Here is a 262,688-nt window from a genome sequence, read left to right on the forward strand (position 1 = left end):
AAGAACACTCTTTGACATAAATCACAGCAAGATCTTTTTTGATCCACCTCCTAGAGTAATGGAAATAAAAACAAAAATAAACAAATGGGACCTAGTGAAACTTAAAAGCTTTTGCACAACAGAGGAAACTACAAACAAGACGAAAAGACAACCCTCAGAATGGGAGAAAGTATTTGCAAACGAATCAACGAACAAAGGATTAATCTCCAAAATATATAAACAGCTCGTGCAGCTCAATATTAAAAAAACAAACAACCCAATCCAAAAATGGCAGAAGACCTAAATAGACATTTCTCCAGAGAAGACATACAGATGGCCAAGAAGCACATGAAAAGCTGCTCAACATCACTAATTATTAGAGAAATGAAAATCAAAACTACAATAAGCGTATCACCTCACACCAGTTAGAATGGGCATCATCAGAAAATCTACAGACAACAAATGCTGGAGAGGGTGTGGAGAAAAGGGAACCCTCTTGCACTGTTGGTGGGAATGTAAATTGATACAGCCACTATGGAGAACAGTATGGAGGTTCCTTAAAAAACTAAAAATAGAATTGCCAATATGATCCAGCAATCCCACTACTGAGCATATACCCAGAGAAAACCATAATTCAAAAAGACACATGCACCCCAATGTTCATTGCAGCACTATTTACAATAGCTAGGTCATGGAAGCAACCTAAATGCCCATCGACAGACGAATGGATAAAGAAGATGTGGTACATATATATAATAGAATATTACTCAGCTATAAAAAGGAACGAAATTGGGTCATTTGTTGAGACATGGATGGATCTAGAGACTGTCATACGGAGTGAAGTAAGTCAGAAAGAGAAAAACAAATATCATATATTAACGCATATATGTGGAACCTAGAAAAATGGTACAGATGAACTGGTGTGCAGGGCAGAAATTGAGACACAGATGTAGAGAACAAACATATGGACACCAAGGGGGTAAAGCGGCGGGGGGGTGGAGGTGGTGGTGTGATGAATTGGGCGATTGGGATTGACATGTATTCACTGATGTGTATAAAATTGATGACTAATAAGAACCTGCTGTATAAAAAAAAATTTGTTTTGCCAATAAATAAATAAATAAATTCTTTTTCAACTTCAAAAAAAAAAAGCACTTCCTGTCAAAAACAGAAAACTATTCTATTTTTTTAACTTAAGTTTGAGTTAGATTTACGTATTCCTAGCCTTTTGAGAGAACACCCACTTTTTGTAAATTATTGTCATCAAGCTGGCCAATAATGTCATTACCCCTCTGCTAATGCCTGACACACAGTAGGTACTCAGTAAATACAAGGAAGAGAGAGCAGCTATGAAAGAATGACCCCTAGTATTTCTCTAATACCCCTAGAAAACTCTGGACTCTAAGTGGCTCGTACAAAATAATCCAGTACGTCAATTCTAGAGAAGGTGGGAAGAGAGCAGCAGCTAAAGTTCCGACCCTGGTGCAGACTGCCTGGATTCACATTGGGCCTCACCACCTGCTGGCTGTGTAAACGCGTTTCTAAACATCTCAATACCTCCGTTTCTCCACGGGTAAATGGGACAAATAACCATACCTACCTCGAAGGATTGTTACAAGGATTGAATAAGTTAATCTTTGCAAAGCACTTGGAGTAATGCCTGGTACTTTGTAGGGAGACAGTAACCACAGAGTAATGTGAGTGGAGACACTTTATAAATTTATACGGGGAAGCTTTATAGAGAGAGAAATGTAAGTATATATGAAGTAATAATTAGTAAGGGGATTAGCTACTAAAGAAAACAGGAATACAGGTACTGGGATGGCTATTACTAGAGCTTGAGGCAGAGGAAAGAACAAGTTTGGGAGAACTCCCTGCCCCCACCCACCCCTGCCCCCAAGGCTGAGACTCTGACCTTGTGAGGGAGGGTGTCCCTGTGGCCCCAGTAGAGGCCAAGAAGCCCCCTGAAGTACTGGCAAGGGAGAAGCCCCGCCCCCCAGGGCACTGGAGAACCGAGGAGCTTTCCCCGGAGGAGCTGGCCGACTCACCAGGGGGCCGCCTGCAGGGGTGCCACGGAACCCACTGGGAATACTGCTGGGGCGCCAGCAAAACTTGCCAGGAAGCTTCCTGCAGGAGTGTTGTTGAATTATCTGGGGAGCCAGCCAGGAGACCCACGGGACGGGGAGCTGCTGCTGCTGAAACTTGGGCCCGCTGGGGTTCCCACACCCCAGCCGAGCACTCGTTGCGGGAGCAAGACCACAGGGACACTCACGGAACCAGGAAGAAGCCGCCTCCTGCTGCAGTGTCCCTCCAGTGACAAAGCCAGCTGGCTAAAGGGAAGTGCTTAGGGAGTCCAGCTCCAGGATCCCAGCAGGGCAGTGAAGAGTAGATTTGGAGCCAAGAGGCAAAGAGTTGATACCTGGCATACCCTTAGAACAGTATTTGATAAATAAGTCATAGCTATGAGGCACACAACTGCTCTAAGTCCTGGCTAGCTCATCTCTGGGAGGAATGTCAAGCTCCTATAAGAAGGGGCCTAAAATAGTGCTTAAAGGCCTGGACTCGAGGAAGATGACATACACGTGAATCCTGCCCTTGCCTCGTACTAGATGCAAGGCAGCTTACCAAACCCCTCTGTGCTTCAGGTTGTCCATCTGAAAAATGGGGATAATAATAATATACCTACATTATAGGGTTGCTGGATTAAATAAGTTAACATATAAAGGGCTTAGAAGGGTACATCTTAGTTTTTATTAGATAGTTGCTTGGTTAGAACAGCAAACAAAAATGTTTCTAATATTACACCAAAACCAGAAATGTAAGTGAGAGCTAATAGGGTCGAATTCTTTAATTGGCAGGCCTGGGACATCCTTCCTTTAGTACCATCCTCCCCCTCAGTTCCCAGGGTTCCACTCCTACCTGTGATTGACAGCTCTAATGTTCTCTTACTCATCCACACCCCCCAGTTAGGAGAAATAGTTACCAGTATTTTGCTCAGGTTAAGTCACCCAGCTAGTGCAATGGTTCTCAACTGGGGGTAATCGATTTTGTGTCCACCCCACAACCCCAGGAGACATTTGGAAAAGTCTGGAGACATTTTGATTGTCACAACTGGGGCAGGGATGTTGCTCAATATCCTACAGTGCACAGTACGGTCGTCCTCAGTAAAGAATTATCCAGTCCAAACTGCCAATAGTGTCACAGTTGAAAAACCCTGATCTGGAGGGTCCAGGGGCTTTGGAGAAAGAAAACAGAAACAGGGGATGAGCAGAGACATTGTGCCTTGTTCCTCCAGCTATGCTGGGTTCCTGGTTGGTTCAGCCTATGTCATCAAATCCAGACTGTCTGGCCCACAGCTGGAGTCTAAATGTACAATTTCTGATGTCCTTGGGCTATTCATGTCATCTACATAGAAGCTGGGTTCCCACATCTTCCAAACCAAGAAATTAGGGCATAAGTTCTTGAAAGAGCTGCTATTGAAGCAGAATGTCCAAATTTTTAAGAAATCTTGGCAGAAGGAAGCAATATTTGTCTTTTTCCAACTTTAGCCAACCTTTCCAACTTTTTCCAATCTCTTTCTTTCCATAAAGTGCTGTTTAAAACAAGTTTCTCTTCTAAGCTTCAGGCCCTTAGATTCATTCCTGTAGCTGAGCACAATTTTACTAAGGTAATGAAGGTTTTAGGGTAAAAGAAAGGAAAGTATGAGAAGCACCATTATAAAATGAAAAGTTGCTAAATAAACGAGTAGGACAGAATATTGATTGACAGTTACTGTAAAATTCTGTTTGTCTCAGCCACAGCTTACATCAGGAAGTGTCTAGCCAGCAAATATGAAATGTGTATGGGCTGTCTGAGGCAACACATGTGAACAAAGAAAAATTAGCTTTTCTGTAACAATATAAACCATGTGTAGCTCATGAGGCTGACAGGACTATAAGTGAAAACGGTTCTTTGGCTGCTCCACCAACCAAATTCCGTGGATATGAAATTCTGAAAACAGCTGGAAACCAATCTTTTTTTCTGTTAGTTATTCATGATGTTTCCTTTTCTGGCTGTACTACATGCTTGAAATCCTGCATTTGATTTCATCTGAGTGAAAACTGCAGCCCTCGACAGAGAATCACTCATCCACTCCTCACTGGCTGAGGAATTCAGCAACTTGTTGACAGTTTCCAAGGGAGAGTTTCAGCATATGGGAAAATGACAGTATTTTCCATAATTAAAAAGTTCCTGGTTAACTTAGGAATACACATATGTAAATCATTTAAAAATATTTTTCATTTGCTATAGTAAAAGCTCTTTCCCTTCATTTTATTAAGTTCATATTTTCTACTTAGTTTCTAACCAACATCCTACCAAACGTAGATTAAAGCTGTTCAAAGGGATTGCAGGTATAAATAAGGCAATCCTTTATAAGGCACCTCATATTCATATAAATGTTAGCATTTTTCCCTTTACTGAACAATTTACTACCACAAATTTTTGTGCACATTCAAAATGCTATTTAAATAAAAATTCTTCTATGAACAATTTCTCAGGGAAAGCCAAATATGCTTGTACATTAATTCCTTCTTTAGAAATCAAAGTATAGTTGATAATAATTACACTGTATTTAACCATAGATTGGGAAGTGAATCAACAATTTTTTCAATGTTAGCACTCGCTAAGGAAGCAATAGGATTCAGTCTGTGAATGAAAAAGAAATTGCATCAGCAAGTCTAGTAGGGGCAGTAAAGCAGGAGGAGAGGGGCCAGACTGCTTTTTTCCTTTCTCAGAAGTCAGGCAGTATCTGTCTGACCTCTCTGGGGTCTCATGAGCCATGTCTCTGAATTACTTTAAACAACTTGACAAGTTATATAACTGTTACGGTCATTACTAATGGTAATTGTGGTCATTAGCAACAATCACCAAATTAAGGGATTTCCGCCAGCATCTCCTTTGTTCTGACAGGATAAGTTTTGCAAGGTTGGAAATCAGTTTCTGCGCCCCCGAAGACCACTACCAGATACAGTTTATAAAATAATTGGGGGAGGGGGCATTGCCCTGTCAGCAATTTACTGGAGGCCTACTGTGTACCAGGCATTGCAAGTACAGAGGTGGCAGAGTCGCTCTCTAGTAGAAGACAGACATGTGATCTAATACCATAATACCTTCCTGTTCAAAAACTTTAAATATTAAACAAATCCACAGTTTGACATCTACTTCCTCCCTCTGGCTTTTCCTTTGATCAGTGCTGCTGTGGCATTCTGTGAAATTAGATTACGTGGCTAAAGTGTGTGTGTGGAGGAGCGGTCATTACTGTACAGCCTTTACATTACTGAACCTCATTTTCTCGATCTCTAAAGGACTGGAAAAGACTACCTTCATTATGTTGTTCTGAAACTAAAAAGCAAACTGAACACAGTGAAATAAAATATATGAAAATACTTCATAAACTAACATAAAGCAATATTGAAACAAAAACTTATTATTTAAAAATACAAATGAAACAAATCCTTCAGTAGATTCCTACTGCCAGCCTTAGCCTCTCCACCTTATAATTAACCAGTTTTAACCAGGGCAAACCAGTTTTCAACACAGATTGCCTGGAAGGGCATAGTCAATTATCTTTTTTTTATATGAGCAATACCTAAATACTCTACTCACCATTCAGAATTTCTGTTGCGTCCTCTGATCCAACAACTGCACAAACCTACTTTTCCAAAGTAATGACACTGAATCACTGTTTATAAAGCATGCTTTCCTTTAAAAAATTTTTTATTTTCCAGGAAGACCAATGGGTTATGATGAGTTACCAACTCTTAATGTTCACAGAGTCTGGTATTAGGAAAAATGTGTCTTCATGCGAAATGAACCTAATCCCCAGGGAACCACACCCAAATAAAGTAATGTTCAAGTTACTGGAGCATTCTGAAATTGATTTTGACTCCTGATACCCATAAGGGATGGTTTGTGCCTTTCCACGTCAGCTGAACCATGGCCCAATAGTTATTCCAAAAACTCTCCTCTTATAAAGGCCAAATGTGCTCAACAGACGTCCCTTAAACTACTTGATGCAAAGAAATGCAGGCTGTTGACTGAATCAACCATGATTAACCTTCAACATGTTTCTTTTCCAGACAAATGTTTATTATGTGTAAAATACACATTAGTATAAAATTTTCTTACATGAATCAGCAATTCAAAATGTTGTAGATCAAGCAATGCCAATAATATCCTAAATGGAAGTTCTCAAACTCACTATGGTCTTTAATTTTCAGAAGACCTGGATTCTGTGTAATAGTATTTTTCAAGGTGACTGAATATCTTATATATTCCCCAGGGGAATATCATTCATGAATCTTTAGTTTTAAATATTCACTTTTTCTAGCCAAATAAACCACTTATTTAAAAAAGGCTGCTGGTATTTGGATAGCTATCCAAAATTGGTTTAACGATTTCATACGTTAACTAGACAAGAAAGCAATTTTGTGAGCAGAAATAGATAACCTATATAAACGAACAAGCTTTCAAACTACTAAAGGGCTCCAAGGCTTAAAAATAAGTACAGTCACAGAAAAATGTCACTTTTTACGGAAAGGTTTTTTTTATTTTGTAAAAAGTAATGTTTTGAGTATATTTACTTTACTCTTTTAAACCAGTACAAGTACAATGATAAGCACTGAGTAAAAAGTACCCTGCTTTATGAACTTATTTTTAACACACTGACGGCATACTGCTCACTGAAGACAGAAATATGTGATCCAATTATAAAACATAACATGTACGTGTAAACACATACAACTGAATAGTTGTGAAAAAATAGATTAATCAAAATACTCTGTTTTAAAATATTAAATTCAAGTTATGTGGAAATTTTATGCATAAAAAATCATATTGTATAATCAGAATAACTCTTTAATGGTCATTTCTGAAAAAAATATTAACTTTAGTTAAAAAGTTAATACATTTCTCTTCAAAGTACTTTCAAAACTTCACTACTCAAATGAAAAATAAAATATTTTAACAATTCATTCCATGACATGTTATATAGTTCTTATTCCAAGAAATCTTCTGGCAAGGTATAAATAAATCTGTTAACGGAAAAGAGTAAGAAAAGCCAATCTAGGAAAGAAAATTGTTCCATTAAGTGAGAGTCAAAGTGTGATCTCAAATTACTGTCTTTTTTTTTCCCCTCCCCATCATTTCTTTTCATGCTACCTTTTGAGACTGAGAGTGCCCTGCAGGGAGTTCACCTTGATCTACATTTCTCTCAAATCTCCCCCCATCGGGGACATAGCACAGGGAAGCACTAATATCACCCTCTCTATTTCACCAGACTGAAAGCTAAGCCCAAACCTCACTCCTACCCCTGGGCTGCTGTGAGTAACATTAAATAAGTGCCTAAAATCTATAATTATTTCAGCAACAAAGTGGACTTGCTAGGGATGATTTTGCTCTACTGTTTTGTTGCCTTAATACCAATTAAACATTTTAAAAAAAAAAGCCCCCACACATTAAAAAACCTGAAATTAAAACCGTCCCTAGACAAATAATTTAAACGTTGGGAAAATGAGAAGTAAATATAGGCCCAACCACTTACAGTCTCCCTCCTCCATTCCTACTTCACACAATTCACCCTAAATAGAAAGAAACAAGCTTTCATCCCGACTGCATCGGGAAAGAGTGCCGCTTATTTGTATTAAACTGGCTGTAAGCTCGGAGAGGCAAACGGGACACCCTGAGGCCCCGTTTCCATCAATCGGTCTGGCCCTGCCCGTTCTCAGTCCTCGCGCCCAGGGCGCTGGGGGCGTCGGGGGTCGGCTCTGGGGACCCCGCCGGCCTGGCCGCGGGGCAGGCGGGCGGGGAAGGCCCCGCAGCGCACAAGGGAGTCCGCTTCAGTTTTATCACTCGGTGCGGGGTGGCCTTTTTGTTGGAGAGCAGAACCTTAGCTGGAGGTGGGTGCGTGGCCCCGTTCTCAGCACCCCCGGTCCCGTGGGCAGCCTGGGGATGCCCGGGCAGCCCTGTGCCCACCGGGGACGGGGCTTTCGACGGTGCAGAGCGCTGAGCTGCCCTTCCTCCTGCAGCCGGGTTCACGGATGCCCGGGACCAGGGCTGCGGGGCACTGGCTGGAGGCACCCTGACGGAAGCCGAGTTCTTGACTTTAATTTGGGTGCTGGTGGAAGGCCCCAAAAATCGTACTGGCTTAGGACCAGTCTTACAGTTCACGCCTTCTTCTTCCTCTTCATTGGGCGCTATCAGTCGCCTGTAAATAGAGAAGCAGGTTCTTGTCAACCAGCTGGTCCTGTAAACCAGCATCTACAGGTTTAATAACTAATGAAAACGTCTCCAAAGTTTACCTTCAGGGTGAATAAAAAGGTTTTCGTCAAGAATTTGAGCCAAGAGGTATCAACCTACCTCATCTCTCATCTCCCACCAAGGTCAATAAGTAAATTAGCAAGTTTACAAAAGATTGTTTCAACTGGAATACACTCTTTCAAACTCACACATAATGTTAATACCAGCAAGTTAAAATTTGGAGCGTTACACTGGAATTACACAACACATTACTCAGTTCTCACAAATTCTGATGTGATCCAGAGGACAACCAGGAGTATCCCAAGTTGTTTTTCCCAGGATAGCAGTTTCAAGAGATTTACTGAGGAAAAAAGGGTTTCACAAATAAACTTGAGAAATGCTACTGCATATTTTATTCTCCACCTAAAGCTTTAAACTCTATATTAACAAATTAAAGATTCTATAGTAAAGACGTCTGTTTAGCTTTGTTGAATCCATATTTCCCAATCATTCTGTAATGCACCCTTTGGCACCCAGTAAAATTAGCATGCTATGGAACACATTTTGGGAACTGCTAGAATAGTCGAACTCATGGTACAGTTAGATGTTTTTTGAATTTGAGAAGTATTGGACAAACCTTCAAAGATTCCTCAGCTGAGTTGCCATTCACTATAAAAAGCCTGAAGTGGGAACACTGTTTTACCTTATTTAATTTATTTTTAATTCATTTTGTTTAAACTAAAACAAACAAACAAAAAACAGTTCACCCATTTCTCCCACTGCCCCCCCCACCCCCGCCACCTCTGGCAACTACCAATCAGTTCCCTGTTTTTTTGCTTTGGATTTTTTGTTTGTTTGTTGTTTGTTTGCTTTTAAGATTCCACATAAAAGCTCATATGGTATTTGTCTTCCTCTCTCTGACTTACTTCACTTAGCATAATATCCTCAAGGTCCATTTGTTGCAAATATATATATATATATATATATATACACACACACACACACATACCACAATTTCTTTATACCATCATCCATCAATGGACACTTAGGTTGTTTTTATATCTTGGCTATTGTAAATAATGCTTCAATGAACATGGGGGTACATATATCTTTATGAGTTAGTGTTTTTGCTTTCTTTGGATAGACACCCAGAATTAGAATTGCTGGATCATATGTTAGTCCTACTTAGAATTTTTTGAAGAACTTTCATATTGTTTTCCATAGTGGCTGCACCAATTTACATTCCCACTAACAGCGCACAACGGTTCCTTTTTTTCCACATCCTTGCCAACATTTATTTCCTGTCTTTTTGATGACAGCCATTCTAACAAGCATGAGGTGATATCTCATTGTGGTTTTGATTTGCATTTCCCTGATGATTAATGATGTTGAGCATCTTTTCATGTACCCATTGGTCATCTATATGTCTTCTTTGGAAAAATGTTTATTCAGATCTTCTGTCCATTTTTGAATCAGATTGTTTGTTTTTCTGCTATTGAGCTGTATGAGTTCTTTATATATTTTGGATATTAGCCCCTTATCAGATATATGATTTGCAAATATTTTCTACCATCCAGTAGTTTGCCTTTTCATTTTGTTGATGGTTTCCTTTGCTGTGCAGAAGCTTTTTTAGTTTGACGTAGTCCCACTTGTTTATTTTTGCTTCTGTTGCTTTTCATGTCAGATTAAAAGATCATCACTAAGACCTATGTCAAGGAGCTTACCACCTATTTTTTCTTCTAGGAGTTTTATGGTTTACATTCAAGTCTTTAATCCATTTTGAGTTAATTTTTGTGTAGTATGGTGTAAGATAGTGGTCCAGTTTCATTCTTTTGCATGTGGATATCCAATTTTCCCAACACTGTTTATTGAAGACACCTTTCCCCATCGTATATTTTTGGCTCCTTTGTTGTAAATCAGTTGGCCTATATGTATGGGTTTATTTCTGGTCTCTCTCTTCTGTTCCACTCATCTGTGTGTCTGTTTTTATGCCAATACCATACCATTTAAATTACTATAGCTTTGTAATATAGTTTGAAATCAGGGAGCATGATGCCTTCAGCTTTGTTCTTCTTTCTCAAGATTGCTTTGGCTATTTAGGGTCTTTTGTGGTTCCATACATATTTTAGGATTGTTCGTCCTACTTCTGTGAACAATGTCATTGGAATTTTGATAGGGATCACACTGAATCTGTATATTGCTTTGGGTAATACAGGCATTTTAATAATATTAATTCTTCCAATTCATGAATAGGGACTATCTTTCCATTTATTTGTGTCTTCTTCAATTGCTTTCATTAACGACTTACAGTTTTCAACATACAGGTTTTTTATTATCTCCTTGGTTAAATTTATTCCTAGGCATTTTATTCTTTTTGATGCAACCATAAACTGGATTTCCTTAATTTCTCTTTCTGATAGTTCATTATTAGCATATAAAAATGTAACAGATTTTTGTGTATTGATTTTGTTTATTAGTTCTAACAGTTTTTTGATGGAGTATTTAGGGTTTTCTATATATAATATCATGTCATCTGCAAATAGTGACAGTTTTACTTCTTCCTTTCCAATATGGATATTTTAAATTTATTTTTCTTGCCTAATTGCTCTGGCTGGGACTTCCAATACTATGTTTAGTAAAAGTAGTGAGAGTGGGGGTCCTTATCTTGTTCCTGATCTTAGAGGAAATGCTTTGAGCTTCTCACCACTGAGTATGTTTGCTGTAGGCTTGTCATATAAGGCTTTATTATGTTGAGGTACATCCTCACTATACCTGCTCTGTTGAGAATTTTTATCATAAATGGATGCTGAATTTTGTCAAATACCTCTTCTGTGTCTATTGAGATGATCATATGATTTTTGATATGATATAAAAACCATTGGATAGATTGTTTCCAGTTCAAGATGACAACATAGGAAGATACTGAACTCACCTCCTCCCATGGACACACTGAGTCTATAGCTACATATGGAACAATTTCCTCTTAAATAAAACCTAAAGGCCAGCTGAGTGACAACTACATATTGGGCAAATGAGAAGAAAACAACATTTAAGCAGGTAGGAGAAGCTGGAACACAATCTTGCCATAAACCCGTCCCCCAATGCAGTAATCCGCAACCAGGAAGAAAGTCAAAACCTGCATCTTCTCCCTGAGGAAGGAAAGATTCAAACCCCACATCGGGCTCCCCAGTTTTTAAGACATGCACTTGAGAGATGAGCCCCCAAAACATTTAACTTTGAAAATCAACAGGGTTCAAGTCCCGAGGCCCACAAACTATAGCAATCTGATAAACAGCTCTTCCAGGGTCCACATGCTCAGATTCACCCACCCTAGGGCCCAGTTCAAAGGTGGCCAATTGCACCCAGACTTAAATAGTAAAGTAGCTCGCTTGCTGAGAGAAAAGTGCTGGCCTGAGGGGCAGCCGTCTAATTTAACACACACATCTAGAAGCCTGCTGGAACACTCTCTGGGAATGAAGACTAGCAGGTACCATCTTCATGCTCTCCCTTTGCTGTGCTCCAGAGCACCAGTATTTCCTGGAAGAGAGCTTTTATACTCGTCTGGAACCCTCATTTTTTATGGCTCTTAGCCAGGGGACACCCCCTGATTGCCTGGCTCTGGAGGCCAGTGGAGCTTGCATTCCTGGCCCTGTAACAATTGGTGTTACCCAGAAAGGAGAAAGGAGCTCATAGCCTTGTCTGGTACCCCAATTTTTGCAAATGCTGCCAAGAGACACCTCTACATTGCATGGCTCTGGTGGCCAGTAGGGCTTATGCTTGTGGGTCCCACAGGACTGTAACCAATGGAGAAAGAGTACTTAAACAGCTACCACCCCAGGATGCAGCAAGAGGCAACAGACCCAGAAGCTCAGTCTTTCCGTGACGGAGGTCTGTTAGCTGATCATCATGACTGCAGCCTGAGTGGCAGACTTCTAATTAAACACGCATCTAGGGGCTGACTATAATCTTTCCCAGAGACCTCATAGGGTGGGTGCTATCTTCACACCCACCTTCTGCCACACTCCAAAGTGCCAGTGTCTCCTGAAGGGGAAATTTACATGCATCTGGTCCCCTGTTTTTTGTATTTGCCACCCACAGCATGCCCCTTGATCCCTTGATCCCCTGGCTCTGGTGGCTGGTGGGACTTGCATTCCTGAGTCCCATGGGACTGTGGCAATCAGAGAGATGGTTCCTGGCGGGCTAACATCTACAGGACACTGCACAGACAACAGACTGAGGAACATCCCCCAGTCTTTCTGCAAAGGAGGCCTCTTTGCTTGTCCTAGTGCTTCGGCCTGAGGGGCAGGCCTCAGGTATGGCACACATGTATTGCCAAACAGAGCTGCTCTCAAGGAACATAGGCTGTGAATGCCATCTTGGTGCTCTCTCTCTCTGCCTTGCTCCAGCTCCTCAGAATCTTTCTGAAAAGAGCTTATACACTCAGCTGGAGCCCCGATTTTTGCAGCTGCCGCCAAGGGGACACCTTCAGATTGCCTGGCTCTGTTGGCCAGCAGAGCTTACACTTGCAGTCCCACAGGACTGTATATATTTGTATAGCTCTAAAAGCTGCCGCCTGAGGGTCTGGCTTCCAAGCAGCCTCAATCTAGGTGATGAGATCCTCCCCTTTGGGACACTGACAGGTCTTGGCTCATCCTCAACTACTGGGAGTTATTAAAAATATAATAGGCTGCTTGGACAATCGCAAAGGTTTGAGAGTCAACTAAGAGCTGGGGCAGGGCCAAACAATAAGGTTCATCCTCTGCACAAGGCTACTCTTTCAAAACTGAGTGAGGTGGTTGTTTCATCTACTGTAATAGAAACCAACACAGAGAGTCAAGTAAAATGAAGAAACTGAGGAATATGTTCCAAATGAAAGAACAAGATAAAACCTCAGGAAAAAACCTTAATTAAACATAGATAAGTAATTTAGCTGAGAAGGAGTTCAATAATGGTCATAAAAATGCTCACCAAACTGGGGAGAAGAATGAATGAACACAGTGAGAACTTCAACAAAGAGATGAAAAATATAAGAAAGTACCAAATAGAAGTCACAGAGCTGTAGAATACAATAACTGAACTGATAAACACACTAGAGGGGTTCAACAGCAGACCAGATGAAGCAGAAGAAAGGATCAGTCAACTCAAAGGCAGGGCAGTGGAATTCACCCAATCAGAGCAGGGAAAAAGAAGAAGAATGGAAAAAAAGTGAAGATAATTTAAGGGACTTATGGGACAACATCAAATGGACTAACATTCACATTATAGGGCTCCCAGAAGAAGAGAGAGAGAAAGGAGAAGAAATCTTATTTGAATAAATAATAGCTGAAAACTATATAGCCGAGAAAGGAAAGAGACATCCAGATCCAGGAAGTCCAGAGAATTCCAAAAAAGATGAATCCAAAGAGACCCACACTAAGACACATTATAATTAAAATGTCAAAAGTGAAAGACAAGGAGAAAATCTTAAATACAGCAAGAGAAAAATAACTTGTTATATACAAAGGAACCCCCATAAGACTATCAGGAGATTTTCAGCAGAAATTTTGCAGGCCAGAAAGGAGTGGCATGATATATTCAAAGTAGTAAAAGAAAAAAATCCAACCAAGAATACTCTACCCAGCAAAATTACCATTCAGAATTGAAGGAATAATAAAGAGTTTCCCAGACAAACAAAAGCTAAAGGAGTTCATCACCACTAAACTGGCCTTACAAGAAATGTTAAAGGGACTTCTTTAAGCTGAAAAGAAAGGGCACTAATTAGTAACAACACATATGAAAGAATAAATCTCACTGGAAAGGTAAATATATAGTAAAGGTAGTATATTAATCACTTATAAAGCTAGTATAAAGGTTAAAAGAAAAAAGTAATAAAAATAACTATGATTACAATAATTAGTTATGGAATACACAATATAAAATGATGTAAAATATGACACCAAAAACCTAAAACGTGGCAGGGGATAGTATAATGTTGAGCTTTACAATGGAATCAAACTTAAGTTGTTATCAACTTAAAACAGACTGTTATAGATATAAGTTGTTATATGTAAGCCTCATGGTAACCACAAAGCAAAAACTTATAGTAAATACACAAAAGATAAAGAGAAAGGAATATAATCATACCACTAAAAAAAGTCATCAAACCATAAAGGAAGAGAGCAGGAGAAGAAAGGAACAGGGAGGAACTATAAAAACAATCAGAAAACAATCAACAAAATGGAAATAAGTACATACCTATCAATAATTACCTTAAATGCAAATGGACTAAATTTACAGAGTGGCTGAATAGATCAAAAAATAAGACCCATCTATATGCTGCCCACAAAAGACTCACTTAAGTGTAAGGACACACACAGACTGAAAGTGAAGGGATGGGAAAAGATATTCCATGCAAACCAAAAGAAACCAAAAGAAAGCTGGAGTAGCTAAACTTTTATCAGATAAAATAGACTTTAAAACAAAGACTGTAATAAGAGACAAAAAAGGGCATTACATAATCTTAAAAAGGTCAATCGAACAAGAGGATATAACATTTGTAAATATTAATGCACCCAAAATAGGAGCATCTAAAAAATAAAGCAAATATTAACAGAACTAAAGGAAGAAACAGAGAGCAATACGATAATAGTGGGGAGCTTCAATACCCCACTTACATCAATGGATAGATCCTACAGATAGAAAATCAATCAGGAAACATTGGCCTTAAATGACATGTTAGGCCAGATGGAATTAACAGATATTTACAGAACATTCCATCCAAAAATAACAGAGTACACAATCTTCTCAGGTGTACAGGGAACATTTTCCATGATAGATCATGTGTTAGGCCACAATACGAGTCTCAGTAAGTTTAAGACAACTGAAATCATATCAAGCTCCCTTTCTGACCACGATGGTATGAAACTAGAAATTAATTACACAAAGAAAACTGGAAAATTCACAAATACATAGAGATTAAACAACATGTTACTGTACAACCAATGGGTCAAAGAAGAAATCAAAAGAGAAATCAAAAAATACCTTGAGACAAATAAAAATGGAAATGTAACATACCAAAATTTGTGGGATGCAGTGAAAGCAGTTCTAAGAGAGTTCATAGCAATGTTTACCTCAAGAAATAGGATAAATCTCAAATAAACAACCTGACTTTACACCTCAAGGAACTAGAAAAAGATCAAACAAAAGTTAGTAGAAGGAAGGAAATAACAAAGATTAGAATAGAAATGAATGAAATAGAGACTAAAAAGACAATAGGAAAGATCAATAAAACTAACAGCTGATTTTTTGAAAAGATAAACAAAACTGACAAACCTTTAGCTAGATTCACCAAGAAAAAAAGAGAGTACTCAAAATCAGAAATGAAAGAGGAGATGTTGAAACTGATACCATAGACATACAAAGGATCATAAGAGGCTACTATGAACAATTATATGCCAACAAATTGGACAACCTAGAAGAAATGGATTAATTCCTAGAAACATACAACCTACCAAGACTAAATCATGATGAAATAGAAAATCTGAACAGACCAATGACTACTAAGGAGATTGAAATCTCCTAACAAACAAAAGTTCAGGACCAGACAGCTTCACTGGTGAATTCTACCAAACCAATTCTTCAAAGAATTAATACCAGTCCCTCTTAAACACTTCCAAAAAATAAAAGAGGAGGGAACTCTTTCAAATTCATTAAGGCCAGTAGTACCATGATACCAAAACCAGACAAGGATGCCACAGGAAAATTTCACACCAATATCCCTGATGAACATAAATGCAAAAAATCCTCAAAAAAAATACTAGCAAACTGAATTCAACAATACATTAAAAGGAACACACATGATGATTTACTCCAGGGATGAAAAGATGGTTCAACATCCACAAATCAGTCAATATGATACACTACACCAACAAAATGAAGGAAAAAAATCACAGGGGACATTACTTTAAATGACCTTAAAACTGTCAAACTGTCAAGCAACCACTGTCAAAAGCCTGCCTGCTCCTTCCACTGCTTCCATCAGTTTCACTTCATGAAGATCACCTTCTGAACATGTGTAATGGCAATCCTCCAAGTCTTCTCCCTCTGACTCAGCACTGTTGTGTCTTCAGAGGCAAATATAAGATACTGAACTCTGATTTTTGGAAATGGGATCATAATAGCATAGTGATTTGAAATATAATATAATATATTCAACCTCAAAACTCTACTGAACATAACTAAAATTTTGTAGGTGAGAAATGGTTCTTTGGAATCTCACAAGTACTTCTAAGTCATCGTTACCTGGTCCATGAATCAAAAATGATGCTTAATAAAATCCCAGAGGAAAAAGACAACTAACACAGAGGAGAGTTTCCATGAAACCATTTCTGCTTGCTTTATATTTTGTACACATCTTCCACTGGACTCTAGTCCAAGGTTGCTCCACCTGAGCACTATTGCCATTTGGGGTTCAACAATTCTTTGTCATGGGGGGCTGCCCTCTGCATTCTAGGACGTTTAGAAGCAACCCTGGCCTCTACCCTCTGGATGCCAGCAACATCCCCCACCCGACAGTGTCCCCAAACGTTACCAAATATATCCCCTGGGGAACAAAACCGCCCCCAATGGAGAACTACTGCTCTAGACCCAAATAATATTTGCTAACTATAAGTTCGAACACCAAAATAAATAATGATAATAAAATGAGAGCCTTTAAGCAAAAAGATCTGTTTTAACATATGATTTACTACTAAAAACTGAATAAAATTCTCTGCACCTCTGTGAAAGATCCAGAGGGCAAAAGTAAGAAAGCAGTCTGAAATTTCATACAGGCACTGAATCAAATGCTAGAATAGATGATCAAGAAATCAGAATGTCTGAAAGTCATGAATACTACCCAAGATAATGAAAAGGAAATATAACTTTAAATGTATTTAAACCACAGTGAAAGACACAGATGTGGAGTGAATTCAGTGCTAATGATTTCATAGAACACAAGATAATACTACTAAATAAAAATGTTATTTGTGGTAACAGGAAGGAGAAAGGGATTCAGAATAAGTCACAGGAAATTTCAAATATTAAGTCTAATAGATTTCTTGACTATTGCCAATAAAGTCTGGAATTTCACTTTAGTGGGGAAAAATACTTACCACAGCATTACCACTGTGTCCAGTAGTATTTTTAAAATCATACTCTCCCAAAAAGAACATACCATATAACTCAGTTTTAAAGAATTACTTCCACTTTTTACATAGTTCTGGTAACTTTGCATTTAATTTTTTTTTTTTTTGGCCACGCCACACGGCTTGTGGGATTTTAGTTCCCCCACCAGGGATTGAACCCGGGCCCTTGGCAGTGAGAGCGCAGAGTCCTAACCACTGACTGCCAGGGTATTCCCTCAAGATTTACGTTTTGGGGCTTCCCTGGTGATGCAGTGGTTGAGAATCCACCTGCCAATGCAGGGGACACAGGTTCGAGCCCTGGTCCGGGAAGATCCCACATGCTGCAGAGCAACTAGGCCCATGTGCCACAACTACTGAGCCTGTGCTCTAGAGCCCGCAAGCCACAGCTACTGAGCCCGTGTGCCACAACTACTGAAGCCCGCACGCCTATAGCCCGTGCTCCGCAACAAGAGAAGCCACCGCAGAGAAGCCTGTGCACCACAACGAAGAGTAGCCCCCACTCACTGCAACTAGAGAAAGCCCGCACTCAGCAACGAAGACCCAATGCAGCCAAAAATAAATAAATAAATAAAGATTTATACTTTGATGGTAAGGCAGAATATTCACCTAGGTAATTAATAAGCTCAATGAGGTCAAGAACCATTATTCACTCCCCCAGTAAAGGCAGTAAAAATATAGGTCATAGATTAATTTTTTAAAAAATCAACAAAGGACAGATAACCTCTTTCGAATTGGGGCCATGTGACGCAGGCTTCCATGTAAAGGCCGCTCTTCCAGAGTCCAACATTCTATCAGCTCATGAGGCACCCGCCAGTAGCTAACACCTGGAAGATAAAAAGACAATTTAGAGAACCACTGTCCACTGGCAAAGGCTCAGCAACACTTTTGTATAAGACCGGCCAGAAACAGTTTAAGGTTCATGCCTCCCATTTGATGAAGAGAAGTATAAGCAGGAAGTGCTCCCAAGAAGAGCCAGGGCAACAGTGGCACAGCTCATGACCCGGGTCCAGAAAGAGCTGGCTACCAGCCGCCCCAGCTCTGCCACTGATAACCAGCAGGTCATTATACAGACCTTGGGCAACTGAGTGTGTGCTGGTTAAGGGCACAGGCACTGCAGCCAAAACTGCCTGGGCCCGGATCCCATTTCTGTCATTCACTAATCATATCACCTTGGGAAATTGTTCTCATCTGTGAAATGATGACAATAATAGTACATAATACATAATACATACATAATAGTACATAATACAATAATAGTACCTTGCTCCGATGATTAAATGAGAAAATAAAAACAAAATGCCTAGAACAGGGCCTGGCACAGACTTAGCACTCAAGAGATGTTAGGTGCCTTTATTATAAGTCATAGTGTTGGTAGTAATGTGAAAGGATTGGACAGTAGGGGTTCTAACACTTGCCCTGTCTACCTCACTAGGTTGCTGCAATCATCAAATCAGATAAATTTTGTGAACCACTCTGTAAGAGGCAACCACTATATGAATATGAGGTATCAATACATTATAGGCATCTTTTCAAACGAGAATAATCTGTGTTAATACGGCAGGCCAAGATTCCAGTCAAATTCACTTAATTTTTAAATCTGATGTTTCTTTTTTTAAATTTATTCTATTGAAGTATAGTTGATTCACAATGTTGTGTTAATTTCTGCTGTACAGCAAAGTGATTCAGTTATACATACATACATATGTGTATGTGTATATAAATATTTTTTCATATTCTTTTCCATTATGGTTTATCACAGGATATTGAATACAGTTTCCTGTGCTATACAATAGGACATTGTTGTTTATCCATTCTATATATAATAGTTTGATATGTTTCTGATTGAAAGCTGAAAATGTATTCCTTTTTTTAAAAAATTTATTTATTTTTGACTGTGTTGGGTCTTCATTGCTGTGTGCAGGCTTTCTGTGGTTGCAGCAAGCGGGGGCTACTCTTCATTGTGCTGCGCAGTCTTCTCAGTGTGGTGGTTTCTCTTGTTGTGGAGCACGGGCTCTAGGCGCGCGGGCTGCAGTAGCTGGGGCACGCGGGCTCAGTAGTTGTGGCTCGCGGGCTCTAGAGCGCATGCTCAGTAGTTGTGGCGCACGGGCTTAGCTGCTCCGCGGCGTGTCAGATCTTCCCGGACCAGGGAACGAACCTGTGTCCCCTGCATTGGCAGGCGGATTCTTAACCACTGCGCCACCAGGGAAGTCCCTGAAAATGTATTCTTATGAAGCTTAAAAACCTTATGCTAAGTGAAAGAAGCCAGACACAAAAGGTTATATATTGTATGATTCCATTTATATAAATATCCAGAATACACAAATCCACTGAGACAGAGAGCAGACTGGTAGTTGCCAGGGGCTGAGGGGAGAGGGGAATGCAGAGTAACTGCTTAATGGATACTGGGTTTCCTTTTGGGGTGACAGAAATGTTTTGGAACTAAATAGAGGTGCTGGTTACACACACTGTTAATGTAGCAAATGTCACTGAAATGTATACTGTAATTAATTCTATGTTATGTGAATTTCACCTCATTTTAAAAAAAAAGAACCATAAAAATTATACATAGACACGTTAAAAAAGGCTTAAAGAATGATGCTGAATAAAAACTGCTTGGTATTAAAAACAACAGTAACCTTTAAGTCCCAAGAAGGAACTTGGTGTCTTCTTTTTTAATCATTAAAGGGCTAGTAATAACAACCAACTTAGCAAGCTGGGCACATAAATTATTATATATAATAGACATGTCCAAATACTCGAAGTCTATGGACCTCATTTTAAGACAACAACTTTCTAGAACTGCTTGATCATACTCCCAAACCTACTTATGCTACAAAAACATCACCAGATCTCATCCATTAAGTTTTTATTTTTAAGTCAGGTTTATTGAGATATAATTTACATAAAATAAAATTCACTCTTTTTAAGTACACTGAGTTTTGACAGATGTATACAGTCATGTAACTATGGCCACAATCAAGATACAGAACATTTCTATCATCCCCAAAAAGTTCCCTCCTACCCTTCTACAGTTGATGCCCTGCCCTCCATTCCTTAGTTTTGCCTTTTCCAAAGTATCATATAAATGGAATCATACACCACGTAGCCTTTTGTGTCTGGCTTCTTTACCATCATGTTTTGAAGATTCATCCATGTTGATATATGTATCAATAATCATCTCTTTTTATTTCTGAGTAGTATTCCATTAAATGGATATAATGCAATTTGTTTTTAAGACTTTCATTTTTTTCCTGCCTATAATTCACATACAAAACTTGAAAAATATAGAAAAGTATATATATAAAAAAAAATCACTTCTAATCCTAAAACTAGGAATCATGGCTCATGACATTTTAATGTATCTCATTCCAGTCTTTTTTCTATTCGTATGATATGCACATAATTGAAAACACATATTTAATTTTGTTTCCTGCTTTTGACCATTTCTTACTTTATCATGGGCACTCATCAACGTAAAAAGTTATTCAAAATAATTTTATTTTATTTTATTTTATCATTATTATTTTTTTAGCCACGCAGCATGTGGGATCTTAGTTCCCCAACCAGGGATCGAACCCGTGTCCCCTGCAGTGGCTGCGTGGAGTCCTAACCAACAGACTGCCCAGGAATTCCCTCAAAATAATTTTAATAGCTATATCTCATCTATAACCTGTGGATGTGCCAATATGTATTTAACCCTGTATTATAGACATTTATATTGCTTTTATTTTTTCCCTATTATGAATAATGTTTAGTTGAACATCTCTGTTCATAAGCCTTTGTCTGCATTTGATTATGTCTTTAAGGTAGATTTCTAGAAGTAGAATTATTGGCTCAAAGAATATGAACAATTTTGATGCTATTGATACATACTGATAAATTGTTTCCAAGAAAAGTAATATGAATTTTATTCCTGCCAAGAATGCATGAGATCTTTACTAATGTGGTATATAAAAAAATAGTTCTCATTTAATGTATAGTTCATTGATAATGAGTTTGAACCTCTGCCACGTTTATTTCCTTTTCTGGGAATTTTATGGTCATGAACCTTATACATTTATTTGTAGGAGGGTTGAGCTGGTTTTCTAATCAATTTAAATAAACCCTCTCTATTGTAAGGATAATCTTTGTCCAGTTAATGCAACACTTTTATCCAAGTTTTTTATTAGTTTTTAAATTTTATTTATGTTTTATGTTTTAAAGTTAATACACTAAATATTATGTAATCAAATTTATCTTTGTCTTTATGTTTTATTTAAGCTTATAATTTCTTTCCCTATTAAGAAATCAGTTGTTTGCTTACATTTCATTATAGTCTATAATAGTTTCATTTTTCATTCATAAATCTACCTGGGATTATTTTCATAAATGATGTGAGGTTCAAGTTCTGTTTTTCTCCCAAGCATATTTCTCAAATAATCTATTTTTATTGGTATTTAATGCTTTCTTATCACATAGTAATTTTATTCCTATAAATTTAACGGATTTTACTCCTGATCTCTGCATCTATTCTTGTACCAGAAAGACACGGTTTTATTAGTATAGAGCTACATATAGTATTTTTACCATCAAACAGAGTTAAATTCATCCCTCTAATGACTTCTACTTCCCAAAATGTTTTTGGGTATTTCACCTGTTTATTCTTTCAAAGGAATTTTAGAATCATTTCCTCAAGATTCTCAAAGAGGTCCATTTATATTTTGGTAGGAATTGTGTTAAACCTATAATTTAATCTGAGAAACACTGACATCTTTATAATATTCAGATTTCAGGATCACGGTATGTCTCACAGTAATCTTCATCTCTTCTTTTTTATAGATGGATGGATGGATGGATGGACAGATAAATACATTTTAGCAGTTTTCTTCATAAAGGACCCAAGCATTTCTTGGTGGGGCAGCCTAGTTATTTCGTTTTGTTTATTGCTATTGTGAATGGGATTTTCTCCTATAATTTCTAATTAATTTACCATAAGTAAGCTGCTAATCTTTTTTTATATTGTATCTAGCTAGTTTAGTGTACTAAACTCATCCTTTGAAATACCTTTAGTTGATTCTTTTCGGGTTTTCTACAAAGACATATTGTCCACAAATAACAAGAACTGTCTTCTTCCTTTCAATAGTTTTTTTTTTTTTTTTTTTTTTTTTTGACTGTGTTGGGTCTTCGTTTCTGTGCGAGGGCTTTCTCCAGTTGCGGTGAGCGGGGGCCACTCTTCATCGCAGTGCGCGGGCCTCTCACTATCGCAGCCTCTCTTGTTGCGGAGCACAGGCTCCAGACACGCAGGCTCAGTAGTTGTGGCTCACGGGCCCAGTCGCTCCGCGACATGTAGGATCTTCCCAGACCAGGGCTCGAACCCGTGTCCCCTGCATTGGCAGGCAGATTCTCAACCACTGCGCCACCAGGGAAGCCCAATAGTTCTTTCTCTTACTTCTGTTTCCTGTATTATGGCTTTCCACAGGCCTTCCAGAACTTTGTTAGATAACAATGATACTCTATTACATGCTTTCTAAAAAGTTAAAATCAGTCACACACTTTGTTAAAGTCAGTGATCCCCGCTCTCTGCTCCAGCTTCCTGAGTCAGTGGAGGAAGAATCCCAGCCTAGGCCCTCCCAAAGCCTCCCAGGCAGCCTGCTAGTCCAGCGGCACAGAAGGAGACAAGAACACCACGGGCGTTGTTCTTCAACTTAAGCCCAAGTGTCTCAAAGTCAATTAAATCTGAAGTAATAAGCTTAAAGAGAATAGAATTTTGTTCAACACACTTCATCCTATCTGTTTGAGGGGCATGATATGAAAAGAAAAAGGAGGAAAAGTGAGTGAGGCAAAGTGGAGGGAAAAAAGGATTGGTCCTAGCATCCTGCCTGAAAGAGGAACAGCTGATAGAGAGTTTTAAAAAGCTTCTTCCTTTCCTTATTCAATCTTACGTGACTTGCAATGTCTCTCTCTACCAGCTTTTAAGATCATTTGAGGACTGAGATGTGTCTTATTTATCTTTGGACAATTTTAGGACTTAATTATAGTGCTTGCACCTAATTGACACTCAATATATGTTAATTAAGAAAAAAATACTTAGGCATAGAACAGTTAACCCTCTGTGATCTTTAAGCAAGTGGCATGTCTCTCTGAGACTTCTTTTCCTCATCAATAAAATCGTAAACAGCATACAGGGTTGTTTTAGGACTAAGAGATACTGAATGTAAACTACATATCACACTGAATATCAAGCAGCATTACTATTATCAACTCACATAAGCAGCTTGGTAAAGATAGTCAAATTTCAAAGTGTGCATTTAAAGAATATTTGTTTTCTAAGGGCTCTTTAGATATCTTCCCGGCATTATTTTCATTTTCTCTCTCTCTTGTTTTTTTGATTACACATTTTATGCTTAATTTAGAGGTATACTTCCTAGGACAATGCTAGGTACACAGTAGGTGCTACAGAAACTCTTTTTATTATTTTTTTTGTAATAAATTTATTGTATTTATTTATTATTTTTGGCTGCATCGGGTCTTCGTTGCTGCACGCAGGTTTTCTCTAGTTGCAGCGAGCGGGGGCTACTCTTCGTTGTAGTACGCGGGCTTCTCATTGTAGTGGCTTCTCTTGTTGCAGAGCACGGGCTCTAGGCGCGTGGGCGTCAGTAGTTGTGGCACACGGGCTCTAGAGCGCAGGCTCAGTAGTTGCAGTGCACGGGCTTAGTTGCTCTGTGGTATGTGGGATCTTCCTGGACCAGGGCTCGAACCCGTGTCCCCTGCATTGGCAGGCGGATTCTTAACCACTGCACCACCAGGGAAGCCCCAGAAACTCTTTTTAAATTGAACTAAATAAGCGTAACAAAAGTGTATTTTAGGTTACTGTATTATAGATTATTAATAATATCTAGCAACTCATGGGGTTTAAAAATTTGTAAGTAAACTGCCTCAGTGTTACTATAAGGTGACAACTACCTGGACCCACACCAAAAACATTTTCTCAAAAAAAGAAATGCTGTATTTGAACTTGCTTTGTCTTATTAAGGAAAAGTCTACCTTCCGCCATGAAATGAAAGAATTGTACTGTACCTTTTCCTTCCCAGGCATCAAAGGCATCCATCATTTTCTTCAATTCTGCTACTGAATAATAGCTCCAAATATACTGAACATTATTTCCTGCCTCCCTAGAAATATTACAAAAGGTAATGAAAATATACTACCTAGGTATGAATGTGTATACATATACACAGCTAACAGATACTCAATAAGTGCTTGTTAACTAAGGAAAAAAAATATGTAGGTAATGAGTAGTTGTTCCTCTGTGATCCTTAAGCATATACATATGTATATATATGTATATATATATTCTATATACGACATACTAGATGAGCGTAATATACTATACTTACGTACTAACCTACATTTGATCTCTTTTTTACTGCAGTAAAGTATTTGTTAATTCCACAATATAAACTGTGCAGACAAATCAACAAATCTTTAAAATAAGTTTTCTTTAAAAAAATCACCTAACTCCAGTAAAGTTAGAAAAGGTTCAACTTTGACTAAAACTTTCCTAGCACTATGTCAGGCACTTATATATCATATAAAAACATCCCTGCCTGTAAAGAATTCAGAAAATGATAACATATTAATTATCTAAACAGCAAGCTCATGTGGTCATGCATTAGTCACTGACATGTGACCCAATCCAATCTCCCAGAGAATTAAAAAACAAATTTTGCTAAGTGAATTGACTAGTATAAATGAGATTACAGGGAAAATATTAACAGAATAACCCTTAAGAATTTAACATGTTCAAGGCATAGAATTTTAAAGTTGGGAGGGACCAGATGAAAAGTCTTTCAGCATTTCTCAAACCAGGACACCAAGACACAGGCCAGTCCTGGGTCCCTCAGCGGGCCTGCTGACTTCTAGGCCAGGCTTCTGTCCCTGGACTACAGTGGAGGGGAGATACCCAGGCATGTGGCTTTTCTTTTCTTTCTTTCTTTTCTCTTTTTATAATGCCTCTCAAGGGATTCTGATGACCACTCCCAGTTGAGAACCACTGTACTAGACCAAGTAGATGGCCTATTGCTTATACAGATGTGAAATGGTCTGAATTACAACCTCCTCATGAAACAGGCCTATCTCGACATCTATGAGATTCACTCTGTCTGTTGAGAGGTACTGGCTTCTTTCCTAGTCAACCACATATTCCATTCAATAACACCTCTTAGAAGAGACCAAAACTTTATGTTGTTCCTTTTCATACTTAAACACAGACATACCTTTTAAAAATGCTTTTACTGTGAATTCTTCCTCCCAGCTGCTTATCAATTGCATCTGTTCCATCAGTTTTTGTAGAATATACACCAATAATTCTACTCTCACAGCTTGCACCAGATGTGTTAAGATAGTGGAGAACCCAAACTGTTGGTTTATTGCAAACTAAACCATACGAATCACAGAAGTCTGTTAAAGCCTGGGGCAAAAAAATATATAAAATTTGAATTTAATTCTGGAGTAAAGTAAAAATGAATTTGCTCTATTACTTTCACGTAAAGCTGTAATTTCAGTTGGTCATAAGGGAAATAAAAAGATTATATATCTCAGCCTACTGTTTATGCCTTTAAAAACCAAACCATTTGTTGAATTTGGGGTATTGGGGGAGGTGGGGCAAATCACCACCCAAAAACCCAAAACCTTTTCAGCTAGAGAATCTTTTTCCACATGGAAATTATATTTTACTTCCTCTTCCTTTAGACTCACTACCAACATCATTTTAAAATCTTCATATAATAAGTAAAAGTTAAAATTCTTTCTTTTCCCCCTGATTTTCCATTTGACTCAATCTTCCTTTTACCTCCTACTGACTTGCCCCATGGTTGATGCTTATTCTTAACTCCAAATCCAATCATGGATTAACCAGATTAACTTGTTCTTTTACACTGAAAGATATGAATATATGAACTCAATATATACTGTCTGAACTCATTTGGCATTTATCCACCTTTTCACTCAATCACTTGAATACTAAGTACCTATGTGTGAATACTAAGCACTGTCTGAGGCCTTGGAGACATAATGGTGAGCAGGAGACAGAGTCCCTCCTTGAGTTTATAGCTGATGCAGAAGACAGACATTAAATAAGCCATCAGCACACAGTGTAAGAAGTGCTACCAGGTAAGCCTACGAGGTGCTAAGGGGCACAGAGGAAGAGGGCTTCACCCAGTGGAGTGGTACAGGCCTTCCCTGGGAGAAATGGCATTATTGCTGTGAGCTCTCTGAGGCTAGGCACTCTTTTCTGTTTTGTTTTGTATCGCAAGTGCCTAGAAAAGTACCTGATACAAAGGAGATGCTTAATATTTACTGACTCAGTGAAGGAAAAGAGGACCCTAACATGTGTTGCATTTTCATTTAATATTGCCATCTAACTCCTGTATTGGCTTTTATCTTCACTTGCACATCTATGAAAATCACCAACAACATTATAAACCATTCAAGGGCAAAAACTGCATGTCATATTTCTTTGTGTCCCACACAGTCCCTAGAACAGGGTCTTATATGTCAAAAACATTTGAAATAAATAGGAGTTGGCTGGCAGAATGAATGTTTGCATGCTATGTCTGTCGTGCATACAAACCAAGAATGAAAGACTATAAAGGTGAATGTTAATCTGTCCCAACTTTCCAGTTCGGCTTTTTTAGCCCCACTCTGCAGATATGGCAAACAGCACCAAAAGACTGTTCGACAACTCAGTTTATAAATAATTCCAATAGCAGAACCCATACAACCATGCGAATTCCCGAAGGGAATCTGGAACCAAATCAACTTTCTCTTCATGCTGCACTCCTAATAACCATACTGTCAGCTTGCTCTCCTAAACACTGACATCCAACTCAAAGAATTCAAACCAATTCAGACCACTTTTCACTATGAACAATTACCTAGGAAAAATATTTTTCTTAGATGATCAAAAGTGCTAATTAATAGCAAATATAATACTTATCAATAAGACAAAAACAGATGAAGCTGTTCAAGTCATGTACAGACATTTCAAATGTGATTTAAAACAGAAGCATCTTAAAAAAGATTTACTGATCTCAAGGTGAACTAATCAAACTGATGTTTTAACTTAGTAACAAACTGCTACACTCACTAAATCAGGTAAGGGATTTTATACAATTTTTATTTATCATGACCATCCTTTTAAAATATCACTTCAGTAAATGAATTAATCCCACTATACCCTCACATACTACAGTACTACTCTTAATTTAAGAAGAACTTCAAGAGCCGAAGAGTTCTATTTAAAAAAGCCATGAAAAAATATTAAACCAAAAAAAAAAAAAGTATTAAACCTTCAATGAGGAATAAAAACTTCATAAACTTTTGAGTGGCATGGTAATACACTTTCCTAGAATAGAATTTTGGCCTTAAAAAATGAGTAGTGGTAATTAAGAAACATGTCTTCAAAAACTGTAAGAAGTAACAATACATTACTAAATAACCAAGAGATCACTGAAGAAATCAAAGAGGAAATCAGAAAATACCTAGAGAAAAGTGACAATGAAAACATGATGATCCAAAACCTATGGGATGCAGCAAAAGCAGTTCTAAGAGGGAAGTTTATAGCAGTACAATCCTACATCAAGAAACAACAAACATCTCAAATAAACAATCTAACATTGCACCTAAAGGAACTAGAGAAAGAAGAACAAACAAAACCCAAAGTTAGTAGAAGGAAAGAAATCATAAAGATCAGAGCAGAAATAAATGAAATAGAAACAAAGAAAACAATAGCAAAGATGAATAAAACTAAAAGCTGGTTCTTTAAAAAGATAAACAAAATTGATAAACCTTTAGCCAGACTCATCAAGAAAAAGAGGGAGAGGACTCAAATCAATAAAATTAGAAATGAAAAAGGAGAAGTTACAACAGACACTGCAGAAATACAAAGCATCCTAAGAGACTACTACAAGCAACTTTATGCCAATAAAATGGATAACCTGGAAGAAATGGACAAATTCTTAGAAAGGTATAACCTTCCAAGACTGAACCAGGAAGAAATAGAAAATATGAACAGACCAATCAAAGTCATGAAATTGAAACTGTGATTAAAAATCTTCCAACAAACAAAAGTCCAGGACCAGATGGCTTCACAGGTGATTCTATAAAACATTTAGAGAAGAGCTAACACCCATCCTTCTCAAACTCTTCCAAAAAATTGCAGAGGAAGGAACACTCCCAAACTCATTCTATGATGCCACCATCACCCTGATACCAAAACCAGACAAAGATACTACAAAAAAAGAAAACTACAGACCAACATCACTGACGAATATAGATGCAAAAATCCTGAACAAAATACTAGCAAACAGAATCCAACAACACATTAAAAGGATCATACACCATGATCAAGTGGGATTGATCCCAGGGATGCAAGGATTCTTCAATATACGTAAATCAATCAATGTGATACACTATATTAACAAACTGAAGAATAAAAACCATATGATCATCTCAAAAGATACAGAAAAAGCTTTTGACAAAATTCAACACCCATTTACGATAAAAACTCTCCAGAAAGTGGGCATAGAGGGAACCTACCTCAACATAATAAAGGCCATATACGACAAACCCACAGCAAACATCATTCTCAATGGTGAAAAACTGAAAGCATCTCCTCTAAGATCAGGAACAAGACAAGGATGTCCACGCTCACCACTATTATTCAACATAGTTTTGGAAGTCCTACCCATGGCAATCAGAGAAGAAAAAGAAATAAAAGGAATACAAGTTGGAAAAGAAGAAGTAAAACTGTCACTGTTTGCAGATGGCATGATACTATACATAGAGGATCCTAAAGATGCCACCAGAAAACTACTAGAGCTAATCAATGAATTTGGTAATGTTGCAGGATACGAAATTAATGCACAGAAATCTCTTGCATTCCTATACACTAATGATGAAAAATCTGAAAGAGAAATTAAGGAAACACTCCCATTTACCACTGCAACAAAAATAATAAAATACCTAGGAATAAACCTACGTATGGAGCCGAAGACCTGTATGCAGAAAACTATGGGACACTGATAAAAGAAATTAAAGATGATATAAACAGATGGAGAGATATACCATGTTCTTGGATTGGAAGAATCAATATTGTGGAAATGACTACACTACCCAAAGCAATCTACAGACTCAAGGCATTCCCTATCAAATTACCAATGGCATCTTTTACAGAACTAGAACAAAAAATCTTAAAATTTGTATGGAGACACAAAAGACCCCGAATAGCCAAAGCGGTCTTGAGGGAAAAAAACGGAGCTGGAGGAATCAGACTCCCTGACTTCAGACTATACTACAAAGCTACAGTCATCAAGACAATATGGTACTGGCACAAAAACAGAAATATAGATCAATGGAACAGGATAGAAAGCCCAGAGATAAATCCACGCACCTATGGTCAACTCATCTATGACAAAGGAGGCGAGGATATACAATGGAGAAAAGACAGTCTCTTCAATAAGTGGTGCTGGGAAAACTGGACAGCTATACGTAAAAGAATGAAATTAGAACACTCCCTAACACCATACACAAACATAAACTCAAAATGGATTAGAGACCTAAATGTAAGACTATAAAACCCTTAGAGGAAAACATAGGAAGAACACTCTTTGACATAAATCACAGCAAGATCTTTTTTGATCCACCTCCTAGAGTAATGGAAATAAAAACAAAAATAAACATATGGGACCTAGTGAAACTTAAAAGCTTTTGCACAACAGAGGAAACTACAAACAAGACGAAAAGACAACCCTCAGAAAGGGAGAGTATTTGCAAACGAATCAACGGACAAAGGATTAATCTCCAAAATATACAAACAGCTCGTGCAGCTCAATATTAAAAAAACAAACAACCCAATCCAAAAACGGCAGAAGACCTAAATAGACATTTCTCCAGAGAAGACATACAGATGGCCAAGAAGCACATGAAAAGCTGCTCAACGTCACTAATTATTAGAGAAATGCAAATCAAAAATACAATGAGGTATCACCTCACACCAGTTAGAATGGGCATCATCAGAAAATCTACAGACAACAGATGCTGGAGAGGGTGTGGAGAAAAGGGAACCCTCTTGCACTGTTGGTGGGAATGTAAATTGACACAGGCACAATGGAGAGCAGTATAGAGGTTCCTTAAAGAACTAAAAATAGAACTACCATACGACCCAGCAATCCACTACTGGGCATATACCCAGAGAAAACCATAATTCAAAAAGACACATGCACCCCAATGTTCATTGCAGCACTATTTACAATAGCCAGGACATGGAAGCAACCTAAATGCCCATCGACAGACGAATGGATAAAGAAGATGTGGTACTTATATACAATGGAATATTACTCAGCCATAAAAAGGAACGAAACTGAGTCATTTGTAGAGACGTGGATGGATCTAGAGACTGTCATACAGAGTGAAGTAAGTCAGAAAGAGAAAAACAAATATCATATATTAACGCATATACGTGGAACCTAGAAAAATGGTACAGATGAACTGGTCTGCAGGGCAGAAATAGAGACACAGATGTAGAGAACAAACGTATGGACACCAAGGGGGGAAAGTGGCAGGGGGTGGTGGTGGTGGTGGGATGAATTGGGAGATTGGGATTGACATATATACACTAATATGTATAAAATGAATAATAAGAACCTGCTGTATAAAAAAATAAAATAAAATAAAATTCAAAAATTCAAAACAAACAAAACAAAACAAATAAAGGTATATAATACAGTTAAAAAAAATTGTAAGAAGTAAAACAGTCTCATTTTGGTTTATGTTACAACATGGGCTATACAAAATAACATACATTGCTTTGTGCATAATAAATGTATAATAAATGAATATTAGATAAACATTCATACATATATTGTAAAACTTAAGAAAATGCCAAGACCTTTTTAAGTTCTATATTTGACCTTAAAGAATATGTCTCCATTTCATTGGCCAAGTGGTCAGACAGGCTGTACGGATAAGGGATGCCAAAGTAATCAGCCTCTTCCTGCAGAGCAATGAGGGTTTGCTCCTCTGTGGGAATGTGAACTTCTCCATGAAGATAATCCAAAAGGTATTTAAATAGATGTCCATCACGGTCAATAACACAAGCCCCTAGAAAATATTCAGTTCAAAAATGATTGAATAGATACACATGACCACGGTAAAATTTCAACATGTCAAACTAGAATTAGACTGAAGATCTCTACAATTAGAAATGTTTCTTTCTCAAAAGAAAGTTAATATCTGGTGTTCAAATAGGTTTAGTCAAATTTGGGGAGCCTCTGTATTCTCACCTACAAGGAAAACATATTCTGAGTTCCATTAGAAATCTTGGATGCAAGGACTATATTCCCACTATGGCCTCTGCAAAAGCCATGGACACCTTAGACTGCTGGTAGAAACAGAAGCTTACCCCTAATCTCAACCCAGCTGGGCCAGGAAAGGTGTATGGAGTTCCTCCCTAATGAGGGTATAATGGGGTCCAGCATTTGTATGTCAGTGACCCTACAAGTCGACCTGTAGTGTTGCCAACAAATAAACCCTGGGTTCCTAGCTCTGCATGCCATTTGTTCAGACATATTAGGTTAGTTCCTTTGTATGAAACTTTAGAAAAGAAATGCTATACTGGTACTACTTTATGATAAAAGACTTTTTGTAGACAATTCAGCAGAATTAAAAAAACAAAAAAAACACTTCTGTGTGAGGTTACTCAATGATTTCCTTCCTCCCTTGATTAGTTTAAGAAGGGATTAAGAAGGTGAAAACTTAGGGGCAGAGGAAACAACTCAGTCCCTGCTTACCACCTTTACACCAACAAACTTTCTGTCCGGATAGACATCAAGTCCTGGGCACCAGACATCAGTGAGTTTTCCATTCTTCCAACTGCCATTCATCTGGCAAAGCAATCTCTCCAGACCCAGGGTTACTAACAGCCCCTCGTGCTCTGAGCTCCTCAATCCCTTTTTTCTAACACAGAAGCAAGAGTGGGTTCTACGAGCCCCAGAACGCCTAAGATGTACAAAAAGCCTTACTTGCCCTGCTGAAGTTTCTTTACCACCAGTAGTAGGTTCAGTGAACCCCAGAGCACTCAAAGCAGAGAGTGGCCCCAGGACCCTAACCCTTGTATTTTACAGTTTCTTCTGAAACACCAATTTTCAGTCCTGGGTGACTGACGGTATCACTCAACTGATGTTTTCTTAGGCATACACATCTGCCCACACAAGGCTCTGCAGCTGGACTAGGTGTGAGTTTAACACTAATTCTACACTGACAGTACCTGCCCTGTCAGCTATGAATGAGGGCAGCTCCTTTCTCCAGAGAAATACATTTTTTAACTTGAAGAACACAGAGAGAAGCTAATGTATTTAATCAGGCTCAATACCTTTACCCATTGAGTTGTATGAATGGGACAACTTTCGAAATATGATTAATCCCCATAATTAGGTGATGGTTGGCCTTTACACACATTCACTTTTTTGTCAACTTTTAGCGACAGCATCACAGATTCTAGAAACTGGTATTTAATTTCTCCATGTACTTAATGAATCTCCGTACAGTCCCAATGATCTCAGTAATTAACATACTAAGCTAATACATTCTGTTGTAATTAGAAAAATGAAAGGGAATTTAAACTAGACTCCTATTTTAATGAATATTCATGATAATGCTTACAGACTTTAGATATTTACCTGATTCATCTGTTTTTAGAGGAAAACGACCACTGAACATGGATGCCAGCATTGAGTCCTTAAAGCGGCACAAGGACTCCCGCCTGGCTGCGTAAATACAGCCACCCACGTTCAGTCGAAGAATATCCAACACCTCTTCTTCTGCCTTGTGACCTTCCATTGTTCTCTCCAACACCTGAAGTTTTGCCTCGAAACACTTTCAGAAACTGCAAAACAACGGTGGTCACAGTACCCCTCTGTAAAAACAAAGGACAATCACCATTGACATTTCCAACAATACATGAAATAGGTAATAAAAATAAATACATTCTAAAGTGGTTTAAAACAAATTCCTCAGCACTGGCAATACTGAATCGAAGGATTTAATGTAACACAAAAGAAGTTTGAGATATGCTGAGAAGCTGGAAAACTCTGGCTCAGAGGATTTGTAAATGATAATGAAGTATTACCAACCAAATCAGAGCTGTTGAAATGACTGTTTAAAGAATTAAACAAGATAATGCATTGTCTGTTACCTATAAAGCAAAGGTGAGGTGTGCTTATGATCTTCAGTATTCACATATCTTTTTAAACTACAGTAAGTCTGAGGGAGCTGTGTAGACTTGCAGAGGGGATCAGCATGTAGCATGGTATCAGGCTATTAGGCTCTACCACTTACTAGCCTGGGACCTTGGGCAAATACTTATCCTCCTCTGCCTGTTTCCCCATCTCTAAATTGGAGGGAAGGATGATGCCTACCTCAAAGGACTATCAGAGGAGTAATTGACAGAAAATATTAAAAGCATATAGAACAGTCTCTGGCTCAGAGTAAGTACTCAATAAATGATAAATATTACCTATAATAATATAAAAATTTACAAGAGGGTATATACTGAAGGACTTTATATTGGCTCTGGAGAGTTAAGGAAACATAAGAGCAGAAATTATTAACAACGGTAATTGTAATTCTTAAGTTAGGTAACTAAGGAATATATAATTTATCAACTGAGATCAGAATTCCATGTATACCCAAAGCCAAACTGGTCCAGAAGAACAACAAATGACATCTCTAAATCATCTGGCTTCTTCCCTCTGAAACAGCTGAACCTTTAGAGACATTTTAAGGATCTTATTTCTTAATCCATTCTGGAGATAGATGAACCACAGCTGACTGTGGCACTCCTACAGAACCTAAAACAATACCCTGAGGAAAAATGTACTCCCAGTGTATCTTCACGTTTCATGGCTACCAATAGGCTCAACTACATCCATGGCCGTTCACTTTGCCATCAACTTTGAGCATCCTTTCACAGACGCTTCAATTTAGCCAGTTTCCAATAAGAGAAGGAGACCATTAGAGTCTGAGGAACACCATGTGTGTGGAACACAGTAGACAGAAACTATTATGGGCCAACAGTCCAGCCTTCAAAATCCACTTATCAATGTGACTTCCTACACTGCCTAAAAGTCCAAGGAGCAATCCAACAATGAACCATGTGAAAGAACCACTTCTGAGGCCTGGAATGGAACTGGTTCATGCTGTCCCTGTTGCCAGCTCCCTGGAATCCTATCTATTCTTCAAAGCTGCAGGCAAACCTCACTGCTTACATGACCTTCCCAAGCACCCCCAGTTAGAATCCTTGCACAGTTCTCCCAGATATACTTTGTACCCCTGTCCACATATTATTCCACTTGACTCATCCCTAGTTTGGGGGACTATAAGTTGCATCCCCCTTAACAATTCCCATTTACTGAATGCTACGTGCCAGCCACTGCAGGAGACACTTGACAGACATCACCTCATTCACACAAAAGCCCTACTGGGTAGGAGTTACTGACAGGTGAGGACACTGGAGAAAGAAATAGTAACGTGTGCAGGGTCTACACTAGGGCTGCCCTGCCGTAAGTGGTGGAGTCAGCCCCAATCCAGGTCAGCAGGACCAACTCCAAGTTCTTCCAGCTGCACCCCACACCGACTCCTTCAGCACTGTTTCTCTCCTAAGGCTCCCGACCTGGGCCCTTCACTCACTAAGCGTCTGTCCGTCTGAAGACTCCTGTGGATGGCAATAGGAACACAGCAGCACCCTGGGCGCAAGGATTCAAGAGATACCCCTAAGGCAGAGGACCATCACCATTTCAAGGCCCGTCACAGGGCCCCACCTTCAAATGCACCCACTTGCACTCCCTGCTGGGTCGAAAGTGCCCAGCCCTCTGAGGTAGCGTGCCCAGACTGCGGTTCCGTGACCACCCGCATCAAAACCATCAGGGACACTTGCTGAAAATGCAGATTCCCGGACCACGACATAGACTCCGATTCAGAAAGTCTTAGGTGGGGTCGGGAGTCCCCCCCGCGGGCCCTACTTTGAGAAACGCTCAAGGGACTCGAACTCCTCCCACGACGCGGGACGAAAGGGGAGGGGCTGGGACACCACAAAGCCCCGCGGGGGTCTCCCCGCGGTCCGGGGATCCCGAATCGGCCCGAAGCCCGAGCCTGCAGCCCCGGGCGCCCGTGTTATCAGCGCGGCCCGGGCCCTTCATCAGGGCGCCCTGCCGCCTCCCGGGCCCGCGGCCCACCCGGCGCCCAACTCCTCCGCACGGGATGGGCGGGGTAGGCGGCCTCCCCGACTGACCTGCGGCCCGCCCGGCCCTTGGCGAGGCCGCCGGACGCCACGGGGCCCGACACGGAAGTGAGCGCTTCCCCGGCTGCTCGGCAACTCGTGTAGCAGCGCGGCCCCAGTACCGCCCCCGTGCGTCTCAGGCTGGCGGCGACAGCCGGGAGAGCAAGGCCCCACCCCGGACATGCCTCGGACACGCCCCTCCAGAGCCCCGCCCACGGGCTGGTTCCCCCACCTCCGGCCGCCGCCGCCTGCTTCGGGGAGGGCGCGAGGTCTGGCAGTCTCGGTACCATGCCGGGAAAGGAGACGTCACGCAGAGAGACGCAGGCTGAGTCCCCGAGGGACGGTCTTGTCCGTTCAGAGGCGGCTTTTACACATGAAGAAAACAACACCGAAGTTGCGATCGTCCAGGGTCAGTTAATAAGCGGTAAGTGTTAGGATCAGTTAGGTCTTTTCACTTCTAGATGAGGGAGGGCCCTTCCCTCCAAACTGGGTTGCTCAATGCCAAGAGTCATTCATATATTGCACTTGAATGTTTGTGCATTTGGATAGTGTTTGTGGCTTACAAAGCTGTTTCACACAGAGCATTCTCGTTTTATTTAGTCTGTGTGACAGCCCTATATTTTCATTCCTGTTACAGCAGGGAAAATTGAGGCAGGAGCAAACATTTATTGAATACTTCTGTACCCCTGAGATTCTGCTAAATGCTTTGCGTGCACTAATTTCCTCTTAACAGTAACCCCAAGAGTTCTTTTGGTTTCCAGCTGCAGCCTACCTTGTGCAAGAGACTTTGCTCGGTATTTCAAAATGAATGAAACACAGTCCTATTCTCAAGGTACTCTCCCAGACTCAATAATAATTGGTTCCCAATTTTTCTCACTGTGTCTTAGAAGGGAATAAGCCAATGAGAGGTAAGCCCACCTACCCCCTCAGATATTGATAGTACCCAGGAGAGGAGGAAGGTTTATTCAACCTACAATTATTGAGCACTAGCTATGGACCAGACACTGGGAGTGGAGGACTGAACAAGACAATCAATGTCCCTGACCTAATGTCCCATGGCATTTCCATTCTAGTGCAGCAGTCAGAAGACTTTGTCTGTAAATATTTTAGGCTTTGTGGGCCATACATAACTACTTAACTTTGCTGTTGTAGTGTTAAAGCAGCCATAGATAATACATAAACGAATGAGAGTGACTACGTTCTAACTTTATTTATGGATACTGAAATTTGAATTTCATATAATTTTCATGTGTCATGAAATATTCTTAAATATTTCAAACACTTAAATATGTAAAAACCATTCTTAGAGCGTGGGCCACCCGTGGATCATAATCTGCCTACTCCTGTTCAAGTGGGAGAAACAGACACTAAGCAAAATAGTTACAGACAGTGATAACCACTTGGGAGGAAATAGGATAATGTTGGATGGAGATGATGGCTTGGGAGAAGTTCTCACTGATGAGGGGACATTTAAGTGGAGCACTAAGGATGAGAATGAGCCTATCCTCCGAAGAGATGGGGGAAGCATATTTTAGGAAGAAGGGAGACCAAGTGGAAAGGCCCTGAGGCAGGAAAGGACTTGACAGTTTGTAGGAAGGGAAAGGACACTAGTATATCTGGAGCTTGGTGAGCATGGGGACCAGGGGGAAGGTGATAAGAGATGAAGCTGAGAAGAGAGGCAGGAACCAGCTTTTAAAGCACCTTGTGGCATAAGTAGTTTAAATTTTACTCTAAGCATATGGGAAACCATTAAAAGGTTTTAAGCAGTGAAATGGCATGATCGATTTAATATTTTTAAAAACTCACTCTGGCTACTGTGATGAGAATGGATTGAAAAGGCATAAAATGAATGTAGGCAGCTGTTGCAGGAATCCAGGGGACAAATGGCATAGCTTCTACTCAAGTGGTGATGGTGATAGAGAGAAGTGGATGAGTGCAAGAAATGTATTTAGGAAATAGAAACGACATTAAATTTGCTGATGATCAACTATGATGTGTTAGTTCAGGTTCTTTGTGAAGTGGACAGGAAGATCAGATTAAACCTGCAAAAAGTTTATTGGGGGAGACACCTGTGAGGAAAAAATAGGGAAGGATCTGAAGGGGACTGAGAGAGCCTTTAGACTAGATGCAGATTAGGAAAAGTGGATATGATGCAGTTCAAGAAAGTTTCAGGAAAGCCAATGAGGAGTTTTCAAGCCAATGTCCTCATCAAAGGAGTCTTATGTCTCCTAGGAATAGGCCTGCCTTAGTATCCCTGCCATACTGAGTCACTGGCTGGGAGCAGTCAGTGGGAAGTGCAGCCTGGAACACGGTGATAGATTTCAGAGCACAGTATGTGGAGTACATCAGTCAATAATGCTCCCGGTAATCAGACATCTGAGAGGTACGTTTTCGTGGCTGCCACATATGAAGGAAAGGGGAAATGCAGGATTACGTGTAAATTGTTGGCTGAACAGCTGAATGATGGTGCCATTTACTGAAATGGTGAATTATGGGAGAGATCAGAAGCTGTATTTTAGACTATTAAGACTGAGATGTTAAACAGGCCTACAAAGAGATCAAATAGCCATTGAATGAATCTGGAGCACAGGAGTGAAGTACGGTGGTGCTGAAGGTGTGAATTTGGAAGGCATCAGCATTTAAAGCCATGGAACTGGATGAAATCACCCACATAAAGGGCAGGTAATTAAGAAGAAATAGGATGGAACACTGACTCCAATACTTAGATTTCAGGCTTAGAAGAAAGAGCCAGAGAGCAGGAGAGTATGAAGCTACAGGAACCAAGAAAGTAAAGTGTCATTTATGTCAAATGCTGCTAGGAGATCAAGAGTCCACCAGATATGATAATATAGGAGTTCTTGGTGACCTTGACAAGAGCAGTTTCAGTGCGGTGATAAGGATGCAAGCCCAGAGGAAAGTGGGTTGAAGCGTGAATGTGAGATGGCAGACTGGATATAACTCTGTAGAGAAGAAAGAGAAGGAGAGAAATAGGGCTGTGGTTGAGGTGGGAGACAAAGTCAAGGGATGGAGTTTTAGGATGAGAGTCACTAGAGCAGGCTATGCTGATGGAAATGATCCAATAGGTAGGTAGAGATTGGTGACGCAGTGGAAAAGGGGGGACAACTGAGGGAATGAAATGCTTGAGAAGGCAAAAGCGTCCTGGAGCCAGAGCATGAGGAATTTCTGTTTGACAAGAGCAGGGATAGGAGGTAAAACAGACAAGATAGATTTCAGTTCAGGTAAAGTGGTAGATTTCACAGTGGGAAAATGAGGAAATTCTGATTGAAAGGCTTCTACTTCCTCAATTAAGTCTAAAGCAAGGTCAGAGGCTAAGAGTAAAGGTGATGAGGGGTGGAAGAGGTTTGAGGAAGGAGGATAATGTATGAATTACTTTTCTTGAGAAATTGAAAGGGCAGACTTTCTATAGAAACATGACAGGATTGCTCGGAGAGAACGAGAGCCTGTTTGAAGATTGTAATCATTATACATGGATGGCAAACTAGTCATCCCATTTATGTGACTTTTACCCAGCAACACTCAACAGCTTCAGTGTAGGTGCTGCTGAGGAAGTAGATCATTGGACTCAGCTAAGGTTGAGATTTAATCAAGTGATGTGATACAAGGAGAGAGGGGTGAGAGTTGAGGATGTTTGTAAGTGATTGAGTCCCATGGAGGACCATGGACTCTAAGCTGGATAAGGAGGGAAATAACTATATAACAGTGGTGATGGATAGTGAAAAAGTAGTGAAGTTTATGGATTGGAGATACTCAGAGAAATTGAGGAATTATTTAAATAGGAGTACAAGAGTAAGTGAGGTGGAAGAATTGGAGGCAGTACTCAAAGAATATCACACTTGAATTCAAGATTTTGGAGGTCATTCAATGACCATAATGCCAAGGTTCCAGGCTGAGATGGGGTGGAAGAAAAGTTAATGGAGGTGAGAAGTTTAAGGAATGATTATTATTAGATGAGTTTCCCCATAAATAGCAATGTTCACAAGAGTGGAGCAGGTGTAGAGAGAAAGATGATGAAACAGAAGCTAATGTCATCAATAATGGATGATTAGAAGAATCTTAGCAGACTACATTGCGGAGACAAAGAGAGATACTGTGTCCAGATGGCTACAGTTCAGATCAGCTAGGGCTTAGACAAAGGAAGGAGGAAAAATTGTTTGTTAACAGTGATGGGAGAAGAGAGGACACCAACCCTGGCCCTGAAGTATGTGGGGAGTGGAAGGAAAAGTAGTCACTTCCTGAGGGGGCTACAGACTACAGAGGAAGTAAGTAGGTCCTCTAGGAGCAGAGAACGCGCATTAAAAAAAAAGATGGGGCGTTTAAAAAAGGGAATTTTAAAGGGCTCAGTGGAAGTGTTCGAGAGGAATAGGAAGAATGGGGGATTGGCTCAGAGGGGCAGACATACTGGCAATATGGGACTAGGACCCAGATAACAGTGGACAACTTGAGGGTTTGGAACTATTGGGGTGATTAAGGTAAACAGGGATCTGAGCCATGATGAGAACAGTCCTAGTGTTCTATTAGTGCAAAGTTGAAGCCAAAACCCAGGTATTTAGCTCAGTAGTATTGGGTCACCTCACCCTCTGGCTGCTCCCAATTCTATGGTAAACTGAGTGAATGCACAGGTCTTATAAGGAACCCAAGCATTAAGAAAGCCTTTGGGTGACTATTCCCTCCACCAGCTCTCGCAGAAGTAAAGATAATCCTAACTCTGATGCATAGGAGCTTGAGGGGAAGGGAGATAGGAAGCACCAGATAAATCAGAGCCTGAGTCATAGACCTGATCAGACTCAAGACTACCCTCCTCTTCTGGTTCTTCCTGGAATGGGAAAGATAGAGACTTGTCATGATTGAGGAGGAGTAAATAACTTTATGTTCATCCTTTAGGAAAAGATTCCCAAACCATAAGCAGCCCCCTCCTTCCAACCGAGGACAAGGTATTGGAAAGAGAATGAGGTGTCTGGTTGCGCCTTTACTCACAAAACCTGGATGAGCTGCATTGTTTTTCTTTTAAAAATTCCTTCTGCAGAGTGTTATTTTCCATCAAAATAACACTAGGGGTGGAATTCCTGAGTAGCTAACATAATAGCAGCCATCACAGTGTAAATCTGAATCTCCCAAATCATTCTCCAAAAAGCTGAATACAGAATAGATAACAAATAAAACTGCACAAAACCCATGCCATCTGCATAACTAAGAGAGAATGCCCAAACTTCAAATTATCTGGAAGAAGAAAAATAAAAACCAAATCTTGGCAAGCTGTGTCCCATTCTCCTGCCACAAAAAAAGAAGAAGGCTCTTGGTGGACCTGTGATTGATCTAAGATAACCACGAAAAAGAGAAAGTCTGCTTTTGTGCTAAAATACTGGTAAAGAACCCTCGTAGATCAAAGCACTTACTATGTGTTTTTAAAAATTAAAGCTGCACATAATTCAAGGTGACAGTGTGTGAAAACCATTGCTTCTGGTATCGAAGGGAAAAAAAGGAATGGAGAGGCACCTTTTGGAACTTGGTGAAGAGGAAAAGAAGTAAAAGGAAATTTAGGGTCAAGTAAGAAGAACGAGATCCAAAGCTGTGAAAATATGCAATCTTTAGCCCATATCACTCACACACACACATACATACATACACATAAACACACAAGAATCATCCATTAAGAAAGTATTTCACTGCAGAAGAGGACACCCTTGAACCTGAAATCTTATAAACCATTCAAAAATCTTTGAAATGAATAGATGAAAACAGAGTAAATATACACAAAGCTATTATAAGGAGAAAACAGAAAACAAGACAACTTCAGCTGATAAAAAGTGCTTCCCCCCCAAAAAACTAACCCAAAGCAGAAAAACAAACAAACAAACAAACAAACAAAAAGCTACAGCACAAACTCCAAAGTGAATTAAATATCCACTTTGGGAATATGAAAAACCACCTTGAACCAGAAATTCAAAAATTAAAAAATAGAAACAAACAAAAAAAGAAACAGGAAGAAATGAGAAGGGAATAGGTTGAATCCAGGAAAGAAAATAGGAGAAAAAGACAAAAATTATCACAGAAGTGAAGAATAAATTGCAAAGATTCTGGGGGGAAATAAGATCAAGTGAAAATTTAATAAGGGAAATTGAAAAAAGGCAGAAAAAAACCAAGATAATGAAAATGAGATACAAAGTTAAAAGTAATTAGGATCAGAGAGAAGTGGTAGAAATGAAAGAGAAAGAAGAAAAAACATACAAATAATGGCAGTCCCTAAACTGCCTAAACAAAATGATGAAACAGGACTAATATTTAAAATCCAAAAAATGTTCAGAATGTGAAAGAAGATATATTGATAATTCTATATACCTGTAAATTACATGGGGAAATTAAACCAGAATTGTCAGCTCCCAAACATATGCAAGTAAAGCTATTGGACTTCAAAGATAAAGAAAAAATACCTAAGCCTTCAAACAAAAAAGATAAGAAATTACAAGGACAAGGGAATTAAACTGGGACCAGCCTGCTCAAAAATAACATACAAGAAAGGCAGCAGTGGAATAGCATTTTTTTAAGAACACAAAGAAAAAAAAGTGTAAATCAAGGATATTCAGTCAACCTGTCCTTCAAGTATCAAGGCAATAGAAAATGAGTTTTTAACATGAAAAATTCAGGGAATTTTGTATACATGAGCCTTTCTTGAAGAATCTTTGAAAAAGTGATTTCCATTCAACCAAGTAGCAAAACTTCGTCAAAAGACGTGATGGGGCTTCCCTGGTGGCGCAGTGGTTGGGAGTCTGCCTGCCGGTGCAGGGGACGCGGGTTCGAGCTCTGGTCTGGGAGGATCCCGCATGCCGCAGAGCGGCTGGGCCCGTGAGCCACAGCTGCTGGGCCTGCGCGTCTGGAGCCTGTGCTCCGCAACAAGAGAGGCCGCGACAGTGAGAGGCCCGCGCACCGCGATGAAGAGTGGCCCCCGCTTGCCGCAACTGGAGAAAGCCCTCGTGCAGAGGCGAGGACCCAACACAGCCATAAATAAATTAATTAATTAATTACAAAAAAAAAAAAAAAGACGTGATGGCAATCATTCACTATATTTAATGTAGACCTAAAACTAAAACCAGGTGAGAACAAAGCTCAAAGAATAATGTTATATATAATGCGTAACTGGTTCTAACATAGCAGAAATAATGCAAGTAAAAATGGGAAGAGAGAGAGAGAAAGAGGAAAGTAGAATAAGTTCATTGATTGTGATATAGCAATAGGTGGGGGTTAAAGGATAATATTAAAATTGACAAATCAGATAATAAAAGGTTAAGTTAGAAAGACAACTAAGGGCTTTATAAAAGGTATGAGGACAAAGATAACCACTAGAATAACACTACAAACTTTCCTAAATACAAAAAGAAACTTTAAAAATCAAAAGAACAAGGAAAAAGCATTATGTACAGAAAGAAATGTAACAACTATAGCAATATTAATGTCATTAATATTAGATAAAATAATTTAAACATAAAATGATATGACAGTGGGACTAAATATATGCCATATTAATAAATATGGATAGGTTTAACTTATTAAAAGAAAAAAGATTTTCAATTTGATTCACAAAGAAAGCTGCTGAAAATGAGACATGCCTAAATCAGAATGTCAGAAAGTCAAAAACTAAAAGAATGGGCAAGGTTTACTAGGCAACTGGAAATGGTAAGTAAGTGGAGGTTATGATCCTGATATCAAAGTAGAATTTAAGCCAAAATGCATTAAATTAGACAAAGAAGGACATGTTTTAATGTCCCAATTCACAATGAATATATAACAGTTATAAATTCTATTCACCAAATAACTCAGCAACACATTTATAAAGCAAAAATCATAGGACATGCAAAGAAACATGGAGAGAAATACATTAGTAGCAGGAAACTTTTAATATGCCACTTTCAGTACATGTAGACCAAGTAAACAAAAAATAAGTGAGGGAAAGAAATATAGATGTAAATAGCATAATTAATAAGGTAGATCTTATGGATATTTTTACTTTGGACCCTGAAAGTAGAGAATACAGTAGTAACAGAAGATAAAATGTTTTAGAATTAAGTTATAAAGAAATGTGCAAATCTTATATGAGAAAAATTTTAAAGCACTCCTGAAAGATACAAAAATGGACTTCAAACAAATGAAAGACATTCCTTAATGTCATAAAGATACCAGTTTTATCTAAGTTATTTTATAAATTTAACAAGTACCAATAAGATTTTTATGGAGTTAGACAAGTTGTTATTAAAATTTATATGGAAAAATAAGCATGCAAAAATAGCCAGGAAAACACTGAAAAAGAAAAGTTTATGAGAGATACTAGCCCTACCAGTTGTTAAAATACACTATAAATCTGGTTTGTTTATCTACTCATGGTACTGGTGCATAAATTGACAAATAGACCAGTGTAATAAAATAGGAAGTCCCAGAAATCGATTCAAATACATATGGAAATTTAGTATGTGACAAACATGGTATCTCAAATCACTTGGGAAAAGATGGACATTTTAATAAATACTGGTGGGACAACTGGTTTGCTATTTGGAGAAAGATAAAATTAGAACCAAGTATCACATTATAATCAAGAATAAACTCCAAATGGACCAGGGATATAAATGTCAAAGATGAAACCTTGTAAGTACTAGAAGAAACCATGTATGATTTTCCCTATAGCCTGGATGTAGGAAAAGACTTTCTAACTATGACTTGAAATTCAGATGCAATAAAAAATAAAATTGATACATTTGACTATGTTAAAAAAAAACTTTTGAACAACAAAAAATAAACAATGACAAGAGATAAATTACTAACAGGGAGACAGACAATTTGCACACACCCATTTCTCAAAAATATGAAAATATCTTCAAAAATCACTCATTATAAGTGAAATGCAAATTAAATCTACCCCGATGCTACAACTCCAACAGTATGAAAATTCTATACACAAAGTTAGTCATTGTAGTATTATTTGTAATTGCAAAATATCAGAAAAAAACCTAAATCCCTATACATAGGAGAGTGTGTGAATAAACTGTGGTACATCCATACAGCAGAGTACTCTGAAGGTGTAAAAAGAATGAGGTCATTTTCTGTGAACTAATGTAGAGTGATTTCCAGGATATTTTGTTAAGTGAAAAAGACAAAATGCAAGCGTTTTTATACTATGTCACCTTTTGTGTAAGAAAGAATGGGAAATGAGAAAACATACATTTATCTAATCATTTGTACAAATAGAAACACAAGAAGCATAAACAAGAAACTATTAAGATTAGATACCTATAGCTGGCTAAGTAATGGCCACCAAAAATATCCAGGTCCTAGTCCCTGGAAACTGTGAATGTTACCTTATATGGAAAAAGGATCTTTGTAGATATCATTAAATTAGGTACCTTGAGGGAATTCCCTGGCAGTCCAGTGGTTAAGACTCCACACTTCCACTGCAGGGTGCAAGGGTTCAATCCCTGGTAAGGGAAATAAGGTCCCGCATGCCGTGCTCGGCATGGCCAAAAAATAAATAAATAAACAAATAAATAAGGTATCTTGAGTTGGAGAGATTATCTGGGATTATCAAGGTAGGTCCTAAATGTAATCACAAGTATCCTTATAAGAGGCAGGCAGAGGGAGATTTGACTACAGGCAGATGAGAAAGTCTTGTGATGGAAACAGAGGGAAGCAGAGTCAGAAGATGTTATGCTGTTGGTTCTGAAAATGGAGTTGAGGAATGTAAGGAATGCAGCTCTAGACACTGGAAAAGGCAAGGAAACAGATTCTCCTCTAGAGCTTCCATGGGAGCTTGCTCCTGCTGTCACCTTGATTTTAGCCCCATAAGACTCCTTTCAGACTTCTGGCCTCCAAAACTATCAAAGAATAAATTTCAGTTGTTTTAACTACTAAGTTTGTGGTAATTTGTTACAGCAGCAATAGGAAACTAACACAGGTGGTAAGGAATTAGGAGCGAGAAACAGAAAGAAGAAAGGGAGTGACACTTTTGAATACACCTATTTATAAAGTTCTGGCTTTTGAAACTAGTTAATGTTTCGCATACTAAAACATAAGAAAATAAACATACATGCACATAAAGATAAGGAAAAACTCTAAAACTATATACAAGTAGACCTAAGTAAACCTAACCGTAATTCAAATGAATAGCGTAGTCACGCTGAAGCGAGGGGGAAAACTAATGAATCCAAGTAACTTTAGATCACTGTATTTGATGACATACCCTTAAACTTAAGATTTTAAAAAGAACAGTAGGGCTTCCCTGGTGGCGCAGTGGTTGAGAATCTGCCTGCCAATGCAGGGGACACGGGTTCGAGCCCTGGTCTGGGAGGATCCCACATGCCACGGAGCAGCTGGGCCCATGAGCCACAACTACTGAGCCTGCGCGTCTGGAGCCTGTGCTCCGCAACAGGAGAGGCCATGATAGTGAGAGGCCCGCGCATGGCGATGAAGAGTGGCCCCCGCTTGCCGCAACTAGAGAAAGCCCTCACAGAAACGAAGACCCAACACAGCCAAAAATAAATAAATAAATAAATTTAAAAAGAACAATAAACAAATTTTCAAGTCTAGTTAAGTTTTCACAGAGGTATGGGGTAGCAACTCTGAAGTTACTTTCTATGTATTCTAGGACTGGGCAAAAAGTAAATATATTGTAAATAATAGGAACCAAATTTCTCACTGTTAGAAAAGTAGTTATATACATTAAAAAGGAAAATGCTAGAATGAACCCTATGGTTTTTATTTGGAATGGAAAGTATTGGTGTGAATGTGTGGGTTTTAAAATAGATAATGGATAGACTAGATAGATGGATAGGTGGATAGATAGATAGGAAGAAAGAAATGTGGATATGTTTATAGTCATGCATGTACGTATATACAAATGTATATAGATTTTCAAGCTCTGTCCCCTAAGTGAACCTAGAACCAATGACACCCCAGTAGCAATGGGCATATCAAGTGCCTAGATTTTGGTTTCTAAGCTCATTCTACCCCATTCTCCAGTAAAAGGAAACAGAGCTTCTTGGTGAAATGGTTGGTTGACTGAGGCTGGGACTGAGAAAGTACAAAATGAGGCAGAAATATCCTGCTGTTTCAGAAAGTAAGAGTGTTCAGTGAATGATGGGGACTGTCAAAGGGACACAGGAATCATCTTGAAGGGCTACTGGCCAAATATGGGACCATTGGCTTGTGAAAATTAATTATGATAGTAATAGATTATAATCTATTGAATAAAATAAGAATCCATGAGTCCATACTGATAAATAGTGATAGGTGGTGATAAATACTGATAGATGAGCCCATATTGATGGATGGATAGGTATACAGACAGATAGCGGTGGAAAGGAAATCTCTTGCCAATCAGTAAAAGAAATAATAAAATTAGAAAAATCACCATTTGGCAACTATCACAGAAATACTTGATTCAGGCAAGATACATCAGTAGATGTTAAAACTAGTGAGTGAAAATTTTGATTAGTAGCAGAATAGTTATATACACTCAACACGTCTCCCTACCAGATTCTTATTAATCATAAAGGAAATAATAGCAAGTCTACAGTGGAGAAACCTGGCAGACAGTACTTAAATCAAGTGATCAAGGTAACGTTGCAAACCAACATTATGTGCTCTTGATATATACTGAGAACTCAACATCACTTTCATGGTACTTTTGCCCAATAAGAACCTGAATTTAATCCTGAGGAAATATCAGACAATCCCAAATAGAATGACATTATAATTTAGTTGGCCTGTACTCTTAAAAATGTCAAGGTCATGAAAGACAAAATAAGAATTTGTAACTCTTCCAGATTAAAGGAGTCTATAGAGTGAAATTGTCAGAATAAAATGTATTATAATAAAAATACAAGTTTATTTCAAAATAAAAGGTTAAAAAATGTAAATATAATTCCATGTTATATAGACTGTCTGTAAATTATTCTAACAAGTCTAGAAACCTTTCTGCAAGCTGATAGAAGTATATCTTCTGCATAGCGCTGATTATGTCCTTTTCCTGCTCAAAAATGTACCTGTGTCCTTATTGCAAAATAACTGCCCCATCTTTCTTTCCCTACCTAGCCCTCTATATTTACATCATACCTGAGCTGAACTATTCGTTAGAAAATTTACTCATTTTTATCCATATTACTGCCTTTATCATACCCTTCTCTCAAAATAAACTGCTCCTTCCCACACGCTGTAGTTCTCATCTGGTGAAACCCTCCTCATTCTTCAAGACCCCCGTATTAGATTCCTGTGGCTACTATAACAGATTCCCTCAAACGGGGTGGCTTAGAGCAACAGAAATTTATTCTCTCACAATTATGACAGCCAAGAGTCCAAAATCAAGGGGTCAGCATATCTGCACTCCCTCTGAAGGCTCCAGGGGAATCTGTTTCTTGCCTCTTCCAGCTTCTGGTGACTGTTGGCATTGCTGAGATTGTGACTGCAGCTCTTTCTGTTCCATCCTTCTCTGCATGTGAGTTTGTGTGTCAAATTTCTCTCTGCCTGTCTCTCATAAGGACACTTGTGGTGAGATTTAGGCCTCATCTGATAATCCAGGATAATCTCCTCATCTCAAAATCCTTAAATCTTCAAGGACTCTTGCAAAATAAGGTAACATCCATGATTTTGCCTTATAAGGTAACATTCACAAGTTCCAGGGATTAGGAAGTCAATATATCTTTGGGGGGGCATTTTTTCAACCTACCACAACCCCCAGGTCACATGAACTGTCCCCTGTGTGGCTTCCTGGATCTACAACCAAATAGGAATCATTCTTTCCTTTGCTACTGTCGTGGCAATGAACCTGGACCACCTTGTGTTGTTATCATTGTATGTGTCAGATCTGGTTGTCTCTAAAATTCTTTGACAGCTCAAACTTTCCTTCATTATAACCTCATAGGACCTAGCACCTATTAGCTGTTTATCCTTTTTTCTAACTTCTACCACTGTCTATATAGTGCATTACTTACACATTAAAATGGCAAATATGATCTTAAGAAAACCACCTATGTCATTAACCCTAATAAAATTAGGATGATAGAGAAGATACATGATGTTTTGTGAGTTTAAAAAATTATGAGTTGTCCTTTAATTGAGAAAAGTACTTCATATTTGCTTTAACGGTGAATGTAGCAAAGTTTTCTACAGCCAACTGTTACGATAAATATTTAGCTACTTATAGGCTCCTGCCTTGGCTGAGAAAAATTTGCTTTGATGACCCTATTTGTTTGAGTTTATTTATACTCATTGTCTAAATTTTTACTTTGGGAGAAATCTGCAATCTAGTGTATTTATCTTTTCCCTCTCAAATTCCACAGTGTTTTAGTCAGCAGGCAACCGAGTTTGAACCCAGTGCTTTTTATATTTCTTTCCATGACTAACTGTATCTTAAGAGATCCTAACCTTGTATAGTGGTTGATATGATAGCAGCTGAGAGTTTTAGGCACAAACTAATTATTTCCTTTCATTCTGTTAGAGAAACTGTTTACAGAGATGGGGAAGTTTTGGTTCTTGTCTAAATAATGTCCCTGACCTTAGTTTTTACTAAAGCATCAAAATGTTTTAAATGTAGAGATGGCTTTTTAAGGAAGCAACTGTTTTAAATAAAATGATAGATAATAGTCTTACATTCGTATGACTTTGAAAGCTTACAAAGCACTTTTCTTTTTAAACTCATCTATGTCTATATCTGGTCTTTCATCTTTTCTTCCTGCCTCAGAGGAAGAGGCAACCCTTCAGCCCATGGCTTAGCCCTTGTTCCAACCTCTGCATCCATGGAACTCTGCTGCACCATCCTGTGTCATCCATTCTCCTTTTCTACCAACCCTTCCTCCAGCCTATGCAAAGAATACAAACCCTCCTTCCACCTGGATGCCCCGGAGCTATTGTCACTTCTTTTTTCATCTTCAACGAATTGTCTGCTGTCTCATCTTTGCATGCTCTCTGCTGCATCCTAACTGTTAACCCCGGAGCTGTTTGGGCTCACACCTCCAGCTGCATAAGACAAAGTTGGCTGTCTCCTCATTGAAATGAGCTCCTCTCTTGGCCTCTGTGAAGCCTATGTCTCCTCTTCCCTCTCACTGCCTTTCTTGCTGCCCTTTCATCTTTCCTCCCTGCACTGATGCTTACCAGGGTTCTACCTTCTACTCTCCTTGTGCTTCTAAACACTCTCCCTCCTTAACTTAATCGATTCCACTGATTTCTGTTACTGTTCACTGCTGACTCCCAAGTCCAGACATCTCTTTTGAGCTCCACGTTTTAAACCTGTGTGTCTGCTGGATGTTACCTCCTACACATCCCAAAGGGACTTCAAAACAGCAGAATTCATTATTATCCACGGCTGCTATTCCTTCGCATTTGCAGTGAGGAGTAGAAGGGAGACGGGATATGTGATAAGGAAGGGTGTGGACGGAGACCACTTGGGACCCTCTCCAACAGCCAGGGGAATGTCCTCGTGGAGAGAACTCTGGAGATGTGGGCTTCAGGGCCCTGCGTTGTTGGATGGTGCATGTAAATGTAAGCCCCTTAGTAAAGCTAGTGAGCACAACAGCTGACTTTGCAATCCCTCCCCAAGCTTCCAGCTTGTATGGTTTGAAGTTTATCACTGGAAATCTTGAAGAAAGAAATGCTTAAGTCTTTTTGGAATTCCCTGTGGAGGCACAGAGTAGAGGTTGGGAAGTAGACGCTGCTCCCACCCCTCCCTCTCTCTCAATATAGTCCAGCACGTGGACTAGTGTCGTGTAGGTGAAAGAGCTGCAGTGAGAACTACTGCTAGAGGTTATGCAGCCAGACAAGTGATAGACCAAGACCCCTGATGATTTTATCCTTCCCCAGAGAAGCCTCCTTCCACACATACATATACCTAGAGCAGAGAGAAGAATGCTTGGTGTCCCTATTACATCTTCCCTATCCTTGCCTAAATCAAAGAAACAGTCTCAAATCACCTCCAGTCTCTACTTATAGAAATGTATGGGAATGGATAGTTTGCCCATCAGCCTCATTGATCTTCACCTCTAGCATAATGCCAAAAGGGACTCCCCAAAAATGTATACTGAAGAAAAAGAGGAGGCTGGCAAGCAGGCAGCCTGATGAAATTCACATGATGGACGCCGTGCCTCGAAACCGAAGTGGCAGATGACAAGTCACTTATCCTCTTTCAAAGAGGCCCAGGCCAGACTGCCTGGGTTTAAATCCCAGCTATGCTGCTTACTAAACTTTGCAGAAGTTACTCAAATATTCTGTGCCTCAGTTTCCTCAACCATAAAAAGGAAATAATAGTACCTACCACATAGGATCGTTGTGACAACTTAGAAGGCATATAAAGGGCCTGACACGGGGCTTAGGAAATGGTAAGCACTTGACAAATGTTATCTGTTGCAATTATAATTATTACCTGTCCCTCACCGGGCATAGCAGGAAGTCTTCTCATTAATGAGAATAGAAATAATGGTTGTAGTAAGGTAGCATCAAATACTGAAACAAACCTTTGTCATTCTTTTGGTTGCCCAGCTCAAAATGCCCTTCCTGAGTCTAGGTGGGAGGCAGAGATGGCCTCTCACTAAGAATCTGATAAAGCCAGATACAGGCTGAATGTTCAGGACTCCCTTGCAGCTAGGGTTTGTAGCCTGTCATCCAGGCTTGACCAGTCAGGCACATCCAACCCAGGCCTAGCAATAGGAGCTAGTGATGCCAAGTGGCAGGGGTGGGGAGCACTGCCATACAGTATGCCCACTCTTCCCAGAGGTAGCAGCAGTGACAGTGATGGTCCCCACAGCAGCATTCAAAGCCACTGCTGGCTGTGCAGGATCAGCAGCATCTTCACAGGCTGTGACTGTGGCTGGGTCCTTGTCCGCTGCCAGAGCCCCTGTTCCTGCCTGTTTTCCAAGCCTGTATCTCTATACTCTCCAGAAATGCTTTAAATAACCCAGTGTCCTTTTCTGCTTCTATCAGATTAGGTTAATTTTTCTTGGGCTAATTTTCAACCTGCCAGACTGATATGGGTTATGAGATCAGATGGTTTAATAAAATATATGTACACTATTTCTACTTTGTTTTATTGGCTTATTGATTTGCAGTGTGCTTCTACGTGGCTCCTGTTCAGGGACTGTTTTTCTTGGATGATTTTTGTTTTAGTAGTGCTGAGATGGTAAAGAGGATTGTTCATTCTTATTGTTGTTTGGCAGGAAGCTTTCCTCTTCTCCCTTTCCCTCCTTCCTCTTTTTTGGTGTGTGTTTGGGGTATGGGTCAGGACAATCAAATTTTAATTGACTGGAATCTACTCTTAGGTAGAGAAAATCAGGTGACTAATGAGTACGAAAATTAAGGAGATTGAGAGGAGCAAAATCAGTGCCCTGTGCAGGAGAGTATCCCAACACAACTGTGAACTCATTTAATTTATAGATAAGGAGCTTGGAACAAAGAACCCAAAGGTAATGTGTGTTCAGTACAGCTAACTGTATCTTCACACTCCTAGCCCAGGGCTTCTGGCTCTATACATTTGCCTCCACCTAAGAGGCAAATGACCTAAAAGCAAGTTGAGGTCAGGTTAAATTCAGCCCAGTCAATTACACTTTTTAGGTTTATGATTTTGTATGATAAGAATTTACATTTTCAAGAGCTTTTTATAATTTACAGGCATTTGGTTCATTAAATTCTCTGAACTGCTCTGACATAAGGTACATATAATATATATTGAGCATTTAATGTGTCAGGCTGGGTACACAGGATATAGAGCTAGTTAACCCCTTGATAACCAGAAATTTCTATAATCAATATATTTCATTTTAAACCACTATTATTGAAGTTTTTACTGTAGTATAGACTGTTATTTTAGCAGGCAGCCAATCAATAAAAACTGTTCTACTTACACAAGACTCACATGGCTAGATCTCAATGGAGACCAATCTTGAAATATATTTAAGATCTAACTCAAAACCATGTTTTGCATCATTTGTCTAGATTCTCTAAAGTAAAATGGAAAGTTGTGATTCTCAAATGTCCCCAAATGAACAAAATATTGACAAGAATATGAAGTTGACTGCATCACTGTATAATTAATTATTAAAACCTAGATTTAACAAGCTATTTTCGTTTTCAATCTAATGGCATACAAAGAGGAAATTTTATTCTCTGTATAGTTTTTCTAAATTCTTTGTATGGATTATGAAAGTCACTTGTGAAAGGAAACTAAGCTAATTGACCTGTAACATAAAGTGAGTAATATATATTTTTGTGTAGCTCTGAATCACAGAAAATGCCATTCTTGTATATTTAGCTAAAACAAACCATTAATATAAGACCTAAGTATTAATGAGATCCAGGATTTTCAACGAAATTTCATTGCCGCTTTCCCCTCGAAAAGTTAAAAGAAAAATGGAGAGGGCTTTTAAGTGGAAACTAAATGACGCTGCTGGCATCATAGTGCAAAGATGCAGAAGAACTGGTAAAATGTGGGCGGGCAGCCTCACAGTAACGTCAGAAACAACAAAAACTTTCCAACAGGCTTCAGGTGGCTGTCAAGCCTTTTAAACATCTGACTCACAAAGGTAGCTTTATCAAAGGAGCGTTTTCTTTTTCAAAAACATTAGGAAACAGCGCAACAGAACCTGCTCAAAGCCTTCCACCCAGGCTGAGTCGCCCCTGGCTTGCCTGGACACGCCCCCTTCCATCGCCCGCGGCGAGGTCCCTCCCCTTCCACCTCCCACTTCCTGGTAACCAAGCTGCTTTGCGCCGCCTTCTCGGGACCTGATTGGCTGACGAGGCAACCGTTAACGGCTACGGAGTTTAAACCCAAGCCTTGGCCCCGAGCGCTGGGCTCCGGGAGCTGAGTGGTGGTCCCACCACGCTGAAAAAGCGGTAAGTCGGTGACCTGTGACATTTGGCGTGGCCTTGCCCTGTCTGGCGGGACCCATGCCTTTCCTGAGCTGAACCTCCCGGCGCTGCCCTCCCGGGTCTCTGGCCCGCCGAGCCGCGCGCGGCCCGCGGCCCCGCCCACTCAGCCTCGGGTCTCCCGGCCCCCGGGCCCAGTGCTGGCTCGGAGGGGCTTCTTGAGGAAGGCCCTGGTTTGGATCTGAGTCGCTGCTTCTTGCCCCTGGGATTTGAGCTCTCGGCTCCATGAGGGGGGCCAGCCGCCAGGCAGAAACCCAGCTCCTGTAGGAAGGGATTTCTGTCTATATGACTGCTCTACTGCTTTTAGAACAGTATCTGGCTCACTGTGAGCGCTCAGTAAATAGGCTGAATGAATGTTAGAGACTGCTTACTCAAGTTCTTGGAGGAGCCCTTTCCTTTGGAGAGCTCGATTAAAAGGGAGGCTGACTGAAGGCGAAGCGGTGATAGACGACTGGGAAGAACTTAGAACCAGAACTGGGTCTTGACGCACAGGTAGGATTTCGGTAGGCAAATAGGGACTGTGATTTTTCTAGATGAGGAATCCAACTCAGGAGAATTGGATGTGGGATTGAGTAGTTCTGCTTTAGCCGAGATGCTAGCCAGACAAGAGCTACAGAGTAATAATATATAGGTAATGTTAGTGAACGCTCTGTGCTACGTCCAGTACTAGGCACTGTATATGCGTTGGCTCATTAAGTCCCTACAGTGAGATGCTCTGACTTTTTATAATTTTCTAAGTCTGGAAATTGAGACTTGGAGATGCTAGGATCACATAGCTATTAAATATTAGAACTGGGGCACCAACACAGTCTAACCACTATTTATAATACAGTCGGCTCTCCTGTCCGACTCTCGGGTTCCGAATCATCTCCTTCAACCAACCGAATCACTGATGGAAAAAATTGGGGAAAATTCCAGAAAGTTCCAAAAAGCAAAGTTTGATTTGGTAATTGCCGAGCAACTATTTACATAACATTTATATTGCATCTACAACTATTCACATTGTATTAGGTACTATAAGTAATCTAAACTATGCAGAAGGATGTGCCCAGGTTATATGTAAATACTATGCCATTTTATATAACGGACCTGAGCATGGTGGATTTGGGTATCTGTGGGAGTCCTGCAACTAGTACCCTGCAGATACCAAGGAATGACTGTACCTCAATCTCTGTATGGTAAGTCACCCTGGAATGGGTACTCCAATACAAGGGACCTGAAGCTGAAGAATGCCTGGCATATGTCAGGAGCAGTTAGATCTTGGTGGCCACTGTGGCTTGAGAGGAATGGACTAGGGGGAGAGAAGGAGGAATTTAAAGTTACAGAAATGGGAAGAAGAGCAGGTGGTGGAGAGTTTTAGAAAGTATAGATTAATACACGGTAGTGAGGGCAGGAGTGGAAGTAGGGAGGTAAGAGGCTATTGAAATAATTCAGGTGAGACATGTTAGTGCTTTAGTCTAGGTTGGTAGCAGTGGAGATACTGAGAAGTCGTCAGATTCTAAATGCATTGTGAAGGTAAATTGGGATGTGAGAGATTTTTGACTAGAGCAACTGGAAGGATGGAGTTGCCATTAACTGAAGTGGGGAAGGCTCTGAGTGAAGCAGGTTTGGGCAGGTTAAGTTTGATATGCTATTTTAGTTATCCAAGTGGAATTGTGGAGTAGACAACTATATGAATCCAGGGAAGTTCAGGAAAGAGATCCAGACAGAGGACATAAATTTTGGGGTTCTTGATATCTAGGTAGTATTTTAAGCCATGACTTAAATACATAAAATACACCAAAAGATTGAGGGTAGATAAAGAGAAGAAATCCAAGGAGAGAACTTATTATAGGTTGGAAGAATCTGTAAAAGAGACTGGAAAGAAGCAGCTAGATAGCTAGGGAAAAAAAAAAACAACCCAGGAGTTTGGTGTTCTGGTAGCTGAGGAAATATCGTTTTTGAGGAGGAAAGAGAAATTAACCACATTAAATGCTGCTCTTAGATCAAGTTAGATGCGGACTGAGAACTGACCATTAGATTAGCGGTCTGGAGGTCATTAGAAACCTTTGCAAAAGCAGTTTTGTTGGAATTGAGTGAAAGCCTGAGTGAAATAGGGTTACAAGAAGATTGGAAACTGAGTATAGGCAATTTTTTTAAGGAGTTTTGCTGTAAAGGCTGCAGAGAAATGAAGTGTATGTCCGAGGATGAAGTGGGAACAGTCCCCATAGGATTAGGTATATTTCTTCTTTGCATGTCTCTAAGGTTACACTTCTTACTTTGTATCACAATAGAGTCTGTGCCCACACTGGACTGTGCATTCCATGACTATGCCTTCCTATGCAGCTGTATCCTGTTTTTTGTCCCCAGTGTCTAGCCTAGCTCCTGGCAGGCAGATATAATGATATAGGTTTGAACAAAAAAACAAAGTCATTTACCTTTTTAGGATTCTACTTTTAAACCACTTTTGATTATATTCATACTTTCAGATTTTATATGAAGCGTTCTGCAAATACTTATGTATAAAGTATATTATTTAAGTCATGATTTACTTCTTAGAATGTATTTATCAGTTATCCTTTTTCCATTTATTAATAGTACGATTTCCTGCTTGCTTGCTTTCTTTTTTTACTTCAGTGATGGAGTACCCAGTGATGGAAACTGGTTCACTTTTTACCTCAGGAATTAAAAGACATGTGAAAGAGAAAAGAATTTCAAAGGCTGCTAAGTTGAATGTTTCTCTTGCTTCAAAAATCAAAACAAAAATAATAAGTAAGTGTTATTAGTCTTAAAGTATACTCACATTTTTACTTTTTTCTGGAGAATTGATATAGTATTTGATACTTTTTCAAGTATAGAAAATGACTAAAATGACTATTTTGTTAAATGAGACTTTCTCTATTCAGTTCTTCCTCTCTCCTTCAACTCCTGTTAGTTGGATGGTTATGATGATTTACTGTCAGTGGTGACAGCTGAATTTTCAGCAGTGAGGCTGGGGTGGCCCAAGGCAGCTACCTCCTACACTGTAAAGAAAATACCAACGTGACATTTCTGAAAAAGAGCTGAAAAAAAAGTGACGGATTGTCCTTCTGACATATTGCAGCATTTGGATGATGGGTAATCTAGAGGTGGTTTTCCCAGATAGTGTGCTGTAGTGGGTGATTTTATGTAACCAAAGCTCATCCTGAGGGCACTGAGCTCTTTGGAGATGGTGTTTCATGGATTCTGGAGCTAAGATGTCAGAAGGCAAAAAAAAAAAAAAAAAGGGAAACGCCCCAAGATAAATTTTCATTACTTCTGAAAATTATCTCAATGATTCATTTCCATCTTAGCAGGATTGGGGGAGGTTTCCAGTTGATCAACACGTGTGAAAAAATAGCCCAGCCTCCTGAGTATCTTTAAATCGTAATGTTGCTCCTACCCAGGTCTCTAGGACCATCTTTTGTATTAGATCACTTTCTATAGTGGCAGTTTCCTATTCTCTTTGGCAGGACCATTGCACGCCCACTGCTATGAAGGAATACACTGAGTCTGAGGAGTGCAACAGGAAAATGTTATTAACCTTTAGCTTCTGGAAGTCCTAAACTGGTTCTAGTCTATTTCCACTTGATATGTCAAAGGTGGCTGTCTGAATCTACTTTCTTTGTGCCAAAAATAAAGTACTTTTTGGACTCTGTTTTTTTTAGACGCCCAAGCTTTCCCTGAGTATTTTAAAAAATAGTATTATAAACTATTATTACCATTACTATTACTATAGCTATTAATACTATTACATAAAAAATATATATTACTATTATAAAACATATTACATATACTATAACTTTAAATCCACGGGATGTGTTATTGAATAGTGGCATGTAAATCAAAATTATGAAAATATAATTATGCTTTAGGTGTACTAAGGGAACACTATATGTAAGGTGAGCGTTACCAAGGAATTCACAATTAAATTTCTTTTGCTAACAACGGGAAAGCATTCTGATTTAAATTATATTTACATAGTACTTGTAAAGAGAAGGGGTCAAGTTTAGATTGCAATAGATGCCTAGAAATAAGAGGTAGGATATCTAAGGTGGAGGTAGAAGATCCCACAGGGTTTAGATGATCTGTCCAACATTACAGTAAGTATGCTGCCTTTCTACTTGAGGTTTTGAAAAATGGACTTTGGGAGCATTAATTTGTTCAGTTCTGGAGCCACAGAAACTGGCTCTAAAGTTTTCACAGATTGGCTACCCTAATTTCTCTAGGACATCTTTAGTTAGAGCTGTGGGATCAGCTTCTGCATTCTACCTCCTAGTCAAAAGTAGGAAGGAAGGCAGAGCAACAAGTGTCAAGATTTAGTTTTTGTGACTGATCTAATTATCTAGAATACTGTGTCTATATTAGAGTCCTCTTATTCCTAACTCTGTATTCACAAACATTCTGCATTTCTCACAACTCTTATTCACCTTCTATCTAGCTTTTATTTCTTCAGCTCCAAACTCTGGGTACATTTTTTTCAAAATTCCATCTGTGTTTTCATGCTCTTCTTTTCTAACTTCAGCTAAAACTTACAAAGTGAAATATGTTTTGTCCAAAGTAGTTTTATTAAGGAATATGAAAATGTATTAAGATGTTCAACATTAACTCTTACAATTTTTTTACAGACAATTCTTCTATTTTCAAAATTTCTTTAAAGCACAACAACAGGGCATTAGCTCAGGCTCTTAGCAGAGAGAAAGAGAATTCTCGAAGAATTACAACTGAAAAGATGCTATTGCAAAAAGAAGTGGAGAAACTGAATTTTGAGAACACATTTCTTCGTCTAAAGCTAAATAATTTGGTATGGAAACTATATTGTGTTTGAATTCTAAAACTGTATTATTTTAGAAGCTCTAAATGTTTTTCAAACCTGTAATTAATGTAAAAAAATTATTGAAAGAGTGTGCCATGTTAATGGACAAACTGTTAATGGGTAATAAAATAGGTGTCTTGAATCTACATTCTAAGTGTGTACTTGTGGCTCTGCAAACTAATATAATACCTTGATCAACATTTGATTGCTTATCATAAGCAAAACTTGATACATTAATATATTTTAAGAAGATGGGCATAATTCCTCCAGTGAGTTGAAAGGAGGGAAGTTCCCTGAGTGTTTGTATTCTCTGTTAATGGCAACATTCCACTGGCTACAAGCCAAGTAGAATGAAGATTGTAGTCCTTGCTTTTCCTTCCAACTTCCAACTCTGTCCACAGCAGGGCAGTAAGAGCCAGTGCTTAGCTAGGTTATAGCTACAGCTATAGCTCTAACTCCAAAATGAGTAGAAATTAATTTAAAATGGAAAAATGACTTACTATACTTCTTGGAGGTTAAATTCCTGTGGCTGACAAACTGTGTTCAGTTGCCACATGATGTATTATTATTATGAGAAGATTAAAAATGTAGGAAGGGACTTCCCTGGCGGTTCAGTGGCTAAGACATTGTGCTTCCAATGCAGGGAGCTCGAGTTCGATCCCTGGTCAGGGAACTAAGATTCCCACATGCCGCGTGGTGCTGCCAAAAAAAAAAAGTAGGAAAATTTATGATTGATAGCTCAAAAGCATTCAAAACGTGTGCGTATGTGTCTGTGTCTGTGTCTGTTTGAACTATGCAGTGTAGCACCTTTTTAGCCTAATGTGATCTGTTATTTTTTAAGTCTTCTCAGCTGATGGTATTTGTAAATGTATGGTATAATAAACTCCAAATCTTAGTTGATTAGAAGGCTCTTTATTTCAGAATAAGAAGCTTATAGAAATAGAAGCACTCATGAACAATAACTTGATAACTGCAATTGAAATGAGCACTCTTTCTGAGGTAAGTAGAATTTGTGTCTAAATAGTGTAATATTTTTAGCATTATTGAGGATAATTGAGATAAGTTAAGTAGCATCAAGGTTAGAGATGCATATCTTAAACTTTATACCAAGGAATGGAGATAATATTAATTTTAATTGGCTAACAGCACATTATTATTTGATACAATTGGTTATTGAAATTTTTATATAAAAATTAGCTTTTGATTAAAAGTAACACAGGATTAGACAGCTCATGGAACACAAGACAAAACAGACTCAAAAACATAAAAGATATTAGTAGAAAAGTCGTATTTCAAATTAGGGAAGAATTTGTATTATTTTTAAAAACATGGACACAATCGAAAAACTATTAGGGGAAAAAATAGAGGTAGATCCTAGATCCCCATGTTCTTCAATGGTCAAATGTATATGTAGAAATATTGTATATGCATGAGTATAGACGTGTGTATTTATTCATAGGCATAGAATAAAGTTTGGGAGGTTATATACCAAAATATTAGTAGTGATTATCTTTGTATGGCATGATTAAGGATGAACTGTGTTTAACCTTATCATCACATTATTCTCATTAAACTATTGAAGGCTAAATGCAAGAATTGTTCTATTACTGTTAATATCCTTGTATAATTTGGTACTTTAATGACAAACATGATCTAATGAGATTAGAAATTTCATTCATTTTCATTTTCTTTGTTCTTTTCAAAAATAGTTCCATCAGAGTCCCTTTCTTCTGCCAAGTAGCAAGAAGAAACGGGTTAGTAAACAGTGCAAATTGATGCGTCTTCCATTTGCAAGGTAATTGCTTCAAAACTTGGTTAAATACTGACTGGTGCACTTTTACCTGAATTGGACTTCGAAAAGTTTTTATTTGGTTTGCTTCCTCGACACAGAAAAACATTTAAAAATAAATAATGAAATACTTGTCAATATTGTATCAGTGAAAGAAATTGAAGATATAATCTAATAGAATTCAGCTTTAAACTTTGAAATAATATTCAGTTTTCCCGTAGTTTCTAGAGAAGAAAGAGGCACAGGTAGACCTTGAGTTACATAGGTTTGAATTACACTGGTTCAGAATACTTAGATTTTCATACAACATAATCTGTGTGTGTTATGCAATGTTCAGGTTTCATCAACCTGTAGTTGCCTGTTAAGGTAGAAATGAGATGGTTGTGGTATCTTGCTACAGGTTGTATTTCCAGGGCTCCAAGGAAACTTACCCATCAATTCAATAACCAAGGTCATCTATAGAATCCTGCTACTCTTCAGTTCTTTCTTTTCCTCCAGGTCACCACTGGCCTCATGTTTTCTGCTGGGTAAATCTGATAACTATTTCTACCTTTATTATCTTGCATACTACTCAGACTTTAAAATTAACTTTCATCATTACTATTCTCCTGACCAAAATTCCCATTTCTTGATTAATTTGATTATAATCTTAGTAAATACCCTATTTCAAACCTATCACTTTTAAAGACAGTTACTGAGGTCCAGAGAGGTAAAATGACTCAGTGAATTAATAGCATTGATCAGAATTGTCTTGTCTCTTTTAGACAATGATCTTTCTGTTACATAAATTATAGGTTTAATGCATTTTTTTAAGTGTACAAAGTGCACTTATGTATTGAAGTGGTATCTGTACTATAGTAAAAAAAAAATTCTTTTATCCACTGTGTCATTTTCTATTCATTCCAGTTTGTTCCATTGTTTTGTCTTTTCTGTACTGGCACCACATTGCACCTGTACATTTTAATTAATATAGTTTTAAAATAGTACATTTTGTTGTCTTGTAGGTGCTCAGTTCTTTTTCAAGAAAATCTTGGCTGTCATTATGCATGCATTATTTCATGTAAATGTATGAATCAAGTGTTAACTTGCCCTCCAGAAAATTTTCTTGTGTTTTTTTAAGTAAACTTTTGTTTGAAGTATAATGTACATTTTAGAAAAGTGCCAAAATCTTTAGAGAATGATGAATTTTCACAGTGAACACTATATGGTATAGCCAATATCCAGACCAAGAAACAGATTATTACCAGTACCTCAGATATCCTGTGCCCCTTGCCAGTCACTACTCATCACCCACCCAAGGATAAATATTATCCTGACTACTAACATTGTAGATTAATTAATTTTGCCTAGTTTTGAATTTCCTATAATGAAATCATATAGGATGTATGATTTTGGTCTCTGGCTCCTGTAACTCAACATTGTGTTCATGAGATTTCATCCATATTGTCCTATGTAGTTGTAGATCAGTCATTCTCATTGCTGTGTAGTATTCCATTGTATGATTATTCCATAATTTATCTATCCTTCTGTTTTTAGTTTTTTTGCTAGGTTTGGTCTATTATAAATAATTCTACCTTGTATCTGCCTTTTGATTAATATATATAAACATTTCTGTTGGGTATATACTTAGGAGTAGAATTGCTGGGTTTACCTGTATTTGGCTTTGCAAGGAACTGCTAAACAGTTTTCTAAAGGGATTATGCCAGTTTACATTTCTAACAGCAATATATGAGAATTCCTGTTGTTATGTATCTCCAACAACACTTGTTATTGTCTGTCTTTTTCATTTTAGCCATATGGGGTGTAGAGGTAGTACGCTGAAGTTTTAATTTCCCGATACTTAATGAAGTTAGGCATCTGTTTATATGTTTATTTTCTTTCTATCAGGTTATCTTTTTTTTTTTTCTTTGCAGATTTGTAGGAGTTCTTTCTATACAATGTGTATAAATTCTTTGTGCATACAAATGTCTGTTACTCTGTGGCTTGCCTCTTTGCTCTCTTAATGGTATCTTTGGATGAACCCAATTTATATATCTATATCTGTTTGTCCCCCTCCCTCTTACGGTTATGCTTTCTGTGTCTTTTAAGAAAGCCTTTACCAATTGCAAGGTCATGACGTGTTCTCCTATGTATGTTTTCTTTTAAAACCTTTATTATTTTCTCTTTCATGTTTAGATCTTCAGTCTACCTAGAATTTTGGGTATGATGTGAGAGAAAAGTCATTTATTTTTTTAGTGTGAAAATCCTGTTGACCTTGAACCATTTATTGAAAAGACCATCCTTTCCCCACCTCATTGCACTGTCATCTGTATAAAAAATCAAGTGACTGGATATGTATGGGTCTATTTCTGAACTCACTATTCTATTACATGAGTCTTTTTGTCAAAACCACACTATCTTAATTACTAGCTTTATAATAAGTCTCGATATTTGATAGTTTGAATCTCTATTTTAGTTATTTATGCTTTAAAAATATATATTTCTTGGCCTTTTGCATTTCCATGTGAATTTTAGAATCAGCTTGTCAGTTTACATACACACACACACACACACACACACACACACCCCCCTGGAATTTTGATTGGGATTATGTAGAATATAGTTCAGTTTGGGGAAAATTGACACTTTATAAAAGTGAGTGTTTCATCCATTACCATGGTATATCACTCTGTTTTTTAGATATTATGTATGTAGTTTTAGAATACAGTTATTGCACATCTTACATTTATTCCTACTTATTTGATGTTTTTAGTGCTATTCTTTTTATTTATTTATTTATTTATTTTTTCTTTTTTTAGTACTATTCTTGATAGTTTTCAAATTGTCTTTTTCTTTTTGATGATAGTATATAGAAATACAACTAATTTTTGAATATTGACCTTGTTTATATTGACGTTGCTATTAATTTTAATAGTTTATCCATAGTTTTTTTAAAATTTTCTATTAATAGAATTTTTTTATTTGTAAATAAGAACAGTTTTCCCTTCACCCGCCTCTCCAGTTTATAGGCCTTTTATCTTTTGTTTCTTACCTTGTTGGACTGATTATTTCTTGTTCAGTAATGAATAAAAGTACTAACAGTGGGTATTCTTATTGTAGTCCCATTATTTAATATGTTTGCTCTTAGGTTCTTATAGATTCTCCTTATCAGATTAAAGTAGTTCCATTGTACTCCTAGTTTGCTGAGAGTTTTTTCATCAATGGCTGTTGGATTTTATCAAATGCTTTTTCTGTCACTATTGAGAAGATAATATTTTTCTCTTTTTTTTCTATTAATGTAATGAATTTTTAATATTTTTTCTACTAAGGTAATGAATTATAATTGATATTTTTAATGTTAAGTCACTTACAATCTTGAAATGAATCGCTCCTGATGATATATCCCTTTGATACATATCACTAAATTTATTTTGCTAATCCTTTAAAGGATTTTTGCATGTATTTTAATAATGAAGATGATGTATAATTTTCCTTTATTATAATATATTTTGTCAAGTTTTGATATTTATATTATGCTGGTCACAGTAAGTGAATTGATAAATACCCCTCTTTCTATTTTCTGGAAGTATTTGTGTAAAAAAATATTTTTTCTTTAAATATTTGGGAGAAGTTATCTGGACCTGAAGTTTTTTTGTGGAAGCATTTTTGATAACATCCCATTTTAATAGATGTAAGAATATTCAGCTTTTCTATTTCTTCTTTTGTCAGGTTTGTTAATTTTTAAAAAGATTTGTCCATTTCATTTAAAATATCAAATTTTTGGCATATAATTGTTCAGAATAGCTTTAGTCACACGTTTAATGTCTGCTGTAGGGTACATAATGATGTTCTCTTTTTCTTTCTCAATATTGGCTATTTGTTTTTTCTCACTTTTTTCTTGATTAGTTTTGCCCTAGAGATTTATCAATGTTATCATCTTTGCAAAGATGAATCATCTTTGGGGTTATGTTGATCCTTCTTTTAGTATATTTATTTCCTATTGCATTTATTCTGCTTCTTATTACCTTTTCTTTTTTAAATTTTATTGAAGTATAGTTGATTTACAGTGTTGTGTTTATCTTTTCAATTTAAAAGTTTTATTATTACTGTAATTATTTGTTTCTTAAAATGGTTTAGATTATTGTTTTTAAGCCTTTTCAAAAATATGAAGTTGTTGGGGCATAGCTGCCTACATTTAAGGCTATTTTTCTCCTTTAGCTGCATCCCACATTTTTTGATAAGCTGTATCCTTATTATCATTTATTTCAAAGTATTTATTACCTTCGGTTCAGATACATTGTTTGACTCATGGATCATTTACAAGCTTATTTAATCTCCAAGCAGCTGGGTGTTTTCTTCTAATTACTTTTTGTTGGTTTCTAATTTAATTCCTTTGTGATTACAGAATATAGTTCAAGTGATTTTAGTCGTTTTAAATTTATTGAGACTTGCATTAGAACACAGCTTGGTCTAATTTGGTAAATATTTTTGGTACACATGGAAAGAATGTGTATTTTGTGGCTGTTGGATGCAGTATTTTATATATGTCAATTATGTCAGGTTTGCTGATTATATTGTTCAGACTTTCCATATCTTTCCTGCTTCTCTTGTCTGTTTATCAGCTTTTGAGAGAAGTGCATTAAAGTCTACCACTGTGATTATGGATTTATCTATTTCTCCTTTTAGTTCTGTCAGTTTTTTGCTTATATATTTTAAAGTTGTTACTAGATGCATATAAATTTAGGATTGATTTGTTTTCCTGATAAATCGTTTTATCAATATGAAATAATTCTGGAAATGATACTGCTTTAAAGTCTACTTGTCTGATATAACATTGCCATGGTGTGTCCTTTTCTATACTTTCAAACTCTCTGTTATATTTAAAATGCATGTAGGTTTACCTTTTTTAAAAAATGAATTTAATGTAATATCATCTCTTTTATTTAGAATAGCTGTTATGTTTACATTTAATATAATTCCTGAGAGAGTTGGATTTATATCTGCCATCTAGTTATTTTCTATTTGAGCCACCTGTTTTATGTTCCTTTTTCTTTCCTTTATTTCATTTGAAATAAAATATTTTTCATAATTTAATTTTCCTTGTCTGTTAACTTCTATTCCTTTATGATGACCCTAATGATAGCAACACTCATCCTTGATTTATTATACTCTAATACTGATTATTGTATTAACATTCCTCAGTAATGCTAGCACCTTCGAACACTTCGACTCGACATTCCTGTGTCCTGCCTTTATGTTATTATTATGTATTTTCATTCTGCATATATTTTAATCCCTCAAATTAACTACTTTCACTGTTTTGTGTAGTCAATATTCATTTCCAATTTCTTCATATTGCTTCCTGCATTTTTTAATTGTATGCTCCTTTTTAATTGTATTTTATTTTTTGTTTTTCCAGCTTTATTGAGGTAAAATTCACAAATAAGCTTCTTGTGTTTTATTTCCTTCTGAGATAATTTTCCTTCTGCCTGAAGAAATCCTTTGTTATTTAGTGCAGGTACTAGCAATGCATCCACTCAGCTTTTATTTTTCTGGAAACATATTTATATCACCTTCATTTTTAAAGATTATGTTTGCAATTATAAAACTTTAGGTTATTAAATTTTAGCAATTTAAAGGTATCATTTCATTGTCTTCTGGCTTCTGTCTTTACTGTTGAAAAGTTGGCACCGTTCCTGCAAGTTGAGGAAGTTCCTTTTTATTCTGGTTTGCTGAGAGTTTTAATAATGAATTTGTATTGAATTTTGTCAAATTTGTTTTTTCTGAATCTGTGGAGAGAATCATAACTTTTCTCCTTTGTTCTATTAATGTGACTTTGATTTTTTTAATGTTAAACCAACCTTACATTCCTAGAATAAATTCCACTTGGTCATGGTGTATAATAATGATGTATTATTCTTTCTATGTGTTGATGGATTTGATTTGCTAATAATTACTTAAAGAATTTTGTACTTATTTTCATAAGGAATATTGGTCTATAATTTTCTTATTATATATTTGATAGGTTTTGATAATGGTTATGCTGGCTTTGTAAAATGAGATAAGAAGCATTCCCTCTTCCTCCATTTTCTGAAAAAAATTGTACAATTGGTATTTCTCCCTTAAGTATTTGAGAGAATTCATAAGAGAAGTGGGTCTGGAGTTTTTAATTATTAATTTCATTTCTTAGATAGATATGGAGGGCTTTTCAGATTTTCTGTTCTTTTCAGGTCAACTTAGAAAATATTTGTCTTTTTAGAAAATTATCCATTTCATCTAGACAGTAAAGTTTGATCAAACTAGTTAGAGTTATGTCAATTTTACAGATCTCTTAAAAAAACTCAGCTTTTGGTTTCATTGATTTTTGTTTTTTCTCAATTTTTTTTCAGTTTCATATTTCTTTGGTGTCTGTACCTTATTATTTCCTTTTTTCTACTTATTTTTTAAAAATTGAGATATAGTTCACATAACATAAAATTTCTCATAATATGAAGTTTATTTTTTAAAGTATACAATGCAGTGGTTTTTAATATATTCACAAAGTTGTGCAACATTCACCACTCTCCAATTCCAGAATATTTTCATCACTCCAAAAAGAAAATCTATATCCATTAGTAGTCATTTCTCATCTCTTCTTCCCCAACCCCCAGCAACCACTAATCCACTTTCTGTCTCTATGGATTGCCTATTTTGGACATTTCATATGAATGGAATCACACAATATGTCGCCTTTTGTGTCTGGCTTCTTTCACTTGGCATAACATTTTCAAGTTTCATCCATATTATAGCACGTATTAGTATTTCATTCCTTTTAATGGCTGGTTAATAATACTCAGACTCGTTATTACTTCCCTGTGATGAACAACATATGAAATCTCATTTCAGTTCTATAATCCTTAGCTGGGCCGCTTGGAATCTTTCTCATATATGTGATTCAGGAATGAGCTAGAGATTTGGAGAGAGGTTATGCACAAAATTTGGGGCTCCCCTGTCTACTTTTCCTGTTATTTCTCCCATCACACACACTTTACAGCAGTTGTAGTTGCCCCGAATTCTGACCTTGAACTAATAAGACTGGATTTCTAACTTCTAGAAAATGTGGCACTGACTGAGGTTTGTAAACAGTGAGAAGCTCACCCTTTTTCTAAGTGCCAATCCCTCTTCTGTATCTAGTTGCTTTTTATTCACTCTCCAGTGACTTCAGGTAGTTGTTTTTTTTATATTTTGTCCAGAATTTATAGTCATTATGTTTGATTCAATAGTAGCTGTTTGGCCATTACCTGAAGCAGAACCTCTCCTCTGTAAAATAAACAATTTTTGCTAACCTGTTTCTTCAAGTGGTATAGACATTTCCTCCCAATGACTATTCTACTAATAGGTGCCTTTAAATTTTTAACAAATATTTTCTAGTATTTATTTTTATCATTATCAGTAATTTTTAAATATCTATGATATGTTTGGCATACAAAGCAAAATCCTTATCATTGGAGCATATTACTCTTTCTTCTCTGAATTCAAAAAGGTCATTTTGTCTATTTCCATAGATTTCTTTTTCCCCCCATAGATTTAACTACTCTAGGAATATGGCTTTAGTTTACATGGATACCTTTTGGAAACACAGCAGACTTTATTACACACAAAACTTTACATACAAGTTGTACTTGTTTGAAACCAGAGGAAGAGTTTTGGCTTTTCCATAGAATTAATTACAGGAAAATTATAAATATTATACATGAATATTTATAAGTATGTTTGAACTTTATTCATTTCATTAATATTATTGTCCTAATAGCTCAACCAGTGATTATATCATTTATCTCCTTTTGGAGTCACTGGAGATAAGGGGATAAGAAGCATTCCTGTTTTACTCCTCCGTACTATTAGAAACTACCTATTTCCTACCTATAATTGCCTTCATTGAACACAAAATGGTATCAGGGTGGGTTTGTGGTTGGATCTTAAATAAATGGAATATAGAAAGAACTATCCATGTAATTTTCTAAATAATTTTTGTAAAATACAAAATTCCTCATTCATTCTTACTTGCTTTTAGGGTTCCATTAACTTCAAATGATGATGATGATGACGATAAAGAGAAAATGCAGTGTGGCAATATCATGTCAAAGACATCACCTGATAGCCCCTCTTTGGTATCAACTCAGCATAACTTGGAATTGTTATTTCTTAAAGAAAATGATCAGAATGTTTGTGGTGTAAATGATTCAAAACACATTTCTTCTATTGTTGATATACTTCCCAAAGGTGAGATTTTTTTTTTTTTAATTCATTTTGAGTGTCAGTATTAAATAGTTAACATTCATTGGATCTTATTCTTGGGGGCCATCATGTATAAACAGTTAATAAGTTAGACTTCTTATGTTACAGATTTCCTAACTTCTACTATTTAAAATTTCTGGTGAAAAAATTAGTTTAAAAGTAAATATGCCAGGACTTCCCTGGTGGTGCAGTGGTTAAGAATCTGCCTGCCAATGCAGGGGACACAGCTTCAGTCCCTGTTCCAGGAAGATCCCACATGCCATGGAGCAACTAAGCCCATGCGCCACAACTACTGAGCCTGCGCTCTAGAGCCCGTGAGCCACAACTACTGAGCCCGTGTGCCACAGCTGCTGAAACCTGTGCACCTAGAGCCTGTGCTCCACAACAAGAGAAGCCACTGCAATGAGAAACCCATGCACCACAACGAAGAGTAGCCCCGGCTCACCGCAACTAGAGAAAGCCCACGCGCAGCAACGAAGACCCAATGCAGCCAAAAAAAAGTAAATATGCCAACAAATGTCAGGTCTACAGTGGCCTAATACTACTACTCTGGAAACAGTATTTAGAAGTGAGCTGGCCTAAAGAGCTTTTCTTGGTATCTTAGCTTATGAATTGAAAGACATGATATATTATTTAGTTATATCTTCTCTTTTTCATAGATATAAAAATTGAGGTTCTAGATAAGTGTAGTGACTTTTTCAAGATCATAACCAATTGGTGATAAAGCAAGAGCTTGAGCCTAGGTGATGGTTGAGCAAGAAAAAATGATGACACTTACATTTTAATTATATGGTATTTTAAAATAATAATCCTGTGGTGTAGTCTGGCTTATATATTTGACATAGAATTTCAGATTGGGATATGGAACCATAACTATATTGAATTTGGAGTTTGAATTATTTTTCCTTTCTAAAAGGTATATGACTCTGTATATATAATTTTTATAAACTTTAGGTACCTGCTGATAACATTTTGATAGTAATCCTTATCAGAGTTATCACTGTTACTTGGGTTCATTTCCCAGACTCCTCTCACTTAGAAACATATGTTAATGTTAATGGCTCTATTGTTGGCTATTCTCCACTCTACTGCTGAGGCCAAGGCAGAGTGAATTCCCAGTATATATTTTCTGTAGATAGAAATGTAAAATGTGACTTATGACTACTCCATTCAGTTCTACTTTATTTATTTGTTAAATATTTATTTATTTTTTATTTTTGGCTGTGTCGGGCCTTAGTTGTGGCGCGCGGGATCTTCATTGTGACATGTGGGATCCTCTGCTGTGGCATGCGGGCTTCTCTCTAGTTGTGGCACACAGGCTCCAGAGCACGTAGGCTGTGTAGTTGTGGCGTGTGGGCTCTGTAGTTGCAGCACGTGGGCTCTCTAGTTGTGGTCCACTTGCTCAGTAGTTGCAGCGCGCGGGGTTAGTTGCCCCACGGCATGTGGGATCTTAGTTCTCTGACCAGGGATTGAACTCTCATCCCCTGCATTGAAAGGCAGATTCTTAACCACTGGACCACAGGGAAGTCCCCTACTTTATTTTTTATCGGCATAGATTCTTCATAATATTAGTATCTGAACAGAACACATTGTCAGAAATCCTTTCCCTGAAACAGTTTGATTCCTAATCTCATTTGTTTAAAATAATAAATTCCTTGTTACTACTTATTTCTGAATTTTGTTTCCCTTTATTTTATAGAAAGCCATTCCCACTCAGACCAAAGTTCCAGGAGTTCTCTAATGAGTGAGATGAAAAATGCCCAGTCGATGAGCCACAGAAAGAAGTCATCTCCTAGTAATGTGACTAAAAGGAAAAAACGTGTATCATCTTGGGAATCAAATAATCCTGCAGACACTCCCTGTGTAACAGATTTGGATCAACAACAGATTTCAAGTCCAATATTAAATTGGAATAATGAAATAAAAGATTGTACTAACGAAGCAAATATTAAAATGCAAAGAAACATAATGTGCCTTCCTGCCTCATCTGAGTCTACAAGTGAACCTACTGCAGAGGGCATGAATCCAGTTCAGGTTAATGATGACTTTCAATTGCAAAAAACTGTGTATGATGATGACATGGATTTAACTGCTAGTGAAGTAAGCAAAATTGTTACAGTTTCAACAGGCACTAAAAATAAAAGAGATAATAAAAAACCAAATGATTGTGGAATGACAACTTTCAGAAAAGTGAAAGATCCAAGCTCTGAAAAAAAGAGAGAAAGATCAAAGAGACAATTTAAAAATAGTTCAGATGTGAATATTGAGGAAAAGATCAAAAATGGACCGGAAAGAAGATCTGTTGTCCTGGATGGCAAAGGGGATTCAGAAGAACCAAATTTTATTTTCAGTACTGAACAGCTGACTCAGTTGAACATGCTGAAGAAAATAACCCTTCATAATGGCTTTGATCAGGATGACAGACAAAGTACACAGTATAACAAAAAGAAGAAAAGAATTCATGTAACAGATGATCAAGAGGAAACATACTCTTTCTCCCAAAGTTCAGATAAATTCCAGCAGGACAGTAAATTTGATATGGGTCCTAGTTCTCTAGCTTATAAGAAAAGTAAAACTTCTAGACAGACATTTGTGATTCATATATTAGAAAAAGATAACTTATTCCCAAACCAAAAGGTTAAGGAAACCACCTCTGAAAACCTAGGAGTCACAAGTGAATTTCAAACAGCTTATCTTTCCAACAAAGATAATGGAAAGTTATGTGATTATGAGACCCAAAATATGTTAGATTTGAAAAAGCATGTCACTGATATGCAACCCACTCAGCAAAATGAATCAAAAATAAATAAGAAGCTTAGGCAGAAAATAAATCGGAAGACAGAAATAATTTCTGAAATGAACCAAATACTTGGGGATAATGCCAAAGATGTGCAAGGCCCAGGAAAAGGTAACTTTTCCTTCCAAACCCGAGAGGATAAAGAAATCATCTCTGGAAACCTAGAAGTTTCAAATGACTTTCAAAAATCTGGTATTTCCACTGGCAATAATGGAAACCTGTGTGATTGTGAGACCCAGAATGTATTGGGTCTGCAAAAGCAGATCACCGACGTGTACCCTGTTCAGCAAAATGAATCAAAAATTAATAAGAATCTTAGGCAGAAAGTAAATCGGAAGACAGAAATAATTTCCGAAGTGAATCTTTTAGCTAATAACAAAAGTGGGTATTGCCCAGAAAAGGGTAACTCTTTCTTTCTAACCCAGGATAAAGAAATTATCTCTGAAAACCTAGAAGGCACAAGTGAGTTTCAAACACCTCCTCTTGCTTCCAAAGATAGTAGAAACCTATATGATTATGACACTCAAAATGTTTTGGGGGTGAAAAAGCATGTTTATGATATACAACCTGCTTGTCAAAATGAATCAAAACTAGATAAGAAGCTTAGGCAAAAGGTATGTCAGAAGACAGAAATCATTTCTGAAATCAACCAAATATATAAGAATGATGACAAAGGAATGCATGACCCAGAAAAAGGTAACTTACTTTCTCTAACCCAAAAAGATAAAGAAATCATCCCTGAAAACCTAGAAGATGCAAATGAGTTTCAGATAGCTGATCCTTCCCTCAGAGGTAATAGGAATCCATGTGATTATGAGACTCAAAACCTTTTAGGGGTGAAAAAGCATGCTACTGATACTGGGAAGCAAAATGAATCAAAAATAAATAAGAGTCTCAGGCAGAAAGTAAGTCGGAAGACAGAAATAATTTTGGAAATGAACCAAAAAAATGAATTGAACGACAAAAGTGTACATGACACAGTAAAAGGTGCCTTCTTTTCCCTAACCCCAAAGGATAAAGAAACCATTTCTGAAAACCTAGAAGTCACAAATGAATTTCAAACGATTTATCTTCCCACCAAAAATAACGGAAATTTGTATACCCAGAGTATGTTGGATTTGAAAAAGCATGTCACTGATAAGCAACCCGCTCAGCAGAATGAATCAAAAATAAATAAGAAGCTTAGGCAGAAAGTAAATCGGAAGACAGAAATAATTTCTGAAATGTACCAGATATATGAAGATAATGATAAAGATGAGCATGGCCAAGAAAGCTATACAAAAGATCTTAATTTAAAAATAAATAAATCTAAACAAAGACTTGAAGGCCAAGGTATTATCAGTGGATACTGTATGGAAATCAACAGTAATGAAAAAGAAAATGGTGGTCAAATTTCAAATCCTTATAAACCAGTTAAAAAGCGTGGGAAAGAACCGTCAGGCAAGGCAAAGAACATTTTGGCAAAAGGTAACAACAAACCTATTTTGCACTTAACAGGTTCTTCACAGACGTCTGTCTCCTTAGAACCAGGTTTACAACACACTACTGATGAGACAGATTCTGACCCTGGAAACCAAATGGAACTACATAAGAATCCAAAGCAAAGCACTACGACTCTGAATAAAAAGAGAGATATCCCCTTTGTGGAAGTGACAAAGGAAGGAGAGTGCCAGGTCAAAAAAATAAATAAAATGACATCCAAATCAAAGAAAAGGAAGACCTTCGTAGATCCTTCTCCAGATAGTCATGAACTAATGGAGATAATATCTGACACCGTTGAGGGAATATCAGTTGAATCTGAATATGCTGTTAAGGAAAAAAATTTGGAAAATGAGGAAATTGTCAAAATTAAGCCAGACTTTTACACAAAAATGTTGAAATCTTTATCTCAGATATATTCACCTAACAGACAAGATTCTTCCTTTAACAGTGTTCCTGAGGGTTCAAAACCTTTGAGTATTTCTTCTAGTAAAAATCTGAAAGAAAATTTTGCTCTGGAGAGCTCACCCATCTTTCAAATAAGTGATGATGTGCATGAGAAGATGAAAAAGATGAAATTTAAAGTCAACCAAAGAACACAAAGATCAGAAATAGGTATGTCCATACCTGAAGTGATCAAGTTTTAAAATTATATATATTTTTTCATTTAACCAGTAAAGCATTTCCTGTTATAACTGTTTTTTATGGAATTTTAAAACAATGTATAATTGTGTAGCCCGATCTGTAGAAGCAATATGGAGGAATTTAAAGAAAGTTTAATACTTTGAGAAGATAACAATGAGAGTGGCTTGGACATTTATACACTAAAAAATGTATTTGGCCTTTAGCACAAAGTTGTCTGATAATGGCATTAGGCAGATAATTTCCTTTTTCATATTTTTGAAGGAAATTGGGTGTTTTAAATGGATATAATAATGAATTGCCCTGGTTTGATTTTACCAAAGACAATTGCAAATTTCTTAAGGTTGGGACTCTCTCCAATAGCATATATTTAATATGATCAAAACTTATTCTAGGTATTTTAGAAGATTAAAAAATAAAAAATACCAACTCCCTTTCCTCAGAGTACATGTATGGAAAAGTAACAGGTACAGTGTTTAAATATGGCAAATGCTTTAATAAAACCACACATGTTAAGGGATGTAATGACAGGGAATAATTTTGGCTAGAGGAATCTGCAGAGGCATCATCAAATAGATAGCATTTTAAGCCCTAAAGGATAGGTAGGATTTTTACCTTTAGTGTTTATTTCTTATTTTCCCCAGTTATTAAAATCATACTCACTCATTGCAGAAAATTGAAAGTAGAGAATCAGAAAATAGTAGAAAAAACAATCACCCAGAAGAACTGCAGTCAACATTTTGGCATATGCATGCAGGCTTGAATCTATGCATTTTAAAATATATACTTGAAATCATACTATATATAACATTACTTACCTCACTTTTTCCCCTTAACATTGACGTTCTTTTGTTATTAGCAATTTTGCAACATTAGACATTCCCATATCAATTAAAGTTTTCTACTGGGAGCCTAACATTTCAATATATGTATGTAGAGCACTAGGATTTTTATGGATAAGACTTCAGGTAAAAGGAATACTGACGCAAAAGAAGTGCCAAGGTCTAGAGTTGCAGGACATTTTAGAGACTGGTGAGCCGTCTTTCATCTCTGTTCCTCATGGTGCCTTTCATAGCGTGAGCAGTCGGCGACAAATGTTGAATGAATGTGCAGTAATTTGTGTGATTCTGTGACTAGAGTTGAATTCATGAAGAATTTCTGTCAGCCTAAATGTGATTTCAGAATAAAAATATTGCAGGCTACTACTTTGATAGTTTGTCTTAAATGGTAGGTCTGTTTTCCTCTCATTATTGCTAGAAAAAAACTGATTTACAGATAATTTCAGTGCTACTTTTGTAAAATTTAAAGTTATAACTTAATTATTAAGTTTAAAAATTTGCTACCAATAATTTACAAACCAGTAAATATCCTATATGTAGTTCCATATTTCTATATATACTGTTAAAAATATTTTGAAAACAATACTCTTTTCAGGTGTTAGAATGCTACAGGACTTGACAAATACCAGTTTTGTTTCAAATAACACTGCTAAATCTGAAAACAAGTTAGAAGATCTATCTTCGGAGCTGTCAAGCCGAAGAAGAAGGTGTACTCCTCTCTCTTTAAAAGAGCCAAGTCTCAAAGGGTGAGTATTTTAATGACATAAAAGCGATTTCAGTGCGGTACTATAAAATACGTGCTTTCAAAAAGATTCCTGCCTGAATTAGTATTTGAAAACTTTTGAGTATCAGTGAAGCATGTATTGTTGACATGTAACAACCACAGTATGATCTGGGTAAAATTTGAAGAAATGTCTTCTTTTATTCTTTGAACAGGCTTAAAAATTTTTTTTTGTTGCCTATAATTTGCAAACCTCATTATTTGTTACCCCCATTTATTGATTTTCTACCTTGTCCTTAGGAGAATTCAGAGTGTTTATATGTCCTTTGGTCTCAAAGAATAATAGTCCTTTTTCTTTTTTTTTAAAACCTCAAACATGCACCCCAAAAGAGGGAATAGTACTCCCCCCACCATTCATACATCCCTCAACTTTGAGAGTTATCAATATTTTGCCATATTTACTTCTGCCATCCGTTTTTTGTTGTTGTATCTTTAAAGCAAATCCCTAATACTGAGTCATTTAATTCCTAAAACACTTCTGTATATATCTCTAGAAAATAAAAACTTAACAAAACTGGACAACAGTGATCACAACTAACAAAATTATCAATAATTCCTCACTGTCGTCTAATAGCAAATTCCAATTCACATTTCCTTGATTATCTAAAAAATGTCCAAATGCCTTTTATATATGTTTTATTCAGAATCTTATTTTTCCAAGGATAAATGAAGTTGCTATTTCAGAGAACCTGATCATATTTGGGATGGTATTTCCAAAAGGATAGAGAGAAATATCCTCAAATTTTCTCTTTGCATTTGTTTCAGTGTTTGCTTTTATAAAATTAGACATTGATCGTTTTTGACAGGTATTTTAAAACAATAACCAGCAGGTGGCAGCAATGCAAGAGAGGGTGCAAGACAAGCCAGTTAACCAAGGGCTTTTTTAAAAAGCAGCTTTATTGAGCTATAGTTCACATGTCGTATGTTTCACCCATTTAAATTGTACAATTCAGTGGGTTTTAGTAGATTCACAGATACGCACACCATCACCACAGTCAATTTAAGAACGTTTCTTCATTTCAAAAAGAAACCCCATGCCCTTTAGCTGTCATTGCTGTACCCTCAGCCCTAGACAACCAACCGATCACCTACTTTCTGTCTCTATAGACATCCTCTTCAGACATTTCATATGAATGAAATCATATAATATGTGGTCTTTGTGACTGGCTTCTTTCACTTAGCGTAATGTTTTCAAGGTTCATCCCTGTTGTAACATGTATGAGTAGTATTTCATTCCTTTTTATGACTAAATAAAATATTCTATTGTATATATACACCACATTTTGTTTATCCATTTGTCTTTTGATGATCATTTAGTTGTTTCCACCTTTTGGCTATTATAAATAATGCTCCTATAAACATTTGTGAGTTTTTTTGTGTACATATGTTTTCATTTCTCTTGGGTATTTGCCTAGTTGTGGAGCTGCTGAGTCATATGTTAGCTATGTTTAATCGTTTGAGGAACTGCTAGACAGTTTTCCAAAGCTGCCGTACCATCTTATAGCCCCACCAACAGTGGGACTCTGTTGGGTTCTGATTTCTCTATAACCTCACCAGCACACTTGTTATTATTTGACTTTTTGATGATTCTAGCCATACTAGTGAGTGTGAAGTGGTATCTTATTATGGTTTTGATTTTCAGTTCCCTAATGACTAATGATGTTGAGCATCTTTTCATGTGCTTATTGGCCATTTTTATATCTTCTTTGAAGAAATGTCTATTCAGATCCTTTGCCCTTTTTTCAGTTGGGTTATCTTTTTCCTATTGAGTTGTAAGTTAAACTTTTTATTTTGAACTAATTTTATACTTAGCAGAAAGTTGTAAAAATAGTAAGAGGTTTCTCATATGTTCCTTACCTAGCTTTTCCCAATTCTGACATCTTACATACCTATAGTACAATTATCAAAGCTAGAAAATTAGCATTGGTACAATACAAGATCTGGGCACTAGGTATTCTCACTGCTTATGTTGTGTTGTATTATCTGTTGTTGCATAACAATATTATCGTAAACCTGGTGGCTTAAAACAACACACATTTATTTTCTTTTGGTTTCTGTGGACCAGGAATCTGCACTTAGCTAAGTTGGGTGCTTTGCTTAGTGTCTCACAAACCTGCAATCATGGTGTCATCCAGGCTGATTCTCGTCCGGAGGCTCTCCTGGGGGAAAATCCACCTCCAAGGTCACACAGATTGTTGGCAGAATTCATTTCCTTGTGGTTTGGGCCCCAGCTTTTTTGCTGTTGGCTGGAGGCTATCCTCAGCTCCTAGAGGCCACCATTAGCTCCTTGCCCCATGGGCCTCCCAACATGGCCACTTACTTCAAAACCAGAGAGAGTCTCTAGAGCAAATCCTCTGGCAAGATGGAGTGCTATATAATGAAACATATACTCAAAAGGGAGACACCCCATCACCGTTGCCATTTCTGTTGGTCAGATGCAAGCCACAGCTCCTGTCCATATTCAAGGAAAGGGTATTATACAAGGGCATGAACACCAGTAGGCAGGGATCGTGGCGGGTCCTCCACAGAGTCTGTCTACCACAGGGACAATTGATATTAGGCCCCATCAGCAGACAGAGCTAGGAAATGTATGTATTATACTAATCCATGAATATGCATACTTTTATATTTATCTATCTATGTGTATAGTGAAAACCTTGAGTTTAGACTGATACCTCTGATTCCTGTTCAACATCACAGGGTTCATTTTAGCTTTGCTTATTTTTAATTTCTTTCTCTATTGGTAAGTAGCCTGGCTCTCATTATCTATGATATATTTATTTGTTTGTTTGTTTGTTCAATTCTAGCATACACATAAAGTAGTTTCAGAATTGCTGACCCATATCCCTATGAGAAACATACTAACTAGATCATAACATTTAGGTACAGTTCTTTTTGTCTTAGGTTAGTTCTTTTCTTACCACCCACCTTCAACATAATTATGTTATTCATTTGTTATTGTTTGTATTCCATTTTCTTCTCCCACATCTTGGTAGGTTTAGTTGTTTACTTTTGGAGTATGTGAATCATTTCTTGGGTTGTACAAGTCAGAGCTATACAAAGTGGTATATGCAGAGAAGTGTCAACTACTTTCATTCCTGCTACCCTATTCCCATTACCCCTCCTTTCTATCCTATTTTCACCACCTCCTGTGGATAATCAGTTCCTTTAGTTTCTGGTTTATTGTCCCTGTGTTTCTTTTGCACAAATAAGCAGATATATGTATATCACCCTTTTTCTTACATAAAGGTAGCATACTTAACTACTTTTTTGGGCTTTGCTTCTTATCATTTAACAGTATGTTCTGGAAATCACTCCATATCAATTTGTAGAGATTTTTCTCATTCCTTTTTACTGCTGAATAATACTTAATTTAATTAATTCTCTTAAAAGAGCTACCTATTCTAAACTAAATATAGCAAAATGCTGTAATGAAATAGTATTCTATTTTAGTTTAGATCTTCTGGGCATGCAGATTATCTGGTAATCAGTTTAGTTGGCAAATTTTTTAAAAGCAAATATCACAATGTACATTAGTATAAATACTAAGAGTAATAACAATCCAGCTGCTGTTTTTTTCCTTTTGGATTGGGAATGGCATGCAGCAGGTATATCACAGCTTTTGATAGGCCCCCACTGAGAATAAATTCTGATGGAAACTGGTTACAGTATATTATGGAGTGGTCATCATAGGCATTGAGAATAGGAGCAGCAGGAGTTATCAGGAAGGTAATACAAATATATTTTTTAAAGTCTTTATCTCTTAAGTCCCAAAGTACTGAACATAACAAAAGGGGACATTTTAAATAGTAAAAGCCCTAATCCACAAAGAATATGTAATAGTTATGATATTTATGTACCAAATAGCAGAACAACTACTTTTTTGAAGCAAAAACTACAGGAGATACATGGAGACAGACACACTAATAGATTTTAATATACTCAGTATGAAACAAATAAAGTGGGCAAAAAATAAGTAAGGAGATGGAAGATCTAAACAACATAATGAATAGGGTAAATCTTATGTATACATATCAAACTCCACACTCTGATAAGAGAGAATACATATTCCTCTCAAGTGTTCATGGCACAGTTACAAAAGCATATCCATACCATGCTATGAAAAACATACACCATGACCGAGTAAGGTTTATTCCAGGAATGCAAGGTTGGTTCAATATTAGAAAACCTGTCATCATATACCATATTAATAAACCTAAGAAACTAAAGCATATGATTTTTTCATAGATGCTGAAAAAAGCCTTTGACGAAATTCAACAGTCACTCATGATTAAAACACTCGATAGACATTCAGGGATACTTTCTTATAATGATAAATTGTATATACGTACCTTAATCCTAAAGGCAGTATCTTGTTTAATGAGGAGACAATGGAGGTATTTCCACTTAAATTAGGAACAAGGCAAGAATGCCCACTGTTTCTGCTACTATTCAACAAGGGATTGATGAACTCAGTTCAAAATGGTGGTTACTTCTTGGGAGATGAGAGAACTGTGATCTCGTCTCGCAAAAAGGAGCACGCTGGAAAGGGGCACACTGGAGGCTTGTGAGGTGTGCTAAGAGTTTATTTCTTAACCTGGGTGTAGGTGTATCAGCATTTATTTGAGTTTTTAAATTGTACATTTTTATATATTCTTATATGTATGCTAAAGTTCATAATAAAAAGGAAATATATAGTAAATCATGAAATGTGTAAAATCTATGTTAATTTCTCTTAAACCTTATTTATAATTCCCACTATCATAGAGTATTTTAAGTATATGACAAAGCTTTGGGGTTTGAGGAAACTGCTTTCTACTGGTATGATGCAGCAATTTTCCTTTCCATACTTTGCAGCAAAAGCATTAGCTTTAGGTTGTTATTATTGTTAATCTTCCTTTTTTTTCTACTTTGCAGGAAGATGAGAAGATGAGTGAATTTATACATTCTGGCTTTTCTGAATTCTCAAACCATAACAAGTCAAAACAAGGATATAACTAAGATCAAGAAGATGAAATGCATGACAAAAAGTTTTGGGTTTTGTTTTCTTTTTCATTTTCTGCCTTTTCATGGAGTGTTTATTTTTATGTATAGATAATATGCATAAAATAGCTATTTTATAATACTAAGCTTTTAAAATTATTTTGGTCATCCTATAACATCTTCCTGCTCATTTAAGCTCCTTTCAACCAAACAACCTTTAACTAAACAATAGCTATTAGCCTTTTAACCAAATAAAATGTATTATAAATACTTTTGCATTGGTTATCTTGTTGTACACCAAGCTATCTTGTTTTGTTTTGTTTTTAAAACCATTCAGTAAATGTGAACACCTGTAAGATTTTAAAAGTCACCTTCTGCCCTGGCCAGTTGTCTTTCACCCTTCGTTCTTCAACTTTCAAAATTACTTGTTCAATTGCAGCTTCTGTATTACTTCCATTATATGTAATCTGATGACTTGTCTGAGGGGTTAACCTCTCAGGCTGTTCTGAATTTGGTTTTTATAACTTTAAGTAGTAAATCCTATTCCTATCTGAGATTAATGAACATAGCTTACTGTATTCAGATGACTAGTCAAATTCTATTCTGCCTAGATGGAAAAGTTTTCTTAGACAATATCCGACAACGAAAAGAGTGGGCCCAGAAATCTGCATTTTTAACAAGCACCGCAGATAATTCTGGGGCAGATTGTCCTAGGACCAAACTTTGAGAAACTGCTGTAGGACTACAGAGTCCCACAGAACTTACTCATTATCAACGGTGTTGGCTGAATGGAGGCTAGAGGCTTTATCAAAGGAACAGTTTACACAGTGGTTAAGAGCTTGGCATCCTGACAGTCTGTTCCTTTCCTGTACTCCTATTACTTTAAGGCTTCGGACCTCCTAGAGTCATTCTCTGGTACTATGTTTCCTATTGTTTAGTTCTATTTCTTTCTCCTTTCCATGAGGTTTGTCTTTTCTTTTCTTCCGTTCCCATGCAAACTATTTTTCATTGTATGTATCACACTTATAAACCTTTTCTTTTATTGTTGGCGGAATTTGGTCACAGCAAGAAACAAATTTCCTATTCCCATATTATAAAGACATTTACCCATGGTTTCATTTTGTTTTTATGTTTAAATTTCTGATTCATGTGTATTTTGTTTCATGGTGTGAGATACGAATGCAATTTTGACCTTCTTCCAAATGATTCCCCATTAATTAAAAAGTCCGTGTTTTCCACTACTGATTTGAAGTGCCACCTTTTTAATGTTGTATTTCCATGTACACTTAAATTTACTTCTCAAGTTTCTGTTCCCTTTACTTGTCTGTTTCTTTTTATGCCCCACTACCATCCTCTTTAAATTATAGAGACTTTGTGGGAGTTCAAAGTTTCCCTCGTGGAGGTTTTCCACATTTCTTGATGCCTAGGCATTCTCTCTTTTTTCCTGGTAATATAAATGGGAAATAAACTGTTACTGTTTGCAGTATTTTCCAGATCTATCTCCTGAAAACCAAGCTATCTTTACTCCCTTTTTCTCCCCAATTCTTAATGCCTCTTGTTGCTTTCTCTTGTCTAATTGCATGGCTGCTACCTTATGTTAAATGTTAAATAGCAGTGACAATAGTGGGTATCCTTGTCTTGTTCCTGAGTTTCATGGGAATGCCTCTGGTTTTATCCCATTAAGTAAGATGCTGTGGTTTGAGCTGGTTATGTATGTTTATAATCACATTAAACTATTATCTATTGATTATTATTTTACTGAGTGCTTTTTTAAAAAATTATGAATGAATGTTGAATTTTGTCAAGTGACTTTTGGCACTGATGGAGACTGTATTAGTTAGGGTCCAGCCAAGAGATAAAAACCGCAGGTATAAATTGTTAACCATATTCTAGAGAACTGAACAGGAACTGAAAAGGCAAAAGGGACTAGGGGAGTATCATAGAGGAAGTAACTATGGGAAGCACCCACCATCTCTGGGGCTGAGGGAGCGCAGAGAAAAGGATGGAAGTATTGAAACCTAAAGGCTTAGAGGAAGACTTTAAGGAAGACTTTAAAGGCTTAGAGGACTCTAGGGGGAGGGTGTGCAACTGGTTGGTGCTGTTTCCCTGAAGGGCTACACAAGGCTGGTCCCATAACATGGAAAAGCTGCAAACTGGAGCCAGCTGTGGCCGCTGAAGTCAGCTGTTCCCGCCGCGTGAACCACTCTGTGGTGACGCTGACAGGAACAGAGAGCAAATGTCTCTCTCCTCCGTCCTTCCAGTTCCCCTCTGTCACCTGTCGCCAGAGACTGGAAAGGAACCTGGCAAAGGAGAAACGTGGTTTGCCAAGGCCTAGCCTTAAAGTGGAGTGGAGAAGTGTGGATGTGAAGTCAAAACACAATAGCTTAATATGAATCAGCACAAAAAAGATATATGATTATCCTCCTTTGATATATTCACATAGTGAACTATATTCATTAATTTGATCCTGAAACAAATTCTCGCTCTCGTGGAATAAACTCCACTTTTTTAAAAAAATTTTTATTTATTTATTTATTTATTTATTTATGGCTGTGTTGGGTCTTCGTTTCTGTGCGAAGGCTTTCTCTAGTTGTGGCAAGCCGGGGCCACTCTTGATCGAGGTGCGCGGGCCTCTCACTGTCGCGGCCTCTCTTGTGGAGCACAGGCTCCAGACGCGCAGGCTCAGTAGTTGTGGCTCACGGGCCCAGTTACTCCGCGGCATGTGGGATCTTCCCAGACCAGGGCTCGAACCCGTGTCCCCTGCACTAGCAGGCGGACTCTCAACCACTGCGCCACCAGGGAAGCCCCAACCCCACTTTTTAGTGTGTGCCAGCTCTTGTCTCAACCCTAAGCCCATCTCTCTATACTTTGCTATGTGATGCCAGAACTCTGCAGATCATGTTTCTTCTTTGCTAGCTGACTTTTAAGCTTCTGTCAGTAGGGGACGATAGAAGGAGCTGGAAAGTCAGAGAGAGGGAAGCGGGACTTGCTCCTTCCTGTTGGCCCGCGCTTCCCCTCAGCATCACCTCAGCGTTGGTGCTTCACGCGGGGGGCGGGGGGCGGGAGTGGGATGACACGTGGTCCCAGCCACCAGCTGGTTTAGCGCTCCTAGAGCCCACACTGCTTGGGCTGCACCCCCTCACGGGCCTCAGGCCTAGCTCGTCAGGGAGCCGCCTCCAGGCTCCTGAGGGAGCAGCACCCTCCTCGCCACACGCCATCATTTGAAATCTGAGTGCCGACTGACCCCCGGAAGCCCTTTTCCTACCTCCTGAGGTATGAACAGCAGCTGAGCAGTGCCCTCCCCTTAGAGGTCTCCCCTTAAGTTTCCAAGTTCTAATAATCCCAGCCTCTTCCTTTTTTCCCCCCCGGGAGGTTCCTGTTCATTGCTGGAGGGAATGCAAAATGATACAACCTTTATAGAAAAGGTTTTGACAATATCTGGCAAAATTATTCAATACATATGCGTATAAAATCATTTGACCCAGCAATCCCACTTTTAGGAAACTATACCAAAAATTCTCTTGAAAAGAATACAAAAATTTCACTATGGTATGGTTTGTAATAACAACAACAACAAAGGAACAACATAAGTAACAATAGGGAGCAGCTAACTTGAAAAACAAGTGAAAATGAAAACTATCAAGATGGTGACAAACACAGAGATAGCTGACCTTAGAAAAAGAATTTTAAATGTGTATCTTTATTAGGGTATACTCGAAGAATAAAAGAACTGTAAAGAAATCTTAAACTTTTATTCACTAACCTTATTGCTGCCATAATATTGATGTGGTTGTTTTGAAATAGGTCTAAGGACAAGATAAAGCAATTATGTTGAAGTTTTAGAACCAAGATTTTTGGTATAAGCAAAAAGAGATACAATTGTAAAACCCAAGATGGTTAAAAAAAATTGAACCTGAATTAAATCAAGGCTTTAGATCCCTAAGCAAGGTACAAGAAGGCAGTAGCATGGAGGAACAAAGAACACCAGGGAGAAGCAACCAGTCATATTCAAAATGTGGTTCATTCTATAGGACAACTGACCTAGGTTTCTTCTTCAACGTGTTGATAGCTTTAAAAAGGAGGAGTGGATGAGGAGACTATTCTAGATTTTAGAAGACTGAAGAGACAACAAGGACATACATCAAGTAGAAATCAAATGTCAAAAGACATTTTTTTAAGACACTGGGAAATTTGAAGATATTAAAATACTCATTTTGTTATATTTGATAATGGCATTTTCCTTTGTAAGAAAAAAATTTTAATGTATACTGAAGTATTTAGGGGTAAAATAATGTGCTTGACATTGGCTTTAAAATACTCCAGAAAAGACATGGGAGTGTGGCAAAATGTTGCAAATTTTTAAAGCTCAGTGAGTCAGGTGTGTGGGGATGCTAGTTGTACTCTTTTATGTACAAATTTTAGAAATTTTCACAATAACATGTATACGTTTTACATAGATGAGATGGCAAATGTTCTAGGTAGGTTAAGAGAAGTCTGGAAAAGAGTGTGAGTCCATTTGAGCTTTTAAAAGGTGTTATAGTGCAGATTTCAAAAACGTAAAAATAGACCCAGAAAGTTAACAGTGGTAAGTTCTAAGTTGTGGACACAGGTGACTTTTCTTTTTATGCTTTTCAGTATTTTCCAAGTTTTATTTTTTATTTTTTTAACATCTTTATTGGAGTATAATTGCTTTACAATGGTGTGTTAGTTTCTGCTTTATAACAAAGTGAATCAGTTATACATATACATATGTTCCCATATCTCTTCCCTCTTGCATCTCCCCAAGTTTTATTTTTAAAAAGTTTTCCGAGATGTTTTACATCACTATTGGCACTCAATAGATAAACTTTATAGTGATTTACTGGATAAACTGAATAACGATAAAACTTTTAAAAAAAGTTTATATCAAGGTAGCTCTTGATATAAAAAACTGGAATAATTGTTTGTAAAACTGTGAGGTAAAGTTGTAAAACCATTAAGTTCCTTTCCTGCAAAGCTGGAATGCATGTGATTGTTTATCAACTATTAAAAGTACAGGATGAGGCAGGCGTGGTGGCAGGAAAAGTACAAAAAAACCCTACTGTTCCCGGACTTCAAATCTAGCTGTAAAGCCATTAAAATATGTACTAATATAAGACGACCGAAGAGAGTCACAGGACCCGCCCTACCTGCTAAGAGGCGGGGGAGTGGGGCGCAGACGCCCACCGCCGCAGGCGAGGTAACGAGGGTCTCAGCCAATGGTCTCAGGCCGGCGGGAGCGCGGCGGTGACGTTCTGATATCCGGGGGAGAGCTTTCCTGGCCGGGCGCTCACGGAACTTTGGATCTGAAGTGGGACTTTATCCCTCGGGGATGGTTGGACTTTAGGCCCCTGCAGCCCGGTCTGCGTCGCCGGGTCCCAGGTGCCGGCGACGCCTCTTCGGGATCCTCGGACCGCGGGCCACCACCATGGACGGGACGGCCGAGCTGCTCTTCTACGTGAACGGCCGCAAGGTGAGCGCGCCCCGGGGCTGCCCGGCCGCTGCCGCCGGGCCTCCGCGGTGCTGGAACGCTGCTCACGCGCCGGGCCCTGGGCTGCACGCGGGTTTGCCTGCGCGTCGGGGCAGGGGAAGGATGCGTCTTCAGGGACTGCCTGGATCTTTGGGTCCCGCCTTCCTCATGCTCCTTTCTCCTCTCCTTCCAAGACGCACAGGCTGAGTATCAACCGCACCCCACCCCATAAACAGGAAGAGAAATGACTGTCCTTATTCGGCAGAGTCAGCACTCCCAAATCCTCCCTCCGTCAAACCCACCCCCAAACGGGAACGTCTTTCGTTAGGCCTCAGCTCTTGGGTGTGTTTGGATGAGCAGAGAGCGGTTTGGAGTCAGGACAGCACCACAGAGATGAATTCATTGAGACCTCTCACTCCCATCGTTTCCAGAGTCACAGCTAGTTCCTGGCAGCGCTGAGCCGACACCCTCCTCTGGGGACGCGAAGGTCCTTAGTGGGTCCGCTGCTGCGCGGCAGCTGTCCTCTCAGCAGCCGGGCTGGCTCTGCAGATCCTCTGGGCCAGTTCCAGCGACTGTCCGATGTTTGGAGGCAGCAAAGCGCCGGGGGAATCCTTTAAAACGCTCCCACGGACGTGACCATAGATGGCTCACTCTTCACGTTGTCCCAGCATATTGCCGCCACTTTGCAAGGGGGAAACCGAGGCAGGAGTGTTAAAGGGCTTCCTTAAGAGCAGACAAGGGAGCAAGGGCCGTGATCGCGGCCTTTCCGCGCGCCGGCGCCGTCAGAGACCCCCTGTGATCCCTGCTTCTGGGCCGGGATAGCCTGACTTTCCCTGACTGGCACAGGGAGGGGCTCACCAGAAAGCTAAGGAAGGTCAAGCATCAGGGACTCTCACTTGTGAGCCCTGAGCCTAATCTCGAATTTGGATTTTGTATTATTTTTCTTAAAGAGGATTCCCTCCCCCAAACTGTGCAAGTTCTAGGCCCTATAAAATCTTCCTCTGTTCCTGCTGCCTGGATTCCACCCTGGATAAGAGGAACTTGTTTTTCCTGAACTGTGTTGGGGGCCGTTAGGACCCCCTCACAGGACTGCTGTGAGCGTGAACCATGATAAGGGCGAGGATGGCAGATGAGAGTGGGTTTGAAGTGATCACGTGATGTCATTTTTCTTTTTCTTTTGTATAACTGAATGGTATAGTAGACACAGCTCTGGCCTTTATATTTGGACAAACAAGTATTCATTTCCAGCTCTAATTCTTATGGAGGCAACCTAACCTAGCCTCTCAGTTCCTCTGTTAAAGAGAGATAGTACTGCCTACTTCACAAAGAGTGATGGTGAGTTTTTAATCTGCTTATTTAAGGGCCTGCTATATGTCAGTGTTCCAGGGCCCTCAGGGGACATGACAGAGCACAGAAATGACCAAGTCCCGGTCTGCAGGGAGTTTATGTTGTGCTGGGGAGACAGATGACAAGCATATAAATAAATAGAAATGTATCAAGCCAGGCAGTGATAAATGCCAGGATAAAAACTAAAGCAGAGTGAGGGGCTGGAGAGTGGGCGAGAGCTGGTTCTTCAGGCGGGATGGATGTTTAAGACTTTCTGCGAGGCTGACATTTGAGTGGTGGCCAGTATGAAGTGAGGAACAGACGTCTGAGGGAAAAGCACTCCAGACCGAGGGAGCGGAGGTGCAAAGATCCTCAGACACGAGGATTTCTTCATGCTCGGGGGTTAGCAAGGAGGCTGGTGGGGCTGGAGATGTGGCCAGGGGCTTTGGAGGAGATGGTAAGGGTTTTGGTTAAAGGAGGAAACAGGTGTTTGAGTCTAGCTTCTTCTCCCCTGCTCCCAAACAAACTGTAGTGGAATTTTTAACATAATGGCTAATAATAGTTTGTGCTCTGTTGATTTTTAAAAATAGGTAAGCTGGTTCTTATCTGTGGGCTTGTTTTATCTATGGGCCAAAAGTCCTGTGATCATTTGGAAAGTGCATGCTAGAAATATTGATTTCGTTTTTGCAATTACCCTGTTAAAAGAAATTATGTCACCCTTTCCCTTTCCTGCCCCTCCCTTCCAAATTCTGTTAGGTGTGTGCTTCAATCCCAGCAAGCAAGCCTGATTGCCACATGGATAGAATTAGAATAAAGTCTCTGGTTCAGAGAGTGAGTGGCTGTCGAGAAAAGTGAGAGAAGAAAGCCACCAGGAGAGGGGGTCTTGAAGTCAAACATAACCTCTGGGATTAAAATCCTGCCCTTGAAAGGAAGCTTTGAAGCCAGTTAGGAGACTCTGGGTGATGTGATTGGCCTCCAGTCTAGGTTTTTTGCAGAATCCCCCCAAGTCACCAAAAGGTGTCGTTGGGTAGGGGCTAAGGGCATGCATGTTGGTCAGAGATCTAGCTGCAGAGAGATTTCTGAAATCTTACTGGCTTCACCAGCAGCCTCCAAAGCAGGTGATCCAGTTAACACGGAGTTGGCGGGAGGAAGAGCCCAGGAATAAATTACATCCTAGATGCCACTCTCAACACATCTCAGGAACCGTAGCAACTCGTTCTATGAAGCAGTGAAGCTCAGAGATCAAAGGTGTGGGCTTTGGAAATAGTTAGGCGTGGATTTGAGTCCTGTGCTGTCTGCTCTAATACTCAGCAGCTCTGGGGCCTTGAGCAAGTGTCCTCATTGGTTGTCCCCTCAGGCCTCTTTCCCTCTTTCTCTCCTCGCCATGTCCCACAATACACACCTCTTTCTCCTGTCTTCTTCCTCTCAGCTTTCCTTATTTTCTGTTCTTTTACCCCTTTCTCTCTCCTCCTGATCTCTTTCTCTTTCTTCTTTCTGCCTCTGTCTTGTATCTGGCAAGGCCCCCTTCATGCACTAGTCACAAGCCCTGCACAAAGGAAAGTGATTTGTCAACCTTGTGCAATGTGAACTTATCTCCCGAAGGGCAAGTGGAAATACAGAGGGACACATGCCACCCTTGCAACATGCAATGACCCTGAGCTGAGGGCTAGCATCATTTCTCCCAACCAGAGTCAGTGAGAATAACTCTGTTCCTCATTCCCTCCCTCCCTCCCCGCCCCCTGCCAGCTACCATCTGAGTCCTGACCTCCCTGTTTCACTCCGAGACCTGCCGGGACGGGGTGCATGCCAGATCCCTGCCCCACTTCCCTCCTCCAAATGTGCCATCCACCAAATCAAGAAAAATAAACACATTTCAAGCCAGTGGCACTTTGAGCCAAAGTCCGATCTCTTGAGACATCTCCGGGAACAAATACCCAAGCAAGCAAGGCCTGCTCTTCCATTAATTCCTTATGAAAATACAAATTTCTCTCAAGCTTAAAGTGCGCTTTATTACCCAGATCCTTTCTCTCCATTAAAATTGGGCTTCTGAGGATTCATCATCATATGTATGAATTAGAATGAGTTTCACCTGCAAATGGCACAAATTCAAAACTAAGTAGTTCCAAAAAGATATAATTCATGTTTACTTTTACATAAAGGATACTATATCTGGGGATAGACATTGCAGAGCTGGTCTGGAAGCTTCTTGGTGTCATCTGAGATCCAAGTTTCTTTTTTTTTTTCCCCCTGTTGCCATTAATGTGTTGCCTTATGGTCTAAAATGGTTGCTGGCATTCTAGCCACATCATCTTTATTACAGGCAGCAGGAAGGAAGAAAGGGAGAAAGTATGCTGAGATAGACAATCAGTAGTTTCTGCCACCATTACTGGTTCTTCTGTTTTTCTTTCTTTTCTTCTGTTCATAAGTCCCAGCCTGTGAGAAATCATCCCTCCCTCCTTAGTGTTCTCATAGCAAATTGTACATATCTGTTATTCATTTAGATTAATTAACATTTATTATGTCCTTATCATATATCCCCAGCACCTAGTTCAGTGTTTGACATAAAGAATAATGGAAGGTGGTTTCTCTCAGGATCAAAAGAGGCTTATACATACACAACTAATTATGCTGCAGAGTAACACGTTCTGTGAAAGATGTGTAGATGTTGACCATGGGAGCACAGAGGAGGACTGTTTCTTGGAGCAGAGAGTGGGAAGCATATACTAAATGGCAGCAAATTCCACAGGAGAGAACATTTGAGCAGGGCTTTGAGTGTCATACAAACTTCTGCCAAGTAGAGAAGAGAGGGAGGACTTTCAGGACAGAGGGAATCCTATAAGCAAATGTAGTTAAGGGTAAAAGTCCCTGCACTGCTGGGACCAGCCAGTTCTCCCATGTGACCAAAGTTCAAGATGCATGGGTTGAATGACAGATGATGGAAAGTTTCTCAGAGAGGCCTTGTAGGCTATGCTAAGGAGTTTGAATTTCTTCTTGTGTTCCAGGAGCTCTTGAGTAGAAATTCACCTAAGACCCACTCAGTGTATTCATTAAAGATGCACATTTTCTGGTACCCTCTCCCAGAAATCCTGATTCGATAGGGGTTGCATTTTAACAAGCACCCTGAGTGATTCAGGAATTCCCAGCAGAGCACTTTGGCATCCAGGAGCCAGTGTTGGATTTAGGCAGATACAGGACATGATCAGACTTGGATTTTAGAGAGGTTGCTCCAGTGGTGGTATAGAGAGTGGCATTGCGGGTGCCAGGAATGGGGGCAGGAGACCTGTTAGGCAGCTGTTATTTTATCATTGTTCAGGCTGGAGGTAATAAGGGTGGATTTCAGGGAGTGACAGTGGAAGTGAAGGGTGTTTAGAGAATCGTTTTGGAAGTGTAAATGGCAGGACTTGGTGATGCTGACTGTGGTGGATTGAAGGAAAGAAAATGTCGAAGATAGCGCAGGTTTTTAAGCTTAGGTCACCTAGCAGATGGTAAGGCTATTAAACAAGTTAGGGAAAAGAAAGGAAGAAGTAAGTTTGGCAAATAAAGAGTTCCATTTGAAGACCAATTTAGTTGGGGATGCCTGGGGACCTCCCACAGTTTTCCTTGTATTATAGTATGTGTACACACACACACACACACACACATAATCACTTCTCTCTTACCATATTGCACATTCCTCTAGGGCACAGATCTGACCGTGGTAATTGGCACGTGCCTCACTTTGCCCAGCCTATGGCCACTTAGAATTGAGGATGAGGAGGCATCTATAGAATAAGCATATGTCCCCTCGTCACCTACTTTCCAGAAGGGAAAATTAGTATAACATGGTGAAGGATGATTTCTAGTTCTGAAATTGTGAAGCAAATCATGCTTCTATTTGTGAATCTAAAAGAAATCCTAATTTGTAATCAAAAAAGAGAAAACACGATCACTTTGGAAAACATAACCAATCGTGACATTTCAGTCATGCCATCCATTGGGTGCTGCTGTTCTAACTGCCATGCTGCTAGGCTGCCCACACAAACTTACATCTTAAGTGTGTCTTTGCTTGCACATCTTTGTATCATTTTATCTTCTCCTTTGTCTCTTAGATTTGGGAGCCATGGTTGGTTGTGATCTCTTTCTGGAAACTGTAATTCTTTGAACATGGTGAACAGACAAGTCTTTAAGAAAAAAAAAACTATATCAATTTCTCAGAGACTATTCTAGTCCAGGAGACCTCCCCCACCTCTCTCTCTCTCTTCCTCCCCCTCCTATATTCAGTTCTACTGTTATGTTTACCCTCTCTTGCTTCAGACTTTCTAGGAGAAGTTGGACAGGAGTCACTAATGTTTTGTTAGTAGAAACAACCACCGCCTTAGAGAACAGTGATAATTCAGGACCAAGGACAGTGGCAAAGTAGTGGCGGGGGCTCAAGATGTAGACTTCACACTTCAGAGAGGTGATTTGTATATCACAGGTGTTCCGTAAACATTAAATCAAGTTTAGAATGTGAGTAGAAGAGAGCATGTTCATGAAATTAGCATGAGCCCACCAATGTAAATATTCTAGTTCTCTCAGCTTTGTGAGTTAAACTCTTTCTTTTGGTACAGGTGATAGAAAAAAATGTCGATCCTGAAACAATGCTGTTACCATATCTGAGGAAGAAGCGTATCCTTTGCTTTGAGTGTGTATATGTGTGTATATCCCTGATATCCTCATCAAGTGATATTTCAAATATCTTTTTAGAGCCACACTGAGTCATATTCCCTACTACGGTTTTATGTTCATCTTTAAGAAAGTCCTAGATCTGAGTTTTGTAGGCAGTGAACAATTGTGCTTATCAGAGAACCAAGTTCTTTCTAATCTCTGTTTTGGCATTAAATATATTGAATAAAATGGAGAAGCTAACAAATGGGAATTAAAGCAATGGGTGCTAAAATGGCTTAATTAAACATCCTTTAGAATTAAGAGTCACAATATTGATATTCTACCTTCAAGGACTAATCATCATGCCCATTAGAAAAAGAGAGCACAGGAACTTCCCTGGTGGTCCAGTGGTTAAGAATTCACCTTCCAATGCAGGGGTTGCGGTTTGATCCCTGGTCGGGGAACTAAGATCCCACATGCGGCGGGGCAACCAAGACCGCAAGCCGCAACTACTGAGCATGCGAGCCACAACTAGAAAGAGAAGACTGCGCACTGCAGTGAAAAACCTGTGCACCGCAATAAAAGATCCCGCATGCTGCAACTAAGACCCAACGCAGCCAAAAATAAAAAATAAAATAATAAATAAATAAACAAATAATAAAAGTTATTTTAAAAAAAGAAAAAGAAAAAGAGAGCACAGAAATCTCCTGAAATGAAAGTGAAAGAACAATAGAGAAATTAAACCTGAAAATGTTACCTTGGAAAAACTTTCTCAATAAAAGTCATCTAAGGAATGGATTCTTATCCTGCTACGCATGAACTCCAGTGGGCTTCCAGAGGTCTGTGGACCCCACTACATTATATGCAAACTTGTGTGACAATGGAAATTTGTACATTTTTCCCCCAGAGAGAGTGAAATTCCCAAAAGAGCACACAACTCAGAAAATATCAATAGCTATCTTCTGAAAGTCATTCAAGATTTTTTTTTTATTATTCTATTAATTTAATTTATTTTTGGCTGCATTGGGTCTTCATTGCTGTGCACGGGCTTTCTCTAGTTGTGGCGAGCAGGGACTACTCTTTGTTGAGGTGCACGGGCTTCTCATGCTGCAGTGGCTTCTCTTGTTGCGGAGCACGGGCTCTAGGCGCACGGGCTTCAGTAGCTGCAGCACGCGGGCTCAGTAGTTGTGGCACACGGGCTTAGTTGCTCCGCGGCATGTGGGATCTTCCCAGACCAGGGATCGAACCCGTGTTCCCTGCATTGGCAGGCGGATTCTTAACCACTGTGCCACCAGGGAAGTCCTCAAGGCTTTTGGACATAAAAGTAATGAATACTAATTTCCTGGTTATCCATGGTACCAATGTGATATTTAAGATTTGGTTCACTTATGAGTGACAGAAAATCCCAATAGTGGTAAACAAGATAGAAGTTTATTTCTTTCTCATTGTGTTATTTCAGGTTCTCTGGGAAGCACACATTAAATATGCAAGGGTTTTATTAGGAAAAATGCCTGAGTGAAATAGGGAGGCAGCCATAGAAGACTGAGACCTGTAAGGAAGAGAGGGAGAGAAGGCTGAGTTGAAGGGTCTCAGACTGCTGTGCAGTCTAAGGCACGTTCATCAAAGCCATTGAGAATGGTTGACAAGGGCTCCCATACCTCTGCATAGCACTGAGCCATTGGTGGGAAGCAGCCCATGGGAGGCATGGCCTTGATGAAAAGTGGGGTGATGGATATCAAAGTGCAGCGGTTGGGTCTCTTGGTCAGTTACCCTCTATGTTGAAGGAAGTCTCTGAGGCACATTCTCATGGTTGTCATACTCACATAAAGGAATCCCAAAGGTAGGTAGATCCAGGCTAGCAAAGCATTGTCACAACGTTGTCAGGAACCAAGCTCTTTCTGTCTTGCTGCTTCACCCTCCTCAGCATGAAGCTTTCTCCTCATGGTCAGAGATGACTAACCGAGGTCCAGCCATCATATCTGAATTCCAGTGAATAGGAAGAAGTAAGGGATGAAGGAGGGGCACCCCTCTCCCTTTGAGGACATTTCCCTCCTGGACGTCAAACACAGCCTTTGTGCTTACATCCCATTGGCCAACATTGTTAATGACCCCGCCAAGCATCAGAGGAGGCTGTGAAAATGTATTTTTTTTAATTCTGGGCAACCATGTGTGTAGCTCAAAAATTAGTATTTCTATTACCAAGAAAGAATGAGAGAAAAGATATTGGGAAACAACTAGCAGTTTCTGCCACTGAGAAGCAGAGAAATATGGCACACTTGTATAACATGACACAAATATTCTTAGAATTATTTACAATTTGACATTCTACTTTGTATGTCATCAAAGACCCAGATAAGGATAAGAACAGATATGCAGTGTACTCATACCTTCAAATCCTCAAGGCCTTATATGTGTAGACTCTTCCTTTTTTTAAGTTTGGCCTTATTTTTGGCAACCTGGGGTCCAGTTGTTTTAAAAAGGAGGAGACTAGATATAACACGCAAATGGAAATCAAGAATTTACAAGATTATAAATAATAGCAGCTAAGACATACATACATTATTTGATAAATAAGTATCAAACTTAACTGTACATTTAAGAGTCTTTGATGGTGTTGTCTCCTAAGGTCAGAGCTATTTCACAAAGAGAATTATGGAAAACACATTATCTTTAACTGTGCTTTTTCCAGTCCGACTCACAGGAACTAAATATGGCTGTGGAGCGGGAGGCTGTGGTGCCTGCACAGTGATGATATCACGATGTAACCCCATTACCAAGAGGATAAGGTACCTTGCTGCAAAGTCCAGATATGGTTGAATTTTTGTAGCTTTGAACTTTGTTTTTTTCCTTCCTTTGGTAAATATGCATTGAGCACCTACTATGTGACAGGAACTGTGATAGGCATTGGGGATACATTGTTGGGCATCAAATCATTCTGGTTCCAGCAAAAGTGTTACATTCCCAGCCCTCCCTGATCACCTTCTCCATAGCAGTGCCCCATCTCACCTCGGCAACTCCCTACTCCCTTCGCCTATATTAAGGTATTCATAGCACTTCTCACCATATGTTTGTGTATGTATGTATTGTCTATGTACCTGTGTATTGCCTATCTTCCCTCAACTAGAATATATACTCTACAAAGGGAGGGATTTTATCTGTCTTGTTCACCAATGAATCCTAGTGCCTGGTACTCCAGCTGGCACACAGTAGGCACTCAGTAAATATTTACATTTATTTAATAAATGAAAAATATTCTTCCAGTCTTTCTTTCTGTGTATACTTGAGGAAGCATACTGCCTATACAGCTTAGAAAGCTCTATTTTTTGCTGAACTTCTCATGAATATCTTTTCAAAATAATAAATATAATTTTAATGGCTGTATATGTTCTATTGTTTGGGTGTATCAAAACCAACCCCCAAATAGTGATCACTTAGATTATTTTTTGGTTTTCACCATTATAAAGAGTGTGAGCATTCATGTGTATATGTATGTTTATATTTATGTTTGTGATGATTTCTTTATGATAGATCCATGGAGATGGAATTAGAGGATAAAAGAGTGAGTGCGTCTTTAAGTTTTTATGCCTTCCAGCAAAATGTCTCTCAGAAGAGCTCTATCAGTTTACATTCTTTTCAGCAGTATGTGAATTCCATCTTCCCAAACCTTTGCTAATAATGCATATTACAATTTTTAAAAATCTTTGTCATTTTCTTTGATAAAAGTGATTTCTCATTGCTGAATTTGAATCTCTCTTGATTGCTTTTGAGGTTGAACGTTCATTTCATGTATTTATTGGCCATCTGTAATTTTGTTTGGTAAATGAGAACATTTTAGGAGTTGTTGTGAGTTAGACGTTTTCTAGCAGTAGGTTTGTGGGATTGAGGAGTTCTGTATCCACACCCTATTTCTTCTTCTGAGACACAATATCAAATTAACTTTATTGCCCAACTAACCCCTTGCCCAGCATCTGCTTGGAGGATGAAATATGCTCTAGGTGATTGTCACATGTGACTGGAGAGGAGAATGTCAGCCCCTCAATCAAGAGAAAAAAACAAAGTTAGTGGAAACTGTTCTGGAGTTAGAATTAGGAGGCGTAATTTGAATCCTATCTGACACTCCAGCTGTGATCCTGAGCAACTCACTCTGACCCTCAGAGTCTTATTCAGTAAAATGGCCATGAGCTAAGGACAAAATATATATGCAAAGTCTGGGACATTATACAAAACCTGCCATGTTGGAAGTGCTCCTTTCCCACTGGATACAATGTAGTTTGTGCTTCTCTTTTTCATTCTGAAGACATTATCCAGCCAACGCCTGTCTGATTCCCATCTGTTCTCTGTATGGTGCTGCCGTCACCACAGTGGAAGGCATAGGAAGCACCCAGACCAGGATTCATCCTGTTCAGGTGAGGATGCACCTCTTCTTCATAGGGTTTCTGTGCTTCGGAAACCATTAATGACATGATGAGTTCTTGAAATTAATACAGTAGAGCAATGAGCCCTGCTGCTTGGTCACAGCCAACAGATGACACCAAGCTGGGGGCCAGGAGTGAAACCTGGGACATGTGACTGACTTCTTGGAAAAATACTTTTGAAAGACTAGAGAACTTTCTCTTTTAAAAAAAAAAAAATCTTGACATCACTAGCATTGTTTTCTATATTCCAGTTAGATGGGACCTGTCCGTTTTACATTTTCCAAACTTATAAAGATATGAGAGCTAAGTGCATTGGGGGATATAATCTTAATATTTTTTTTTCTATAAAGAGGAAAATAACATGATTTTAAAGCTGAGTGAAAATCTCAGCTACCAAAAAGATTTGTTAAATTTAGGGCTTGTTCGGAAGATATATAATAGGAGTTGTTAATGAATTTTGAGGCTTTTCTCCTAAGGAGGCACCTTGTTACAACTTTGCCTCAATGAAAGGGCACCTCAGACTCCTGACTCTTTCAATTATTTATACATTGCCCAGAAAAATGCTGTTGCTACTTGTTTTTATCTAAGTTAATGAGTACTGCTTAAGAGGAGAGAGTGGAAGAGGAAGAAGATAGGGGCAACGGAGAAAATGGCCAAAGTTCAAATTCTCTGTGCTTGAAGGAATCTTGGGTTCTGTTTATTTTCTATGAAACCTCTTTGCCTAGAAGGAGCAGATTCTGCCTGGATATGCTTGTGAGACTCGGCTGTTCGGAGGCATGAAGACACCCTTTCATTTAGTACCTGCCGCCCATCTCCTGGCTGCAGTGTAGACAGATGATGGCTTCCGAAATGGGGCTGCACCTTTGAAGTTAGACTCCAAAGAGAACAGGCTAGGGGCTGGGGGGACATTTGGAAGAGAAATCAAGGCAATGTTTCCTTCTTGATTGTTTTTTGGATTAATGATGGCACTTTGTAAACGAATTCCTGTGTGCTGAAGCGTTAGGGCAATAGTGGGCAGATAAAGGCACTTGGGAAATACTCAAAGTTTTTTTTCCCCCTCAACTTGAATATAATTCAGTTTATTTCTTTGAAGGACTTCCTTTATCTTGGTGAGTCCCATTCTGGACTACAGATTGAAACACCTGGGAATCTTTAAAAAATATATGTCTGTGCCCCACCCCCAGAGATTCTCAGTCAAATGGTCCGGGGTACTGCTTGGACCTTGGAAATTTTAAAGCTCCCCTGGTGATCTGAAAGCTGAGAACCTTCAATGAAGCTCAGAAGCTGTTGAGGACCAGTCATCACGGCCATCCCAGCCCAAGAAAGGGAGACACCAAGGCTGAGAAGGATTTTCCAGGGCTTCTTCTCCAACTTTAATGTGCATGTGAACCGCCCAGGGATCTTGTTAGAATGCAGGTTCTGATTCATTAGGTCTGGGGTCAGGCCCAAGATTCTGCCTTTCCACCTTTCTGTGCTTCCAGGAGAGGATTGCCAAGTGTCATGGCACACAGTGTGGCTTCTGCACCCCTGGGATGGTGATGTCCATCTACACGCTGCTGAGGAACCATCCAGAGCCCACCCTGAGTCAGTTAACTGATGCTCTTGGTGGTAGGTTGTATGTGTGTGTGCTTTAATTTCTAAATGATGTTGATAATGATAGCTAATATTAGACATTTATCAGGTGCCACACACTGCATTAAGTGCTATATAAACATTACCTCATTTACTCTTTATGATAACTTTATAAGGTAGGCATTATTATTATCCCCATTTCACAGATGGAGAAACTGAGGTTTAAAGAGAGTAATTTACTAAAAATTATGCCACCAATAGGTGGAGGAGTTAGTTTCTTCAAATCAGGATTCAAACACGATCCACACATTGCACTTGGCTGATATATTTCTCAAGTCTCTCTTAATCTGTAAGAGTCTCCTCCCTTTTTTTATTGTTTGCTTATTTTAATAAAAATTAGAAAGCCAGTTTATTCATTTACCCTTGGAAAGAGTCCAGTTATCTCCACATGCAGCTCTCTCCTACTGGGTGGGTGCTCTCAGGACAATATGAAGTTATCAGAGAGCTCCTGATGAATACAACATGAAATCAAAGAGACTGACATCTTCTGGTGATGCTTATTTCAACGAACTGCCTTTATCTGGAGCTAGTTTATCAAGTTCAGGAGCTCAGTGTGTGTGTGTGTGTGTGTGTGTGTGTGTGTGTGTGTGTGTAGCGGGGGGTAGGGGGGAGCATTGGAGGAGGTCTTCATTAACAAGACTCTGAACAATTCTAAAGAATAAGAGCCTCCCAAACCCTGTTTCTGGTGAAATTCTCCATGGCTCTACTTGTCTGCTGTCTCCCAGGGACCTTATTTCTCTGCTATGTTACATGGGCCTAAAGCTCATGTGTTCGGTTCCTCTGCGAAAGTGTTCCAGGGAAGACAGGACTAAACAGAAATAGAAAGGGGAGGTGCATAAGACACAAACTGTCTTCTGCCTTATTTCCCTTAAGTCTTATTATGCATTTGATCTCGTGGCCGTTTGTGATGTGAACAAGTGACAAGGGGTTCTCAAATTTTCGGGTGCTTAAGACTTACATAGGAGTTTGTAAAGAATGAAGATTCCTGGGACCCAACCCCAGAGAGCTGGCTGCAGTGGCTTTGTGTTTTAAATAGATGCCAGATTTGGGGGTTGGGGGAGAACATATGATATGGACCACTGTGGAGGAACATTGGCCTAATGATTTATTGTAAATAAATTGTGTGCCCAATTGCTTCCAAAGTTTAAAAATTATCTTTGCTGCTGTATAATGCCTTTGATCTTTCTATCAACTGAAGCTTAGCTCTTTTTTTTAAATATCAAAAAAAAATGATGTACAATGTAGCTTTATTTACATTGTCTTTTACTGCATGTGGAAAATAAAATTTTTTTTATTGAAGTATAGTTGATTTACAATATTGTGTTAGTTTCAGGTGTACAGCATAGTAATTCAGTATTTTTGCAGACTATATTCCATTATAGGTTATTACAAGATAATGGGTAAAATTCCCTGTGTTATACAGTAAATCCTTGTTGTTTATTTTATATATAACGGTTTGTATCTGTTAATCCTATACTTCTAATTTGCCTCTCCTGCTTCCTTCTCCCCTGTGGTAACCACAAGTTTGTTTTCTGTGTCTGTGAGTCTGTCTCTGTTTTGTATATTTGTATTATTTTTTTTAATTCCACATATAAGTGATATCATACAGTATTTGTCTTTGTCTGACTTATTTCACTTAGCATAATATTCTCTAGGTCCATCCACATTGCTGCAAATGGCAGTATTTTGTTCTTTTTTTATGGCTCAGTAACATTCCATTATATGTATATATACCACATCTTCTTAACCCAATCATCTGTTGATGGGCATTTGGGTTGTGAAGCTTAGCTCTTGAATGTGCCTATAGACCAAGAGTTCTTGGCTTGAAATCATTGTGTTCTTTGGGCACCTATCACAAGCAGAGGATATAAAAACTGTTTACAGAGAGAAAGTACAAATAGCTGAGTTGTTAGACTCTACCTCAAGACTATCAACCAAGTATCCCAAGTAGCTGACAAAAAAAAATCCGACTTTGTGGATTTGGGGACCAAAATATCAAACAGGGCTTCCTTCTTGGATGGGGTCCTTATTTCCAGCATGCATTTGGCAGACGGTGCCTCTCTCGAGGTTCCTTGATTAACAGAGTTGGGTTTTTTCCCCTTCAGGTAACTTGTGCCGTTGCACTGGATACAGGCCCATAATCGATGCATGCAAGACTTTCTGTAAAGTGAGTAGAAAGGAACACATTTTTGAGTATATTTTTTCCTCAATGAAACAAAATGGTGCGGGTTGGCAGGTGTGATTAGGAGAATAGCCCATTGTCACTAATGCAGGGCTACTTCTTATCTCAAGGTCCGTAATTGCTGTTTGTTACTTGATCTTGAGCAGGGCGCCTACCCTGGTTCATCGAGCTTGTCCTGGTAGCCACACAGGCAGCACCTGAGCACTTCGACATTGGCTGTGGGTCATTGTTCCAAGGGGTCTTAACTGACCTGCTTGTCTGGGTTGGGTACCCCGCCCCGCTGCTCCTGCAGCCCTCTGAGCACACCCCTATCACAGCGCTGGGCACACGGTGGTGTAATTGCACATTTGCTCTCCCGTCTCTTCACCAGAAGGTGGTCTGCTTGACGCAGAGGCTGAGTCAGTGTGCACCAACTGAATAGGCACTCAGTCGATGCTTGTTGAATGAATAGATGAACAAACAATGTTGAAATGAGGGACATAAGACAGCCCTTTGGAATTTAAATGATGAAATCAGTGTATCATAAGAACAGAGTGATAATAATAATACTTGTTATTATTAATATTTCTTTATTAATAAATTAATAATAAATTAATACATTATTTCTTGTTAATGAAATAGTAAATATTAAATCAACCATTGTTAATATTTATTGCCATGTGCCAGACTTTGTTATAAGATCTTTACAGCCTGGTGACTATAGTAATAATACTGTGTTGTGTACTTGAAATTTGTGAAGAGAGTAGACCTTAAGTGTTCTCACCACACACACACACACACACACACACACATGCACAAATGGTAACTATGTGAGGTGATGGATGTGTTAATTAACCTGGTTGTGGTGATCATTTAACAAAGTATACGCATGTCAAATAGTCATGTTGTACACTTTAAATATACACAATTTTATTTGTTAATTATATCTCAATAAAGCCGAAAAAATATTTAGTAGAATCAACAATAAATTCTTGGTTATTTGTTTTTTTCACCCACTAGACTTCTGGCTGCTGTCAAAGTAAAGAAAATGGGGTTTGCTGTTTGGATCAAGGAATAAATGGATTACCAGAGTTTGAGGAAGGACATGAGGTCAGTGAAATGTAAATTTTTTATAAGATTTTCTCAGGACATGAGTAGAGACCAACTTACCTTTAGGAAGACTAAATGGCTGTGTAAGGTGACTAATTTGAGGTGTGTCAGCATGTCCCCTCCCCCATTCTCACTCCATCTCTATCAAAAAAAAAAAAAAAATCTAACCTAACAACTTCATCCCTCACTCCTGATGTTACTCTCGGTCACATCCAGCTACCTATAAGAGGGAGAACACGTTGATCTCTTATTGTCTCTTAGTTTAAAAAAAGCCTTCTTCAAGTCTTTTCTAGTGGGGATGTTAGGGAAATGGAAGGGCAGGGAGTGATAAGAGAGGTGGCACTTCAGGGGAATGTTCTGGTTCTCAGTTGTGTCTCACGCTGCTGCCTCCTGTGCTCCCCCCAGACTCCGAGGAGCATGTGCAGGGGCTGAGGGCCTTGGAGGCCCCCCAGCATCTGCGCTGAGATCCTGGTGACCTGGTCTGTGTTAGAGCCCTTGGCTTAGAGCCCAGGTACCATGGCTGACCAGTGGGGTTTTTTGTCTGTCTGTCTCTTCTATGCCTATCTTCATCTGACCTCATTCCACAAAGGACTTAAAGTAGGGAGAATTGCCTGATGACAATAACTTCTGGTACTTTCTCTTTTTAAGACAAACCTAAAACTCTTCTCAGAAGAGGAGTTTCTGCCATTGGATCCAACTCAGGAATTGATATTTCCTCCTGAGCTAATGGTAAGTAAGACAAAGTTGAGCTCATCCTAGAGGAATTCACGGTGAAACGCCAGGAAGGATATTTGCTTATGGATCCTCTCGAAAGCTGATTGGCGAATAGGTAATATCCACCTGCCATTCTCAGTCCAAGGTCTAAAGAGTATGGGACCAGGGCAGAGATGGGGGAACGAGGGTGGAGTCACCACCAGGGGACAGTTGAATGTGAGAAGCAGCAGGTAGTATCTATTAAAAAATGTCCTGAAATGACATCACAGCATTTGTAGATTTAGACATGTTTTCTATTTCCGGTTTTGCTGAGTTTTATTCTTCCATTAAATGTTTTGACGAAATTAAGCATGTAAAGTATTTTTAAACATTGAAATGGGTTCTTTTGAGATATAAAAGCACCAAAGGGAGATGTATTGGAATAGTCTCCAGAAGGAGTAAAATATTGTCACATTTTATCTTGTACTCTGATTCCTAGTAAAGCTCTACTTTTAGGTGACTTTTATTTTATTTTATTTTATTTTTTTCCAATGCTGATATATTTTTTTTAATATTTATTTATTTGGTTGAGCTGGGTCTTAGTTGCAGCACATGGTCTCTTTAGTTGTGGCATGCGAACTCTTACTTGTGGCATGTGGGATCTAGTTCCCTGACCAGGGATCAAACCTGGACCCCCTGCATTGGGAGCGCCAAGTCTTATCCACTGCGCCACCAGGGAAGTCCCACTTTTATTTTATTTTTTAAAAAGATCTCTATCTCCTTTGTCTGTTCCTGTAAAGACAGAGCAGAAACAGGTGGAAATATTATCACGAGACGATCTTGAATCTTTATTGCTTTTTCAATAGACAATGGCTGAGAAACAACCACAAAGGACCAGGATTTTTGATGGTGATAGAATGACATGGATTTCTCCAGTGACCCTGAAGGAACTTCTAGAAACCAAAGTCAAGTATCCCCAGGCCCCAGTTGTCATGGGGAACACCTCTGTGGGTATGTAGATCCCCAGGGACTTCTTATGAGGAAACTGAGGAAAAGGGCTTTGGGGAGGAAAAAACCTCATATATGCATGTTCTCAGAAAAAGCAGTCTGAAATAACATTTTAAATCATTTATACTTGACTTCCCTTGAGCACTGCTCAAGAGTCTTTTACAACTTCCATCACATAAGTGAATTCCTATTGCCCTAACCGGAGCAGTGCACAGAGCTGGACCCAAGAGGCCTGCTCCGTGACAAATCAGCAGCAGCAGCTCCAGTGACAGCTGTCCTGTCTTTCCATGTAGAGACTGATCTGGGGCTTGTATTTGAAATTGCTGTTTCCTCTCTCAGTGGTGTCTCAGTGGCCATAATAGGTTTTCTTAAACTGCAGTGACAGGCTCTTTCTATGGTGTCCATTGTAAACTCAGTTTGCCTGCCTACTTCTTTGAGGAGTCTCCTAGAGTCTTCCCAAGGAGAATTTTGAGTATGCCACAAGTGGTCTTGGACGTGTCTGCCAAGTTTTAAGGCTGACGAGTCCAAAGAGTTCCCCAAGTTTAGTGAAAATCCACCCGTCCGTTCTCTGTGTGTGCGATTTGGCAATGAACAGACTGATAGATATGTAATTTTTATATATTTAAAGACATCAGTTTTAATCACAATTTCAAAATTTAAAAGGCAGTTAGCCCCCCTTCATCTTAGTCTGCTTATTTTTTTTTTCCTAATCCTTCAGGGCCTGACGTGAAATTTAAAGGCATCTTTCACCCAGTTATAATTTCTCCTGATGGAATTGAAGAACTGAGTGTTGTAAACTATACAGATAATGGTGAGTTCTTAAGGTCCCTATTTTCTTAGTTAAAATGCATTAATCAGCTTATTTGCTTTGCTCAGCAGACAAGCAAAAAAAGTCTTATTCATAATTATAATATACAAAGAGATTCCCTTGTAAGGTGATAACATTCTGGAGGAGGCTCAGGGAAGAATTCTCTATGATTATATGAGATACTAATTGTCTGAAGAGTCGGATTTTCACTGAAGAACTTTTATGTCTGCTGTATGAGGGAAATGTAACAACTCTTCAGTGAAGGGTACTGTGCTAAGTGCTGGGTAGAAGATAAAGATGAGGGTCTTTGCTCTCCAGAAGCACAGTAGTAACCAAACAAATTTATGTATTAAGCAGCTTACAAACTGGCTTTTCTATTTCAATAAAGGAAATTGATTTAATGACAATGATGAGAAGCAATGAAATGTGGGTTTGGAGTCTGGCTCTGGAGTCCAATTCCTGACTATGTCATATATTAGCTGAAAAACTTAGTCAAGTTACTTAACTGAATCTCAGTTTGTGTGGGGCTATTAATATTTCAAAGCTTTGTTAGAATTCAAGAAGATTCTGTGAAGCATTCAGCATAGTGCTTGACACAGTGAGTATTCAGAAAATTTAGCCTCCATGACCTCCATCACTCTCACCCCCGCCTCTGTCACCAACACCATCACCTCCTTCACCATCATCATTAACACCTCCATTACCAACCACTATTCCCACCGTCACCACCATGACCACCAGTAAGCAGGGTAGCATGTACCTAGCATAAAGATCCCATATCTGTAGTCTAAAATCGAATGGACATTTCCAGGTCAGCAATGATCACATTGCATTATCTACAAATGGTTTCATTTCAGGACTGAACTTAGGTGCCGCCCTCAGCCTGGCTCAGGTGAAGGACATCCTGGCTGATGTGATCCTGAAGCTCCCGGAGGAGAAGACGCAGATGTACCACGCTCTCCTGAAGCATTTGGGAACTCTGGCTGGATCCCAGATCAGGAACATGGCTGTATGTATCTGACGACAGTAACATCTAGTATGTGTCCCAGGAATGACTGTCCCTGATAAATCATGACATTTTCATTCTTTTGGAACAGACAAAAAGAATAGTTTTCCAAAGTCTTGCTCGATTCTTATTTTACCACTTGTGTCTTTATAATTACATAAGTGGAGTGAAAATAACCCATTATTTTAAAAAGTCTTTAGGGGGCCACGTAGTGAGCAGGCATCCAGATTCAGATCTGAACCCCCTCCTGGCCGTGGGCGACTGTACCCTCAACTTGCTATCAAAAGGTAAGTGACAACTCCTTCTTAGGGATTATTAAACCCTGTTCCTCCTACCCTTTTGCCTCTCTAGGGATGCAGGAAGTCCAGTTTTGAAAATTACTGTCCTTTATAATATTAATAATTCCTTCTGCCTTTCTGGATGCTTGGAAAGTTGATCAGCCTGGTCCTAAATGCACACACACCCAATGTCTTCATCTCTTTCTTTTTGAGGACTTGTGCTAGATGTTTTCCCATACTGGTCACCTGACATCGACCAGTGTTTGTTAGTGTCCTGGTGTGATCTGAATAGTGGAGAGAACTCTAGGCTACTGACAACGGTTGGGCCCCTTTGTCAGAGACTTTCTCCAGGCGGTACAGGAGTGTGTGACACCCACGTCATGCTCAAGCTGTCGTTGATGGAAGCCTGCAGACCTTTTTCTATTGAACAGTGCTTGGGCTTCATTCTATATTTATTTACTTGAGTTTTGTTTTTTGAAACTAAGTCCAGGACTTTTCATTTATTTCTTTTATTTTAACTTTGTCGACAGTTATTAGGACGTTTTCATTGGTCCTCTATACATCTGGTTTTTTTTTTTCATTTAGAAATATGTACTAACTTTCTGTTACCTGCATTATTAAATGCCTACTCTTCATATCATCTAAACCACAAAATTATCTTAAGGAAGAAGATGTACATTCAGTTATCAATTTAAGTAACATCCTTTAAAAAAATCATTTATTGAGAAATTGGTTTTGTGATGTAAATATGAACATCAAAAGCTTCTTAGCTTTATCCCAAAGTTCTACTTTCATTATAGCTTTAAACAGTTCCTCCCCCCAATATACTGATTAAAGAACAGAAATTCTTTTGGTGCTGAGAAAAGATATAAACAAATAAGACTGCATTCCACTAGTATAAAAATTCATTAAAGGCAATTTATTTATTCACTACTGTATCAAGTAGGGTTCTTGGTTATAAATAAATGTTTGTTGAATGACTTTATTAGAATATCAAAAGGGATATTAATGTCCTCTCCCTTCTTACAAAGCTCAAAATGAATCGTGCTGTTCAGAAAGAGTGCTAAGGTCCAACTCTACCTGACCTCTGGTCTACTCTGCTAGATATTTTTATTTATAATCAAGCAAGGAAGGCAAAAAAAAAAAAAAAAAGGTGGGCCCTAGATGGGAAGAAACATTGCAAGATGCCATTTCATGGTGAAAGATTTTTAAACATAAGAAGAGCACTTTTTTTCTCAAACAATAAATTTCCTGTGATATTTGGTAGAATTATTTCCCAAGTTTTGGGAGTTTGATTGTTTAATAGAACAGATTGCAGGGAAAGTGTCATCTCTTTCCACAGAAGGAAAACGACAGATTCCTTTAAATGAGCAGTTTCTCAGAAAGTGCCCCAGTGCTGACCTTAAGCCTGAAGAAATCTTGATCTCAGTGAACATCCCTTATTCGAGGAAGGTGAGAATGTCCTTTCAATTTCTTGGTTTTACTTGTGAGTGCACAGCTTGTTAATTCCAACATAGGGTGGGTTAAGAAAAGGTGTTGAGTGTTTGCAGTGGAGAATATGAGGATTTGTGAATAGTTATTTTTCACTTGTGTTCTATACCCCCCATCATTGCTAGAATCTGGAGGCCTTTGACTCTGCCTTCCTCCCCCACCCTGCCCGTCACCTCTCTCTCATTCTCTGTGTCTCTTTCTCCCTCCCCACCTTCCCCCCACCCAAACCAAACTCTAAAGTTACTTTCTTACAGATTTTTAAAAATTCTTTGTCCTGTGAGGCTTTTTCCTAAATAAGACTTGAAACTATACTTCTACTTATATCTTGAGGTTTTGAAGAGGCAATAGAACTTAATAGTAAGAAGAAGGGCTTTGGAGTCAGACTCAAGAGTGAATCCTAGTTTTAGACCTACTTTGACCCTGAGCTCATTACTGAATCACTCCTAATTACAGATTCCTCATCTGTAAATGCAAATAATCAAGCTTGCCTTGGACGGTGTATGAATTTGCTAGGGCTGCCGTAATAAAGAACCACAGCCTGGGTGGCTTAACTACACTCTCACTTCTGGAGGCTGGAAGTGTGATATCAAGGTGTTGCAGGGTTGGTTTTCCCTGAGGCTTTTCTCCTTGGCTTTTAGATAACTATCTTCTCCCTGTGTCTCCATGTGGTTTCCCTCTGTTTGTGTCTGTGTCCAAATTTCCTCTTCTTGTGAGGACACCACCGTGTTGCATTATCGCCCACCCCGATTATCTCATTTTAACTTAATCACCTCTTTAAAGACCCTACCTCCTGATACAGTCGCATCCTGAGGTACTGGGAGTTAGGACTTCAACTTACCGATTTTGAGGGGACACAGTTTGGCCCATAACAGAGAGTGTGACAAGGGTCAAATGAGGCAACATAAACAAACTGCCTTGTGCATAGTTGTCCCTCAGTGTGTGTCTACAGGTGCCACTTCACTTTTGCTTTCAGTGGGAGTTTGTGTCAGCCTTCCGACAAGCCCAGCGGCAACAGAACGCGCTAGCGATAGTCAATTCGGGAATGAGAGTTCTTTTTGGAGGAGGAGATGGCATCATTAGAGAGTTATCCATTGCATATGGAGGCGTTGGTCCAACCACCATCTGTGCAAAGAATTCCTGCCAGAAACTCATCGGAAGGTATGGATTCATGTCCTTAGTCTCCAAGTAATAGAGCAGCTCTTTTTGTGGTGTCATGTAATTACAAGAAGAAAAATGCTTGCTACCTTTCTGTTTAATGACATGGAATTCCAATAAGATCTCATGATTATTCCCATGTGTCTTAGTGAATTCTGAAGTGGGCACCATACAGTTTGTGTGTGTGTGTGTGTGTGTGAACCCATCTCCCGATATAGTATATAGACACAGTAAGCAAAATGAGTAAATCTGCATTCTTTATTGTAAGAGAATAATTTACCATTATGAAAGATAGATTATGGGAGTTTGTTTTACAATAACTTGCTAAATGCACGTGCATACCTAACTTTTTTATTTCTATACGTAATACTAGTCGCCAATATTTCTTGAGCATTTACTAGGTACCAGTTAACATTTCAGAAGTAATAGACTAATGGTTTAAACCACGATCTTGATTGAGCCACACTGCCTGGGTCCAGATCTCAGTTCAACTCCTATAAATTATGTGATCTCTGTCAGCTTTCTTAATCTTACAGTACCTCAGTTTCCTTATCAGTCAGGGAGATAATCACACCTCATAGGACAGTTGAGAGGATTAAATGAATGGATACCTATAAGGTACGTAAAACAGAACCTGGCATGCAGTAAACGTTCTGGTGATATAGGGGGCAGTTACTCCTGGGCTGAGGACTTATCATGAGTTGTCATTTCTTTCTCACGACCATTCCAGGCGGTGTGTTCTACCATTACTGCCCTTTCACAGATGATGAACTGGGGGGCCCAGGCCAGACACCTCGAGAGTGGGGGACTGGGATTTGAACTTGGCTTGCCTGACTCTGGAGTTTGTACTCTTTTCCTCCTGCATTAAACTGTCGCTATTTGTCTCACAAGCTCACTGAGCCTGTGAGGTAGTGAGTCCTGTTGGGCTAGGAGTCTTCTCTTTTGACGCCCACAGGCGCTGGAATGAAGAGATGCTGGACGCAGCTTGCAGGTTGATCCTGGATGAAGTCTCCCTCCCAGGCTCAGCACCAGGTGGGAGGGTGGAGTTCAGGAGGACTCTCACCATCAGCTTCCTCTTCAAGTTCTACCTGGAAGTGTCACAGATTTTGAAGAGGGTGGTAAGTGGAACCGACCAGTCTTGGGGGCTCTGGGGATACGCAAAGTGGCGGCAACAACTCCCTGCCAGATAGCTGTAGAATAGAATAGAAAAGACAGCCCACATCGGAGACTCACGGGCTTGCTGGGCGTATGGCAGGCCGTCCGTCGATGGGGTGAGTGTTTGGGGAAGAACGGCGAGTAGAGCACAGCGTTGTGCGGGATTTGGTTTAATACCACTCAGTTATTTTGTTTCTGACCTGTTGTATGTCTCCATGGTGTTCAGAAACTTGTTAATGATCTGAATGTATTTTCCTTTAGGAAAGCGTTTCTTCCACCTGTCGAGGTTTACCTTTGTACGTTTGGCTTTCTTCTCTGGGTTCAGCTTTGTTTCCTCTCACTTGTAAGATGGTAATGGCAGCCACTCCACAAGGTTATTGAGAAATGGGTCATCATAGGAAAAGGCTTCATGTGGTCCCTAATGCTTCAGAGAACCATGGTGAAGACTGCCTACTGGGAGTCATAATCACAGTCGTAAGCATCCGGGCATTCCTTCACCTGGCCTCCCTTATGGCAAACAATTAGAGTTACAAGACTGTTGGCTAGGGAGGATACAACTAAAAAAAGTTTGGAATAAATTTGCTAGACCCAAAGGGAACTTCAACCATATTGGTTCATTAATCCCAAGCTACAATCAGCAGACCAAACTAGACCAGAAGCCAAGAACATTCCTCATGTGGTATAGAAATTAGTATGATCACTTTTTTTTTTTTTAAATAAATTTATTTATTTATTTATTTTTGGCTGTGTTGGGTCTTCGTTACTGCATGCGGGCTTTCTCTAGTTGCGGTGAGTGGGAGCTACTCTTCACTGTGGTGCATGGGCTTCTCACTGTGGAGGCTTCTCGTCGCAGAGCACAGGTTCTTGGCACGCAGGCTTCAGTAGTTGTGACATGCGGGCTCAGTAGTTGTGGCTTGCGGGCTCTAGAGCACAGGCTCAGTAGTTGTGGCGCATGGGCTTATTTGCTCCGCGGCATGTGGGATCTTCCCAGACCAGGGAACGAACCCATGTCCCCTGCATTGGCAGGCGGATTCTTAACCACTGCGCCACCAGGGAAGCCCTAGTATGATCACTTTAAATTAGAAACAGAGTTCTCTCTTATCATTGCTTCTGAAAGTATCTTCTCATTATACATGAGAACTAAGAACCAGAACAGTTGTATCAAACTTTTTAGAATAGAAGCTTGAAATCATATATAAGTGACATATTGTCACTAGGTAATCAAAAGAGAAAAAGTAATAAAGCCAACTATAGACTCCTCCAATTAATAGCAAACTAATACAATTTATTGGATGAATCAAATGATATAAATTACAGCTTCCATCTTGTAGTCTTTTACCTTATATTCAATTTCCTCTATTAACGTTCCTCTGCTATTAAAAATAATAGCCTTGGGCTTCCCTGGTGGCGCAGTGGTTGAGAGTCTGCCTGCCAGTGCAGGGAACACGGGTTCGAGCCCTGGTCTGGGAAGATCCCACATGCCACGGAGCGACTAGGCCCATGAGCCACAATTGCTGAGCCTGCGTGTCTGGAGCGTGTGCTCCGCAACAAGAGAGGCCGCGATAGTGAGAGGCCCGCGCACCGCGATGAAGAGTGACCCCCACTTGCCGCAACTAGAGAAAGCCCACGCACGGAAACGAAGACCCAACACAGCCATAAAAAAATAATAATAATAATAATAATGGCCTTTGTTGGCTTTAATTTTCTGTTAAAAATATTAAATTGTAAAAAATAACCATTAGGTGCACTGTTCAAAGTCTTGCCTAAGGACCAAATGACCCACTTTTCTCAGCTCTAGGAAGTGTTCCTCCTGGGACCCCAGAATGCTTACTGCTGTGAGGTTGTGGCAGAGATGCAGCCCGCCACATTTTCTCTTCTTCCTGATTGGCCAGGTGGTACAAAGCAGAGCTTGATGCTCATTTGCAATGGTGTACCTTGGCTCTGACTTTTTCCTGGTTTAACTACTCTCTTCCTTTCCAATTATTTACTTAGCTTCTACTTTCCTGTTTTATTGGTTTGTAAGTCCTCAAATCATTTAGGAAGGCATGTGAAAGTATCATAAGAAACATAAAGATATTGGGAGTCAGTAATCTACTGTTTTCACGTGGCTCTTCATAATATGTGGTCATATGTATGCACCTTCCAGAGTGTGTGTCCTGGAGGTCAGGGAGAACCCTGCTTCTACTTCCAGGATTCTGAATTAGGCAAGTACTTGACAAATGTTAGACTTCACAGTAGAGCTGCTTGCTAAGAACCGTGCTAGCCTCCCTCCCAAGACCATTCTGGCATATTTTAAACATCTACAATGGTTCTACTTTTCAGGACCCTGTTCACTATCCTAGCCTTACAGACAAGTACGAGAGTGCTTTAGAAGAGCTTCATTCCAGACATCACTGGAGAACATTAAAGTACCAGGTTAGTGGCTTTTTTCTTCTTTTTAATTCGAAGGTCCTGGGCTAAAGCTTCTTCACTTATCTCTCAGTGATTGTCAAGATGTATCAGCCCAAGCTCCCCTTCTGGTGAACCCACAGCCTTCTCCACTGTTAATTAAAATTTCAAAATCAATGCAGTATTGTGATTAAAAATAAAGCTAGCAGTGGTAATTTTTTTAAATATCTGTTTTCAACTTGAGGACTGTGTGTTTTGTTCTGTGACCTTGTACCACTGATATGAACAAGCTGCCTAGTTTTCCACATGCTCTTGCCCTTGACATCGTGGAAGTCAGAACACAACCAAAGTCAGAGCTGCTGATTTATTTTGTTTGAATGTGGAGATACTCTGCTCCCCAAGTCCCCATTCTCCAAGTGTTTTCTCTGTGAGTTGGAGTTTTAGAGTTGAATCAAACGTAAGTTCTAAGAGCTAATTTCAAGGTCTCCTAATGAAAGCTGCCTATTAGAACACAATTCCTCATGACTTTCAAACAGAATTTTCAGCTACAACATCATAAGAGTATCGCCTGAAGTCCTCCTATTGGTAAACTGGATAAGATTCAGTGCTTTTCCTTGAAATTGTTATCAAGAAACTTTACCTTGAGAGTTTTATTAAGTCAAGAACATGAAAAGGCTTTTTAAAGATTCTTTTTAAATAGATTCAGTTCATTGGATCTATTGTTGAATTTAGTTATAAAAGCTTACAGTATGTCATAACAAACAGTTCCCTGTTGGTATATATCTCTTCAGTTTTTAGGTTCACTATATTCAAAATTCAAATATGCCAAACTCCATTGAAAGTGTTGAAAGTGATCATTTTGAAAGTCAAAAATAGCTTCCCTCTTCCCCCATGTAAAATACGACCACTGCAACGTTTGACTTATTTATAAATACCCTACCATTGCCTTGACCATGGAATAAACTTCAACAACCACAGGAACGGCAACAAATTAATGGGCTTTCAAATCATCCGAAGAAAAGTGATAATCTTCACATAGTTTGTTATTATAGATTGCAAGACCAAGTGTTGGAAGTAGTGTATCTCTCATATATATGTTTTATTTTTGTTTTCCTCTGGGTTTTCACACATACACACACATGCGCGGGCACACACACACACACATACCCACATTGCTAGAGGAACTTCAGCAGTCATGACCAACATTTTTTTTCCCAAAATCAGTTAATTTGCTTAAAAGCCTTTTGACAGAGATCACCAGTTAGAGGAGACAACGTTCTTTCCTCCATGGTATCTTTAGCCATATAACAAGCACAAGCAAGTAATCAAATACAACCTCTTTCATTAGTAGACTCATCACAACTGACTTTTTTAAAAAAAAGTGTTATAGCTTCAGCTAAATTAATCAATTTTATATTTATAGATATATATATGAAAGATATATTTTGGGATTTATCTTCAACCTTTTGGCAGGCAGGGCTCACAGCAAGGTTTCAAAACACTTTTTTCCCAAAGCAATGATGTGTTTCAGTATTTATAGTAAAAAGTATTATGTCATAGAAAACTCCCAGAGCCTATGTAGAGACCTATGAATGTGTTTCCTTAGTGTCTAAGCTTATGGATTACCTGGAATTTTGCTCTTCAGGATAGAAAAAAATCTCTTTGGATTACAAAAAATAAAAACAGATGTGGGTGATTTTTCATTCAAATGTTGTTCAAATGAAGAACTCCACACAGCATTATAGGGCAGCACTTTGGGCGTATTTCACAGCGGGAATCAGTCCCTACCATCTGAAACAAACCGGACCTGATACATTTTTTTCTTTGGATCACCACCTCAGCTTCTCAGAGAAGAGGGAGAAGAAGCCTGCTGAGAGCATTTGGCCGTGAGGATGGGGCTGGTGTGCATTGGGGCTGATTCAAATCCCTGTTCATATTGCCTGAACCACAACATGTAAAATTTTCTATCATTTCCCCCCTTCCCCTACATTTGTGGCCTAATGTCCACCTTTATTTAACGGTGCCTAGGCCAAGTTCTAAATTATTTTTTTTCATAATCTTCTGCTTTCTAGTTTATAAAGTCAGGATGAACACAACCACCACAAAACAAAACACAAAGACTTAGCCAATATTCCTTTTTTGGTGCATTGTCTTGTACTAACTACAGAATTGAAGTTTACATTTAAGTGAAGCAAATATGGGCTTTAAAACAAAAAATGTTTATCAGTAAGTATATATTTTACTGTAAAACAGTAAATTTTATATGAAATAGAAATAAGTTCAGAGCATCCTACACATATGTCTTATGCCAAATTCATTTGAGAAATGACTGTACTTTCTACGTATAATTGTCAGGGAAAATTTGGCTGATATTTTACTTGTTGTCATTTATATTATAAAAACAATAGGGTTTTTTTTCTTATTTCTCTAATAACCAATAAAAATGCTGAACGCGTTTTCAGATTACATGTGCCACTCTCCTTTTCCCTCTGACAGATCAGAGGTTTCTCCAGGTTCCTGCCTGAAGAACCTCTGATCTATCTCAAGCTGAAGGTTTATTTTTTGAGTCCCTCAAGGAGGTTGGCAGTGACTGATAGCCATTCTTCTCGGGTCTCGTGAGCAGCAGAGGGGCTTGGGGAGGTGTCTTTTCACAGATACCTTTATGTAAAGTTCCCATCGTAACCATGCTGGCTTTCCTCCATTCATGGTGTTTGGTAAATGGAATCCAAATGTTCAGAAAGTCAAAGAAAGCAAAACACCTGCATGAGAACAAAACATGACAGTTGATCAGTGGGATCCCAGACAGCTAGGTTCTTTCCCTTCCATTCTGTGGGGCAAGAGCCTCAGAGCACTTTCGTTGAACCAAGGGAAGCTTTGACTCTGGCAAATCTGCAGCTGTGATTGACATGAGCTACCACTCTAGGTGAAATCAAACATCTCATGTATTGTCAATACGTAATAAGCAGGCTTTCTCAAACTGCACATTCTGGGAATCAAATACAAATGTATTTACTTTTTTAAAATTTCTCAGATGCCTTACATGATCCTGAGCTGGAAACAGGTCAGCTTCTATGGCTTCTTTTCCTCTCAGTGGAGGTGTTGACCAGCATGTGTTCTGTTGGTGCCTTTTCTGTCTTCCCTCCTGCTGTGTGATGTAGAGGCGCACTGAGGGCCTCATCTCAAAGACAGAGTCCGTGCCTCACCCAGGCTCAGGGTGACCCCGTGAACAGCCGTTTGGAGCAGCATATGGGGTGGGAAAGGGAACTTCCATAGCTTTTTTCGGGCCTTACCTTGGCCGACCCTCCTCATGCCCAGGTCTTCCTGAGAAAGCCTGGGGGGTCTGGCCTCAGCCCTCGTGCCGGATGCAGTGCTGACCCCGTGAGTTGTGGACGGGGCAGCTCGGCACTGCTTCGCAGGCAGCTCCTCCTGCAGAGCTCCAGGCCCCAGAGCTGCCTTCTCCTTTGAGAGTAGCCTTTTGGGAGTGGCCGCTTGGCTGGCAACTTTCCTGGAATTTCCACCTCCCACAGTCCCATCACCAGCCCCCTCGGCAGCCCCAGCCTTGCCCCTGGTCTCTGAGCTTGGTCTATACCATGTCTCTTAACCCTTCTTTCTTCATACCTCCGATTCTTCTTCTCCCAACCAAGAAAGCTAACAACTCTCTCCTATTTAAAATACTGGAGGAGATGTTATGTTTCTTAATTTCGACTTTGGTTAATGAAGCATATTGAAGGTATTTATAAAACCAGTGGCAAGACATTTTACTCCGTGGGTCTCTAAGAAAAAGTAATATTAGTGAATCATTACTCAAAATGCAGCTTCCTTTGTCTTCATTCTTTGTCAGGATTGTCTGAGCTATGAGTCTTACCAATAATTTCTTAGACTTCCTCACTCAAAGTAGAAAATAAAAGAAGCTCTTGTGGTTGAATGCATGCACTCATTTTCTATAAACATGGTCATCAGGCTTTTCTGCAAAATAGTACATGTGCCATGCTTAGCTACAACAGTAAAATAATTTTGATAATAAAAGTTAAAGAAATACATGAACATTTGCAAGATGACATCATTTTATATTGTCAGGAAGAAAGATTTATATTCATTTCCTTACACAGATAGAATTTGCATTAGAGATGTTTGTGGTCTATATCAAAATAGTGGGGAAAAAATAAGAACAACATCATGGCTATACATCCCAGTTTGCCTACTGAATTATTGAAATAGGCTTACTGTCCTGGTGTTATTAATAGTGACGTTTTTATTTTCGAAAGTGTTCTGGTTTGGATGTAAATTATATAGCTCCCCTCTTATGAGAGATGTGCATAATATGATTATAAAAATATGTTAATTATTGATTAAACAGAATGCAGACCCAAAGCAGCTTCCTCAAGACCCAGTTGGCCATCCCATCATGCATCTGTCTGGTATTAAGCATGCCACAGGTGAAGCTATCTACTGTGATGACATGCCTGCAGTGGACCGGGAGCTGTTCTTGACTTTTGTAACAAGCTCAAGAGCTCACGCTAAGATTGTGTAAGTAATAAGGTTTTTACCCAGTAGACAGAAATGATTGCCTTTTTGGCCAAGTCACATTAGTGAAAAGTAACGGTTTGAAGAGGATAAGCTATTTGTTGGCAATGTCCAGTGTATTAGATTTGAAGTGAAATGGGATCAAAGTGTAGGCTTCACCACAGTTTGTCCCTCCGTATAATAACTTCATTGTCCCAGGAATTTTTTCCCAATTGTCTGGCATAGAACTGTTGGAGGGTTTTGGATGTATTTCCCTCTCTCGTATCTTATTCTCCGATTAAGCACGTTCTCTGTGGTCTGCAGGCTGCGGGGCCGCTCTGAGCAGCCCTGTTCTGTGCGTCCTCATCTAGGTCTGTGGATCTGTCAGAAGCTCTCAGCCTGCCAGGTGTGGTGGACGTCCTGACTGAGGAACATCTTCATGGCATCAACTCCTTCCGCCTTTTAACCAAACCTGAGAAACTTCTATCGACAGATGAGGTGCTGCATTTTTGCTTTCCGTTTTAAAAGTAACTTCCTCAGTTAATGACACTTCGTGTTTTCTTAAAAGATAGCATTGAATTTGGCACATCATAAAGGATGCCAGTATCCTTTGAATGCTTATTATAAATCACTATATTCTAACAGTGAATTAGTTCAAAAATATTCATTTTCCACGTAAGTAAAGAAGTTGACTAGTTATATAAAAGATACTCGAGTGTTTTATATTTTCTAGTAGTAAGATCATGTGCTGCTTTCATACTTACGAAAGGATATATGAGAAGAGAATAATGACTTTTATTTGCTGATACTTTCCCTGAGAATCCCTTGCCATTGCCCCAGTCTCAGTCCAACGTCCAAGTTCAAGTGGTAGCTCCACCATGAAGTCTTTCCTTATCCTTTAATCCAGGAGTTCTCTCTCCCTCTCGGAACTCACTCTCTCTCATTCGTTCATATGTCATGTGTTCAACAGGCATCTTTTAAGTGAGCACCTAGTGCCGTAGGTGAACAAGACCCCTGTGGTTCTTGCCCTTGCAGAACTTAAAGTCTGGAGGAGAAGGCAAAGTGGACCTTTACTGCACTTTCTGTCTTATATTGAGCTTATGTATTTATGTCTATGTCTTACCGATTTCTCCTACCTAGTAAAATGCCTTGAGTGAGGGCCCACGTCTGATTCATCGGCATATTCCATACACTGCTTCCTACAAAGCAGAGTAAATGAGCAGAGGAACAGTGATAGCATTGTTGCCATTTGAACCTTTCAAATGATTAAAACATCGACTACTGTATCTCAGGTTATCAGAAAATGCAGCAAGGGCAGTGTCCAGAAGGTTTTCTGCATAACTCCAGATTCTCAGTTCAGTGTTTACCCAAAAGAGCTTTATCTTTTGGAAGAGTCGCTGCCTCTGGCTCTCACTAGCAGACTTAGTTGATAAAAATGAAAGTTTGGTGACTGAGAGTCTGAAGTCAAGGTTGAACCTCCCCCAAGGCAGAGGACAATGAGAACTATGGCCTTTGCGTAAATGTTAATTAACCAAGCAAAGCCCTCCTGGGCCCTGAGGTGTGTGCGCGTTGATTCTGAGCATCTCAGGGGCGTGTCTGTGTACCAGGTCACAGGGCAAGACCCACGTCTGTGGGGAGTGGAGAACAGAGCTGTTGCGAATGATTGCCTCCGTTAGTTTCATTCCTTTAACATTTGTCCTTAGCACGCTATATCTTTAAAAAATCGTTTCATTGCAGAAATTTTAAACACACACAAAAATAGAGACTAGTACAATGAATCCCCATAGGCCCATCACCCAGCTCCAACCATTGTTAACACTTGCCATTTTTGTTTCATGTGTCTCCCCACTGCCCCCGCCCACCCGTACCCAACACACTTTTGTGTGTGTGTGCTGGATTTAACTTTTCTTTAACTACCATTTTTGTTTGGTGATAAAACTACTATATGTTCATTGTAGAAAAGACCTAATAATCTAATGTCGTTCTTAAAAATGAGTGATTATGTTTTGATTTCGATCACAGTAAAAGGTGGGAAGAGAATCAAAAGGTTGTATGACTTCTTCCAGTCCTGACTATTTTACCTCTCTGGAGCCTTAGTTTTGTTTTTCCCCATCCGCTTTCTACCCTGGTCCCTGGGTGACCTCCTTAGGCCGCCTACCTACCCCACCTGCTTGTGAACCGATGAACGCTCCGGGCTCGCTCTTGGCTCCTGTAGTCACTTCTCTCCGTGAAAAGCCTGTGCTCCACCACAGCTCAGGGCAGAGGTCTGCTCACCAGCAGTGTTGCGGTATCACTCTCTCCCTCCTTCCTCTCTGGGTGAGAGGGTCTGTGACCTTCTGGTGCTGCCGGTTCGTGAAGGAGAAGCCACCTCTCAGAATGGCCCAGCTCGTGGTGTGGCAACCCCAGGTCAAACCACGGGACTGACTCTTCTGCTGTACGTGAGGCAGCCTCAGACCTGTCCCTCTTCAGCCACCGCTGCCAATGATGCAGCGCAAAGACCTGCACTCTCCCAGTGCCTGAGGTCAGCAGGCTAACTCTGACAAATGTGCTTCCCTACCAAAGCCTTCGTTAACCACAGCACTGTGGTTAAGTCACACGCGAAGGGGTCATTTACTGTGTGTCTAGCTCTGTGCTAGCAGGGAGGGGGGAAATGAACGAAAGGAGAGGCCCTGGTGCCTGCCCTCCTTGGGAACAGAGGTCTTTTCTGTGTTGTAGGTATTTTGCGTGGGTGAACTTGTCTGTGCCGTGATTGCTGATTCCGAGGTTCAGGCAAAGCGAGCTGCGCAGCGAGTGAAGATTGTCTACCGAGATTTGGAGCCGCTGATCCTGACCATCGAGGTAATGAGTTCAAAGATGGGGCCAGAAGAGCAGATTTCAGTGGCATATCACTTAAAATGCTTTTGACTGCAGAAACAGGAAAGAAAATCCAACTCAAAGTGGCTTCCAAAAAACAGGGCCTTTGTTGGCCTCAAACTCTATCAGTGTTAGCAAGAAAGCTGATCTTCTGCCTCTCCTCCTTGCTGCCCATGGTACAGGCTTTATCTCCTGTGGTGACAGGTTGGCAGCCAGGAGCTTCCAGTTCACGTCCAATAAGCAAGAAAGAATGCCATTGTCCCAACATCCCACGAGTCCTGGGATCCAGCCTCATCAGGCACTTTGGTCACATGTCCCTCTCTGGATTCATGACTGGCAAGAACTGGTGGTTACTGCTGGCGGGGGGCGGTCAGATTTCTTTGCGGTTTATGGGCTGTATGGGGGAGTGACGGAGACCTAAACAGAAATCTGAGCACTATTTGGAAGGGGACAGGTGAAAAGAATGCTGGATGGGTAACCAACAATGTTCAGGAGAGGGGACACACCCTAGGACTCCATATACACCTTCACCCAGACTCTTTCAGGTACACAGTGAGAACCGACAAGATGCTCTATGAAGCATATATTGGTGACACTAGTTTCAGATCCTTTAATGCATATCTTAAGTAAGTATGAGAAATAGATCCTATGATGCCTACAGCTATTTTGGCAACTTAAACAAATTGGGGAACTGCATTTCCTATCCTGTTTTTTAAAAAGGATTTTGAAATTTGTAAAGGTTTTCAGACTCATCTCCATGAAATGATATGAGTAATCTTCTGCATATATTTCATTGGTTCTTATAATTGACTAAGTAATAAAAGCATGAAAGTTGGGAAAGCATCATGAATAGATTAGATTCAGCACATACAGACTCAGTGTAATCTCGGAATACAATATTATCTCCACAACATAATAAATAAATTGGTCTCTAGGTGACTAGCATGCTCTGAGGCAGAAAATAAGGAAATGAGTTGGCCAAGATTAGTGTCTCCAGGAGAACTTGGCCTTGGGTATGTTTCCTATCATGCTGCTTTATGCCAAGGAACATAGAGTTTGTTTCTGGACAATGTCCTCAGTGTTCTGAAATTAAAATAAAATCATGTCAAGGAGACAAAAATATAAAAGTTTAGTTGGAGTCAAAGAGTGATTATGCTTTCCACATTTTCCTGGCCAGTTTCAAATTCAAACATTCTGTTCTCTTAAACTGTTTTCATTCATATGTTGCCTGCTCTGCTTGCTTACTTTATACATTCCTTCCTCAACATTTTGTTTTAGAGTTAGGCTTACTTCTTAGTAAGAAATTATGTCCGTAATACTTTATCAAAAATCTTGTTTGTAATTCTTTGCCCAATTCCAGTAGCTAAATATCTTCCCTTCCCCCTCACCCCGCTTTCCAGCCAAATAAAATTCCAAATAAGCAAATAGATACCACTCTCTTCCCACCCCTTCCCCCCCAACTTGGACCGGCACATCTCTAATTGTCTGCCAGAGAATCCCAGCATCAAATACCAAACTTTGACATCGTGGAAAAGAGCTACCGCATGTTTATATCAGAGGTTAAGCTCTCCAAGGTTAATCAACTAGATCAAGTAGATTTAATCAAAGTGTATAGCAAGGAAATATGCCCTGCTCCCTACGCATTACAGTTCTTTTTATCACTTTGCTGACCAAGAAATATTCAGGAAATTAGCTCCAAGCAAGCAGAGCAAGCAGCAAGGGAAGTAGAAAAAGATTAAACTTAAAAAAAAAATTGGAGCAAAGCAGCAAGGGAAGTGGAAAAAGATTAAACTTAAAAAAACAATTGGATTTATAAAACTTAATTTCTGTTTTGAACCTAGGATATCTGAGTCTGAGATTAATAAGAAAATCATATGAATTGATTCCATTAGGAAGTGTGTTATCAATCAAAATAGGATAAAAACAAGTGGATCTCCATCACTATCACTACTGTTTAACCTAGCTTATGCTTTTTTGAATTTTTAATAGTTTGAATGGGGAAACGCTATCTAAACTCTTGGCTCACGGGGTCAGGCTGATGACCATGGTGAGAAAACTATGCTCCCGACCAGAATCTCTCATCAATCGTCATGGTCAACAACGTGACCATAGCTAATACCTAGAGTTCTCTGTGTGTTTACCTTGTTCTAAGCAGGCTTCCTACATTAACTCACTAAATGCTCACAACAATCCTATGAGGTAAAAACTGTTATTATCCCCATTCTGATGCAGAAACTGAAAGACACAGTTACCCAAGGTCCAACAGCTGGTCAGCAATAGAAGCGATCAACAGACACTCTATCAAAGACCCTTGGCCCCATGGTAGTAGAAAAAAACCAACCCACTTTTTGAATGGAGGAAATGGCAGGATCACAGTAGAACATCCCGTAAGGTATACTGATAGGTCTGGACACCGATTGGTGGCCAGAGGGAACCAGAGTTAGGAGAATCCCTAGCTGCCAGCAGGCTGGAATTTCATGGATGGACAATAGCCCATTGTAGAAATGCTGGCAGGAGCTGGCATGTCACGTTTGCCAAGGGCCCAGGGATGACAGCAAGAGGAATTCCTAAGGATAGGTAAGAAAACCAACCTAGATTACTATAGCTACATCCATGATTATGTGTACCTACTACTGTACCCCTTCAGTAGGCATCTGGGAGAAGCCATTAGGAACCAGAATATAAGTGGATTTGTGGTACCCACTCTGGACTTGTAATGGAATCTTTCTTCCAGGGCTGGAGGTCCCAGGTGCAAATTCTGTACTCATACCCCCAAAGGAGGAGCTTGGGGCTGGCAGGCAAGGCCACCATGTCCTTATCACTAGAGTGTCTTCAGTTGACACTCACAGAGCACTTGTTATATGCCGTGTAAGCTCTTTCATGCCTCATTTCATTCTGTTCTTTCCACAACCCTATTGGAGCTACGTGCACAACTCTACCTTCATTTTACAGATGAGGCTCAAAGAGGTGAAGTAATAGACCCACAGTCAAACAGCTGGTAAATGGAGAAAATGGACACAACTCCGACTGGGTCCGGAGCCCAAGATCTAAACCCCTGTGCCTTGTTCCATTGGCTGCATAACATGGGCTGTGGAATGAAAAGAATAATGTGCCTGGAAATATTAGTTCCGTAATGGGACCACCTGGTGCTAGGTGTTTTCTAAGCATACTTTTTTTTTTTTTTTTTTTTTTGGTGCGGACATTTGCATTTGCTCCATGGGGAGTCTTTCTGCAGCCTGGTTCTCAGCTCAGCTCATGCGATTCCAGAGCAAGAGGAGCGCTGCGCAGACTCAGACGATGCAACATCACATGTGGCTACTGCTGTCGGGCTGGGTCTCTTGCCCCAGGGGCCTCACTTTTCTGTTCTCTTTCTAGGAGGCTATACAACACAAGTCCTTCTTCGAGCAAGAAAGGAAACTGGAGTATGGAAATATCGATGAAGCATTTAAAATGGTGGATCAAATTCTTGAAGGTAAAACTATCTGAAAAGAATGATGAGAGAGGAAGCAACCCTGGCCTGCCCAGTTGTTATACAGATGGTGTCTGTTTTCCTGAAGGTCTGGAAACTGAGGCTCAGAGTGGTTAAGGAGCAGGACCACGGTCATACAACAGCCACTAAGCCACCAAGCACTGTGGATTGATAGCTTTTTTAAGGCTTTCCAAAGCCCATGTTTCTTTCTGTTTCATCCTTTCTGACTTCTCCCTACCCCCCTCCATCTCTGCTTTCTCCTTCCTTTCTTCTTTCCCTCCCTGTCTCCTTCCCCCACTTCCTTGCAGACTTCCTTTAGTTATGTATATATGTAATGAAAATTAAATTTCCCTCTTGGAAATCAGTTGATTTGAACTTTCCAATAAATTTTTTGTAACTTTTTATTTTGAAATAGTTTTAAATTTCAGAAGAGTTGCAGAAACATTAAAGAAACTCTTAATTACCCTTTACCCAGATTCCCCAATAGACATTTCATGACACTTGCTTTACCATTCTCTGTGTGTGTGTGTCTCTGTCTCTGTCTCTGTCTCTCTGCCTGTCTGTCTGTCTCTCTCTATATATATAGAGAGAGACATATACACACACACATACACACACACATTTTTTTCTGAGCCGTTTGAGAGTAAGTTACTGACTTGATGCCTCTCTCCTCCTAAATACTACAGTGTCCATTTTCTAAGAACAAGGATATTATCTTACATAAACATACAGTTTTTAAAATCAGAACATTGACATTGCCATAATACTATCATTTCATCTGCATACTTTATTTGAATTTTGCCATTTGTCTTAGTGATGTCCTTTATAGCAGGAAAAAAAATGATTTACCGTGGGTCTTAGATATGCCCTGCTGTCATACTGCTGTGCTGTAAAATCCATCCCTAATGCCTGTCATGCAAGATCTGATTAACCCAGATGTGTTGCTGGGTGGGTATGGGCTGTCTGTACCATATCTCAAGGCAGAGAATAAGTCATTTGCATCTCCTGTCTTCAAGTGAATTTCCAGGATATTAGCCTCAAGTGCATGCTAGATGCTACCCTCTCCTTAATTTTTCTCTCCAACCCTGATCTCAAGCACAGGAAGAGTCCTAAAACATACCATCCCAGACCTGTGCCATATATAGTCAGTCAGTCAGTCCAGCCACTGAGCTGAAAGCCTATCATGTCTCTTCACTCCATGGCTGTATAAAACCTGAAGCTGGTCGGAGCTGGAGTAGATAATGTCACCTGGAAGCTGTAGGAAAGACACCTTGTACTGTCACCCTGCCAGTATTCCTTGGCATCCTGTCTTATTAGCTGTGTGACTTTGCAGGGCACTTCTCTGGGCTCAGTCTCCTTGTTTCAAAATCACACGGATAAAGTAATACTGACCTCAGTGACCCATTATGAAGATTATAAGAGATAATACATGTGTGCTTGGCACAGAGCTTGGGGCATAGTAAGAGAGCCATAACTATGAACAATAATTATTATTAGGTTTGGATATTTTTGTTGTTCTGTAGAAAAGGTTGTCTATTATTGAGGGAACACACCGGCAGGTGTTCATCTATCAAACCCAATGTTTCCCAGTTTTTCACACTAGAAGATGCTTCCAAGACCTGCCTAGAGATTCCTGTGTGCTTTTCTTGGAATTCTGGAGTTGAAAGACCCAGGGTAGCCCAGGAATCTGTTTTTGACAAATTTTAATTGTGCTCCAGGTGATTCTTAGGATTAGTAAAATCTAGCAAACATTCATAGGGTGAGTTTGTTTTGTGGGAGACGAGAAGGAAGGAGCATTTTTGCACAGAGTCCCTGGCGAGAGCATCTTAGAAATATCAATATTTAGGGAAGTTCCTCCACTTGTGCCATAAAATGTCCTTGCTCTGTTCTTTCCGTAATATGTTTGTGTGAGAATTCAGTTATTGTATTTTTACTCAACATCTTATTTAATTATTTGATTTAGTTAGGTAAAAGTTGTTCAATCTGTCTCTTACTTGAATTTTAACTTCCTATACCCTATCGATAAGTATAAAAGTGAACAGGAAGCTCTAAAAGGGACATATATACTACTTTTAAGTTTTCATCCTCTTGACTCACTGGTTTGAGGGGTTTTATTCTTACTCTGCAGTTGTCATTTGGATGAAGAATTTTTGACTACTTGTTTCAATGAGAGATAACTGGAGGTACTAATCATAACAGCACTTAATTGCCCCTTAGGAAAATAGATGCTCCAAGAAAAAGAATATTTAAAAGATTAAATATGTCGAGAATCACATCAAGTCTTAGACCGTGTTCTTGAAGGGAATGATATTATTGTTGGCTTTTACCAACTGTGCAGATGTATCTCAGCCCTACGTAAAGCTGGTGTCTTAGCCCTAGAGGGGCATTAAAGATGAGTTTACAGATGAGTTACAGATGAGCTAAGGCTAGAGAGACAGACAGTAGACCAGGAATCAAATCTATCTACGTTTCCCACCTCTGAAGTTAGCGTTCTCTCCTCTGCATTATGCCACTTCCCATTCATCTCTTTAAAATTCTGTGATCTTGGTTGAGCTTTACACTGACAATCTCCGTAGCAGGATTTGCAGGAGATCTCGAAGCCCTGAAACTGGGATTGTCTTCCCCACACCCTGTCCTGTTGGGCATAGTACAGAGAGACTCCTTATCTTAATGGCTTTTCATCTTTAAGGAACTCATTAAAATGTAAATACGCCTAAAGGAATCATTCCTAAACCCATACTGGGATAACGTTTTATCTCAGGGATTAGTTGAACAAATTGGTTTCCAACCGAGAGAGTTGAGAGCAACACCATGGGGTGAGGAGAGGGCACCGTGGGTCCAGGGCTAGGGGGCTGGGCAGCGCAATGTAACAAGGCCCTAAAACATTGCCTACCTTACAGGTTTAAGTAGAAACAGCTCTGTCTAATACTTTTTAGCTCTGTATTTTTTTCAATGAAGTAGATACTTAACCAAATTAATTCTGAGTGGATAGGTGAAATCACTAATATTGTAAACCATGGATTTTAGCCTCTTGACAAATGGGTGTTTCAATGTACATTTTTGGTAAGAGCTTAGATTGAAATTGAGATCTGGGTTCTTGACATTTTAATTTTTATGTTTTATAAAAGAAGTAGAATCTGTTTATTCTTCTGTACTCTTTCTTTACTCAGATTTTGGATGAGATAGGAAGTCCAGATTCTAATACAAAAGATTTCCTTGGGAATCTCCCTCAAATAATTTACAAATCACTCTTATTGGGTACATTTTTAATTTTTAAAAGTTCTGCTTTCCACCTAACATGATGACTGACGTTGTCGTATTGTGTTGTTTTTTCTTACTTCTGTTTTTCAAACAGTTTTTAGAATTCCACTTTGATTTATGAATAGTGGTTTGAGTGTGTCTCTTTGTGAATTTTTTTAGTGGTAGTTCTGGAAGTGAAATTTAAATTACAGTATATCTGGTAGCAACACGTTATCAATTTGAGTAAAGTATAGAAACCTTACCTCCCTTTACATCCCTTTCCTCTCCCTTATTTAAATACAATTGTCTTAAAAAATTTCTTCTACATGCATTGAAAATCACATGAAGCAATGTTATAATTTTGTTTCAAATACAATTTAGAAAACTCAAGAGGAGAAGGAAAGTCTATTGTGTTTGCCCGTAGTTGTCTGCTTACCATTGCTCTCTCACCTTCCTGATGTTCCAAGATTCCTTTAAAAAAAAATAATAATTTCCTGTTTGTTTCAAAAACTCTTAGCCAATCATTCTTTTTTGATAGGTCTGTTGAAGACAAACCCTCTCAGCTTTCCTTCATCTGAGAATGTCTTTTTAATTTCTTTTTTATCCTTGAAAGATATTTTCACTGGATATAGAATTCTGAGTTGATAGGTCTTTTAGCACTTGAAGAAAGATGTTGTACCAGTTCTTCTGGCTTCCATGGTTTCTGATGAGAAATCTGCTGTCTTTTGAAGTATTTTTCCTCAGTAAGGGAGGCAGTGTTTTTCTCTCTCTGCTTTCAACACATTTTGTTTTTAGTTTTCAGAAGTTTGACTGTGATGTGTCTTGGCATGAATTTCTTTGGTTTATCTTCTTTGGGATTTACTCAGCTTCTTAAATCTGTAAGTTGGTGTCTTTTACCAAGTTTGGGAAATTTTCAGGTATTACATCTTCAAATACTCGATTTTAATGACACAAATGTTCAGACTTTAATTTTAATCACAAATGTTTCTGAGGCTCTGCTCATTTTCTTTTCAGTCTATTCTCTCTATTGCTCAGGTTGAGCGATTTCTATTGTTCTGTATTCTTGTTCCCTGATGATTCCCACTGTTCTCTCTATTCTGTTGTTGAGCTCATCCACTGAGCCCCTTATATTTTGAGTGTTGTATTTCTTAGCTCTAAAATTTCCATTTTGTTCTCTTATATCTTGTTTCTTTGCTGAGATTTTCTATTTTTTTTCATTTGTTCCAAGTGTTTATGTAAATTAAAGCATTTTTATGATGGCTGCTTTAAAATCCTTGACAGATAATTCCTACATCTGTGTCATCTCACTGTTGGCATCTGTTGATTGTCTTTTCTCATTCAAGTTGAGTTCTTGGTATGATGAATGATTTCTGATTTTATCCAGTTCACTTTGGATATTATGTTGTAAGACTTTGGATCTTATTTAAATCATCTGTTTTACCAGAACTCCTCTGACCCTGTGTTGGAAGGAACGGGGGGTGATGTCTTGTTATTGCCAGGTGGAGCATGGAAGTCCAGGTTCCCTGTAGGGTCCCCATTAACACCACCCCAGTGGAAGGTTTGGGGTACCTCATCACAGCTTGATAAGAGTGGAAGTCTAAGCTCCCCACTCAACTTTGGCAGACAGAGATAGGTCTGCAGTTTTTTCTGTAGTGTTTGGCTAGAGCAGAGTAGGTATTGCATAAAAGTTTTCTGTCTTGATAGGCTTCCGCTTTCCTGGTCCTTTGGCTAGAGAAAGTAGGCTTTTCTTGGGGGATTTTTTTTCTCTTTGCCTGTTGGTGTTTCTGGATTTCTGCTTCCCTGGCACCAAGTCTGGGATATATGAAGCAAACAATAACAAAACCCACTGAACTCAACATTCTGTCTTTCCTTGGGTCCCAAAGTCCCTAGCTGGTTTGCCTTCTCCTCTACTTTTCAGAACCTTCTTATGTTTCTTTTATTACATATAGTGTCCAGAATTGTTAGCTGTACTTAGAAGAAGGAACAGGGAGAAATGCATCTACTCCATCTTGTCTTGGAACCAGAATTCTCCTTGCTATAGTATTTTGACTCTGAAAAATCACACATCTTTCCCTGTCACTCTGAGACCTACCGTGCTGGCAGACATGACACATTCCCCTGCAGAACTCTACTTCAAATATGCAGGTATAATAAAAGCTAAATATTGTTGTTTGTGGCTCTGCACCATGTAGCCCACTGCCCCAGCAGAAGCACTGTCGGTGGAATTTCTCTGTAATGAGATAACACATGGGGGGGTGCTACCTGTCCTATCTGACTGCCTCCTTGACTGGAATATTTTCCTCTAACAGGTGAAATACACATGGGAGGTCAAGAACATTTTTATATGGAAACCCAAAGCATGCTTGTTGTTCCCAAAGGAGAGGATCAAGAAATTGATGTCTACGTGTCCACACAGTTTCCCAAATACATACAGGTAATGTGGGGGCCATTATGGAGGGGACATGGCTAAGTGGTTTCTGTCAACAAGATATACCAGGAACAATTTAGAACATTTTAGAAACTGAAGGAGTTTGGAATACTAATACCCATATCCATTTAGGTATTAATAACCATACAACTTTAAAACTTTTAAGATGGTATTATGAAAGTAATGGCCTTCTGTTTGTGGATCTGTAACTTTAAAACCAGTTATGGGATCAGCCAGTCTCTTTTTCTATACTCTTGGCACTGTTAAGAACATGAAAGAAATGATGACTATAGTCAACACTGCTGTATTATATATGAAAGTTGTTAAGAAACAGATCCTAAGAGTTCTTGTCACAAGGAGAAATTTTTTTCTTTTAATTGTATCTATATGAGATGTGGATTTTAACTAGACCTATTGTGATAATCAATATATGGAAATCAAACCATCCTGCTGTGCACCTTAAACTTATACAGTGATGTATGTCAATTATCGCTCAACAAAACTGAAAAAACCCCCAAAATTTAACAAAAGAAGCCCTGCCCTCCAAAACTTATAGTCACCTAACTCACATGAAGCAATTAGGAAATAGTATGGGGCAGAATGCAACCAGCATAGTCAGAGTTTACATAGGTGGAAGAATTAAGAGAATGGAGGTTTGTGAAGCCCAAGAATCATCCAGGTAGTCTCATGAAGATGAAGTCTTAAGCTGGGATTTACAGTGAGAATGAGGTTTGTCTAGATGGTGAGAAGAGAAGCCATTTCCAGGGAGTTCCACACCAAGATCAAATGCCACTCATTCATTCATTCATTCATTCACTTGTCCCTTCTGCAAACACTTTTTGCCTGTATGTCCTATATGCCAGGCAGCATGCGTGTAAAGAAGGAGGAGTAGTACGAAGACTGCCCAAGCTGGATGTGCCTGGGGTGGCTAGTTTAAGCATCAGGGTGAAAGTAAGGGGAACAGACACTGGGGTCTTGATTCAGTAGGTCACAAGGAGCCCGTGTCATTACCAGAGCAAGTAGGAATGTGGGAATGTGGAGAATGAGGCCTCTTAGAAGGTGGAACACTAAGAAGGATCAGGTGAATTCCATTCCATTCCTGTTCTGCCTCTCACTCCCTGTGTGACATTGGTCCCATCACTTCATTCCTCTTGGGCTCCCCATGTATAAAAATGAGTTATTAAGACTTAATGACCTGGACTTCCCTGGTGGCGCAGTGGTTAAGAATCCACCTGCCAATGCAAGGGACATGGCTTCAAGCTCTGGTCCAGAAAGATCCACATGCCACGGAGCAACTAAGCTCGTGCACCACAACTACTGAGCCTGCGCTCTAGAGCCTATGTGCCACAACTACTGAGCCCGCACGCCTAGAGCCCGTGCTCCGCAACAAGAGAAGCCACCGCAATGAGAAGCCCACGCACCGCAACGAAGAGCAACCCCTGCGCGCCGCAACTAGAGAAAGCCCACGCGCAGCAACAAAGACCCAACGCAGCCAAAAATAAAAAATAAAAATAAGAACAAATAAATAAATAAATAAATTTATAACAACAACAACAAAAAAGACTTAATGACCTCAAACATTAGGATGGCAAGGAAGAGCAAGGCCTACATCCAGGGAAGACCCACCAGCCAACTGAATCCAAATGGAAGGTGAGGAGTGCTCATTCTCCAGTGGAGACAGTGGTGTGCAGGGAAAAGACCCAGTCTGAGAGAGGCTTGGAAGGCCACGGAATCTCACTGCTGCAGGAAACATATCCCTAGGGGTTAGTCTGAAAAGGATACCTTGGGTGTGTAGTTCATGGGGAAAAAATTTTTTTTAATTTTATTATCACAAAAATATTGATATTGGAAGGACTACTTAATATTAATGATAGTTTTGGTGCTGTCATTACAGCTAAATACTACTGAGATCAGCATGGATGCATGCTTAGGTTACTGGAAATCATCCCATTATTTAGTGTAACCACACAATTTGTGTATCATGTACAACATTAAGGAATCAAAATGTGTAAGGACTGTTCCCACTCCCTTGCTGCAGATGGGTCAGATTAATGAGAACTGTTATCATTCACAGGACATAGTTGCTTCAACCTTGAAGCTCCCAGCTAACAAGGTCATGTGTCATGTAAAGCGTGTTGGCGGGGCTTTCGGGGGGAAGGTGATGAAAACTGGCATCATGGCAGCCATCGCCGCATTTGCTGCAAACAAGTAAGTGGAGAAAATCTGTTAAGTAGACTAAAAATAAAATGAGGTCACATTGAATATTTTCAATATTGCGGTTAAGGAGGAAGAATCTGGGTCAAGGTTATTTAAAATCACATATAATATACAAACAAGCTGCCAGCTTATTATAACTTCTTTATTTTATATTGTCAAACTACATACTATAAAAACAAAAATGAGAATCAATTACTGAAAAGAGTAAAAACCACAGTAAAATATATAATACCTGGAGAGTAGACAGAAGCAGATCCTGAAAGGGTGGGGTTACTTGTCCTTAGCACCTGTATATATACATAGGTCAGTTCAACCTTTTGAGATAGACATTTATATCTATCTATATATCTATACCTATACATATCTCAAAAGGTTTATATACATATAGATAGATATAAATATAAGTGTATCTCAAAATGTGTGTGTATATATTTTTTCCCCTTAATTTAAATGGAAAATTTGCTTCTGTTATGCTTACCTTTATTTATAGTACCATTTTCCTTTAAGGGTGTCAGAATATAACCATAGGAGATTGTCTGGAACAAGCACACCTAGAAGGCTTAATTTCTTTCCTAAGTAATGTACGTCCGTTCCTCTACCCCATGACACAAAAAGACCTTCATTCCAGACCAGTCCTATCAGGGAATACTTGGCAGTCAGACACCACTTGAGTTCCTCCATTTGTAACCAACTATAATGTGGCCTTGGGACTGTTTGCCTATCATGGAGGTGATTATCACAGTGGGAAATAACCCCAAAGCAATACCCTGGAGCCTTGGGCCCGAGAGCCCCCTTGGATAAGTAGTGAGTGCCAGGCACTGTGCCCTGACCCAGAGGAAGAGGAGGTCACTGGTGTATGCCTGAGAGCAGCACAGCCTGGGCTCAGGGTGTCACTCTGCGGCTCTGCAGTGTGTGTGGACGCCACCAGGCTCTCACTAGGAGTTACATAAACCCCAGATGATACCTGGTAGGTAAAAGAGTTTACCTCTCCCGATTTTTTTTTTTTTTTTTCCTGTTTTAGGCATGGTCGTGCAGTCCGCTGCATTCTGGAACGAGGAGAAGACATGTTAATAACTGGAGGCCGCCACCCTTACCTTGGAAAGTATAAAGTGAGTAGAAGGATGGGGGATTTATGTTGTAAATATAACATTACAGAAATGCAGAGGGCAGCATCTGGCTACTGTCTACCAGGGAACAACAGTGAGCAAATCAACAAATTGTGCGTCACACTTTCCCTTCCTTGTGCTAACTGATTACTGGCTGGTTCAGTGAAGCTTTTCTGCTTTCCTCAAAGATATCAGTTTGTGGAAAAAGTGCGAGCTGGTATTGGCTGCTACAGAGTGCGTAGCTGGAAAACATGTGAGTATATACATACGTCCATGAAAGTGGATCTGATAACCACACTATTCCCACAGTTTTATACGTGGGAGGTAAAAACAGAATAATTTCTGTAACAATAACGTTATGCGAAATTGCAGATGCTTGCCGACAGCTTCCTCATTTATCAATATGTCAAAGGTATTTTGGTAAAACTCTGTACCAGAAATTCCTAATTCCTAGAAAAGTTTCCGTAGCAGAAAACAAGTATTCTTTTGCTTTCTAAGAAATAAGTTTACTTGTCAGAATGGGCTAACTGCTCTAACAACTAAAAACTCTCCTGGACTTGGACCTTTTTTGTGTTAATTCTTGCTCAGGTAACAGCCCAGTGTAATCAGAGGAGGGTGGGAGGGGGGCGGAGAAGAGGAGAGAACCGTGCTCCACAGAACCACTCATGGACTCAAGCTGTTTCCATCTAGTAACGCCACCATCCTCCCCTCTGACCGCACTGTTGAATACAGAAGCCGCTAGGCACATACGGCTATTTCAATTTAAATCTACTAAGTTAAATGAAAGTTAAAATCCAGTTCCACGGTTGCATTAACTATATTTCAAGTGCTCAGTAACCACCTGTGGCTAGTGGCTGCCATGTAGGACATGCAAATAGAGAACATTGCCATCATCACAGGAAGTTCCATTGGCTAGCACCGCCCTAAAGACTCTGTCCTCCACTGGGTTTTCTGCAGAGGGCAGCAGACAAGGGAAGGGAAGGGAAGAGAGGGAGCAGAGTGTTGTGCGGGAGATGTTATGAGCACCAGGCCTGGAAGAGGTGGTCCTTGCTTCAATCGACACATTATTGGCCAGAACTTTGCCACCTAACTGCAAGGGAGCATGGGAAATGTAGTCTTCCTGCGTGCCCAGGATGAAAAACAACAGGATTTGTTGAACACATCACATCGTTTCTACCACAACTGGTGTACCTGCATACATATTGTTAGAAGATAACGAATGTATCTATTTCAACTTACCTTCACCCTAAGCTATATTTTGAATTGGGTTTAGTGCAACGTAGATTTATTAGAGCAAAGTTTGTCCTGAAGGAGACCACATTTTAGCCGTTGAGGGGGAAATAAGACTTACACATATGAAGTCATTATGAAAATGTAATAATCTCAGGTTAAAGGAGGAGGTGCACATAGTAAAACTATGGGGAGAGATGAATATGAGTTGGAGTGTGTACAGGAAACTTCTTAGAGAAGGTGAAATGTAAATGACCTTCAAGAATGGATTGGCAGGGCTTCCCTGGTGGCGCAGTGGTTGAGAATCTGCCTGCCAATACAGGGGACACGGGTTCGAGCCCTGGTCTGGGAAGATCCCACATGCCGTGAAGCAACTGGGCCCGTGAGCCACAACTACTGAGCCTGTGCGTCTGGAGCCTGTGCTCCACAACGGGAGAGGCCGCGATGGTGAGAGGCCCGCGCACCGCGATGAAGAGCGGCCCCCGCTTGCCGCAACTGGAGGGAGCCCTCGCACAAGAATGAAGACCCAACACAGCCAAAAATAATAAATAAATAAATAAATAAATAAATTGCTTCCTTTAAAAAAAAAGAAAAAAGAATGGATTGGCAGAAAGAAGGCATACCAGGTGGTGGGAATAGTACCAGCATAAATGCAGAGGTGGGATACACGTGGCCTATTTGATAGGGGCAGGAGTAAGGGGAGAAGGGGAATTAGAGCACAGAGCGCTTACTGGAAAGTAATGGGAAATAAGATGGGTTGGGTTAGGTGATGCCAGACTCAGAGTGGCCTGAGAATCCCAGGATGGGGGGTTAAACTTGATCTCATAAGATACAGTGAGACTGACCAGTTAAGTGTCATAACCAAACATGGGCGCTTTGAGGGGGAGAATATGATGGCACTGGGCAGGACGGCCTAGCGAGGAGGGAGGACGCAGACCACCTAGAGGCAGCTGATGCTTTCAGACATGAAGCAGTTGGGGTCTGGCTACGACAGGAAGATGTAGAAAAAGAGATGGGTCCAAGAGCTATTATGGTATAAAATAAAATAGAATTCGGTGACAAACTTAGCAAAATATAATGGAGAATAGAAACCACAAACATGCCTTGGAGGTTTCTGATAGAAAGAGCCAAGTTGGAAGGAGGAAACAGTCTAGACGGACAGGGATGAGTTTATTTGTGTGTTTGGAGAAGAAGTGACAGTGGGACATTTAAAAGTGGAAATGTCCTTCATCGATATGGGACTTTATTGAAAAGACTGGTTTATAAGTTACAGAAACCATCAGCGTAATGATGATTAAAACCTTGAGAAAATAATGTGTTCTGATGGAGGGTAGTATGAGGACAGGAGATGATACTAATAATATTTACAGTAGTGTTATTTAGGATACTTGCTAGGTTTCAGTCACTGGCTTATGATTTTCCCTGCATTACCTTACGTATTGCCAGGTCACAGATGGTCAGAGAGGTTATATGACTTGCCCGAGATCCCAGAGTGGGTTACGTGGCAGAACCAGGACTCAGACTTAAACTGCTGAATTCATAGCTCATGCCCTTGACTTCGGTTTGAATTTGGTTCCATTCAACAAAAATCATTAAAATAAACTTTACTTTTATTATTATTATTAATTTTTTTTTGGCTACGCTGCATGGCTTGCGGGATCTTAGTTCCCCGATCAGGGATCGAACCCGGGCCCCAGCAATGAAAGCACAGAGTCCTAACCGCTGGAGCACCAGGGAATTCCCAAAATGAACTTTAATAAGTTCAGAAATATTGAATACATCTTAAAAGCAAGGAAGATATTTATTTAAAAGACCTCCAGCAACACCAAATGCTGCTGAGAATTGTGATGAAATTGGGCCCTATGAGAAAAATGTGCAGAGTCCATTATGTGCTGGCCACCAGATTTGGAGATTAGAGGATCGCTGGCTTCAGGGGAAAAGGTTTTGGTGGAAATATGAGGGTGGGAGTCAGAATTCAAGAACTTATGGCGAGAATAAGAGGTCAAGAAATATGCAATTGATTTGCTTTAGGAGGAGAAAAAAGATTGAACAGTAGTGACAGATTAAACAGGAGGGGTTTTTTGTGTGTTTGTTTTGCTTTTATATCTTTCTCTATCCTTCCTTTTTTTATTGTTATTATTTTTATTTGTGGCAAAATACACATAACATAAAATTTACTATCGTAACCATTTTTTTTTAATTTTTATTTATTTATTTGTTTATGGCAGTGTTGGGTCTTCATTTCTGTGCGAGGGCTTTCTCTAGTTGCGGCAAGTGGGGGCCACTCTTCATCGCGGTGCGCGGGCCTCTCACTATTGCGGCCTCTCTTGTTGAGGAGCACAGGCTCCAGACGTGCAGGCTAAGTAGTTGTGGCTCACGGGCCTAGTTGCTCCACGGCATGTGGGATCTTCCCAGACCAGGGCTCGAGCCCGTGTCACCTGCATTGGCAGGCGGACTCTCAACCACTGCACCACCAGGGAAGCCCTTAACCATTTTTAAGTGTACAGTTGAGTGGCATTATTAAGTACAGTCACATTGTTGTGCAGTCATCACCATCCATCTCTGGAATTCTTTTCACCTTGCAAAACTGAAACTCTGTACCCATTAAGCAATAACTCCCCATTCCTTCCTCTCCCAACAGCCCCAGGAAACCACCATTCTACTGTCTGTCTCTGTGCATTTGACTACTTCGGGTGCCTCACATAAATAGAACCATACAGTGTTTGTCCTTTTGTGACTGACTTATTTCACTTAGCATAATGTCCACAAAGTTCATCCAAGTTGTAGCATGTGTCAGAATTTTTTCCTTCCTTTTTTTTGGCTGAATAATATTCCATTGTATGTATATTCCATATTTTGTTTCTCCACTCATTTATTGATGGACACTTCAGTTGCTTCTACCCCTTGTGAATAATGCTGCTGTGAACATAGGTATACATATATCTCCCTGAGATCCTGCCTTCAATTCCTTTGGATAAATACCCAGCTGCACCATTTTACCTTCCCACCAAGAGTGCACAAGGGTTCCAGTTTCTCCACATCTGCACCAACACTTATTGTTTTGTTTCTGTTTTTTTGGGTTTTTTTTTTTTGCTATAGTAGCTATTCTAATGGATGTGAGGTGGTATCTTATGGTTTTGATTGGCATTTCCCTAATTATTAGTGATGCCGAGCATCTTTTCCTGTGCTTGTTACCCATTTTGTGTATTTTCATTGGTGAAGTGTCTATTCAAGTCCTTTGTCTACTTTTTAATCAGGTTGTTTGGGGCTTTTTGTTGTTGAGTTGTAGGGGTTCTTGATACATCCCAGATATTAACCCCTTATCAGATACATGGTTTGCAAATATTTTCTCCCATTCTCTGGATTGCCTTTTCACTCTGTTGATTGTATCCTTTGATACCGGGAAGTTTTAAATTTTAGTATAGTCCAATTTATCTATTTTTCCTTTTGTTGCTTATGCTTTTGGTGTCTTATCCAAGAAATTGTCAAATCTAACGTCATAAAATTTTTCATCTATATGTAGAGGGTTCACAGGTGACAAAGTAAACTTTAGAGAGACTTGGTCCCCAGAACCAGTATCAAAGGTCCACTCTCTTTCCCCAGGCTGGATTCATGAACGATGGCAGAATCTTGGCCCTGGATGTGGAGCATTATAGCAATGGAGGTGCCTCCCTGGATGAGTCATTACTTGTAAGTGTTTTAATGAGCAAATTCACATTCTGGAAAGTGTTGCATAAAATTATTTAATTCCGAAAAATGTTCAATAGTTAAATAATATTTAATTATAAAAGCATAAAGATTTGCAATGCAGGGAGCAAGTAGACTCATGTTACTTACTGGTGCCCCCAGGGTGAGCGCAGAGATACTGGCTAAGTCTGCATCTGTGTGTTATCTCCGTGTTTCCCAAACTTAGAGCTCTTTTCCCAGATGCGAGCATTAGACCTTCACCTTGACCCCACTGATGTTTTGAAATGGATAGTTCTTTGCCGTGGGGACGCCCTGTGCACTGTAAGATGTCCCTCAGTATCATTGGCCTCTATCCAGTATGTGTCAGTGGCGCAGCTACCCTCCAGACCTAACAACCCAGAATATCTCCAGACATTGGCAAATGTCCCAGGAAAGAAGAGGGGAAAATTACCCCTGGTTGAGAACAAATGCATTAGGCCAAATACCAACATTTTTTTTCCTGTTTTTCAGGATATTTTATTCTGTAGACTAAGAGAGAGAGTCTACATTCTGTAGACTGAGAGGGCCTATGAATGCTTCAAAGGCTTCTGGAAATTTTTAAAACCTGGGGAAAAATGCATCAGCCCTAATGTGAAAATTTAAAAGTAATGATTTCAAAAAAAATTATTCAAATCTTTAAAAATCATTTTACAGTAAAAATGCATTTAATTTGAGACATGCGTCAAGGTTAGCATGTTTGATGTGACATAGGTCATTTCTGGCCTGATTTTGGTCCGAAGTCTCGGGATGGTAAAACAGGTGCAGAAGGATGAGGTCTCATCACATCAACTCTGGATTTCCCCAGATGATAGAGATGGGACTTCTGAAAATGGAAAATGCCTACAAGTTTCCCAACCTGCGCTGTCGGGCATGGGCGTGCAGAACCAACCTTCCGTCCAACACGGCTTTGCGAGGGTTTGGCTTTCCTCAGACAGGGCTGATCACCGAATCCTGTATCACGGAAGTTGCAGCCAAATGTGGGTTGTCTCCTGAGAAGGTAAAACTGAATTAGTTTCACAGACAAAAGATAGTGAATTTTAGAGGTGGGAGGGCCACTGGGGGTCTTCATGTTGAGGAATTTGTGGTCCATAGGGGCTACATGATTTGCTGGAGGTAACTCAGCTAACTAGTTAATACAGAGCAGGACTCCAGAGTTCAGGGGTCCTTGTCTTACTCGGGCTCCTTCTCAAAAATCCTGGGGCAGAGGGTATTGAGGAGTGAGCTCTGGATTCATTGTTAGTGAGAAGTCTCCATGGGTTAGAAGTATAACTGCTACTAATAAGTTCTGTCAAACCCTTCTTTCCTCTGCTTCCTTAACATCTTAGGCAGCTGTCATCTGAGTCATTTCAGTTACTAAAATGGCCTCCTTTCTGTTCTTGAAGTCTTGGTCCCAATTTCATTCATTAACAAGCTCGGTTCCCTTCCCAGGATCCTGGAGTAGAGTTAGGGTGGGCAGATGGTGTGCCCTCTGCCCCCTTCTCCCTCCCGTGAGGACCAGGGAGAGCAGACAGCATCTCCCCAGCTGACTTCTCCCAGCAAGCTCTCTGTCCTCTTCTTGGTTAGATGAAGCCACTTTTCAAGTATGTTGTCTCCGGGCTGCATTTCTGCCAGCCCTCTCAGAAATCGACAGTCCCCTGCAAGCATTAAATCTCCAACTGACCCTCAGCTGGCACCTCACGCAGCATCCCCTGAAGCCCACGCCTCTTGGCCCCATGCTGCAGCCATCCATGGAAAGCCCCAGTCCCTGATCCATCTACCTCCTTCCCCCCCCAGCACTAGAATTTGTGACCATAGGCAGGAGCCATCATCTTTATGTCTCTTGAACTTGGAGGGGGGGCCTTGCCCCTCCCTTCCTGGCTGTCTCACCATGGCCTCTTTCCCAGATGTTTGGTCACATTGGTAGCACTAGGAGGAGGATCGGCTAATGACCTCCCTTCATCCCTAGAGAAGATGGAGGAGAGAGTAGCCATCCTTCAAAACACCACAGCAGGGATTTCCCTGGTGGTCCAGTGGTTAAGATCCGCACTCCCAATGGAGGGGGTCTGGGTTCGATCCCTGGTCAGGGAACTAGGTGCCACATGCCGCAACTAAAGATCCCACGTGCTGCAACTAAAGATCCCGTCTGCCACAACTAAGACCCAGCACAGCCAAATAAATAAATAAATATTTTTTTTAAACCCCAAAAAACAAAAAAAAACCGCCTTCCCCAAAATGGCACAGCTCACTAATTTCCAGTCATCCTTTTATAATGATCTGGGACTTTTTGGAGGGGGAGATGGGAAGAAGATATGTCTGTAATGACCCCTGTCAGCTTGGGGAGAGGGCTGGCCTCAACTGCTGAGAGTTTTCTCAGCTGAGAATGTGAAGTACTTGACCTTTTGTTCTCAGCTGGGCGCCTTAGTCACCAATTTCTGGGAATTCAGGAAGAATTCTACTCTGCTTCAGACATCCTGGGATAGAATCTCTTAATTGGCTTTTCCTCCTAGTTATGGGCTATATTTAAACAAACTTTCATAGTTTCCTGTTTAGAAGTGAGTGGTCTTCTCTTGCCTCAGCATCTGAAAAATCGAAATCACACGGATCATGTAGCCTGGAATTAAATTCAGCATTACCTTTCAACAGATACTCACAAGTACAACTGGAATTAAGAGTCCACAGTGTACCTGGACGGCACTGTTGAGTTATATAAGGAATATGAGGAAAGGAGTCCTTCCTCTGAACTTACACAAGAGCAGCATCGAAGGCATATAAGTGCTAACACATTTGATAGACGCTCTGAGTAGAGGAAGAGGAAGATGTTATGTGTTGGGAAAGGCTTCAGCAAGGAGTAGATTGAACTCAGTTTGGGTTTTCTATGATGAGCAGAATTTGGCTAGGAGGACAGTGGGTGGGAGAGACTATGTCTGCCTAGTGCCCCACCAACCCTTTTGATCTCCTTCTCTTTTGTAGGTCCGAACGATAAACATGTATAAGGAAATTGATCAAACACCCTACAAACAAGACATTAATGCCAAGAACCTGATCCAGTGTTGGAAAGAATGCATGGCCATGTCTTCCTACGCCCTAAGGAAAGCAGCCGTAGAAAAATTCAACTCAGAGAATTGCTGGAAGAAGAAGGGGCTGGCAATGGTCCCCCTGAAGTTTCCTGTCGGCCTGGGATCAGTTGCTGCTGGTCAGGTCAGTTCTCCAAACAGACAAATCAAAAGGTGTTGAGGAAACTTTCCATTAAGGTGGATTAGCCATATGGTTGCAATATCTAATTGTTCAACTTCCCCAAAGCTGTGCTCCGTCCAACTAGCTTTTCTCCAGAGGAGACGAGAGCTAATTTGCCCACTTCCCCAGGGTTGGTGACAAGCATTCTTGCTGGGAAATTGGGAGACCCAGCACCTATTCCTGGCCTTGGAATTGAACAGCTGAGTTAGCTCACTGTGGGCCCATATCACTCAAGTATAAAATAAGGGTGGGGACCAATGACCCCCAAGACTCCTCTTCAGCTACTCTGATTCTGTGAGATAGAAACAGGAAATGAAATAGTAACAAGAAGCTGCAAGGCACTCGGTGCTCCTCCCCTTTTTGGTGGGTTGGGGAAAACTACATCCAGAAAAATAAATCATTTAAATATCTTTTCAAACACAATCGTAGAAGTTTTTTTTCACTTTATAGCCGTTAAAGGTATCACGGGGAGGACTGAAAATCTCTTCTTGTTGTTTACTTTCTTTAATTGATTAAATGAATTCCCTGCTTGGTTGGTAAACCTCACTTGCAGGTTCCACCTCTTCATTCTTGAGTGGAACTTACCCGGGACAGCTGGTGGTCTTTATTCTCGCTCATTGTACAGCAGGGATGTGGAAACCCTGTTCCCTACGTTCTTATGTGTCCGTATGTGTATCTATACATACATGTGGATGAGGTGACAGAGCGCTCAAAACTGTAGTCGCTCCCCTTCGCAGAGTTCACACCTCTGGCTGAACCATGAAGAAGGTACGGCAGGTGTGTGTGTTGAGCGCTGACAGAATAGGGATAAATGGGGGTGGGGTTGTGAGGAGAACTAGTGTGTAAGCCGTGTGATGGGGAGGCCAGGAAAAGCAGTCAGGAAGGTCCTTCCCCCATTTCCACACCCATCATCACCCATCTATCCTGACTCAGCCTCGATGTAATCATCAGGACGTTTTCGTGCAGCGTTGATTGTAGGTGGGTTAACGCAGAGGAACATATAACAACACAGTGGTGATCTGATTGCAGCCTTCCTATGCCTCCCCTGTTTACGATGGCAAAACAGCACAGATGTTGTTTAGTTATCTGCCTACAATTTACTCAGATGAAAGAGTCAAGAGGCTGTGGTTGAGGAATAAAGGCAAAAACAAGGTTATTAAAAAGGAAAGGAAGGAGGAAAACTATCCCTAGAAAAGGGTTAGCGAGCAGTGACAAAACTTTGTATATAGTTTTGGGGCAAACTGATTAGCTGGCAGCCAGCAAAGAGGTCAGTCTGGGCCATCTGTCCTTGAGTACACCGACCAGGATCATGCAGAAAACAATTTCCATTGTATATGAATCTTCTGGAAATTTGGGGGCGTTAGGCTGTGGGTAGACATGGCAGGCTGTCTCTATTCAATGGTTGCCATTACTTAATACCTGGCCTCCACAGGACAATAGGTCTGTCCCATTTCCCTCATCAGAAATTTCTCAAAAAGTAGATAAAAATTAACGATAATTACTGAGCACCTACTATGTTGTAAGTTCTTTTCGATTTTATCTCATTCAGCCCTCAGGGCAACCTATAAGATTTGTAACCTTATGTTAATGATGAGAAACTGAGGCTCAGAGAGCTTAAATAACTTGCCCAGAGTCCCACAGCCAGTGAGAGCCGGGGCCGGTGCTAGAACGCAGGTCTCAGAGGCTCCAGAAGCTGTGCCTTGTCAGCTACATCAAGCCGCTTCCCCATAGCACCTTCTGGGGGGAACTGAGGTGGGATTCAGCTCAGCTGGGAAGAAACTAGACCACAGCCAGCAGCACAAATTCATTCTCAAAGGCTCCTGAGAAGCTCTCCCCGCCACCACCATCCCCTCCCATCCTTCCCTGGAAACCAGCTTCTGTGCTTAAAACATTTGCTTAGGGCTGAATTGCAGAGTTGAATTGAGGAGTTTGAGATCAGTCAGGCTGCTTCCTGGAAGCCATACGCTGAAAGCCTCTGTTCTGAAGCAAACCAGATAGAGGGGGGAACTAGAGCACCTTCTGTGTGTACGGCCCTAGGCTGGGTGATTTGCAATTTCCCACTTGATTTAAGCCCTATCTCCCCTCTGTTGGCTGGTGTGATTCTGTTTCATAGCAGGGGGAGCTGAAGCCCACAGAGGTCCGCTCTCCTACAGAAGGCCATCCAGCTAGTGAGTGGTAGAGCAAGGACTTGACTTCAGGACTGTGCTCCCAACAGCTGAGGGTGTCAAACATGCCTCACCTGCGTTTTATTTAATTCCTAGACAGAGCACTGAAGTGCACACAGTGTCTAATGAACCTCTGTATTCCCAGTGCCTTCATACGGCACCTGGCACGGAAGAGGAACTCAAATGTTTGAATGGCTGAGACATTTTGGGAATCTGTTGGGTCAAAGCTCACGTCTCACCAACACCAGCAGTCATTGCTTGAGGACTTAAATTTCACAGACTAAGTTCCCAGTTTATATTGGAGAACTGTCTGTTCCCACGTGCCAGTTGTGCTGATTTCGTAGATGCAGCTTTGCAGAATTATCTTTTGTGGCGCTAACAATGAACCATCCGGTGGTGCCACTTAACTGAACCAAATTCAACATTTTAAGCGGCCCAAGAAAACTGCAGCAGCACATGGGACAAGTTACTCAGCAGTCTCGGACAGAAATGCTGCCCTGGACACACAGGCAGAGCGCTGCCGCCAGCGGGGTCACACATGAAGGAAATGCACAATCCACTGTACTTGTAGTTCAATCACATGTGCCAGCTACACATTTCACCCACAAGCAACTTCTGAATTGCTTGCAGAGCCAAGGAGGCCAAATATAGTGTCTGCAAGCTTAAGGAGCAGATTAAATGGCTATCCTGTTGCCAATTCATTTATCAAACTTCTATTGAGTACTTCCTACTCCTGACGTACTATGTTGCTTTGCAAGGGATGCCTTAGGACATGGACTGTCCTTCCAGGGGGCTTACCTTCCAGCAGAGGACAAAGAGGTGCCGTAGAACGGAGCCCAGGAGCAGCCGCTGCAGCTGGCATCCCCTGCCGTCTGGTGCACAACCCCTGGGCAGCCCGCCCTGGGTGCTCTGTAGAGGATGTCACTCCTTATCTTTCTTGTTTAGAGAATAAATGACCAGGAGCACAAGACAGTGTTTCCAGGACTGATACGTCAGCAGACAGTAAAACATGCTCTGCTGGATCTCCCCAAGGCACTTGGATATGATTGTTATGGCAACGATGCCTTTCCTAAGGCTCTAAGATTCTCCCTTGGGCTGTGAGTGTATGTGCCTTTGTCCTCAGAGGAAGTGCTCCTATGTCCCCATTTTCTCAATACATCCCTAGTTTATACCAGCTGACCAGGTTAATAGAGCCCATTTTCACTGTCAAAGTGCCTGATTTGGAATGCTAGAGGCTTCTGCTTGTCATTTGCTAGAGTAGTGTGAACCTTTGGATGCCAGTAAAGAGGCAGCTCTCCAAGTGTGGCCCATGGCCCACAGGTGGCTCTAAAGGTCCTTCTGGTGGGCAAAGAATCGATCTAGGAATGCACTCCTTTCCTTGGGCATATCTGGTGATTGACATGCAGTTCCCTTGACTTTCACTTCTGACCAGGGTTGTTTATAAATAATCTAAGTGAGTAAAGCAAGGCTTAAAAAATTTAGCTTCATTAAATGGAAATTAGCTTGTTACCAGCATTTTCTGAAGACCTGCCTTTACAAATCCTAGATTATTATGCCACTCTGCATAGAAGCTTAGATATTAAGAAACCTAGCCGATAGCTTTTAGTGACCCCTGGCTGGCCTAGACTACATCTAAGAGGCTGGCACTTCCCAGTTGAGCAGCAGTAAAGGTGTACCTTGCAGGCCCCCTGAACCATAGTGGAACCACTAGAAGCATTTTTCTCTAGGACCATATGCTGTTAATATTGCTCGTATACTGGAGACTCAAAGTGAAGACGCCATTCACATTTTCTGCAGTCTCCTGGGATATCTCAGTCTCCTGGCCCATCTCCATACCCCCTAGTTTAGCACAAGCAGACTTGGCAAGAAGGCGCATTCCTATTGACTGTAAAACATGCTTAGCTTAGAGCCTGGGTGTTTCTGACCACAGCAGCCTTTTATTCTATGTTAGCTGTTTGGTTCCTTCTGTATTCCTGTGGGAGCTGTGCAGTTAGATAAGATTACTTCCAAGTTCTCTTCGAACTCTAAAGCCCTATAACTCTGGGCCAAGATGATTGAGGGTGGGCTTAGCTCATTTTGCAGCAAAAAAGTAATGTCTATCTGCCCCATCTTATTTGGATTTTTATTTTTGCTTCTCTATAACATACCTACAACTATGGGGATAAGTGTTCATGTCAACAAGTCTTCCTTCTTCCCCAAACTATCTATACTTAACTTTGCATTTAAAACTGACACCCTCTCCCCCAAAAAACCCAAATCCAGATTATTGTTCCACCCTGGGTCGGGGCGATCCTTGAAGGTACCAGTGCACTGAGCTGTTCTACTGAGGAAATAGCGTAAGCAGCATAATCCTGCCCCAGACGCACAGCCGTCCAGCGACAAGCTGGCCTCTTGTGGGACGATCATGAGGCAGCACCTGTCCCTGCCTTGCCCTGGCTCTGCTCAGTGCTCTCAGGGCAATGGGGAAAGGGTCTGTGTTTATTTTGGCACATGTGGAAAGGAGGGAGGGGATGCCTTACAGGGAAAAGGTTTTCTAATTGACAAGATATGTGATAATGTCAATCAGAAAGATCGTGGCAACCGTTTTCATCTTTTTTGCTTAGGCTGCTGCCCTGGTTCACATTTATCTAGATGGGTCTGTGCTGGTGACTCATGGTGGAATTGAAATGGGGCAGGGGGTCCACACTAAAATGATTCAGGTAAGAATGCAAATAATTGGATTAGGTCGGATGTGTGCTTGTAGATATGTGTATGAGAGAGAAAGTTGGAGTGTTCATTTTCTGTTCCAAAATAAAAAGGATAGGAGACTTTAGCTTTGACTACTTCAACTGCTAAGCTATTCACAGAAACTGGGTAAACAAGCCAGTTTTGTAACTGACCCTCCTAAAAGAATGTGGTAGAATAGCCTCTGGTTGTCTTATTGCTAAAGAAGGTTGTATGGTCATTTGCTGCTTTCCTTTGGATATATTAACAAGTGTGTTGTCTTTTTTGAACCTTTGCTGGGCAATAAAAAGATTTAGAAATTCTGATGTATTGCATTATTTCTTGCCCTTTTTATAGTAAGGACTCTGAACAACTGATAGTATAAAATACATTTGATATTTCTAACCAAACTACCAGTTTTCTTTTCACTCAATTATTTTAGAATAATTTTTAGCTACTGTTTCTATTTTGCTAATTATTGTAATATTATGGATTATAAAACATTTGAAAGACAAACATTATTTTAGAAAACGCTGCCACCACAGCAATTCCACCACTTAGCAATAATCACTGTTTTGGGGTCTCTCTATTTTGACTTTTTTTCTTTTTCAAAAAATCACTAGCATTCTGTTTATATAATTTTGTATCCTGGATTTTCACCTATCCTTATAGAGAGTGACCATTTCCTCCTGTCATTAAGAATTCTTTACAATCATGATTTTTAATGCTGCACGTATATGTCTGTATAATTTATTTAGCCATCCCCAATTGTTGAACACTTCAGTGAACATTTTTGTCCATAAACCTGTGATCAAACCAATGATTTTTTTAAAAAATAAATTCCAGGAATGGAATTACTGGGTCACAGAATATATCTTAAGTCACTTGACACGTTACCAAATTGTTTTCCAGAAAGTATCCATCACATTACACCACTACCCAACATTGTACGTCATGGATTGTTTAAAAAAAACTTAGATAATTTAATAAAGTATCTCATTATTGCTTTAACTTGCACTTTTCTGATCATAGAGGTGCCGAATATATGTTTTATTTCATGTTATCACTCACTTGAGAATTGTGTGGTCATACCTGTCCCCCTTTCTGGGGTGAGACTTCAGTGTTTTCCTTATTGGGCCACCAGAAACCTTTCTGTTCTAAGCCTATGAGCTTTGTGTAGGCAGTCTTCTGAAAGCCAGTGATGGGGAGGGCTCTGTATGCCTTATGCCCCTGTCGTAATTGTGGACAAACTCAACTAAGCCATACTGCTAGCAGGAAAGAGAATGTGGAACCAGCTGAGATTAGTAGTATGATTTTACCCCATCATTAAACACAAAGGAAGAACCTAGCAGCCAGCTAAGTCCTTATGTTGGCCAGTGGCACTGGCACCATGTACTTCTGGGATCTCCAGTTGGTGCAGCTGCTTTAACAAAGCCATTGTCCTTTCTCAGAAATGCTCTCTTCCTGGAGCATCTCCAGAAATGTGGATAAGGCATCTCCTCTCTGATGAAGTCAGATTTGCTAGAATTTGGCAGAGTGCAGAGGTAGGAGAGGCCTTGAAAGTGTTGATTTCATGATGATGAAAACATGAAACATTTCTTCCTGCCTTGGCTTGGGGCCTCACCTCCTCTTCCTGGTGCTATTGCACAAAAGAAAGTCAAAGAACAAGAAAGTGTGCTCAGGGCTGGGGGGGCCAGACTAGCTACAGGGTCTTAGACAAGAGGAACTTCTTGTGGCTGGAAGAATTCGTGGCCCTGCCGCTTGTTCCAGTTGGGCATGGGGGTGTTCCACACACATGCTACCGTGTGTTAATTGCACGGGTCTATGACTAACCAAAGAAAAGTGAAAGAAGATCTCTTCCAAAATCCAGGTGGCCAGTCGTGAATTAAGGATGCCATTGTCCAACATCCACCTTCGGGGAACAAGCACAGAAACCGTCCCTAATGCAAACATCTCTGGAGGTTCTGTGGTGGCCGATCTCAATGGGTTGGCAGTAAAGGTAAAAATCGTTGCAGTGGCACCCAAATCATGAACCCCATCAAGGCTGGAGCTCAGAAGATGCTGCAAATCAATCCAGCTCTTGTCTCCTTCCCACACCCTCTTGGGGAAAACTGCGCCTTCCCCCAGTCAGGGGCTCAGTCAGTGTCCAGGACTGGCCACTCCCCTGAGCGGGAGATGCCACCTCCTTTCTCCCTCACTCCTGACAGCTCACTGGTCCCCAAGCCCTATCAGTTCTACTCAGAAATGTCTCTTTCCAGTTCCAGGTTGCAGTACCACGGCTGCTTTGGTTCAAACTCGCGCCTCTTGTCAGGGCCATCGCAAGGCTCTGTCTGTCCACCCCAGTTTCATTGCCTTTCACTCTGGCTTCCTGCAGCCAGGGAAAGCTTTCCCACAAAATAAATCTGACCATGCTGTGCTTAAAAACCGGTGGTTTATCAACAGTTTTTCTCTTAAGTCCTGACCGCTTAGCAGGGCTTACAAGGCCCCCATCCCAGGCGGTCTGTCTTTAAGACCAGCTCATGCTTCATCCCCACCCCCATGAGACCTTTCACACCACCTCTTACGGGGTTGGTGTCTTCCTTCTCTGTGTACCGTGAGCCTCTTAAATAAGCCTATACAACAGCACATAATAGTGTGTTTTTGAAATTGTTGTTCGCCTGACATTATGGTCATAATTTTAACTAAAAAATAATCCGTAGGATGCTTGTCAAACTCTTCTAAAACGCCTTGAACCCATCATCAGCAAGAATCCTGGAGGCACTTGGAAGGACTGGGTGAGAATCACTGTTACTTTGTGTTGTATGTTAGGGGAAAAAAGGAGAGAGGAGAATGAGATGTGTGAATCAAATATCAGTAGAAAGGGCACATTAAAAGGTACTGCAGTTACATCATGATCAATAGAGGCCTTTGGCTCTCGGCATGTGGAAATATTATCACAGCATGATGGAGGAACTCCTACATCTGGGACAATTCTCTATTAGAGAAAAGATGGTGCTTGTGTCCAGAACTCTTGTTTTAATCAAGAATTAATTAATGTTTCTTCCTAAGGAATCTAGGTATTTTCTAGATAATAGCAGTCCATCTATTTGTTCTTTTTTGGGGGTTCCCCTGTTCCTAAAATTGGAAGATAACACTAGAATCCTGTTATAAAAGTAAAAATCATATAAGCACTCTTTTAGACAGAGGAAACCAAGCCATTTGGGTATATATTCAGCAAGTAGTAGGCACTAAATGGAATAGAAATATTCAACTGCTTCCTTTCATCTACCTAAAATCTAATTGGATGAGAAGACACACATTCTAAAGTCAACTAGGAAACTTTTCAGAGTAACAGCTTCTAAAGTACCAGATGGTGTGGAATGGATACCCACTCAAGGCTGACAGTTCTAGGATGTCAAGTCATATTAAAGCACTGGTCTGGAGGAAATAACATTGGAGAGTCTTCCTTAGAAATGGTTCCTGCTATTCCATAGAGTTAGGATTCATTCCATAGTTCATATTTATAGGAGCTCTCAATCCTTTCTGGGCATATTTATTTCTGCCCTTTGCCCAGTGCTTCCTGGGAGACTCTGGTTGGAGAAAGATGGAGAGAGATGCAGTGCAAGAGAGTCGGTCCTCCACCATCAAAAAATGGTGCCATTCAGCCCAGTTTCTTCTGTAATGGTTGCACGTCTCACATTTTTCTTTCTCAGACTTGGGGACATCATTTTGTATCTTAGTCAACTGTGTACACTGCAGAGTCAGGGGAACTTTTGGTATAAATGGTACAATTCAGCAAGATTGTACCCCTCTCCTAAGTCTGTTGTGGATACATGATATTAAAATTAAGTGTCTGACCACCCATTTTTTCCTGAAATGTTCTGTGTTAATAGGCTAAGTCTTTCCAGGTGACTGAGTGAAATTCTTCATAAGCAGAACATGTGTTGCCCACAATAGTCCAATCTATAAGTGTAACATACCATGGGAGTCATTTATTATGATGATATGCATTGAACAAATGCTATGCCTACAAGCAGTGAACTATAAATGCCTATAGAGATGGAAAATGCTGAAAGGAATAAATTAAACTTGGTCCTTCCTAGTTATTACTACTGATCACTTTATTTAACAGAGTAAAATTAATATTGAAGTCTCGAGTGATTCTTACTTTAAACATCTTTATTACATCACATTGTATTCTTCTTTCCCAGGCACAGGCTGCTTTTGATGAAAGCATTAGTCTTTCAGCTACTGGATACTTCAGGTAAATAGTCCTTTCAATCGCATGCTATGGAAAATAGCAGCGGTATCTTGAGGGGAAGTTTCATATCTGTTTGACACTTTGGCAAAAAATGATTTTGTACCTTGTGTTAACCCACTGTTATAAAGAACATTTAGGCGCTACTTAATCCAAATTTCCAGAAAGCCTGGGAAAAAATAGACACACAAATAAAATACAGCTGAATCGATGATTCAAATCATACTGGGAAGTACTAGAGGGTTCTCTGGGGGTTAGTGCTTGGAACCCACAACAGTGGTTGACCTTTTGTTGAAAACTCAGTGTGTCCCTTAAGTTAGGAAGTGAAGGGAAAGGGATGCAAATTAAACCCATAATAAGATAAATACCATTTCACACCTTCTAGATTGGCAAAATATAAGAATTTGACAATAACTATGTGTTGTCAAGATGTGGAACAACTAGAACTCAGGCACTTTAGAAAAGAATCTATCAATTTATCGAGTTATTTTAATGGAGCGTGGAAGCCGTCAGAGAACAGAGTGATATAGAGAGTCATACCTGATTTTGTCTCTTTGCCACTTGTCAGGGGAGTCCCAGGCTATCAGGAATTGGCTATCAGGAATAAGCCCCTCCAGACTGGGCAGAGCAGAGGAGAGAAGGGTAGAAAGTACTGGCAAGCTGCTGGCCTATGCTTCTCTTCTACCATGGCATTTGTTTGGTATTCTTAAAGAACAGTTAGGAACAGAGCAGGCCATGGTGCCTGATGGAGCGACCAGAGTAGTGGCACAGAATGAGAGCCAAGGGGCCTAATCCCTCGCACAGAAGGCTGAATCCTAGAGCCAGCAAGACAGGTGAACTGGCAAGTGTGCACCTTTGATGTAGTGTTCGGTGTAAAATCCAGGTGGAATCCCCCAAATCTGATGACGATAGGATTACATGACCCAATGTTAGCCAAAAGCAATAGGATATCCATACAGTCAGCAGTTAACTTCCAAGCATAATGAGTCAGTGGTAGGGAGTGGTTTCATGTTTTTACCAGGCAAAGCAAGTTTAATAAGAAAGAAGTAAATATTTATTTATTCAGCAGACTTATTGCATGTATTATGTGCTACACATCATTGTGCATGTGCACTCCTCTGGTTTGCTGTGCATACAAATTGAGCACAGCTCTTAACGGGTCTGTTTAATCATTGTGGTCTGCAATTAGGGGACTTGATCACTTAACAACGCTCCTCAAGAATTCTGTTTCCTCCAGGGGTTATGAGTCGAACATGAACTGGGAGACGGGCGAAGGCCATCCTTTCGAATACTTTGTTTATGGAGCTGCCTGTTCCGAGGTTGAGATAGACTGTCTGACAGGTGCTCATAAGGTCAGTACCAATTGGGACGGTCTTCAAGTTGAACTCTAGATACATCTATTTTCCGCATATTCCATCTGTCTGAGCACCAGAGAGGCACCATGTAATCGGCCTAAGGATAATTTGTCTGTTTTACCAAGGAAAATAGAAGCTCAGCAATCGCCTCGGTGTTTTATGTGGAAAACAACTGGCAGCCTCTCTTCTTTATTTCCCCGCTCTTTCAAATGGAATCAGGAAAAAAAATCACTTCAAGGAAGAAACACAGCCTACAGGGGGCTTCGATGTAGAAACACAGCCTACAGGGGCCTTCCTCTTGCATGAAATGCCATCATATGGCATTCTTGAAGGATTTCATAAGCATCCACAATCTGCTAACAAGCACCAAGGGCCAGCCCAGGGGAGCTCGTGGCCAGCTTTTGATATCTTTTGTCCAGCTAGGTCCTGCTTTTTAGATAGTTTAAGAGCATCCTTATGCTTTTAAGGAATGCTATGAGGAGATGCTCACACAGATTCTCACACACACACACACACACATGCTCCTGCTTCAAGGACTCAGAGTTTCTCCTCTTGTAGCTGGGCCTTTGAGGGTAAATGAAGCCCCTTGCCACTATCAATAACAATAAATGATCATCGATGGATTAAATGGGACTGTGATACCCTCACAACTGTCATGTGATAATCTGCCCAAAACCTACCCAGAGGCAAGCTCTAGTTCTTGATATTTCCAAACATCCTTTGTGACTGCATCTTGGATTGTGATCAAATATAAATTTTCATTTCATATGTCTCCAGCCTGTATGTTTTTAAACTGTAGTCAGCCTAATCTTTGAAATTATATACACCCTTATTGAACCTACACCTTTATTGAATCTGCCCATTCAGGTATCTAGCTCGTCTGGATTCTGATTCAAACCAGATTACTTTTGGGGAAACTTGGACTGGGGCAAGACAATGATCACTCCAAGCACGCTTTTCATGCTACGGTAGCTGTCCTGTGTTAGGGAGTTCAGTAGAAAGTTCTCTCATGCTAACTGATTTCTACATCCCCCCTCCCTTGAAGAAAATGTTGGTGAAGACTTAATCATTTGGGTTTCCTTGTGTCTTGCATATGCCTTGGTCTTGTTAAGACCTAAGAACAGGGTAATAATTAGCCTTGGTATGAAATGTTAAGGTGTGCTCTTATAATTTATTAAACAATCTTTTTTTATATAAATTTATTTATTTATTTATTTATTTTTGGCTGTGTCGGGTCATAGTTGCTGTGCACGGGCTTCCTCTAGTTGCAGCGAGCGGGGGCTACTCTTTCATTGCAGTGCGCAGCCTTCTCATGGCAGAGGCTTCTCTTGTTGCGGAGCACGGGTTCTAGGTGCAAGGGCTTCAGTAGTTGTGGCATGCGGCCTCAGTAGTTGTGGCTCGCGGGCTTTGGAGCGCAGGCTCAGTAGTTATGGTGCACGGGCTTAGTTGCTCGGTGGCATGTGGGATCTTCCCAGACCAGGGCTCGAACCTGTGTCCCCTGCATTGGCAGGCGGATTCTTAACCACTGTGCCACCAGGGAAGCCCAACTGAACAATCTTAAGAGATGCATGAAACAGCCTTATCAGATGTCGTCATCAAAGCTAGATCTGAGGCTCAGGTTAGGTATCACCCCAAGGCAAAAGGCCGTAATGTGACATCCCACTAAGGGACCTCCCTGTGGCCTGTTTTTCAGAAATTCTCTTCATATTGATGGAATTGCTTTAACAGACATTTATTAGCTGATACCATTTCTGAGGGTCAGGAACCTGGGAGTGGCTTATTGGGGTGATTCTGGCTTGGGTTTCCTCATGAGGTTACCGCCAAGCTGTCGGCCAGGGTTGCAGTCATCTCAAGGCTCAATGGCAGCTGGAGAATCCGATTCCAAGCTGCATTGCATGGCTGTTGGCAGGAAGCTTCAGTTTCTCACTGGCTGTTGGCCAGAGGTCTCCATTCCTCACCACATGGACCTCTCCATAGGATGTTTCAGTGTCCTCAGGACGTGAAAGCTGGTTCCCCGTGAGGGACTGGTCCAAAGGAAAAGGAGAGAGAGTATGCATGATTAAGATAGCACCCAAGACAGAAGCCACAGTCAACCTAATCTCGGAGTGATGAACTATTACTTCTGCCATATTCTACTCATCACACAAACCACCCCTGGTAGAGTGTGGGAGCGGGCTGCATGAGGACGTGAATACGGGGAGGTGGGGGTCATCGAGGGCCATCGTGGAGTCTGGCTGCCACAGCCTAAAACAGCGCTATCAAATGACAGTGCAGACAGCAGTAAGTCCACAGCCTTGAAAGCAAAAGCTTCACTAACACTGCAGAATTGAGAGCACTCCTGCTCGCCTCCAGTTGAGGCCACTGGTCTCCTAGAAGAGGCCACCAGCCTTGCTAACTGGTGTGGAGGAGAAATTTACATTTCACTGTGTCTTTAAATAAGAGGGGTGGGTGCCTGGAGTTGTATTATAGTTAGACATTCTAGATCACTATCTAATTTACTTAAGAAAAATGCTAGATGAAAGTCCCAGATCAAATAAGGAAATTCTTGGGTTTCCTTTGTTCCATTAATAATTATAAGTAGAATCTGTCATGACAAAGACCATATGTCACATAAAAGAAGGTACAGACCTGCAGGGGAGCAAAGGTGTCACCACCAGCCTGGCTGGGCCTGCTGTCGTTCTCCTCATTTGTAGGTTATCAGAGAACTTTTGGTCACCAAAGTTGTAACGTTAGATTTAATCTCTGCTCTGCTCTAAAAATGAAAAATGTAAAATAGCAGATAACAGATTTTTTGCTGATGTACCCTGAGTTCTTGATTCAGTAACTATCACCCAGCCAGTTGGACTCTGAATGTGGGGTTGTGTGGTAGCCACAAAGTTTTGCAACAAGGATCAAGAGGGCCAGAGACATTTCCTGTTTTCTGTGGCATATGGTCTATTTGTTGTAGTGGATTAAACTGAATATGTTACATCACTCAGCTGGAATCAAAGTCAAGTAAATATTTTTCTCTCCTATTGTTTCCAAGAAAAATAAATCACTGATTAAGCTGGTTGAGTATTTATATAACTTTGAAAGTTATACATAATAAACTTTGTTGCTTCTTTCTCCTGAAATATAATGTGGCCCAAAGATAGGTTCTTTTCAATGCCATCCTGACAGGAACTGCTTCTCGACTTTGTCTCCCCAAGTTGTATTCATTAAACTAAACGTTTTTACTTTTTTTTAATAACTAGAACATCAGAACAGACATTGTCATGGATGTTGGCTGCAGTATAAATCCGGCCCTTGACATAGGCCAGGTATGTGGAACTGACTTTCCTGACTCCCTATTTGTAAAAGTCAAAACTTCTGGGGGATCTGCCAGGAACACATCCCGTTGGCTTATTCATCACCTTCTTATTCTATCCCTTTATTCAGAATCTTTCCGTTCAGGACTGCCACAGAACTCAAATCTCATGGTGTTTAAAAAAGGGAAGGGAACAAAGGTGTTTCAGGTAGTTTTTGAAGAAACATACAGTCTGTGACTGGGGAGCTTGAATGAGCAGGACTAAGCCTAGAGGTGAAAAGTGAGCCCCATACCTGTGGGCTGGAAGTAGAACGCAGTGCTTAGTGCTGAATCTTGGGGAGATGATGGGCTCTGGCTTCAGGGTGTTTAATGTTGGGTTGAGATAACAAACGTCAAATAGTTACAGCAGCAGCTGTTGATGGGTAGCCTATTTTGCCCACAGACATTTTAAAATTTAAATTTGAAATAATTAACAAGATTGAAAAATCACAAGCTATTTTACATGAATTTTCAAATGGCTAGCATCTCTTGGAAACACAGAAAATTTGCCAACACCGGAGCTACATTTCCACGAGGAAAAGTTGATTGGCTGCTTCTTTAGAGAGTCACATGCTCTCTGGAAGCTTCACTCACTTTCTTTACCCGCCTCAGCCCCAGTGGGCCATTCAGCGCCCTACTCGCAATGGAGCGTATAGTCTTAGGGACTCTCCAATTAGGACATTGACTGGAGAATGGGAAGAATGTATGGGTTGGAGAAGTCAAAGCAGGCTTCCGGGAGGAAGTGGTGTGGACCAGGTAGTCAAAGAATGAGCAGGAAGAGGTGTTCCGGGTGGGAGGAGAGTGGAGGAAATCAACCTAAAGAAAGAGCTAAGATTCTGCACACCTTGTGTTCATGGCTGGCAGTGAGGAGAGGCTGGTGGCCGCACTCACCCATGTCCCAGGAGCAGGACGTGAGGCTGGAGGTAGGGAGCAAAAGAGGGCCGGGTTGGTGGAAGCCTCCAAAGACAGGCACCTCACTTAGCGGGTGGAGGGGACTTGGCCCGGGGAGCAGTCTGGAGTGTTAGGAAGCTTCCTCTAACATCATGGTAAAGAAGAACATCTCTGCTAATAGATAGAAGTGAGGATGGAGATGGGTGGAGAAAATATGACCACAGGAAGGAAAGAAAGGAAGAAGAGACTCAGAAATCAGAAGTCTGTGTGGAAAGGTAATTTTGTCCACGTGCTGACATCTAAGAACTGGAGCATTTTAAAGCTGTAAAGGAAGCTAAGCAAGCACACGGTTCAAACCCTTCCTGTTACAGGCGAGGAAACTGAGTCCAGAGGTGTGAGGCCAGCAGGCTCGTGAGTGAGGAGTGGCATGAGCTGCTAAGGTTCCGGAGCCCCGAGAGCCTTTCTTGGGGTGCTGGGGTCTGTGGCCAACCAGGCAGAGAGCGTTTCATCTGCCCTGTAGGCAGAAGAAGTCAGGGCATTTGGGCTACGGGCTCTCTGAGGGTTCTTCCAGAGCTGCAATTTTAATGCCAGGCTGAGATTCGAACGCAAGTCCTTTGAGTGAACTTAGCGCTAAGATGTTCAGACATGCTTCGAGGTGAACTTGTAAGTAAACATTTGGAGACATACTCCAAGACATGCTGAAAACCCCCTTCAACTGCATTTTTTTTTAACATCTTTATTGGAGTATAATTGCTTTACAATGGTGTGTTAGTTTCTGCTTTATAACAAAGTGAATCAGTTATACATATACATCTGTTCCCATATCTCTTCCCTCTTGCATCTCCCTCCCTCCCGCCCTCCCTATCCCACACCTCTAGGTGGTCACAAAGCACAGAGCTGATCTCCCTGTGCTATGCGGCTACTTCCCACTAGCTATCTATTTTACATTTGGTAGTGTATATATGTCCATGACACTCTCTCACCCTGTCACATCTCACCCCTCCCCCTCCCCATATCCTCAAGTCCATTCTCTAGTAGGTCTGTGTCTTTATTCCCATCTTGCCACTAGGTTCTTCATGACATTTTTTTCCCCTTAGATTCCATATATATGTGTTAGCATACTGTATTTGTTTTTCTCTTTCTGACTTACTTCACTCTGTATGACAGACTCTAACTCCATCCACCTCATTACAAATACCTCCATTTCATTTCTTTTTATGGCTGAGTAATATTCCATTGTATATATGTGCCACATCTTCTTTATCCATTCATCCGATGATGGACACTTAGGTTGCTTCCATGTCCTGGCTATTGTAAATAGAGCTGCAATGAACATTTTGGGCCATGACTCTTTTTGTATTATGGTTTCTCAGGGTATATGCACAGTAGTGGGATTGCTGGGTCGTATGGTAGTTCTATTTTTAGTTTTTTAAGGAACCTCCATACTGTTCTCCATAGTGGCTGTATCAATTCACATTCCCACCAACAGTGCAAGAGGGTTCCCTTTTCTCCACACCCTCTCCAGCATTTATTGTTTCTAGATTTTTTGATGATGGCCATTCTGACCAGTGTGAGATGATACCTCATTGTAGTTTTGATTTGCATTTCTCTAATGATTAATGACGTTGAGCATTCTTTCATGTGTCTGTTGGCCATCTGTATATCTTCTTTGGAGAAATGTCTATTTAGGTCTTCTGCCCATTTTTGGATTGGGTTGTTTGTTTTTTTGTTATTGAGCTGCATGAGCTGCTTGTAAATCTTGGAGATTAATCCTTTGTCAGTTGCTTCATTTGCAAATATTTTCTCCCATTCTGAGGGTTGTCTTTTGGTCTTGTTTATGGTTTCCTTTGCTGTGCAAAAGCTTTTAAGTTTCATTAGGTCCCATTTGTTTATTTGTGTTTTTATTTCCATTTCTCTAGGAGCTGGGTCAAAAAGGATCTTGCTGTGATTTATGTCATATAGTTTCTGCCCATTTTTGGATTGGGTTGTTTGTTTTTTTGTTACTGAGCTGCATAAGCTGCTTGTAAATCCAACTGCATTTTTAAAATTCAGACTACCAGCAAGAAGGTGAAATGTTACTGTTGACTATCTTTTCTCATATATGGAATTTTTTTTTTTTTTTTTTGCCTCAGATTGAAGGTGCATTTATTCAAGGCATGGGACTTTATACAATAGAGGAACTGAATTATTCTCCTCAGGGGGTCCTGTACACTCGGGGCCCAAACCAATATAAGATCCCTGCCATCTGTGACATCCCCACGGAGTTGCACGTTTCTTTGTTGCCTCCGTCTCAAAACTCAAATACCCTGTTTTCGTCTAAGGTAAGCTGTGCTCTATGAATAAATGCATGTTTACGTGATATCTGTGCCAGGAGGGAGGGGCTACATTCATCTCTTGGTTGTTTGGGGGTTTTGCCAGGATTGTAGGGGAAAAAAGCCCTGTTAAACATTTTTTTTTTTTTTGGCGACCATGCGGGTTACAGGATCTCAGTTCCCCAACCAGTGATTGAACCTGTGCCCCCCACAGTGGAACACGGAGTACTAAACACTGGACCACCAGGGAATTCCCAAAACATTTTAAAGTAATTTAACAACATTATACAATTTTTAAAAAATACTCCAAATCGTGGAGACCAACACAAACTACTATTACCATCAGGTTGTCTGATTTTTCATCTTCGTGCCAGCAATCATCTTCATGCCTATATCTGCTTTCTCCATTTGGGATCATTTCCTTAGGCTGGAATCCTAAGAATGGGAATACTGGGTTAAAATAGTGAATTAGCTTTTTAAAGGAAAAAGTTGTACATGTAATATTTAATATTTTATGTACCCGTACATGCACATATGTACCTATAGATGCACATATACATAATACACATACATATGTATATATATACAGAGAGAGAAAGAGAGAGTCATAATCTAGTTGACTTGTTTCCCTTCCAGGGTCTGGGAGAGTCTGGGGTATTCCTGGGGTGTTCGGTGTTTTTCGCCATCCAGAACGCGGTAAGTGCAGCGCGACAGGAGAGAGGACTGTTTGGACCGTTGAAGCTCAATAGTCCACTGACCCCAGAGAAGATTAGAATGGCCTGTGAAGACAAGTTCACAAAAATGGTAGGTTCTGCTCATACAAGTCTGAATTTTTTTTCCCCCTGTCCTTGTGGTTAAGTTTCATTGACCCACCATGGTGGTTTTCCACGGAAGAAAAGGTGACAGGAATCCTGAAGACATTTGAGCAGGAGAGCAGCCTGCCTGCAGTGGGGCTCAGTTCTACACCACTAAAAAAGAAAGGTTCATTCTTCATTTCTTCATTCAGCAATTGCATATTCCTCCTTAGTTTTGTTCCCTTCCCAGGACACATTAGTCAGGGATAAAGTTCAGGAACTGTGCCCTGAACCCAAGAATCCCAGGCCAAGAATCTGGGCCACCTCCACAATCTAACTTCCTCGGAAGGAAGTTTAGAGGACAAACTAAACTTCCTTCCAAACCACTGGGAGTATGTGCCATTCCTGATCTGAACCTCAAAGTAGGACAGGCCCTTTCCCAACCCCCAGCAGCAGGAATCCCTCCTGCAGACCACGCCCCCTCCCACCACGCCCCGCCTCCGGCTGAGCAAACGACTCAGCTCTCCTTGGGCGTTTCCAGTGGGATTTTTCATTGTGGGAGGAGGTCACGCCATTCACAGTGACCCCTCTGACTGTAAACAAGTTACACCTTATACTGAGGGGAGAGCCCCCTCCTATACCTCCTCTCATGATGGCTCTTCACGGTACCCCTTATAGCTCTTCCTAAACCCCACGAATCGCCGCTTCACTCTGGAGAAGCACAGAGGCTGATTCCACCTTTCCTTTGTCCTTCTTCAAGCATGAGATGACTCTCATAGCTGTCCTGCCCCGCCCGACCCTTGGTCTTCTCCTGGATTCCTCCACGTTTCTCATACTGTCATGGCCAGACCTCTCATTGTCCTGGTCACCCTCTGGGTGGTTTTTATCCTATTTTATAGTCTGCTATTTGTCACACGTCACAAACATTTTCCAAGTTGCAAACATCCAAACTTGTCCTTTTATTCCAGATTCCAAGAGATGAACCTGGATCCTATGTTCCTTGGAGTGTACCCATATGAATCAAATACAAACCTCTGGCGAAGATGGGGTGGCTCTTCCAACAAAGCAATCTATCCAGTCTCAATGCTCTAGGATGATGGGTCTGAAAGACAAATTTTCATAGTTCAGAAATCATTTCACAGAGTATTGCTTTTATAGGATGCTGATTTTAAATGTTCCATTTGGAATTTGGTAGATATGCTTAAGCAATTTAGAAATCATATTTTAAATGGCATAAATGCTAACTGGTTTCCTCTAGAATGGTATTCTTTATTATTCTGTCCCTTAAATCCATCCAGCTGAATGGAATGGAAGATGATGGTTTGTATGTGATTCATAGTTGGCTTGTATCCACCAACAGAAATTATACTGTCTAGTGAAAGGCAATTTTCTAAATAATTTTATTAGTATGAACTGTAAAGTTGTCATTTTCTCATTTGTCCCCATCTGCTATCACCCTCTTTTTCTTGTCAGAATGGATCTAGGCGCTATGTCTGAAGAGTCTGTAGGACCAAAGGAAAAAACCAGATAAACTGAACTTAATCAAAACTAGAAACTTTTGGGCTTCAAAAGAGACTATGAGAAATTGAAAAGACAAACCACAGAAAAGGAGAAAATATTGAAAATATTTGCAAATCATATGTATGATAAAGATCTAGTGTGCAGAATATATTTTAAAACTCTTACAACTCAACAATAAAAAGATAAATAACCCAATTTTTAAATGGGCAAAGGAATTAAATAGACATTTCTCCAAAGACATCTAGATGGCCAATAAGCACATGAAAAGATGCTCAAACTCATTAGTCATGAAGAAAATGCAAATCAAAACCACAGTGAGATATCATTTCACACCCACTAGGATGGCCATAATCAAAATGATGGACAATAAATAGTAAGTGCTGGCAAGAATGTGAAGCAATTGGAACCCTTATCCATTGCTGGGGAGAATGAAAATGGTGCAGGTCCTCCGGAAAACAGTTTGGCAGCTCCTCAGAAAGTTAAACATGTAGTTATCATATGACCACTCCTACATATATACCCAAGAGAATTGAAAACGTATGTTCACACAAAAACTTGGACACAAAGGTTCATAGCATTATTCATAATAGCCCAAACTGGAAACAGCCCAACTCTATAAACGGATATATGTGGTATATCCATATAAGGGAATATTATTGAGCCATACAACGAATGAAGTACTGATACATGCTACAACGTGGATGAACCTTGACAACATTATCTGAGTGAAAGTAGCCAGGCACAGAAGGCCACATATTGTATGATTCCATCTATGAAATGTCCAGAATAGGCAAATTCATAGAGACAGAGAGTAGATTAATGGTTGCCAGGCCCTGAGGGGAAAAGGGAATGGGACAGTGATGGCTAATGGGTGCGGGGTTTCTTTTCAGGCTGATGACAATGTTCTGGGATTGGATGGTGGTGACGGTTGTACAACCTGTGTATATACTAAAAACCACTGAATTATACACACTTTAAAAGAGTGAATGTTATGGTATGTGAGAAACAGAAAACCTGGAAAAGAGTGAGAAGTTGTGAGATTCATAAGAAATTTATCCCAATGGCCTTTAGTGACAGGAAACCTCACAGTGGACTAAGCAGCAAGACAGAATCACTGAAAAACTCCATGTCCATTAATGGCCGAGAGAAACATCGCACTGATGTGTAAAGGACTAGAGACTAGAGTATAATATCCTCTCCCTGTCACACGTTCAACTCTTGACTCTTGTCCCAGAGCCAGGTAAGATGGCAAAACTTCTTCAACGGTCTAGGACTAAAGACTAAGGTCATTCTTATTATGGTTACACATGGTTACATTAAAACCCTTTAAAGAGCAGACTTTCTCATTCATACCACAAATGATTATGGAGCACCTGCTATGTGCCAGGCACTGTTCTAGTCACTTAGGACATAACAGTAAACCAGATCAACAAAGATCCCTGCCCTTGTGAAGATTATAATCTAGTCAGGGGAGACAGACAGAAAATAATAGATATAATTGAATTGCAGAGTGTGATCGATGGAGCCGCGTGCTGAGGGAACAATGCAAGTAGAGCAGGTTAAGGCGACGGAGCGTGAGGGAGGCCTGGAGCTGGCTGCAGCTGGAAAGGTCTGGGCACGAGGATGGTGAGGGTCTGAGCCAAGCAGGTACCTGGAGGAAGAGCACGTCAGAGCATCTGGGGGCAAAGTCCGCGCCGGGGGGAGGGTGCCTGCCTCTCTGTGGACAGAAATGGCGCTTGTGAGCCTGGAACAGGCCTGGGGAGGGGCGGGCAAGCAGAGCCTTGAGGCCACTGTGAGGACGTGGGCCTTTAATCTGAGTGAAATGCGGAGCAGAGGAGTAGCGTGAAGTGACCCATTTTAAAGCCCCCGGACGCTGTGGTGACACAGGTCCAAGGAGGGCACATTCTTAGGGTCCTCACAGCTTGGCTTCCCCAGGCTGTCTGTTTCTTCTGCTTCCTCCCCCTCTCTTCTTGCCCCTTTGCCAACCCCTCCTCCAGCCCACGTCTATAAATGCTGGGATTTCCCAGGGAGCCGTGGGTCCTCATCTCTCATCTCTCCTCATCTCGCTCCCTCTCCCTGGCGGGTGCCTTCGCTCCTGTGGCTTCTCTGCCTGCAGCCTGGGCTTCTCTCACTCAAAGTCCAGCTCTGAAAACCCAACTTGCCTGTCACTGCCACTTGGATGTCTCAAAGGCACCTCCATCTTAATGGGTCCCAAACAGATCTTCTTGTCAGTGCAGCCATCCACAAGATGCTGAGCCAAAGCCCGGGGTTGGGGGGGAAGGGGGGAGTGATCCGAGATGCTCCGTTCTCCAGGTGCGCAAGTCCTGTTAATCCCACCTCAGAGAAATGTCTTCCATCTGCCTCTCACTCTCTTTGTTCCCATGTTGTTCCAAGCCATCATTATTTCTAACTTGACTATTGCGGTAGTCTCCTCATCTTTGCCCTGTGTTCATTTTGCTTCCCTTCCAAACCAGTCTCCAGATTAAAGCCAAAGTTACGTATAGAAGTATGGACACACACACACACACACACACACACACACAATATGATCATGTTACGATCTTGCCTAAAATCCTGCCATGGCTTTCTATTCATCCCACCAGAATACTGTTCCAACTCCCTAAGGTGGCGTGTGTACCCTCAGTGATCTGGCTCCTGCCTGCCTCTCCAGCATTATCTCACAACCCCCTCTCTGTTACCGTGAGCACTTCCAGTTCTATTTCTCGCTTTGGAACCTTTGCCTGTGTCCTCTGCCTGGAAGACACTATCACTTCGACCTATCCTTTTGTCTGTCTGATACTATGTAGTGCTTCTCTCATTTTAAAATGCACACAAATAACTTGAAGATCTTGTTAAAGTGTAATTAAGCAAGTCCAGAAGCAATAAGGTAAGCCGGAAGTGGTACATCCAAAATCAAACACAAGCAGGAATTGAAGGAACAAGCAAGCTGCAGGTTACCCGCTACTGTTGCATCAGCACGTCTCCTGCAAATCATCCCTGTGGCTACACGGTGGAGTGAGAGGTCCCTTGTGACAAACCGATGGAAAAGGAAAAGTCAGCTTGGTTCACAAACGGGTGGGCTCAGTATGTGTGTACAAGCCAGGTATGGGTGGTGTCTTCACTACAGCCCCACTCAGAGGTGGTGAGGGCAGATTCTCCTGATGGGCAGAGCTTTGGACGGCACACCTGGCCATCCACTTTGTGTGGAAAGCTGAGTGGCCCAAGGTTAAAATATATATAGACTCATGTGTAGTAGCGACAATCTCATACTTGATTGGTTGTACTACCGCCCACATTTTGGAAGGTGATTTAGTTGGACCCAGCAGTGTATATACCCTTCGACCCAGGAATTCCAGTTCTAGCAGAAAACACCCACCATGAAAGAGGCAAAGTAGACAAAATGGCATTTGACATTAGCCACCTCTGTCCCTGGTCGCTCCGCTGCTGACACAATGGATGTGGGAAGGGCCAGGAGGGCAGGGATGGGTCCTGTGCACCCACGTAGCTGCTGCTGAATGTCCAACTGGCCCCCAGTACAGACCAAACTAGTCCCCAGTTTGGCAGCATCCTTCCAGGAGGCCAATTCGCCACTTGGTGGCAAGATGACAACATTGAACACTTCTACCGTGGAAGGAGCTGTGATTTATTTAAACAGAGATGCATATCTTGGGTGAAGGTTTGCTGTGCCTGCCTCCAGGACCTCAGCCATCACCACTACCTAAGGGCTTACTTAGTATTAAATCTGCTCTCGTAAGATCCCACATGACGTCACCTCAGAACAATTTACAGCAAATACTGTCACCTGCTTTGCAGCAGGGTGGGGTAAGCGTGTGATATGGGATCCAATGGTCATATCACATCTGTACCGCTCAGAAGCGCCTGGGCAATGGAATGACCTAGAGAGGGTACAACTGACATGCCATCTGGAAGGCTTGTGAGGATGGAACTCCATCCTCCCAGATGCAGGATACTCGCAATTGAAGGGCTCTATGTGATGTCTCCAGTGGACAATTAACAAACTGGCATAAAATACCTGGACATTTATAGCAGGTTATGGTTAATATCCCTTGTATATAAGAAAATTCTTCAAATTAATAAGAAAGTAAAAAACCTAATAGAAAATAGAGGACAGAAGAATAAATAAAAATATTCACTAAATCTATAGCAAGATGGAATATCTCTAACAGAAGAAATGCCAATTATGAACTGAAATTTCCCCCAGATATTTGAAAAATGCCAAGTGTGGATGGTACTCAGTGCTGGCGAAGGATATGGGGAAACAGACACTCTCTCATACACGATTCACTGTATTGCTGCACATTTTGGAAGCCAGTTTAGTTGGACCTAGTAGCATGCACACCCTCCAACCCAGGAATTCCAGTTCTCAGAATTTGTGCAGCAGAAATACTTGCTCAAATGTGCAAAGATAAAGCCTACTTGTAATAGTGGAAAATGGAAAACAATGTAGACTAATAGAGGACAGTTTAATAAATTATGGCAATAATAAAAATAGTTAACATTTATTGAGAACTTACTAGGTGCCAGGTGCTGTTCTAAGTACACCTATTAGCTGATTGAATCCTCATAGCAATCCCCAGAGAGATACTACTATTTTGTCCATTTCACAGGTGAGGCAATTGAGGCACAAAGCACCTAAGTAACTTGAAAAAAAGCAAATTTTGAAATAATATGAATAGTTGGATTTCACTTTCTAGATTGATGTATGTACATATATTTCATATATGCATGGGAAAATTCTGTGTGGATACAGAGGAATCTGGTAATAGTTAACTCTGAAAAGTGAAAATTGGGAAGGAGAATTTTCGCTTTTACTTTACACAATTTTGTGGTTTTGATTTAAAAAAAAAAGCATTAGTTTCATAATTTAAAAACAAATACATTAACACCTAAAAACACACGTGAACGCATTACATCTGCATGATTTAGTTCCATTTCAGATTAAAGAAGGTTCCTGTTGCTGGCTGTAAAAAGAAACTTTATTCCGGTGGGTCGCCCCCAGGGCAGGGAAAAGTGTACATTGTGTAAGAACTAGATTGAGATTGACCTTTCAAATTGGCCTAAGGGAGGAGGAAAGTGAGGGTAACAGAGGGAGGTAGGGAAATAAGACGACTGAGAGCGCAGGCAAACGGGATTTGATGGCAGGAACACAGACAGAGAGGAGACCAGAATCACCCCTCGGGGCTGCCCTCTGTCCTGCTGGTCATCCTCGCATGGGAGCATCTCGGCCCCTGGCTCAGGTGGACACAGCAGCAGGTGCTATCAGTGCAGCTCCACAACATTCAGCCAATTATTCTGGCGTAACATCTCATTCTAAGGGGTCCGATGAACTTGTTTTCTTTGTGAATGGAAGGAAGGTAAGTTTATCACGCTGTAGTTTCTAAATTTATGTAGAGAAAGAAACCATGGTAGCAAGAAGGTATTAGGTTCAGGTGAGCAGCGTGTGAACTGGTGACTGACTCAGTGACCATGGCACTCTTATCAATCTGTAGGTCTCTGGGAGGAGGGGGTGGTCTCTACTTGTAAAATGCATTAGGACTACTAGATGAAAAGCACTTGATTATATTGATGTCTTCAGACTGCATTTGGTAATTGCGTGCCAAATTAGATTGTATTCATCTAAACGTTAGGCATCAATTTCTCTTTATGACCATTTTCCGCATCTCTCTCTTCCTCCCCACTTACTTCCTCCCCTCTGTCTCAAGCCACCCTCCCCCGACACACACAAATTAGGAGTGTAAAATCTTCAGATCATTTGCAACTAATTATAAAACTTTTGAGATGGGAGGAGTGCGCCACCGGGGAAGGAAAGGCTGGAAGTGATTCCGTCGTGGTTGGGACCAGCCTGGAGACGAAGACCCAGCAGGCCAGCTTTGAAGAAAACCTGGAGAGAGGGAAAGTTCCAAATCATCGCCAGACTACAGGAGATACAGCCATGGCAGAGGACTTGGATCAGGTCTAATTTGAAACCCATTAGAAGCTGACTGGGAGGAGTGTATCGTGTGGAAGCCATCATGGTCAGCGCTGCAACAAGAGAGCAAGAATCGCCACCCTTACTCTTCGATGTGAAGCGAAAACAATCAAGATTCCAAATATTATGTACAGTATATTAACACACACTCATATTTTTTTAAAAGCCAAAATGTTAACATTAACTAGATATAAATAGTGGAATTAACATGGACTCCTTTTCCTTGATTTTCCATAATTTCTGCCATGCCTAAGTTTTACATTTATAATTAGAAAAAGATAAACTTCTTTAAAACTATAAGCAGGAAAAATGTGTTTTATAATCAAATATGAGTTTTTAATCCCATATCACATTGATGAGAATTAAGAGTTCCTTGCATTGAATTTATTAATGCTGACTCTAAATTACTGACCTTTTCTCAGCTCTTACTACCTGCCTAAGTGTTTCTGAATGGTTTCCCTACCATATATTCAGAGCATATTATGCACTGCACAGGTTTATTTTGATATTTTTATATTAACTCCACTTTGCATTGTGGGATTTTTAAACCCCTCACTACAGCAACCTAATTCCTGACTCCCTTTGGATCATGTAGCAAGTTAAATAGTCCTCATTAAGTAGCTTATTCCTCATAGAAGTGGGATTGCCACTACGATAAATGATTAGCTGCCCAATCACTGTCTTTTAAATTTTAGCATAACTTTTTGACATTGGTAATAAAAGGTTATAATATTCACAGAAAAAACAAAAAAAAACAAAAAAAAACTTTTGACCAGCAAGACTAGAAGAGAAGTCATCCCGGAAAGCTAGGGATAAATTTTACAGTTAGTTTACATTTTAATCTGTTACTTCTTTAAGTGGGCTTAAATCAGACCTTTGTCCTTAAATTAGGGCAAAGGGTAAAATAATTTTCTGGTCGCACTTTTGTTTTGAGTTCTTGAGATTTAACGAAGACACAATCCACGAATGGAATGTGCACTTTGCTTTTCACTGTCTTTAATGCTGGGCCTGAAGGGCAACCCAGCATCGTTGTTCTCAGCCCCACTGGCAGAGAGGAAGAGGCAGTTGAGGTTGAAACTGAGCATAATGGTCCCATGTGCGCCCTCTCCACGTAGGGCTGTGTACAGGAATGGAGGCTCAGGGCAGCTGTGTAATGTGCCCCAGATCACCCAGCTAATAGGCATCAGAGGGACCTCGCTTCTCATCTCTCTGCTCCCAGAGTTTGTGCTGCTTCCCCTGGACCAAGTTTCCTCTCCTCAGATGGTGGCAAGCCTTCTAGAATCCCTTCACCAACGGGAAGTGGCAGTGAGTTGTGCAAATGTTTTCCTGTGGCTGCTGAAATAATGCTATTTGACTACTACTGCCAAGGTCTTGTTTTCTTAACTTTGCAAATATGAGTGAAAAACAAAGAGTATGTTTTGTAGGTAGTATTGAGAGTTTAAACCATTTTACTCAACTCTGTGAACTCAGGAATTTTAAAAGTTTATAATATTCAGTATTTCATAATCTTTTATTATTTTCCTGAAACCCGTGTTGTGTTAGAATGCAAATCCTTGTTGGTTATCCTCTGAAACAAAGGCAAACATTTGTCTGGCCAAAATAAAGCCAAATACAATACAGTGTTACGTAATTTTATAATTGCAAAGAGTGATGTTTGATCAACTCAGGCAAACAAGATCAACAGCCATAGTCTGAATGATTCTTATTATCCAGAAATAACGGGCTACAGGTAAACTGTCTCAGTCTATAGAATCATTTCCTCCGCAGGGGTCATTGAGAGTAATTCAGATCCTGAAGTAAATTAATTATTCCACCTGAGAAAACACTGTATCGTTTTGTTTGTTTGGGAAATCAAAGCTAATAAGAAACTCTGGAAACTTTGCAATCTCTCTTGCAAAGTTTAGAACTGTTTCTTCCTATCATGCTTCATTACAAACATTTTTTTTTTAACCAGTGCAGATTTATTGCTTGTTACATCATTTTACTGTGGGGCTGATTCACTGAATCAGTTTATTTAGCAGTTAAATAATATTAAATAAGGCAACTGTACCAACTTACACCAGCCCTAGCTTAGCTGACTCCACCACCTCCTCCCTCTTCTAATCAGTAGCTTGATAAGGCTGATCTGTATTCACAGGGATAGGCCTTGACTAGGAGATGTAATGTGAGCTTCTTTTTTTTTTTTTTTTTTAGTAGATCTTCATAATGAAATTAGAACACTACCTAACACCATACACAAAAAAAAATAAACTCCAGATGGATTAAAGACCTAAATGTAAGACCAGGCACTATAAAACTCTTAGAGGAAAACATAGGAAAAACATTCTTTGACATAAACCACAGCAAGATCTTTTTTGACCCACCTCCTAGAGTAACAGAAATAAAAACAAAAATAAACAAATGGGACTTAATTAAACTTAAAAGCTTTTGCACAACAAAGGAAACCATAAACAAGACAAAAAGACAACCCTCAGAACGGGAGAAAATATTTGCAAATGAAACAACAGACAAAGGATTAATCTCCAAAATATACAAACAGCTCATGGAGCTCAATATCAAAAAACAAACAATCCGGGCTTCCCTGGTGGCGCAGCGGTTGAGAATCCGCCTGCCAATGCAGGGGACACGGGTTCGAGCCCTGGTCTGGGAAGATCCCACATGCCGCGGAGCAACTGGGCCCGTGAGCCACGACGACTGAGCCTGCGCATCTGGAGCCTGTGCTCCGCAACAAGAGAGGCCACGATAGTGAGAGGCCCGCGCACCGCGATGAAGAGTGGCCCTCGCTTGCCGCAACTAGAGAAAGCCCTCGCACAGAAACAGACCCAACACAGCCAAAAAAAAAAAACTTAAAAAAAAAAACAACAAACAATCCAATTTAAAAATGGGCGGAAGACCTAAATAGACATTACAAACATTTTGATTGTAGGTAGGATTAAAGTAAGTGGCTTGTCTTGCAAATGGGATGGTATAAAACAATGGTTCCTGAATTTCAGCAAGGATAATGATCACCTGGAGATATTGTTTAAAATGTGGAATTTTTTGAGCCCCACTCCCTGACACCTGATTCATTCTGAGAAACTTAAGTTCATGGGGGCCCTCAGCCTCTTGGTCAGTATCACATGTAGCTGAGGGTCCTGCCTTGGTCTCCAGGGCCAGCCGCCAGGCCAGCTGTGAGCACGTGATCACTGTCTGCACAGACCCTCTATGGAACCGAGGGTTGACCAGTGAGACCTCTGGAGAGCTGGGGTCTGCCTGAATTCACCAGAGTTGAGCCCCAGACTGTGGCTGACAGTCCGGCCTCCTGGAGGTTGTTCTGACTGATTCCTAAACTTCAATCACAGTGTAAAGACAGGCGCCCCCTGTAGACTTGTCCTGGGGCAGGTTTGGAGACCAGAAAACACATCCATACCTGCAACCAGGCAAGAAGTGAAAGCCACCATCCAGAGAAGGACCCTGAGAGACATTGATTTTTGTTAGTTTGTTTCAATACCAAAAAAAAGTGTGAATAGTGCCCTTAGAAACTCAACAGGCAGCAGTACCTTGTTTGTGTACATTCTTTCCACTTTGACATCCTTACATTCTTGTGACTGCATAAAGGTGTCATGACAGCATTGGGGTGTGTCCCACAGCCATGCAGAAAACCAGCTCTAATTCACTACATCCCCTCTGCTCATTCCATCATCGCTTTATGAATGAATTATAAGTTCAGGTATTTTGTGCGGGATGGCTATAGATTTCTTTTCCTTTTTTTTTTAGGCCAAGCACCCAAAGTTGTATTATATTCTCTTCCAATTATCCTATGTTTCCTTGTTTAAAAGAAGTGGTACTGGGGAGGCTCCAATTATATTAGAAATTTTCCATTTTCGATGGTCTGTGTGCCTTTTAGATACTTCCTCCTTTCCTGTCTTTGTGTGAATTAAAAAAAGAGAGAGACCCCAGGAGAAATCTAAAAGCCTGCTCTCACCCTTCCTAATAACCCTCCTGTAGACAGATGACCATGTTCAGGGTCAAACTCAAGTTCTCTCCTCCTCTTGAGAGGTACAATGAATTTCATGTGCATTCAAAAGCCTGAACATTTAGGGGAAATGCCCAATTATCCTCATTATTTATTCAACCAGTATCTATCAAGCTTCCCCTGTCCTAGGCACTGGGAACCAAAGTTACCTGCCCTCGTGGAGTTTACACTCTGCTGAAGTTATTGAATGACTTGCCTTCAAGGTGGTCTCTTAACTTCTTCCTCATATCCTCTGGGTCTTTATAAGATCACAGGTAACCTGGAGATTGTTTGAAGGGTAACGAATTTATTTGACAAGACATAACAGCTGGCAAACTGAAAAGGGCATAGGAATAAACAGAGACCATTTCAACTCCAAAAATATTTTTCAACAAGATAGTTTGGAGGGGGAAATGGCTTTTTTAATTCCAAGTAATAGAATATTTATTTTTAGGTCTCCATATTCAAGTTCCAAATCATTTATGTAATGGCCCAGCTTTGATACATACTCAACTAATTGTATTCATATCAAAGTAATTACTATTATAATCACCTAATACATTTTCCTTTTTCTTTTATGGAAACTGCTGCTGTCACTGTGCCAATTCTTTTCAGCTTCACTGTGTGAACTGTGAGGTCACTCCTCCATCACTGCCTGCCTGGTGCCCATCTGCTCTCTCCATGGGGCTGCTGCCACCACCTTAGAAGTCATAGGAAGCACCAAAACCAGGATTGATCTAGTTCAGGTAAGAGCATATGTTAATGAGTTCAGGATAAATATGGATCTAGGTGGCTCCTTGAGCTGTTTGGGCCATGGCCTATGGTTTTAGAGGACAAAGATGGCAGGCGAAAAAGTAAAATAGACAGCTAGTGGGAAGCAGCCGCATAGCACAGGGAGATCAGTTCGGTGTTTTGTGACCACCTAGAGGGGTGGGATAGGGAGGGTGGGAGGGAGGCTCAAGAGGGAGGGGATATGGGGATATATGTATACGTATAGCTGATTCACTTTGTTATACAGCAGAAACTAACACAGCATTGTAAAGCAATTATACTCCAATAAAGATGTAAAAAAAAAAAAAAATATGGTAGGTGAAGGTCTCTGTCCCTCTCATAGGAAAAAATGGTGACCTTTTCTTAATTTCTTTTTTCATTCTGTGACTTTCTTTATTATTATTTGAAGCTTATTACGCTTCTGTAAAAATGTACAGGCAAGTGGTGCAGAGGGAGTGACTCTCTGAGTCACTTCAGACCGTCTAATTGCCTCAGGGAGGAATCCTTCCTGCAGGAAGGTTTTGGGTCCTATGCACAAAGACACGGAAATGCACATTTATCTTGTTTCCTGTAACGAAATGAAAAAGACAAGGTTGCCTGTTCTGTGTTTGTTCTGTGTAAATGGCCAAGCTGCTAATTCTAGCCAGAAAAAAATACTTAAAAAAAAATACTTTTGTGACTTAGATATTTGAATTTGGCATGCTATGTGATAGTCTTTAGTCAAGACTATGTATGTTGAATAAGTAATAAACCCTTTGGGGGCAAGGACTATGTCTCGTGCTAAAATACCCTCCCACACCATAAGGCATTGGTGTGCCAGGAAGGTCGCTGGCAGACCACTGAGCCAGAGGCCAGGGGGAAGGAACCTCACCGGCCTTTTGTCCTTCTACTTCCACGAAGCCCCTCACACCATCAGAGGCACACAGCTGGGCACATTAGTCTCAAGGCTGAGTTTGTGTGGGATTTTTAAACTCAGGTACTCAGCTGCATTAGTACAAATGTCCAAAAATGAATGAAACACCAGGTAACCCTTCAGCGTCAGAACAGGAAATGAGAAGTAGAAAAGCTGGAGCTCTCTCTGTGGACAGAAGACTTTACAACAAATCCCTTGAATTCAATTTTTCCCCCAAGTGGTAGCAGAATGAGAGGGAGAACAAAATAAAAGCAGATAATCTCAATGTCTGTGGTCTTGGTTGAATCCAAACTGTGCCCTTGAAGTCATGCCCCGGGTTAACTTCGAGGACTTCCTCCCCAGCGACATCAATGGACTCAAGCATCCCTTGGCATCTTACATGTGAATAATCACAGCACTTCCAGCCTATACCTGCCGGGCCCGTGCCGACCTTTCGCTGTACCAGTCACAGCCTCTGCCTCACTTCTGAGAGCTTCCTACCCCTCAGCTTTCCGGCTGGATCCTCTGTGTTCTCTGCTTTTAGAAGAGGATTGCTAAAGGCCGTGGTACCCATTGCGAGTTCCGCACCCCAGGCATGGTGATGAACGTCTTCACTCTCCTAAGGAACCACCCAGAGCCCCACCACGGAGCAGTCAATGGGAAGCGTGGGTGGTGAGTCCCAAACCTCTACACTGTAGAAGGAGTCCTATCCTTGACAAGATGAGCAGGATGCTCGAGAATTTTCCTCCAAGGAGTCAGGCCAGAGGACTTGGCAAAGATCGACTCGTTGATCTCTGTGATCCACTTCTCTCAAGCTGTGTTGGCAAGTATTATCCATCCCTATTTAGCAGGAGGGGAAACTGAGGCAGCGAGCCAAGAAGCAAAGTGAATTTTCCACATGACTGTGACATTCTTGGCGTCATATCAATTGTTTCTGCTCACTTTAACACAGTGTGTGTTTGGGAAGCACATGCTTATGGGAACAGGCTTTGCGTGGTTGATCCTGATGCGGTTGCAATGTTATTGGAATGGTGTTTGGAAATATTAGGCCTTTAAAAATCTTTTAATTATGTACTTAGAGTCAGCCAAAAGAAGCAGTGAACTTTTGTTTGCTTTACGTTTTGTTGTGGCTGTAGCTGCTACAGTTGTTATTTAAGTATTATTAACGCTTATGAAGTCATAGACTCTTAGGGATCAGAAGAAACTCCCTTATGACTCATCAGCTTGCACTCAATTGAAAAAAGCCTTAAGACTTTTAAAGCAGTGTCTCCCCTTTTGCCATTTTGGAAACTTTTAAATTCTTATTAACTTGCATATATGCCTGTCACGTTGTTTTCTAACTTTGATTCTATTATTTGCAAATCAGATAAACATTACCTTCTGTCTGTCTGTATGTCATTGATTAAAATATTAATCAATAAATAGAATAAGCCAAGCAGAGAACTATGAGAAAATTAATCGACACCGTTGACATTGGACTTGTTCACTCAAGTACAAACCCTTCTGAGGTATCATGCATCTTCATTTCTTCATCCCCTCCACAGAGGGAGCACAGCCAACATCAAATGCCTCATAAAACCTCCGCGCACTGTGTCTACAGCACTGACCAGCTTCTCAGTGTAGAAATCTTCTCTCAAGGGACTTCCCTGGTGGTGCAGTGGTTAAGAATCCGCCTGCCAGTGCAGGGGACACGGGTTTGAGCCCTGGTCCGGGAGGATCCCACATGCCGCGGAGCAACTAAGCCCGTGCGCCACAACTACTGAGCCTGCGCTCTAGAGCCCGTGAACCACAACTACTGAGCCCGTGAGCCACAACTACTGAGCCCACGAGCCACAACTACCGAAGCCCGGCGCCTATAGCCAGTGCTCCGCAACAAGAGAAGCCACAGTGATGAGAAGCCCGCGCACCGCAACGAAGAGTAGCCCCCACTCGCCACAACTAGAGGAAGCCCGTGCACAGCAACGAAGACCCAATGCAGCCGAAAATAAATAAATAAATAAATAAATTTATTTTTTTAAAAAAAGAAATCTTCTCTCAAAAGGGAAAGAGGCTAGTTTTCTTCAGTATTCACTCTCCTCTTAGGGACCACTTCTCGAGGGCCCCCTTATCAAGAACCCATTCCAGAATAGATGCAGAAAGTTGCCCGAGAACAAAGTCAACCTCATCGGCATGCATTTTTTCGAGAACCAGGATCAATGGTTGCCTGTCTCCAGGGCTCCAGCTCTGCTCTGGTTTCCTGTGATGTCCCAAAACACTACTGACCATGGTTTCACAATCTCATCTATAAATTCAAGGTCATGGGACAACGTTCACCTTGATCGATCTGACCACTTGAACAGATCTAAAGAAGCTAAGTGCTGTCTTAAAATCTCCACGTGTGGAGGGCATCACATCTTTTTAAATGTGCTTATCTGATGCTTTTGGTTTACCAAGTATTCCTCTGGTGAGAAATACGGAAGCAAAACTAGGAATAAAATAGTTGTGCCTTCTCTCTGACATTTGTTAGTATTACTCTATCTTCATTGAGCAGTATATTTGTTCTTTGATTGATACATTTTATGTTCGATAGCATTTCCCACAAAAGTTCTCTCTGTCTGGCACTTAGCCAACTTGGCACTGCTCTGACTCACACTTCTGCCTTTGGCGTCAGTTTGCCCCATTACTTCCATGATTTGTTCACGTCCTTTCTTTGTCTTTGCTGAGCAGAGAACAATCTGATTACAGTGCCCCCCGCACCCACAGTCCTTATTTCTTCTTCATTTACAGTTACATCCTCCAAATTTCATTTCTGAGAGCTTCCTGGGCATTTTATACTATATTTCCTTTTTACAGTTGCTGGTAAATGAGAAGAGCCATCACTGTTCTGTACTTTCTGAAATGGACTTATGAGAAGCCTATAGCCCTGAATAACAACACCCAGCACTCTTGTCTTTCTCCTGTTATGAACCCAAAGATGTTCTCCCTAAACATTCTGTCACCCTCCTATCACAGCCTTTGTGGTTGGCTCGACAGCCATTCCCCTCATTTATTCCTCTCACTTTTTGAGCCACGCAGGCATTTTTTAGGGCTTCTTCTTTAAAAGAGGTAGAGCTTCTCAAACCTGGGTAATTGAAGGATCCCTTCCCAGCTATATTCTCCCTCTGTTCAAGTTTTGTGATTTGCTTTAGGGAGGCCCCATCCGTACCTTTCGTTGGGCCAGGAGACTTGTGTTGTCCAAACCCCGCTGGGAGCAAGCTTCTGGTTCAAGTGGTAGGATGGGGTTGGAGGCATGAAGACATCCCCTGTTGGGGCCGCAGATGATGCTGAAATTGCACATTCAGATCAAGGAAGCTGGATCCAATAAGCCAGAAGTAGAAGTCTCAGCCCCAAAACTAAGGGGCTAGAGGCAGATATCAAAGGTAAAGCAATTATACTCCAATAAAGATGTTTAAAAAAAAAAAAAAGCCACGGAAAGCCAAGGATCAGAGGGTCAGGTTTAAAAACACTAAGTTAGGAAAATAAAAGCAGGGAATCTGAACAGTTACTTTCAGCAAGCACTGTGGCCCGTCGAGTGATGTACCAGAGAGTCATAGGTACATTTCTGTTTGTTTCTATTTGCATTCTCACCCAAATGGTCTCTACTCCCTTCCTTCCTGTGAAGTTCCTGGATTTCCACTCAAGTTTATATTTTGTGATCATATGGTCCCGCCCTTTGTTAGTTTTCTTGTTTTTAACATTGCCAGGTACCACGTGGATCTCATCCCTCTAGGTTTTGGTGGTGTCCATTAGACAACAGTAGCATCATTGCACCAAAATTGCAAGTCTCTTCTTTCTTTATCACCCATAGTCTCTGTTTTAATATCTAGATGCCACCATAACAGCTAACTTCTACTGAGAACTTTCTATGTACCGGGCACTATTCTACGGTAGGTACTATATGCCAGTTGTGCAGATGATGAAACTGAGGTACAAAGTGGTTAAGTTACTGCCTGAGATCACATCACTAGCAAGTGGAAGGGTCAGGATTGGAACTCAGGTAATCTGGTTGTAGAATCCACGTTCTTAACCACCTCATCTGAATCTGTTTATTTTCCTGAGATCATTTTCCTCGTTATTTTCTCTGGAGAATTACCAGGACCTCTTTTATTATTATCACTTTTCCCCCCACTATAACTAGTGTCTTCTTTGGTTTCATATTTTGGGGTATCATCTGTATAAGTTTTTAGTATTCTAATTTACTTAATTATTTCTCAAATTTATTCATGTTCCTTTCTACAAGCATCAGTGCCTACTGTGTTATGAGCAGTATGCCTATGGTCCTTACACCTAGTGAGAATCAGTCCAGACCAGAGGTTCTGATTCAGGGCCAATTAAAGTCTTTAAAGGGGTCCATGAATGTGCAAAATGTGTGTGTATCCACATGTGATTTTGAGGATACAGTCACAGAACAGAACTATCATCAGATTCTCAAAGAGTCTATGACCACTTCCCATAAAGGTGAGAATCACTGGCCTAAAGAGACACAGAACTAATTATAATACAGTGACATCCTTATCAGATCTAGGAGCCATTCCCCCAAACATGCTTTCCCAACCTTTGTAAGAGATACTCCCTCTGTGTCTGGGTCAGTCCTTCCAATGTTAAAAGATATTTTAATATCACCTAGTGACTTCCAAGAACTGTAAAGGATCTGAGATTTTACCCTACTTACAAACTAACAAGTTAGCCTGACACAGTTTGATGGATGCTAGCAGAAGACACAAGACTCCTGGATCAGAGACAAGGGACTTTATTCTTCACAGCAATAGCAGAGCTAGATTATTAGAATTTATGCCCGCTTCCTGAGCCTCAATTCCGAAGGCAATATGAGGAGGGCCAGTTGACACCTGGATGTGCAAAGGGTTGCATTGCAGGAGAGGAACCCTGAGATTAGGGAACTCAAATCTTTTATAATGGATGGTAAGCCTCCCAGAAGGTGGCGTTATCTTTAGTATACTGGACAGTAAGCATTTCTGCTAATTCCTCCATGGGAGACACTGCTTTATCTTCCAAAGCTGTTCACTATACCAACATCCTTGAAAAGAGGGTCTGGAATCAGAAAACAGATCAGTGGTTTCTGGGGACAGAACCACTGTTGCTGGAGGGTTGATTACAAAAAGGGCATGGGGAATTTGTGCGGGAGATAGAACTGTTTCATAGCTTGTTCGTGGTAGTGGATACACAATTGTTTGAGTTTGTCAAAACTTGCAGAACTGGGGCTTCCCTGGTGGCGCAGTAGTTGAGAATCTGCCTGCCGATGCAGGGGACACGGGTTCGAGCCCTGGTCTGGGAAGATCCCACATGCTGCGGAGCAACTAGGCCCGTGAGCCACAATTACTGAGCCTGCGCGCCTGGAGACTGTGCTCCGCAACAAGAGAGGCCGCGACAGTGAGAGGCCCACGCACCACGATGAAGAGTGGCCCCCGCTTGCCACAACTAGAGAAAGCCCTCGCACAGAAACGAAGACCCAACACAGCCATAAATTAATTAATTAATTAATTAATTAAAAAAAGAAAAGTAGGTAAACATATATATTAAAAAAAAAAAGCCTGAAAAAAAAAAGAATAGATACATGTATATGTATAACTGAATCACTTTGCTGTACACCTGAAACTAACACAACATTGTTAATCAACTATACTCCAATAAAAAAAAAAAAAAACTTGCAGAACTGGACACTAAAAAGAGTGAATTTTACTGTATGTAAATAAAAAAAAATTTATAATTAAAAAAACAAGAACAAAAGAAATAAGAACAACAACAGAAAAAAGAGGGTCTGGAGCAAAAACAGGCAGAGCCTCTGCTCACGAGATGGGCACATCTCCGGCACGTGACTTGTACCCTTGAAGAGGTTTCCTCAGTCCTTTGCCTTTTCTCTTCACTGGTTTCCTGCTCTGCCCCCTTCCACAGAGTGCAGTCCAGAAATGTGTCCTAAATGTCTTCTGATGACGCTAGTTCAATCTAGAAAAATTACTGGGATTTTGTATACCGTTCTTTTTGGAGGGGAGAGGAGTCTTAGTTATGAATGAGGGAGACATTCCAAGGGCAGAGGAGTGAACTTTGGGTCGAATCATTGTGTATTTCTTTCGACCCAGGTACTTATGCCTCTGTACTGGCTACAGACCAATCGTGGAGAGTGGGAAATGTTTCAGTCCTGTGAGTATAAAACAACTGAGAGCTGCCGAGCCAGGACTTCTGGAGGAAACAGCAAAGCATCACACCCATTACGTGGAATTGGTTTTCAAGGAAAGCACAATATTGTGCATTAGAGACTCAGAGGTTTACCATTTTGCCCTTCTCAATGAGGGTAACTAGATATTTTTTTCAGAAATACAGGCAGGGAGCGCCTTAATGGTTTTTTGAAGGTGAAGGTTATAAACTAGCATATTCTAAGTGAAAATAGAGTATGCCATCTTCCTTACATCTAGCTTTGTGATAGGGAGAAACAGAAAAGAATCTATTTCTCACACTGTCATTTCAGCAGCACGTTTTGTGGAGTCATAGCCAAAGTGAAACATTTTTCTGAAATAGATGCCTGTGTTCTCTCTGAATGTGATTCCGTCTTTGATTAGTACTAATGGTCTATGGGGAAGAGAGGAGAAGCTGTTTCCATCTTTCATGCTGTGTGGAATCAATAGCCACTAAGTATACGTACCATCCATAGAGCTTCTGTCTCAGACCCTCTCAGGCCTGCTGCCTCCACATCGCTCTCCCTAAAAAACCTATGATAAGTCTCTAAGAAAGACTATATAGAATTATTAATTTTAAAAACATAACCTTTTTCCTACAAACACATAAACTGTAGAAGTTAAATATCCAGAGATGTTTGGATTCCTAAATTGTTAAGAAGAATGTGGAAGAGTGAGAAAGAGTTATGATGATGCCAAAGGGGGACGTGCAAGGAAATATGTCTAAAGGAAAGATTAAAGAATGGATTAAAGTCCTGCATTGGTGTCATCACAGACTGGGCACTCAGCTCACGTCTCCAAGCTCCTTCCATCCCCCAAAGAGCTGCCCTTGGCCACCACACAGGCCTGGGAGTGAGCCCCTGGTTGTACCCCTGCCCCCTCTGGGAGGAGGGACCAGAGCAGGGGCCACCGTGGGCCCTGGAAGTGGATTTGGGGCCTTGGCAGCGGGGCATTCTGAGGTTGTGTGTGTCCGTGGCTTGTGGCTGGAAGGTGGGGTACTGGCTGTGAGTGGAATGTCCCTTTGGTCCCAAGGACCCCTGCCCCTTGGGGATGGGTGTGGCAAGAGGGGGCCAGAGTTGGGACCCAGAACGGAGTCCCAACAATCTGAGACTAAGGACGGTGTTGGGAATGGACTCCTTAAGCCACATTTGATACTTCTGACATCAACAGAAATATAAAGAAGAGTGGACTCCAGGATGGTAGTTCATATACATAAAAAATAATGTTACAGAAAATCGAATAAAGTGCTTAATCTAACCATCCCTCACTCTTCAGCTATAATTTTCCTTACATCACCTCCCTGCAAAGTGTCAACTAACCATGTTTAGTCCCTGTTAGAACGGGTAGACTTCCCTGGAACTGTAATAGCCAACAGACAGAACTGGATTCAGTGGTTCCCCAGGCCAGCTCTGGTTTAGAAAGCCATTTCTAATTTTGTCTGAGACCCGCTTTCCTGTAATGTCCACATATGGGATAATGTTGGGCAAATCTGTGCCTCATTGATGAGGCAGCCTTTCCCATAGGTGCAGCCAGCTCTCATCCCCTCTATCCTCTGCACTCACCCTCCTTGTCCCTTTCCTTTTTTCTTTTTCTTTTTTTCCCCATCTCACCATCCCCTCCTTGTCCCCTTTCCAGCTGAGTTATTGTCATACATTTTTCTAACGTCTCTTCCTTCCTGACACTCCAGGTAACATCTCCATAAATGATTCCTGAATCCTTTCCTACTGCTGCTCTCTCTGGACCCTTCCCTCCCATACCTAATCCTGAGCTCACTGTAACCTCCACTCTTACTCTGCTAAACCAGCCCCTCTCCTGCCTTCCATGCTTATGGTAAATGGTACCACCATTGTTTGCTTTTTCTCACCCAGAACCAAGGCCTGATGATTTTAACACGCACTAGCCCTCAAGCTCATCTGTCGCTTTTCCTCCGCACTCACGCTGCCCTAGTCCAGACCATCTTCATTTACACCGAGATCATTACACAAGTTCTGCCCCTGGTTACCTTCCTTCCCACACCTCCCACACAGCCCGCCTCACAGCAGGGTCCTCACATTTCCCAGAATTCCTTACGAAGCTTTTTAAAAATGTGATGGCCTAGGATTTCCCTCAGTTTTACTGGATTGGAACCTCGTGCGGGGTAGCCCGGGAATAGCTCAGAATTTTTACAAAACTCCCCAGGTGACAAACGCAACCAGTCTGCAGGTCTGGAACCAGGAACCACTGCATACTGTAGCCCAAGAAACCTTCCAGAAATATCAGTTCAGAGATGCTGAGTGGCTCCCGCTGGCCCCAAATGCTGTCTCAAAACTGAAGCCCGCCTTTGAAGACGTTCCACAGTCTGTCTGCTCTGAGCCCTCACACCGCCTCCTCCTAGTCACTTCCCTGTGGTCAAAGCCATCGACTTGGTTTCTTCCTAACGCCTTGTGGACAGCCTCCCAATCAGAGTCTGTGCTGGCTGCATTCCCTCCTCGCCCCTCTTCCAGGAAGCCTCTGCCACCGCTGTTCCCTGACCTCCGGGGAGCCTGCCGTCTGGACCCCTCTTCCGATGCGTGGCATCTGTTGGCCCTAATTGTAGTTCATCCTGCTCCAGCCAGGCCCTGTGTTTGGCACAGGACAGCTGCTTGATAGATGCTCCCCCGCCCCCGTCTCCTCCCGTCAGAGTAAAACTGAGTGACTGCTGTGTCCCTCAGTGTCATGTATCCCGAGCCCGGTCCAGGGCCTTTCAAACAGGAGACACTCAGGACTTGGCTGTTAATGACCGTGGTGCTTATCAAACTTGGACTTTTTTTTTTTTTTAACCAAAAGACTACAACATTAATTTTTTTCCTTAAAATTTGTACCAAACTGTGTAAAAAAGAAGACCTGCAGCCCTTGGACTCAACCCAGGAACTTATATTTCCACCTGAACTAACGGTATGTTCTTTTCTCCTGATTTATTTCTCTTTTTATGTCAACTCTAAGGGAATGAACAGTCCATCACCTCATCCCCAGGTGATACCTTCCAGCATCTTTAACTCAAATATCTTAACGTGAATGTCAAAAGGAAAATGTAAAATATCTTCAAAGACAAACACTCTCTTCCTTATAACTTGTTTCTTTAGTTTTTGCCCCACTAAAAATAAAGCCAAAGTGAGCAAGGATTTACTATCTATCATAGGAAATTTTACTTACTCAAAATGTTAATTGACTTAATATCAATTTGCCCCATGGGTACCTTTGCACTACCGTCACCTTCAGGAAACTGTGGAAGGCATTCCCCTCCCTGCCCTGCCCCTGGGTGGACCCACCTTGTCCATGACCTTTCATCTAGTAGAACTCATCTCCTTCTGTGTCCAAAGCAGGACAGTCAGAGTCTGTTTTGGCACACAGGCATCTTTATTAAAATCCAAAGAAAACCCAGGGTACAAACTGTAAGCAGGTGAGGGCAGTTACCAGCTCCCTATATCACTCACCTGGCAGTTTGGCACAGGGTTAAAGCATTTTCTTTTCTTTTTAAGAACTTGTTCCTCCAGGCATCTCTTGGACTCATTTGTAATTGTTGCACAAACTTCTATGGGGAGCATCCCAAACGTCAGCACTGAGCTAGGCCCTTGGGATACAGAAATGATACACTGCCTGTCTCTCAGGAGCCCACAGTCAGATGGAAGAGTCAGACAGATGTGCCCGTAACAATTAACAATAGAAGGCCAAGAGGGTTGTACGGAGACCTAGGAACCGGGGTCTGGGAGCGGAGCAGAGAGCAAGATGTGGGAGAGGGTAGACATCCAGAGAGACTTTGCCAGAGAGCCAAGCTTGAGCTGAAACTTGAATTATAAATAGAAGTTATCAAGAAGTAGGAAGGGGAAATGAATGGGACATGGAGAGGGAATTCTAGGTAAAGTAAAAATCACGTGTATTGGCTAGTGGCTTTGAGGAACTCAGAACTTTCAGGAAAAACCAACAATCCCAAATGACGAGGGCATCACCTGTTGGAGGGTTCACTGTAACACCCACCCCTACCCCAAAGTGTGGGACTGGAAAGGGCGGAGAAGGGCAGATCCTGATGGGCCTTTAGTGCAGATCTAAAGAATATAAATGTTTTGTGCAGGTAATGGAGAGTCATGAAAGGATTTCAATAAAGGATATTTACCATTTTGAAAGATTACTCTGGCTGTCGTATGGGGTAAACATTGGAAAGGGTCACAAGTGAATGCAGGGTGACAGGTGGGTATCACATAGCCCAGGAGAGGGGCAATGGTGTCTAGGATTAGGGTGCTGGTGGTGGAGATGGAGAGAGGGGGCAGATGGGAGAGAGGGTTAAGAGGCAAAATCAATAGGGTTTGGTGGAGGATTGGGATTGAAGAGTTTGAGTTTTGTCTTATTTATTAGTGGAAGAAGCTTGAAGATTGATGGTAAGAATACAAGTAAAAGGGAGAAGCTGAAAACTTCAGAGATGGAAGGGGTGGGTCGAAAGCATAGACTGAGGAACGCCTTCTCTATTTCTTTCAGAAACATTTCACTAACGCAGTCTTCTCGAGTCTGGGGAGGAATCCCCCTGTGCTCCCTAGAGCTCTGTCCGTATCCTGTAGGGTATCTTCTGCCAGATCGACATCACCTATGTACTCACTAGGTTGTGAGCACAAGCCACCTGTGAGGAAAATGTGGCATTCACTGCTGTGTCACCATTGCCCTGCAGGGCATCTCAATTTTTTGGTCTCAAGACTGCTTATGCCCTTAAAAAATGATTGAGGGCCCTGAAGAGCCTTTGTTTATGTGGGTTATATCTATTAACATTTGAAGTATTTGAAATTAAAACTGGGAATTTTTTGTCTTGTTTTGTTTCGTTTTTGGCCACACCGCGTGGCTTGTGGGATCTTAGTTCCCCGACCAGGGATTGAACCCGGGTCCCAGCGGTGAAAGCGCAGAGTCCCAACCACTGGACTGCCAGGGAATTCCCCAAACTGGGAAATGCTTTACACATTTTTTAATTTGAAAATAACATGGATGTGGACATAGAGACTGTCATACAGAGTGAAGTAAGTCAGAAAGAGAAAAACAAATATCGTATATTAACATACATATGTGGAATCTGAGAAAATTGGTATAGACAATCTTATTTACAAAGCAGATATAGAGACACAGACATAGAGAACAAATGTATGGATACCGAGGGGGAAAGGAGAGGGTGGGATTAATTGGGAGATTGGGATTGACATAGATACACTATTTTTTTTTTAAATAGTTTGGGGTCTTTTATTTTTTAAAAAAATAAATTTATTTATTTTTGGCTGTGTTGGTTCTTTGTTGCTGCGCACGGGCTTTCTCTAGTTGCAGCGAGAGAGGGCTACTCTTTGTTGCGGTGCGCAGGCTTCTCATTGCAGTGGCTTCTGTTGTTGAGGAGCATGGGCTCTAGGCGCATGGGCTTCAGTAGTTGTGGCTCTTGGGCTCTAGAACACAGGCTCAGTAGTTGTGGCGCACAGGCATGTGGGATCTTCCCGGACCAGGGCTCAAACCCGTGTCCCCTGAATTGGCAGGTGGATTCTTAACCACTGCGCCACCAGGGAAGTCTGACACAGATACACTATTGATACCATGTATAAAATAGATAACAAATGAGAGCCTACTTTATAGCACAGGAAACTCTACTCAATGCTCTGTGGTGACCTAAATGGGAAAGAAATCCAAAAAAAGAGGGGCTATATGTATACGTATAGCTGATTCACTTTGCTGTACAGTAGAAACTAACAAACACAACATTGTAAAGCAACTATACTCCAATAAAAATTTTTAAAAAAAAGAAAATAACATGGGTGAACACATTGCACATTAGCATGAATAACATATGGCTCATGAAGAATAACTCTATCTTTCCAAAGAGAAATCAGTGAGAAGAGTGGCATTGTTTTACAATTTTTGCAAAGCTCTTTAATACTGGCTTAAAAGACAGCTGGATTTTCACATCTGCTTCTACATTCAGCCTGTCACTGTACCACACATGATGCAACCTTTGGAAAGCTCCAGTGTAACTCGTGAGAGAATGAGAAGGAAGAGGGTAAATATTATTATAAAATAGTTTTGACCTTGGAACCCCTGAAAGGAATCCATGGACTATCCTCTGAGAACCACTGGCCCAACCTGGTGAGACAAACGTACGGATTGTTTCATTAACTGGAGCTTTTAATCAATTTCCAGAAACTTCCATCTCTCTGTCATTCTTTCCAACAAAACACATAAGACAAGATTTACAGAATTCTTATGAAAAGAAATTCTCTTTTAGCCAATCTGCCTTTATTGTTCAATTTCCATCACTTTAGTCAGTTAAGCAACTTCCACCGTGATTTTTTTTCAGTGTTGAAATTATTCAGTGTGAAATGATTTATGGAAACACAGAACTCCACCCAAAGATCTGCCCTTTTGATGGCTCCCACAAAGAGCAAAACAGTTTTGCATAAAATATTTTTCTAAAGGTATCATCAAATTTAATTTCAAATAAATTAATTCAATTCCCTTGAGAAATGGTTTCCTTATTTTTTTTTAACTAGCAGAAGTTGTTTAAACCATGTTTTTTCCAGATGCGTGGAACCACCTCAACCTTAGAGGACTCCAGGCAGGGAGCCTGGTGCCCTCGGGTTCATGGTTCTCTTCACATTAACCATCTGTGTCTCCTTGACTAGGTCACATCCCCTCTTTGAGCCTCATTCTTATTCCCGTCTATAAAACTAGACCAGTGGTTCTCAGATTTACTCATGTGAAGGAGCAAGCAGAAGTCAAGGGCTTTTCCTTGAATACCATATTCTTTGCTGAACATCATAAAATAGTGGCAAATTTAGTTAGGCTGAGTGGAATAGGAACAATTTTAGACTTAGAAAATATGACTTATTATATGGTCCCTGTACCAGGTCAAAACAGGAAGCACACAACTCCATTAAAAAGAAGAGAAAGGAAAAGAAAGGTCACCCAATTAAGCATGATCTACTCTTTGTAAATCACCCTCATAAATATTTACTTGTTCATTCCATCTTATTGTCAGCTCTCACTTGCAGTGCCGTTGGTTTTAGAGAACAGAAATGGGAGGAAAACTTTAACAAAATTTTGCTCTTTAACTACTTCTGCTAACTGAGAAAAGTCCAACTTTCTGCTGTAGCTGTAAAACCCCTCCATCTTGCTTGGGAAACAGTGATGGTCAGTGAAAGGAAGGTCCCTATTGGCTTTAAAAACTCTGACATTCTGTTCTTTTACCATGTTTCAACAAACAGCCAGCCTTACCTCACAGAAGTATGGCCTCTGAGAGCCAAAATAGCTTCTAGTCAAATCCCTAATTTGCAGATAAAATCAAGCCTAGAGAGTCACTGAGATTTTCCTAAATTCACCTGGCTCCCTAGTGGTCAGTCAGGGCTTAGAACCTGGGTCTCCCATTTCCTGATGGACTCAGTGTTTTTGCACTTTGCAAGCTTGCCTGATAATAAATAGCACACACTCCCGGTGCACATACAGTTAATTCTCTGTTGATGTTCTGTTATCATTTGTAACTTAGCCAGCAATTATTTCTTCGGTTGAGAAGTTGACATTAGAAATCTCATCCCTGGCACATAAGATTCTTGTTTGTTTATAAGATAAGATTTAATTAAAATCCACTTGGTTTTTTTTTTTTTTTTTAAACTAGAAGAGATGGAAAAATTAATATGCAAAGCAGTGAATTTAATTGTGAATTGATTAGGCTACTGGTCTATGAGTATCTGTCTTTGTTTTGTTATCCATGGTGGGTTCCATTAAATCTTGTTCAGTTTGTAAGCTCTAATGAAGGCCGTGTGTTTGTCCTTGACACCAGCATTAAGTCTGCATTTATCTGTTGCTGAGACTGGCAACAGAGCCCAAAAAGAAATGTCTGGCTTTCCATGGGGCGAGGACTCCCTGGGTCACCCTAGGAACCATAACTGACCTTCTGGGCCTGAAAATGAAGGGCCCTAATCTCCCCTTGTGGGGACACTTGTGATGGTGGCAGCAATGACACCACACTTCCTACTTTGATTGAAAATCAAAATTAATGAAAGAAGATGTGTCACAGCATCTGCTCACAAATCAAAATACATACCTGGTGATTCAAACTCACTCTTTTGCCCAACTAATAGCCAGCTTGTTATATAGTTAAAATCTCTGGCTCCTAAAGAGCAATTTCACCTCTCAGTCCAACTCGAGAATGTGGTTGAAAACAAGTGTCTCATTTGTCACAGTTTTATTTCACTTTGCTTATTAGGCCCATGATAATGGCTTCTAGGTTACAGTGTTATTTGTAACATGAAATCTAGCTGGCTTCTTTCCCACTAATGATAATTCTCCTACCTGTAAGGGCCTGATACAAACTTTAAAGAAATGTTCCATCCAATTACTATCTCTCTTGCAAGGATGTTGGAATTATTTATAGTGACTAACACAAAAGATGTGTTCTCATTTATTATAACAAGGTCCTTATGTTACAGATGGTTCTGCTAAAGAAAGCTAAGGCTACTTGCCACTAACCAAATCACAGGATCATGAGGCTGGAAGAAATCATATTTTCCAGTGTGATGCTCAACCGCATCTGATCCTTCGAAAATTCAGAAAATCCTGGTAAAGATTGTACATTGTCTCTCTCTTTTTTTTTAAACTGACTTTTTTTAAAATTTAATTTTATTTATTTTTTATACAGCAGGTTCTTATTAGTTATCTATTTTATACATATTAGTGTATACATGTCAATCCCAATCTCCCAATTCATTCCACCACCACCACCCGCCCTGCCACTTTCCCCCCTTGGTGTCCATACGTTTGTTCTCTACATCTGTGTCTCTATTTCTGCCCTGCAAACCGGTTAACCTGTACCATTTTTCTAGGTTCCACATATATGCGTTAATATACAATATTTGTTTTTCTCCTTCTGACTTACTTCACTCTGTATGACAGTCTCTAGATCCATCTACGTCTCTACAAAAGGCCCAATTTCATTACTTTTTATGGCTGAGTAATATTCCACTGTATATATGTGTCACATCTTCTTTATCCATTCACCTGTCGATGGACACTTAGGTTGCTTCCATGACCTGGCTATTGTAAATAGAGCTGCAGTGAACACTGGGGTGCATGTGTCTTTTTGAATTATGGTTTTCTCTGGGTATATGCCCAGTAGTGGGATTGCTGGGTCATATGGTAGTTCTATTTTTAGTTTTTTAAGGAACCTCCATACTGTTCTCCATAGTGGCTGTATCCATTTACATTCCCACCAACAGTGCAAGAGGGTTCCCTTTTCTCCACACCCTCCCCAGCATTTGTTGTTTGTAGAGTTTCTGATGATACCCATTCTTGTACATTTTCTCTTGAGACTCAGTTTTCTGCACAGAGCTGTGGCTCAACAAATGTTTGCTGATTCACCCGGAAACTCCTCCAGCTGCCCTAGCTACCTCCATTGTTCAAGGGGCGCTTCGTGGGTTTCTCCCCTCCAGCAGCAGAGGGCAACAGCGACCACATTCCCTGTTAAACAGCCCGTGGTGTTTTCACAGGCCAAAATAGTCACCAGGCACTCACTCCTTCAGTTTTCCCTTCTCCAAGCAGCCTGTCCCAAAGGTATCCAACAAGGAGAGGCATTTTTTTTTTTTTTTTTTTTTACTATTTAGAACTCAATTCTTTCTTTTTTTTTTTTTTTTTTTTGGTACTCAATTCCATAGCCCAATATTACTCTGTGAGAAGTACAGGTAAAATAAAATCATTTTAAAACACTTATTTGGGGGGCTTCCCTGGTGGCGCAGTGGTTAAGAAGCCACCTGCCATTGCAAGGGACACGGGTTCGAGCCCCGGTCTGGGAAGATCCCACATGCTGCGAAGCAACTAAGCCCGCAAGCCACAGTTACTGAGCCTGCATGCCACAACTACTGAGCCCACGTGCCACAACTACTGTAGCCTGCGGGCCTAGAGCCCGTGCTCTGCAACGAGAGAAGCCACCGCAATGAGAAGCCTGCGCACCGCAACGAAGAGTAGCCCCCACTCGCTGCAACTAAAGCCCACACGCAGCAACAAAGACCCAACGCAGCCAAACATACATTAATTAATTAATAAAAACACTAATTTGTCTATTAATTGTATAGTTATTAAGCACTTACCATGTGCCAGGCACTGGGCTATATGCTGGTAAATCATGAAAAAGACATGATTTCTTCCCTAGGAACTCATCGTACTGTGGGAAAGATAGATGTCGAAAAAGAGTGATAAGTGTGATACTATTTGCCTGCACCACTCGGCTTGCAGGATCTTAGATTGAACCCAGGCCCTAGGCCGTGAAAGCGTGGAGTCCTAACCACTGGACCGCCAGGGAATTCCCAATATTTTCTTTTTCATCAGTGGAATCTTCCTCTACAAACTAAGGGATGCTTTCAAAATTGTACTGTTTTTGGATTAGCCCAGTTACAGCGATTTTTAAATTTTAATGAAGGAGAATTTGGGGATTTTTAAGTGAGGAAAAGACGAAAATAAATACCCATTTTAAACACTGCATACATACAAAACAGAAATAGACTCACAGACATAGAGAACAGACTTGTGGTTGCCAATGGGGTGGGGGTTGGGTGAGGGATGGAGTGGGGAGTTGGGGTTAGCAGATGTAAGCTATTATATATGGAATGGATAAACACAAGGTCCTACTGTATAGCACAGGGAACTATATTCAGTATCCTATGATAAACCATAATGGAAAAGAATATATAAAAAAAGAATGTAGGGCTTCCCTGGTGGCGCAGTGGTTGAGAGTCTGCCTGCCAATGCAGGGGACATGGGTTCGAGCCCTGGTCTGGGAAGAACCCACATGCCGCGGAGCAACTAGGCCCGTGAGCCACAACTACTGAGCCTGCGCGTCTGGAGCCCGTGCTCCGCAACAAGAGAGGCTGCGATAGTGAGAGGCCCGCGCACTGCGATGAAGAGTGGCCCCCACTTGCCACAACTAGGGAAAGCCCTCGCACAGAAACGAAGACCCAACACAGCCAATAAATAAATAAATATATAAATAAATAAAAGAATGTGTATATGTATATATATATGTACAACCGAATCACTTTGCTGTACAGCAGAAATTAACACAACATTGTAAATCAACTACATGTCAATTTTAAAAAAACAGCAAAAAACTCCACACTGCATACATTAATTTTAAAGCTAGATATAAAGTTGCAAGTGCTAATCGAAAATAAACATCTTGTGTTTTTTATGCTCTTCTTAACTTTTTTTCTCAATTTTCTATTAACAAATCTATTTGACTTTGCTAATAAGAAAACAGTGTGTTTTTAAATGTTGCTTTCTATCTTGTAGAAATGAGAATTAGAATGCAGAATTACTAATCAGATATGTACAATAAGAGAAATTCTACCTAATATACCTTTTCTGTCATTATTGTAGTCCTCTGGAAAACTGAAAATTGTAGTTTACACACACAAAACCCCAGCTGTCTTGCTGCTGATTTCACCTGTGGTTTCAGAACTGCTGAGTCAACTTCATGGTTCTGGCTCTTTAAGAGATTAACTCATTCTCTCAATCTTTACTTACTCTGCCTTTGACCTTGGCTCATGTTGTAGTAAATATTCTTTGAAATCTAAATAAATATCTGTTTTATAATTTCAGAGGGCAGGGACCTCAATATGCACGCATTCAGTGTCAAATCACAGTCATGTTAGAATGAGTCAAATAAGTTCATGTTCTGAGTTCAGAGTGCAATTTAACAGAAAGGTGGACAAGTGGACAGCTGTCTTCTTTCTAGATGAATCCTTAGACTCCTGAGCTGGGATACCTGTTCTAAATTAGCCTATTTGATATGTAAAACAGAACCTTATTAAAGAAAATTCTGCCCCGAAATGAATTCATCAGTCACATCTATTTATGTATTAATCGAATGGTCTTAGCTCCAAGAAGTACTCAAAGAAAACCTTATTTAAAATGAGAGTCGCAGCATTTATTTCAGGTTCTTTTTAAAGAATCTTGCTTTCTGTCCAACTTCCCAAAATTAAAGCACGAGCTCCCTCTGCTGAGTGAATTATTGTATGAAACAGAATCTAAAACATTTGTGCAGTGCCTGTGATGCCAGAAAATTCTTAGAAACAAGCAATTATGAAGTGAAAAAAAATATTTTCCTTTTTAAAAATCATGACTATAATATGGGATGGAATGGAAAGGTGGAGGAGAGTAATTTACAAGGTAGAGATTCATTAGTTGAGATTTTTCCCCCTAAGCCTCACTCCTGCATGGCGACACTTTATAACCACCATTGATGGAATCACCAGGAAGTGTTTACAAGCCCCTGTTCTCACACCTACCCTATTACCTGGCTTTGGTTCTTCATAGCACTTAATCATATCTGAAATTACCATCCTTGTTTATTCATTGATCTGGTGATGGCTGTCTTCCCCTGCTAAAATGCTGGCTTCCTGTTAGAGAAGAACTTGTCTGCTCTCAGCCCTAGAACAGTGCCAGGCACACAGTAGGCGCACAGGAATATTTGTTAACTGGGTGGAGGAAGAGAGGGAAGTAGGAAGTCAGGTTAGCACTTGCTGGAAGTGTCACCTAGGAATATAATCCATTTAGAGAACGATTCGGTGCCAGTCATGTGGAACTGGATACAAATTAGTAGGAAATGAGAGAAAGAGAGAATTACTGAAGGTATAGTGAAAGGGGTGTGGAATTCAGGCTTAACCTTAAAGATGGGGAGGGTTTGGTCAAGTTAGATAAGGAAGGAAGCAAGCATTGTGCTAGGCACTGGGATACAATGGTCTTAAAAAAAAAAAAGGCATGGACGCCACCCTCACGAAGCCTACAGTTTAAGCGTGAAGATAGATGTCAAACAAATAATCACACAAACTAAAATTTCAACTGGACAAGTGCTCCAAAGGAGAGGTGCATGGTGGTAGGGGAACAGATAACAGGAGGACCGATTTCATAGGGGAGTTAGAGAAGGCTTCTCCCAGCTGAGATCAGAGGGTAAGTGGGGATAAGCAGGTAAAGAGGATGAGTGCAGCGCATGCCGAGGGCTGGAGATGGAAAACAGCGCTGCTGCTGGACCATGAGGGAAGAGGCTGGAGATGGACCCATCACCCGGGAGGGAGCGCCGACTTTGTGGAGCAAGAAAGGGTTCTAATGATTTCCGTATTTCTTCAGGGCTTCTAAGATATTTTGACTCTCTTTTTCTTACATTCTGTATTTACAAGATGGTCCACAATGAGTATATGTTACTTTAATAATCAGAAAAAATGGGACTTTTACGAACGAAAAAGTTGTCACCATATGTCCACTGGAGCCTTCTTTTCCAGGCTTACAGAATATGAATGACGATATCTCGCTTTCGGGCAGGACAGCCTGGGAGAGGCCGCCACACAGCTCCCAGAGGTGAAAACACAGCAGTGAATCACCTGAGAACCTGGGCTGCACAGCAGATCATGGCTCTGTGTTCTCTTGGCCCACCATCCGGGTGTGGGTACCTTAGGGAGGAAAGGTTGTATCACTCAGTATTTCTGCCATTTCCTGCTACATCCATCTGTGCTTTCCACAAGGCCAAATGAGACGGACTACTTAATTTCAGATCTTTGTGGCATAAGCCACTTGAATGACCAGGTTCTGAGGGAGGTGGGCGCTGCCTTCCTGGTCCCCCACCCAGGCCCTGTCTGCTGTTGTCTGTTGAGGGTCTATCCCATCCAGAAAGTCTATGTTAACAGCCCCCAAAGGGGATTTTTAACTTGTTGCCTTAAAAAGACAGCTAATGGATTCGTTGAGAGCAACTGAACTGGTAATCAATGTGAATGAGAATGACACAATTTATTCAACCTTTTAGGGTAATTCTATATTATAGCAACTATGTCATATATAGCTATAAAATATTAACTATACACTATAATCTACATATAAATAACATACCACAGAGTTATCCTCGTTACCCTCAGTGTCTCTGTATGAAAGAATTGTTGGGTTGTGTCTGCAGCCCAGTCTAAACCCTCCTCTTTGAATGCTGGGGCTTTGCGTTTCTGTTGGCTTCCTCTGGATCCTGTTCTGTTCACATTCTAGCTGCCTGAGTTAGAACGGCTGTATCTCTCTGCGAGGGCCTTTAACCACTGATGGTAATCTCAGTCTATCTGCAGTCCACTGTTCAAAGTGAATTCTTCAAAGATGGAATCCTCATCCATGGCCTTCCCTGGGAGGCAGCTTCTCCAGAAGGAAGGTTGTGACTGTGTGTTGCCCACGGGCCATCGTTTCTCTGCCCTCACTCACACCTGACGCCCTCGTTCCTTGTCAGCTCTGGGCTGCCTGCATCTGTACTGCAGCCGTGGGAAGGGTTCAATAGTGCTTCATTGGGAAAAATTTTAACTATAGTGGAACCCCCAGAAGAGGATTCATGAGGATCACAAGACATCTTTCATGGTGTCAAGAGCCTATTGACTATAAAATACCTAGATTTATACTGACCTCGTCAGGTAAATTAATTGGAAAGGGAAGTTCCCACAGGACCATCCTGGGGAAGTGCCCCTCTGTGGTGAAACTGAAGACAAAACAGAACACATTTTGGTTTACAAACTGCACGAGAAAAATAGGTCTCCTTTTACTTTTTTTTTTTTTAATAAATTTCTTTTTCTTTTTCTTTTTTTAATAAATAAATAAATTTATTTATTTGTTTGTTTGCTTATTTATTTATTTATTTACCTTTGGCTGCGTTGGGTCTTCGCCGCTGCGCACGGGCCGTCTCCAGCTGCAGTGAGCGGGGCCCACTCCTCGCCGCAGTGCGCGGGCTTCTCATTGCGGTGGCTTCTCTCGTTGTGGAGCACGGGCTCTGGGCGCACGGGCTTCAGTAGTTGTGGCTTGAGGGCTCTAGAGCGCAGGCTCAGTAGTTGTGGCACACGGGCTTCGGTAGTTGTGGCTTGAGGGCTCTAGAGCGCAGGCTTCAGTAGTTGTGGCGCACGGGCTTAGTTGCTCCACGGCATGTGGGATCTTCCTGGACCAGGGCTCAAACCCATGTCCCCTGCATTGGCAGGCGGACTCTTCACCACTGCACCACCAGGGAAGCCCTTTACTTGACTTTTGACCAAAAAATGTTTTAGCCAATCTGACCCTCTGCCTTATCCATCAAGCTGGCTTTTGAATGTCTTTTACCTCTTACCATGAAGCAAACCCCCTTCAAAGGATAAACATTTATTGCCACAGAGGCCACAGGCCTTGAAAGAACATCCCTCCCAGAGGGCTCCCCAGATGTCTTGAGGAAGACAGCACTGCTGAGATGAGTGTGTGGTCTCTCCCAAGGAGACTACTTCCAGGGGAGTAATATTTAGTTGCACGTCTATGGTTCAGGATTTGGGTTGAAAATAATCACATGCCTCTATGGCTGTCTTTCATTGATTGATGTTATCGCTGTCATTTGGATTTTATTTGTTCATGTCACTGTTCTTATGAGTAACATACCTGTGTTTACCACTGACCCTCTCAAGATATTTCAGCTCTTCAAACTCACCCACATGCTCTCTCCCACAGTATACCATCTGTCAGCCATTGTCACATTTACTCACTGATTCAGACCCTTCTGCCCAATAAATTGCCCCTTGTAGCCTCGGCAGAGTGCTTCCTGTAAACTGGAGGAGTCTTGCTCTGTTAGCACAGGTGGAAAGCTTTTTCTCCAAGGCAGGGTCCCTAGATACATCTGGATATAACCATATCATGGGAGAGTCACGATACTATATGTGGCTATTTTCAATTTCATTTTAACTTTAGAATGCCTTTTTATAATAAGAATACTACTGGATTAATAAAGTATAAGGTTGTTTCAGTATTATATGGTGCCTTTAAATTAATGCTTCTTCCCCCACCCCCCAACAAGAAGGAACGCAGTAATTCCTTTAAATGATCATTTTCTTTCTGGAGAAACACATGCAAGCCTTAAGCCAGATCAAGTCCTAGTTTCTGTTTTCATTTCTGTCTTTAGAAAGGTATAAGATTATGAAGTTTATGATGTCTACTTTCATCTGTTTTAGTTACTTTATTTTTATCTTGAATTGGATTCAACATAATAAAAACAGAGTTTGCAGCAGATATTTTATACATGCCTAGGTGCAAACAATAATAACAGATTAGATGTTGATCTACATCATTAGAGGGCTTTAGGTCATTGCACTATTTTCTTATCCATCTTCTTTAAAAGTTCTAAAAACCTAGGATCCTCAGCATCACAAATCATACCACTGAAAGAGACTAATAAGCTTGTGGTATAGGTGAGGAGGGTTGAGGTCCAAAGAAATTTAATTATTTCAACAAGGTCTCACAGTGAATGGGTGGCAAAACCAGGACCAGAACTCTCAAAGAATAAAAATACTGAAACCAAGTAGCATATGCTTAAATGTCTGAAATAAAATGTTAGGGGTTAGTAGAAGCCCACCAACAGGGGGCAGCAAAGACCTTCTCGCCTGCCTCGATGTAATTTATGTTCTAGTTTTAGGGAAGTGGCTTTTTCTCTGATGTGGTTTCTGACGTGACAGAACCAAGAAAACAGATGTGTTATCAGTCCTGGCCTTAGTGACAATGAGAAATCAGGTGGTCGCTGGCTAGGTGGTGTCTCCAGGCTAGAATATGTACCGCAGAGCCCAGTGGATGACAGCACCTCTGTTCCTAGGTTATTACTGAGTGGGGCAGCTGTCTCTGCAGGAAGACAGCATTTAAAGCACTCGAATCTGGATTTTTCACTAAGAATTGCTTCCACTAGTCAATAAATTAGGCAAAGGAGAGCAACAAAAGTAAGAAACTGCCAGAAATTCTCATGTGCATTTCTAAGCAAATACCAGCGACCATAGTCATGTCAGCTGCATGGCTATGGGGTTGGAAAATGAGGTGAAGTTGGGAGGGGAAGATGAAAGATAAATTCAGAGTGTGGGTGCAAAAGGCTAGGCTGAACCAGCCCCCTTCCCAGCCTACAAGGGGGCACTGGGGTCTCGGCGGGCTTCCCCTCCAGTCTGCTGCCTCCCGCTCTTTCTCATGCTTGGCCCCCTTTCCTCCTGTGGTCCTCTCCGCCTTCCCCTGGGTCTCAGACCTTCCTGTGCTTCCAGCCCCGCACTCGGGACTCAGACTCCAGTTTCCACTGATGAAGGGGGCGGGAGGGGGCGTGCGCTTACTCAGGCACTTGTCCTCAGCTCCCACTAAAGAAGTCTGTCCCCCGTCCAGCTCAGCTGACAGTGGAAATGGATTTTATCAACCTACCTGTACTTCTCCAGCAACACAGATTAGTTTTCCGAGAGCATAATAACACCTTTTCTTATCTGTCCCCTGGAGTCAGAGTCTGCCCTGTCAGTTGCAAAGCCACATGTGGAAATCATCGGGGAGGTAAGCCCTTCACTGGGTATAGGACCAGGTCAAGTATGGACTGAAAAATCAACTTAGAATGTACGTATACGCATATACACATACATTTTGTGCTTTTTTTATAAAAGTGAAACATGTCCTTTCATGGCTGTTTGACAAATATGGAAGGATGTAAGGAAGAACACTGAAATCTCTTATAAACCTACCTCCAGTATACAGCCCCAGTCAAAGTATTCTGAAAATATTAAAAACTTGATTCTCATACAAATCTAAACTAAGCACACATGAAAGATTTATTTAACTCATCACTGAGGGGAGCAGCTAGATGAGAAAACTGAACGAAAGTGAAGTTGAGAGACTGAGTGTACACGCACTGAGAGAACAAGGAAGGAAGACCGCTAGTTTAGATGCAAAGATGGTTCCTATCTTGCAGAGAATAAAACCGTAATCTTTAAGAGCAGATATAACTTGATTAGCTACTGTGGAAAAAAATCCACATGTTGTCATGTAACTTCACAGAGTCCAGGCTCTCAATCAATAGCAAAGACAGTCATCCTACTTATCTGCAGTTTCACTTTTCTGTGGTTTCAGTTACCTCTGGTCAATCGCACTCCAAAAATATTAAATGGAAAATTCCAGAAATAAACAATTCACAAGTTTTAAATTGTGCACCATTCTGAGGAGCGTGATGAAATCTCTCGGAGTCCCACTCCATCCCGGCAGGGACGTGAATCACCCCTTAGTAGTTCAGCGTTTCCTTCCCCTTATTCACTTAGTAGCCATCTGGGTTACCCACAGTATCCTAGTGCTTGTGTTCAAGTAACCCTTATTTTACTTCATAATGGTCCCAAAGAGCAAGAGTAGTGATGCTGGATATTCTCTTACTGTGCCTTATTTATGAACTTTATCAAAGGTATGTATGTATAGGAAAAAAACAATATGTATAGAGTTCAGTACTATTTGCAGTTTCAGGCAGCCGCTGGGGGTCTTGGAATACAGTCCCTTCAGATAAGAGGTGACAACTATAATAACCTAAACAAAGGAATGTTCCCCTAGAGAATCAGATAATCACTGAGCGGCTCTGCTAGACTGTTTTGATATGACATGGAAAGGACATACAGTCATTCTTTTTTCCAAATCTTGGATAGTTTTTCTTAACACATCATTATGATTTTAATAGATTTCCTCTAGTCTTAAGAGTTTCTAGGGTGTATATAAATATGTGAATAAATAAAACGCATATTTTTACCAAGTGATGATTATGTTTTATATATAATCAGACATGTTTCTTTTTTCACTTTATAGTGTATCATGAACATTTTTCCATGTCACTAAATATTTTTCAAAAGCAATTTTAATGGCTATGTTTTTTTATTCAGATGGATGATGGATGTGCTATAATTTATGTAACCAATCCCTCATTGTTGAGAACAATAATATTATAGTGAATGTTCTAGTACATAAATCTTTGCATTTCATTTCCACTTATGTCCAATTCCAATTAGTTCCTAGAAGTGAAGTTTCTGTCCACTTTTTAGGTCCTTAATACTTGTAGCCTTTAGGAAGATTATTTCCACTTACACTTTCAGCAACTGAGTATGATTACATTTATTTCATCACACCCTTACCAACACTGGGTATATATATATTTTATATATATTATATATATATACAGTATATATATTTCTAACATATATATTTCCAATATTTGACAGTTTAGAAAAAAGGGTATCTTATTATTTTGATTAGCATTTCTTTAATTATCAGTGAAGTTATACCTTTTTTTAAAAATTATATTGACTTTTTAAAACTTTTTTTTGGAGTATAATTGCTTTACAATGTTGTGTTAGTTGCTGCTGTATAACAAAGTGAATCAGCTATATGTATACGTATATCCCCATATCCCCTCCCTCTTGCGTCTCCCTCCCACCCTCCCTATAGCTCTGTTATGTTTTTATGCTAATAAAATCTCACAAAGATGAACACTAAAGACAGATCTGAAGGACAAAAATACAACAAAAGGCAGCAGGAAGCCTGAGAGAAATGCAGGGGGAAAGGATTTTGTGGCTGACCCCTGTGGCTGGAAGCAGAAAGACTTATTGTTGTATGCATGTACGACAGACGGACACATGCAAATGGTCCTCAGGACCCCAGACCAACCCACTGCTATAGACCTGGGACGAACAGGGGAGAGAGGGTAGAGCAGTGGTCAAACTTGTTTCCCAGATCAGAAAGCTGGTTCTCCCACTGGCACTGACTGATCTGCTGTGGCTGGGTTGGTTGTTGGCCCACATGGGTTTTCCAGATGGCACAAAAGAGCCTGTTATTTGGAGATCTGCCCGGTGTTCATCCCCAGGATCTCTGGAAGACGTCTGCAGGGGACAGGAGTATTCCCTGTGTTACATGGAATTCCTCTGGTTACATGGAATTACAGAAGGTAAGAACTGACACTCCTTAAAGATTTTCTTTTACATGTTGCCCCATTTGCCTGAATGGAATTTTATCCTCACTCCACCTCCAAATTCAGAGTCCCAGGTCAATAGAAAATTCTCCGCTCTCGGTTTATAAGTTCAAATATTTTTTAGTTGAGAAGCATGGATCTAATCTTGCACTTTTGCTGGTTTAGAAACTGAAGCCCAAAGGGCTTAAAGTAAACAAGCAAATGAACAAAAACTCCTTCCCAAAATTAATACAGCAGAACCGGGACTAGAACTCCTGTCTCCCAGTTTCCCACGTGACCCTCGTTTGATCAGCACTGCCTGCCTGGAGGGAGATACCGCACAGGCTGGCTTCCAAAGTTGTTGGATGACGTTGACCAGAGCACATGGCCTTCCACTTGCCAGTACTAGACATGTTTACCTCAAGTGGTCTTTCACTAAGATCTGTTTCATGAAACATGTATGCTTTCTCAGAAAAGCAGAGTTTCCCACATATTCGCTGTCCCAAATCCATCTTCACTTGTGGTCCAGTCCCCACCCCAACTCATCTTCATCACACCTACCCTCTTAGCTTCACACTGGTAGACAACGAGGAAGAAGAAAAATCCAGTTTAAGTTGAACAGACTAGTTTGGAAAGTTCTTTCTCACATAGACTAGGGAAAGATCTACCCATTTCTTAGTGGATGTCTCTATCTCATCAACACTCCTGCTTGGTTGATTTGCTTTGTGATTGGCTTTGTTTTTGTAAACACAGAGTGTAGATCCTCAGCAGCCCCTCCAAGACCCAGGTAGATGCTCCATCATGCACCAGTTAGGTATTAAAGATGCCACAGGAGAGGCTGTATTTTGTGATGACATGACTGACTTAGCAGGAGAACGCTTCCTGGGTGTGCAACCAGCACCACATGCTAAAATCACGTAAGTAAACAAGGGCAGAGTTGGAAAGCCAGAAATATCTAGCAGGTATTATAAAGGCATAATTATCTATTAACAATCTACCCAACTCAGTACATCAAAGTATTTCACAAAAAAGCAATCCCAGCATTTAGCTTGGTAAAAGAAAATTTTTAAAGAAGAAAGAAAACTGGGTTTGGGAACAGGTAAAAGAGTGCATTCCTGCCAAGATAAGGAGCTGGTATATGAAGAGCTGGCCATTGCTACCCGAGAATGTAAAGGATGACAATAACTTCCTCAGCTCATGAGATCCCAAAGAGCTATAATTCTCTCTACTGTTTTTCTGAATGTCCATCTTCAAAGGAGCCTAGGTTCCCAGAAGTGCCACCAACTGAGCATTGGTTTAGGAAACCTCAAGGATATGCCTTCAGTGGAAGGTGAGAATAACAAAATGCTCCCCTGCGGATGCCCTTTTTTGTCATCCTCAGCATCCAATGAAACAAATGTTTTCCACTTCCATAGTGTTAACACGGTTTTAACACACTGCCATTACAGACTTGCCTGGTGGTGCTCCCGTGAATTACACTGGGGTTCTTGAGATTCTGTTCACACATAAGAGGACCATGACATCCCATGTAACACTTGGCTCCTTTGTGGTTCTGTTTCCTTCCCAGTCCCACTGATGCCTCCAAGGCCCTGGCATTGCCTGGTGTGGTCCACCTGTTAAAAACTCAGGATGACCCATGATAATGGCAGTGAAGTAGAAAGACCATCTGCATAGGACCAGGTGGTATGACCAGAGTGTCTCAGAGTCTCATGGTGTTTTCATAGTGGCAGCTGCTACTCCCTGGTGCTATTTTCCAAAGGCCTTTATACACAGGACCACATGTAACCCTCCTCACAACCTCAGAACCTTAGATTATTTATTTGTACTAAGGCTTATTTCAGAATGAATTTGAGGGAGCGAAGAACCCTGTTAGGTTGGCATTTTAAGATGAAGACACCGAGGCTTAGAGAGTTCTAGTGAATTGCCTGAGGTCATACAGCTAGTGGTGGCAGAGCTGAGCTGGTGTTCAAACCCCATGCTCTACCCTACAAGAAACCCCACGCATCATCCCAGGGCATGTTGTCCCTGGCTGACAGGGACCTTGCTGCTATACATTTTCATTCCCTTCTGACATATTACTCATGATGGGGGCAAGACTCTCCATCAAATACATTTTGATTCTGTTTCATTTGTGTTGTTTAATTTTGAAAAATAAAATTTAAAAGTAACCTTGAAAAATCCCTTGAATTGTCCATAAAGTCCAGAACACAAGGTTTTATACATATGATCCTATTCGGTAATGTTTATGCAAACTAAAGTCTGAGAACAACGTGACTTAAAATACGGAACAAAGGTTAAGTTTCTATGCAGGTGTCCAAGTATTGAAATCATTCTCCTTTAACATTCCCATCAAATTCCTGGCTAGGGGTGGAGGGAGAATTCTAAAGACCACCTGCTCGCCTGCAGGGATTAGACTATCTAAATTAAGCCTCCAGAATGTTTGTGGCTGTGAGGATTAAAGGTGATAGAGGAGACTCAGTTTCAGTGAAGGCTGAAGTTCATAGGAAAGTTAAGTATGCATGTGACGGGATTCCATTATGTGATGGTCATATTTTCTGAGCTGTACCAGGTCAAGATACATGGTTTGAGGCACTAGGACATTGTGTCTGAAATCTGTGCTGTCCTAGGAAATTCCTAGAGTGACGGTTAACATTGCATTTGGTTTTCAGTGCGAGAATGTGGAGGCGACCAAAGTCAGGAATCTTGAATTACACTATATCGGTAATACCTTTTGTTTGTTACCACCCACGGGATGCAATACAACACAGGTCATTCATCAGGCCTGACAAAAAATGAGAACAAAGAAATGTGGAGGAGGCACTTCAACCTTTGATCAAGTCATTGAAGGTCAATTCTTAAGTCCCTTTTCATCATGCAAGTTTTTACAATACTGATGCGATTTTAATCGACGATGCTGCTTCTATAGAACTTGGGTGCAATTGACTCATCTTAATTCTTCTCATGGAAGTTAGTAAAGAGATGGACCATCCAGAACATCAGACTCAGAGAGGAGTGGGAGGTTTTATGAAGGACATTGAATCCTTGGCCAAAAAATAGTACTGGTTCCATAGAATATGGAAGTCATTTGAGGGTTTGAATAGGAAGATGATAGGATCAAAATTACTCTTCAGTGAACCTGGCAGTGCAGTTTGGATGTAAGTGGGAGTGTCCACTGGAAACAAGGTCAAAGGTCATTATAGTATGCCAAGTGAGAGATGATGGCTGGCACCTTGGAGTAGAGAGGAGAATACAGGTACAAGTCGCTGACTAGGTGTGAAGAGTAAAAAGAATCAAAGAAAACCTTGAAATTAGAGATTGGCAGAAGATGAGAGTTCAAGGGGCCAGCAAGCCATTTGAGGGTACTGTCCACAGGCAGTTAGAAGGAAATTCTGGTGCTTTGAGAAATGCTGAGGCTGGAGGTGTACGTTTGGGAGAAGCCATGTGAGTGAATGGCGTCACCAAAGGAGAGAATAATATCTGAAAATCCATTTTAAAAACATATATCACACCTAGTTCTTCAGAGATTTCCAAATAAAAAGACAAATACTCTAAGACCAGAATCTGAAGTAAAGGGGTGGAGAGAGAAGGAATTGGTCCTATGATTTATTAAGGAAAATTATAGCCACCAAACTCATGGCAGAAGCTGGAGGGAGAAGAGATAGAAACAGAGGCCTGAAAACAGAATCTTTGGCAACACTTTTCATTGGAGTTACTATTAAATTCCCAGACTTCTATCACAGAGAGAACTAAAATTGGATGAACCTAATAATTCCAGGATACCCATCCTAGATATTCAGGGGTATGAATTCAAAAGCTGCCCATATATAAATATTTTTTGGTACCAGGTCAATTTAAAATTTATGTTGGGACTTCCCTGGTGGCACAGTGGTTAAGAATCCGCCTGTCAATGCAGGGGATACGGGTTAGAGCCCTGGTCTGGGAAGATCCCACATGCCGCGGAGCAGCTGGGCCCGTGAGCCACAATTGCTGAGCCTGCGCGTCTGGAGCCTGTGCTCCGCAACAAGAGAGGCCGCGATAGTGAGAGGCCCGCACACCGCGATGAAGAGTGGCCCCCGCTTGCCACAACTAGAGAAAGCCCTGGCACAGAAACGAAGACCCAATACAGCCATAAATAAATAAATTAATTAATTTTTTAAAAAATTTATGTTGATGGGTTGATCATTAAATGCTTCCTTCCAATTGTCCTGATACTTTTCTGCACCATCTCCAGCTTCTTGAAGGCAAACAAACTTTATATTCTACTACCTACGATTAATTATAGATTTCTGAAGTTTTTACTTCCCACTTCGGTGAAATTTAGAAAAAAAAGATTTTATCCTCCACTCCTTCCCTCCCCTCTCCCCCTCACATACAACCATTTATTCTTCACAGCTGAGGTTCCTGTGGGTTTTAAAGAGGCCCTCTTTCTTCTTTTTAAATTTTTTAATATATTTTTTAAACTTTTTATTGAAGTACAGTTGAATTACATATGTTGTGTTAATTACTTCTGTACAGAAAGTGACTCATTTATATATATATAAATTCTTTTTCATATTCTTTTCCATTATGGTTTATCACAGGATGCTGACTACAGTTCCCTGTGCTATACAGTAGGACCTTGTTGTTTACCCATTCTGTGTATACCAGTTTGCATCTGCTAAACCCAAACTCCCAGTCCAACCTTCTCCCATCGCCCTCCCCCTTGGCAACCACCAGTCTATTTTCTATGTGCCTGATTCTATTTCTGTTTCATAGATAGGTTCGTTTGTGTCATATTTTAGATTTCACATATAAGTGATATCATATGGTATTTGTCTTTCTCTGACCTACTTCACTTAGTACGATAATCTCTAGTTGCATCCATGTTGCTGCAAATGGCATTATTTTGTTCTTTTTTATCGCTGAGTAGTATTCCATTGTATATATGTACCACATCTTCTTTATCCATTCATCTGTCAATGGACATTTATGTTGCTTCCATGTCTTGGCTATTGTGAATAGTGCTGCTATGAACATAGGGGTGCATGTATCTTTTTGAATTATAGTTTTGTCTGGATATAGGCCCAGGAGTCGGATTGCTGGGTCATATGGTAGTTCTATTTTTAGTTTTCTGAGGAACCTCCATACTGTTCTCCATAGTGGCTGTATCAGTTTACATTCCCACCAACAGTGTAAGAGGGTTCCCTTTTCTCCACACCTAAAGAGGCCTCTTTCAGTGGGTGCTGGTTGTGGCTTGGGTTTAATCTTTCTAGTAGATAGATGCAAGACGAATGACTGGCTGGGTGTGACTGCTCAAGTGCTAGTCTTGTGCTGGGTAAAGCCACCCCTGCCCTCTGGGCAGTTTCACTGCAGAAGTAGATTCACCCTTGGGTGAGAACATCTTATTATTTATTCTTATCTGATCACTGACTTTTTGCTCAAGTCAGTAATAATTAGTTTCTAGTTCTTGAGAATACACCAATGAAAGCAGATAGGGAAATGGAGCCAAACATGTGGGAGATTTTAAATTGCACATAATCGCTCAATTCTCCTGTGTATAATAATAGCTGCCTGTGAAAACTTTGCCAAATTAAAATGATTCTTTGTAATCAAGATAGGAAACCAAATGTTACTCCCATGACCTAGAAGAAAATAATAGTAACACTTAGTAAAATGCGCTGTATTGTGTTTTGAATATGTTTAAATGAAGTAGCTCTAAACATAAGACCCTGTGGGAATTCCCTGGCGGTCCAGTGGTTAAGACTCTGCGCTCTCACTGCCGAGGGCCCGGGTTCGATCCCTGTCGGGGAGCTAAGACTTCGCATGCTGCAAGGCAATGCCAAAAAATTTTTTTTAATAAATTTAAAAAAATTTTTAATAAAAATAAATATAAGACCCTCATCTGCTTGCTGTGTTTAGCAGGGGAAACACACTTAGGAGGACAGAAACATTATTATGTGGCACCAAAGGCAGAGGATAAAGAAGTGGACATATATACCTGTCAAGCCAGGATGCAGCATTAACACAGGTGGGTACATTTCTAGTCACGATTTTTACGTCATGATGCATTTCTAAATGAGGTGTTGTCATGTTCTTGATTTATAGCTGTGGAACCCAGGTATAAAAGCTAATGCTCAGTCAAACGTTAAACATCAAGAAAAAGGCAAAGCCCAGCCCCGATTTGTACCAGTTTCCTCTAGTTTCCTCCAAAAGTCCTCCTCCCCTTCTTCCCAGATAATAGCTGCCTCCTACTTCATAAAAAAGTAATAACAATAATAGAGGCCCATCAGGTATGAACTGCCCCGATCCCCACCTCCCCTCCCCACCTCCATCATGCATGCAGTCTCGGATGGTGAGGGCTCCTCCCTCCTTTCCGGGGTCAGTGTTGACACCGGCTCCCTTGTTCCACTCACTCTCCACAATTATCCCTTCTATGTTCCATACCTTTAATTTCCATCTCTTTACTGCCTCATTCTGATAAACTCAAGTCCATCCCATCCTTAAAAGTAACCCTCTCTTGATTCTGCTTCCTCCTCTAGCTATTGTTTCTTTCTTCTTCCCTTCAGAGACAAGTTTTTATAGCAATTTCCTACCCTGTCTACTTCCTTCCTTCCCGTTCATGCCTCAACTTACTGCTTCTGCCAAGGCCACCAGTGGCCTACTAGTCCTCCGACGTGAGAGACTCTTCAGCTCTTTCTGGACATCTCTGCTGCCTTCTACACTGCAGACCGTTTGGTCCTTGCAACTCTACTCTCCTGGCTTCTCTGACATTAATCTATCGAGTTTCTCTTTATGCCTCTTTGTTCCTTCTTTAATTTCTCTCTGGCTCCTCCATCTCTACCTAGTCCTATTATTCTTCTGGAAATCCAGACCCCTTAGAGTATAAAGGTATAGACCTTTCTCCCAAATAAAAAGGACCTTTCTCCCAGATAAACTATGTCCTGCATAAGTAAGTCTACCAGCTTCAACAAACAACCCCCAAAGCTTAATGGATTAGCACAACCAAGGTTGATTTCTTGACTGGGCAAATCAATGTGAATGTTCTCCTAGGTGGCTCTTCTCCACGCATGATTCAGGGATCCACCCTCCAACATGGTGTGGCTCAGCCATGTTGGAGTCTTCAGCTTCCAACTGCACAGATGGGAAGTCAGGGAGAGTGAAAGATGCATGTGATCCTGCCCCCATTCCATTGGCCAGAGCTTGGTCACATGATGTCACCTAGAAGCAGGGAAAGCTGCCTGCCCCCAACTCCATTGACCAGAGCTTGGTCACATGATATCACCTAGAAGCAGGGGAAGGTACCTGCCGCCATTCCATTGGCTGGAGCTCAGTCACATGATTTCACCTAGAGGCAGGAGAAACTGAGAAAAGTAGCTAGCTACACACTCAGAAAGGAAGAGAACTGGATATTGGCGAATGCTGCGGGGTCTCCCAGACTCCTTGATGCCTAGATTATGAACTGCTTTAAATGTTAGAATTCCCCTGGATCCCATAGCTCATTGCTCTTCACTTTCTTTAAGGTCTCATTGGTGCTCTCATTGTCTCTCATCGTTCCTCTACCCTCTCCATGCTGGTAATTATCCACTTTAGCTCTGACCTTTCCCATGAAAATCTGACTTCTATTATCTAAGATATTTCATTTGGTTGGGCCATGGACACCTTAAAATCAACAAGATCAAAACTCAACTAACCATCCTCCTCCTTAGACCAATTTCTTATTCTGTTTTTGACCTTAAATAATGAACTTATTATCATTTACTTACTCACAGAAGACAGAAAACTAAGTGGCATTCTCAATCTCTCACCCTCACTTCCTGCAGAAAATCCTCCCAACTACCTCTTAAATGTTCTTTGGAAACTATTTAACATGTTTCTCTTATGTTTTACTATTTAAATTTTTTTGAAAAATTTCAGTCATTTGGAAAAATGAAAACCTATATGCTCTTCCCCTAGATTCACCAATTATTAATATTTTGACATATTTGTGCCCTTCTCTCTCTCTCTCTCCCCTACCCCACCCTCCTCTATCAGTGTTCGTTCTTCTGAATGCTTGAAATTCTTCAAAATAAAAAATTTAAATAGCAAAACATCAGAAGGAAATAAAAAGTTAAACACACACACACGTATTCCTACAGTATCTTCCTTCATAATCACAACACAATCATTCTTGGGAAATTTAACATTACATAATACAATCTCTCATATATGAGTCATATTCAAATTTCTCCAATTGACTCAATAATGTCCTGAGATTTTTTGGTTTGTTTTTTTCTGGTCCAGGATTGAATCCAGGATCATACACTGCATGTCTCTTTTATCTCTTTTATTCTAAAACAGTCTCAGATATTTTTTTCATGGCATCGATATTTTTGAAGAGCCAGGAGGGCCGTTCAGCAGAATATCCCTTTGTTTGGATTTGATGGTTTTCCCCTCCTGATTGGATTCAGGGTAAACATTTTTGGCAGGAACATCAGAAATGTCTTTTGAGCACCACACATCTGGAGGCACAAGACCTTAATGTGCCCCATTATCAGTGATATTAAGTTTGATCATTTGGTTAAAGTGGTACTGCCAGGTTTATCCTATGCAAAGGTACCTTTTCCCCTTTGTAGTGAATATGCTATCCGTGGAGTGATAGTTTGAGACTGAATGAATATTCTGTTCCTCCCAAATCTTTCACCTATTGGTTTAATTTACTTATTTATTTTAAAATTTATTTTATTTATTTATTTTTGGCTGCGTTGGGTCTTCATTGCTTTCTCTAGTTGCAGCAAGCGGGGCCTAATCTTTGTTGCGGTGCACAGGCTTCTCATTGCGGTGGCTTCTCTTGTTGTGGAGCACGGGCTTTAGGAACACAGGCTTCAGTAGTTGTGGCACGTGGGCTCAGTAGTTGTGGCGCACAGGCTTAGCTGCTCCGTGGCATGTGGGATCTTCCCGGACCAGGGCTCGAACCCATGTCCCCTGCATTGCCAGGCGGATTCTTAACCACTGCGCCACCAGAGAAGCCCCACCCATTGGTTTTAATATCACTGATGATTCTTGCCTGGTGATTTCTTCTAACTTTATTATACATTTTACATTTATTACTTGACATTCTTCTGTAAAGAAATTTAAATTTTTTGTATCAATATGGACTTTAAAAAAATTAATGTGTCAAAATCCTTTCCAACCATATGATTTTTGACACTCAGATTCTTCCACATTTGCCAGTAGAAGCCCCTTCAAGCTGCCTCCTGTAGCCTTTTGACATAAATCCATCAGCTTTTGAGCACATTCTTACTTTCTAACTCAATAAGATTGCATCCTTTCTTGGTCCCAAATCTGGAATTGACCTTTCTCCAAGGAGCCCTGGTTACTTTTAGTGGGAAATGGTATTGAGAAACCAGATCTGGTGTTAGGTGTGTTCATTGCTACTGGGGTGTCTTTGCTCTTTCCTATTTTCAGCTAGGAAATAAATATTTTTAAAAGAAATGAGTTCATATTTCTTTTAATACTTCTAATTTCAATCCAAAACTACAGGGTTCTTCCTCACTTTCCCCCATTCCATATTTGTATCCCCCTTCACCCACACTGAGAACTCTGGTTCCCAAAAATATACATGTATTTATTCATTTGCTCAGTCCTGTAAACACCCATACAAAATAGTTTCAGAATCACTACACTCAGCACTACAAACCACAAACTTACTAAGTAAAGTTGAAGCTTTCTTTTTATTCTAACAATCGATCCTAGTGAGAGTGTATAGCCTGAAAATCGAGTTCAAAATCTACTTGGATTAATGTTTTGTGGTAATAGCATCAGTTTTACATACAGCTAAATTCATTTGTTTCTGTTTATATATTCAATTTTAGAGAATTTTCCCCATCACCATTTATGTAATTTTTTATCATGTAAAACATCCTCATAACTATTTTTTTTAATCTTTTTTCTTCTATTTTTATTTTTAATTTATTTAATTATTTTTGGCTGCATTGGGTCTCGGTTGCTGCGCGTGGACTTTCTCTAGTTGCGGCGAGCGGGGGCTACTCTTTGTTGTGGTGCGCGGGCCTCTCATTGTGGTGGCTTCTCTTGTTGCGGAGCACGGGCTCTAGGCGTGTGGGCTTCAGTAGTTGCGGCTCACAGGCTTCAGGAGTTGTGGCACTCGGGCTCAGTAGTTGTGGCTCGTGGGCTCCAGAGTGCAGGCTCAGTAGTTGTGGTGCCCGGGCTTAGTTGCTCTGCAGCATGTGGGATCTTCCCGGACCAGGGCTCGAACCTGTGTACCCTGCTTTGGCAGGCAGATTCTTAACCACTGCACCACCAGGGAAGTCCCCATCCTCATAACTATTTATGGCTGTATATAATGCTTCAGTTGCTGATATTTCACTAGTAAGCTGTTTGGGCTTAACTTCAGACTTTACAAAGACTTCTTCAGGGGATTCAGAAGAGTTTTCAGAAATATATTATAATTAGTAATTTGTTCTTCCCCAGTGTCCTTGTACACCTAAGAGTGTGACATACCATCTCCTGCCAACCTACCTGCCATGATTATCCCTTGGGATACGGGCCACAAGTGGGACTCATGGTGTTTATCGTCGCCTCTACTCCTCTTACCCCAGCCATGGTGTTTGGGGCGCTCCTGGGACTCCCGCCACCCCCAGGCAGAAATGACCCAGCAAAGACCATTCTTTTGAGCAGTGGTCTTAATCCCTGGTGCAATTACTATCACCTGGAGAGATTTTTGAATGCTGATACTTATCTCCCCTTCAGACCAGTTAGATCAAAATCCCTGGGGGTGGGATTTTGTCAGTCAGGCTTTTTTGTTTGTTTGTTTGTTTTCCTTAATGCATTGCTTTATGAGGAGCTACTTATCAGTCTTGCAAACTCTGAGCACAAGATTCTCGAGATGCCACCCAATCCAAATATCTATTGATAACAACCCATGGAGGGGCTCTTTCTTTCCCCAGAAGTATATCAAGAATTAATTTTGCATCCCTGAATCTTTAGAAATCATTTAAAATTTTATGTAACTTAGATGTAAATATAGAGAATAAGATAGAAATTAAGTGCAGTGGTGCTTTGATATTTTCAGTTCATCCCTCATCCAAGAATTGGTGAGTCTTCAGACAGTTAGAGCTAAAGACTGTCCTTGGTCTTTCTCTGCTTCAATTTTACAATATGTTTATGTTTCTAGTATCTTTCTTACCCCACACAGCTCTGTGGATGTCTGATTCAGGACCCTTCTTGCACTACACGAATTATTCTCAGTTCCTAGACACCTAGTCTTCTTATCATCGTGTTTCCACAGAGGCTGCTCCCACCACCACTCACTGCAAAGAATGCCTCCTGCTCCTCCCCTGGCCTCTCGTCCAGGGGCTCACCTGCTCTACTTTCTACCTGTCTATTCCTAGTGGGGCAAAGCATTCTGTGCTGTTGGGCTGTATTCTGCCCAGTGAGGCAGCAGAAATTATTTCCTGATTGATGTCTGAGTCAAACACGGATCCTGTACTGAGCAGACACATAGACAAACAAAGAAAGAGAGACCCCTTTCTTTAACTTGCTCCCACCTGCAGCTGCAGAGTTACAATCACCACTCCTCACCTGCCTCAGTGGGGCCATCACCAGCCTCAGACCCAAGGTTATCTTCGTGGCACACGTGCTACCTTGCCCGCCTGACTCAGGATCATTTTTAAAAGGCATTATAGGCGTATGTTCAATTTTTAGTAGTCCAACCAAAATTAGGCAGACTGTGATCTTAAGAGCTTCATAAAGGAGGTGGTATTAAGTGACTTAGTGAAAAAAGAAAAGGGCGGGGTTCAGTATACTGAAGAAAAACCACTAGGTTTCTGTTATGGGCGTCGCAAGCAAAGTGATGTTTTCTTGGGAGGTGGCTTCTGCCACTTTTATGGGGTGGATTTAAAATAGAAATGGTTAGAGAAGACTCTGGAATTTGAACAACTGCAGTAGTTTGGATGTAAGAGAATTAAAGCTCAGACAAAAGGATGACTGTTGAAAGAGGAGAATAGAATCCTAGAAATGTTATGAGAGAAGAAATAAATGGCAAGGTTTGAACATGGATTGGTATTTGGATGGAGAATATGAGAAATTAAGGCTTGAAACAAAACTTTGCAGAACAGTTAATCATTAATGCCATTAATTATATAAAGAATCTTGTCAAAGTTAATAATAAAGGAATCAAAAAAAATCTCAAACTAGAGGGTATGGAGAAAAGGGAACCCTCCTACACTGTTGGTGGGAATGTAAATTGGTGCAGACACTATGGAGAACAGTATGGAGGTTCCTTAAAAAACTAAAAATAGAGTTACCATATGATGCAGCAATCCCAATCCTGGACATATATCTGGAAAAGATGAAAACTCTAATCGAAAAGATACATGCACCCTAATGTTCATAACAGCACTGTTTACAATAGCCAAGACATGGAACCTAAATGTCCATCAACAGATGAATGGATGAAGAGGATGTGGTATATATATATATATACAATGAAATACTATTCAGCCACAAAAAAGAATGAAATAATGCCATTCCCAGCAACATGGATGGACTTGGAGGTTATCATACTAAGTGAAGTAAGTCAGACAGAGAAAGACAAATATCATTTGATATCACTTATATGTGGAATCTAAAAATATTATACAAAGGAACTTGTAAATTTACAAAACAGAAATAGACTCAGACATAGAAAACAAACTTACGGTTACCAAAGGGCAAATGTGGGGGGAGGGAATAATTAGGGATTTGGGGTTAACAGATACATTCTATTATCTTTAAAATAGATAAACAACAAGGACCTACTGTATAGCACAGGGAACTGTATTCGATATCTTGTAATAACCTAAAATGGAAAAGAATCTGAAAAAGAATATACATGTATAACTGAATCACCTTGCTGTATACCTGAAATATTGTAAATCAACTGTACTTCAATTTAAAAAAAAAGAAACCACTGAAAAAAAAATCTCAAACTACTCAGAGGAAATCCAATGAATTGTTTTTGATAACCAATCTTAAAAACTGAGAGTTATGTACAAAAACCACAAAAAGTGGTCTATTGTGACTCCTAAGAAAGATCAACAGAAAATGAACTTCTTAAACATAAAGATAGCTTCCCAGCTGCCTCATTTATTCAGAAGAAGCAAGAAATTTATAGCTTCCTACTCTTTCCTGGGTGTTATTCTACTCTTTGTCTCCTAACTCATATAGTCAAGAAGATGACAATCGTTTCTGGAATATTCCATAAACATGAACTCACAGTCTCAAATCATTTAAAGTTGTGATTCTATTTTTTTCCTCTCCATTTTGTTCCAATCCATTTTATTCTAAAGGTAGGGATGACATAATAATAAATGGAGGATGCCACCTACTACTTGGGAAATATAAGGTGTGGAAAGTCATTACATGCAATAAAAATTCAGTGATTGACTAGCTTGCAGTTTCAAATATCTACAGAACCCTGTGTTCACCCACAGGCTCCACTGACAATGTGATTTCTGCACCTTCTTATCAAGCCCCACTACTGCACTATGTGACAGTTGAATCACTGCACATAAAAGAAAAGGGAACATTAATGCAGGGAATGAGAGAAAGGCTAAAAGCAGGATGAACGTATGAATAGAAGCCATAGCATTTGCAGGTCTCCTTGTTTTGGGGGACCTTGGGAATACAGACAGATTAGGATCTGGGGTGACACTGGGCCAAGCCTGAATCATCCCCATGCATTTATCACCTGGTTATACAAATGCTCTTGTTCACTGAAGGATATTCTTCTGGCACCATAAACACTGTGGAATATAGCCTTGAGTCTGTAAAGAAGCAGAAAATACCACTAAGAATCTAAAACAACCATCACAAAGCTCAAGCACTATACCCCAGGAGATTTCAGCCTGTAGGAGAGGATCTTTGGTTCTTACTCTGAGCTTTATCAAGACTAATTTACAAGCGTGGGTGATTTCCCACTCCACCGTGCATTAGAAGTAAATCCCTGCTCAGACATCACCTTCTCTAGGAAATCTCCCTGTGTGAGCCTAGATTCCCTACACAGTTCATTCAGCATCATAATTGGTGAGCACTTCCCACAGGCCAGGTGCTCTCTTTCCCAGTACCTTGAACATCTCATTCTGAATCACGTGGCTTGTCACAAGCTGGTCTCCCTGCCAGACCACTGGCTTCTTGTGGGGCGAAGTTTCCTGCCTTTGCATTTCTATTCTCCTAGTATCTAGCACATAAAATACACATAAAAGATGCTCAATAAGTATGTGCTGAAATGCAGTGTGTGACAGCACACCATAAAGGAGTCAGGGGTCGGGCAGGTAGAGGGTCATACACGGCTGCTTTCCTTGGAGGGATCATTCATTCAACAGATAAGTAGTTCGGGGTTCTTCAATAGAGCCCACCAGAGAGTATCAAGTAAGTCAACCACAACAGTGATTGAGAGCTACAACATTAAAATAATGGAAGAAACTCAGAACGTTTAGTCTGAAGAAGAAAAGAGCTGAGGTGTGAGCGTGGGCCACTGTCAGGAGACGGGAAGCACCCAAGGGAGGAAGGGCTGTACCTGTGGACGCCGAAAGCCAGACAAAACACAGCGACTGGTCAGCCGGGATAGAATCCCCATGGCTCCCGTCTCAACCTGCCCACTCCCTGCAGTCTCTAAGCTGGGGCTCCCTGGACATTGGACTTCCTCCCTCCCCTGATCACCTTCTGGCATCGACGGTCGCACATCAGAGCTCCCCGGCACTGACGCTCGGCCACCCCATCTTCAGCTGCACTCTAGTGACTGCGTGTCCTTTTGATGGATGTCTCAGGTTTCCCCAAAACGACTTCCACAGAGCTCACTCATCGTTTCCTCTCTTCCCTCCCACCGCCCTCACCCCAAGGCTTGTAGGTGTCACAGCATGACACCCTTGGCGTCTGGAAGGAGGGCAGAGGTTTGAGCCTGTCCCAGGCACATCCCTCCTCTGCTTATACCACGGGAAACACTTACGTGGGCACTTCTCGGCAGCTCCTCTCCTGCCCGGAGCCTGGGCCTCATCCTTGACCCTCATCCAAGCCCAACTGCCTTTGCAGCTTTGTCTCGTGTTCCACAACTGCACTGAGTCCCTCCCACGGCCCCTTTGACTCACTGTCTAATCCCTTGGCGATAGGTATGAAGGCATCACTGGCCTATTGGGCTTTTTCCTGTGTTCCCCCGATGTTTCTGACTATTCTAGAAGCTTCAGAACTCGTCTTTTCTCTACCTGCTCATCTCCTTGAGGGAGGCCCCACCTTTTACCTTTGCTTCCTAATGAGCCCTCAAATAGAAACCCACAGCCCACTCCATTTATAGATGGAATCTTCATGACCCACCCCCCCATGATTTTGTGATACACATATTTTTTAATTCTCAAAATACATGTATTCTAATTTAAATAACAAATATATGCTATAACACCTTGGAGGAGGAGGTGCTGTCCTGAGATCCAGAAAACGATGGTTTGTCCCAGCTCCACAAAAGGTTGGGAAGGCTGCGTCCATCCAGCAGAGCTGTTCTTTCCATTCTTTTCTTTACCTGGGGTCGGACTCACTGATTCAGGAGATATTCATACAAGAGGGCACCCCCCAAAAAAAAGTGTTCCTTATTTGGGACTTCTTAAATAAATTATGCTGCATCTATATGATGGACTGCTAGGCAGATATTAAAATAAATGAGGTAGAGCTTTATATGCTGCTATGGGAAAATACCCAAGAATGATGTTTATAATATTATACCTTTTGTAAAAATCATCTCACAAAATTATGGCGTATTCATAAAAATAAATTCTAGAAGGAATTTCAAGGAAATGATGACAGTGGTTACCTTTAGGAAGAGAGACAGGGCTGATAAGCGGGCAGGGGAGACTTCACTCTTCATCTTGTACCTTCCTGTATTATTTGATTTTTCCAACTGGGTACATGTACATGTTCATAACCCCTTTTATGAAACCCTTTAGGCCAGATGTATTTTGGGATTCTAATTTTTCCAATTTAAAAGATCATATGATCTGTCTACCAGATATTACATAAAATCTTCAGCAGAGTCTGGGGCAACATACCCTATTCAAGCTTGTATTTCCTCAGTGAAGTGTATGATTATCCACACTGAGATTTTTTTAAAAGACTATGAATCTCATCATTGGATGAGATCAAGTCAGGTTTCTCCACCACGTTGGTTTTCAGGGCTTTTTGGAATTCATAATTGCAGATAAGGGACTGAGGACATATATTAGCACTATTCGATTTTTCTTATGATAACAGGGTGTGAGCAATGAGATAACGGATGATTTTTTTTCTTTATACTTTGCTATATTCTATTCCTTACTTTTCTCTGCATGCTTTTTACTCCCCAGAAGCAGTTGACAGTAATATGCTCAGAGGAACAAGAACACACACTCACTAGGACAGAGTGGCAATCCCTAAATGACAACTGAGGGCAAAAAGAGCCAGTAATCCAACAAAGGACAAGTAGCTCTAAATTCTGCTGGGTGTTAACAATTTGGGTCAATTTGTTATTGCTTCGCAGGGCAGAAGAAGCAGGGTGAGAGCATTCCCCATTGAATTCAACCTCACAATAGGAAAGAGGGAGATAGGAGAACAGTGCCCAGCAGGCATTCGAACTGTAAGTATTAGTGCAGTGGAAAATGGCAAGAGGACCAAGAGAAAGCTCATGACTAAATTCTAACAATAAAGTGTACGTGTAGGCTTTTCTTTACTTCACAGTTTTCATGGAGTGGCACCTTTGCTATTCACAGGTGGCACACACCTTTTGATGAACCCATTGATCCTGTACGTACTTGAATGAAACTGTCTTTATTTTAGGGACTTTTGGTACTTCATTTGTGACTGCCTCACTGACAAAGATTCATGGACAGATGGCAGGAAGAACAGATTTCTAATTTTATTTCCAGGCTGCTGTTTGATTCATGTCTACACAGATGGGGCTGTACTGGTAGCTCATGATGTAGTTGGATCGGGACAAGGTATTAACACCAAAATGATACGTGTGAGGTTGTTTCAGTTTCACCATCAGCCAAGATTAGACTTCATAAAATATTCCCAGACACTATTATATCACCTGTGGGCTTTCTAATGCAATGACCAGAATTGCCCACAGGTGTCCCTAGGTGCTCATTCTGGATTACCTGTCAATGAGGCAGCTGGGATTTGGGAAGGGGGCTTCACCTCCCTTCTCTAGTGAGAAGGGTTTCACCAAAACTCAGCTCCCCAGGGGCCACTGGCTCCTTCCCTCCTGTAAAGAATCTGTAATTGCTCATGGGCTCCTAAGCCAAGATGCTGGGCTACCACCATTCCCAGACAACTCTTGTACATAATTAGCACCCCAAATTCAGACTTCCTGGTACCAGACAACCTGTTCATTGCCTCATCAATGAGCCCACTTTCTCATGCTCATGCTATCAAAGGGGGACCCATAGTAGAGTTAGGGCCCTTCCTCTAGAATATGGACCCATGCTGCACGCACGGTGGGCCTCTCCATGGGTCGTGAAAGGATGGGGAATCTGTGCTTTCTCTTTGCAAGGACCCCTTTTCCTCAATAAAGACTTTTTTAAACCCATGTCATGTGGCATTGTGGGATTTGTTTTGACCTCTGACACTTGATAGGTTTGGGGTATAGTGAAGCACTGCCTATTTAAAAGTTTTTAAACTCTTAAAAATATTTGGTTGTTATGTGTCCACCTAAACCATAGATTATGAATCTCCTTATCACTTTTCAGAAGAGATAAAAGACTTTTCTATAGGTTTAAACTAGTGTCCTAGAGCACATTCTGTCCACTTGTTTTCCTGTGCAGGTAGCCAGCCATGAATTAAAGATACTGATGTCTTGTATACATCTTGGCGAGATAAATACCATGACTGTGCCCAGCCTTGGTCTCCACTAGTGCAGATGTCAATGGAAAAGCTGTGTGGGTGATGATTTTACTGACACCAAACCTCCTCTTAAACCTCAAACCCCTTTTCCAGAGGAGCCCTCTGCTCTAGTCCAGAAAATTTCTCATGCTGCCTTCCTCATGAGCACTGGACAGAAGGGGGTAAAACACCATCTCATAGTGTTTCTCTGTACCACCTGAAATAGTGGGCACAGGATTATTGTTTAGCAGCGTAAGTTCTATTTTTCCTTAATACATTTTAAGAACACCACCCCAAGACCCTAACTTCACAAAGGCAGGACACACTGCCTTTCTTCCTGAAGCATTATTTGAAGTATAGAATGTAATATGACCCATTCATCCCCAGCCTGGCCACGGGAAACCACAGAAGAAGGGGGCTCAAGAGGAACTCTCAGGTGGAGATAATTGGATCTTGAGCCAGGAGGTTATCTCTTTGAAGGCTTGAAATGTAAATTGGTACCACTCCTGTACCCTTGCCATTTCACTCTCTATGTCCAAGCAAAGCACAGTTATAACAAGCCCCTACACAAAATACTTTCTTACTTGAGAACGATGAACACCCCAGACAGCCCTCTCAGGGGTTCGGAGAGCCAAAGGTCATGGTAGTTAAAAAAGGACAAGTGCAACGTTCCACTTTGAAAGGGTGTGGGCAGAGATCTCCCTGGTTTGGTCCGCCGAACTTGAGTACCAAGGCCAAGAGTAACCTACTCAATACTGGTAACTCTGTAATCATTCGGGTTACAAGGATGTCTTCTTTAATAAGTGTCACTTAGATGACATCAAGCACTGTAGTTACCTAATCTTATTTAGTACTTAAAAGAACCCTTCAAAGTAGGTATTAGGGTGACCATGTCATCCAAACCAAGATACTCTGGAGAGCAAAGGAAGTCATCAATATTAACATAAAGATAAGAAGTGTAACCAAGGGATTGTCCTGGGCAGACCAGGTGTGTGGTCACCTACTGTGAGTATCTCCAGGTCACAGATGAGATCCCTGAGGCATGGAGAGTGTAAGTCTGCTGAGGAGAAGCAGAGCTATTCAAGCCCAGGGATGTCTGACTCCAAAACTCACGTCTTTTCACACCACGCGGCCTTGCTCTTGCCTGATCTAGGAATAGTTCTGGTGCTCGCTGCTCTGGGCAGTGGTTTTCATAGCCTTGCTAAGTATTCAGCAAATCTTAAATGGAACCTTAACAGATCAAGCAAATAAGAACAGAGCTGTTTTGGTAGAACTGGGCGAATGGGGCTCACATCGTCTGGCTTCCCTACAGCCTCCTCCTTTACCTCCTGGGTGACCCTCTAAGCCCCACCATTTCTACAGGGAACACCAGGGCCTGGCCGCCACCTAGATGTGGAGTCAAACCACATGGAAGCTATTTGGGGAAGGACAGAGAATAAAATGGTCGGTGCCACGTGAGAACCTCTGCTGCATTTAGAAGTCCTGACCATTTAATTCTCTGTCACTCTGCTTTTTCCACCTGCAGCATTCCTGCCAGATGCTCATGCAACACCGTGAGCCCATTAGTAGCCAGAATCCTAATGACACCCGGAAGGGGCAGGTGAGCTCCAGGTGTGGCTGAAGCCTGCAGAGCTCCGGTGGGCTGTGTGGCGGAAGCACTTGCCTCATGTTCTACTGCATCCCTCAGGGCTTCCTTCTCCTCCCCTGCCCAGTGCTGCCCCACCTTCAGGAGCAGACTGATCACCTGGGCATCTTGTTAAAATGCAGATTCTGATTCAACAGGTCTTGGGTGGGGCCTTAGAGGCTGCATTTCTCTCAAGCTCCCAGGTCATGCCTATGCTGTTGGACTGCACTTTAAGTAGCAAGAGCTTAGGTGACAGACACAGATCAGCAACACAGATTTTACAGACTAGAAGTATCTGGTTCATATGGACATGTTTTCACATCCGGAGAAGCAGCTCAGAGATGTTAAATGCTGTTCTTGTTTAAACGCAACTTAGTGTGTGTCTGGTTATTAGCAAAAGAAAGTAGAGCTTACACCATCCCGTTCACTTCTGGGAATTTACAGAGAAAAAGCAATACGTTTATAGGAAGTTCTTGCACGAGAAGCTGTTAAGTTTGATCATGTTTTGAAAAACATCTTTGACTAATTTACAAATATGTGCTACTTTCCATATGCACATTTTAAACTTTCATGGGAAAACTGGATAGGTATCCCCTGGGTGGCAGTTCTTGCTCTTCTTCCAGGAATAAAATGTTCATATTACAACATGACCCAGATTTTAAAATTGAGGGAGCAGAGGTTCTGCAAAGCCACATGAGCGCTTAATTAGTGCTGTTTGAAAGGCACTTTGATGTTTCATGGGAAACCCTCAGGGAGCAGTGATGGATGGGACACACTGGCAGCAACATAAGTGATCTACCAAAGTTACCTCTTTTTCACTTTGTTCCTTTGAACTTAAAAATATACTATGCATATTTTAACCATAGCCCATAGCTGTAGCTCCACCCTAGGCCCAGGAATGGGGACAGGAAAATTTTGCTTGGGGTCCCTGCATTTAAACTTCCACCGCAGACATTTACCTTCATCACTTTTACAATTGTTCTTCAAACAGATTCACCAAAACAGTGACTTTGTCTCCTCACCATGCTTGTTGTTCACTCAGCAAATTAATATTCCCAATAATAAGAAGTATGACTGCAAGAAAATGGGCATTTTCCCATGTTTTGCTCCTTTTGTCCAGTTTTATATTTTTCCTTTGAAAACATTTCTCTTTTGCAGGTTAACGAAGCCTTTACTCAAAAGCATTAGTCTTTCTACCACTTGGATATTTTAGGTAAGGGGTATTTAATACTGTCCTAAAATTACTCTCTATTAGAAGAGAAAAGAAGCTTTGAAAAGTCATCTTCATTATTTACATTTTTAATATTATTTATTTTATTTTACTTTCATTGAAAGGAATGTTTCTTTCATTAGGGAGAGGAATGTATTATCATGCTGGGATGGTGGAAATTTTTGAGATAAGTCCCATAATTTCCTACATGTAATGTCTCGTTACACCTAAAACAACCACAGGTTTACAAGCTAGTTGTTGATGGTCCCGTGCATAATGTCAACAGCTTAGGATAGAGGGATTTTTGCAAAGCTTTTTAGTGCTGTCTGGCATGGATTTAGTGCTTATGCTTTTCGGTCTCAATAATTAATAGGATGCAACGTTTGTTGCTTCCTAGTATATCTTGCCCTCCAGAAATATTGCCTTACATTCTGCCTCCTGAGGGTCTCTTGTCAAATGGAGGCTTGATTATAGTAGCTGTGAGTCAAACCATAGATGACCAAAACAGCCCCATACAAATAAAGTTGAACAATGTACTACATCAGACAAGGGAGTTTGCCCAAGCAGGCAACAAGGAGATCCCACTGGAAGCAACAAAAACTAACCCTGCTCTTACCAGATAAGCATATATGGGCACATCTTTCGGGCTTATTGGGAGGGTGGTATGATATCCTGGTGATGGCCATAAAGTCACAACCTACCTCTGGAAGTTGGTTGGGATCCACCCAGAGTGGGGTGCAAGCTCAGGGCGGGGCAAGAGCCTTGTTCCTAGATCTGTCAAGGCCAAGTGAGATGACCTGCCTACGTTTATACTGGAGTCATAGAAACACGGACAAATCTGGAAAGAGCATGGAGTCAGCCCTCTGAAAATCTAATTGTGCCAGAAAGCAAGGGAGCGCTTGAAGAATGATGAGGATAGGTCAAAAGAACACAGAAAGTGTTGAAGAGGTTTTCCCACTGGCCAAAGCTGGTCATGAATTTTTGTTCTTTGTTTCTAAGATCAGTTTTCCTACAGTGTGATCATTTTTATTACTCTTTTTAAGGCACTAACTTGCTATATTTCTCTAAACTTAAGACTTCTACAAGGAGTCCCAAGATACCGTGAGTAGGAGATTGCTTGCTGACCTTTGCTTTTTATAGTCCTCTAATGATCTCATAACATTCTGTGTATTTCTTAAATTTACTCTGCTGTTGGCCTATGACCTGTTTTGCTTTCTCTTGGAAAGTAAACTTAGATGTGAAGCCAAAATATCACCAGAAAACCCTCCCTGCTTTTTTTGCTCTTTTATAGTTGCGGAACAAGAATCATAACAGCTGTAAAAGGAACAGACTACTCAGATTCTATATGACCATCACAGTCTCCTCCCCGTAGGTGGGTCTACACAGGAAGCCAAATCAGAACCAGAAGTTTCCCCAACAAGCACAGAATCAGAAGGGAGGTTGATGAGCTGGCTCTTCAATGCAATCACACAAAGCCAGGCTCGCACATCACCTCACTGGCAGCCTCACTGGCTCTTCAATGCAATCACACAAAGCCAGGCTCGCACATCACCTCACTGGCAGCCAAACCAGGAAATGCCAAACTTGGCCGAGCTTCCCCGCCCACTGCCAGTATTTGGCTCTGTTTTTTTCTTTTCCCCAAGCTCGCAAGGCTTCTCAAACTCCTCTTCTGATTAATGTGTTAACATGGGCACTTCCTGACAGGTATTCTGAAAAATATTGTACAACTTTTTAAATGTATATGTCAAAAGCAACCTGTCTACAAGAAGAATGGTAAAAGAGGAGTTGTCATACTCAGAAAATATTATAATCTGCACTATTCATTTATACAATACTAACATTTATATATGTTATAATATATGTTATAAACTTATAACTATAAACTAATGCCATGAAATACAACAAATGGAAGAATTTGTTATCAAGGGATGAGTAGAGCGAACTGAAATGACTTTAAGGTAAATATGTTTAAATTCCATTCCTCAAAGAAATATACTTATTTTTTTAAATGGGAGGATATGAAAAAGTTGGTGACTATGAATCAAGCATAAGTTCATATAAAAAGAATTAGTAAAATATCCTGACGATGAAAAATATGGTCCTTGGACTTAGAAAACTTGAGACTTAAAAAAAAAAGAAAATTTGAAACTAGACATAACTTTTAAATGAAAATATGTGTAACAGGTTGTCTTTAGCCCCAGGATTAGTGAATAAGTACCATTTACTGAGTGTTTACTTTGTGTAAGACATGTTGTTAACAATTCTTTTTTAATTGAGGTATAGTTGATTGTGTAAGTTTAAGGTATACAATGTGTTGGTTTGATACATTTATATATTGCAATATGATTAGCATTAGCTAACACTTCTATTATATTATTGTATATCTTTTTTTGTGGTGAGAACCACTAAGGTCTACCCTCTTGGCAACTTTGAAGTTTACAATTCAGAATTGTTGATATAATCATTATACTGTGCATTAGATCTCCAGAACTTATCTACTAATTGCAAGTTTATACCGTTAACAACATCTCCCCAATTCCCCACACCCTAATCCCTGGTAACCACCATTCTACTCTCTTTAGAGTATAAGTTGTTATGAGTTTGGCTTTTTTAGATTCCACATATAAGTGAGATCATGCAATATTTGTCTTTCTGTGTCTGGCTTCTCTCACTTAGCATAATATCCTCCAGGTTCACCTACGTTGTTGCAAATGTCCCGATTTCCTTCTTTTTTAAGGCTGAGCAGTGTTTCGGTGTATATATAGACCACATTTTCTTTATCCACTCATCAGTCAATGGATACTTATGTTGTTTCCATATCTTGGCTACTGTAAATAATGCTGCAATGAACATAGGAGTGCAGATATTTCTTCAAGATAGTGATTTCAATTCCTTTGGATAAATACCCAGGAGTGGAATTGTTGGACCATATGGTAGTTCTATTTTTAATTTTCTGGTTTTCCGCAGTGGCTGCACCAATACATTCCCACCAACAGTGCACAAGCGTTCCCTTTTCTCCACATCTCACCAATACTAGTTGTCTTCTGACTTTTTGATGGTAGCCACTCTAACAGGTGTAAAGTGATATCTCATTGTGGTTTTGATTTGCATTTCCCCAGTGATTAGTGATATTGAGCATCTTTCATATACCTGTTGGCCATTTATATGTCTCTTCTGGAAAAATGTCTATTTGGGTCCTTTGCCCATTTTTCAATTGAGTTATTTGGTTTTTTGCTATTGAGTTGTATGAGTTCTTAATATATTTTGGGTATTAACCCCTTATCATATATATGATTTGCAAATATTTTCTCCCATTCCGTAGGTTGCCTTTTCATTTGTTGATTGTTTCCTTTGTTATGCAGAAACTTTTTAGTGTGATGTAGTCCCACGTGTTTACTTTTGCTGTTGTTACCTGTGCTTTTGGTGTCAATTCCAAAAAAATCATTGCTAAGACCAGTGTTAGGAAGCTTTCCCCCTATGTTTTCTTCTGGGAGTTTTATGGTTTCAGGTCTTATATGTACATAATTTCATATCCTGCCTTTTTTTCCCATTTGATATGTTTTTATCATACCTATTTGCCACATTATTACATCATCTTCATAACTATTATTTTTAATGACTATGATATTAAGGCTGATTATGGTGAAAATTTGTAACTTTAATTTTATAGGGAGATGGAGTAGTATAGGTATTTATAAACCTTAAAAATTCTATTAGATTACATATCAAAAATTTTATAATGAGTGACATCAGCAGCACGGTGTCATGAGTCGTTCCTTTTTTCTCTCCCTGTTGATTTACAACTAACTAATCGGACATACATAAGCAAAAAAAAAAAAAAGCACCCTGCAAGGCATAACAGGACACCTGTGAGATCCATCCCTCTGTGCATCTGAAAGAAGGTGGATTGGACCCTAGAGGAACTGGCAAAGAGAGGGAATTGGAGGCAGAGCTGGTGGCGGCAGAGAAGGCTGCGAGCCAGCACGACTTTTCTAGCAGAGGAGGTGGAGGGTGAAGGCAGTGGGGGGCAGGGAGCGGGGCCTGCCCAGCCATATGTTGAGCTGTAGGGATCAGTTGCTCTGTTGCTCTCTCTCAGGAGAGGCCAGAGTGACGGGGGAGAGGAAAAGGAAAGGGAAGCGGGCAAAGAGAACTGAAGGAAAACGTCTCCCGCTGTCTGCCTCAGGTGGCAAGAGCACTGCCCAAGGACCTCTGCGACTCCTCTACTGGAGGACCTCCCTATCAGGCATGGGTACACTCAAAGCCCCAAGTGCTAACTGGCTCACTGGCTCTGCCATCACCTTTTGCTTTTTTTTTTTTTTTAAATACACTGCCCAATCTCAGCAATTAATTAGCGCTGGTAAGAGAAACCAAAAACTTGTGCTATAGCACCACCTTCTGGAAAATAAAAGGAATGCTCTTAACTACCAGTCTGTAGAACGGTTAGAATCAAAATAAAGCCTTGCCTAAATGAGAAATTTGCTACTTCAAATGCAGCGACAGAGGTACTTTTCACCAAACACCGTGAAAAATCATGGTAATATGGTATCACAAAAATAAAGTGACAATTTTCTAGCAAAGACATGGAATATTGGGATCTAACTGATAAAGAAATTAAAACAGCAGTTATGAAGAAATTCAATGAGCTACAAGAAAATTCAGGAAGACGATACAATGATCTCAGGCATAAAATTAATGAACAGAAGGACTACTTTACCAAAGAGGTTGAAAATCTGAAAAAGAACCAAACAGAAATTCTGGAACTCAATAAATGAGATGAAGAATGCATTACAATACATTGGAAATAGAGCAGATCATATGGAAGAAAGAATTAGTGAGCTCAAAGATAGAAATATAGAAATGATTCAAGTGGAAGAGGAGAGAGAACTAAGATTTTTAAAGAGTGAAGAAAACTTATGAGAACTATCTGACTACATTAGAAAATCCAGCATAAGAATAATGGGCATCCCAGAAGGAGAAGAAAGAGACAAGGGAGGAAAAAACATATTTAAAGAAATAATAGCTGAGAGCTTCCAAAACTGGGGAAGGAACTAAACATACAAATCTACATAGCTATAGAACATCTTATTTTTGCAACACAAAAAGACCTTCCCCAAGAGACATTATATTAAAATTGTCAAAAGTCAATGGTAAAGAATTTTAAAGGCAGCCAGGGGAAAAAAGCAGTAACCTACAAATGTATCCCCATTAAGCTATCAGCAGATTTCTCAGCAGAAATTCTATAGGCCAGAGAGAGTGGAATGAAATATTCAAAATAGTGAAAGATAAAAATTATCAGCCACGAATACTCTCTGGCAAAGTTATCCTTCAGATATGAAAGAGAAATAGTCTTTCCCAGACAAACAAAAGCTAAGGGAGCTCACCACCACTAGACCTGCCTTATAAGAAATGTTGAAAGGAGCTATTCAAGTTGAAACAAAAAAAGGAAAGTACACAGAACTCTGATTAAGGTGATAAATAGTCAGAATTAGAATACTATAACTTTTTTTAGAATAATATATTATATACTTACCTATAGCACAAAGGTTAAAGGAAAAGATCATTAAAAATAACTATAGCTACTACATCTTGGTAATAAAATCACAGCATAAAAAGATAATTTGTTACATCAAAAATATAAAAGGGGGAAAGTAAAAAGATGAAGCCTTTATAGGAGACTGAAAGTAAAAAGCTATCAGAAGAAAAAGGACTATTTTGTTTATGAGATGTTTTATGTAAACCTCATGATAACCACAAATCAAAAATCTAGAGTAGAGACATGAAATATTAAAAAGGGGGAGACTGAGCAAATCATCATGGAAAACCACCAACTTAAAAGGGAAACAGAAACAGCAGGAAAAAGAAACAATGGAGAGACAAAATAATCAGAAGGCAAAAGATAAAATGGCACTAGTAAATCCTTACATGTCAATAATCACCCTAAATGTAAATGGATTGATAATCAAAAGGCACAGAGTGGCTGGATGAATAAAAAAACCAAAAAAAAAAAAAAAAAAAAAAAAAAAAACCCGAAAACAAGACCCAACTATATGCTGCCTGCAGGAGATTCATTTCAGCTCTAAAAGACATATAGGCTCAAAGTGAAAGGATGGAAGATGGTATTTCAAGCAAATGGAAACAAAAATAAGGCAGGCAAATATAACAGACAACTTATAACAGACAAATATAACTTATAACAGACAAAATAGACTTCAAACCAAAAAGGGTAACAAGAGACAAAGGAGGTCATTATATAATGATAAAGGGGTCAATACATTAAGAAGATATAACAATTTTAAGTACATACACTCCCAACACCCAAGTACCGAAATATTGGGTTGGCCAAAAAGTGACTTCGGTTTTTAAGTAAAAATAAAAGACACATTTTTCATTTTCACCAAGAACTTTATTGAACAATGTATTCACCGTTTTGTTCCACTACCTTCTGCCATTTTTCAGGCAACTTCATAATTCCATCTTCCCAAAACTTTTTATCTTTGTGAGCAAAGAACTGTTCCAGATGCCTTTTATAGTCTTCCAGGGAATTGAAATTTTTTTCCTTTAAGAGAATTTTGTAAAGGTCGAAATAAATGGAAATCCAAAGGTTCAATGTCTAGTGAATACAGCGGATGAATCGGAACTTCCCAGCCAAGCCGTAACAGTTTTTGCCTGGTCATCAAAGAAACATGCGGGGCTTCCCTGGTGGCGCAGTGGTTGAGAATCTGCCTGCCAATGCAGGGGACACGGGTTCGAGCCCTGGTCTGGGAAGATCCCACATGCCGCGGAGCAACTGGGCCCGTGAGCCACAACGACTGAACCTGCGCATCTGGAGCCTGTGCTCCGCAACAAGAGAGACCGCGATAGTGAGAGGCCCGCGCACCGCGATGAAGAGTGGCCCCCACTTGCCGCAACTAGAGAAAGCCGTCGCACAGAAACGAAGACCCAACACAGCCATAAATAAATAAATAAATAAATAACTTAAAAAAAAAACATGCGGTCTTGTGTTATCCTGATTGAAGATTTTGTGCTTTCTGTTGATTAATTCCAGATGCTTTTCATCGAGTGCCGCTTTCAGTTGGTCTAACTGGGAGCAGTACTTGTTGGAATTAATCCTTTGGTTTTCCAGAAGGAGCTCATAATAGAAGACTCCCTTCCAATCCCACCATATACACAACCTCACCTTCTTTGGATGAAAACCGGCCTTTTGTGTTGTTGGTGGTTCATTTGGCTTGCCCCAAATCTCTTCCATTCCACCTTATTGTACAGTATCTACTTTTCATCACCCGTCACAATTTGTTTTAAAAATGGAACATTTTTCTTACTTTTAAGTAGAGAATTGCATGCAGAAATACAGTCAAGAAGGTTTTTTTTTGTTTAACTTATGTGGAACCCAAACATCAAAGCGATGAACATAACCAAGCTGGTGCAAATGATTTTCAACGCTTGATTTAGATATTTTGAGTATGTCGGCTATCTCCCGTGAGGTATAACATTGATTATTCTTAATTAATGTCTCCATTTGATCACTATCAACTTCAACTGGTCTACCTGTCTGTGGAGCATCATCCAGCAAGAAATCTCCAGCACAAAACTTCGCAAACCACTTTTGACATGTTCGATCAGTCACAGCACCTTCTCCATACACTGCACACATCTTTTTTTTGCATTTCGGTTGCATTTTTACCTTTCTCTAAATAATAAAACATAATATGCTGAAAATGTTGCTTTTTTTCTTCCATCTTTGATACTAAAATGGCTACACAAAAATTCACCAACTTTGATAAGTTTTTTTAAAATGCATGCTGATATGACAGCTGTCACAATACAATCTAACAAAATTGTTTTGAATGAAGTTAAAGACAACTAAGCGCTACTAGATCCATCTTACGGAAAACACCAAATGAACTTTTTGGCCAACCCAATATATTAAGCAATTAATAACATGTCTTAAGGCAGAAATAGACAACATAAAATAATTGGAGGGGATTTCAATATTCCACTATCAGCACTATTGCTGATCATCCAGACAGAAAATCAACAAAAATGTTGGAATTGGACCACACTTTAGACCAAGTGAACTTAACAGAAATATACAGAGCATTCATCCAATAGCCTAATATACATTTTTCTCAAGTGCACATGGTATGTTCTCCAGGATAGATCATATGATAGCTACAATATAAATCTTGGCAAATTTAAGAAGATTGAAATTATATCAACTATCTTCTCTGACCACAATGGTATGAAACCAGAAATCAACAAGAGGAAAGTGAGAAGATCTACAAATATGTGAAAACTAAGCAACACACTTCTAAACAACCATTGGGTCAAAGAAGAAATCGAAAGGAAAATAAAAAATTATTTTGAAACAAATGAAAATTGACATAGGACAGATATGTACACACCTTATTCTATGGCACCAGTGATTTGGTACATGAATGTTCCACACACTAATCACATATTTTACTTGTTTTGAATACAGGTTAAGAGAAGCAACTCTCTTTCTTCTGTTTCCTGGGCATCACCAAACTGTTCTATTAACTAAAATTATTTCCTTACCTTCTTTTTTTTCTCATACAAGTGTAGAAGGAGAATCCTTGAATTTACTTATTCACTCAACAAACATTTATAGATTGCATAGTTGTAGGCAATACTACAGACCTACTGAATCAAGTAGGGTCCAGGAATCTGTGTTTTCAACAAATTTTCCAGGAGTGTGTGATACCCACTGACAGTAGGAACCACTGACTGATGATTGACTGTCTAGGTAACCACTAAGGAGATCGGTCAGGAACTCATCACAGACAGGCAAGAGATGGAAGAAGCATAAATTAGGTCAGTAGAAGAGTGAGGAAGAGGAGACAGATGTTCAGAAATGTGAGGTAAATTGGCTGGTGTTGATGGGGTAGGCAGTAGATGGGAAGAAAAAGAAAGAAAGAATAGATCACAAATTTCCAAAATGGAGATCTAATCATGGTGGTGTCAGGGACTGAAATTTCAAGTATAGAAGGAGATGAACACTTAAAAGACAAAAGTATGAGCTCAGCTTAGTTCTGTTGACTCCCAGGTATCTATGAGAGACCCAGGTGGAAGTGTCAAGAGGAAGGTTGGAGATCCAAGTAAAAAGTTCAGGGCCTGCGATGAAGATGTAGATTTGGAAGTGATCCACAGAGAAGTGGTAGTTGAAACCACACCAGAATCCAGGATCATGGCAGGGAGAGGGAGAGAGAATAGATGGGCCAAGGGTGAAAGCTTGGGGGCCTTAACTCCACAGTGAAGAGCTGAACAACTGTGCTCTTTAACATTTTAATATAACCCAAATGTTTTAGCACATCACAAATACGAACAAAGAAAATGTTTGAAAGTTTATTTCAGCGTAAAATTCAGAGTTCCAATCATTAATTCTTCTTGAACCAAATTTTTGTAGGGCTAACTTCTATTTAAATAACTTCTAGATTAAAAATGTAGTCAAATTGTGTCAGAATTTAGTCCTTGGAATGAGGGAAAGAGGGGGACTGATGCTGGGATGTGAACCCACTGCTAAAGAAATTGGCTGGGACATTCTCCCCTGAGAGAGAACAGATCCAAGACCCTGGCCACCATCCTCAGACTTTGAAAGACATCCTAGTGACTAAAAAAGGATCTGAGAGTTCCTTCTATTGGTCAAATGACTTTGGGATGAATGAACCTTGTTCTAAAGGTTAGACCACAGGAGAATTGGGGATCTGTTTCTAAAATCACCATTATGCAAATGATTCATTGGACCATTGAAGATTAGCATTATTTGTTTTTATAAGCAAATCCAGGCACTTTCCTAAAATCTGCAAAAGAACATCAGAAAGTCATTTCTTGCATCTGCAAGTAGAATATTGAGAGCTGGAGATTCCTGGACTCCAGAGGAGTCAGACACTAAAGGAACTACATCTTTAGATGATACTTGGAAATTCTTAGCACAGTATAAAAAAGTGAGATTCATTTCTTTCTGTGCCTTAGATGTGAAGGAGTGTTTATTCAAGGTCTTGGACTTTATACTCCGGGAATCTGAAACTTTCTCCCAAAGGAATCGTAGACACCCATGGTCCAAAGCTGCACAAAACACCTGATTAAACAAAAAAGTACTGATATCCCAGAGGAGCTCCCTGTGTCTCTGCTGGCACCAACGTGAAATCCAATAGCAATCTATCCCTCCGAGGTAAGCATCTAAGCCTTCCTTTAACTTGTCCTGTAAAAATTTTTTATGAATGAGTGAACCAATCTATCTATCTCTCAGGGGAAAAAATCATATTGAGGAATTCACTGAGAATAAAACCCTGAGAGATACAGAAATGAAAAACACAAGAGAGAAAACACAGAAGGGAAAACTACATTGAGATGATGCCAGAGTGTAAAGGCATGACTATAGCTCCTATCGGCTGTAACAAGTTCTCAGGTGTCTCTAGCACCAAGACATTCATTTCAGTGTCCAGAGTCCTTGGGGTTTTTTGATAAAACACAGAAGCCATATTGGTGTCCTTTGCAGAGTATTGGGAGGTTTTGTAGTCCTTGTATCGTCTGCCAACACCAGAGGACTTGGCACTTCTCAAGCTTAGCTCACAGGGATGCATTTGAGTCAATGCTTAAATAAAATAAAAAGATAAACCTGATTCCTTTCACAGGCCCTCACAGTTCCAACCCCCTTGTCCCTCATGTAGTAGTGGATTACAGGAGGAGCCAGGGTCCCCCAAGGCAGAGGGAGAGGGCCTGCCAATGCAGTTTGCATCTACTTTGCTCACTTCTTATGGCTAACAGCCCTCCCATAAGACCCAAAAGGTTTCCAGGTGGATCCTGGCTTTACCCAACCTCTTTGACTCAAGACTATCAAATGGATCCTTCCTCGAGTGTCTCAGACAAATATGTACCAAAATTTCCAAATTGGTTTTACCAAATATAAAAATTAAATAAATCTGTATATCTACTAGAAGAATAGGGCAAAGCATTTAAAAACAAGAGTGTAGTACTTTATCAGTAGGTGCCCTTGTTTAGTATTGGATTAAACCATATTAAATTGTTGGTGTTTGATTATTTTTGACATAAAGATGATAATTTCGTGTGGTTCAATCTAACAGGTGAGGAATTACTGGGATAGCAAAGGCTAATGGTGCCTAATCTGGGAAAACACTAACCAAGGCAGATTTGTCTCCAGATTCACACTGATGTAGGAAGAAGGACTAGCTCCCCAGATGCCAAAGATTCCTCAATGTTCCCACTTATAATCTCATAGCAGAAATCCTTTTTCCTCAAATGCTTTCAAACGTCCCTTATGAGCCCCTAAAAATTACTAAAACTCAGGTATTTCAACAGCCCACTCTAAGTTTAAGAGAAATTAACTGTTTTGCAACTAGAAAAGATTATGTAAGTAGAGCATACCACTGTGAAGAGCAAGGGACAGTATGGGAACAATTGGGGACCTACATTATTCTCCCTGACCCTTGACCTACACACTGTCCAGCTTTAGAAGACAGACACTTCACTCTCTTCCCTGAAACAGGGTTTTGAATTGTCTAGAAACAAATGAACTCCTCAGTTCTCAATTAATCAGTACATCTCCAGAAAGAAAAAAGTCAAAACCAAAAAACTTCTCATACATATTTAAAAGTCAGTTCCAACAGTGATACACACACACACGTATACACACATTGAAAACTTCCCAAAGTTTTCCCGGTTGAACAAACTACTGAGTCCTTGAATTAATAAACAATATGGACATTGGTTTTAAGTGAGCATTGTTGGTTTTTCTGTAGTCTCTTACTTAAGGACAAAATTCTTCTCTAGAAAAGTTTTAACTTATGCACACACACACAGCCTTTCTGTTTATGCTTCTAAAAGAAACTTTTAATCGTCTCACGGTGGGGTAGTTGACAAATAATTATAAATAGCAATGACAGGGAACCCTAAACTCCCCTAAACTCTCTGACTCCTGCCCTCAAAAGTCCCAGACACTGACGTATAAATGAGCTGATTTTTCCTTTGGATCTTCAGCCCAAAGCCCTGATGTAGAAAGTTGAGAGCTACATTGGCATACGCAAGGGACAGTATGCCCAATTTATGAAAATTCCTTTGCATAAACTGGAGGTAAGAAGAGTTTCTCCAGAAAATCTAGAGTTTAATCCCCACCCCAGGCCTTCCAGCATTTGGACAGCTCCATTGTGGGCAACGTACCGAGCTCTCTTTCCTTAGCCTAGTAGGAGGAAAAGTCATGGGGGCAAAAAGGAACCAGAGAGGGAGAGAGAGTGCACCTGCTTCCTCTCAGGAAAGGAGACCCAGCCCTGCATCTCCTGCATCTCACCTCTACAGCCTCCCTTTGAAAGCAGCCCCAACCTTCTCACTCCTCCAGCCTATGGACAGAAAAGCACACAAGACAGGGGTGAGAGAACATCTCAATTTGAGCTTGTCACTAGGAAAGCCCTTCTCATTGAAATGTCCTCACAATGAAAGGAGTAACCAATAAAATAGCCTTAGCCCTTGGCCTATTTTGGTGGAAACACTCCTTTCTTTTGGAGGGGAGTGGAGGCAAGAGGGAATGGGGATTTCCCTTAGCCTGTAGAGCATGCATTCCCTCTTTCTGAACCTTTAGCTGTGTATACTGCAGCTTTCTTGGGCTGGCTTATCTCTGCCCCCAATTAATTACATAATGCCCCCCATGAGAACCTCAGAGCCTGAACAATCCCACCCCACTCCTGGACCACGTTATGCAGTAGCTCACCTGCACTGGTAGAAGTCTCAAAATAAGACTCCAAGGATTTATTTTACAGTCAGCCTGTCTGGATTATATCTCAAACCATTCTCAGGATTTTGGAATGTCCACACAGCAAACCAGCAGTGGGAGCTGCTCACCTTCTCTGAGATAACAGGTGAACGAGCAGATGAAGTTCGATGAATTCCTTTCACCCTGTTCAGCCTCTGGACCAGCAGCAAAGAGAAGGAACATCTTCCGTCCCCTAAAACAAGAGGGAGGTTGCATCCTGTAAAACTTGCTCACACTGTTAGAAAGGGAGGAAATATCTACATCCCCACCAGAACCTCACTACCCCTCAAGCAAGAAGCAGGTTAATTCCTACTCACCACACTTTGTTACCAAGGGCCTTCCTTCCTGAAGCCACTCTTACCAGTGAGAGAGTTACCCCAACATTCCAAAAAGTGAAATCTACACCTGAAGAGAACAAAAGCAGGGCATCCCTGCTACGCAAGCTCAGGATGCTGAAGCAGAAAGCTGGTCCTGTGTCCTTCTCCCTTCTCCCTCCAGTTCTACCCCAACCCTCATATGATGCCCAAAGGGATCTCCTACACCACCCCAGCCCCTCCAATGTACAGTAACATATCCCCTATCTCAAGCCAAGCTCAAAGATATCATTGTACAGGAACTTAATCCATTCTGTAATAATGTATTCAACCCTTTCTTGGGTGGATAATCTGAATTGTCACTCATCTGACTTTCCAGGACCCCTGCTCTACTACTCCTGTCTAAAACCGACTATGTTCGCATTTCTCAGGAACTTTTTGGTGTTCCTTTTCCCTATTAAAGGAAGCTGAGGGTTTTACGCAGTCACCTAAATGCCACATAAGGGGATTAAAACCTGGGCTCCTATTTTAATATGTGTGTAGCTTAGGGGCTTCCAGTCCCTGGAGAATCTAGTCGTCCATTTGACTTTTCATCTTTTTCTAAGTTTTAAAGACTGACATGGCAAGATGAACATCCTTATCTTGATCTCAGTTATGGTCCTGGATATAGTAGCTCAAAGAGGTTGGGCTTAATACCCTTTCAATCTACAGAACTGATCGTTATTTGTGATGTGGCAACACATCAGCCCACACATAGAGTTGGGGTGTTGGAATGGAAAACGTTAATAAAGCCAAGGTGTTGTTTCTCTGAGCTTGTCATTTCAAAGGCTATCACCTCTGGATAGCATTTCACCAAACCTGGTTTGTACAGCTTATAGCTTACCCACTTCTCAACCATATAATCTGGCCTCCTCTCTCACCACGCTACTGAAACGGCTGTTCCCAAAGTCCCCAAAGACCTCTGTGCTACTTTAGCCCTTCTGGACCTCTTAGCAGATTCGTCATGGTTAGCTTCTCCCACTCCTTCCTTCTTAAGATACGCTCCTCCCTTGGCTCCTATGACACTTCACCCTCGCGATGTTCCCGCTCCTTCTCAGGCTCTTCCTTCCCTGTTTGCTTTTTGTTTGTCTGTTTTTGCACATTCCCACCAATGTTGATGTTCCTCAGGACTCCATCCTGGACCTCTTTGGTTTCATGCTATGGGCATTTCCTACACAGCCTTATCCACTAGTCAGTATCTATAGCATCTTGAGGCCAAGGCCTATTTCTCTCACCTGTATCCTCAGTCCCAGAACAATGGCTACACATAAGACACACCTAACAAACATTTGGTGGGTTAAATTGCTGTTTCTCTTTAATAACATCAAATCTATGGCTGGCTCCCAGGCCCACTCCATCAGCCCCTGTATTTCCCCACAAAAAGTGTAAAATTTACTACACTGTACTTCCCAAAGAAAGACAGAGATTGTTCTTTCTTTGGCCCTTCTCCTGTCCCTTGGGTAAAATTTCTCAGGTAAGCTCCGGAATAGTTTTTCAACCTGCAGTTCACTGCCTGATAGAAGATCATAAAGTTAATGTACTAGGTTATAACCACAATTTTTAAATTAAGCAGAATATAATACACTAATATAAGGCAATATCAAAATGTTTTATACATGAGGGACAGGATTTATTTCTTTTCTTTTCTTTTCTTTAAGTATTTATTTATTTATTTATGGCTGTGTTGGGTCTTCGTTTCTGTGCGAGGGCTCTCTCTAGTTGCAGCAAGCGGGGGCCACTCTTCATCATGGTGCGCGGGCCTCTCACTGTCGCGGCCTCTCTTGTTGTGGAGCACAGGCTTCAGACGCGCAGGCTCAGTAATTGTGGCTCACGGGCCAGCTCCTCTGTGGCACGTGGGATCTTCTCAGACCAGGGCTCGAACCTGTGTCCCCTGCATTGGCAGGCAGATTCTCAACCACTGTGCCACCAGGGAAGCCCGGGATTTATTTCTTAAATCTCTGTATGTGTGAATGTGTGCATGTAGCACACATTGAGTGCACTGGTAAAAATGTAAAATTTATATATTACAGTGAATTATGGTCAAAAAAAGTTTGAGAAAAACTGCTCTGAAGTGTCCACATACTATATCCAGGTCAAGGGTAATCCCAGTACAGTTTAGCTCATAAACAACATATCTTTTTACTCAGCCCTAACAAGTATCATGAACTTAAATCCATTACAGAGCAAGTTTCAGAATAAGTAATCTTTTCATTTTAGTAGTTTCATAAAAAGACGGGCTACTCAAAAATTCAGGGCTTGTGTTGTCACTTAAATTTTTTCTTCTTTTAAGCAAATTTCATCAAAATAAAAATTAAGGGCTTCCCTAGTGGCGCAGTGGTTGGGAATCCGCCTGCCAATGCAGGGGACACGGGTTCGAGCCCTGGTCTGGGAAGATCCCACATGCCGCGGAGCAACTAAGCCCGTGCGCCACAACTACTGAGCCCACGTGCCACAACTACTGAAGCCCGTGCACCTAGAGCCAGTGCTCTGCAAGAAGAGAAGCCACCGCAATGAGAAGCCCACGCACCACAACAGAGAGTAGCCCCCGCTCGCCACAACTAGAGAAAGCCCACACACAGCAACGAAGACTCAATGCAGCCAAAAATAAACAAATAAAATAAATAAAAAATTTTTTTTAATTAAAAGGTCGTGATATATTTTGCCAGAATATATTTTCATAGCATTAAAATGATCTGTTTCAGGAAATGCATAGTTCTATGTGAAATGAGTATCAGGAGTTCTACACTAGATAAAATCCTTTGGAAATCCATACATGTGGCAAGTTTGGACTGACACAGACATCTTCAGGACTGGGAAGGTGACCCATGATTCTCAAATTTTACCTCCTCCAGAGGGTTTACAAGAAGGACAACTAGGAACCTATTCCAGGCCCTAAAAATAAGGGTATAAGTGGTAGAAGAATCTCCTTTCCAATGGTGGTGAACTTTTGAAATCCTGGGATAAATATATCTGGTAGATTGGGAGAGTGTCACCTTGTGCAGTTTCAGAACCACACATAGAAAAGGCCATAATGATGCATCACAATTCTCTTTCAGTGTTTTTTTGTTGTTGTTGTTGTTTTTAGTATGCTTGTTCAACGACGATATATAACCTAACACTACATACACCGTTGTCTCCCAGTTTCCCTGTCTTCCTCACCCAATATCATACCCATCTAGGCCATATGTCAGAGAGTAGGGAACCTCAATGGGGAGCTGGGATTATCAACCTGTCGTGAAGCCCTTGCCTTTTTGCCCTGGGGAGCATTTGTATCTTCTCCCTGAGAGTTCTTGACCCCTTGGGACTTTTCGTTCATAGGTGCAGACGGACTGGGCTTCATTGCCTGTCTTAGGTGTTGGGCTTCTCCCCTAGTCCAGCACTCAGAGGTATAAACAACTAAATTACATAGTTGCTATATGCCAACCAGGAGAAAGGGGAAAGCCCTCTAAGGAAATAAGAAACTCTGTACAATAGAGACAGTGGGTATCTGTAATATCATTCAATGCACAGTGGCAGAAAATGAGACTGGAGAAATCACCATGTAACCCGGAGATGAGGGAAAAATCAGGCGTATCAGCAAACATGACCACCCTGCAGATGAAACAGTATTCCCATATCAAAGAAGAGTGTGTCTATAGAAGAGGCGAGTCATGATAGCAAATTGGTCTCAAAGAGGAAAAACTGTAGAAGCAGGCTTGTTGAGGGGAGAGTGAGGCTAAATCACAGTAGTACACATCAGAAGTGTGACTGAATTGAGTCCAATCCCAGCTCCCTCACTTACTAGCTGTGGGGCCTTGGGCAGTTAGTTACCTAACTGCTCCGAGTCCCAGTTTCCTCATCTATAATGGGGACAATGGCGGTGCCTGACCCACAGAATTGTTGTGAGGATTAAGGGGTGCAACCCATGCAAAGTGCTTGGCAGGTGCCTGCACATGGTCAACTGACGATAAGTGTTAGCTGCTAGTATTACTTATGTTACTGTTAACACTAATAAGCAATTCACCTGAGACAGGTGTTTAATCATATTTATTCATTCAATAAATATTTACATCAAGCACCTGTTATATGGGAGTTCGGCCACAAACATGACCCATATGGTCCCTGTTTTGACTGAGATGGTGCCTTGTTCATCAAGCTTCTCTATGGCTAGAGTGAAATATCATTCAAATATTTCTGCCCAATGTTAAGCCCACCAAAAAGTGTTTTGATCAGAGTTTGGCTTCCCCTGTGCATTTGCCTGCAGGAAGAGTGCACTGGGCCAAGACTGTCTGTACAGTATGGTTTCTCTTGTAAACTAATGTAATGAGTCTGCATTCTAAGCAATCTCTGGGGAGTCTGAGCAGTCTTCCAGGGGCCAAGCGACTCTAGAGCTCTGATACAGTTAGGTATCTGGTGGGTTAAGCAGCAGACTCCAGGCTATGATGAATGCCACCCTCCAGGGTCCTGTTTCACCCCTTGTCTCTTCACCCTATGAAGCCTCCCAGCCCTGGACACTCTGCCCAGTAGGCTGGCATCTGCCTATTTTCGAATAAAGACAACTGAGGCATGAGGGGCAACAGCCCTGAGCCTGGACCCCGAGGAACTCCAACTGAGCCCCGACTCTACCACATCTAGCCACCTGACCCTGGGCAGGGCACGAGTGCAGGGACCTCATTCCCCAGGGTGGTGGACAGGATTCAAGAGTGGAATATATGTGGAAAGGCACTGGTGGCATCACAGAGGAGGCAGGCGTAAGAATCACAACCATAGGATCCCTCCTGCCTCCCTGAAGCGCTCTGGCTTACCCAGAGGGAGGTAGGGGAGACCTGTGTACCTCCAGCTGCAGGGAAGACCAGACTGCTGGCGAGGACAGAGCTGCTCCACGGTCATTGCTGCAGGACCCGAATGAACCAGTATAGGTGGAGTAGTGAGCCACATGTTGATGTCATATGAAGGCCCTTGAAGTTTTCTTGGGCCAAAATAACTCCCCCACCTGCCTGCTAATTCCCAGCGTTAGTCACTCACTGCTTGAGGGATATCTTAGGTGTATTAACATGAGTTAAGGTATAATTGATCTGTTAGGCAACAGATTAGCTAAAGAATACATGAGTAGAGAAAAAGTTATGTAATTCACAGTAAAAACCCTTCGATGGCTTCCCTTGTTCTGATAATAAACGACGCAATTCTTAATGTGATTGCCAAAGCCTTGCATGGTCTGCCCTGCCAACCCTTCCCAAGGATCCTTGTGCCACAGTTACTGCATTAGGACCACGTGGCCTTCTTCAGATCCTTAAACAGACCCAGCTTTTCCCTTCCTCAAAGCCTTCGCACATGCCGCCGGCATCAATCAGGGTGATGATGGCGCATACATATATTCTTACATGCATGCATCCACATACATACATACATAAACATGCATACACACATACATACATAGATACATATATATACCTACAAAAGTATACATATACATATATACATACATACATATTTACACATATATATGCACAAAAAGATTTATTTCAAGGGATTGGCTCATGCAATTGTGAGGGCTGTGAAAAGTCCAAAATCTGTAGGGCAGGCCAGCAGGCTAGAAAAACTTAAGCAGGATTTCTATGTTACAGTTTTGAGACAGAATAATTCCTTCTTCAGGAAACCTCAGTTTTTTGCTCTTAAGGCCTTCAGCTGATTTTGAGGCTCACCCAGTGTCAAAGCAATCTCCTTTACTTTACTTTACTTTACATCTACTTTACTGTAGATGTTAATCGTATCTACAAATACCTTCACAGCAACATCTAGTGTTTGACCAAACAATTGGGCACCATAGCCTAGCCAAGCTGACACATAAATTTAACCATCACACTGTCCCTCTGCCTGGGATTTCCCCTCCCTCCCTCACCCGACTGGCACCTTCTTGCCTCCTAGATGTCACTGTAAGTATCACTTCTTCAGGAAGCCAGCTCTGCCTGTCACCTGATCTAGATGCCCACAGTGGTTCTGTCTCTAAGCACCTTTTATTTTTCATCTGTTGCCCTGCCCCAGTTCTAAGCATACCTCTGAGTCTACTTATTTGCTCACTGTATCTCCCCACCTGGATCTAAGCTCTATCCCAGCAGGGTCACGTAGGTTCTGGTCACCGCTGCAGGTTGCTCTAGCCCACAGAGCATCTTCAGGTACCTTAGAAAAGGCTCCCTTCCTCCAGGTGGATGTGCCCCTCACAGGTCAGGGCCTGGGGAGCAAACTGGGCTTCCACTGCCTGAAAGCGCCTGTGCAGGAGTCAACCTGTGCAGCCAGCAGAATGAGAGACAGGGCCTGCAAGAGAGGACAGGATGAATGAGTATCCCTGACACATTTGAACAGGGCCCATGTTCCAGGATGCTTAGATTTCAACTTGAGAAAAAGACACGTAAAAACATGAGGAGCAGCAAGCACTTCCCTGGTGGTCCAGTGGCTAAGACCCTGTGCTTCCACTGCAGGGGGCGTGGGTTCGATCCCCGGTCAGGGAACTAAGATCCCACATGTCTCGAGGCATGGCCAAAAAATAAAAATTTTTTTAAAAATTAAAAAAAAATAAAAAACACGAGGAGCTTGGTGGTGAGGGAGCAGGGTTCAGGCTTGTGTGTGGGAAGTGGGGTGGGATTCAGGCAGCAGGAGGGCCTTAGTGGGGGTAGACAGAAGACCAAAGGATACGAGAAAGATACCAAAGAGGAACGCCCCTAGTAGGAGGAAGGGAGGACAGAGTGGGGTGTCAGTGGCAACTGGAAATTGGAAAGGACCCAGAAACATACCCCATCAGAATTAGTACAGATGCTGGGGGACACCTAACCCAGAGACCCTCAACGGCAGGCACTGCCCCCCAAGAGGACACACTGGACTCTCCAAGAAGGGGCATACTTACTCTGTAAAAGCACTGATTCATTATTATAGTACTCCAAGTTTATACTTTGGAAAAAGCTTTTAAAAACCCATTATTTTCTTAATTCAGAATACATACAGAGAATAAATCTTTGACATGGGCCTGACTAGGAGTGTCATCCAAAAAGCAAGATGCTTCTAAACCCTCCTCAGCCTTTAAGAGTTTGTGCTGTAGGTAATACCTGAAACTTTGGCCAGCTTGGCCACCCCCGTCTACTCAGTCCCCTCGGGCATGTGCACTCCAGCCCTCAGCCAGTCACTCACACTGTGCAAGCTCAGCCAGCTTCTGAATTACTGCCTGGGCCTACTCTCCTCCAGAACAGAGCTCTGTCGGGGCCCAAACAGTTCCCTGAACAAATAAAAACCAAGCTCTGCAACAGAATTCGGGGCTGCCCTGGAACCGGTCACAAGTGACAGTTGAAAATACCCTCATCTTAAAAAGAATAATCCCAGGGAGCAACGATTTAGAAGAGGCCAGAGGCTGCCAGCCAGGACTGACACATGTTTAATCAGCGGTGTATTTATTCCACAGACATTCACTGCGCCCCTGTGTGGGCCAGTCACTGGGCCAGGCTGGAGGACACAGCAGTGAACAAGAGAGATCCTGCTCTGTGCTTCTCCAGCAGACTGCCAGCTACAGGCTCCAGAGATGGAAGAAAGGGGCACCTTAAGATGCTTATCTAAATCAGCTAGGTCATTGTGCCCACCCTTCACGGGCTGGGTGTTCCAGGGTATGTTATTTATTATCCTCCCTTTTAATTTGTTTCTCCTCCACCCCTAGGGCCTAGACGAGTCAGGAATATTTCTGGGGTTTTCTATGTTCTTCACCATAACAGACGTTGTGCTTGCATCTCACAGGGTGAGGGGCCTGGCCCCAACTTTAACAAGCAACAGTCCAGCCATGCCAGAGCTGATTCGGATGGCCTGTGTGAATTGGTTTGCAGACCTGGTGTGAGGTCCTTCCTTCCTGTCTGTGAATTCTCTGCAGCTCCTTCAGTGATGCCTAATGAGCATGGGGGCTGGTGATATATGTTAATTTAAAAGTAAATTCACACGTTCAACAAATAGAATGCTTTCATTTCAAAAATAAAACTTACTCATTTTATATTTTCAAATATGAAGCTATAAGATTTTTATATTTATCAAAAGGGCATATGCATTTTAAAAGATTGAGAAATGGTGCCTCCTATCTGGGCCCTGAATGGGTTACAGGCCGACTTTGATCCTTTGAGCTATGCAGCAATCTTCAGCCACAATCAGCCTCCTCTGCTTACCCCAGGTGTGCTGCACATGATCATTTCCTTAGAGCAGCATGACCTGCATCGTCCAATACCATAGACATAAACCACACATGGCTATTGAGCTTTGAAGTAAGGCTAGTCCAGACAGATGTGCTAGGAGTGCAAAATACACACTGGATTTTGAAAACATGTTACCAAAAAAGAAGAATGTAAAATACTTCATTAATAATTTTATATGATTAGATGTTGAAATGATAATATTTTGGCTATACTGGGTTAAGGAAAACATACTATTAAAATTAATTTCACCTGTTTTACTTTTCTTAATGTGGTCACTAGAAAATTTTTAATTATATATGTGGCTTCCATCTGTGGTTCACATTACATTTGTATTGGACAGCACTGCTCTGGACAATCCCTACTGCACCTTAACCTGAGGAGAAAAAGACAAGACAGAGGCACTGGTAGTTAGAAGAGATTTAGTGGATGTAGGGAGCTGGGGAAGGAGGATCAATTCTTTGCTTAAGAAATAAACTTTTACAAGTTCTAGAATTAAAAGTGCATACCAAGAAAGAAAGAGAGGAGGGGAGAACAAAGGACAGGAAGGGGAACGGGAGGGAAGGAGAGGGAAAGGGAGGGGAGGGGAAGGAAAAACACCAAAGGAAAAGGACCTCTGTTTCAGTCAATTCAGGCTGTGATAACAAATTACCACAGACTTAAACAGCAAACATTTATTCTCACAGTTCTGGAGGCTGGGAAGTCCAAGATCAAGATGCCAGCAGATTTGGTATCTGGTGAGACCCTGCTTCCTAGTTCATAGACAGTTGTTTTTTTGCTGTATCCTCACATGGTAGAAGGGTAAAGAAGCTCTCTGGGGTCTCTCTCTTTTTTTTTTTTAATTTATTTATTTACTTTTGGCTGCGTTGGGTCTTCATTGCTGCGCGCGGCTTTCTCTAGTTGCGGCGAGCGGGGGCTACCCTTCGTTGTGGTGCGCGGGCTTCCCATCACGGTGGCTTCTCTTGTTGCGGAGCACGGGCTCTAGGCGTGCGGGCTTCAGTTGTTGTGGCACGTGGGCTCAGTAGTTGTGGCTCGCAGGCTCTAGAGCGCAGGCTCAGTAGTTGTGGCACACGGGCTTAGTTGCTCCGCGGCATGTGGGATCTTCCCAGACCGACCAGGGCTCGAACCCGTCTCCCCTGCATTGGCAGGCAGATTCTTAACCACTGCGCCACCAGGTAAGTCCTGGGGTCTCTTTTATATGAGCACTAATCTCATCCATGTGGACTTCACCCTCATGACCTAATCACCTCCCAAAGGCCCCACCTCCAAATACCATCGGCTTGAGGGTTAGGATCTCAACACATAAATTGGCGGGGGGTGGGGGTGGACATAAACATTCAGGCTATAACAACCTCTAACCTTATTCTATCCCTCAAGTCTCCTCTCCTCCGCAAACCCTCCCAATGACCCCAGCCAGACTGACTGGCCCCCAGTTTCCCTGCTATCACATCTGTCATCTGAACACCATTTAGCAGTTTGGGTCAGTTCCACAAGCACATTCTGTGGCCTGCTCTGTGTGAGGCATTGTGTGGGACCAAGGGAGAAGCACAGTAACGACACGTCTGCCCCGAGGCAGTCAGTCTAGTGGAGAAGCAGACATGGAAACAGCACTGGCCATACCAACCTCCCAGGGCTTGGGACTGCACACCGAGAGCTGTCTGCTCCTCCAATTCTCTCTTCACCCCCAGCTGGACTGCAAGCTTTAGAGTAGGTGGCGTGTCTTATTTCTTCTGCCTCCATCGCTGAGCTTCGATATTCATAAAATGCTAACTTATTGGAAAAGGTTTGTGATATAGTGGCTTTAAAATCAGATGACTGGGACTTCCCTGATGGCGCAGTGGTTAAGAATCCGCCTGCCATGCAGGGGACATGGGTTCGAGCCCTGGTCCCGGAAGATCCCACATGCCGTGGAGCAACTAAGCCCGTGAGCCACAACTACTGAGCCCGCATGCCATAACTACTGAAGTCCGCGCACCTAGAGACTGTGCTCCGCAACAAGAAAAGCCACTGCAAGGAGAAGCCTGCACACAGCAACAAAGACCCAATGGAGCCAAAAAAAAAAGTCAGATGACTAGGTTCAAATCCCAGCTCTGCCACTTAAACTAGCTGTGGTTTTTTTTTTTTTTTTTAACATCTTTATTGGAGTATAATTGCTTTACAATGGTGTGTTAGTTTCTGCTTTATAACAAAGTGAATCAGCTATACATATACATATATCCCCATGTTTCCTCCCTCTTGCATCTCCCTCCCACCCTCCCTATCCCATCCCTCTAGGTGGTCACAAAGCACCGAGCTGATCTCCCTGTGCTATGCAGCTGCTTCCCACTAGCTATCTATTTTACATTTGGTAGTGTATATGTGTCCATGCCACTCTCTCACTTCGTCCCAGCTTCCCCTTCTCCCTCCCTGTGTCCTCAAATCCATTCTCTACATCTGTGTCTTTATTCCTGTCCTGCCCCAAGGTTCTTCAGAACCATTTTTTTTTTTTTGGATTCCATATATATGTGTTAGCATACAGTATTTATTTTTCTCTTTCTGACTTACTTCACTCTGTATGACAGACTCTAGGTCCATCCACCTCACTACAAATAACTCCATTTCATTTTTTTCATGGCTGAGTAATATTCCATTGTATATATGTGCCACATCTTTATCCATTCATCTGTTAATGGACACTTAGGTTGCTTCCATGTCCTGGCTATTGTAAATAGAGCTGCAATGAACATCGTGGTACATGACTCTTTTTGAATTATGGTTTTCTCAGGGTAGATGGCCAGTAGTGGATTGCTGGGTCATATGGTAGTTCTATTTTTAGTTTTTTAAGGAACCTCCATACTGTTCTCCATAGTGGCTGTATCAGTTTACATTCCCACCAACAGTGCAAGAGGGTTCCCTTTTCTCCATACTCTCTCCAGCATTTATTGTTTGTAGATTTTTTGATGATGGCCATTCTGACTGGTGTGAGGTGATACCTCACTGTAGTTTTGATTTGCATTTCTCTAATGATTAGTGATGTTGAGCATTCTCTCATGTGTTTGCTGGCAATCTGTATATCTTCTTTGGAGAAATGTCTATTTTGTTTCTTAACCTTAGGCAAGTTTTTGACCTGTCGGTGCCTCAGCTTCCACATCTGTCAACTAGAGAAAAAAATGGTACCTACCTAGTAGAGGCCCTGCATTAAATGAGCTGAGCTGTAAAAGTCTTTAACATAGTCTGACACATATTAACAGCTAAATAAGTACTAGCGATAGATATTATCAGCCTCTGCCACCTGATAGGATGCGGTGATAGGATAGGGTGGGCAGGGGAGAAGGAGTCCAAGATAAGTCCGAGATTATACTCAGGTGAGTGGAGGAAGTGGTGCCTTTAACAGAAGTCGACAACACAGGAGGAGGAGGAGCTGCTTTCAAAGGGAAGGTGGAGAATTTGATTTTAGATTTACAGCCTGGTAGTCAGCCAAGGGATTTATCCAACAGGCAGTTAATTCAGGATTGGCAAGAGGTCTGGGCCGCAGACAGATTTATGAGTCAGTGCAAATTAGTAATTAGAGCCAGGAAGCACTGAACACCTGGAAAGAAGTGGTGAGTGCTGGAGTCTGGGCACACACCCAGAGCAGGAGCGCACCTTCAGGCAGAGCCAATGCCTGCCACGGGGAAGGAGGCGACCACTAGACAGCAAGATCTGAAAGGCCCTGAAAAGTCCCCTATTACACACCTACTTAAAACAAAACCCCCCTCCTCCACTGGCCTGAAAAGCACAAGATCATACCCCTGACGTGGATGAACCCCAGGAAGCCTCGATTAATGTGGCCCTAACTCCAGGGGGGCTGAGGGTCTCAAAGCTCGGGCGAGGAGCCATGGACTCCGGTCTGCGGGCTGATGGGCAAATGTCACTTGGCGGTGGCATGGATGAGGCCACCCAGATGGAACCTCATGCCGAAGTATGACAGGGACCAGAGGCTGAGGCCTCTCCGGAACATGCGGGAGAGGCGGTCACAGGAAATGAGCCGCGGAAAGTTCCGGGAAAACGCGCACAGACTCAAACCGTTTGCGGCCTGGGAAGCATTCGGTGATATGGAGCTCACCCAGACCCGGTCTGGAGCCACTGGCCATTCTGACCAGCCCCTCTCGGCGCCCAAACACCCGTCTCGCCATAAATCCGAGACCGCAAAGGCCTGGCGAGGGTCCCGCCGAGATGCGAAGCGCCTGGTGAAGAGCGAGGAATGAATGCTTACCTGCTCAACCGACACTTCCCGCTTCCCGCGGGACACGGACGCTTTGCTTTCTCAGATCAGAGTCAACGGAGAGCGTGGTCGTGCGCCCACCAGGCCCGGGGCGCGGCCGAGCTTCTGGGGCGGGGAGACGCCACCGGGGCGGGGGTCACCGGGCCGGGGCGGGGCGGGGCTGGGCGGAGGTTCGGACGCGCACGCGCGGAGCACCGGCCGCGCCAACGTCCGCCCCGCGAGGACCCCGGGCACCGCGGCCGTTGGGCCGTTGACGCCACGGCGCGGGGAGGACCAGGACCCAGACAAGCCAGCCAGCCCCGCCAGGACCCGCTCGCGGGGACCAGGGGACAATGACCAGGCCAGCAGCAGCCATCCTCAGTTCTCCCTCCAGGGCTTCCTTGTGAAGAGCGCAGCCGGGCGTCTTGAGGACCCATGACCACGAGACGAGAGTGGTGGCGTTTATCCTTGTGCTCTGGAGCAAAGAGAATTTAGGCAAAACATGTTTAAGCCAGCCTGGCTGTTTTGTGCAGTAGATTCAGTGGTTCTTGAAAAGCATCTTGGTAGGAAAAAGCAACTGAAAACTGCACCAGGCAAGGGCCGAAGGAAACCGTTCTGTAAAGAGAAGTGCCTCAAATAGCTTCAGATACCTTGATGCTTCCTTAAACCCACTTGTCAAGCTTTTCAAAAACTCAGAGTAAATCTCACCGTACGATTCATCTGTGTTGTATCAATGCAAGTACAAATGGATGTATATTCTGCTTTTTCACGAAGTGGATGTTTCTTCATCCATTGCCCGCTCCATGAAGGGAATAGAGTTTAACTGAAGCAGATACCTGGTTTCCCAAGTGTAGGAAAGATAAATTTCCTTCCTTGAAACAGCAAGGACAAAAACGTGCCAGCATTCATTCGAGGATTTTATCACCAGTGGTCTGGTCTCCCTGAGATTACTGGGAAAAGTATGTCACTATTGCGGGAGGGCTGTCCTCGTTTTCAGAGTGGTGGCTTGCTGTGCTCTGGACAGAACAAGGTTGTGGATCGGACCTAGGAAATCAGTAAAGGAACTTGGAGGGAATAGCCTGAGGTGTGGGAGGAGCTGCCCAGGATGGTGAGGATAGCTGGTGTACACTGATTGAGCTAATTTGTTACTTACTTTGTTAGCATTGTTTTTCTAGCTCAAGACACTGAATGAGCCATATGGCAGATCTGTATGCTTACCGCCTTGAAGAAGCAGTTTTCAGATTATATTCACTCTCTTTCCACAGCAGCAGGTATTGAACTTGGACAGCAAAATTCTGATCTTTGTGTGTCTGCTATAACTTCCTGTGTATGTCACCAGAAAAGAAAACTGCAAGTGATTGTCAGCTACAAAATGCAGAAAGCTGAGAGTCTCATCAGCTGGAACTTGGCAAACTTGTTTTGCCTACTTTATATCTAAGGACCTCACTGAACTAAGTAAGCTAATGTTACTAACAGTGAAAAAGATTCTCTCTGAATGCCTTCTCTTTATCATGCTCCTTTGCATGTATAAAGAAAAGATTTAAAGCCAAGAAAATATCTTTTAAAATAATTATGTTATAAAGATGTCATCTTCTGCTTTTGGTTTATCATGACAGGTACTGAAAAAATTGGGAAATTCTATGCAATAAATACAGATTTTCTTTTTAGATACATTTTGACCCCACCAAATATTAGTGAATTCTAGTTATCCATGTGTAAATGTTCTCTTATTTAGATAAAATATTGGTAAAGGAAGAATTTTATAGTCTAAATATAAATTCTCTTTTACTTGGTGTGTTTAGCCTTTTGCTCTTATTACATACTGAATCTTTCCTCAGTTTCCATATCCCTCCAGTAGGTACTTGTTTTTAAAAATTACATACTTTTTTGTTTTTTTGTAAACTTAAGATAACTTTATGCTTGTTTGACTTTGCTTTTACTTTATTTTAGATTAAAATGGCATTATTTCATTCTTTTTATGGCTGAGTAATATTCTATTGTATGTATATACACCACATCTTCTTAATCCAATCATCTGTTGGTGGGCACTTGGGTTGCTCCCATGTCTTATCTATTGTAAATAGTGCTGCTGTGAACATTGGGGTGCATGTATCGTTTCAAATTAGTGTTTTCGTTTTTTCCGGATATATACCCAGGAGTAGAATTGCTAGATCATATGGTAGTTCTATTTTTAGTTTTTTGAGGAACCTCCATACTGTTTTCCATAGAGGCTGCACCAATTTACATTCCCACCAACAGTGTACGAAGGTCCCTTTTCTCCACATTCTCTCCAATATTTCTTATTTGTAGATTTTTTGATGATAGCTATTCTGACAGGTGTGAGGTGATACCTCATTGTGGTTTTGATTTGCATTTCTCTAATAATTAGCAATGTTGAGCATCTTTTTATGTGCCTGTTATCCATCTATATGTCTTCTAGAAGGACATTTTAAATAAGATTATTTGTCATGATTTGATATGTTGATTCCCTATGTTTACTGCTATATCGAAAAAAAGCAGCTTAGTTTATTTTTAGCTAGAGTAAGGATTGTGTACATTTAGTCTGCTTTGGTATGTCGAAGAATTAGGAATCCTTTTAGTTTATCCACAAAAACAATGAGTACCTGTTTGGAAGGAGAAAACAAGCTTATACAAGTTGAACAAATAATTTTTGAAGAATAGATAGATTAAATGCTCAAAAAAAGAAACTACTGCTGCTAATTAATTATAGTGAGTAGTTTTAAAATTTTTTTACTGTTTTTAAATCATATTCCTTGTCTTCTGAATTTTTCTGTTAGATTCCATGAACTGATTCTAAATGCTGCTACCTAATGTTTGGGGCTTGAGAACACAGGTTGATGTTCTGAATGATTTAAAGACTTAGCAGGTCATTAGTATACACATCTTCATCTAAAATACATAAAAAATTAAGACACTCTTAAATTTTCATATTTCATATTTATAAAATTTATATTTATATATTTTAATATCATGTAATCTCCAGTTATATGTATAAGCAATTATGTTCCTGAAGTTTCAACAAAAATATGGCATTTAATTCAATATAATCAATATAGCATTCCTTCAGTTGTGTGCCATACTTTCAGGCTGATTTTATAAAGAACATGAAAACCTATATCATAACATTACTATTCTTGGGGAAAATGGGAGAACAGAAAGGATTTTGTGGTTGTTTGCTTGCTATTTGTGAAGTTTCTTACATAAGAAGCTATGCCTAAAAATTAATTTTGCTGAGCTTTTATCATTAGTCTGAATATTGCAGTATAATGAGTGATAATCCATGATGACTGTAAAAACAAACACCTGTTTATTTCAATGCCAACAAGTTTGTTGGCAACTCGCTTGACTTTCTGAGGCTCTCAGTTATCAAAGAATTATTAATTCACTCAGTAAAATATTAGATAAGGCAGAGTCATCTCCTAAGATGGAAGCGAATTTAAGGGAACTATGGAAATAATTCCATAAAACCTATAGAAATATTTGCCACCATAACTTCAACAAAGTAATTCTATTCATTGACTTTTTCCCTCTATGTGTGTGCTCAAAAATGAAGATTGGTTGTATTTACTACTAAAATAGATATACTGTGTTAAGGTGAGAGTGGCCAAATACTTGCAGCCAGTATACTTATAGGTTAAGGTTCAAAAGGCATAAACACTCAATATTTTTAATACCCAAAGCATATTTAAAAATTCTCCAGTCTGGAGTATTCTAACATAAATGTTCAAATACTGAACAATAGCTAATATCAAACTTCTTTTTGTACAATTTTTATACTTTATACAAACAAGCTGATTTTGCACATGGCATCACCATAAATCCATTCAAGTCAATAAATCCTTTTTGAATTCCCACTCATTCCCTTTCACCTTTTTCTTTTGGGGGTGTCCCCTTCTCTATCCATCATTTTCAAAAACTGGAGCTGCCTGTCTGAGGGTCACGTGAAGGGTGAAGAGGGTGGTATGCTAAGCAGGAGTTTGAAATTAGGGATGCAATTTACATACAATGCAGGCCGTCAGGAGTTTCTGTTGTAACTATAGCAATGAAAATAATAACTACAATAATAATGACCAATATTTGCATGCCACTGTCCAGTTTCCAAAACATTTGCATGCTCCACCCACATTAAGCCTCATAGTGTGCCTCTGGGTACTTAATAAAATCTCACTTTGTAATTTTTACTGAAACATTCATTATATCCAGCTGTCAGTTTCTTGAGGGCAGTGACTGTGTCTTGTATTTTATGAACGTACACACACATAAGCCCCCTGGAAGTAAATGTTCTTAAACTGATTGCCAAGTGGTTAAGAGCTTCAAGTGGAAGATTTGCTGGATTTTATGATGAAAGAGCTATTAAGACTGTTAAGGAGACCAATGACACCATCAGAGAGAACAGTAGGAAAATCTGTGGCAAATGGGCCAAAGTAAGGGGATTGGACACTGAGAGACCAGGAAGAGAATTCCAGGAATCCCCCTTGGAAGGATTAATCCTGGGCCAAAGCTCTTCATTATTTTTAATGGCTAAATTGTTTTCCATAATATCTGTATATCATAGTCAACTATTTTTTCCATTGAAGTGCGTTTGTCCTATTACACTGAGGAATGTGTATCCTAAGTTTTTGGTAGTATAAGCAATGCAAATTTATAGGCATGGAGTTGAATATAATAGTTATATCCTAGTTCTTATTCCTAATTCTATTTATTTGAATTTTCTCGTTTTTTTTTTCTTAAGCAGACTTGTTAAATATTTAATTATTAGATTTTCCCAAAAAAGTTTTTGGTTTTATTTATCAATTCTACTCTTTTCCCATTTTCTAAATATTTTTTCTGCTTCTATCTTTGTTATCCCTATTCCTACTTTTTCTGGATTTATTTTTCTTTCTCTGCCTTCTTGAGTTGAAAGGTTAGCTCTTTTATTTTCAATCATTCTAGATGAAAAATAAAACATTTCAAGTTATAAAATTTACCCCTCAATATAGTTTTAGTCGCATGTCATAGGTTTTGACATAAAACCTTTTGATTGTCATTTATTTTTATAAGTCTATATTTTCTGGTTTTAGTCTTTCTTTGAGCCTGAGTGTTAAGAATTTTTTTAAATTTATTTTTATTTATTTATTTTTTGGCTGCGTTGGGTCTTTGTTGCTGTGCACAGGCTTTCTCTAGTTGCGGTGAGCAGGGGCTTCTCTTCGTTGCAGTGCACTTCTCATTGTGGTGGCTTCTTGTTGCAGAGCACAGGCTCTAGGCACATGGGCTTCAGTAGTTGTGGCTTGCAGGCTCTAGAGCGCAGGCTCAGTAGTTGTGGTGCATGGGCTTAGTTGCTCCGTGGCATGTAGGATCTTTCCAGACCAGGGCTCGAACCCATGTCCCCTGTATTGGCAGGCAGACTCTTAACCACTGCACCACCTGGTAAGTCCCAAGAATTTTATTTTAAAATTTATCTGTGGCTAGATGTCTTTTGTTTGCCTTTTTATCATTTCCAATTAATATTGATTGCTTTGTGATCACTAATGATTGTTCAAAGGGAAAATGACTAGAAAATGAAATAAGAAACAAACTGGGGTGGGGGTGGGGAACATATGCATGAGACATAGCCTTAAAGGGTAAAGAAAAATAATGAAAACAAGGCACAGATAAGAAGAGGAAGTGAGAGGGCTCAAGTGGCTGGACAGAGCAGAGAACTGAGTCGGTCAGTTACTAGCATGGCAGGAGGTTTGGATTGTTTAATATGGTACATGATGGAAGACAGTGTTAGGAGACCAGAATGACATCGGGAAGGGAGAGTAATGCACAAGAAAGACAGACCTCAAAGAAAATCCAGATGCTCCTTGTTGAGAAGGCTCTTTGAAGACTACCAAGAAATGCCTGACTTGATCTGCTCTAATGGTTTAAGAGTTAAGATGATAATATTTTCCTGCACCATCCCTTGATATTTTAGCTTCTTGGGTGGACTTACTATTTCTATATCTTCCACTAAATTGGAGGGATGAATTTCAGCATAGAAAATGAGCCAAGAGCCCAAACTGAGGAACCCATCCCACTCATACTATTTTCTTCATCCAACAGTCATTTTTGAGTTCCTGTTATGACCAATACTGTGCCATATGATAAACACAAAGGGTCATCAGCTTCTAAACGTCTAACTTATTCACAGCCCATATATTTATGCCAATTCTCTTTTTGCTGACCAGAAAGGAGAGAGAGAACGAGTGACTGGCCAAGGTAGCAGTTATTTCACAGCCAGAAGAAAATTCCATATACCCACTATCTACCTACAATACCACAGTCACCAGGGGAGCAGGAGAAGAGATGCGTTCCCTGAGCCACTCCCTAATTATTTCTTTCAATGAGGGGTTTCATTAATGAAGCTTGCCCAGAAATGTCATGGCATCCACAAGTCCCTAGGGAGGCATTGGTACTTAGTGGTGACCAGCCAGGATGGTGGAGCGAGGCTGCCTGGGTTTGAGTCCTGGCTTTACTACTTCTGGAGTATGACCTTGGGCAAGTTTCTTAAACTCTCATGCCTCGGTGTTTTGGACCTGTAAATGGGTACTATAATAGTCCTTGCCTCATTAGATTGATTTGAGGATTAAATGAGCTAATACTTAGAACAGTGCCTGGCACATAGTGAGCACTCAATAAAAATGAACTCTTATTGTTATTCCAGGATGCAGGTGCCTTCACCAGTGCAGAGTCACGGAGGCATTGCCGGTCCTGCAGAGAGAATGAAGCTACCAAAGAGAACACAGACACAGGATGCTCAAGTTAAACAAAGCCACAGCATCATGCAGTCCTTTTCATTAAAAAATTAAATAGCCGTTTAGAAAGTTGTGAAGCAAATTGGAGAGAGGCCAAGACTTCAGTAGAAATCACTGAAAGGGATTTTGTACTTAAAGACTTTTCTTTGAGCAAGTGCATAAGTAAAAGTTAGCAACTGTCTTTGACGAGCCCTGAGAGCCCTGAAATAAGTAGTGGGACTCCTAGCAGGACAAGAACAGCATAGATCACCCAGAAGAGGGTCCAGAAAGAACATAGACTATCCTCTGAGCCACAGTGGATAGGCTTATTATCAGTTCTTTAGTACGAAAGAACAGGATAGACCCACTCTAAAATCTTTAGGACAAAGCTCATTACAGTATGGATTTAGTCATTCTTTTTAAAAGAGCATCCTTTTTGTCTTTATAAAGTCATAGGCGAACCAGGCTTTGTGCTAGACATTGGAAACACATGATGAACAAGATAGACCCTGCCCGCATGGAGTTTATGATCCTAGGAGAGACTGACATTAACCAAGTAATCACACAAATGTCATTGCAAGCTTTGTTAAGTGCTCAGAAGAAATATGAAGTGGTCAGTGAAGATAATATAGGGGACTTTGAGACTTGGGAGTCTGACAGCTTTCTGAGAGAGCAGCAACAATGCCATGCCCTGAGGATAAGAGGACATTGCCTGGGCAAGAACTGCAGCAGATGGTGCCAGGGAATAGCGTGCTTGAAGGCTCTGCGGTGGGAAATGAGGGGTGTGAGCCAGCAACTGGGAGAAGGCCTGCGCGGGGAGCATGTCAGCGGGATGGAGAGCCTGCCAGGCAGGGCCTCGTTAGCATCTTTGCTTTCTTCCCAATACAGGGCAGGTCACTGAGGGGTTTAGGCACACGCAGTTGACATTGACATGTTCGGATTTGTGTTTTCAACGGATCCTTCCAGCTGTAGTGTGGAAGTTTGAGGAACTAGAATGGGAAAGAGAAGTCTATTTTGGGAGGCTTTCAACCTGGCTGTTAGAGTCAAGGTTATGGTGCCCACAACCAAAGACAGAGACCCCTTTACTGAGTCGGATCCCAAAAGGCTCATACCTATCTGGGTGCTCCACGTGCTACAGTGACACCCAAACCATAGGAGCCCATGTGACCACAGTGAAGCTTTTATTTGGGTAAATTTAGTTGAATCAAAAAGGTGTCAAGAATAACATCAGCCATATAGAAGTTTGTGAAAATCATGGGTTTGACCTAGTGAGATAAGCTGGGAATGTGAGACTGAAATGATTGGCTGATGTGCTGGGGTTTGAAGAGGCTGCCTGATTTCAGGACAACTGAGCGATAGATAGAGGAATTAAACAGATGAAGATCAAATTACTAGACCAATTTTATTAAAAGCAAAGTTGAAGAATTGGCTTAGGGCTGTGGGCAAGCCACGTTGCACATGTTTCACTTCTGAATTCAACCTGCCCTGATCGTAGTGGGCCCTGTGACTGGGGGAGGTGGTGTAAGATGGGGCCTGTTTGGGGGACTTTTGCCTTGGTGGGCTCCTTCCTCCATAAACAAATATTAGAAATTATATTTTACGGCTGAATTGGTACAAAAGTATAATCCAGGGTGGTTTATATTCATTTTTTTCTTCTGATTTTAAAAGAAAAGAAAACATTTCATTGCCCTCTAAACTGGGGTACGTCAGCCCAGCAGAGGGCAGAATCCTAGAGTCGCAGGCGGGTGGGTCCTGAGATGGAGGAGAGGGGATCTGAGCTGAAAGTGCCAGTAATGGACAGTGCTGCTCTCATAGGGTCTGCCCACGGAACATGGCTGGTTGTCCGTCCAGCAAAGTACACTAGGATCCAAATAAATGTTCTGGTCCTGGCTGACCAAATTTGTGTACCAGCAGATTCCAGTTCCCATGGATCCATGTACCAAGCGGCATTAAGAAATACAGTCAGGTAGCCAAAAATAATGTTAGTGTGTTTTCCAGTCTTTGTGTCTCCTGAAGAATGTTCATTGAAATCTGTAACTCGTCACACTTCCAGAAAGCCTGTTTCCTCCTAATTCGGTCAAGCCCTGCAACTAACTGCCCTTACTGCAAACCCACCTATCTAACCCTAGTCTGGCTTGTCTGTCTTCCCCAACTCTTTCTTCCTTTTGTTTCCTCCCCACCATTAACCTGTTTGTTCCCCAGGAAGGGAAGCACAGAGACCCGTGGGGAGGGGGAAATGCCCCTCCCTGTGAGGGGTAGAGAGGAGGAAGGAGGAAGGGGTGGGGAGAACTCACCTACTGCGTCGGTCTTTGCCCTGTCACACCGCAGAAGCTAAAAGCCTTAAAAAATAGCCTATTTTGTTACAATGACAGTAGACAATGTCTAATAGAAATAGAAATGCCCTATAGCAGGGCCCAGATGTCTCTGGAGATGCAGGTGAGCCAGTGGGCACAGGAGGGGCCGGGTAGGGGGCAGGGAGTGGCAGAGAGGCCACACCCCCATTTTTGACTGGAAGAAGAGAAGGGCAGGGTTATCCAGCCCTCCATGTGCCCCTTTGTCTTAGCTCCTGGGGTAGAGAGCAACTGCGTGGCAGAAGAATGCTATGGAATTCTTGGCCAGCCACTTGGTGGGCAGAACCGAGGGCTCCATTGCATAGATGAACCAGAATTCAAAAACAACAACATCAAGTACAGATTGTAAATTATAGGCAAAAGCTATGGAAATGTTTGAGGAAAGCAGTACCCTTTAAACAATTCTGTCCTAAGGGGCCTTATTTCTGTCTGGATGTTTGATTTGTTACACATGGACAAGTGGCATGTGTGTGTTTCAACAGCTGGTGCTTTTAGACTCCAGAGGGTGGTTCCATGAAATCTCCAGGCCTGTGATGCAGCCCAGTTCCCAATATGACCTACATTTCCAGGGAGGATGAGAAGTCTATAGTTTTACATCTTTGAGCAAACAAGATCCATGCCTACTGATAAGGCAAGACCTCAAGAAATATCTAACTCCAAGGGATAACTGCCCATTTTCACATGGTAGGAGAAACCATACCTCTGTATTATTACAAGCTCAAACAAGTCCTTGAAGGAACTCTGTGCTATTAAATCTTAAGGAACAGTTGGTGTTCTATATATACACATTTCTACTCACCAGGGAGACACTGCAGCTCCATCTGCTTGAAAAAGATGTCGAAATAACCTGGACCTGGAATTGCCAACACATCTCAGGAGGGTGGTGCTGGGTCTTTCAACCAAGCAGGTTCCATCAGTGGTGAAACTAAGCCAACCCAGCGAGGGGCTAGAAGGCACCCAGAGTCAGGCCATACGGTTTTTAAAAACTTGATAGAAGCTAGGGGATAAATTGCCATGACATTTAAAAGCTGCAATAGTTTCTATTTCACAGGCAGTGAAAACGTTATTACTCTGTTAGGGTAGACTATTCCAGCATTCCAAGGAAACTGAGAATTATTCTCTGTCTCACAGGTGGTTGAGGAAACAAGAATGAGAAATTACAAGTAGGAATCTCATAGGGCACAGACTCACTTGTACAAAACATGTAACTATCTTTGGGTGCCTCAGAACCTCATTTGTAAAATGGAGATTTGATTCCTACCTCAAAGATTATCACAATGGGGGGCCTTCAAGATGGTGGAGGAGTAAGACGTGGAGATCACCTTCCTCCCCACAAATACATCAGAAATACATCTACATGTGGAACAACTCCTACAGAACACCTACTGAACACTGGCAGAAGACCTCAGACCTCCCAAAAGGCAAGAAACTCCCCACATGCCTGGGTAGGGCAAAAGAAAAAAGAAAAAACAGATACAAAGAATAGGGACGGAACCTGCACCTCAGGGAGAGAGGTGTGAAGGAGGAAAGGTTTCCACACACTAGGAAGCCCCTTCACTGGTAGAGACGGGGGGATGACGGGGGTGGGGGGGAAGCTTCGGAGCCACGGAGGAGAGCGCAGCAACAGGGGTGCGGAGGGCAAAGCGGAGAGATTCCCGCACAGAGGATCGGTGCCGACCAGCACTCACCAGCCCGAGAGGCTTGTCTGCTCCCCCGCCGGGGCGGGCGGGGGCTGGGAGCTGAGGCTCGGGCTTCGGTCAGATCCCAGGGAGAGGACTGGGGTTGGCTGCGTGAACACAGCCTGAAGGGGGCTAGTGCGCCACAGCTAGCCGGGAGGTACTCCGGGAAAAAGTCTGGACCTGCCTAAGAGGCAAGAGACCATTGTTTTGGGGTGCGCGAGGAGAGGGGATTCCTTCCTGTCTGCACACAGAAGGCAGAACACCACCTAAGTGAGCTCCAGAGACCGGCGTGAGCCGCAGCTATCAGCTCGGACACCAGAGACGGGTATGAAACGCTAACACTGCTGCTGCAGCCACCAAGAATCCTGTGTGCAAGCACAGGTCAGTATACACACACACACACACACACACACACACACACACACACACACACACACACACACACACACACATCAGGAGCCTGTGCAGCCCGCCACTGCCAGGGTGCCGTGATCCAGGGACAACTTCCCCCGGGAGAACACATGGCGTGCCTCAGGCTGTTGCAACATCATGATGGCCTCTGCCACCGCAGGCTGCCCCACATTCCAATTATAACTACCGTACCCCTCCCTCCCCCAGGCATGAGTGAGCAAGAGCCCTCTAATCAGCCACTCCTTTACCACCCTCCTGTCTGGGTGGGGAACAGACGCCTGAGGGTGGCCCACACGCAGAGGTGGGGCCAAAAATAATGATAAATGGGACAATTTATCAGAAATACTTTAAAATCCTAAAAGTGATTTATTTAATAACAGGACTTCAAAATACAGTGTTAAAGTCCATACCCCAACAACAACAACAACAACAAAGTCTATTTTGTCTGATACGAGTATTGCTACTCCAGCTTTCTTTTGATTTCCATTTGCATGGAATATATTTTTCCATCCCTTCACTTTCAGTCTGTACGTGTCCCTAGGTCTGAAGTTGGTCTCTTGTAGACAGCATATATACAGGTCTTATTTTTGTATCCATTCAGCCAGTCTATGTCTTTTGGTTGGAGAACTTAATACATTACATTTAAGGTAATTATCGATATACTTCTTTCTTTCTTTCTTTTTTGCTCTGAATTGTATACTTCTTTCTTGAAATCTATGTTGTTTGATGTTTCTATAGTCACACTCTCTCTCTACTTATTGTTTGAATGGTTTATAATTTGTGTCTTTTTACTTTCAATCCAGACAAAATAAACTATAAAATAAAGACTATTCCAAGAGACAAAGAAGGACACTGCATAATGATCAAGGGATCAATCCAGGAAGAAGATATAACAATTGTAAATATTTATGCACCCAACACAGGAGCACCTCAATACATAAGGCAAATGCTAACAGCCATAAAAAGGGAAATCAACAGTAACACAATAATAGTAGGGGACGTTAACACTCCACTTTCACCAATGGACAGATGATCCAAAATGAAAATAAATAAGGAAACACAAGCTTTAAATGACACAATGGACCAAATAGACTTAATTGATATTTATAGGCCGTTCCATGCAAAAGCAGCAGAATACACCTTCTTCTCAAGTGCTCATGGAACATTCTCCAAGATAGATCATATCTTGGGTCACAAATCAAGCCTTGGTAAATTTAAGAAAATTGAAATTGTATCAAGTATCTTTTCCAACCACAACTATGAGACTAGATATCAATTACAGGAAAAAAAAAACTATAAAAAATACAAACACATGGAGGCTAAACAATACACTACTAAATAACCAAGAGATCACTGAAGAAATCAAAGAGGAAATCAAAAAATACCTAGAACCAAATGACAATGAAAACACGACAACCCAAAACCTATGGGATGCAGCAAAAGCAGTTCTAACAGGGAAGTTTATAGCAATACAATCCTACCTCAAGAAACAAGAAAAATCTCAAATAAACAGGCTAACCTTACACCTAAAGCAATTAGAGAAAGAAGAACAAAAAAAAAACCCCAAAGTTAGCAGAAGGAAAGAAATCATAAAAATCAGATCAGAAATAAATGGAAAAGAAATGAAGGAAACAACAGCAAAAATCAATAAAACTAAAAGGTGGTTCTTTGAGAAGATAAACAAACTTGATAAACCATTAGCCAGACTCATAAAGAAAAAAAGGGAGAAGACTCAAATCAACAGAATTAGAAATGAAAAAGGAGAAGTAACAACTGACACTGTAGAAATACAAAGGATCATGAGAGATTACTACAAGCAACTCTATGCCAATAAAATGGACAACCTGGAAGAAATGGACAAATTCCTAGAAAAGCACAACCTTCCGAGACTGAACCAGGAAGAAATAGAAAATATGAACAGACCAATCACAAGCACTGAAATTGAAACTGGGATTAAAAATCTTCCAACAAACAAAAGCCCAGGACCAGATGGCTTCACAGTCGAATTCTATCAAACATTTAAAGAAGAGCTAACACCTATCCTTCTCAAACTCTTCCAAAATATAGCAGAGGGAGGAACACTCCCAAACTCATTCTACAAGGCCATCATCACCCTGATACCAAAACCGGACAAAGATGTCACAAAAAAAGAAAACTACAGGCCAATATCACTGATGAATATAGATGCAAAAATCCTCAACAAAATACTAGCAAACAGAATTCAACAGCACATTAAAAGGATCATACACCATGATCAAGTGGGGTTTATCCCAGGGATGCAAGGTTTCTTCAATATATGCAAATCAATCAATGTGATACACCACATTAACAAATTAAGGAATAAAAACCATATGATAATCTCAGTAGATTCGGAAACAGCTTTTGACAAATTTCAACACCTATTTATGATAAAAACTCTCCAGAAAATGGGGATAAAGGGAACCTACCTCAACATAATATAGGCCATATATGATGAACCCACAGCCAACATCGTTCTCAATGGTGAAAAACTGAAACCATTTCCACTAAGATCAGGAACAGGACAAGGTTGCCCCCTCTCACCACCATTATTATTATTATTTTTTTTAAACATGTTAATTAATTAATTAATTTATTTATTTATGGCTGTGTTGGGTCTTCGTTTCTGTGCGAGGGCTTTCTCCAGTTGCGGCAAGTGGGGGCCACTCTTCATCGCGGTGCGCGGGCCTCTCATTATCGTGGCCTCTCTTGTTGCGGAGCACAGGCTCCAGACGCGCAGGCTCAGTAGTTGTGGCTCACGGGCCTAGTCACTCCGCGGCACGTGGGATCTTCCCAGACCAGGGCTCGAACCCGTGTCCCCTGCATTGGCAGGCAGATTCTCAACCACTGCGCCACCAAGGAAGCCCCTCACCACCATTATTCAACGTAGTTTTGGAAGTTTTAGCCACAGCAATCATACAAGAAAAAGAAATAAAAGGAATCCAAATGGGAAAAGAAGAGGTAAAACTGTCACTGTTTGCAGATGACATGATACTATACATAGAAAATCCTAAAGATGCCACCAGAAAACTACTAGAACTAATCAATGAATTTGGTAAGGTTGCAGGATACAAAATTAATGCACAGATACAGAGTGAAGTAAGTCAGAAAGAGAAAAACAAATATCGTATGCTAACACATATGTATGGAATCTAAAAAAAAAAAAGAACCTAGGTTCTGATGAACATAGGGGGACAGGAATAAAGATGCAGACGAAGAGAGTGGAGTTGATGACGGGGGAGGGGGGAGGGTAAGCTGGGACGAAGTGAGAGAGTAGCTTTGACATATATACACTACCATATGTAAAATAGATAGCTAGTGGGAAGCAGCTGCATAGCTCAGGGAGATCAGATCAGTGCTTTGTGACTAAAGGGGTGGAGTAGGGAGGGTGGGAGGGAGATGCAAGAGGGAGGGGATATGGGGTTATGTGTATACATATAGCTGATTCACTTCTTTATACAGCAGAAACTAACACAACATTGTAAAGTAATTATACTCCAATAAAGATGTTAATAAATAAAAAGATTATCACAAATGTTAAATGAGCTAATACAGGGAAGCTTTTCACTCAGCATATACTTGAGTACTGAATAAAGGTTAGTTATTACACAACTGTAATATATTTTATATATTCATTTACTATATGTATATATAGTAATTATATATATTAAATTATATATATATGTAAATATATATATTTAAATTCTATCTCAAGCTCTATTCCACCTGGCAGCAGAAACTGAGTCCTACTCAATGGAAACCCAGCAGTACAAAGTTCCTGTAGTAGATTTGGGACAGTGGCATTAGGAGAAGACACCCACCTTTGGCATCCCTGTCTTTGTGCCTGGCATTTCCACATTTCTTTTTGCATTCCTGATGTAAGAACCGCACTCTGAAGGCTGGGAGTGTGGCATGCCCTCACCAATACCTGAAGAGTGGGAAAAGGAGTGTCAAGGGGGAAGCACATCAGCTAATATTTCCTGACACAATAGAAATATGACTTTACAGTTCCCATGGAGTTTGTGCTTATATATCATTTAGGAGCTGGTGACTCTTAAATTGGCATCTACAGTCTGGATGACTCCTCTGACCTCCAGATTCCTATATCCAATTGACATGTGCACTTGAAAGTCAAATAAGCAACTCAAACTGAACAGACCCAGGAGAAGACTCTTGGCTCCCTTGCTCCCACCCCCAATGTTACAAACCCAGTCCTCCTATCTCAGCAAATGGCTCCACGGTTCACCCAACTGCTCAAGCCAGAAACCTAGGACTGATCCTTGAATCCTCTCTTTCCTTTACCCCCACCTGTATGTCATCTATCAACTGATCCAGTTGGTTCTACCTCCAAAATTCATACCAAGTCTGTCCCCTTCTCTCCATCTCTGATGCCACCACCTTACACCCTAGTCTAATTCCCCATCAACCCCGTCAATAGCTTCAGATCTGGTCTCCAGGCTACCCTCTTATCAGCAATAACTCACTCTCTATACAGTGGAATGATCTAATATAAATCATGTTACATCCCAGCTCAAAACTCTCCGTGGCATCCCTTCCCGCCTAGAAACCTGTGAACCCCTCTCCCTGGCCCTGCCATCTCTGACCTTCTCTCATGCCATCTTCCTCCTTCTCTCCACACACACCCACACTGGCTTTCTTTCTGCTTTTCAACATGACAAGCTCATTTCTTCCTTGGGGCCACTTGGGGCTCTTTTCCTGTGCCTTCTCTCAGTGGGCTGGCCTTTAGGACTCAGCTCAAATGCACCCCAGTGCTGACTACCCAAAACTAAACTAGTCTTTTAAGTCAGTTTGTATCACCTTCTCCTCTTTATCTCATGACTTACCATTTCCTGAAGTTAACTTATTTCTCTAGTTGTTTTTATCCCATCACATTAGAAATATGTGGCATTTTGTTGTGTTGACCAAAAAGTTCGTTTGGGTTTGTCCATAAGATGTTATGGGAAAGCCCGAACGAACTTTTTGGCCACCCCAATATGTAGTACTTTACGGTTCCCACAGAACTCTCTCTCTCTCACACACACACACACACACACACACACACACACACACACACACACCCCTAAGATCCAGGAGAACAGTGATCTTGTCAGGCACACAAATATTTTTGAATAAATGAATCATCTTATTTGATACTCATATTCCTCTCACTCATTCTCATGCAATTCATATGCAAGGATAAAACTACTTGTAAATCTCTGAAACATAATACGCAATTTCAAACTTCCTTGACTTTACACGGTGGTTCCTTCTGCTGAAATGTCCCTTCTTTGTTCTTGTAGTCATCCTTCAAACCCCTGTTTGGGTAAGGAGCACGCAGAGGGATGAGGCTGGGAACTGCGGAGGCAGCAAGGCAGGGGAGGGTGGGGCCGTACTGCCCGGCTGGTGAGGTCAGAACTCGGGTCTCGAAGGAAGATTGGAGTCTCTGCGGTAAAATTCTGTCCCAAACCCGGAGCCCTCCCTCTCCTCAAGACAGGAAGCAAAGGGAGGCAGCTTTGAATATCCAACAACCCACTCACCATCTCCATTTGCACCACGTGCATGTTTTTTAGGGTTCCCAAACTTTACGTATCCAAATAGAACTTGAGATGTAAAAGACAGCTCCAGTCCCCTGCTCAGCCCAAAAGCTGTGGAGACATTTTTGATTCCACCCCTGACACACACACACACACACACACACACACACACACACACACACCCCTCACATCCAATCTGTCAGCAAATCTGGCCCCGTCTTACCACTCCCCCAACTGTCACCCTAGTCCAAACCTCATCATCCCTTGACTAGGCCAATGTCATAACTTCTAATTATCTCTCTTCTCCCACCCTTGCCCCTACCCTTCATTCTCTGCAAACAGCCGAACAATCTTTTTAAAACTTAGACCCTGTCACCCCCTCCTAAAAGCCCTCCAATGGCTCCCCATCATATTTAGACAGCTCAGCAAAACCTTTACCATGCCTACCAGGCCTCCCTACATGCTCTGGCCCAGACTCTGGTCACTGGCCACTCCTCCAGCCTCATTTCCTACCATGTTTCCATCTGGAGCACAGGAAGGAGGTCAAAGACACAGACTTTGGAGCAGCTCTGTCACCATTGACTATGTGACATTGGACAAGTTGCCTAATGTCTCTGTGCCTCAGTTTCTGCATCTCGAAAGTGAAGATGACAATAACATTTTACCAAGCTGTTGTAGGATTAAGGGAGTCCTGAGAACGGTCTCCAGCCCATAGCAAGCTTATGTACATGTTTCTGGTTTTAAGTAGTTCGAGGTCTTAACCCTTAAATTTGAAGAAACAAGTGAATATAAAAAAAAAGATTAAGGGACTTCCTTGGTGGCACAGTGGTTAAGAATCCGCCTGCCAATGCAGGGGACACGGGTTCCAGGCCTGGCCCGGGAAGATCCCACATGCCACAGAGCAATGAAGCCCGTGCGCCACAACTACTGAGCCTGTGCTCTAGAGCCCGCGAGCCACAACTACTGAGCCTGTGTCCTCTTTTCTCTGGGTTCAGTGTTGCTACCCTTCCTGATGAGTTTCTCTCCAATTCTCCTCTCTAATCTTGCCTGACTGTACCCAGCAGGGGAGCTGCCTGAGCCAGGGACAGCAGATAGCTTTCATCTCATGTGCCAGGTTTGACCTTTTGGGAGGAGCAGCCTGGAGCGCCACAGGACAGACAGAGCAGAGATTTATGTTCTCTTCTGCTCTTCCTTCACATTGGCACCTCTGTTTCACTGGGGGAAGGGAGGTGGCAGAGACAGAAGTGGCTCCCCTATAACATGCTCCCTTATGACTCCCTTAGGGAATCTTCTCAGGCTAAACTTTTTTATGACTTTATGTGGCTGTGAGTTATCTTGAGTCAGTTTTGGAATCTACCTGTTTCCCCATCTTGGTCCTTTCCAAGTAACTCTAAGGAAAAATAATACAGAATTTACAATTGTCACATATATTAGAAAGTTCTGAAATAATGCTCCATTATTTCTCCAAAATTCTAGTTCCAAGTGTTAGAAATGGTTTCCTTTGTTGTTTTTGGTCCTTGTGAAGCCACCACCTGTCAAAAACATGCCCCCCAAAAACAATGGATAGAATTGCCATAACGTGTTGGTTATGGCAGCCATAACCTAAAATCTCCTCCTAAAATCCCTTCTCTTATTTCACAATATAGGTCATAGAGAAGAATGGTGATTCTTAAGTAAATCTACTATTCTACTTGAGGAAAGTCTGTATCCTTATATTTTACTGCAATCTATCTGGATTGGGTGGTGAAAAAAGACCACGCTAAGACTTCTGAAGAAAGTCACTCTGTATTTGCTCTAGGTAAATAAGCTTGTGTTCAATTTGTACAGTCTAGTTGGAGTTCAGAGAATGCATCTAAAAGTGATAGATTCGTGCTTTATTTGTTGTACTTTTCACCTGAGCAAAACCAAAATAATCATGCAGTGAACCATGAGTGTGCTAACTTTGGAAATAACCTTATGACTTTTGAGCCCCATGGTCACCTTGATGATGGTTTTATATTCAGGAGTGTGAATGTAAAAATGTCCTGCCAGGGAATTCCCCAGCGGTCCAGCAGTTAAGACTCCGAGCTTCCATTGCAGGGGGCACGGGTTCAATCCCTGGTCGGGGAATTAAGATCCTGCATGCCGCGTGGCGGGTCCCCAACAAAAAAAAGATTAAAAATGCCCAGCCACTTGCTCAAGGGTGCATGTTACTGACAATAGCTTCCCACAAGGGCATTTCATTGACTTGTCACCTTTTTATAATCCGTATCAGAGAAAACAAGATTTTATAAATATATTTCAAAATCCCGATGTATAGCTAATGCACTCCCAGCTGTTAACCTCTGATCTGGACCCTTTTTCACTTCTCACTCCTCCTGCACCTTCAATAAATAGTCAAAAAGAAATTCCTGGGTTTGGGTGCAACTATAAAAGGGTAGCACAAGGGAGTGATTGTGGCGGTGGTTACATAGATCTATGAGATAAAATTGCATAGAACGAGTATACCCTCATGATATGAGTGCGTGCATAAGTGATGAAATCTGAAGAAGCCCTGAAGTCTGGTTATCAGCATGATGCCAATGTCAATTTCCTGGTTTTGCTATTGTACTGTAGTTTTGTGGGATGTCATCACCGGGGGAAAGTGGGGGATAGGCCCATAAGACCATCTACTATTTTTGCAACTTCTTGTGAGACTATAATTATTTCAAAATAATAAGTTAAGGGAGTTCCCTGGTGGCCTAGTGGTTAGGATTCCGGGCTTTCACTGCCGTGGCCTGGGTTCCATCCATGGTCGAGGAACTGAGATCCCACAAGCCACAAGGCGTAGCCAATAAATAAATAAATAACAAAATAATAAGTTAAAAATAAGTATACTTATTGAGCACCTACTAAGAGCCAGGCATTGTGTTAAGCACTGAGGAGTCAGTGGTGTACAAGACAATCCTGCCTCCAGAATCTTCACTTCCTTCTGCTTCTGTCTTTTTGCCTCCCAATGTGCACAGCTAAAAACATGACTTCCTTTCTCCCTGTTCTTTCCTTGCCAGATTTATCTAATAAATTGTGTGTATCTGATGCCTCATTTTCTCTCCAGCCTCCATCTTTCACTATTTAACATTTCAATCTGGTTTCCTACCCCATTATTTTACTACTGTAGCCAGTATTGTCCCCTAGTGTCCCCATTGCACTCACTATTCCAGGAATTGGCTTATAGTTGAAACAAAACAAAACAAAAACCAAACAGGCCAAATCCTCCCTCACTGGTTCCGCCATCTCCCATTTACCCAGCTTGAAAATCTCAGTGTTTGTCAGCACACCGTATCACTTCCCTTTTATTACACTTCTAAATCTTCTACTACACACTTTACCATGCTTTCTCTAGACATCCTAAAATGAAGAAATCCTATGTTAGGAACAAGCTGAAAATTTATAGACTCACAGGTAAGCATAGCCAGAAGCAGCCCCAGCCTTCCATTTTCCCACCCCTTCCCCCAGTGTCCCTCTCTGTTCATTCCTTTCTGGTGCCTAGTATCATAAATAAGTTGTTCTGAGGAATTAAGACTCACCTAAGACTTCCAGATCTCAACCTCTGATTACAGAGTCAACAGTTCTGAGATGGAATTAAGGGCTTTATTTTTAAGTTGTTCCTCAAGTGGGTGATTCTCATGAATATTTATGAATAAGCACAGATTTCCTACCAGAATCAGCACCCCACATGCACACACCAGCACTGACCTACTTCACTTTTCCCAAGACTCTCATGGTCCCTCCCAGAGCCCTCTACCTAAGTTATACTCATAACTTTATCTTTTTTTCCTTGAGGCAGGTGTCCAATATTACTAAAACTTCAGGCTGCCACAAAACTCCAATTTGCTGCTGGCTTGGAGCCTGGCTTAGGTGTCATTTCCAGAACAGGACACAGTCACACAAAGAGAAAACTTTGTCGAGGCATCTCCACCTCCCTTCAACCATTCCACTCTTTCCTTGCCCAAGTTCACAGCCTCCCACTGAGCTACCCACCCCGCCCGGCCTCCCTGCCCAGACCTGTTGGGGTGCAATCCTGCATCA

At 40.9% G+C, this 262,688-nt stretch overlaps 2 protein-coding genes and 4 long non-coding RNA genes across 12 annotated transcripts; 2 read left to right on the forward strand and 4 right to left on the reverse strand.

Moving 5' to 3' along the window:
• Positions 1-6,542: 6,542 nt before the first annotated feature.
• Positions 6,543-35,896, reverse strand: KCTD18 (potassium channel tetramerization domain containing 18). The gene is made up of 7 exons (XM_082467214.1): positions 35,746-35,896; positions 33,137-33,372; positions 31,348-31,559; positions 25,676-25,869; positions 24,477-24,571; positions 18,142-18,244; positions 6,543-8,224 (listed from the first exon to the last, which is right to left on the reverse strand). The coding sequence occupies exons 2-7, from the start codon at positions 33,294-33,296 to the stop codon at positions 7,717-7,719; spliced, it is 1,272 nt and encodes a 423-aa protein (XP_082323340.1). The 5' UTR covers positions 33,297-33,372; positions 35,746-35,896; the 3' UTR covers positions 6,543-7,716.
• Positions 35,897-35,974: 78 nt separating this feature from the next.
• On the forward strand, positions 35,975-157,946 carry LOC309663244 (aldehyde oxidase 1). Of its 7 annotated transcripts, XM_082466859.1 has the most exons (40): positions 53,470-53,607; positions 56,257-56,391; positions 58,266-58,441; positions 59,375-59,452; positions 60,163-60,248; positions 68,275-68,483; positions 70,198-73,389; positions 74,851-75,001; positions 95,757-95,865; positions 97,356-97,482; positions 99,612-99,673; positions 100,688-100,777; positions 101,426-101,506; positions 102,337-102,481; positions 103,197-103,289; positions 104,144-104,295; positions 104,486-104,579; positions 105,913-106,022; positions 107,035-107,219; positions 108,172-108,334; positions 110,694-110,786; positions 115,117-115,286; positions 115,634-115,760; positions 117,978-118,100; positions 121,491-121,587; positions 127,134-127,258; positions 129,327-129,460; positions 130,491-130,578; positions 135,409-135,495; positions 136,337-136,528; positions 138,481-138,708; positions 143,513-143,608; positions 145,483-145,611; positions 146,312-146,386; positions 147,803-147,855; positions 149,087-149,201; positions 152,438-152,503; positions 155,553-155,741; positions 156,369-156,536; positions 157,495-157,946. In XM_082466859.1, exons 2-40 carry the CDS (start codon positions 56,259-56,261, stop codon positions 157,543-157,545), a joined length of 7,842 nt encoding a protein of 2,613 aa, XP_082322985.1. In that variant the 5' UTR covers positions 53,470-53,607; positions 56,257-56,258; the 3' UTR covers positions 157,546-157,946. The 7 variants fall into 7 exon arrangements, 5 of the variants coding, with proteins under 5 accessions (XP_082322988.1, XP_082322986.1, XP_082322987.1 ...); XM_082466863.1 differs by lacking the exons at positions 53,470-53,607; positions 56,257-56,391; positions 58,266-58,441; ... (3 more) ...; positions 70,198-73,389; positions 74,851-75,001 and adding exons at positions 85,314-85,510; positions 91,423-91,480; positions 94,149-94,245; XR_014265172.1 differs by lacking the exons at positions 53,470-53,607; positions 102,337-102,481; positions 103,197-103,289; ... (23 more) ...; positions 156,369-156,536; positions 157,495-157,946 and adding an exon at positions 35,976-36,157 and having other exon boundaries at positions 100,708-100,777; positions 101,426-101,457.
• Positions 109,073-110,745, reverse strand: LOC309663437. The gene is made up of 2 exons (XR_014265273.1): positions 110,058-110,745; positions 109,073-109,761 (listed from the first exon to the last, which is right to left on the reverse strand). It is a non-coding gene; the product is annotated as an uncharacterized lncRNA (long non-coding RNA).
• LOC309663422 lies at positions 156,397-163,839 on the reverse strand. The gene is made up of 4 exons (XR_014265257.1): positions 162,583-163,839; positions 157,559-157,628; positions 156,606-156,700; positions 156,397-156,511 (listed from the first exon to the last, which is right to left on the reverse strand). It is a non-coding gene; the product is annotated as an uncharacterized lncRNA (long non-coding RNA).
• Positions 163,840-164,803: 964 nt separating this feature from the next.
• Positions 164,804-176,262, forward strand: LOC309663424. Its single transcript, XR_014265259.1, has 2 exons — positions 164,804-168,776; positions 175,807-176,262. It is a non-coding gene; the product is annotated as an uncharacterized lncRNA (long non-coding RNA).
• Positions 176,263-189,186: 12,924 nt separating this feature from the next.
• LOC309663427 lies at positions 189,187-217,844 on the reverse strand. The gene is made up of 3 exons (XR_014265262.1): positions 210,329-217,844; positions 209,358-209,433; positions 189,187-189,362 (listed from the first exon to the last, which is right to left on the reverse strand). It is a non-coding gene; the product is annotated as an uncharacterized lncRNA (long non-coding RNA).
• Between the last annotated feature and the right edge of the window lie 44,844 nt (positions 217,845-262,688).

The sequence above is a fragment of the Balaenoptera physalus genome (genome assembly GCF_965194825.1).
Source record: "Balaenoptera physalus genome assembly, chromosome: 6".
Lineage (NCBI taxonomy): Eukaryota > Metazoa > Chordata > Mammalia > Artiodactyla > Balaenopteridae > Balaenoptera > Balaenoptera physalus.

Excerpts from the sequence above, each read along its gene's own strand:
- KCTD18 (XM_082467214.1), bottom strand. The coding sequence starts at position 33,296 with ATGGAAGGTCACAAGGCAGAAGAAGAGGTGTTGGATATTCTTCGACTG. Across the intron at positions 18,245-24,476 it reads TGATGCCTGGGAAGGAAAAG|GTGTTAGCTACTGGCGGGTG; the intron begins GTACAGTACAAT and ends TTTATCTTCCAG. Across the intron at positions 8,225-18,141 it reads ATGGCCCCAATTCGAAAGAG|GCGACTGATAGCGCCCAATG; the intron begins GTTATCTGTCCT and ends CTCTATTTACAG.
- LOC309663244 (XM_082466859.1), top strand. The coding sequence starts at position 56,259 with ATGGAGTACCCAGTGATGGAAACTGGTTCACTTTTTACCTCAGGAATT. Across the intron at positions 136,529-138,480 it reads GTGGGTTGTCTCCTGAGAAG|GTCCGAACGATAAACATGTA; the intron begins GTAAAACTGAAT and ends TCTCTTTTGTAG. Across the intron at positions 143,609-145,482 it reads TCCACACTAAAATGATTCAG|GTGGCCAGTCGTGAATTAAG; the intron begins GTAAGAATGCAA and ends TCCAAAATCCAG.